The 288,358-nt window shown below is 40.0% G+C and overlaps 1 protein-coding gene across 1 annotated transcript; it reads right to left on the reverse strand.

Moving 5' to 3' along the window:
• Positions 1-33,673: 33,673 nt before the first annotated feature.
• DHCR24 (24-dehydrocholesterol reductase) lies at positions 33,674-202,991 on the reverse strand. Its single transcript, XM_044085501.1, has 9 exons — positions 202,596-202,991; positions 168,016-168,171; positions 157,696-157,801; positions 157,295-157,413; positions 115,426-115,689; positions 106,060-106,203; positions 67,010-67,207; positions 60,473-60,651; positions 33,674-34,148 (listed from the first exon to the last, which is right to left on the reverse strand). The coding sequence occupies exons 1-9, from the start codon at positions 202,824-202,826 to the stop codon at positions 33,995-33,997; spliced, it is 1,551 nt and encodes a 516-aa protein (XP_043941436.1). The 5' UTR covers positions 202,827-202,991; the 3' UTR covers positions 33,674-33,994.
• Between the last annotated feature and the right edge of the window lie 85,367 nt (positions 202,992-288,358).

The raw sequence follows: 288,358 nt of genomic DNA on the forward strand, positions 1-288,358 counted from the left end.
GGAGTTCTTTCAACAGATTCAAGGGGTAGCAATGGGAGCAGCCTGTGCACCAACTTACGCCAATCTAGTTTTGGCCAAATGGGAGGAGAAGCATATCCTAAATACTGCATTCAATCCCTGATGGACACTTTATCGTAGATTTTTGGACGATATAGTAATTTTCTGGATTGCAGGAAAAGAAACATTTGAAGAATTTATGCTTTACTTAAATAAGACTACTAATTTTTTAAAGTTCACATACAAAATATCTGATATAAGTCTGCAGTATTTGGATATAGAAATATATAAAGTGGGGAAGAAATTTGAAAGAAAAATATTTAGAAAATCCACTTTTTGCAAGTCCTTCCTACACTATAAGAGTGCACACCCCCTACACTGCAAGAAAAACATTGTTAAGGGGCAATTCGTGAGAGGGTGTCGTATGACCAGCTCGGACATTGACTTCCAAGTGGAATGTGATTTAATAGAGAAAATGTTTTCAGAAAGGGGTTATCCCACAAATTTAATTAAAAGCACTAGAGAGGAAGTAGAAAAAGGAAGAAGTAACAAATTTAAACCCATATATAAACATGGAGAACATTTCAGTGGGGGCTGTGGAAATAAGGAAAGTAATAAAGAAGATTTCCAGCAGGCTCTGATATTGGAATATAATGCTTTGAATAACAATGTCAAAAGAGTTTTTTTAAAGGAATGGGAGAGATTTGCTTCCCTTACAGATTTGGAAAATATAGACAAAATCCCATCTAAAGTGGTATACAAAAATTCCCAATGTATTAGAAATATCTTAGAAAATAAACACAAGGTTAACATGAATAAGAATAGGGTTGGCACCTATAAATGTGGCCACTGTACTCAATGCACATATATTATGAACACAGATAAATATTATTTAGAAAGTAGGGACAGATGGATTATTAGTAGTAAATACTATAATTGTGAATCAAAAGGAATAATATATTTAGCCATCTGTTCGGTTTGTAAATCCTTCTATGTAGGAAAGACCGAAAGAATGCTAAAAGGAAGGATTTACGAACATACTTATGAGGTTAAAACTTGTAAAGACAGTAATGCCCTGTACAAACATACAAAAGTATGTATGACAGAGAAATTTTTCTTTTTGGTATTGGAACAAGTCAAAAATGATATTGGGGGGGGTGGGGCCTTGGGAAGAAAAAAATAGAATTTAGAGAGTTATGGTGGCAAGTAACCTTGGAAGCGGGCAACCCTCCTGGTTTGAATGACTATGTTTCCATTTTACCATTACTAAAACTAAGGGCAGCTAAACTTTGAGATGTGCACAATATCAATTATAAAAGATATCCACTAGATGGCAATGTAACACTATATTAATGAATGTTCCATACTAAGCAAAGGTATAATTGTAAAATGCTGTTCAAATTAACTGTTTGGTATATAACACATTACTTTTATAAAGGTTTATATTTTATAATAGAATTTTATTATGTATTTTTAGGATTTAACATGATACATTTATTGTTTTTAATGAAGGTAATGAACATGTATTATTTTAAATGGTTTTCTAATTAATTATGCACTGAATGCTCATTGGTAGTTTTTAAAAGGAATTATTTTAATTCATTGGTCCTAATCAAGTGAACTAAGTATAAATAATAGTAAGATAAGCTCACACTGGTAATCTGATGAAGTCCAAATCTATTGAGATGAAAACGCCATTTTGAAAGAGAGAAAGCGTTCATGTTATGTATTTGTCGATAGTTCGTGTATGTGGAGTTATTAAAACTTTTGGAATTTTTGCCTGAATCGCCGTTCTGTTTGTCAGCACAACTACTTGGGATTTATTGGTTGTTTTAGTGTAGTTCCACTATTTATTAGTTACTAAAATTTATTTTACACTGTATGGAAAACAGAGGCAGTGATGGTGTTTTCAAACATGAGCTGAGCATATTTTCATTACTGCTTTTAACATGGCTACAAAGACATCCTAAACAACAACAAAATTGGATCAAATATTACAGTGAACAAAGGCACAAGGAAACAGTGTCCAAAAACAAAACAGAAAACAAGACTTCAGAAACAGCAAAGGTTTAATAGGTATGCAAAACTTTCAGGTTACGATTCTTCCTCCGTGCATTCAAAGATACAATGAGTTCAAACCACAATTTAAAAGAATTAAAAATGTCACATGACACAGCCTTCTGTAACAAAACACTTCTAATTATTTGATTAAAAATTCAAAGACTAAAGCGAAGTAAAAAAAATATAAAAACATATTAAAAAAATCTAAACATAAATAGCTACATTTATATACACAAAAATCATCAGTGTTGCTTCTGCTTCTTTACAAGAAAAGGTTTAACACTAGTAGCACTGTTAGTACCAGGCTCAAGATCTGCTTGCAGTCGTATGGTCCAGTTATATTCTCTGGTCTCTACAACATTATTTACATCCCTACCACTAATGCTTCTTTGAACAATATCCATTACTCTAAACTTGAACTCATGATTAAATCCATTTTCAGTAATGAGCTTGGCTAAGGAATTATTTGGTGTGGTATTACATATTTCAGACTGATGCTCTATAATTTGGTCTTTAAGTTTAAGAGTCCATTTACCAACATAGAAAGTAGGGCATTTTGTACAGGTTGCCAGATATACTACATTTACAGTATTGCAACTTGAAAAGCATTTAAATTATGCATTCTTTTAGCTCTTGGATGTATATAAATACTATCTGTCAGAAAATACCTACAACATACACAATTATAGCAGGGAAAAGTTCCACATTTCTTGCTTATAACAACATTCTAATTATCTAAATCCTTATAACATACACTGCTTTTCAAATTCCTACAATTTCTATGTGCAAAACTGGGTGCATTACCAACAAATTGCTTCAGTTCAGGCATAGCATCTAAAATACCTCAGTTCTTATTTATGATCTTTTTAACATCATCTGTTCTCCTATTGTAGGTGGTGATATACCTTAAATAATTATTTGTTGATACCCTATTAACTATACTATTAGCTATATTATCATGAAAGAATGGTTTTGCCAGTCCATCCCTATTTGAAATAACTTCCTGCATAGTTTCCTGCAGCATATTGTCTTTATAACCTATTTGTTTAAATTCTGTAATTGTCTCATTCATCTATATCACATAGTTGCCACTATCTGTGTTTAGTCTACTGACTCTTAAAAGTTGAATTTTAACAATGCCCTTAAAATTATTTGGGGCATGCATATTTTTTTCTATGTGTGTAATGACTGGCTTGGACTTTCTTCTTAAAAATACTTGTATCAATGTTAAAGTTTTATCTAATTTAATATCTTGAAAACATATCCCATCGTTGGAAGAATTTAATTTAGCTTAAACTTAAAAAAAATTAGTGATATTATCTAAATATTTAACAAAAGTGAACAGCTCTGATCTCCTTCCCAAATTAGAAAGACGTCCTTGAAATGTTTGTAAAATAATATTCTTGAGCTATATCTAGCATTACATCTAAAATAAACTAATTTCCCACTGATTTAAAATGCGGTTGCCATATGTACTGGTTATTACAATACCCATAGAAACTGCCAACTTCTGAAAATACAACTGATTCTCAAAAATAAACACATTATTAGCTAACACTACCTCTAAAATCTGGCATATATTATCAATATCTCCTCCATACATATCTGTGTTAACACAGAGAAAATCTCGTATGGCATCTAAGACATACAGTTGGAAATCAAAGTGAAAAGTGAATTTATATCTAAGGTTATAAATGTGAAGTCAGCAACATCATTAGACTGATACCATTCATGCATTTTAAATAAAAAATCCCTTGTGTCCTGTATATAAATTTTGACCTTATGCATGTATTTTCCTAATAACAATTGTAAATAAATAGAAATAGGCTCTGTTAGCCATCCCCTTCCAAAGATTACTGGTCTCACTGGGGGATGGCTCAAACTTTTATGTATCTTTAGTAATCCATATAGCATTAGTGTAACTGGACAAGAAACAGTAAAATAGTTAAAGAGGTCAACAGTGATATCATTAAATAATTGCATTTCATATAAAGTCATATTACCATTTGAAATAAACTTTTTTGCATCCATCATTTAAATTCTCTCAAAAGTAGTCTAATCTGCCAAAAACTCATTCATGTAAGAAATATAATCTTTCTTATTCATTATGACAACCACACTGCCATTATCGGCCTGTTTGATGATAATGTCATTATTTTTCTGTAATTTGTCAAGAGCTTCATGGTAGTTTTTAGTTAGATTAGTTAGATTATAATATCTACTACTCTCTTTCTGTTTATAAAGCAAACATAACTATTGCTCTCAGATATTTTAAAAAGCGGTTACCACAGGACAGCTATTTGGCACAAAAGTACTTGACTTCTTACAGCTTTGATTATTAACTGATAACGACTCTAAAAATTGGTTTGCTTGACTGCAAGTTTGAGGACCATTGTAGTTTCTTCTTCCTCTGCTTCCTCCTCTTCTTCCTTATGACCGCTCCCTTCACAGATACCTTTGACATATTTCCACCCTCTCTGATAAGTTGACCAGGAGTGGGTGGGAAGGTTCATGAAAATCCTCATATTCAATAGAATGCTCATTGGTTGTCATGAAGTGGGAGGATCCCATATCAGCAAATTGTACAGAGTTATTCATTGGCAATGAAGATGTAGTACATGGTTCTGTAACAGACACTGAGGGACCAAATGTCTGTTCACTAGAAATATTGGGTTGACATGTATTAGGCAAGTGAAAAACATAGCGCATAAATTGATTCCTTTGGTAATTCAATAGTTTTTCTTTCTTGTTGCTCTCTCAGCCAAGAGAATATATTCCCGGATCTGAAATCATTCAGATCCCTAAGGAGTTTATGTTTCTACGTGAGTTCCGACTTATGATCACAGCTAGCGAGCCTTTCAAGCATCTGGTGATGAATGTGCATACAATCCTTAAAAGAAGAAGACATAGTTGCCAATTCACTCTCTTTTTTTATAATTTCATCTTTCAAGTCTACATCTATCTTTGTAAAGAATTGGTTCATCAGTATCATATAATTGATGTTCAGTTTTAAATTCACTTCCTGCCACTTCTTCAGAAGTTCAGGATATGTATTGGCAAATATGGGCATTTTTAATATTCTCAACCCCCATGGTACAGCTCCAAGTTCCAAATAAGCTGGAAAGTTTAGCCGTTGCCTTTGGAGTCTCTTGTAAGCTTGTAGCTTCTTTTCAAGTTGCCAATATTATTAACATAATTATCATTCAACTGAGCAACAGCGCCCAGATTTTGTGTCTCAAAACCAGTTATCTGCTAAAGTAGAGGGCTATTACGAACTGTTAGTAAGTCATGAACTGATCGACCCATCATTTGTGCAGAAATAGTAGAAGACCTCATCTTTATTTCAGGTTGTGTCATAGTAAATCAAAAACACTTAAGACACTCACAGTAGGTCCAAACTTCTAGCAAAGCAAACAACAAAATTGGATCACACAATGCAGTGAGCAAAGCCACAGGGAACAGTGTCCAAAAACAAAACAAAAACCAGAACTTCAGAAACACCAAAAGTTTAATAAGTATGCAAAACTTTTGGGTTACGACTCTTCCTCATTGCATTCAAAGATACAATGAGTTCAAACCATAATTTAAAAGAATTACAAAAAGTTCTAAAGAAGAAAACAGAGATAACTTTGCCATGCTTCTACATTACTCTGTGTTCTCAGAAGTTCAGATACTAAGATCACAAATGGAAAAGTGTCAGGGCAAGAGTGGTTGACATTTGCTCTTCCAAGTATGGCGATTACTTTATGTATGCGTTCCACTAACATACTTGTACACAAGCCTAAAAAATGTGCGTGCACTGATTTGAGATGAAGATCCAGTTGCTGGACACATCTCTAGATTATTTCTGTAAAACAAAACAAGCACTCATGCAGTTGTGCAGAAGGGAGGACATTCAAGCATCCAAAATGGGAAATGCGGCCAACAACTCAAACTTATAAGTGCTAGTGATGTCCTGTACTTTTTTTTATTTATTTTTATTTTGCTTTTTTTTTTACCAACTCTGTTTATTCAAGAAACAATTTTCAGCAGAGCCCTGGGGAGAAAGGTTTCAACATATTGCAGACATTTTTAAACAGGCATTCAGTAATATACATTAATAATTACATATTTGTTTGCTAATTAGATTACGTTCATATAAAATAATGGCAACTACTGCAGCATAAAAGGTACTTGTGCATTAGTAGATTTTGAACATTGAGCATATGAAGAGGTGTATTATTGGATTTGTCAAACAGATCATGTTATTAGTGCTTAGACATTCAAAGAAATGGAGATGAGGGAATGAACTAGGTTGGGCATAAAATGTTAATATTCTAGTTAAGAGCTGGGGTATAAATCAGGTTCATACATAATTATATATACGGTTCTCATAAGGTTATATTAGAAATACAGAGGTGGGCAGAGCAGTGTCACAAAACCATATATATGGCTGGGAGATGCTAGTAAAACTATTTTGTATTGTGAAGACTAGTTGTGGGGCATGGGATTCCAAATGAAGACAAATGGATTAACAATATTGTAAGATGACGATAAAGTGGCATTTATCCTGGAGATATACAAGAACAAATATATTGATATGATAGGTGAAGTTTTGATTGGGTTTTAAATGATTTTCTTTTTAATTATTTTACTGGTACTTGGATATTGTTCCATAGTTTAGCTAAACTATTTTAATATAAGAGAGTCACGTACAATATGAGAATATTTTTATTAAAGTGATTAGAGATTTTTCTATACAGCATAAATTTCTATTGGGGCAAGTACTGTCATATTAAGTTGTGAAAGGCCAGGCAATTTTTTCTGGCTTACAGAGAAGTCTGTGTATTGTAGTCAGCTCTGGCAGTTCTAACCAGTTTAATACTCCAAGGGCTAGGCAGTGGTGTGGTCTATTTTTTTTTTTTTAAATAAGAAACATCTTTATTGAATTACCACTTTCAACACAAGCAATCATACATCTGTATAAATGAAAATGAACCATATTGACATATTTTCAGTTGAAGACATTTTACATCACATTCTATACAGTCACTGTCAGTCAAACATTACACAGCTCATTCAATTTCTGCCTTACTTTAAACTCTCATTCCTTCTACAAAACATTATTCTACATGTATTGTTCCCACAATTCCCATTTTTCTATGTAATTTGCTCCTACCATTTTCTAAAGATCTCACCTCCAGTTCTTTTATCTCTGTAACTATATTCACTACTTCTACTAAGGTTGGTTTAGACTCTGATTTCCATTTTCCAGTAGCTGCTTTTTTAGCAGCCACCAAAATTAAACTCAGCAAGGCCTTACTATGTCTAGGCAATTGGAATTCTGTATCACAGCGCAAGAAATCATTTCTTTAGTTACACCAAATTTGCTCACCCAATGTTTGAGACATAGACTGCAGAGAGCTGGGACTTAACACCAATAAGACATATTATTTCTAAAAATTGGAATATCATTATGAGCAGTCTGTAAGCAACAATCAAATTCACCTGGAAAACACCCATTTTTTCACATTAAAAAAAAAATCTCTCCGTGCTTCTTTTGAGCACTCAGACACTCCCTTCCTTCTTGAACTGAATGTAAACAGTGAAAAAGCCCCAGGCACGTTTAGATGCAGAGATTGTGTGGCATGCAATTAAATATAAACTGGATACTGGATCAGATTTTTTTCTTTGATCAGTGTTGTAAAAAAGTTGCATTTTAAAAATATTTTGATTGCAATAGTAGTTTACACAGGGGGTTGTATGACATGCTCTAACTTTTATGTTGGGAAAACTTCACGGAAGCTGTAAAGCTGCATCAAGAAACAATGTGCAGCCATTTACAATAAAGACTTTAAGAATGCTTTAAGGAAACAAAGCCAACACTGCAAAGTTTTTTTTTTTTTTTTTTATTTAAACTTCTTGTATTAGAAAATACAAGAAATACAGGTTGATCTATTTTTCGGTGAGGTGGACACTCTCCTTGAGCTCCGTGAATTAATGTGGCAATTACAGTTAAATGCGAAGTCTTACCCAGGATTAAATGAGAATTGGAATATCAAGTGTGCTCTAAGGTGGCTCAGGTAACCCCTGAGCTCTTTTCTCATTACCGGTCACTATATTTACAGCAGTTTCAGCTCAACTTGTACTCTAAACTCATTGGTTAACTATGTTTTATTACTTTTATTGTTTCTACCTATAGGTGCATTTAAAAGATTACTTATAAAAATGAAATACAAATGTTTACTATTAGGTACTTTAAATCTCTTATCATTTGCTGTACCTTTATTTACTCATCGCAAGTAATTTTGTTTACATTGCTTTTTCGAAGAAGTTCTTAATACTGAATAGAGAATGAAAGCACTAAACACCAGTTCGGCTCATTTTTGTCTTAGCAAGGTGTACACGTTTTTGTTATATATAGTCTTTAGTGTCTTTTTATTTTTCAGTTCAGTTTTTTTACTTAGATTTTAACTTTTAAAGTCTGCCAACTCATTACATTCCCAAATAATGTGTTCTCAATTACCTCTTTCTTGCACCTCCAACATTTACAATCTACCTGAGGGAAAATTCTTTGGAGTCTAATTAGGGTATAAAAATACCTATACAAAGATCCTAAATCTTCTAGACTTTGTTGCATATTTGGGAGCCATACATATATCATCCCATTGTTTCTTTGTGAATTGCTTATCCAATCTCCCTTCCCAATCCTTTCTAACCTCCTCTGATTGATTCGTATAGTTATCATGCAGTATTTTATATGCCCTACTAACCACCCCATTTTAACAGTGGCTTTTGTTATAGATTCTTCTAAAAACTCAAGCTGCCAAGTTTTGGGGTTCCAATAATGGGGTGCTACAATTCCTGAGTGGCACCCCTTCATTTCCGATTGTTTCACCTATTTTTTAGACTTTTTAATTTTCACACTTTTGGAGCTGACGTCATCACGTGTGCGATGACATTAGCTCCATCAGCCTGTCAAGGGACGTGCTTGCTTGGGAGCATGTCTGTACACTGAATAATGGGACTGCCGTTCTGCGCATCTGTTTGAATACTGGGACTGTCATTTTGGATTTAAGCTCAATGGACTGCCAGTTTAGGTTTACAACTGGAGAGTGGGATTTAAGCATTCTGGGCAGAACGCAGAGTTGCCACACAACTTGCTTGCTTCTCTTCTCTGAATGAATGATGATATCTGGAGCTGCTTTACTTTAAGGTAGGTACCTAAATGAAAACTTTGTGTGTGTGTGTGTGTGTGGGGGGGGGGTATCTTCCTGGATTTTAAAGGGAGCTTTTGAAAAAGTAAACCATAACGATTAGTAAATTAGCTCATACTAGCTTTGCTCCTGAAGTGACTGCATGGTTTAATTATCATTTCTGTAAGAGAATATATTACTTGTCATAATATGCAAGTCATATCAGGACCTGTCGCTTAATGGTGTTCCACAAGGCTGTCTGTTAGGCGCACTACTCTTCTCCTTGTATATAAACAGTGTTCCTTAGAAGCATTACTGTGAATGAAGATGTAGATTTTACTGCTACTCATAAGGCACCTCAGTTAGCCTTTACATTTTAAAATGACTTTTATTTGGAATTGGCCTTCTAGCAACAAACTAAACACTAGGAAATCCACAATCATGATTTTTGAAACTGCTAAAAAACTTGCCAAAATGCTGTCCATACTGCTGATCCATCTGAAACCTTACTCCCTTTTACCAATTAAAATATCTTGGAGTATTGTTGCATTCATGATAACATTATTACTACAACTACTTTCTTGTTTTTGTGTGTGTGTAAATGCTCCCATTGAATGGGGGTGGAAAGGCTCAAACCCTGTATCTTGGGTAGCCACCACCACATGTGAATTCATTCCTCATATTTTTGCTCTCTTCCTCATTAAATCTGTGGTTTTAAGGATTTTTGTTGCAAAGCATTGAATGATTGAATTCACTAAATAAAGATAGGCATTTGAATTTCAGACTTCATATTCTTCAGAAAATAAATGATAACACAAAACCTTTTATTCTAGTAATATTCTAAGTTTATAACATCAGTTTGAAATTTGTCCCTATTTTGGGGCTGTATTCTCCCATTATTGGCTTTGTCCATTGCTTTGTTCTAAGACGTTGAGAGCTATGGTGAGAAATGAGAACTGAATTCTGTATTCCCCCAATTATTGGCTTTGTCTGTTTTTTTGTCCTAAGAGGTTAAGAGCTATGGTGAGAAGTGAGAACTGAATTCACTAAATGATAGCCATTTCAATTTCAGTCTGTCTTTCAAGAAGCTGATGATTTGGCATAGGGGTATGTTGTTCTGACTGTAGTGCACAGGGTCCTGGGTTCAAGACTTGGCAATGAAATGCATGCTGGTAACATGTTTTATTCTTGCAACTTTCCAAAATTATACAAGCAATGATTAAAATTCTCTGTTTTTTCCCACTTGCCCCCCCCCCCCAAAAAATGAAATTTAAAATAAGTGCAAGAAGCTGTGCAAGATGCCTATGGCTTACACTACTGTCATTCTATTTATATATTTATACTTTTATGATGGAAATGTTCTTAATTGGGCAGTTTTTGCATTATTGGTTCATGCATTTTGTTTCATTGCCTACTGGAAAAATGTTCAAACAATACATTTAAAATGCGATTTTCTGTGCTTGTGTGTGTGTGTAAGTAGACTTTTATGATGGAAATGTTCTGTATTGGGCAGTTTTGTCATTGGTTCATGCATTTTGTGTGTGTGTGTGTGTGTGTGTGTGTGTGTGTGTGTGTGTGTGTGTGTGTGTGTGTGTGTGTGTGTGTGTGTGTGTGTGTGTAAGCAGACTTTTATGATGGAAATGTTCTGTATTGGGCAGTTTTGTCATTATTGGTTCATGCATTTTGTTTCATTGCCTACTGGAAAAAATGTTCAAACTATAAATTTAAAATGTGCTCTAACTTAAGTCTAACAAGTTTGCTGTATTATACAAGGAATATAATTTAATAAAGTCAGGAAGGTGTATCAAAGAACACATGTATGTTTCTTGTTTTGTGTGCAAAGGGCCTATGATTTGAAAACAGCCCAAGGTAATCTATATCCACCATTGGCCAGATGCATTTTCTTTGGATGTGGTGTGGGTTTCAATGCTGTTTCAATGAATGTGAGTTTCAAGGGCAGAGAAGTTTTAATGCCAAGTCAGTCTATTTTCATTGTGAGACAGTATTGCTTTGTTTAGCAGATACCTATTCGTGTTTGTGCACTCTGCTATAAAATGTAAAAATAAAATCCAAATAATCATTGCAGAAGTAAAGCAGTATGCACACATTAGTGTTTATGGTAAATGGGGTGAAACAGCCAGGTAATGGGACATTGGAATGGCTGCAGGGGGGCTCTGGTGCCATATTTTGATTGTCTGTTTTTCAGTTTGCATTTGAAAGTTGTTATCCCACAATTCCATTGGAGTGGGCAGGGTTATGTAGTTATATATGCAAATTTTACATTAATTAGCATACAGATTTGTACCTATTTTTCTTGGGCCCTGTCGAGATTTTTGATTATTCCAGGTTGAGAGGTATGATCAGACTCGTAAGGCTACTGGGGCGATAATTCCCAATAATTCCCAATTCCTTTTAGGTTTATTAGTTGTCTGTGTGCTAGTAAAGTGGGAGCTGTTTTATTTTTTGTGCAGACCTTCCTGGTTTGACTCTGTTTCAAGAGTTTCTTAGTTGCTAAGGATAACCCATGGGGCAGGGTTGGTTTTGAATCTTTTTATTCTAAGGGGAGGCAGTGTGTTTAGAACAGCTACAAAGATTTTATTGGAACTAGAGACAGTATCATCTATGGGGAAAGTCTAGTGACTGAGTTAAGTAGATGTAGTTTATTAATATAATCGTATTCTTGAATAGTAAGTTTTCTTACCAGGCTGTAATATGTAGGACTGTTGTTTAGTACCTTATGGTGTAAGTGATCACTTAGGATGTTTGACAGAGTTCCATGGGATGATATTTTATGTAGAAAAGATGTTAGGATCTAACTGAAGGTTGATTGTCTGGGTGTGGCTTAGTTATATCGAGTTGGTGTGGTTTTAGGTTGAGTGTTCAGATTGTATTATTTGCCAATCTATATTAACATTAACCAATATAATGGTTTCATGAAGGATTTTTCAGGAGGCCCAGAAGAGAATATTTTCCAGTGTTTTAGCATTATTACCCACGGGTGTATGTGTATACCCATGACTGTGACTGTCTAGTAAGTGTTTAGTTTTAGCATGGTTAGTAGGATTTCTGAATTAGGAAAAGTTGGCAGGATGTGGGAAAGGAAATATCTAGTATGTTTTTGTAAAAAACAGCAATACCACCAACTTTTTTGTTGGCTCTGTCAAATTGGATAATGTTGCAGCCTAGCAGGGCAATTTCTTAATTTTCTGCTTCCTGGCATATCTGGACCCTGTTGCAGTTAAGATGTCTGGAGAATGTACTACGATCCATGCATGTGGTTTAGGAAGCTTGTAATACATACTTTGTAAGTTGGGATGGTATACATGAAGGCCAGGGTGAGACTGTTTTTGAGATGGTAGTGATAAAGGAGCTGATGGGGATATGGTCTCTGGTGCATGGATACGCTGAGTTAGGCATGGATTTGGGTGGATGCCACTGCTACATTTTATGGTTATGGAGGTATAAAGGTACTGGTAGAACTATTTTCACTTGATCTTATGTTTAATTCCCAATTTGTGGATAAATGTATTTTGCTTTGGATAACTGAACCTGTACAGTAGGATATATGAGTGCTGATAAAGACAGGGTGTGATTGGGAGATGAAGTTCAGAAGTACTTTCCTGGAGGAAACAATATCAGAATCTTGTTGCAATTGTGAGGGCAATAGCTGTTGGAAGGATGATAATTTTGCAAGTAGGAGAAGAGGTACTATTGTCTGGAAATGTAGAAGAAATATTTCTGAAAATGTAAGCAATAGAATGTTTTGAATGATGACGAATGAGGATGTAGTTAAGACAGGAAGAAAGGAGGGATTATTTGGGAAAATTAGCAGTTGAAATGAATTATAGGTTGCATTTAGTCTGTAGACTTCAAAACTCTCAACATCTTAGAGTAAAAAATCTGTAAAAAACAACAAATAATGGGGCGAATAAGATCCAAAGATAGGGACATTTTTTTAAATATTGCTCTTACATACACAGTAGATTAACAGGTTTTGCATTAGCATACATTTTCTGAAGGATGTGAAGCCTGAAACTGAAATGTCTGCCATTATTTTCTGATTTCAGTCCTCAATGATCTGTCATTGATTTTCCAGAAAACTACAATTTTATGAGAAACAGGCCAAATATTTGAAGCAAAAATATGGACAGTTGAGAGGTATGATAGGCTTATCATTATTGTTATGAAAAGGCTGCGACAGGATGTTTGATTTGTAAACGCCAATAAAGCAAATAATTGTGTATACTAGGCATTAGCCTTTGTGTTTAACTTAGACAATGTGTACAACTGCTAAAAAATTTGATAGAAGCATTGGTCAAGAAGGCTCTGTCTGTCAGCCAACTCTGACTGTCCTAGCTCAATGAAACTTTGCCTTGTTGTGATGATAGATATTCCACACTTATCTTCCAATTAGTGATATAAAGCTGCAAAGATGGACTCTTGAGCTTTATATTATCCCCACTTATATCTCTCATAGTTAAGTCTTTTCACACATAACAGCCTACCTTATTTGGGTGTGCCTATCAGTTGTTATAGACACCTTCTGCTCCCAGTGATTTCTTCCTTTAACTATCATATGAACTGTCTGGCATCAACCTCAGATGCAATAAGAGTTTGGTGAGGATTGACTTTTTCAACTCCTTTCCTTCAGCTGCAGTAAATGTGCCCATCATTCCACTGTATGCCATATAGTTTATATTACTATATCACCAATATACCATGGTGCTGCAGTGTAACAATGTATTATCTGCAGCTTTCATCACTTAATGAAGTCATAGAGTCCTGAAGCACTGTCTGTGCCTGGTTCACAGCCATCTCTAATCACCTCTGTGGTTTCTATCATTTGTGTGGAAGCACTACTGGTGTTTACGTGGCTTTTATTTTGATTCCATGTTACTGGATGCTAATATCAAGAGATAAGTTTACATATATACCCATCCTTTGCTTGATATTTCACCATAGAAGTATTTGTGTATGGACTGTACTGCTCGGAGAAGAACAGCAACTTGCAAAAGGCAGTTAAGGCAGATATGTTCAGGATATGTGGTAACTAGTTATGTTTTGCTGTGATATAGTGGAACCATCCACTATTAACTCAACTTGCTCTGATGAACTAAGCAAAAGAGGAAGAGAAATGCATTTTCTCAAAGGTGAATATGCTACCTTCGGCACTGCTCCACTTCTGGAAGACAGTATCTAGGCAGATCCTCCAAAATCTGAAGCTTCACTGGAGGCCTGGTGGGTGAATCCACCAACTTTTTCACTTTACCGGAGATGCAGCCTGCTGACTGAAGAATGCCTCTGTCTCTGGCCAAATGCCATGTGATCATGGCTACTCTGCTTAGAGGGAAGGACCTTGTATCTCTTTTCTTGTATAGGTAAAGCAACAGATTGGGTCTCTAATCAGCTATGAAGATGCCACAGAAGTAGCATTTTCTCAAAGACCACTGGGGCCAACAATTCTAATTAGTTAATACATAGCACACTCTGTGAGGAGCAGGGGCAACTTCACTTTCTATTACTATATTGTTTGGTAACCTAGACTGACTCTTCAGCATGAAAGTGAAATACTCATCATCAAAATTTATGCTTGGGGTTGGTTACAGAAATGGAAGATCTACAAGTCAACAAGAAGAGATTGTTCACCACTCCAAGGACCTAGTGACTTTGGCCTGACACAAACAACATGTTGGTGATTGTGTGGTGGGTCTACAGCCATTGGCACCTCACAGTCCACTGCAACTCCAATAATGAAGATTATACTGATGATCAAATTCAGAAGGTACAGCTGTGTCAGTGTATGAACCCTGTTCTGCACCATTACACAGGATGCCAAGACCATGAGCTCAGGGCACTCACCAAAGGCAGAAACAGCTGACTTTATAAAATGCTGACCTTCAATCCAATGAAGACCTTCCTCTGAGCATGAAATACACAGGACTTCTTCCTGTTTGAAGTCACATGCATCCAAATGAATGCATACAGTAAGACCAGCATCAGGAAGTCCTTGGATACAGCAACCAGAAACCAATTATATGGGTAAGAGAACACCAGAAGACCCTTATGCAAAGCTTCAGGTATGACATCTAACACATTTGTTAAGGTTTTGTGGTCTAATGAAAGCTCAAAAGGCAACTTTTTATACAGAAGGTAGTATCAACCCAGAGCAACCTGAAGCAGACTCCTGGGTTGGGCCCAGATATTGATGAACTAAATGGTATCTAGCACATACAGATGCCTTGTTGGAGTAGACTCATGATCTCCATGGAAGATGAGCATCTGAAACCAAGTGTATTGGATCTGATGAGTTATGCTGCTGATGTCCAGAATGGAACAAATACTATCCATCCCTATCTGGAAGAAAAATAATTCCTGCTCCCCACTGATCCTGGGATGGCTTCTATGGCCCTTTTTAGCAGTATAACCCATGCCTGTCCTAAGACCTCTGCTGAAATAGACTGAGGTAGCTCTCTGTGATGGAGAACTGATGAGCTCCAGAATGCTGCCAAAGGATGCTATATCAAGAATCTAAAGGTACTGTGTGATAGTTCTTTAATCTAAGGCAAACTCAATCACCTCTCACCAAAAGACAGTTTCTAACTGAAAGCAGGACTGTGATGGGCTAACAGGAGATTTTGCTTGATGTCTAGGTTCTGAGGCATGAGTCTTGGTGCAGGTTAACCATAAGGACTCCATTTGATGTGGATCTACTGGCCTACATGGGCCCTTGAAGGCTGATCCAAGGGAAAGGGTCCCCAGTCCCAAACAGTCCCAAATACTATAAATGTGCGACTCCATATGCAACTCTTAAGGATCACATTGTTCTCCCATGGGCTCCCAGCATACATTTAAATGTATGATGGAAGAATTGCGGGTGCATTAAATAAGTTGGGTTAATGCCACACACTTCCAGAACCTAATGTCCTCTACCAAGGTCAAATAATAGTTTGCAATTGAGCCCTTGCTAGTTGACATCAAGCACACCAGCTGCAGGATCCAGGGTATTAGCTGGACACTTAAATTATCTTGAGATGTTCAGGTCTAGATCTTCTTTTAGAGTGCTTATCCCTATGGCAACACTCTGATTTATATTTAGAGTTTTGAAAATGTCCCTTCTGTCTACCTCCACATGAACAGCTCTCAACTGCCACCATACATGTGAAGTGATGCAACTATTTTCTTCTATCACAATGAGTTGAATCTCTTTTCACCTGTCAGTGTTATGCTCTTCCATAAGATGGTACAGGCAATGCCAGTGCAAGTCTGCAAAAAATCAGGCAACCCACGTGGCTCAGATGTAGAGGGCTTCAAGAGGAGGTCTCAACTGAATCATAGAAAAAGAAGTACTTGGCATCTCAACAGGGGGTCTGAACAGTTCCACAGTCCATGGTGAAGTCCTTGATATTGGTGCAGAGCTGAGAAGACCACCATGGATAACTACTGGTGATGCCTTAGACAGGTAGGTCTTAACATGGACAAGTATCTGGCATAATAGGTAAATGTCTGGCATAGTAGGACATACAACCATGGCAATTGATTTCTGCAGAAACATCTGGATTTCAGCCACAGTGACCATCAACATAAGATATGTACCTGTTATTTTCTCATATTATATTAACTAGCAGTATTTTATTCACTGGGCTTTAGCTATTAGTGAAGGGTGTTACTTAGTCTGGGAGATTTCTTTTTCTGTTTTCTCAAATGCTGTGTTAGAAGAGTTTTCCCCTGTGGATATATAGCTGGCTTATGCCAAAGAACTATACAACTCCGATGATGGTGACAGCAGCCAAATCCTGGCATGGACAGGCATCACTGTCATTGTTAGATACAGGCAATTTAATATCCACATCCCGCACCATTCAACTGACACAGCTTCTGTGTCTGTGTAACCTACCCCACAAATGCAGGATGACACAGAAGGACAGGAAGATGCAGACAATCTACCCCGGGGAGGGATGTCTTCACCTGAGGTACACTATCCATTGGCTGCTGCAAGAGCCATACAGCAAGAGAAAGACCATGGTGGAAATTGTGTGGTGGCTGACAACACCATGGGTATATTCCACTACCCATGTTGGAAGGGTCCAAGGCTGCAACCCAACATTTGTGCAGAGCTATAATACAGGGACAGGTAGACACCAACATAAGTATCACTGAGATGGTAGGAATAGTACTCGGACTATGGAATGACCGCAGAAAATGCATGGACTACATATGCAACATCATAGATTTGTGGCATAGGGAGTCTGCATATAGCAGTTATCCATATCAGGCCAGACATCATGGCCAAGGTATGTCCTGTGGTCAGTCCACCTGTTTCTGGCAGGAAGGGCCACCATAAAAGGAGGAGGCCTTGGTGAGGCACAAGTACAGCCACCACCTCCATTTCACTAGCCATTGTTGAGGTAAGTACACTGCATTCTGGACACCCACACAGGCAAGATGATTTAGAAGAGACTACCAATGGCATAGGCCACCTTTCAAGGTCAAAGAGTATCAAATACTCTTAGTGTAGTATGGACCATGCTTGTGACCCTCCTAGGACAGAGTGTTCCCATGAGTGCAGACGTCTGTGCATACATGCCCTGTGGGTGTCCCAGATCTGTTCGCCAGAGCCTGGCACAGTTCTGCAATGTCTGCTAGGTGTATCTCACTGACTCAGACTTCTGCACTCCCCAGCAACACAAACTCAAACAGCAATGGATAAAACACCTCCCTCTCTGGCCTATCTATTCCAGTCTCCAAATCCACCAATACATGTCTGAAACACACACACACACACACACACACACACACACACACACACACACACACACACACACAGCAAAAAATATTACTCAAACACACTACCACACACACACAACCACCTTCTCTGATCACACCTGACACTGTGACCTTGTCTGTGCATGTGATAACTCTGCCATGCCCTTTGTACTCTGTTAAGTGGGTTAGCCTATGTCTGACGCACAGTGTAGCTAGTCTACGCATATTATAGCACAGTCTGGGTGTAGATCTGTATGCATCATTTTTAATGTTCTGTGTAATGTTTTAGTCTGGGCCATAGTTGCGAATCATTCACTGTCTCTTAGTGACACACCACACTGCGGCTGCCTGTACCTGGGATATACATTCCCTGCAGCTGGATCCTCTACAGTCTCCTCATCCAGCATCTCCTCTACAGCTGAGTCTGGCATTTCCTTTTCCTGAATATTTCTGCCATTTGTGTATAATGTTGTGTAACATTGCACAGACTGAAACAATCTTACTGAATGTGCCAGGATCATATTGTAGGGCACCCCCCAGATACATCTAGACAGAGGACACAAGCCTTCAGCAGGCCAAAAACATGTTCAAAAATGAAAAAGGTCTGTGACAGGGCATTGTTACAGCCATTCTCTGCATTGGTCAAGGGATTTCTCATAGGTGTCATTAATCATGGATCCAGCCATGTCTGGCATCACCAATAAGATGTCCCTTAGTAAAAATTCACCCCACACAAACCACTGGTATAAGCCATGTGTGTGCTATATGTAGATGTTGTTCTTCAGTTTATGACCCCCAGTACCTTAGTGGAAATGGGCTATGCTGTAAAACGTCTGCATGGTGTTTGCTCTCTCCTCTGTTGTAAGTGGAAACAACATATGATCCCACATGCTGTAGCTTGGCATTAAATACCTGTACAGTATGCTTAGAGCAGATGTCTGGGATATATCTGCTGTGCCCTCTGCTTATTGCTGAACAGACCCTGAAGCACATATTCTCAAAGCCATGCATGTCCACAGGGTCAGATACTCTACACGTCCATTGGGCCTGAAAAGGAGGGTGACACATCTAGCAGTCCACAAGTACAGTGTTATGAAGGGTACAATATGTTAAGCTCAGATGAGTGATGCAGCACCACTGAGGACAGTGATGTGCAATACTATGATGACCATCAACAAATACAGTCTGTTACATGTACAGGTTTATGAGTGTGGTGGCTGCCCCATATATATTTTCATGGTCTGCTTTTGTAACTTCCCTTTTTAACTATCAACAGTTCTGAAGTTAACAATTCTCTCTGCATGAAATACATATCTTTCTGAATAACTCGTCATATTTTTCACTATCATTTGCAATTGCAGCTGCCCTCATTACTGTTGCTCACCACCATATCATTATACCACCATTTGCATATTATGCAGACCTCAGAGTTTTGTTTTCCTGCACTAGTGCTCAATGTGTCTTTGAATTGCTCCCATTCTGCACATGGTCCCTCATCATACAAAAATCTCCTGCTGTGACTAGAAAACTGCTTCTGAATCCCAGTCCTTGACAGCTACCTTGGCCATTTTTGTTTTTGACAATATACTAAGCAAACACATCAAATGACCAGTGTCTTTCTGAGGATCTTGTGCATTAACACTGAGCAGTATCTACAACACAAATCTGTTAATATAAATATAAATTACAGAACTAAAATATGATTTAAGGGGCAAAAGCACATTATGGCTAAAACTGTGAACACAAAATGTTCAGAATTTTATATATACAACTTTAAATTTCTCATTTTCTATCAAATATCTGCTGAAATATGGCATGACACATTATCTGCTCAATTAAAAATTATCTCAACAATTTATAAACAATTTGATGCATTTACACTTGAAAAATATCAAATCTCTATGTCACCTACACTAATAAGATAATTAAGCCTTACAAAAACTTTTGTCAATGCCAAGCAATTAGTGTTCTACTTAAAACAAAACATGATCCTAAATATGTAAAGGCAAGGAGCGGTTTCAGAGGAAGCGACATAAAGGATATGAATATGAATATCCTTCACTCTGAACTAGTGAAACAGTGCTGAATTTAATAGAAAAAAATATATATGGAATGGTGGTTTACAGGTAGTCTGTCATGGGACAAAAAGGTGATGTGTGCCACAATGTTGAGTGATACGGCAAATTTTGTTTACAATATTTAAATTTGATATAAATAATATGAGAAATAAGCATTAATCATTTTGTTGATGCCATTAAGGCAGGAACTTCCTTGGTGGATGGGGAAGAGTGGCTTACTTAGCTGGGCAGTTATGTGGCAGTTAGGGATCCACCTGAATAAACGGGAGTGTTGCATTTGGATAAGAACAGTCCCTAAGGAAATCATCTGGAGGATGGAACTTAAATCAGGGTATAGGGCAGGGATCTGGAAGAATGTTGTATCTGAAACTTTTGATCATCAAGCACAATGCAATGTTAACGACTGTGGAGTACAGGCTCCTGAGAGAGGTGAGTTATTTTACCTTTGTATATATCACTGGTTATATATCACTGGTTAGACCACACTTGGGGTACCATTTTCAGTTTGAGACACAATATGGAGACTAAGATATAAAGTTAAGGAAGTTTAGTGGTATGATCAAAAGGATGGAATACATGTCTTATGAGGAGAAACCTGGAGAAGTGAGGCCTTCAGAGTTGCAGACTGGAAAGGTAGGTGATATGGTCTCTAAAATAATTTGTTACTCGGGGAGGGGCACAGAGGAAGAAAGGACAGAGTGAGGAAGGTCATTACAAACAGTGTGTGTTCACATTTAAAATGGAAAGTGGTGGTTATTTTTTCCTCATGGAGATAGTGGTGTACGTCTGCAATGGTTTGTCAAAATGGGTGAGGAGTGTAATGCCTACAGAGTGATTCAAGGCATCATCAGCAGGTAGGCAAGAGAGTGGGGAGATGAGGGGGTACTACTCAGCAAAGTTTTACTTAACTATGGGGCATATTTTACTCACATGATGTCTCCTTCATTCAACAAATTCAAGGTAATAAAAGTGCAAATGTATTCAAACAATGTGAAGTAAAAATGAAGTTGGTCTCTTACATAGCACTCCTTCAGCTTACTCTGGTCTCTACTTAGTTTTCACATAGCTGTAAAAGGTCGCTGAACGTGGCTCTGCTTGGCATATTGCTGCTGCACTGGGAGATATGCTCTGACTACTGCTTTTGTTTAGAATATCTCTACTTGTTGCATTCTGTTGGCCTTATTTTCTGCTGTGTTGTGTGACTTTGATCTTGTTTGGGCAGAACTGCTCTATGAGATGCTCTCCAAACAATAATGATAACCCACACTACACAACAGCTTCTGGGCATCTATTCTTCTCTCAGTAATTCAGGAAGCTGAAAATCTAGTTTTCAATAACCTGTACTTAAGGCAGCACTCTGCCACCCAACACAAATCACTGCGGCACCTGTGCCTGTACCTCTCTGACACAGAGTTAATAGCTTTTGTGACACCCATACCTGTATCCTCAGTTGTGAATGCCATACAGCACTTGCTAAGTTTTGTGGCACCCACCCCCATAACTTGTAATGTTTCTTGCCATATAATATGGAGAATATTTTTACTGGTTGCCTGTTTTGACTTTTAATGTCCGATTCTTTCTTATTACACCAAATTACCATTGCTATATCTTGTAACTGTCAGCTAAGCATCTACATCACTATTGCTGTATTGTAGCTAGCACACTACCCAGAATCTGCTGTACTTATCAGCCCATATGAATTTCAGACACCACATGTACACAGTATCTCTGCCAGGTCTATATCAGAACATCGAAGTTTTAAAACTTTGAATGTTCTAATATCGACCTGTTTTAATCGAACGCTAAAAATAGCGAAGCTGCAGAACACCAAATTATTTCCTAGGGAAAGAATTCAGTTGGCCGGTTCTGTGGCTTCGCTATTTTCAGGTCTGTGGTGCAGATTTACGGGTCGGGTTCAGGTAAGTGTGCGATTGTGTGGTTGTTAGGATTAGAGCATGGGTTAGGTGAGTCAGGGTTAGGGCGCGGGTTAGGTGAATTAGGTTTAGGAGCGGATTAAGTGAGTTAGGGCTAGGGCGCGGGTTAGGTGAGTGTGCGATAGTGATGGACCTTAGGGTTAGGGTTAAGGTAAGTGGATAGATAGTAGTGTACGTATAGTTTAGTGTAGGGTTAGTTGTAGGATTATAAGTGTATGTGTGTATATTGATGTTTTTTAGGTGTGCTTGTGTTGTGTGTATGTGTTTCGGAATAGCAAATTTTATCCCTAGGAAAATATTTGCTGTTCTGAATGTTCGATATTATGTGGTTTAAATATTTTAGGTTCGACTAAATAGCGTTCGCTATTTTCATCTTTCGATAATGTGATATAAACGTTCCCTGCCTGTATCCTTTCTTTTGTCCGTCTACTTGCATTAGGTTCTTTTGTGTTATTGTGGCAACTGCCTTGTGCTCACACACAACCTTTTTACTGTTATCAGTCATGGAATCAACTTGTGGAAAGTGTAGATACATATCTGAACTAGAAACAAACCTCATATGCCCTTCAGCTACCCAGGTTGTCAGTGCTTACTATGCACAGACTCACACCCCTAACGCTAAACCTACGCATACTGAGGTACTAAAAAATTTACCTCCCATAGTCTTCTGTTCCTCAGCAGCACAAAATTATTCAATTACCAAAACCTCTGCTGGTTCCACCACAAGCAAAGTTAACCAAAGTGTTATACACAAGCTCCAAAGCAGCCACAACATACTGCCACATGCATCAATAGGCATACAGACAAACCACTCTCTAAGCTAAGCAAAGATGGAGTGATGGTCAGCTGTCTATCTCAGGTGACAGAATTCACAAAGTCTTCAAAACTCCTGGATTCTTTTACCTCAAATATGCATCAACCTGGTTGGTGTATATGTGAGAGTGAAAAATCATTGACATTGCAGCGTGGATGATATGCACAGAGAAATGGATGAGCTCTTTAAGTTTCTGAAGCTGGTAAACACCTAGTCTTAAATCCTGCCATCACTGCAAATTATCTACTTAAGAAAACAAGAAATAATCAACTTCAACAAATGTCTCATTAATTAGTGTCATTCTGGGGGGGGCTAAATTAACTTGGCAGTGCTCAATTGCAGAAGTCTAAACAGCAAAGTTGTCTGCACTTCAGGTCTTCTTAAGCCTTGAAAATACAGACACGTATATAAATAAACATTGGCTACACTGCTATTCGCCTGCTTTTAACGTCTACCACTTGTTTAGATTCTTTACCAAGGGTGGCTGTGCACTGGTGGGGGTACATCCATTTTTGTTTGAAATCCTATTACCTCATATGTAATTTAACAAGATAATGAACAAGACTCATCCATACCCTTGTAATAGAAACCTACCTTTTTTCATTATGGTTAGTTACAGAACCCCACAGGATGTCTGCAGCCCATGAAACCTACCTCAACAATTTAGAATCCTTAAGTTCTGATACTAACACAATAATTCTGGGTGATTTCATCTATACATCCATAAAATGGCTAACATACACTACTTCTACATCATCAATGTAAACTCTCACTCTATCGACCAGTTAGCGCTCTCACCTACCCTACAGCTGGTACTTATGAAAATGGAATCATTATACACAATACCTGCAGCTTTCCCCTCTTTCGTCAGATAGGAGCACTATGCAGTAATATTCTCCCTAAGAGCCCAAACTGAGCTAATGTCAAATTACAGTATCTTCATAACTTCCTAACGCTAGATTTAACCTAAGGAGATTTAGAAGCTCCCCACCCCATGAGAGACCATAGCTGAAACAGCCACTTGTATCAAAGGCTTCTATTGTTATCTAAACTTCTGAAATGAAGCTTCTGTCCTGTTTCATCACAAAAACAATGCTGAGTTTAGTAACAAGCCACTTTGAAGCTCCCAATGTCAAAAACTGTACAAGAAAAACAAAACTTACAGCTGTAAGACAAACTCAAAGCCTCATGCTTCAAAAACAACCTCAAGAGGCCATATGAAGAAATAAGTCATATGATCAAAACTTGTAAGGCAAGGCAAGAATTAGATATGGCTACCACATCCAAAGATAACCATAAAGCTTTCTTTGACTATGCCAGGAATTGCAGAAATAATGCCCAGACCTGCACTAAGCTGATATAAAAATGGGACCACGCCTTCTGACCCAGAGGATATTGCAAACAATTTAGTGGACAAATTTTCTTAAACTTTTTCTTTCTGTTCCCTCTATATTACCTTCCCCTACAATCATCCAGTCAGCACTGTACCCTATTATTTTGATCAAGCACTAAAACCCTCTCCAAGATTATTTCCTTGTTAGTATGAAACACCACTTCACAGACTCTCTAGTGAACCTATTCAACCTCGGCCTCCTCCACTTTATCTACCTGAAGCTTAGAGAAGAGCTCACATGGTCCCTCTCCACAAGGTTATAATAACCCCTAGCTTGGAAACTTCATTTGTAAGAACATGTAATGTATTGCCATATAATTTATAAATATAGATATTAATAGTTCTGGTATTTTTCAGAAACTGGCCCCGCTAAGGTAAATTTGAATGTGAAAAGTTATGTTCTTACCATAATTTTCATCTGTGTTGTTGATCTTCATTCATTCATGACGGATGGGTCTCGGTTCTGTCCTTAGAACTGACTCGGCCAATATAACAAGCTCACGCCAGGCAAAAACTCTCAAGGTAAGGTTACCCATAGTGCCCTACTCCTCATCTCCTCAGATCGAATTTGTCCACAAGGATAAGAAAGCGGAGGCTTTGTCTCAGCAAATGCCCTATCATGTAACCAGGACCAAATCCGAACCTCCAGGAGTTTTTGGAGGGAGTAGGAAGGTGGGATGTCATGAATGAATGATCAACAACACAAATGGAACATTATGGTAGAAACATAACTTCTTTCCCTGATGTTGTTAATCTTCATTCATTCATGATGGATGGGATAGAGTCCCTAGCTACTTTATGTCCTGGGAGGCCCTGTGGAAGATATTTCTGAGCACTACTGAGCCAAAGGATGCTCTTCCCCTGGAGACCATATCCAATTTGTAATGAGTAATAAAGGTATGAGGGGTAGCCCAAGTAGCTGCTGTGCAAATGTCATCCATAGAGGCTCTTGAGTAAACACCACTGAAGTAGACACTGATCTGGTGGAGTGAGCCTTGACTTTAGCTGATCGAGTCATTTTGTTCTGTTGATAAACAAAAGTAATGCAATCTCTCAACCATCTTGATAAAGTGACTTTGGAAACTGTTTTGCCTAATATTGGCCCTGAAAAAGACAGGAACAGTTGATCTGATTTCTGAATGAGTTAGTCCTGTCTTAGTAAAAATGTAACTGTCTGCATGTCTAACAAGTGCAAACAGTATTCTCCTTTGTTAGAAAAATTTGGAAAGAAAACTGGCAAGTCAATGGGCTGGTTAAGATTTAAATCTGAAACAACTTTGGGTAGAAAGGAGGGGTTAGTCTGAAGAAGTACTCTCTCCTTGTGAAAAATAATGTAGGGGTGTTTTACACACAAAGCCTGTAACTCTGATATCCTCCTGGCTGACATGATGGCTACCAGGAATAAGGTTTTCCAAGACAACAACTTTACATCACAGGTGGCTGATGGCTCAAAGGCTTGTTGAATTAAAATATGTAAGACTAGCGCCAAATTCCAAGGTTCAATAGGATCTTTAAGTGGTGGTCTCAGATGCATGACTCCCTTTAAGACGGTTCTGCTGAGATGGTGAGATCTCAAGGAAGAATCATTAAAGCCATTGTGAAAATTGGAGATAGCTGCTAAATGGACTCTGATAGTAGAAGCTGGGGCTCCTGACTGGAGTAAAGTTGACAAGTATTCTAAGACTTTAAGAATCGGGGCTGATAATGAATTGTGTCTTTGTTCTTGAGCCCAGTTCACAAATTTGTTCCATTTACTATGATAAAGCTTCCTGGTGGATAGTTTATGGGAAGCCAGAAGTATCTTTTGCACTAGGGAAGATATATTACTCTGCCTGGAAATTACTGGAAGTGAAGAAACCAAGCGGTCAGCTTGAGACTCTGTAGGTTGGGATGGACCAGCCCCTGTAGATGAGACAGCAGTCCTGGGGTGGGATCCAGAGTCCACGGGCTGTGAACTAGGTGAAGCCACAGAAAGCAGAATCAGATTTGACAGGGCCAATAGGATGCAATGAAGATTACTTTACTTCTCAACCATTGTGCTTTCTTTAAAAACTGTGGTATCAGGAGAAAGGGAGGAAAGGCATAAAGCAGTCCCGAGGGCCAATCGTGTATCAGAGCATCTCTTGGTGACTCCCACAGAGCTGGGATGAGGGTAAAGTAGCTGCTGCTTTTGTGGTTCGAGGGAGAGGCAAATAGATCACAGCAAGGCTGTCCCCAACGACAAAAGATTTCTGTTGCTATTACGGGATTGAGACCACTTGTGAGGCATAAGGAAGTTTCACTTCAGTTTGTCTGCAATCATGTCGGAATTCCTGGTAATGTGCGCTGCTATCAGAAAGCGGTTGGAATCTATCGCCCATTGCCACACTCTCAGGGCTACATGACATAACGGGTAAGATCTGGTTCCTCGTTTGTTGATGTACCAAACCTCCGACATGTTGTCTGATTGGACAGCAGTTGTCCCTGACAGAAGGGCAGATTGGAATGCTTGCAACACTAGAAGCACTGCCCTCAGTTCTAGGACATCGATGTGCAGATTGGCCTCTATGGGGGACCCAGTCCCTTGGACTGTTTTTCCCTGAAAATGCCCCCCCACCACACCCCATCAGGTATGCATTGTGGTCACTATGGCTTTGGGTTATGGGGGTGAAAACGGCGATTCCATGACTCGTGTTCTGGCTTCATCCACCCATTCAGATCTTGTTTGCAATGGTTTGTTACGCGGATTGGGTAAGACATGGATGTGTCAATAGAGACCACTACGATGCTAGGAGCCATTGAAGTAGCCTCATGTGGAACCAGAGTGATTGTCGCTGCCATCAAATCCAGTAGCTGTAACACTAAACGAGCTGGGGCTAAGTCTTGAGAGAGTATTTTTATTTTATTTTATTTATTTTATGTTTGTTAACAGGGTTAGTCTGGCTGAGCTTTTTGCTCATTTTCAGCAGAGACCCGGGGAGAAAAGCTCCTCTGGACTAGAAAACAATGTATTAAATTTTAGTAACATAGTAGTAACAATCAGCTATAGGATCTTACAAGCACAGACCTGGAGAGAAAAAAAGCTCCTCAGGCAATTCAATTATACAGAGTAACAATTGGCAGACAAGTATGTGAGTTGTTACAAACAAGGTTTTAAACAATTAGCAGAAGAAAATGTGACTAGTTACAATATTATTTAAGCTGCTTAGAGCAAAATGAGTTAATAGGCAGGTGCTTATTTAAAGTGGGTAGGATCTATTTGTATAGGAGTTTGGAAACAAGAAAGGAAAGTAGGAATGGCTAGTAGGAAATGTAGGGGAGGTAGAGTATAGGAGACAGACTAGACAGGTAGGTTGTTTTGAGACTGTAAGAATTGACAGTGGTTGGAGATAGAGGAAGGGAAGAGGTAGAAAAGGCAGGGGAATAGTAGAGATACATTAAGAGTGAGGTGGTGAAATAGGTGAAAGGATGGTGGTTTCAGGGTGGTTGGCTACAGTGGCAAGACCACTTTGTTTTTAGGTATTTCCTTGTGGCTAATTTGAAACTTTTGCTATGCTGGAGGGATTTTGTTTCCAAGGGGAGTTGGTTCCAGGATATAGCTGGGTTATAGTTGGGTTATAGTTACAGAGAAGGCAGCCTATTTTGGTTTTGGGTTTGTAATGTTTAATAATTCTTGATTTGAGCTGCATAGTGTCCTATCAGGGGAATATTTGGATATGATAGTGGAGAGGCTGGGGGAGAAGGAGGGTAGATAGAGGATAGAGTGGACGATTTGTAGTTGGTATAGTTGGAGCAGCTGAGGGAATTCTAGCCAGTCTAGTTGCCGTAGTGCTAAGCAGTGGTGTGACTTGTAGGTTTGGTTAGCTGCAAATCTGGTGATCTTATTATAGGTAGTTTCAAGCTTGGAAATAAGTGCAGAATTTATGTTTGTGAATATGTGGCAGCTGTACAGGAGTGTTGGGAGTAAGAAAGCCTGGGAGACAGTTATTTGGGCAGTGTTAGTTACGTATTTCTTGCTACGGAAAAGGTGTCCAAGTTTCTGACAAGTTCTTTTTACCGAGTTAGTAATATGGAGATCAAATTTAAGCTGATCATCGATTGTAACACCTAGCAATTTAGTACTAGATTCAGCTGAGATGATAGTGTTGTTGCAGGATAAGATGGTAAATGTACTTTTGAGTGTGGTGATGTTTTTAGGGTGGAAGAGTAGGAGCTTAGTTCTTTTTGGATTAAGTGTTAATTTATCACTAAGCCAAGTCTCAATGGTGTGGAAGGATGCCTGGGTAGTTGAGTGTAGGTCAGTTGGGTTGTCAGCAATGGTTATAACAGTTGAGTCATCAGCATATTGCACAAGAGATGACTGGGGGCAAGAGGAGTAGAGCAAGTTGGTGAAAAATATTAGAGTACTGGTCCAAGTATAGACCATTGGGGGACTCCCATTTGTACAATGAGAGGGGAGGATAGTGCAGAGAGACATTTAACTGATTGCTGGCAGGCTGAGAGATAGTTGGAGAACCAGGAGATAGCAGGGAGAGAGAAATGTAAGTTAGTGAGTTTATCTAGGAGGAGTGGGTGAGAGACAGTTTCAAAGGCTTTAGAAAGGTCAAGGAATAGGCATGAGACAAGTTTATTGTTATCACGAGCTAGGGAGACTATGCTGATGAATGATATGAGTGCAGTAGTTGTACTATGCTTGGGACGGAAACAATGCTGTGTGGGTGTGAGAAGGTTTTCCTGGTGAAGGTAATGCATTACCTGCTTCTGAATGCATTTCTCTAGGATTTTTGAGAGTGGAGAGAGTATGGCAATCCGTCTGAAGTTGGATATGTCTGAGGAGTTGCCCCCTTTGTGAATGGGTAGAGTAAAAGAATTCTTCCATACAGTGGGGACATAAGATTCAGAAATGGATCGGTTGATTAAGATGGATACAGGATAGGCAAGAGGTTCAGAGGCAATCTGCAGGAAGTAAGAGGGTAGCTTGTCAACAGATGGGGAGCAAGGTTTAAGTTTAGAGAGTAATGACTTTACATAGTTGATACTGCTTTTAGAGAGAAGGAGTTAGGAGGGTTTGGAAGAGGTATAGAGTCTGTGGGGGTAATAGTGTTGTTATTGGGGTGGGAATTTATTATGGAGGTTACTGAGTTTATAAAATGATTGTTAAATTTGTTGGCTGTGTCTTCAGGTGTTACACTGGGGCATGGGTTAGGAGAGGAAAGGTTTCCTGGATGAAGTGTCTATTTAATAGAGCTCCAGAATTTCTTTGCATCTGATTTAAGAGTAGAGGGAGGATTGGCATAGAAGTTTATTTTGTCATAGTGGATGATTTGTTTTAATTTTATTTCTGAGTTCTTTATATTTCTGAAGAAGAGAAAGGGTCCTAGTTTTAGTCCACATTTTCCAAATTCTATCCCGGTCTTTCATGAGGGTTCTGGAAGATTTTGTGAGCCAAGGAGCAGTATTAGATTTGATTCTAATTGTGCAAAGAGGAGCAAGGGAGATAAGAATGTTTAGGAATGGAGTGGTGAAGGAGTGGACAGCTTCATCTAAAGCTTGTATCAGCAGTATTGTTGTACCTGGGATCTTAACCTTTGTAACCTTTGATGAGGTGGCGCAACCAGGCAGGATCTTGTGTCGAAAATTGCTCCAATGAATTCTAAGCTATGAGCTGGTACCAGTTTTGACACTTGTTTATTGAGATGTCTAATACGTCTGCCATTTCTAGAGTGTAGCATAAGGCTTGAAGCAGTAGACGTTTGTGGAGGTGGTGAGGAGCTAATCATCTAAATACGGAAACACCCGGAATCCTTGCAGTCTCAAGTGAGCTGTTACTACTGCCATGCATTTGGTGAACACCCTAGGTGCTGTGGTGAGACAGAAGGGCAGTGCCCAAAATTGATAATGATTGGCTCCCAGCCAGAAGCGGAGATATCTTCTGAATTGTTTCTCCATTTTTATGTGGTAATACGCATCCTGAAGATCTGTTGAGCACATCCAGTCTTTTTCCAGAAATGGAAGGACAGACTGAACCATGACCATCTGGATACTGAGGTCTAAAATTGGCCTCCAAGTCCCCTGTCTATTTGGCACTAAAAGGAATCTTGAGTAAAATCCGGATCCTATTTGGTCTGGTGAGTCTGTTTGGATGACTCTTTTCTTTAGCAGCTTTAAAACTTCATGAGCTGCTGCATCCCTCTGACTGGGTGGAACGTCAGAGATTTGCCTTTGTGGCCTTGGATAAAGATCAAAGTGAATATGGTAACCTCTGGTCATTATCGTCTGTACCCAGGAATCTGATGTTACTGCATGCCAGGCTAAGTGGTGCAGAGAGAATCATCCCCCAACTGCCTCCAGAGGCAAGCAATCAGGCCACTCTTCAGGAGTGCTGACAGGGCTGCCCAGAGAAAAAGTCCCTGGAGCCCTGGTTTCGTGGGCTCCCTCTGCCACGGGAGAAGCATCTTCCTGATGAGTTTCCTCCTCTGCCCTGGGAAGAAACCTCACCACGTGTGTCACAAAAAGGCCCTTGTAATTTCTTGAGCCACATCTTCCCGCTTCTCTGATTCCTGGTATAGGATCATTGAGGAGTGGAAAAACGTACATCGAACAGCAAATAGGGTCTTTCCCCTCTTTCTCACACCTGGCTAAGGTGTCTAACTTTAGGGCCAAATAGAGAAGACTCATCAACAGAAGCGTTGATGAAGGAAGACTTGAAGGGGTCCACAAAGTCGCACAAGCGCATTCAGGCATGACGTCTCATGACAATGCCTGTACCCTCTACTCTGGCCGCCCCTTCAGTTGTATCGGCAATCAACCGCATGGACGAATTAGAAATGGATTCCAGGATGGCAAGCTGGGAGGCAACTTTGTCATGTACCTCATCAGACACTGCTCCTGCTAAGGTTCCTGAAAGTTCTGTAATCAGGTCCCTTTGAATATGGGTAAAATGTGCCAAATAATTCAACGACCATATGGCAAAGGTTGTTAAAGTGTAAACCCACTTCCCTAGTCTTTCCATTGTCCTGGGCTCCTTGTTTGGAGGAAGGACAGCAGGACTCTCTTCTGCGAATTCTTTCTTTGTGGCTGCCACCAACACCATATCATCTACTGCCAAGCCTTTGGACCAATGGGGCTGATCCTCTGGAGGGTAGAGTATTTTGTCTGGTCTCAAAGGGGATTGGCTCAGTGGGTGTCAGGGGCCTCCCAAGCATGTTGCACAATGAGCTTGACCAACTCATCCACAGGTCGGGTCATCCAGGAAGTAGAGGGTTGAGCATGGAAAGCCTGCAAGAATACAGATTTTTCAGAGAAAGGGTTAGTCGGCTTCAAGTCACCTCTTTGGTTCAGGATCTCCAGTATGTATCCAAAGGAGACATCTTCAGGGGGCGACCATGGGAACCCTTCCCCCTCATTGTAATCTGTCTCTTTGGTGAGGGATTCCTCAGGGGAATTAATGTGCTTCCTCTTGCACAATCTCATATGGGGTGGCTCTTCAGGGGAAATGCCTGAAGAGGACTCGGAAGAGAGGGTGCCCTGCGGTAGGGAATCTTGCTGTTCTCGTGCCCGATGTTCTGGCATAGTAGATTGTGTCAGCTGTGAACCGGAGGACATGTATATGTGACATTCTGGCACCAATGGGGACAACTGGGAGCCCACTGAGGTGAATGCCCTCTCCATAATCTCACTACATTGAACTCCGAAAGGCTCCTGGTGGAATGGGTTGACATCCCCAGTGGATATTCAGGCTGATCAAGGAATACTTAGCCATTGTCCAACAAAGGGGTCAATTGATGGAGAATATCTGGTCCTGGCCAATGTCTCTACCTTCAGCACCAAGGTCGGAAGACCATAAGGTTGTGATGATGGGGGGAAGTAAGCAGTTTTAAGGGAGACACTATTGTTGGTGCTGAGAGTGTCTGTGGTACTGTGGAAGGGGTTGGTACTGTGGAAATAGTAGTGGTTGTTGGTTCAATAGTAAGGGACGGCTTCATGAATGGATGTTTAACCTCCAGTGCCAAGGTCGGTGTCAAAGTCAATTTGGCATGTTTTTGTTTCGGTTCCATATGAACCTGAGCCTTAATGTTTTTTTGTTTCCTGGGACTGAGGAGACGATGCCATTGAATGGCTCCTCTTCCTTGTCTCTTTTTTGGGAGGGGTTGAGACCTCTGCCACAGATAAAGCATGTGGCAAATGATATCTGGGGATATGACGAGAGGGGCACTACGAGTAACCTTAGCTCAAGAGTTGTTAGCTGGCACAAGCTTGTTATATCGGCCGAGTCGGTTCCAAGGACGGAACCAAGACCAATCCGTCATGAATGAATGAAGATTAACATCAGATCCTGTGTTATAGCAAGTTGGTTAACAGAGAGAACCCTATTCAATAAGGATTGGTGGCACACTTCCCTCAGAAAGGCTTGTCACCAGTTGTGCCCCCCCTCTCGGCTCCATTCTGGGACCACTACTATTCAGCATGTACTTCACTAACACCTAAGTTGATGTAAAGGGTTTCAGGCTGACTAAAGTTGAAAATATGGCTGAAAACTCAGAGCTGTCGTACACTCCACGATACCCATATCACTCTAAGAAGGTCTTACCCACACATATTCACAGTGTCAAGACCACAAACAAAAGCTTAAAAGAAAATGTACTGTTTGGGAAACAAGAACTCATGCATCTACGACATAACCCCCCCCCCCCCAATCAAAACAAATGCTGTCAGTAGAGACCTGGGCATGTTTGCAGACAATGAACTCTCCTTTGTTCACTACATATCAACCATAATTACTAAATCCTTGTATCTCAGCTAATATGACATATCATGTAAGTATAAAAAGTTACTGTTACGCTGGATTCCTCCCTTATCAGGTCCATATTAGAATATAATGCCACCGTTGGCATGTATCTATATAAGCATATGTTCCAACTAGAAAAAACAAAGTTCCCTCACAAAAAAGTATGAGCATGAATTCCCTAAGGTATACAGAGCATATGAAAGGTTTTATCACTCTACTTGTCTTTACAAACTTCTATATGCTGACCAGAAGCAAGGTCCCACTCCACGTTAGACAATGCAGCCCCCCAAATCTATCTTCGATGGAACAGATGGGTAACTGTAAATTCACTCTGGCACTAGCCCTTCAGTCTCCTCTGGAAGGGGATGTAAGCAAACTGCAGTGGCTCAACTCTTAATGGTCTTTTAGAGTGACTGCTTAGTATACACCTATGAATCTTTTGAATCTTAAAATATCCAAAATTGAAATGTGACAGTGTTGTCAGTACTGTAAGACAACTCACATTCTGGGTTTTCTATTACCATCAGAGTTCAGTGATCTAGAAACATCACCTTCACAACTGTGCACTTCAGGATATTAAATCTCATGTATTGTACCCAATATTCACTTATCAATTCATTACTAGTAAATCTGTTTTTTAGTTACTATACATGTTGTAGTGACAGATCTTTTATGAACAATAACAGAACTGTATTTTTGTACTACTTTCATTTTAATACAATGTTATCTTTCATTTTTAAAAATAAAACACAGAAACAAAACATTCAATAGGAAAGACCCATACATGTCCTGTAAAGTATTGCAGTATGATGTCGCTCTCTCCAATTCTTCATATATAATTAGTGCTAGAATCAACAAGTACATTCACTTCTGCAGGCCACCAGCAGAATAAAGTCAATCAGACTGCACCAGCCTGCAAAAAACAGCAGGTCCTTCTAGTCTTAACTTCTAGAAGACCAAAGGCAGAGTTAATGGTTAATCCAGATAAGCACTACCGCAGTCTTTGTTGGTATTAATGTCTAGCTGCTTTACAGACTTTATCATATACTTCTGGAAAGGCACCTCTGCAATTTAGTTCATCTCTTAACTTGTGGTATAGAGCACCATCGAACATTTCCCAGAACTCTTCTCTGGTCATATAGCAATCTGCATAAAGCATCTGGAAACTAAAAAGAAAAAAAAAAGAGTTACTGTAATCTGTGTTTTATTACACTGCAGAGCTATAAAAAAAGATATGTTTCATATTAAAATTAGTTTTTAAAAACTCACAGTTCAACAGTACCTATGATTCACTCATCACTACATTACAACACTATACACACTTTCTTTCCTGCTCCCAGTTTCAAATACACAAGAAAAAAGCATACGATGAACAACACGGGAAAAAGGGACCAACAGCTGTCATCAGAGTTTCAAGCAGCTTCATGGAAAGGACAGCTTTGTATTGGGCTCCAAAAGCTGATCACAATCACTGATGTAGGACTACTGAGAGAAACAATAGGCAATCAACAAAGGGAAGTGAGTATGCCGGAAGACATTATCCAGGCTCTGGAAGAAGATCATAACAGCACTGAAAACAGAAGTGCAGTAACACAGTAAAAAGCTGACAGAAATAGAAAAAAGCTATTATGGCAAACAGGAAAATTGGATGACTAAGGAAACAAGTTTAGAAGAAACAGCATAATGGTTAACACGGATAACAGAACAAATCCTGGATACAGAAGTGGAAAGAATGCTACTGGAATTGCTGGAAACAAGACTATCACTTCAGCGTGTGGATGTGCTCTGCTGAATAAATGGTTTGCTGTGAAACATTACATTTGGTGGTTACCTTTGTACCAGGCTGACCAGCTGAATTCTCCATTTGTGGTTATCAGTGTTTTGAAATCCTGTGGCCATATTTTTCTTTTGTGAATACAAGACTTCACTTACCTAGATTACAGGAAATTACAATAGATAGAATTCACAGATCTGGCAGAATAGGAGGTGCGAGATGAGTACAGAAGAAATGTGCATCATTCTTACATGTGGGTTCGGAACCAATCCTTGGCTCCAACTCAGCCAATTACAAAGCTCGAAGTCTCTAAGTTGGCGTGTGGCAAGGTAGTTATCCCATAATGCAGTGGTATCAATCCTCAGATCTTGTTTGCTGCTAACTATAATAGAAAATAGTTATACTGTACCCTCAGGTAAAGGGGAAACAATAGTGAAAGGTCTCCAACATAAGGAAGGAGCAAAATTATCCTAACAGGTCCACTAGGACTATATGGATGGGGGTAGGTGGGTGGGTTTGTAAGAATGAAGGGAGAGATGCACTACAAACATAGAACGTTATGGTGAGTACATAACTTCTTTATGTTATTTAGTCCTATCTTGCCTTCATTCCTACATGTGGGACAGCGTCCCTAGCACATTTTTCTCGGGTTGCTCACGAGAATACACTCTTGAGCACCGTGGAAACAAAGGAAGCTCATCCCTGGAGGCCAAGTCAACTTTGCAATGAGGAATAAAAGTATGTGGGCTTTCCCAAGTTGTGGCTGCACAAATACTGTACATTTTAATCCTGGCTTGAAAGGCAGTTGATGTTGCTACTGATGTGGTTGAGTGACGTCTAACTTTGAAGGGAAGTTCCTTGTTATCGGAAGAGTATATAAAAATTATACAGTTAAAAAGCCAGTTAGATAATGTGATTTTAGAGGCTGGCATACCCTTTCCTGCCTCCGAAAAGGATATGAATAACTGGTCTGACTTCCTGAATTCTTTAGTTCTGTGGAGGTAGAACCTCAGTTGCCTATGTACATCAAGTTGGTGAAGTCTGTATTCTGCCTTGTTGGTATGGTTAGGGAAAAATACTGGAAGTTCAATAGTTTTGTTAATATTGGATTGGAAGCAAATTTTAGGATCACAGGAAGGGTTAGTTCAAAGAGAAACCCTGTCTTTATGGAAGATGAAATAAGCAGGCTTGACTGAAATCGCTTGTAGCTCTGAAACTCTTCTAGCTGAGGTTAGGCTACCAGAAGAATCATTTTCCAAGAGAGAAATTTTAAATTGCAATTGGATGAAGGTTCAAAGGGTGGTGAGGTTAAGTGCGAAAGGACAAAATTTAAATCCGAAGGAGGGACAGGTTCTTTAAATGGAGGTCTCAGTAAGGAAGTGCCTTTCAAAAAGGCTTTACACAGTCTATGTGCCATCAAGTTAGGCATATGCTGTCCTAACTGAAAGTTGGAGATAGCTGCTAGCTGAACTTTAATTGTGGCAGCGGCTGAGCTTTGTTGGAAGAGTTCTGAAAGGAAGTCTAAAATTGAGGAAACTGAGGCAGTGAAGGGGTCTATGTTTCTGGCCTGCGCCCAAAAAGAAAATCTTTTCCATTTACTAGCATATAGTTTTCTGGTAGAAAGCTTATGAGAGGATATCAAGATATGTTTTACTGCTGGAATGAAATCCTGAAGCCTGACTAACGTTGGAAGTGGAGCAGCCAAGCTGGGAAGTTGAGTGTGTGTGGAGAGAGGGATGGAACGTTCCTGGCATATGTGTCAGCAGGTCTGAAACTGGGTCCAGAATCCATGGATCCTCCAGTAGATGAGGCCTGATAAAGGGAAACCAAATCTGACGAGGCCAGTATGGAGCAATGAGAATCATCTTGCTGCCCAAGGATTTTGCTTTCTGAATGACTTTTGATATGAAGGGAAACTGGGGAAAAGCATAAAGAAGTCCCGAGGGCCAATTGTGAACAAGTGCGTCTCTCGGTGTCTCCCTTGGAGGGAGGAATCAGGGCAAAGTAGCTGCTGCATTTGGCGTTCATAGGGGTGGCAAAAAGATCACAGCAAGGCTGGCCTCATTTGCGGAAGATCTCTTCCGCTACGTTCTGATTCAGAGACCACACATGAGGCATCAAAATTGCCCTGCTGAGCTTGTCGGCTATCACACTGGACTTTCCCGAGATGTGCATTGTGACTAGAAAGCATTGGGAAGATATTGCCCACTGCCAAACCCTCAGAGCCTCTTGACAAAGTGGATATGGTCTGGTTCCTCCTTATTTGTTTATATACCATACCACTGACATATTGTCTGACTGGATTGCAGTCACCCTAGAGGTAGAGAGTTGTGGAGTGCTTGCAACGCCAGAAGCACTGCTCTCATTTCTAGAACACTGACGTGCAAATGGGCCTCTTGTTCCAGCCATATGCCTTGGACTGTCTTTCCCAGGTAATGCCCCCCACCCTATCTGGGAAACATCCGTGGTCACAGTAACATGTGGGACGAATGGTCCCCCGATGGTTAACTCATTGGACTGAATCCACCAACGAAGATCCTTCTTGCAAGTTTCTGTTACTATGATTGGGTGAGACACAGGATGTTCCTGAAGTGACCACTGGGAGAAGAGTGACTACTGTAGGATTCTCATATGCATCCTGGCTAATGGAACAAGGGTTATGGTTGACGCCATTGTTCCCTGTAGTTTGAGCACTATCTTTGCTTTGACCTTGTATTTGGGAAGAAGAAGCAGTATCTATTGTTTGAGATTTGCAATTCTGTAGGTGGGAAGGTGTGCCATCATTGAAACGGTGTTTATTACTGCACCTATAAAAGTAACATGTTGACAGGGCAACAAGACAGAGTTTTGCAAATTTATTGTAATGCCTAGCTGAGCACAAACTTGTAGAGTCATGTCTCTGGCCTGTTGAAGTAGATGCTTGGTGGTGGCAGTTAGGAGAAAGTCGTCCAGGTATGGAAACACACGGAATCCAAGATGTCTCAAATGAACCATTACGACAGCAATGCATTTGGTAAACACTCTGGGGGCTGTAGTGAGACCAAAGGGCAGAGCACGAAACTGGTAGTGACTGGCTCCCAGCCAGAAGCGTAAGTGACTCCTCGATGCTCTGTCAATTTTTATGTAGTAGTACGCATCTTGGAGGTCTATCGAGCGCATCCAATTGTCTTTCACTAAAAGGGGGAGTAGAGACTGCAGTGTCACCATTCGTTACTTGGACTTCTTTACTGATTAGTTTAGTTTGCTGAGATCCAATATGGGCCTCCAGTCCCCTGTTCTTTTTGGCATTAAAAAGAATCTCAAGTAAGTTCCGAATCCTATCTGGTCTGCAGGGACAGTTTGGATGACTCTTGTTTAGCAACTTTTGAATCTCTGCAGTTGCTTGATCCCTGTGATTGGGTGGAACATCCGGGATTTTCCTGGTTTGAGGAGGGGGGTAGGAGAAGGGTATGGAGTATCCTCTGGATATTATGTTTTGTACTCACTTGTCTTTTGTGATATTGTGCCATGTTTCTAAGTACAAAAATAAATGTCCCCTGACTGGCTCCAGAGTAGCACTGATAGGGACGTCCGCAAAAGGAATCATGGTCACCCTGGTTCCGCGGACCCCACTGCCTCTAGGACGGCATCTTCCATTATTTCCTCCCCCTCTTCCCCTGGGGAAGTAATCACCTTGTGCTTCTGGGAAAAATCTCTGGGATTTCTTGAACCACATCTTCCTGCCTTTCTGCCCTTTAGGATAGGGTCTTGAAGGGATGGAAAAACGTACTCCAACTTCAGAGAGAGTTTTCCCTTCCTGCTCACATCTGGTGAGTGTATCCTTAACTTTTGGTCCAAACAGTGAGGAACCATCAAAAGGGACATTTGTGAAGGTAGGCTTAAATGGTTCCACAAAGTTACACAAGCGCATCCAGGAGTGTCTCCTCAGGGAAACACCTGAACCTGCTGCCCTACTCGCTCCATCTGCTGCGCATGATATCAGCTTCATAGAGGAGTTCACAATGGAGTTTAAGGTGGATAATGGAGTGGTAACCTTTTCTGGTACCCCCTCAGTTGAAGTACATTGTAGAGTATCTCCTAGTTCCTTCAGGTGATCTTTCTGAAGCCTTGTAAAATGGGTAAGATAATTCAGCCATCTAAGGGTAAAAGCTGCTGAAGAAAAAACACACTTCCCATATATGTCCATTGTTCAAGACTCCTTATTCGGCGAATGGACAGATGAGGATGTCTCTGCAAGCTCCTTGCTGGTGGTTGCTGCCATCACCATAGCATCTACCGGCACACCTTTTGTCAAGAAATCCTTTTCCTTGGGGGCTGAGAGAAATTTGTTTGGCCTCCTAGGGACTGGCTCCATGGCGTCAGGGGATTTCCATGCCTTTTGACTGACCAAGTCCATGAGCTCGTCAAAAGGCGGAGACACCCAAGAGGCTGAAGGTTGAGATCCGAAAGCCTTCGGGTACACCGACTCCTCATCAGAAGGGGTGATGGTAGGCCAGCCGCCTCTCTGTTTTAGGATCTCAAGGATTTCTACAAAGGAGATATCATCAGAGGACGACCGGGGGACCATTTTGACTCCTCGAGGTCAGTGTCAGAAGAGACAGACTCATCAGGGCAGTCTACATGCTTCCTCTTGCATGTTTTCTTCCATGGAGGTTCCACAGAAGGGTATTCTGCGGAGGTCTCGGAAAAATGGGGACCACCCAGAGAGTGTCCCTGAGGCTGCGGATCCCTACTGTCCTGTGGAGAGGGTGGTGTCAAGACAGAGGCCGGTGCTTTTGGGGGAAGAACATCAGCATCCTTGCTTAGAGCTGTAGATTTGGCCAGCACATTCCTTATCAGCTCGAAGGCCGACTCCAAGGACACAACTGGTTCTGAAGAAGTAACCTTTTCTGGTACCCCCTCAGTTGAAGTACATTGTAGAGTATCTCCTAGTTCCTTCAGGAGATCTCTCTGAAGCCTTGTAAAATGGGTAAGATAATTCAGCGATCTAAGGGTAAAAGCTGCTGAAGAAAAAACACACTTCCCATATGTGTTCATTGTTCGAGACTCCTTATTTGGCGGATGGACAGATGAGGATGTTTCTGCAAGCTCCTTGTTGGTGGTTGCTGCCATCACCATAGCATCTACCGGCACACCTTTTGTCAAGAAATCCTTTCCCTTGGGGGCTTAGAGAAATTTGTTTGGCCCCCTAGGGACTGGCTCCATGGTGTCAGGGGATTCCCACGCCTTTTGATTGACCAAGTCCATGAGCTCGTCAAAAGGTGGAGACACCCAAGAGGCTGAAGGTTGAGATCCGAAAGCCTTCAGGTACACTGACTCCTCATCAGAAGGGGTGATGGTAGGCCAGCCACCTCTCTGTTTTAGGATCTCAAGGATTTCTACAAAGGAGATATCATCAGAGGATGACCGGGGGGACCATTTTGATTCCTCGAGGTCAGTGTCAGAAGAGACAGACTCATCAGGGCAGTCTACATGCTTCCTCTTGCATGTTTTCTTCCATGGAGGCTCCTCAGCAGGGTATTTTGTGGTGGTCTCAGAAGAATGGGGACCACCCAGAGAGTGTCTCTGAGTTTGCGAATCCCTACTGTCCTGTGGATAGGGTGGTGTCAAGACAGAGGCCGGTGGTTTTGGGGGAAGAACATCAGCATCCTTGCGCAGAGCTGTAGATTTGGCCAGCACACTCCTTATCAGCTCAAAGGCTGACTCCAAGGACACAACTGGTTCTGAAGAAGCAAAGGTAGCCCCCGGTTCCAGGGAGATCGTCTCCGACACCAACGTAGGAGCTGTGCTCAGGCAAGCTGATGCACTGAGAGGTAGACTTGGAACCAAACAGGCTTGGGTCCAAGAATCCCCCTCAGTGGCAACTGGTGAACTTTGGCTCCTAGACGCTATGGACAGCACCGAGAATGTCTGAGCAGATATTGGTTCCAAAAAGCCACTTGGAGTGCCAGAGAGAAGGTTCTACTGCAAGCGGTACTGAATATTCTGGCTCTGATAAATCGGAATGGCTCAGAGGAGGAACAGTAGTGGTTGACAAGGACTTGGGTGACTCCAAGGCCAGTTGGGCAGCAGCCAAGAGCAAATTTGCCAGCACCGGCACCTTCAAGAGTCTGCGCACCACCCTCTCCATGTCTTCATCTGATAGGCTCCTAGAGGACCTGGAAGAAAGGGTTGGAGAGTGAGATCTCTGAAAAATATGTGATCTCAGTGCAGGGGAGACCGATGGGATATCTGTTGACCGGCTTTGAGCTACAGAAACCTTTTTCGCCTCCGAAGTACTTGGGGCCGATACAGGCATATCAATCATAACAACCTTAATCAGTTCTGAAGGCAGTGGAGTCAATGAGGCGAGAGCCTTGTTGGTTTTTGAAGTTTTTTCAGGAGGTCCAGATTTCTCGAAAGACACTGGAGAAGGCCTTTTCACAGTCTTTTCTTTCCTGCTAGAAGGAGATCTTGTAGATTGTGAGGAGGAAGAACTACCCAAATCCTCCTTGGTTTTAGGAGACCTTTCAATATCAACTTGTTTTTCCTTTCTTGAAGGACTCTCGAACTAAAGGAATGACAAAAAGTACAAGTCTCCTGCAAGTGAATGGCCCCCAAAACAGTATGCACATATACTATGCCCATCTGTTATGGACATTTTCTGCATGCATTTTTGGCATTTTTTAAAAATTATTTATTTTTTATGGTCCTTTTCTTTAGATTCTTTAGATATAACTGCTGGAAAAACAATGCTAAGGGACAAAGAAGAGATTAATTAAGTCCTCTAACTAAAACGGAGCTTAGCTATTGGGGGGAAAGAACAAGCAGACCACAGGAAAATCAAAGAGAGGACTAGGTCCTGTAACTTACATGGCCTAGCCCTGCTCAAAGAAGGGAACACAGCACACAATAAAGGCAAGGTGAGATTAACAGAGGACTAGGTCCTCTAACTTAAATGGGCCTAGCCCTGTAGAACGGAAAGGAAATATCAACGGAAGGAGAACGGCAATATTAAGACAGGACTAGGTCCTCTAACTTAAAAGGGCCTAGCCCTTGAACAAAATGCTTCACTAAGATAAGCCTAAGGAAAAGACAACTCACAAGGCAATAGGTTAAATAGCAACACAACTGACTAAATAAAGTCCTGTAATTCAAACACACACTATAAAACTTGTAACGAGCCAACAAGGACTCAATAGCAAATACAAAATATAGATAATCTAACTACCACTACAGGATACCATCAAGAGGCCTGCGGAAAAACATCGGCCAAACCGTTGACAAATCAGCGACAACAATTTAACAATAAACTAGTGTCTAACTAACAGTAATGCTGCCTGTTTTCTAAATAACAGTATTCTATCTATTAACTAACTACTAAGAGAAAACAGTCTGCAAATATGAAAAATGTAGAAAAATATTTAAATTTAGCCACGGCCAAGAAGAGCACTCAAGAACTCGTAAAGCGGCAAACTAGATCTGAGGACTGATACCACTGCATTATGGGATACCTACCTTGCCACGAGCCAACTTAGAGACTTCCAGCTTTGTAATCGGCCATGTTGGAGCCAAGGATCGGCTCTGAACCCACATGTAAGAATGAAGGCGAGATAGGACTACATACCATCGTAAGACATTACAACAGGACAGGCGAGAAGACAGTACACTTATGTTGATACCTGTTAATGGTATGTTTGTAAAAACTGGTAGAGGATTATTCTGACTCACTGCAAAACTAAAAAAAAAACATGGTTGAAATTGGGACCCACTGAAAGGTCAGGGAATTCCTGCATGGATTAACTACCCCACAATCTTGGGAGGGAAACAAACACTGGTTCCACACACTGGGAGAACCACAAGCTTTTGTTACACAGACTGTGTAGACTGGATGCTGGAACAACAGGCACATATAGACACACACACACACACACACACACACACACACACACACACACACACACACACACACACACACACACAATAAATGTAGCTATTCCCACCATAAATGGACTAGTACACACATTTACAAAAGGCCACCGTGGAAGAAGAATTACAAGGGTGAAGGACAACATCTGATGTAGCTGCATCCATAAGAAAAAGGACTAAAAAGGAAGCAAGCAAATCCAGAGTGACACTGACAAACTAAATGGGGAGGACAAGAGACTGGGCAAAGCAGGCTACAGAAATGAAGGAAAGAAGAAGAAGTAGAACTTCTGAAGTTGATGTGCCCATTGGAAAAAGGACTAAATGAAAAGTTATTTAAAATGAATGAATGAATGTCAGTCTTGTTTTACTTACTGATACAATCGACTGCAGCTTCTGTGTTTGTGCCTAATTAAATGCAGATGCTTGTCAGATGTACTAAATGCTTCAGTGCCTTGTAAAAACATTAGTGCACATAAACTTTGCAAACCATCTTAGCAGTATATTATTAACTTTCCTGCGCAAAACTACTGAAGTAACTTGTCTGTATAACAGACAACACATACAACAATGTACAGTTTACAGCTTTAATGTCTTCAAGTTTGCTTCTCATACAGCATGAAAGATGTTCTCCAGTGCTCAGATTAACAAGAAATCAGATCACATCTTACATGTATACATTCTTATGAAAGTAGTCTTTTGGGAACTCTCAAAGTCATTACGTTGGTATTTTCTGATGTCATACAATTTGTTTATTAAATTTTCAGGGAGTCTTTCTTGTTTGAGAATGTTTTTGCATGAAAACAGTCTTTCGATACTCCCTGCATTGATATCATGCAGTCTGTTAATAAGCTCCTTTGTGGTCTGTTTCAAGGTTAATTATGTAACAATTAAGGAAGTCTGTTCTTGCCTCCAACCTGGTTCCTTCCTTGCACCTGCGTCTCAGGAATTCCTTATCTGTAATCCTTGAAGTTTGCATTACACATTGAACATTCAGCTAAATGTATTATCACCATGTTTCTCAAGCTGTACTAGACCCTCATGTTACATTTACAAATGAATGCTGCTAGCAGAGAACAGTTTAACCCATATATATATATATATATATATATATATATATATATATATATATATATAGATATAGATATAGATATACATATATATATATATATATATATATATATATATAGCTATATATATATATATATATATATATATATATATATATACACGCACACACGCACACACACACACACACACACACACGCAAACAGAAATGTATGCATCTAACTGACTATATTATCCTACATATATTCTAGCAACAGAAGTGTATATGCAACTAAGTAGCAAACAGAAGTACATGCATTTATAAATCTGTATATATATATATATATATATATATATATATATATATATATATATATACATATATATTTTATCTCTAAATATATCTCTAACAGTTCCCTGTTTTGTTTTAAAAATACAAATGTATGTACTTTTTAATAAAGTCATATTTTTTTTATTGCTGTTAAAGAAAACACACATTGAAAAACAAAACCTTTAGTTTTCTCTTAATACAGCAAGTTAACACAGGTTTATATTGCCAACACAATGATAACAAGCATTACTATTATTTAACAACTTTTTCCTTTTCAGGACCATCCTGTGAAAATGTTTTACCAGTTATGAGCTGTATCTTGCAGTTGTTGAATATGACTCTATACAGTGATGCTTTATACAGTGATTTACTGACAATGCTTGTTACTGCAAAGGCACTACAGCCTTGTTTTTTGAATAAACACGTGTTATAAATGTTAAGCTTTGATTTGTTACCATGCATACAAATGAACTGAGGAGCAATTTCTGTGACAAGTTTAAAACTTGACGGCAAAACTGTCCATTCACATAGATAGAAAACATGGTTTATACACTGAAGAATGCTGTTTACATATTAAAGCATTTACTGTACAGCATACGCTTACGTCTATAGAATGTTTTTGTATTTGTACATACATGGGCTGTAATGTACACTCAGTCCAGTTTATAAACTTAGTATTAAACTGCTAATTAAACATTACTGAAACATTAAAATATATTTTTGGTATTTTTGTTTTACTACCGTACATGTTGATGGTGCCCTAATCACTTGATGACAATAAAAGACATGGCTGCTTTTTAATAATTACTGCATTATTGAGACCAATATATTTTTTCTTGTATTGCAGTATTGTTTATTTGCTTTATGCTGTGAGAACTGAATGTATGCCTGCCCTTTGGCTGTTACCCAGACTGTGACACTTTGGGCTAACAGATTTATTAACAAACTGTGGACCATTGTCTGATATGATCATTTTTGGCCAATTTTAATGACAGAAATTATTTTTATAAGGCTTTTGCTGTTGCCTTTGCTGTTATAGTTTTACGAGTAGGTATTTGTACCCTCCCTTTGTTGTCGGCAAGGGACCTGCATAATTTATTTGAACTGCATACCATGGCCCATTTACTGGCTGTACTTGGAGTAACTGAGGCTTTTTTTACCTTTAGTATTTACTGGCAAATAGATTACTAATGACAGGCATGTACAATTGTGACGTTTTATTACAATTACCAAATAGGGTTTCTGTAGACTCTCTTGCTTTTTACTTAGTGTTGCAAGTGAACACTTAGCAATTATATTTTGATAACAATAATATTTTCTTGTTTTTGACTTTGTAAATTTCAGTACCAGTAACAGTTTATTTCCCCAACATTTCTTATAAAGACACATTTCAGCCTGGGAAGATTCAAGCTCGCATAATGACTGTCAATCTTGTTTTGCTTACTGATACAGCCGACTGCAGCTTCTACACTGGTGCCTAGTAAATTCAGATGTTTGTCAGATGTACTAAATGCTTCAGTGCCTTGTAAAAACAAAGTCTGGTTAGTGCATATAAACTTTGCAAATTATAACCTTCTTAGCAGTATATTATTAACTTTGTTGCCCAGAACTACTTAAGTAACTTGTCTATATAACAGACAACACATACAACACTACAGTTTACAGCTTTAATGTCTTCAAGTTTGCTTCTCATGCAGCATAAAAGATGTTCGCCAGTGCTCAGATTAACAAGCAATCAGATCACATCTCACATATATACAGTAGCATTGTTGCCTCACAGAAAGAGGTTCTCCCGTTCGATTCTCAGCTAGTGCGCGGGGAGTGCCTTCTGTGTGGAGTCTGCATGTCCTCCCCGCAGTAGAGTGGCATTCTGAAAGACATGCGTGAATGGGAGTGCCTTCGTTGAAGGTTGGGTGTTGAACTAGCAACTCGGCACCGTGAAAATCTACTGCCAATCATTAGTGGACCGGAGTTCTGCTGTGGTGACCCCTAACCGGGAAAAGCCGAAAGACAACAACAACATGAAAGCAATCTTTTGAAAACTCTCAAAACTCATTACATTGGTATTTTCTGATATCATACAGTCTGTTTATTAAACTTTTAGGGAGTCTTTCCTGTTTGAAAATGTTTTTGTATGAAAACAGTCTTGATACTTCCCGCACTTAATGTCATGCAGTCTAATAAGCTCCTTTGTGTTCTGTTTCAAGGTAAATTATGTAACAGTCTAGGAAGTCTGTTCTTGCCTCCAACCCGGTTCCTTACTTGCACCCGCATCTCAGAAATTCCTTATATGCAATCCTTGAAGCTTGCATTACACACTGAACAGTCAGTTAAATGTCTTATCAGCAGTTTTCTCAAGCTGTACTAGACCCTCATATTACATTTACAGATAAATGCCATTAGCTAAAAACAGTTTAACCCTTTAATATATGTACGCTACCAAACAGAAATGTATGCATCTAACTGATTATATTATCCTACATATATTCTAGCAACAGAAGTGAATATGCATCTAACTAGCAAACAAAAGTACATGCATTTATAAATCTCTAAATATATCTCTAACACTAAACAGGAAGCAAACAAACAAAGGCACACAGAGTAATGCCAACGAGACACTAGGCATAGCAGACTATAGAAATGGAGGAAAGAATAAAACAGACAGAGGAAATATGGGGGGACTGTACAAAAAGATACAGCACAAACAAGAATCTGGTCAAAGCTGAAATCCAGCAGAAGAGGATAGTCCAAAAGCAATCACAGCAAAAGCAGTGATAGAAATATCAGAAGAGGAAGAAGAACATACTGTCAAAGAGGACACTGCATCTGAAGCCTCAGGGCATTCAGGTGCCCTGTGTTGGACCTCTGAGGACCTGAGGAGGCTGCACTTGTCAAAGAAGGGAGGAAAGCGATATGGAGCAGTGACAGAAAAATCAGACCACAAGAGTAGGCCAAGAGGAGGTGAACCATCAAGAACTGCACAGCATGGTCAGGCAGGCAGAGATGAGACAAGAAACGATAGATAATGCAAGGAAAAAATGAGTGGATGTACTGAGCAATTCCCATGGTGTGAAGACATTTGGTCATAGCTGCATACCACAATAATAAAGAGACTAAAAGTCACAAAAGTGACCGATCAAACGGGGATAACCGGATTTTTGAGAATGGGGCACTATTGAAGGATTACAAACAAAATCCTTGAGTCTATATACAGATGGAAAAATGAAACTCACACTGCACACTGTGAAAAGGAAATGGGAACACGCCACTGGTTAACTTTTTTACTAAAAAAATTGCTTATTTAGCATTCTGTCTTACACTGAAGATTTCAGACTTAAAAAATACTTACTACTTACACAAATATATACAAAAGCTTGTATCACTTGACAAAATCACATGATCCATAAATATATTATTTTTTTAAAAATGATTATATCATCTTCTTTTGTTGCATTCCTTTATTAAAGTTGGTTTAACATTAATTATCCCTTCAGTCCAGGAAGTTGACTTACATCTAACTTTATCTGCCATATCAATTCTCTGTATTCTAATTCATCCTCCTTTTTTTGTGCCCCCCCACCACAAAAATAAGAAGTTATGCACTTACCATAACGTTTCATGTTTGTTATCCATCTTGCCTACATTCTTGCTGGTTGGGATCGGTGCCATTCACGGCTCCGACTCAGCCAAATACTAAAGCTCGAGAGCTTCCACTGGCTCAAGGCTAACCCCTACCCATGATGTTCTGGGCCACATCCCCAGATCTTGTTTGCAAGCAAAAGATTCAGACTAACCCAAATAACTACACCAGGAAAAAAAAAAAAAAATATATATATATATATATATATATATATATATATATATACACACACACACACACACACACACACACACACACACACACACACATACACAGATGTTTAGCATGAGACAAAAAACAGAAACTCCAAATCATCATAACTATGTACATAAGTATAGAATTGTCCACCAGTTTGTCCAGGAACACAGGATGGGGGTAGGAGGGTGGGACGAAAGAATGTAGGCGAGATGGACAACAAACATGGAACGTTATGGAAAGTACATAACTTCTTAATGTTATGTTGTCCTATCTCGCCATAATTCTTAATGATTGGGACAGCGTCCCTAGCACCTTTATTCCAAGGTGGCTCAGGAAAAAAGACTCTTCAATACAGACCTGTTCCAGGAGGCCACATCTACTTTGTAATGACTGATAAACGTATGAAGTCTCACCAATGTGGCAGCTGCATAAACAGAATCAACAGGAAGTCTGGCCTGAAAGGCCGAGGATGTGGAGACTGCTCTTGTGGAATGTCCTCTTATATTCCCTGGTATTTATTATTCTTACTGTAAGAGAAGGAAATGCAATCAGTAAGCCATTTTGACAAAGTTACTTTGGAAACTGGCAATCCTTTCTTTTCGTCAGAAAAGCACATAAAAGGCTGGTCGGATTTCCTAAGGTCTTTTGTCCTATGCAGGTAAAAACGTAACTGCCTATGTACATCCAACTGATGCAATTTATACTCTGCCTATTTGCTCTAGTTTGGAAAAAACACCAGCAATTCAATGGACTGGTTTATATTATTCTCTGAACATTCTTTTGGAAGGAACGAGGGATTAGTTCTCAAGGATACCCTATCCTTGTGAAAAATGATATAAGGGGAATGAATAGAAAGAGCTTGTAATTCCGATACCCTTCTGGCAGAGGTTATGGCTACTAAAAAAAATAAGAGTTTTCCACGACAAATACTTCAAATCACAAGATGATGCGAGCACAAACGGTGGCAAAATCAGCGAGATTAGAACAAGATTTAGGTCCCAAGGGACTAGGGGTTCTCTGATTGGGGGTCTGAGTAGGAAAGTACCTTTGAGGAAAGCTTTACATAACCTATGAGACATAATAGGAACTCCCATTTCTCCAGTATGGAAATTAGAAATGGCTGCCAACTGAACTCTGATGGTAGCTGCTGCAGCTCCTTCGTCAAAAAGTTTGGAAAGAAATTCTAGGATTGCAGTAATAGGAGCTGTAAAAGGTTCTATGTTCTGTCCCGCAGCACAGCATGAAAATCTTTTCCACTTACTGGAATACAATCTCCTCGTGGACAGTTTATGGGAAGAGCCGAGAATAATGAGTCACTGTAGGGGAAAAGGAGTAACACCTGACTAAGCGTGGAATTGGAGCAGCCATGCTGTCAACTTGAGAGTTTGGATAGACAGATGGAACTCCCCCGAAGAGTGGGTCAAGAGGTCTGGAATTGGATCCAGAATCCAAGGTTCCTCCAGCAGATGGGTCCAAAGAAAGAGGAACCAAACTTGTCAAGGCCAGGAAGGAGCAATGAGGATCATAGTGCTTTTCAACAAGCTGGCTTTCTGCAGTACTTTGGGAATTAGAGGAAAAGGGGGAAAGGCATAGAGTAGTCCCGGGGGGGCTAATTGTGAACCAGTGCATCCCTTGGTGACTTCCCCGGAGGAGGAATGAGGGCAAAGTAGTTGCTGCATTTGGCATTCATGGAAGTGGCGAAAAGGTCACAGCAAGGCTGGCCCCATTTTTGGAAGACCTTTTCCACAATCTCTGTCTTCAGGGACCACTCGTGAGGCAACAGAATAGCTCTGCTAAGTTTGTCCGCTATGACATTGGATTTCCCCAGGATGTGCGTTGCTATCAGAAAATGTTGAGAAGTGATAGCCCATTGCCAAACTCATTGTACCTCCCGACATAGTGGGTAAGGATTTGGTTCCTCCCTGCTTGTTTATGTACCACACTACTGACATGTCTATCTGAACTGCAATTGTCCCTATCGGTAGGGAGTCCTGAAATGCCTGCAACTCATACAGCACCGCTCTCATCTCCAGAACGTTGATGTGCAAGTGGCTTTCATGTTCTTGTCATAGTCCTTGGACTGTCATCCCCAGATAATGCCCCCCTACCTGATCTGGGAAGCGTCCGTGTTCAGGACTGCATTCGGTTGAGGAAGGACAAAGGCCCGGCCCTGATACAAATGGTCAGCCTGCAGCCACCAAAGGAGATCTTTTTTGCAAATTCCGTGATGATAATTTGATGTGATAGAGGTAGATCTTGCACTGACCACTGAGCAAATAGCAACCACTGCAGAACCCTCATGTGTAGTTGTGCTAGGGGAACTAGAAGAATAGCTGCTGCCATGGTATCCAGAACTTGCAGCACATATCTGGCCTGAACCACCTTCTTTGACATCAAAAATCCTGATTTGCTGATGAAGAGACTGTATTCAGTCTGGGGTAAGTTTTGCAGTCATATTTCTTGAATCCAATTCTGCACCCAAGAAGGTAAAATGCTGAGATGGCGACACGGCAGATTTTTTGAAGTTTACTGTAATGCCTAGTCTGGTGCAAAGTGACATTGTTTCGTCTCTCGTTCGTAGTAGTAGATGCTTGGTGGTGGCGGTGAGGAGCCAGTCGTCTAGGTATAGAAACACATGGAATCCCTGAAGCCTCAAGTGAGCCGTGACCACTGCCATGTATTTGGTGAACACTCTGGGGGCTGTAGTGAGACCAAAGGGCAGTGCTTGAAATTGGTAATGACTCGCTCCAAGCCAAAAGCATGTCTCCTGGATCACCTGTCCATCTTTATATGGTAGTACGCATCCTGGAGATCTACTGAGCACATCCAATTGTCTTTCCCGAGAAATAGGAGTATTGACTGCAGAGTTACCATCTGGAACTTTGACTTCTTCATTGCTTTGTTTAGCTTGCTGAGATCTAGAACGGATCTCCAGTCCCCTGTCTTTTATGGAACTAAAAAGAATCTCAAGTAAGTTCCAGATCCTATTTGGTCTGCGGGGACCTTTTGGATGACTTTTTCTAGCAACAAGAGTATCTCTTGTGTTGCATAGTACTTTTGACTGGGTGGAACGTCTGGTAAACTAGTTTACTGGAGAAGGAATGGAAAATGGTATGTAATAGTCTCTGGATATAATTGTTTGTACCCATTTGTCTTGGGAGATTTCTTGCCAGGCATTTGGGTACAATGACAATTGACCCCCCGACTGCCTCCAGAGAAGAGCAGGCGGGCCTCCTTTCAGGAGCGCTGGAAGGGTCTGTCAGAGAACGTATCTTTGTCGTCCTGATTCTGCGGAACCCCTCTGCCGCGAGTTTGGCATCTTCCATTATAACTTCCCCCTCTGCCCCTGGGGGAAGAGACACCACATGCATCAGAGAAACCTTTTTGGGACTTGTGGAACCACATCTTTCCACCCTTTGGAGCTTTGGGATAAGGTCTAGATGGAGCAGAAAGACGGACTCCAATGGCAGATAAGGCCTTCCCTTCCTGCTCACACATGGTCAAAGTATCTTTCACCTTTGGTCCAAAAAGGGATGAAACATCAAAGGGGACGTTGGTGAAGGAAGACTTGAAGGGTTCGGCAAAGTTGCAAAGGCGCATCCAGGAATGTCTCCTCAGGGAAATTCCTGTTGCTGCTACTCTACTCGTTCCATCAGCTGCATATGAAATTAGTCTCATGGAGGAGTTTACGATGGAAATGAGGGTGGAGAGCTGTGAGGATACTTTGTCTGTGGATCCTGATGCTACGGTACCCTGAAGGGTATCTCCAAGTTCTATGAGGAGATCCCTTTGAAGTCTCGTAAAATGGGTAAGGTAATTCAGCGACTGTAGGGTGAAGGCCGCTGAAGAAAAGACATGCTTTCCATATCTGTCCATAGTCCCAGACTCTTTGTTAGGAGGATGAACAGATGAGGAGTTCTCCGATAGCTCCTTCTTGGTGGTCACCGCCACCACCACCATTGCATCTTTCTGGGACACCCTTAGTCAAAGATTCCTTCTCTGAGGGAGCAGTAATAAATTTGTTAGGCCTCCTCGGAACAGGCTCCACTGTATCAGGCTAAGTCCAGCCTTACGAGATATGACGCCTAACAGCTGGTCATATGGAGGAGTCACCCAGGAGGTGGATGGGCAAGACCCAAAAGCCTCCAGGTAGACCAATTCATCCTGTGAAGGGTTGGTGGGCTTCCAGCCACCTCTCTCTTTCAGGATCTCAAGGATGTCCGAAAAGGAGACATCCTCAGAGGGGGACTGTGGGGACCCTTCCGACTCATCCAAATCGGTATCAGAAGTGACAGACTCAGGAGAGTCTATGTGCTTCCTCTTGCACAGTCTCTTCTGAGAGACTTCTTCAGAGGGGCACTCCGGAGAAGTTTCGGAAGAGACAATGCCACTTGCAGGGGCTTCCTGAGGTACTGGGTTTCTATGCTTGGGAGGGGGCGGTGGTGATGAGATAGACACTGGCACCTGGGAGGGACAAGAAATTGGCTCCAAGAGCAGGGCTGTTTGAGGAGACAGTACTCTCTCCATCAGTTCAAAAGCCCCCTGCCCCACTCCGAAGAGACACAAGGTCAACTCTGAGGTGGAGCAGGTGTCTCAGAAACTGAGGTAGGAGCCGAGCTCAACCTAGCCGAGGCACCGAGGGGTAGAGTTGGATCAGACGACTGTCCATGTCGACTCCCCTTCCCGGACCCAACTGGTGAGCCTCAGCTCCTAGACTCCTCGACATCAGAAAGAACCAAGGACATCAGAGCCGAAGTCGGAACTGAAGATGCCAAAGGTGGTCTTGGTGCTGACGGTTCCACTACTACTGGATCCAAGCTCTCTGGTTCCAAAGACTCCAGGGTGATTGGAGGAGGAATTGATGAAGCAAGCATTGAACGGGATGGCTCCAATTCCTTTGGGTCTGGAGACGACAAAATTTTAGCCAGGGCCGGTGCTCGAGGCAATCTCTTCACCACCCACTCCACATCTTCATCAGATAAACTCCTGGAAGAACGGGTGGGAAAAGAAGGAGATCTGCCTCTATCCAGAATGAGACATCTCAGCGTCGGAGTTATCAGCTCCTATAAAGGAGACTGACTACTTGATACTTCTGTCGGCTCCATAGACACACTTGGCACTGAAGAAGAAGATCCAGGTCTATTGGAGTCGAGAGCCCCCCGTTCCGATGACACAATCTTTTTTGGTGGCTCCGAAACTGGAGCTGTCATAGCCAGTCTTTTGGATGATTTAGACTGGGTTGAAGAAGGGGAGGAAGATTTGGAGCTTTGAGACTTGTCTAATGCTTCCTGAAAAGACCCTTTCAATAAACCCCTTGCCATCAGTTTATTCTTATGCTCATGGAGCACTCTGCTACTGAACCCATGACATATGGTGCAGGGGTCCTGTAAATGGATGGCACCGAGGCAATAGACACAACTCATGTGCCCATCCATAAGAGACATCTTTTGTGTGCATTTATCGCACTTTTTGAACCCTGACTGCCTATGCTCCTTGGGTTCCTTTTCTCTATTCTTGTCTTTGGACATTATGCAGCTCTGAAAACAAAAGGCCGTATCGATAACTATACAAGGACAGTTAAACTAACCAGAATAACAGCAAACAACTACAAAGGGGAAAACTACCTTTATATATATATATATATATATATATATAAATTAACAATAAGAAGCAGTGAAGAAGAAAAGAAGAAGAATCCTCTAACTCAAACAAATTCTAACTTCTACACAGACAAGACAAAAAAAAAACAGGGAAAGCTGCCTTCTAAGTTAAACGGAAACTCTCACTGGGTTGGGAAGGGGATTTCTAACTAACTACGGTGACCTAATGCAGACAATATGAAAGCTAACACTCTAGAAAGATAAAGGGAGTATAAATAGAGAAAAAGACTGAAAAAAAGCTATACTTAGCCAACGAGCCAGCAGGAACACTTCTTGATCGCTTGAGCAGCAAACGAGATCTGGCCCAGAGCATCATGGGGTAGGGGTTAGTATTTGGCCAAGTCAGAGCCGTGAACGGCTCTGAACCTAACCAGCAAATTACGACGAGCTAGGACAACATAACATTAAATGTTTTAAATGTGGATTTGTTTTTGATGGAATAATAATGCTCATACATTCTTTCTTTAAATTTACTGCTTCTCTTACCTATATAACAACTTTTGCAAGCTGTACACACCAGATTGAAAATGCACATTGGCAAACTGACACAAATTGCAAAAGGAAACCAAACAGTATAATTTTGTGATAGGTGAGAGAAATAACAAGTAAAAACAAAAATACCTGTAACTTGCAGACAGACACCGTCTGCATGATGGTATACAGTGGTATAGTTAGGAAAAGGGTGTGTAGTAACTTTAAGTTTATGGCTTGGGTTAGAGGCAAAGGTAGGGGTAGGATGAAGGTCAAGATTAGGGTTAACACATTATCAGTAAAGGTGGGACAGGGGACTTTCCCCAACTCTCCATTGGTCCACTACAGCAGCTATACCTCTCTTCAATGGGCAGCATATAGCCCCATTCAACTTTGATCACAGGATATACTTAAAAAAGTTCTTTTGCGCTGTAATTCAGTACATTCTTAATCATTCCCCATCCAAGAAATCAACATTAACAGCTGACTCAAATCACAGATGTTTTCTTTGACCATGCGTCACATTTAGTGCAGTTGAGAGTGACTCTTTCGTTGCAGATGGCACTGTGGTTTATCAGTTGCCTGGTTAGTTGTACTTCTTGGCGTTATTTTTTAACCTTGTGTTGTGGTAACATAGATGGGTTTAAGATTCTGGTGGATCTTTTTTCCTACCCCTAGCACTCCTAATCTTTGTAGCCAACATATGGCTCAGCAGTAATGAAGTTCTAGCCTTTTATTCCAATAGTCTGTGGATCTCACCTCTAGTGCTCACCATCCTTTGAGAACACAGAACTCAAGCCAAAGGTGATCTTGGCCAATTAGTTGCACTGACAAAGCACTTTGCAGTGCCAAAGATTTCCCTGATTATCTTTTGCCCATGTTTGCCATTTCAAGGGACAGCTAGTTTCTTTGTTATTAAATTTCCCTTGTGCTGAACTGTAAGCAAGATCTCATGGGGTTGTCTCTTGTATTGGCCCCAATCAATCAAGCCCTAGAAATCCCTTTGGTATCCCCACCTTAGTGTTGGGCACATATTACATTTGACAGTTTATAACCTAACTTTTTCTTGGTCAACCCAATTGTGATGATGACTGGACTTGCCCCTCCACCCTGGGTTCCCACTGGTCCCTTTCTGATTAGTCCTTTCTCAATAAATGTCTCTCACAATTGATTGCAGAATACTAACTAACCAACAATTAACTAAGGATATGAGGTTATGCAGATTTCTACTGGCTAAAGTCCCTCGGTCCTCCAGTCATCCACTCATTCAGCTTGGTCTGTATTGCCTGGAAAGAAAACTCGTTTCGGAGCATGTGTATTAGGTTTTCTTTTGGTAAGCATGGTCAGCAATTAAACTAATTTTATAGACAAGCTTTTTCTGATACACCGCACTGTCTTTTTGCAAGATTAATGGACTGTTCCTATACTAACACAGCTTGCTGGTGTATGTATGTATATGATCTGATTAAGTTTGATGTTTGCAGGCAACAGCTCTAACAATACTAATTGCTTTCTAGATGCAAGAAGTCACTGTGTACATTGGCAGGAGACTCATTCACTCTAAGCAGGGGACAAGAGTAAATGCAGCAAAGTGTACAGCTAGGGATACCAAAGGAGGAGTTTTAAACAGCTACTCACTGCAGGTGACCTTAAAAGTGAAATCTGATTGATTCCCACGGCTTGACTGGAACAGAGGACAGCTCTAAGCTCCAGGTGCTGACATTCGGATAGTTTTGGAATACACCCACCTTTAACAATAACTGTCTCCAGATGAAGGTTCCACTATCTCAGAGGAACTATAATGAACATGCAAACATGAATGGGATATTAATTTTCAAGTTTACTAAGTTATGGAACACCAAAGGGGGTCTAACAGAAGGTTTGACAGACCATTGTGACTTCATAATCAATAGGAAGAGATGGTCCACTCCAAAATCAGTATGTGAAATATGGCCACAATCCCACAAAATACATGCTGGTGTTAGTCCTAGCACAGCTACCAAAGTAAGTGCTTGGAGCTGGCATCTTTAGAAGATCCACTTCACAAGACTAATTAGCTCTGTTATATTACTGGAAGATAGAAATGTTAATCAGCTGCAAATAGGTTCAAAAAAAATAATTTTGTGGGTGGATTGGAGCATGGTAGAACTTAACATACATGAATGCTAGAAGACTGGTGTTAGACAGCTGCTGCCAACTATGGCTTAAACTGCCTGATAGTGTACCCATGTTGTTTGTCTTTTCAGCTTTTCCCGGTTAGGGGTCGCCACAGTGGAACTCCGGTCCGCTAATGATTGGCAGTAGATTTTTATGATGCCGAGTTGCTAGCCCGACGCCCAACCTTCAGCGAAGGGACGCCCATTCACGCATGTCTTTCAAATGCCACTCGACCATGGGGAGGACATGCAGACTCCACACAGAAGGCACTCCAGCCGAGAATCGAACAGGAGAACCTCTTGCTGTGAGGCAACACCGCTACCGCTGCATGTACCAATGATATAATGACCCAAAAACATACTTGCAATTTTGTGACCTCAAAGGATTCTGACTTTGCAAAAAGATCTCCTCCATGTTTACTGAGCATATCCAACAACAAGGTGGTTGAAGGAAATGTATTTATTTATTTTATTTAACATTTGTTTATCGGGAAAGTCTGACAAGGACAGAGCCCATTTTCAGTGAAGGCCTGGGCAGAAATGCTCCAGATGCATGTCTTTGGAATGCTGGTGGAAATTGGAGCACCTCAAGTAAACCCGTGCGAATGAAGGGAGGACATGCAGACTCCACACAGAAGGCAACCCCAGCCAAGAATCAAAATGGATAATCTCTTGCTGAGAGGTGACAATGCTAATCACTGCACCACCCAAAAAAATACACTGAGGAAATTCCTGTCAAAAACTTAAGTTACTTTCAGTGGCAGCTGAAAGTATTTAGGATAAAATCAACCTAAACTTGTCATTCTTTTGAAGAATAAATACCACAGCAGCCATAACAGCTTTTTCAGGATCAAGAGTGAAGTGTGCCCTGATTACTATATAATCCATTAAAGAAGGGCTAAATGGGTAGTCTCTACCAAATCTATGGCCTGCTTCAAACATATGGAGTCCTGGGGAGAATAGGGCTTCTGTTGTAATCATCCATAATCTTTCCTTATATTAACTGTTCAAGCAGTTAGCATTATTTAAATTCCAGAACATATACCTGTATATCTCTAGGACATTAAAACTGGCAGAATTATGAATTAAAGTATGTTTGCAGACAGCAGTCATGTGTTTCTAACACCTAAATTAATTTAAATACTCTCTGATATGAAATTTTAAAGGATATGGCATCTGCCCAATGCAAAAAGTGCTGCATAAGCAAGAAGCACGATACACTACCTGTGCCGTATTACAAGCAATTAGAGTTTTATTGTCAAAACAATGGTAAGTATTTGTCTTAGTGAATTCTTTACATTTGATCACAAAAGAGGAAAGATCACAATTAAGAGGAAAGATCACAATTCGCATATGGAACAAAACCTCACGACACATTATGTCCAACTCCAAATACACATCCCAGTTTATCCCTTCTGTGTTTGCCCAATAAAAAGGAAAGACTTTTTCTTATATAAGGAAATTGAGAATATTTAGGTAATAGTGTATATATGGTCTTGTCCTGTTATAAAATTTGCCAGTGTGTTTGAGCTATCTCCCTAATGGAATGAATATTAGTGCCAAATGCAGTAACTAACCTAGGGACCACCAAAGATCTAGAGCTAGGCACATGGGCTTGATATTCCAATAAACCACTGGACTTATAATACTGACTTTATTCAAGTTGTTGACAGTACCATCATAAATATACAATTCTTAAAAAAATAAATAAATAAATCAACATACAAAGGGCAAAGGAGGCTTCCATGGCTGTCCCTCTTTATTGCAAATAGCATTTCTGTTTAAAACTTAAAAAAAAAAAAAGTAAAATAAAACACCAAATGAGTTGGAATCAGGTTCAGCCCTATCCTTAAACCACAAGTTTAAGTTTAACAATCTACAAAATTACTTTAAATAAGATATAGACAAATTCTGAAACCCAGCCAGCTGGAACAATTTTTTAATGGATGGACAGGTGCATGTTCAAAATTTACATAATGCTTACCTGCATGAACAATTGAACTATAAGGAAAGACTCTGGATGGTTATGACAGGAGTCCTGTTTCCCCTCAGGTTTTAATGATATTTCAAATACCTGATGTAGTCATACAAATAAAAAAATGTAGTACATGGACTCTGTGATTATGCTCTGATATTCTGAAAAAAAAAATCAGCTAAGCTGTACTATATCATAAGACCATATCTTAACAAATGTTAAGCACTCCCTGCTTAACTTGTTAAGGATGGATCTTGAGGTATGTAGTCAAATCTGTCAGTAGAGACCAGCAAAGACTGCAGCAGAATAAAAAAAAAAGATTTGTTTCTGCCTGCTGTCTGTACTAGTAATTTATCTCTGACTTCCTTCCCCAGAGATTTGACTGAAAATCAAGGATTTTATGAGGAACAGACCAAACATATGCGGCAAAGATCTGGACATTCTGTGAAAATCTGGACTGTTGAGAGGCATAACAAAGTAAGTGTAAACACAAGAGACTGCGGTACACTGTCTTTCAGACTGCACTGGCTAAGTGATTTAGGCTTTGAAAGCCGGCAAAACACTTAACCCTTTTTTCCCTGTAACTAGTACTATGGAGCAGATAAAGCTCCATGAACTACAAAGTATTATGATCAGGGATCATAACCCTTAATTACGTGTTCAAGACATGGATGCCAAGAAATTCACCTTGAATGAACCTTGGCACCCATGTCAACAGCAAAAAATTAAAGGTTATGATTGTTAACCCAATCATAATCGTTTATATTCTGTACACCTTTTTTGTTATGACTGAAAGGAGTGGTGGTGTATTTCTTTGGTTTACTGTATATGATTTGCTTTTGTTTGGAACTATTTCCTTAAGCACCTGATATATCGGTCATGTGGTGGTGGTTTGCTTATTTAAGGAAAGGATGCATTGTTTTGTTAGACTAACTGAAGAAATTGAGGTAATTTGGTGAAGCCACCTTTTTGTTGTTGCCCTTGATGGTATCTAAATCAAAAGTGGATACATTCTTCATTCTATGTGCCCAAGTACTGGTTCATTTTGTTTAGTAATTTTCATATCTTCCATAATGTTTTCATCATCTGTAGCCATCAAAGATTATAATAGTTCTGAAACTTTTTCTGTAGCAAGAGTCTGTTGTGAACTGTAGTGCTAAACTAATTAATGTATATTTTTTTATCTAATCTGAGTAACTGCTTTAAAATGTGTAATACATAAACGACTGAGAGTGGTTCTATTAGGTATATGGCTGTGTTTAAAAATGAATGAAGAGTGGGTCTTAAGGTACACATAATGCCTGCATGTTTTCCATTAGTTTCTACTGACACAGCTGTACTGCTGTTATACATTTTCATGATGAAGTAGAAGTGTTTGTTTTTTGTTTTTTTTCAAGATGAAATGAAGCAATGCCTAACAGACTGGTACAGCAAGATCCAGAAATATGTGCACATCTGGACAAATCTAGACTATACAAAAGACTGAGTATGTGTTAAAAGGTGATGAGTTAAGTTTCATGAGACTTTCATGTGGTGTGGTTTTTGATTTCTCATTTGTTACTTAGAAATTGCGTATTCTTGTTCAAGATGTTAGTGAGGATAGAACTCGAAACCTACCCCTCCACATATATGTGACGTAATAACATTTTCTCTGTAAAGCTTGAAAAAAGATCTGACTTAAGTAAGGTATGGTAAAATTAAATTATTCCCCAACAGTATTCTTCTACTAATTGAAAATTAGTAACTTGAATATATTTGTAACCAGAATTCCAGATTTCCATCAAAAAGTTCTGTTTTTTGCACAATTCTGAATGTGGTATGTTTCTTAATTCATGCCCAAGGACATCTTCCCATTTAGTTTCAGATGTTTATCTCTCTTAACGTTTTTATTAGAGAAACAATGATAAGAGGATGAGGGAACTTGGAATAATTTTACAAGGAAGAACTGGGAAGACAAAGACATAACTGTTTAATAACATAACAGGCAACTATGAAGGGTTGAAACTACAGAAGAAGGACGGAGGAGAAAGGGATAGCAGCAACAAAATACAGGGCACAAACTACAGACTAAAGGTGACTTTTTTTTTTTACTTGTAGGTGTGTCCTACAATAGGCTGCTAGAAATAATAACAGTTAAACGAAAGAAAAAAATTAACCAGAGATGAAACAGATAAAGTAATTAGGGTGGGAAAGGGGGAAGATAGCTGAAGAACGTTAGCTGACTGACTTAAGGCAGACTAAACATACTACTTGCAATTTATCTCCCTCTTCCATCACAACAATGCACTGTAAATTTTTCACAGCTGATGCAGGAAAGAGGAAAGACAACTTACCCATGCACTTCCCGTACAAAGTGTTCCAGCTGTCTTGTGGAAGCCTTAGCTTCAAAATTTTTTACTGTTGGTTCTCCATAGGATCCAACGTCTACATAGAGCTCTTCCTCATTACTCTTGGGATGTACCATGCCTGGGTGACTCGGCAAAGTGAAAGGACACAACCATAGTGGATAGACCTACAGCAACCAAAACAGAAGAAACAATGAAAATGTATTAGTTTAGCAATTCATGTTTGTAGTTATTCATGAGCCCATCTTCCAGCTTTGATGCATAGCTTGCTTTTGGTGAAATGTTATCAAAATTACTGACGTAGTTGTCTTTCAGCTGTTTCACAGTTTATGTTCTTATGCAGATAGGAAGGAAATTTATTTTAATTGACCTTACAGAATGCTTGTTCTGATAACAGATTTCGGTCTCAAAAGTCTGATATTTTAAGCTAAAGAAAAAGTAGACATTTCATGTGCCCTCCTCTGATCCTTTTCAAGTATTTTATCATCCCAATGTAAACAGTTTTTTTATAGAAGTACTACAAAATCATGTCCATTACCGATTTAAGCTAGGCAAGCTACACAGAAACTGGGCAGTATAAAGGACTGGGTAAAAACAAGTCTGTACTTTAAAAGGACATCAAGTGTGCACTGTAGTCTGTATTTTCATTCACTTCCTAAAACAATTATCCACGTTTTTAACTCTGCTCTCCAAATTAATGTTACAGCTATGCTCTCATACAGGTGGCTAGAAGCTAATCGTCTAGGTAAGTGAAGACCTGGAACCTCTGCAGCCTGAGCCAGGCTGCTATGACTTGACTGCCATGCACTTGGTGAACAACCAGGAGGCAGTGGTGAGACCAAAGGGCAGTGCTATGAACTGATAATGACCGTCTCCCACATGGAAGTGAAGAAACCTCCTGGAAAGCCTCCTTATCTTTATATGATGGTAGGCCTCCCTGCCATCAATTGAAAACATCCGGTAGTCCTTGCTCAAGAGACAGAATGGCCTGCACCATGACAATCAGGAACATGGTCTGTTTTATGAAGAGATTCAACTTGCTCAAATCCAAAATTGGCCTGAATTCTTTGTTATTCTTTGTAACCAAAAAAAACCATGAATAAACCCCGGACCTCTTGGATGACTCTATTTAATAACAGCTTCTAAATTTCGATGGCTGTATCCCTGCTCTGAAGGGGTGGCATGGCTGGAAGAAGTTTGGGATTTATCTTAAGTATATCTAAAAATGGCATTGTGTAACCTCTGGATATGACTCAATGCCAATGCATCCAGGATGACAGCCTCCCAAACTTCTGGGTGCAGAGCCAAATGACCCCTGACTGCCTGAAATATTGGATAGTCAGACAACCCATCAAGATCATTGAAAAGGTCTCCTGGAGAAAGCTCTGTGGTAGCCCTGGTTCTGTGGACCACCCCTGCTGCACGCGTGGCATCCATTGTGGTTAACCCTCCCCCTCGCCACAGGAGTAACCTTCCCCAACAGCTCCCTGAAAAGGTTGCTGTGCTTTCCTAAAGAAGAGTTTTTTTTCCTGCCTTAAGGTTCCTAGAGAAGGTCCGTTAAGGGGTTGCAAAACCTGCTCCAACAGCAGACAGCATCTATCTGTTCTGCTCACTCCTGGTCAAAGTGTCGCTAACCTTAGGCTCAATAAGTGAAGAGCAGTCATAGGGGACATTAGACTTCTTGAGGCAATCCACAGAATTAGACAACTTCATCCAAGCATGGCGATGCATGGCAATGCTGGTGCCAGCAACTCAGGATGTGCTATCAGCTGAAATAGAAAGCAGATGCATGGACATGTTAGCAATAGACTTCAAGGTGGACAACTGAGTCTCCAGTTAAGACGCTGGAGTCTGTTGTGCCCTAACGACCCTTGACACTTCTGATACAATGTCCCTCTGAAGTCTCGTCAAGTCAGTAAATAGTTTAATGCTCTCAATGTGACCGGGCCTGAGATGTAGGAGTGCTTCCCTAACTGGTCCATTGCCTCAGCCTTCCTTTTTGGGGGATGGATAAATTACCTCTCTTCCATGATGTCCTAGTTAGGGGCCACCACCCCCACAATAGCATAAACATCAGGACACTTACTCCAGTGTTGACGGTCCTTGGGAGGGTCCAAGATCTTATGCAATTTCTTCAAAACTGGTTTCACCATATTGGACTGCTTCCACTCCCTCTGAGACACCAAGTCAATAAGTGCATCTAGAGGGGAAACCTCCCAGGACATGGATGGGCCCACCCCGAAAGTCTCCAAAAATACTGACTCCTCCAGAGATGGGGCCTCAGCAGTCCAACCCCTGCACTGGTGGAGAAGTTCCAAAAGAGATGTTGTCATGGGGGGATATAGGGGATCCCTCTTCACCACTGAGGTTGACATCCCCAGTGAGGGATTCCTCTGGAGAATCCAGGTGCTACCAGAAACTTCCCATCTTGGAGAATATGGTGGTGGGGGGGGGGGCAGGCAGGGGGCCCTGAATGCAGAGAAGATTGTTGACCACCAGGAGTGGGATATCCTGGAGCCAAATGATGCATGTCCACAAGCACAGATGTTGATGGGGGAGGGCTACTAACTGGCACCAACCACTATGTTCCCCGACAGGAGAACATCCTCGCTATGACATCAAAGGCAAAGGCTGAATCTAGAAGCCCACAGCCCGCACTCCTAAGATCCAAATATCCTAAGGATATACCAGACTCTGGAACCACTTCAGCCTGCCTTGACACCAAGATCAGAGCCAAAATACTGACAGCTGAGGTGCCAAGCTTGAAAAAAGACTCCGAAACCCAAAGCATCAACCCCTGCACAGAAACCCCTGTTTCAGGGCATTGGTCCCCGAGGTCAGCTTGTCTCCGACACTGCCAGAGTTGTAGAAATCATGTCACTGGTAGGAGCCAATATCTACAAAGCTGTCAGATCTGAAAATGGCTCCAGTAACCTTGGAGCTGTAGGGCCCGAGGAAGGAAACAATCTAGTTGGAGCTAAAGCATCAGGTTGAGGACCCAAAGCTGAGGGAAACAGTCATAACTGCATCTGGGCTTGTAGATGCATGAGCTGCTCCAAATCAACAGGTCTTAAACTCCCAACCAATTGGAAGGACAGGGAAGAAGAAACCACCAATGGAGACTCAGCGGCTTGCCTGCTTATTGTCGACTCCAAGGACTGGACCCAAAGCTCCAGAAAGGAGAAGAAATTACTCTGAAGAATACTCTCTCACAAAGTAAAGGGAGAGAAGGGGGAAAAGGAACTGCTCAAGGGAGCTCCTTTTGACAGGACACTGACTGTTGGGGAAGGAGCCATCCCCTTGGTCAGAACCATAGGGAATCAGGTCCAAGTTGCCTGATCTGATGATGGTGCAGAGTTTACTGCAGGAGCCAACTATCTTGGGACCTTCAGATCCAGCAGACATGATGGAGACAGAGACACTAGTTTTCTGTCCTAATTTGAAAGTTTGGAGTCCTTAGATCCCTCCTTCCTACCTCAATCTCCTTTATCAACCCTACCAGTTGGAGTGGAAGAGGAGGAAACCTCACCAGCTGGCAACAGATCCCTAAGGGCCAACTTTGCCCTCTTTTCATTAATGACTTGGGTGCCACAACTCTCACAAATAGCACACTGCATACCAAGGTGAGTGGCCAGAAGACAATAAACACAGAGTTCATGTGCATCTTGAGAAGGCAGCTTGTGGCCACACAGCACACACTTCTTGAAGCCCTTATCCATACCACACTAAACTTAAACACTAGCTATAAAACTACAAATCAAAACACACTATCCTACTAACTATAAAAAGCGTACAGCATTTACAAACCCTAAATCACACAAGGTGGGAAAAGTCTGTGAATGAACACTCTAACAAAACCTAACTTACTAAACCTACATCACCTAACCTTATACTAACAGTAACAACAAAAAACACTACCAACTACTAACAAAAACTAGGGTAGAGGAAAGGGGAAAACAAGATTTATCTAACAAGCACTAGGAAAAGGATACATCCCAATGGAGCTCAAGATCAAGCTGCTGTCCAGAAAGACAGCAAACAAAATCTGAGATAATCCTAGTAGGGCAAGGTATTATGGGTACAGGAGGCAGAGCTCAGTGGCTAAAGTCTTTTAGATAGGCCGGCGTTAGGTCAGAATAACATCCAATTACTCACAAATTGAACCCGGATGGAAAAGACAACATTGAGTTAAATGATACGCTCAATTTATATCAGTTGCTCCAGAAGGGGACATGACTTGATTAGTCCTATAGTTGATTTCATTCTCTCCACCGGTCACCATATGATATTTTTCATGGAAGATGCCTCACTTAGTAATGTGTCCACTCAGTGCCGATGCACTCTGTGATGTCATATACTAACTATATGAGCTTGTCAGATGTAACTGGTTTGCTGCCAACCACTACCTTCTGTACTTCATACAAATCTAATGATAACTACAATACTTACTGTGCTGCAATATATAACTGTATACTTGCTTGACTTGTAGGGAACTTCAACAGATGAAGCTGCAGTGGAGGGACAGTCCACATGCAGATGGATAGCAGAAAGGTATTGTGAATCACAGTGGATACTCTCTTCATTGCTTTCTGTGGCCTTTATGATTTCAAGTTGAATCTGAACACAGCCATTTATGGTGGGAATGCAAAGACATGCAGTACGTGAACTGGACACTATAAATTGGCCACAGGTGTGCATGTGTAACATGGCTAGCCACATAGCAATGTGGACACTGGCTCTAGATGACTGCCACTGTTGCAGTGACACCCAGATCCCATGTGCAAAATGGGAAAAAGGTGCTGTGGATGTATGGATGGGATACCTCACATACATCAGCCTTCTTTCCCTACAACTGTTTAATTAATATAACCAACTCCAATATGATTCATGAAATATAATATGATTTGTTCTTCAGCAGAACCTGTACTGTGTATGAACATTTGTCTGTCAAGAAATAGAGTTTATTAGGTGTTTTCCATCATCATGTTTCAAAGGAAATTAAATACACAATAAATTCAGTTTGAATACTTTACTGAAATCATGGAAAATCTGCTATCCTCAATATAGATAAGTGAATTAAAAAACTGAGAAATAACTATATGCTGTTTAGAAAGGTTAAACTGTAAACTTCTACCACAAAATGTGTACTGCAAATTGCTTTTTGTCTTCTTTGGGACTAAGGAGTTGTGGACAGCAAGCAGACGGCAGAACTGGGAGGGGAGAGCGGCATTTGATTTTAATACTGTTTTGTAGGATTACTGTGTTCTGTTCTGCATTTTCAGTACATTTTATTACCTTTCATTATGAACATTACACTATTATGCAGTTCACTTCTTCCCTATGTTGTAATTTATACTGCCAGAAACTGTAACAGCAGTTATTCATATTTATTTTTTGTTTCCATGATCATACTCAGCATAAAACACAATAAAAAATATATGTTTAAAAAATTCTGGATCTTTTTCATCAAATCAATGTGCTCTGCCATAAGAAACATTCTTAAAAATGCTGTCATGAAGTAGCAATACAAATTCATTGGATCATAGGAAGTTACTAGGTTATTGGCCCTGAGGCCCTTATAAGCCTAGCCAAGAGTTTAGCCCATGTTTAGACAAGTCAACACCCAATGCCCCTGTCCAGTAGGGACACAGGTGGAATCCCAGGGGTATGTTTTCTGTTTCCCATCCAGTTATCCAGGTTGTGCTTGAAAAGGGATAATGAGGTACTCTGCTTGACATGGACGGGGAGTCTATTCCACAGATGGGGGAGTCTCTAGGGCACAAACCTGTCCTGCCAACAAGTCCTATTGATGTCACAGACCACGTTGAGGCCGCATGTGCAGGTTACTTGAATGGAGCTTGACTTGCGAATATGCAGCAGTCCCATCAAGGCGGGATCTGAGACTGCTCTGTATAACACAAAGAGGTCACCTCTGAGGAGTCTGTATGAAACTGAGTAGAGGGACAGGGCTTTTAGCCTATCTGTGTATGGTAGATGTTTGAAGGCCTGGATTCTCCTGGTGAGGAACCGCTGTGGTGTCTCCAGCTGCTCCATGTGCTTTGTGAGGTACATGCCGAAAGGGGCATTGTACTCAATAATGGGCCATATAAGGGAAGAATACATGGATGTTATGACCTCCTTGTTCCCGGATGAGATACCCTAATGTATGAGGAAGGCAATTTAGAAAGCTTTCCATACAATGGAAGCAACATGGTAGTCAAATGTCAGGTTGCTATGAACCTGGGTGCCCAAATTCCTCAGAACTGATTGCATGCCTAGGACATTGTTATTAATGTGATAATTTGTAGGGACGTCACTCTCCCCCAAAGGGGATGATGATGCATTTTTTGGTATTCAGCTTGAGGCAAATTCTGCACAAACTCTACACAAGCTACACAAACATATGTTACTTACAATTTAAGTGGTCACTCACAAAGCACTCTTAAATTTTGTGGTCAAGCTGTGAGTAACAAGCATCATATTCTATTGTCTATTCCAATAAAGTGAAATTAAAAAAAGACTTACGTTTATTGTCTTGTGGAAAATGTCTACCGACTTTTCAAGATATTTCATAGGAACCAACATGTCTTGGATAACATGATGCTGCTCATACAGTTTCCGAACAGTTTCTCCCTGGGTTAGCTTTAACAGTGAGATTTTTGGCGGCATCATCCAGCCAAAAAGGTATCGGAATGCAAGATTATTACCAAAAGGAATGATATCCTGTTAAAAGGAAAATATGCATATAAAGCAATGGCACTGCACCCTACATAACCAAACAGTATACATCTTTACAAACAACGACAGAGCTGTATTACTTTTTCAGTTCACCCAAACTCTTATTCTTCTGTACAAGTCAAATAACACTGTACATCTCCAGCTTGGTTAATAATACCCTTTAATGGAAAGAAGTAAGCCTTCCATTAAACAACCCCTTGAAAGATTACTTATATCACCAACTAACTGGCATCATTTCACTATTTTATTTACAAGTTCAAAATGACTCTCTGCAGATGTTTCAGGTATTTCTCTGCTTGTTGTTCTGTCATTCAGGCATGGATAAGAAATAAAGATGAAGAAATGCAGCTTGTATTCCTTTGACAAAGTCTTCAGCTTTTTTATGTTGTCCCTCAGTTCTACATAATCATTCCCAGTTAAAAGAGAAGGGTTAGGTGTCGTGCTTTTATTTGCTTTACTGAAGAAATGAAGTAAGCCATAGTTGAAGCAGAGCACCCCAGGCAAATATATAAGCAGTGGCACCGGCCATTGACTATTTAGTCATAGAAACCTGGGAAAAAAGAAAAGAATCCGACAGGTCTGGAAGACAGCTGCTTTACTTATTTATAAGTATATTTAGATGAAATTGAATATAAAAACAGTGCAGCAAAGGTTGAGGGAACAACTAGCCACAGGAAAATAATTACATTTTCTTATATCTACTTGAGGCAGAGGTGAAATTTCTAGTGTGTCAGTAGTCACAGATGGTGAGGAATACAATGCTGACTTGTGTTCTCCATGATAAATCTCCGACATTGGAGTGTCTAAGTGTGTGTCAATAGTGATTGCCTTTTTTGGGTAGGAGGCTTGCAAAAATCAGCTGCAGTTAACTTTTTCATCCTTCTGTTAAGACATTAGTTTTTGGCATTTATTATGCACAGGGTTTTGCCAGTCAACATTTCATAGTAGAACCTCAAATTTCTCTTAAGCAGATAATATGGCATCCAATACTAAACATTTTTGTTTTTTATTCAGTGGTGTATTGCAAAAATCCTATTCACATACAATTAATTTTACAACAACAATGGCTTCTCTGATGCTGAAGGCACTGCTGATCCTTTAAACAGCTATGTCTACAAACACCAGTAAACCCTCCCATCACCTACTGCATTTACCTGTGATCCATGTTGTATAGACCCTCTCTTCATATTATTATTAATGACAAAATCTGAAATCCTTCACCTTTTCAGTAAGGAATAACAAAGTTTTCTTTGAGACTGCTGGCTCCCCTTTGTATTTTATGTATCACGCTGTGCACATTATGGTGAAAAGTACAGTTTTGTACCTACCATAAATGTAGATGTTCGAAGATCCACATTGCTGCAGTCCTTACACTTGGGTAGTCCGCTGTCCTCGGTCGGCCCGAATATCAAAGTATAAGGCTGACGTCGGTCAAGGCGCATTTGACTGACATCAGGACGTCAGGGTACAAATGCGCATGACCGACGTCATATCCTCAGTCTTTTCTTGCCCCAGATGTCAGAAGACCCTAAAAATAAAGGTCAAAACCAAAAGACAGCAAACAAACAACCAACCATCCTAGCACTAAAAATATGTACAATATATACAATATACATCATATTGACAACCCAACCCACACAACCGCCTCTAACTACAGAGGGAAGGAGGGAGGGTAAATTGGACTGCAGCAATGTGGATCTTGAACATCTACATTTATGGTAGGTACAAAACTGTACTATGTTCTTCATCTCACATTGCTGCAGTCCTTACACTTGGGTAGAATCCCAAAGCAGAGGTAAGGGAGGATGGCCAAACTATAAGGAAGCAGGAGCTGCCAAAATGCCCTGCAAAACAGCAGTGGCAAAACCAGCTCTGGATTTAGAGTAAAGTGGTAGGTGATAATGCCTAGAGAAAGTATGCACTGAACTCCAAGTAGCTGCCTCCAAAATATCCTTGGTTGCCACCCCCCTGAAAAAAGCTGTCAAAGTGGCAGTAGCCCTAGTGGAATGAGGCCTAATCCCAGCTGGAATCTCCTTTCCATGATGGGAATAACAGAAAGCAATGCAAAACCCAATCCACTTAGAAATAGTTTGTTTTGACACAGGCTTGCCCTGAGAACTCAAAGCAAAAGAAACAAATAACTGCTGAGACTGCCTGAACCCTTTAGTTCTGTCCAAATAATATCGCAACTGCCTGTGTACATCTAAAGTGTGCAAAATCTTTTCCCCTTTATTTTGGGGATTTGCATAAAAAGTAGGCAAATGAATAGTTTGGTTTAAAGCCACACTAGAAACCACTTTAGGCATAAAGGAAGGATTAGTACGTAAAGATACCCTATCCTTATGGAAAATTAAGAAAGGCTCAACCGCCATAAGGGCCTGCAACTCAGAAACCCTTCTTGCAGAGGTAATAGCCAACAAATAAGCAGTCTTCCATGATAAAAACTTTAATTCAGTAGTAGCTGCAGGCTCAAAAGGTTGTAGAGTGAGTTTCTCCAACACAAAATTGAGATCCCAAGCAGGAGTAGGAGCTCTTCGTGGGGGTCTTATATTCTTTGCCCCTCTAAGAAATTGCTTGAACAAAGGATGAGAAAACAATGGTGGGTCACAATCATAGTGAGCCGAAATTGCTGCAGCATGAACCTTAATAGAAGAGAAGGACAAACCTTTGTCCAGTAACTCAGTAAGATATTGAAGAGCCACACTTAAATTAGGCTCAGAAACATCAAAATCCTTTGTTGCACTCCAAAATAAAAATCTCTTCCATTTATCTGCGTACACTTTCCTTGTACTAGGCCTTCTAGCTTCCAAAATAACATTCAAAACCTGCTGTGGAAGTGGAGGCCCACTATGGTTCAAAACAGAATATGCCAGGCTGTTAGGTGCAGAGAGTGAAGCTTGACATTGAGCAAATGACTGTCCTCCTGAGACAACAGGTGTGGAATCGAAGGCAAAGGCCATGGAGGCTTCCATACCAGGCTTCTCAGTAATGGGTACCAATGCTGGCGAGGCCAATCTGGAGCTATCAAAATCATCCTTGGCTTGTCTTGTCTGGCCTTTAGTAGTACCTTTGGGAGGAGAGGCAGAGGCGGAAAGGCATACACATGAAGATTGCTCCAATTGAAAGAAAGAGCATCCACTTTCCAAGCTGTGGGATGAAACCTTTTGTGCAAAACTTTGGCAGCTGGTGGTTTAGTGGAGAAGCGAACAGATCTATGTCTGGAGTTCCCCATGACACTGTCAATTTCTGAAATACATGAGGATCCAATTTCCACTCGTGGGGATCCATAATTTGTCTGCTCAACACATCTGCTAAGGAGTTCTGTGCTCCCGGCAGAAACCTTGCTTGAAGATTTAGCTGTAAACTGAGAGCAGTCTCCCACAAAATCATTGCTTGCCTGCATAGAGGATAAGAATGTGTTCCGCTTGCTTGTTGATGTACCACATGACAGTTGTGTTGTCTGTTAGAATCAACACCTGCCCTGGAAGAAGTAAATCCTTGAAAGCTATTAATGCAAACTGGACTGCTAACATCTCCTTCAAGTTGATATGTAGATGTTGTAGTCTGGCAGGCCACTTGTCTTGTATCCACTTTCCATTCAGATGAGCTCCCCAAGCTTTGTCTGAGGCATCTGTCGTTAGAATCTGACTCGCCTCTGGCCGGGTCACAGAGAGTCCCTTGTTTAGGTGACATTCCTGAGCCCACCACAACAATTCCTTTTGAATGCAAGGTATTATTTGAATGACAGTGTCCAAATCCTGGCAGTGCTGTGTCCATACATTTTGAGATACCATTGTAGCTTCCTCATATGCAGTTTGGCATTGGGAAGCACCAGAATACAAGATGCCATGAACCCCAAGGCTTGAAGGACTGTCCTTGCAGTCAGCCTGGACTGATGAGACAACTGATGAAAGTAAAGGGAAAGATTCTTTTGTTTGTCCGGGGTCAAAAGGCCATCTGGGATGCTGTATTCAGTCTCACACCCAGAAAGCACATGTCCTGAGAGGGTACTAGACTGGACTTTATTTCGTTCACAGAATACCCCAGGCATCTTAGCACTGCTATCACATAATCCAGATGATGAAGAAGCTCGTCCCTTCCTTGAGCCAGAATCAGGCAATCGTCCAAATAAGGATAGATCTGTATTCCTTTTAACCTGAGGAAAGCTATCACTGGAGCCAGAACTTTCGTGAACACTCTGGGCAGTAGATAAGCCAAAGGGCAATGCAGAGAACTGATAATGAGAAGTCCCAGCTCGAAAACGCAGATACTTCCTGCAACTCAGTCTGATAGGAACATGAAGATAAGCCTCCTTGAGATCCAAAGTTACCATCCAATGATCTTTGCCCAGCAGAGGTAAAAGCTGCTGTAACGTCAACATTTTGAACTTGGGAATGTCCAGATAAGTGTTGAGGATAGATAAGTCCAAAATTGGTCTCCACGTGTTCCCTTTCTTTGGTACTAGGAACAGGCGAGAATAAAATCCTAGGCCCACTTCTGGCATAGGGACCGGCTGTATGGCCCCTATTTGGAGTAACAGAGAAATTTGCTTGTGAGCCTCTATTCTTTGTTGAGGAGGAACGTCTGGCATGCCTTTGAAAGGAGGCAAGGTATGGAAATAAAACCTGTAACCATGGTGTATGATATCCAATACCCATCTGTCTTGGGTAATTAAACTCCAATTTTCTTTGAAAAGTGCCAACCTTCCTCCCAAAGGTGCTGCCAGGCGAGAAGGCTCTGGCAGCTGAAAAGGTAGGTCATTGGGTCTGTTTACGAAAGGACTGACCTCTGCCCTCACCCGAAGACTGTGCAGGAGAACTCCCTGTTCTAGGCCTGAAAGAGCCCTGAGCTCTGCCCCTACCACGTCTAGATCTACCCCTAGACTGGGAATCATAAGAAGGATACGTCCACCCCTTAGTAGGCCAATTTCTACTAAACTTTGGAGGCTGAACCTGCAAAAATCTTTAACAGTCTGCATAGACTTAGCCTTGTCTTCCATTTTCTTTAAAACTGCCTCAACAGGAGAACCAAACAACACATCAGATTGTAAAGGAGCATCTAAAATCCTTGTTTTAACATGGTCAGATAAATTCTGATCCCTCAGCCAGGCGTGCCTGCGAAGAACTGACCCAGTGGCAGCCACCCTAGACGAGGCCTGTACAGCATCAAAACCACATTGCAAAGAATGCTTACCCACCTGTTCAGAAACATGTACTAAATCTTGTAACTCTTTACAATCAATACCTTCCGCCAGAGCATCAACCTTAGACTTCAATTGTGAAAGGAGATAGTTTTGGTATTTCAACATGTGAAACTGGCAATTCAAAGCCCTCATAGCTAGAGTGGAAGAAGTATAAACTTTCTTTCCCCATCTATCCAAGGCCCTGGCCTCTTTATCTGTAGGAACCGGATTCTTGACAACAGAAGCCTTAACACCTTTAGGCCCCTGACTAACAGTTTCTGGGTCTGCCCTAGGACTCTTAAAAGATACTTATGAGCTTCAGGCACCCTGTAATACCTATCCGGTTTAACAGGAGCAGGAGGCAAAGAATCAGGATTAAGAGAAGCCTCTGTAAAAACATCTTCCACCACATCCAAAACAGGAGGTATAGCCAAAGGCCTATGCTGGGGTAAAAACAAAAATTCCCTAAGCCTTTTCCTGGAATCCGAGAAGTCCTGACCTTCCCACTTAAAATGCTCCCTCATGGAATGAAGAGTTACTGAAAAAGAAAAATCCTCAGGAGGAGAAGCAGGAGTAGTAGAATCATCCACATCAGAATCAGAATAAGGAGAATACTCCTGCAAGTCTTCAGCCGAAGACTCTGAAACATCCGAAGCCTGCTCAAAACTCCCTAGCTCAGGCTCCACCCTAGGTCTCTTATCAGGAGGGGCAAAGAACCCTAATCAAAGTAATCAAATCTTCTGCCATTTTAAGCATATGCTTCTTGGGCACAGTTCCTGAAGAACTAAGGCTGACACCAACTGAAGCCAAACCTGGCCTGCCTCTGGGAGAAGCCTTGGAAACAGAAGGAGAGGGCCTAACCACCCTAGGAAGGGAGGGGAGTATAGTAACCTGAGAAGCCCCATCAGCCTGACCTGCCTCCTGAGAGGCCACATCCTGCAGTAACAAAGTCTCTCCCTGGGATCCCAAAGAAACCTCCGGTGGAACCACCGGCTCCACCGACACCTCTAAAGAACCGGCGTCCGGTACAGTCGGTTCTTCTAGCCTAGGCTTAACTGCTTTGTCCTTGCGCTTCTTCAAAGAAGCGGGCGTCGGAGCATCCAACGGCATTTTATAATTGCACCGCTTCCCGAAGACTAACCTGGCACAATCTAACCTTCTCTTTATAGTGCGCTTATTGAATCTAGCACAAGAGCAACACCCAACAACGTCGTGCTCAGGCCCTAAACAAGGAATACACAAAGTATGATAGTCTCTATGCGGTATCTGTTTCCCACAAGAAATACAATTATTCACTTTTTCTGACATCCGGTAAACCACTGAGGCAAGAAAAAACTAAAATATTCCCCAACGGGGTACTTAGCCAACTTTGACTCAGTCTGAAACTCCGAAATCGAAAAATTTCAGAACGCCAACCGGCACTTGCAATGCTGCTTCTGCATCGGACCATGCGGCAAAAAAGACTGAGGATATGACGTCGGTCATGCGCATTTGTACCCTGACGTCCTGATGTCAGTCAAATGCGCCTTGACCGACGTCAGCCTTATACTTTGATATTCGGGCCGACAGAGGACAGCGGACTACCCAAGTGTAAGGACTGCAGCAATGTGAGATGAAGAACATCATGGTTTAGTCAGATAGGCTCTTATTGTGGATGCTTGCATTCATGAAATACTCATTAGCAGTTCTCATACAGAACTCAAATTGTAGGGACTTGGTCTGCAAATACCTACTCAGCTTCATACTAAAGCACCTAGTGATAACCTCAGCAAAAGTTATATGTACAAACTTATTAAATATTTAGAAAAACATAACCTACTAACCAAAATTCAACACACATTTACAACAGGCCACTGCACTAATCAAACAATGTAAATACAGTTTTATATAATCTTTATCAGGCACTCAGCCATTGTAATTTATTTTATGTTACCAATCTCAGTCTTCCATCTCCAAAATGTGGAACACTATAGCAATAACTCTTGGATGGGTGTGGGTAATGCTGGATTTACCCATGGATGGCATGGCCTCACCCTCGTGACCAAACAATGACAACCATGGGTAAATCCAGTATTACCCACACCCAGCAATGGATTATTGCTATTATACAATGATATCATTTAAGAAAAAAACTTATTTTTCTTAAATGATGTCCTTGTATAACAGCGCCATGGTGTTCTTCCACTATCAGTTTATATCTTGGGGATTGCTTGATGTCCTGTGCATATGTATGTGACATATGTTCCTGTGCTTGCACAGTACAATCATGGTTTGGAACGAAAGATCATTATTAACCACTGCACAAAATACAGAGATGTACTACACACACACACACACCCAGGCACACAGTGTGCATATACATATTTTATGTGCCGCTCAACAGATGGCTCTCAGCATAGCTGGTGCAAAAATATTCGTATCTCATTTGACATAATATTCGGTATACCAGATAAAAAAAGCTGAATGTTTCAATAAATTAACAGACTTTTCAAAAATGGCTAAAGGTCCATTCACACTTACGAAAGTGATGTTCTCACCTTTCGTTCAGACCTTTGTCTAGTGTCTCACTTCTAGGACAGACTTCTGTCTAGTGTCTTCCTTTGACATGCACGCTTGTAGCTGGTTGAGTTGCTAGCAACATATGTTAGCGCTTTCGTCTGGTATTATAACCAAACTTCTTTAGACACCATAAATTAACAAGAATACAATTTTATATGCTTATGTCACACATTAATTAAAAGCAGCAGCCAATCATACGTATAAAAGCCACAACAACAAAAATTTGAACATTTAAAGATACATACAAACATGAATACGCTTGAAAAAAATAAAAGTTTATTAAAATTGAAAGTGTTCGACAGATGAGGTGCTTGATAAACAAGCAATTATATATTTTTAATATAATAATATACAATATTTTTAAAATTATAATTTTGGGATTTTTGTGTATGTTTTTTCCGCTACAGGGATTATTTCTACACATATTTCCACATATATATGCCTGATATATATGTTTTGTATGTATATACACACACACACACACACACACACACACACACACACACACTCTCGCACACACACTCACTCCTCGAAGGGACTGATCAGCACTCCTAGAGTTATCACTCCTTGTCTGTATATCCCAAAGCAGAATTCTAAATCACTCCTTGCAAACTTCCATATCAAAGACAGAGTGGCAAGTCCTACATACTGCTGATCACATACCCTTAGCAAGCCAAACGCTGCTGCTTAAGATGACTGCATATGTCACTTGCAGGGGCCAATCAACAATTCTTCTACATTGCTGATTGTGCCTCCTAACAGGTTGCTCCTGGGGAAGCAACCTGATGTCTCATCATTTATAACATCTCTGACCAGCAGTTCAAATGTTTTTCTGCCTTTAATACAACAATAAATGTTTTTCCATGAAGTAAAGTTCACAGATGAAAAATTAAACACTTCTTAAGGAAACATTTTTCCTTTCTGAATAGCCAAAAGGCATACATTGTTTCAATTCTTTATCAAGGGAAATAATTCAAAATGTGTAATACAAGGAAGAAATGACAAGGAGTTGAAATGAGGACTGCAAAGCACTAATGTACCATGAGGTGGTATTCAGTCTGTCTGAAGCATTTTATCAGATATGGTACTAAATAAATATGCCAGGGCATGTACTTTTTTCACGGAAATATATGGGCTATGGCCCATGAATGTAAGCAGCATAACAATGCATTATTACAAAAAACTACATCCACAGCAAATCTTATATCTGCAAAATAGTAAACACACTACTGAAAAAGCAAAGTTTTAATTTAAGTCATATTATGTATTCATGTGTTAACTAGACTAATAAACCAACCAAAATAAACCACTTTAAGCAAATGCCCAAGGTAAAAATAAATAAATAAGCTATTTTATAAATGTATAACACATAAAGAAAAATTTTGAAAAGCTGTTTTACAATTTTCATAATATACAACAAATTAAAAAAAATCAATCTTACTATGATTTGAGTCACAAAATCTGGACACTTAAGGTTGTTTAACATTCAGAACAGCACAGAGACACGTTTTCTAAAAAGGTACAGCATCATTGCTAAAAGCACTGCCTGAAAATCTGGCTTGTATATGCAGACAGCAAAGACAGTGAAAGTAAAGATACAACTTTTAGTTTCCAGGAAAATTTCTGCTAGTACTCTTAAAAATGTGCAGATTGCAGGGGTACTTAACAAGAGGTCAATAATCAGCACAAACATACAGATGTACTTTTGAAATATCTAGTTCTGCTGGCAAGCAAAATGAATTTCCTGCTGCAATGAATGCTCATCTTGAGACTGTAAGGAATCCAAACTCCCAGAATTATTACAGTATACAGGAAAAGTAGATTATAGAAAGAAAAAAAAGAGTGCACTCCCATTGTATTAGTTGATCTGTGGAAAGGTGTTCTGCATTGGGTTGACTGTTGGATTTTTTTCTGTAATGCCAATTCTGCAACTAGTTTCTCACCTGTTGTTGTGTATAGAAGAAAGCCCCTCTCCTGTAGGCACATACACTGACATCATATGTTGGGCTAGGATGTTGACAAAATGTCATGGTGTTGCATGCGGGGTTAGAGATGCAGCATATACTATGGTGTTACATGCTTTGTTAGGATGCTAGCACACACCATGGTTTCACTTGCTGGGCTACAATGCTGGCACATATCATGGTTGATACTGGCATACATCATGGCATCACAAGCTGGGCAAGGATGCTGACACTTACCATGGTGTTGCAAACTGGGTTAAGATGCTGGCACACAGCTCAGTGTTATATGCTCAACTAGGATCCAGACTCATACCACAGTGTGACATGCTTGGCTGGGACACTGACATGTACCATGGTATCACATACTGGGTAAGCAGCTGGCACATACCCTAGCATCACATGCTGGGCTAGGATGCTGACACATACCATGATGTTACATGCTGGGTTAGAGACACAGCATTCCAAGATAATTTTCTTGGAAACTAAAACTTGCTTTTTAACTTAACAGTCCTCACAGTCAGTACATACAGGCCATGGTGATACATGCTGGGTTAAGATGCTGACAAATACCACAGTGTCATGTTCTAGGCTGAAATGCTAATACATAACATGGTGTCACATGCTCGGCTACGATGCTGACAAATATCATGCTGCGACATGCTGAGCTAGGACCCTGACACATACAACTGTATAAAATGCTGGTCTAGGATGTTGACGCATACAATGTTGTGACATGCTGGCCTGGGACACTGACACATACCATGGTGTTACATGCACTTCTTTCAGAAGGTCACCAAAGCAATGGATGAGGGCAAAATTGTTCACACTGCCTACCTTGACCTGGCTAAGACATTTGACACAATACCCCACTCAGGCATTGTTGACAAACTCATGAGGTTAGGTGCAAACCCATATGTCACCTGGTGGACAGCCAACTGGCTCACAGACAGGACCCAGGAAGTTAGACTTGGGGAATCCACCCCTACAAAGAGGCCAGTCACAAGTGGAGTCCCTCAGGGATCAGTCCTTGGACTGCTCCTTTTTGGCATTTACTTCTCAGAAGTCAAGGCCAATATTAGTGGTCTCTGGTTGACTAAATTTACAGATGATTGCAAATTAGGAGTTGTCATCAAATCTCACACTGACACAAATGTTCTTCAGGAGGGGCTGACACAGACAAACAACTGGTGTTAGCCATGGACTAAAACTAAATGCCAAGAAATTCATAACAGTATCCCTTGGGAAGTCATCCATCCCTGATAACCATCATATTGACAACACACCCCTTAGAGTTGACCCAGTTGTCAGGGACTTAGGGACACACATAGATAGTAATCTAGCCTTTGACCACTGTGTGTCTACAGCGGTAAAGAAATCATTCTATGTTGCACAACTTATAAACAAAGGTATGGCATCTAAGTCCAAGGAAAGTACAGTTGTGTACACTTACCATAAATGTAGATGATGGAGTGTACTCACTATTGCAGTCATCACCTGTGGGTTATCCCTGCTGTGGTAGCCCTCAGCCGGCCTGAATACCAGATTCAATGTTTTTCTGCATTGGCTGCTGTCGCTTGTGATTAACGTCAGGTCATCAGTGCTGTAAATCAAGGCAGCCAGCGCCATTACATCAGTTTTTCTTGCCCTAAGCAGTCAGAAGCCTCAGAAAAAATGGTAAGGGGGTCCTGGTGGCAAAAAGCCACCATAAGAAGCTTATAATGGGGAAGGAGGGAGGGAAACCAGGACTGCAACAGTGAATACACTTGAACATGTACATTTATGGTAAGTGTACACAACTGTACTATGTTCTTTGTGTTTCACTGTTGCAGTCATCACTTGTGGGAGGATTCCCAAAGCTGAGGAGAGGGGTGGTAGGATTAGAAGCAGACCTAGGCCTGGCTCAGCATGCCCTGCATTACTGCATTGGCAAACCCTGCCCTAGTCTTAGAGAAAAGAGGTAGGTGGTAATCCTTTATAAAGGCATGGACAGAAGTCCAGGTGGCAGATTCCAAGACGTCCCAGGTGGGAACTCCTCTCAGGAATGCTGTGGAAGTGGAGGCTGTCCTAATGGAATGGGTACATACAGACTTAGGGGGTGGTTTCCCATGAAATCTGTAGCAGAAATGGATGCAGTGTGATATCCATTTGGAGATGGTTTGCTTGGAAATGGTCTTCCCCTCTGCCCCTGGGGCAAAGCTGACCAGCAGTTGTTCTGTTTTCCTCAAGGCTTTAGTATGGTCTAGGTAGTATCTGAGCTGTCTGTGCACATCTAGTGAGAGCAGAATTCTTTCCCCCTTGTTCTGAGGGTTAGGGAAGAAGGTGGGTAGATGTATGGCCTGGTTGAGAGTCACATTAGATACCACCTTGGGCATAAAGTAGGGGTTAGTCCTCAGGGAGACCCTGTCTGCATGGAAAATGATGAAGAGCTCAGTGGCCATCAATGCCTGAAGTTCTGAAACCCTTCTGGCTAAGGTGATAGCTAGCAGGAAAGCAGTCTTCCAGGAGAGGTATTTCAGTTCTGCTGAAGCAGCAGGTTCGAAGGGTGGTAGGGTTAGTTTTTCCAAAACATAATTCAGGCCCCAGGCTGGAATGGGAGGCCTTCTGGGGGGGTCTGATATTCGAAGCCCCTCTGAGGAACTGTTTAATCAAAGGATGTGACAACAGGGGTGGATCTGTATTGAAATGAGCTGAAATGGCTGAGGAGTGGATTTTAACAGAAGAGAAGGAGAGACCACTATTTAGTAACTCCGCTAGATAGTCCAGGATAAGATGATGGAAGGTTGTGAGGAACTGCCCCCTCTGGACTGGTTCCAGGAGCACAACTTTTTCCATTTTCCTGTGTAAGATTTTCTGTTGCTGGGCCTTCTGGCCTCTGTGATAATGTCTAGGATCTGTTTGCTTAACAGAGGCCCCTTGTTTGCATTTAGAGTATAAGCCGTTCTGATAGTTTGAGAGTCTGCAAGTCCGGGTGCTGCACCCCCCCTCCCCACCTGAGTCAAGAGGTCTGAAATGAGGGGAAGCTGCCTGGGAGGCTGTGATGTCAGGCTGCGCAGTAAGGGGTACCAATGCTGCTTGGGCAAGTCTGGAGCAATGAGGATGGCCCTTGGCCTCTCCTCCCTTATCTCGATCAGTACCTTGGGAATATGAGGTAGAGGAGGGAATGCGTACACAAAGAGGGAGTTCCAGGGGAAGGGCAAGGCATCCACCTTCCATGCTAGGCGGTGATACTCCCTGGTACAGAATTTTTCCAACTGGTGGTTGAGGTGCGAAGCAAAGAGATCCACCTCCAGAGTTCCCCACTCCTGAGTGACTACCAAAAATATTTTTCTGTAGAGCTGCCATTCGTGGGGGTCCAGTAAGTTTCTGCTTAAGTGGTCTGCCAGAGAGTTGTTGATCCCTGGTAGGTATTGGGCTATTAGGTGTAATCCCATGGAGGATGCTGTCAGCCAGAGGTTCGTGGCTAGCCTGCACAGAGAGTAAAAAGGTGTCCCTCCCTGTATGTTGCTGTACCACATTACAGTGGTGTTGTCTGTTGTGATAAGGAGAACCCCTGGCCTGAGATGGGGTTTGAAGGATATCAGAGCCTTTTGTACTGCCATCATTTCCTTCTGGTTGATGTGTAAGGGAAGGTGCTGGGCATCCCAAAGGCCTTGGGTGCACTTGCCTGCTAGGTGAGCGCCCCAAGCAATGTCTGAGGCGTCGGTGGTGATGGTCTGCCTGGTAGGGTGGAGGATGAAGGGAAGATCTTGTTCTTAGCACAGGCCCCTGCCCACCAGAGAAACCTGGCCCTTATACAGGGGATCAGAGGGAGAGAGGTCTCTAGAGGCTGAGAGTGTTAACACCAAACGTCCTTTAGATACCACTGAAGCTTCCTAATGTAAAGCCTGACCAGAGGAATTAGAAGGATGCAAGATGACATGTACCCCAATGCTTGCAGGAATTTCCTCACTGTGAGGTGACTTCTGGAAGCCAGCTGGGTAAAGTACAGCGGCAGGAAGCTCTGCTTTTCTGGGGACAGGAAGGCCATTTGCGATGCTGTGTCCAGCAGTGCTCCCAGGAAAATTATCCTCCTGGAGGGTGTTTGCTTTGATTTATTTTCGTTGATGGTGAACCTTAAGGAAGTTAGGAGGGTTTTGACAAAGAGGAGGTTCTGGAGCAGCTTTTTTTTGCACTCTGCCTGAATGAGGCAGTTGTCCAGATAAGGGTAAATCTGAATATTTCTCTGTCTGCAAAACGCTATGGCCAGGGCTCAGCATTTGGTGAATACTCTGGGAGCAGTAGATAAGCCAAAAGGTAGTGCAGAGAACTGAAAGTGTTGTGAGCCTGCCTTGAAGTGCAGGAATTTCCTGCAGGATTCCCTTATGGGGATGTGGAGGTGGGCATCGTTTAGGTCTAGGGTCACAAGCCAGGCATTTTTTTGTCAGCATACGCAACAGCTGCTGCAAAGTTAGCATTTTGAATTTGGGGACCACCAGGGAGGTGTTCAGAATGGATAGATCCAGGATATGGTGCCAAGCATACTCTTTTCTGGGAACAAGGAATAGTCTGGAATAAAAGCCTTTGCCTGTTTGGTCTTCTAAAATTGGGGGAGATGGCCCGGGGTCTGTGCTGGCGCAGGTCTAGAAACTCCCTTAATCTTTTCTTAGACTGAGGGAAGTCCTGAGATTCCCACTGGAAATGTTCCCTGAGGGTGTGAAGGGTTTCCCAAAGGAAAGATCTTCTGGTGGGGATGCAGAAGGAATGGATTCCTCTGCATCTGAGTCTTCATAAGCAGTAAGAGGCTGTTGTTCCTCTTCAAAAACTGAATAAACAGATTCCTCAGAATTCTGCTCTGTCATTATTTCAAGAGAAGGGTGTCTTCCTTTTAGAAGATGTGGTCTGACTGCCCTTGATAAGGGAGATAAGATCCTCCAACATCTTAAGCATTTGGGCTTGGGGTGGTAGGGCAGGAGTAAGATGGGGACTAGAGGTAGATTTTCTAGGAGTGGCCTGGCTACTAGGTCTAAAAGTATCTGTTGGTCTGAGAGAAACGGTAGTCGGATGAGAGGATGTCAGTTTTTGTCTAGAATAAGTAGTGCGAGAGGCTGCCTCAGAAGCCGGTGCCTGCATCGTGACTCCGGAACCAACTGAGGCAGAGACAACCAAAGGCTTGGAAGATAAAGACGAAGAAGATTTCTATGGCATGCCGGACTCCAAAAGGGTCTCAGTAGAGGCCTGAATAGATATCATATCGGGCATCAGGGGCTGCGAAAGCGTCTCACTGAATTCCGGAGAACTGACGACCCACTTACCGGTAGCGTTGTCAGACGGCTTAGCCTTGTTTGGTCTGTCTTTAACTTTATCTCTACGTTTTTTTGGAATGTCTATGGATTCTTGGCTGACGGATGCCATTTCGGAATGCGCAGACGGAGGACAAAAATACCTGTCTACAATAAGAGCTCTACAACGAATGGCTCTCGCATTAAAGAGGGCACAGAACCGGCAACGGGGGACGTCATGGTCTGGGTCTAAACAAGTGACACAGTATGAATGGAAGTCTCGGTGTGGGATCTGCTTTCCATAGGCCGGACCATTGTTAACTTTTTCGGACATCGGTTAGTGCAAGAAAAAAGGATCTCCAACTGGGTTCTTAGCTTTAGATGTTTTCAGCTGAAATTCAACAAGTATTAGTTTAATGGTGTGCACACTTATGCAACCAGCTTATTGTACATTTTTTTATTTATTATTTTTTCCTCTAACAGATTTGTTTGTTTTTCAATTGAATTGTACAGGTAAGGTGGGAAAAGTTTTGAAATTATTTATTGTGGTCTCAGTTTTTTATATCACAAAATCCTGGTATTTTAACAGGGGTGTGTAAACTTTTTATATCAACTGTATCATGGTGTGACACACTGGGTAGGACACTGACACATACCATGGTGTGACACGCCAGGCTAGAATGCTGACAAATACCATGGTGTGACATGCCAGGCTAGGATGCTGACACATGCAAACACGTGACTTGCCTGGCTAGGACGCTGACACATATGATGACGTGACTTGCTGAGCTAGGACACTGACACATACCATGGTGTGACATGCCAGGCTAGGATGCTTACACATACATGGTGTGACATGCCAGGCTAGGATGCAGACACAGACATGGTGTGACATGCCAGGCTAAGATGCTGTCACATACATGGTGTGACATGCCAGGCTAAGATGCTGACATACAATGGTGTGACATATGACATACCATGCTAGGATGCTGCCAAATACCAAGGTTTTACATGCTGGGTTAGAAATACAGTATATCTGTTGACACAAACCTTAGTCTCACATGCTTAGGATGCTAGCTCATACTGTGATATCACATACTGGGCTACGATGCTGACACATAGCATGGTGTCACATGCTTGGTAAGAGATACAACAAACACCATGGTGTTAGATACTGGGTTAGGATGCTGGCATATACTACAGTCTCACATGAGAGGTTAGGATGCAGCCATATATGACTGCATCACATTTAGGGCTAAGATGTCGACACAAACCATGGTGTCATATGCTTGGTTAGGATGCTGGCATGTACCATGGTGCTACATTCTGGGCTAGGATGCTGAGGCATACAATGGTTCTTCGTGCTGGGTTAAAGATACAACATATACCATGGTGCTACATGTTGGGTTAGGATGCTGACAAACCATGGGGCCACATGCTAGGTTAGGATTCTGACATACCCTCAGTTAGGATGCTGATATACTATGGTGTCACAAGCTGGGTTGAGATGCTGACACATACCATATATGTTTAGGGTTATAGATAAAGTTGTTAAATACTTGAGAAGGGGTGATATTAATAATAAACTGGAAATTAAAGAACATGAATGGATTTTATGAATGAATGCTGACACATTACTTGGTCTAAATCAGTGTCACTGAAACCAGTTTTGAAATACAAGCAAAAATACCTGCACTAACACTATTTTATTTTAAGGTTTTAATTGACTGTTAATTGTTTAATTAATAGGCTGTGTATGATTAGTATATAAGTGGACTGTTATCTTTTGATGTTATACACTGATGAAGGATTGTTTGAACCTGAAAGCTTTGTTTTTGGACTAAACAGTTTGTTTGAGTAGCGTTGTCAAGTTATTTTATTACATGCTTGCAGATTTCACAAGTGGACTGTGACTTTATTCAATACTTTGATTTTCCTCTTGCTATACCATGGTGTGACATGCCAGGCTAGGAAGCTGACACACACATGGTGTGACATGCCAGGCTAGGATACTGACATATACAATGGCAAGATATATATGGCTAGGATGCTGCCACATACAATGGCGTGACATATAAGTCTTAGATGATGCCATGGTGCTACATGCTGGGTTAGAAATACAGTATATTTGTTGACACATACCTTGATCTCACATGCTTAGGATGCTAGCTTATACTGTGGCGTCACATGCTGGACTAGGATGCTGACAAATACCATGGTGTTACATATTGGGTTAGAGATACAACAAACACCATGGTGTTACATATTGGGTTAAGATGCTGGCACATGCCACAGTGTCACCTGTGAGGTTAGGATGCTGCCATATACCACTGTGTCTCATTCTGGGCTAAGATGGTGACACAAACCATGGTGTCATATACTGGGTTAGGATGCTGGCATATACCATGGTGCTACATTCTGAGCTAGGATACTGATTCATACAATGGTACTTTGTGCTGGGTTAGAGATACAGCATATACTATGGTGCTACATGTTGGGCTAGGATGCTGACACATACCATGGTATCACATGCTGGGCTAGGAAGCTGACAAATCATGGTATCACATGCTTGACTAGCATGCTGACAAACCATGGGGCCACATGCTGGGTTAGGATGCTGACATACCCTCAGTCAGGATGCTGATATAGTATGGTGTCACAAGTTGGGTTAAGATGCTGACACATACCATGGTGTGACATGCTCAGTTTGGATGCTGATATACCATGGTGTCATATGCTGGGTTAGGATGCTGACACATACCATGGTGTCACATACTAGGTTAGCATGTTGCCACCTATCATGGTGTCACATTCTGGGCTAAGATAGTGACATAAACCATGGTGTCACATGCTAGGTTGGGATGCTGCCACATACCATTGTGTTACATTCTGGGCTAGAATGGTGACACATAACATGGCATCTCATACTGGGTTCGAATGCTGACACATACCTTGGTCTCACATGCTGTGCTAGGAGGCTGGCACATACCACTGTGTCATATGCTAGAGAATGATGCTGGCACATACCACTGTGTAATTTGTTTGGCTAGGATGCTGACAAACTACATGGTGTCATATGCTGGGCCAGGAAGCTGACACAATATTGTGTCACAAGTTGGGGCAAGATGCTGACACATTAACATGGTATCACATGCTGGGCCAGAATGCTGTCACTTGCCATGGTGTCACATGTTTGGCCAGGATGCTGACTTTTGCCATGGTGTCACATTCCAGTCTAGGATGCTGACACATATAATGGTGTAACATACTCAGCTAGGACACTGGTACATACTATGGGTGACATGCTAGGCTAGGACGCTGGCACATACCATTGTGTGACAAGCTGGACTAGGGTGCTGACATATACCATGATGTGACATGCCAGGCTAGGACGTTGAAATATGCCATGGCGTGACATGCCAGGCTAGGATGCTGACAAATACCATGGTGTCACATGCTAGGTTAGAGATACAGTGCATCTGCTGACACATAGCTTGGTCTCACATGCTTAGGATGCTAGCACATAATGTGGTGTCATATGCTGAGCTAGGACGCTGATACATACCACGAGGTCACATTCTGGATTAGAGATACAGCAAATACCACAGTGTTACATGTTAGGTTAAGATGCTGGCACATGCCACAGTGTCACATGTGAGGTTAGGATGCTGCCACATACCACTATGTCACATTCTGGGCTAAGATGGTGACACAAACCATGGTGTCATATACTGGGTTGGGATGCTGGCACATGCCACAGTGCTACATTCTTGGCTAGGATGCTGAAGCATACAATGGTATTACATGCTGGGTTAGAGATACAGCATATACCATGGTGCTACATGCTTGGTTAGGATGCTGATATACCATGGAGTCACATGCTGGATTGGGATGCTGACACATATCATGGTGTCACATACTAGGTTAGGATGTTGCCACATACCATGGTGTCACATTCTGGGTTAAGATACTGACATAAACCATGGTGTCATATGCTAGGTTGGGATGCTGCCACATACCAATGTGCTACATTCTGGGCTGCGATGGTGACACATACCATGGCATCACATGCTGGGTTCGGATACTGACACATACCTTGGTCTCACATGGTGTGCTAGGATGCTGGCACATACCACTGTGTCACATGCTAGGCTATGATGCTGGCATATACCACTGTGTCACCTGTTGGGCTAGGAAGCTGACAAACTACATGGTCCCACATACTGAGCCAGCAAGCTGACACATAACATGGCAACACATGCTGGGCCAGGATGCTGGCATATACCACTGTCACATGTTGGCACTGTGTCACATGTTAGGCTAGGATGCTGACAAACTACATGGTGTCGCACGCTGGGCCAGGAAGCCAACACATAACATGGTGTCACACGCAGGGCCAGGATGCTGTCACTTTCCATGGTGTCACATGTTTGGCCAGGATGCTGATTTTTGCATTGGTGTCACATGCCAGACTAGGATGCTGACAAATATAATGGTGTGACATGCTAGAGTAGGACACTGGCACATACCATGGTGTAACATGCCAGGCTAAGATGCTTACACATGCCATGGTGTGACTTACCAGGCTAGGATTCTGACAAGTACCATGGTGTTACATGCTGGGTTAGAGATACATTACACCTGTTGACACATGCCTTGGTCTCACATGCTTAGGATGCTAGCACATACTGTGGTGTCACATGCTGAGCTAGGATGCAGATAAATACCATGGTGTCACATGCTAGGGTAGAGACACGGCAAACACCATGTTGTTACATGTTGGGTTAAGATGCTGGCACATGCCACAGTGTCACATGTGAGGTTAGGATGCTGCCACATACCACTGTGCCACTTCTGGACTAAGATGGTGACACAAACCATGGTGTCATATGCTGGGTTAGGATGCTGGCACATATCATGGTGCTACATTCTGGGCTAGGATGCTGAGTCATACCATGGTGTCACATGCTGGGTTAAGATACTGACGTCAACCATGGTGTCATATGCTAGTTAGGATATTGCCATATACCACGGTGTCACATTCTGGATTAAGATACTTACATAAACCATGGTGTCATATGCTAGATTAGGATGCTGCCACATACCACTGTGCTACATTCTGGGCTAGGATGGTGATACGTCCCATGGCATCACATGCTCAGTTCGGATGCTGACACATACCACTGTGTCACATGTTGGGCTAGGATGCTGGCACACACCACTGTGTTACATGTTAGGCTAGGATGCTGGGACATACCACTATATTATACATTGGGCCAGGATACTGGCACATACCACTGTGTCAAATGTTGGGGTAGGCTACTGACAAATTACATGGTGTCACATGCTAGGCCAGGAAGCCAACAAATAACATGGTGTCACATGCTGGGCCAGTATGCTGACATTTGCCAAGGTGTCCCATCCAAGATGCTGAGACTTGCCATGGTGTCACATGCTGGGCCATGATACTGACACGTGCTATGGTGTCACATGCTGGGCCATGATACTGACACGTGCTATGGTGTCACATGCTTGGCCAGGATGCTGATACTTGCCATGGTGCAACATGCTGGGCCAAGATGCTGACACTTGCCATGGTGACACATGCTGGGCTAGGATGCTGACACATGCCATGGTGTCATATGCTGGGCCAGTATGAGGAAACATAACATGATGTTATATGCTGGGTTATGAAGCAAGCACATATCATGGTGTCATATGGTGGGTTAGAATGCTGGCATATAGCATGGTGTTAGATGGTAAGTTAGGAAGATGGCACATTCCATGGTGTCACATGCTGGTTAAGGATGCTGGCCAATACCATGGTGGTACACACTGGATTACGGATAATGACATATACCGTGGAGTTGAATGCTGGGTTTGGGTGCTAGCACATACTGCATCTCATGTAGGGTTACAAATGCTGGTGTATATTATGGTGTTACATGCTGGGTTACAGCAGAGTGTCTATCTTCTGCACCCAGCATTTCAACCTCATTTATAAAGCGAGTACAATCAATAAAACAGGAAACAGAAATAGTTGGATATATTGCTCAATGAATGGTAGCACACTAACTTCTCCATGGGTAAGAATAAGAATGAGTTGTTTACAGTGGTTAATGTCGTCACAGACATAAGGTACATGGTTAGATTCTGACCTCTGGTTATTTGCTAGGCTTGTAATAGTATGCAGAGTGATAGCTTAGTATTTACCTATGAAACTACTTGCTAAACACATAACACCTTTTTCTAGAGGGCATACCAGCATGTACAGACCTGGTTTGTTACACACCACTAAGTGGACTTCTTATAGACTGGTCATCGAAATGGAGCAGTACAGCCTTTTGTTCCAAATATCTTAATGGAGGTTTCAGAGAAAGGAACCTTGCACATAGCTCCAGCTAGTTTATGTGAAGCACCCTCTTACTAATAGTTCACTTAACCAGAAACAAGCCAAGGAAGACTCCTCATCCCACCATCCACTGTCAGTACCTATGACAGGATGTGCCTCAAAAAGGGAAGAACCAACACTGAGACTAAAAGGGATCATTCACTACTCTCAAAGTTTGTTGATACGTGTTTGACACCAAGGGAAAATCTGTGTGAGTGTGATGACTCTGCAGCCATTGACACTCCACTGTTCCCACTGTTCAGTGCATCACCTAAATCCTCAGGTAAGAGAATGGCAGAACAAATGTCTTGGGCACCGTTAATCTCAGAAGGAGCGCCAAATCCACCACTGAGTCTTTACCAAGGCTAGCAAAGTTATGACATCCTGGCCTCACCGCAAAAAGGCACAGCTGACACTAAAAGTATCCAGCTCTGTCCTAATGAAAGTAATACTCCGGGTCTGTCTAAGAAAGGACTTTTCTGTTCCTGGAAACTTGTAGTGCCTATACTCATGGCAGTTCTAAGTCAAGGATGTTAACATGGAGTCATTTGGTGGGGGCCACTAGGGGTCAGCTGTCCAGATAAGGAAGGCACTTCTGCAAGGTCTCCAGTATAATAGCTACACCTTGGTAAACAGTCTGGATGCAAAGGAGAGAATAAACAGCACCACACTGTTTTGAAAATGGTACCTTCCCAGAGTCAACTGAAGGAACCTCCTTTGCAGAGCCCACAGTCATATGTCAACATGTGGCCATCATGCTGGTGACACCATGCAGGAGCCCTGATTCAGCAAAGCATGATAACTACATGGAGCTTGAGATATACGAAGCACCTGCTGCAATTTTTCATCCTTACTTGCTTAGAAAAAGACGGGAGTAAAATCTTTAGCCCACTTTTTAATGAAGGACAGCCTCTACAGATCCTTTTTCATAATGTCTGGTTATGTCCTAAGAGCTCTGAAAAGACAGCTTGGTCTCTGAGCAGAACTCTCTCTCTGGAGGAAAACTTAGCAGTACAAAGGCATAAAAGTCTGTGATCACACTGAGAGTTCACTGGCCTTGCATGATGGTTCTCCAAGTTGAAATGCATTTGGGAACTTTTCAAGAAGAATGTCAGAAATTAGATCCACAGTGAATATCTGCAGAAAAGAAATGGCAGGTGTGGGGTTAAGCACCCTCTCCTATCCTAGCTCATTAACACTGTGACTAGATGTGTGAGTTGTAAAAAGGACAGAGATGTACAGGGCCTAAGCATCCTCTTCTGGCCTAGCTCATGACACCAAGCAGGCAAGAAATGTTTTCCACAAAGTGGGAGCAAAAGAGAAAATTTAGCTGTGCAGTAGATTTCACCAGAGGATATCAACAGCACTAATTCTAGTGCAAATGTCTCCCAATATCATCTCACAGCTTCAGTTACATTTACAGTAAAGTTTTACTTAAGTGCATTATATTTATGTATGATGTGTTGAAGCATACAAAATGCATTTTGGACAACAGTACTTCGTCTAATATCTCATCTGGGATTCTGAAAAACTGTTAGATGTCTCACTAGTTACCATTAAATAGAAGTTATGTACTCACCATAATGTTCCATATTTGTAGTCCATCTCTCCCTTCATTCTTACATATGGGTTCGGAGACGATCCTCGGCTCCAACTCGGCCTATTACAAAGCTCAGAGTCTTCTAGTTGGCTCGTGGCTAAGTAGATATCCCATGGTGCACCAGTATAATCCCCAGATCTTGTTTGCTGCTAAACTATAGAAAGACAGAACAAAAACTATCCAGAAAGAACAACAATAATAAAAGGTCTCCACCTTTTATGGAAATTTTTTCTGTCTCCAGATCCTTCCAGGAGGGGGGTAGGAGGGTGGGTTCGTAAGAATGAAGGGCGAGGTGGACTACAAACATGGAACGTTATGGTGAGTACATAACTTCTTTATATTCTGTAGTCCTATTTCGCCTTCATTCTTACATATGGGACAGCGTCCCTAGCACCTTATTCTTGGATGGCTCATGGAAAAATACTCTTGAGTACCGTGGAACCAAAGAAGGCTCTACCCCTAGAGTTCAAGTCCAATTTGTAATGAGTAATTAAGGTGTGAGGGGTAGCCCAGGTTGCTGCTGCACAAATATTATCAATTGGAACCTTGGTTTGAAAGGCTGCAGAAGTAGACTGGGATCTTGTAGAATGAGCTTTAATATTGAATGGTAAAGGCTTTCCATCAGAAGAATAAATGTAGGATATACAACTGGAAATCCAATTCGAAAGGGTCACTTTGGAAACTGGGAGACCTAATCTGGAGTCGGAGAAGGATACAGACAATTGGTCTGACTTCCTGAATTCCTTGGTCCGGTGTAGATAAAACCATAATTTTCTGTGAACGTCCAACTGATGAAATCTGTATTCTGTTGCATTGAAATAATTAGGAAAGAACACCGGCAGCTCTATAGTTTGGTTCAAGTTATTATGAGAGCACACCTTAGGGACAAAAGATGGATTTGTACGAACAGATACTCTATCTTTGTGGAAAATCAAATAAGGGGGCTTAATAGACAGTGCTTGTAACTCTGATACTCGTCTAGTAGATGTGATGGGCACCAGAAACAAAGTCTTCCAAGACAGAAACTTCAACAAACACGAATGAGCAGGTTCAAAGGGTGGAGCCGTTAATTTGGACAGGATGAAGTTTAGATCCCATGAAGCTGCCGGTTCCTGAAAGGGAGGTCTCAGCAAAGTAGCACCTTTAAGGAAGGTTTTACACAATCTGTGTGAGATTAGATTAGACTCATGTTGACCCAAATGAAAATTTGATATTGCTTCCAAATGAACCCTAACTGTGGCAGCAGCAGAACCCTGATGAAAAAGTTCAGACAAAAATTCTAAAACCATTGGAATGGATGCGGTGTAAGGGTCAACATTCCTTTCCTCAGCCCAAATAGAAAACCTTCTCCATTTGCTGGTGTATAACTTTCTAGTGGAGGGTTTGTGAGAAAATGTGAGAATGTGGGTCACAGCGGGTGAAAAATCATGAAGCCTGACTAGGGATGGAACTGGAGCAGCCAAGCTGTCAAATTGAGGGTGTGGAGGCTGGGGTGAAGAGCACCTGACATGTATATCAAGAGATCTGGCACTGGGTCCAGAGTCCATGGACCGTCTAGTGGATGAGGCTCGAGAAAGGAGAACCAAACCTGACGAGACCAGTAAGGAGTGATGAGAATCAATTTACTTCCCAACAGTTTCATTTTCTGAATCACTTGGATATGAGAGGAAAGGGGGGGAAGGCAAAAAGGAGACCCAGGGGCCAGTAGTGAACAAGTGCGTCTCTCTGTGACTCCACTGGAGGGGGCATAAGGGAAAAGTAGCTGATGCATTTGGAGTTGATCGGACTGGTGAAAAGATCGCAGGAAGGCTGTCCCCATTTGTGGAAAATCTGTTCCGCTATTTCCTGCTTCAGGGACCACTCATGAGGCATCGAGATTGCCTGGCTGAGTTTGTCGGCTATCACGTTGGTTGTCCCTGGGATGTGCATTGCCACTAGAAAGTGCTGGGAAGATATCGCCCATTTCCAAACACGAATAGCCTCTCGACAAAGGGGGTAAGATCTTGTTCTGCCTTGTTTGTTGAGATACCATACTACTGACATGTCGTCTGACTGTATTGCTATTGTCCCAAGAGGAAGAAAGTCATGGAATGCTTGCAACGCCAGAAGCATCACCCTCATCTCTTGGACACTGATATGCAGGTGAGCCTCGTGATCTTGTCATGTGCCTTGGACAGTCCTGCCTACATAATGTCCCCCCACCCTATCTGTGAGGCATCCGTGGTCACAGTAGCAACGGGTTGGAGAGGAAGGAATGGGGTGTCTATCGTTAGTTGGATCCACCAACAGAGGTCCTTTTTGCAGGACTCTGCTGAAATTATGTGGTGGGATAGAGGCAGTTGTAAGGACCACTGGGACGATAGGAGCCATTGAAGAATCCACATGTGCAATCTGGCAAGAGTGACTAGCAATATGGTGGAGGCCATGGTCCCCAAGAGTTTCAGCACTGTCTTTGCCTAAAGGACTTGTTGTATGAGATTCTGTGCTCTTTCTGCTGGAAGACGAGCTAACATGGTGACTGTGTCTATTTCTGCGCCTATAAAAGTCACAAATTGAGAGGGCGATAAAGCAGACTTTTCCCAATTTATAGTAATCCCCAACTGGGCACAAAGTTGGATAGTGGAGTCTCTGGTTTGAAGAAGTAGATGCCTGGTGGAGGTGGTCAGGAGCCAGTCATCCAGGTACAGAAACATTTGAAATCTTAGACGTCTCAGGTGAGCTGTCACTACTGCCATACACTTGGTGAACACCCTGGGGGCAGTGGTGAGACTAAAGGACAGAGCACAAAACTGGTAGTGACTGTCTCCCAGCTGGAAGCATAGATGGCTCCTCAATGCTCTGTCCATTTCTATGTGGTAGTACACATCTTGGAGGTCTATTGAACACATCCAAGTGTCTTTCCCTAATAGAGGGAGTATACACTGCAGTGTCACCATGTGGAACTTGTCCTTCTTTATGGATTTGTTTAACTTGCTGAGGTCCAAGATGGGCCGCCAGTCCCCTGTACATTTTGGCACTAAAAAGAATCTGGAGTAAGTTCCGAATCCTACCTGGTCTGCGGGGACGGTTTGGATGACTCTGCGAGCAACTTGTCCACTTCTACACCTGCTTGATCCCTGTGATTGGGTGGAACATCCAGGATCCTCTTGGGAACATGAGTTGGAAGAGAAAAGGGTACAGAATAATCTCTGGTGATAATTCTTTGTACCCATTTGTCTCGGGTGATGCTTAGCCAAGCTTCTGGATACAAAGAAATGCGACCCCCGACTGGCTCCAGAGAAGCACAGCCGGGCCCCACATCAGGAGCACTGGCAGGGTCGGCTTCGAAACGAATCGCGGCCTCCCTGGTTTTGCGGTCCGCTTCTGCCTCTAGGACGACATCTACCATTTGCTCCTCATCCTCTGCCTCTGAAGGAGGAGTCACCATGTGCATCTGAGAAAAACTTCTGGGACTTCATGAACCACATCTTACCACCTCTCTGACCCTTAGGGTATGGTCTAGAGGGCGGACAACATTTTCCCTTCTTACTCACACCTGGTGAGTGTGTCTTTTACCTTGGGTCCAAACAAGGAAGAACCGTCAAAGGGGGCATTGGTAAAGGTAGACTTGAATGGCGCCTCAAAATTACACAAGCGCATCCAGGAGTGCCTTCTGAGGGAAACTCCTGAACCCGCTGCCCTACTCGCTCCATCGGCTGCATAAGAAATCAGCCTCATGGAGGAGTTAACAATGGAATTCAACGTGGATAACTGAGCAGACACCTTATCAGGGACTCCTTCAGTAGATGTACCTTGTAGAGTCTCTCCCAACTCCTTAAGGAGATCTCTCTGAAGCCTTTTAAATGTGTGAGGTAGTTCAGAGATCTGTACCTTGTAGAGTCTCTCCCAACTCCTTAAGGAGATCTCTCTGAAGCCTTTTAAATGTGTGAGGTAGTTCAGAGATCTGAGAGTGAATGCCGCTAATGAAAAGATATGCTTCACGTATCTATCCATCTTTTGAGACTCCTTGTTCAGCAGATGGACAAATGAAGTCTCCGCTAGTTTCTTCTTAGTGGCCGCCGCCACCACCATGGGATCTACAGGAATGCCCTTGGACAAAAATTACTTCTCCTTGGGGGCTGACAAAAATTTATTAGGTCTCCTGGGGACTGGCTCCACGGCACCAGGAGTCTCCCACACCTTTTGACTAACAAGGTCTAGAAGTTCGTCGAAAGGTGGAGACACCCAAGAGGCTGAAGGTTGAGACACAAAAGCCTTCAGGTACACCGACTCCTCATCAGAATGGGTAACAGAGGGCCAGCCGCACCTCTGCTTACGGTTCTCTAAGATGTCTACAAAGGAGACATCATCAGAGGATGACTTGGGGGACCCTTCTGACACCTCGAGGTTAGTGTCGGAGGTAAAAGACTCATCCTGGGAGTCTACATGCTTCCTCTTGCATGTCCTCTTCCGAGGGGGCTCCTCAGAAGGATATTCCGGGGAGGTCTTGGAAGAGTGGGTGCCACAAGCCAGGGGCTCCTGAGGCTGCGGGTCTCTGCTGTCAAGAGAGGGAGTAGGTGCTGAGACGGAGGTTGGTGCCAGAGGGGGAAGAGTGTTGGTACCCCTAGGTGGAGCTGATGAGCGGGAGAACACATTCCGCATCATCCCGAAGGCAGTCCTCTCTGGCCCCGAAGACCTCCTCAGCTCCGAGGAGACAAAGGAAGTCATCGGCTCCGAGATAGATGTAGGATCCGAGCTCACCCTAGCTGACGCACCGAGAGGGAGATTTGGAACTGAAGAGGTCCGGGTCCAAGTGTCCCTGTCGGGGCCGACTGGGGAACTTCGGCTCCTAGACATCCCGGATGGCACCGAAGGTGTCAGAGTGGAACTCGGCTCCAAGACAGCCTTGGGGGGAGCTAGAAAGTACAGTTTTGTACCTACCATAAATGTAGATGTTCGAGTGCTCACCCTGCTGCAGTCATCACACTTGGGTTATCCTGCCGTCAGGCGGTGCCGCAGTCGGCCTGAATTCCAAAGTCTTGGTCCGGCGTCGGTTGCTGTCACTTCTTCCCTGACGTCAGTGCGCCAGGGGTATATAAGAGGCATCCAACACCATTTTCTTCAGTTTTTCTTGCCCCAGATGTCAGGTGCCCCCAATAGGTAGGCAATATATATATATATATATATATATATATATATATATATATATATATATATATATATAAAATAAAACAATACCTTCAGGCAAAAGCAAATACACCACAGAGGTTGTATAGGATAGAGTGGCACAGATACGTTCAGCTAGTTCAGAGGGGATGGAGGGAGGGTAACGTGGACTGCAGCAGGGTGAACACTCAAACATCTACATTTATGGTAGGTACAAAACTGTACTATGTTCGTCATGTTACCCTGCTGCAGTCATCACACTTGAGTTGAATCCCAAAGCTAAGGATGGGTGGTGGAGTTAAACTGGGTTAGAAGAAGCTAGTAGGCCCTGCAAAACTGCAGTGGCAAAACCAGCTCTAGTCTTAGAATATAGGGGTAAGTGATAGTGTTTGGTGAAGGTGTGCAATGAACTCCAAGTTGCAGCTTCCAGAATATCCTTGGTTGGCACTCCCCTGAGAAAGGCTGCTGATGTAGCTGTAGCTCTGGTGGAGTGGGACCTAATGTTAGCAGGTACTGGTTTCCCATGATGCGTGTAGCAGAAACGTATGCAATGCCCTATCCATTTAGAAATGGTCTGTTTTGAGATAGCTTTTCCTTGTGATCCTGCAGCTTAGGCTACAAAGAGCTGTTCAGATTTTCTGAAAGCCTTAGTTTTATCCAAGTAGTAACGTAATTGCCTGTGAATGTCCAAAGAGTGCAGGAGTCTTTCTCCCTTGTTCTGGGGATTTGGGAAAAAGGTGGGCAAATGAATAGTTTGGTTTAGGGCCACACTGGATACCACCTTTGGCATAAATGTAGGGTTAGTTCATAGAGAGACTCTGTCTTGATGAAAAATGAGGAAAGGCTCCACTGCCATTAGTGCCTGTAGCTCTGAGACTCTTCTAGCTGAGGTTATTGCTAGTAGCAGGGCAGTTTTCCATGAAAGGAATTTTAAATCAGCTGAAAACGCTGGTTCAAAGGGCGGCAGTGTAAGCTTTTCCAGAACAAAGTTGAGATCCCAAGTAGGTGTTGGTGCTCTCCTGGGCGGTCGTATGTTCTTAGCCCCTCTGAGGTACTGTCTTAGGAGTGGATGTGAGAATAAAGGAGGATCCATGTTGTAATGAGCTGAAATTGCTGAGGCGTGGATCTTAATAGATGAAAAGGAAAGTCCTTTGTGCAACATCTCAGTTAAATATTGTAGAATCTGAGGAATGTTTGGATCAAGGGGATTTTGGCCTTTAGTCTGGTTCCAGGCGCAAAATCTTTTCCATTTGTCTGAATAGGTTTTTCTGGTGCTGGGCCTCCTGGCCTCCAGAATGACATCCATAACAGCTTTGGATAGAGGAGTTGGCTGGTTGTTTAGGTAATTTGCCATGCAGTCAGGTTTAAAGTCTTGAGCTGGCTGTGTAGAATCTGATTGTCTCGCTGGGTGAGCAGATGAGGAATTTGTGGTAAAATCCATGGTGGGCCGTGGGCCATGTTCCTTAGAACTGGAAACCAATGCTGGCGTGGCCAGTCTGGTGCAATGAGTATCATTTGTGGCTTCTCTAATCTGACTTTCAGCAGTACCTTTGCTAGAAGAGGCAGTGGAGGAAAGGCATACACTGTTAATGTTTTCCAACTGAATGAGAGTGTGTCCACTTTCCAAGCTTGTGGATGGAATGTCCTTGCGCAAAATTTTTGAAGTTGGTAGTTTTGGGGGCTGGCAAACAGATCTATGTGTGGCCGTCCCCATTTTTGAGCTATCATTGCAAATACTTGTGGATCTATTTTCCACTCGTGTGGATCCATGATGTTTCTGCTTAGGTTGTCTGCCAACATGTTTTTCTTTCCTGGCAGGAATTGTGCTTGTAATTGAACCTGGTAAGACAGTGCTGTGTTCCACAACGTCATTGCTTGCCTGCATAGAGGGTAGGAATGCGTACCCCCTTGCTTGTTTATCTACCACATTACTGTGGTGTTGTCCATCTTTATTAGTATTTGTCCTGGGTGTAAGAGGTTCTTGAAAGCTGTTAGGGCATTCTGTACTGCTAGCATTTCTTTTTGATTGATATGCAGATGCCTTTGATCTGTAGTCCATTTGCCCTGAATGCACTGTCCTGCCATGTGTGCTCCCCAGGCATAGTCCGAAGCATCTGTTGACATAGATGCCTGGCTGTGGGTAAGGTGAAAGGCTGACCCTTGTTGAGGTGACATGCCTGTGCCCACCACAGAAACTCCTGTTGAAGGCAGGGAATGAGTGGTATCATTGTTCCCAAGCTGTGGCTGTGCTGAGTCCATACGCTTTTCAGGTACCATTGTAATTTCCTCATATGCAGTTTTGCAAATGGTATTAGTAGTATGCAAGATGCCATGAATCCCAAGACCTGCAGAATTTTTCTTGCAGGGAGTTGGGTCTTTGTTGCCATTATTTTGAAATATTGAGTTAGCTGTTGTTGCTTGTCTGGCGTGAGATAAGCCATCTGGGCCGTTGTATTCAAGCTGGCACCCAGGAATATTATGTCTTGTGAGGGCACAAGTTTTGATTTCTTTTCATTTACTGTGTACCCTAGGCAACTTAGAAGGTGTTTGACAAATGCCAGATGCTTTAAAAGAATGTCCTTGCTTTCTGCTTGAATAAGACAGTCGTCCAGTTATGGGTATATTTGAATTCCTCTTTGTCTGCAGTATGCAATCACTGGTGCCAGGCATTTTGTGAAGACCCTGGGCGCAGTAGATAAGCCAAAGGGCAGTGCAGAGAATTGATAGTGTGTTGAACCTGCAATGAAACAAAGGTATCTTTTGCAATTTTGTCTGATAGGGACATGCAGGTATGCCTCCTTGAGGTCCAACATTACTAGCCAAGCATTCTTGCCCAGCATGGGAAGAAGCTGCTGTAGTGTTAGCATCTTGAATTTTGGTACTTGCAGACAGGTGTTCAGAAATGAAAGATCCAGAATGGGTCTCCATGCTTTGTCTTTTCTTGGGACTAGAAATAGTCTTGAGTAAAATCCTTGTCCTTGCTCCTGTGCAGGTACCTGTTGAATGGCTCTCATGTCCATGAGAGCTGTAATTTGTTTTTGTGCCTCTGCCCATTGATTTGGTGGCAGGTTTGGCATTCCTTTTTTCCTTGGCAAGGTATGAAAGTGGAATCTGTATCCTTGTGAGACAATGTTTAGGACCCATTTGTCTCTTGTGATGATGTGCCAGTTGTCTGCAAAAAATGCTAATTTTCCTCCCAAGGGGGCTGCCAGGAGAGATTTGCTTGGTAGTTTGAGGATTGAGTCATTGTGTTTGTCATCTGCTAGCTTGGGGCCTGTCTTCTCCTCCTTTCTGGGTAGCAGTACCCCATTGGCGAGGTTTGTTTTTTAAGGGCCTTGTGACTGACCTCTGCCCCTTGGGCGTCTGTATTTGCCCCTCTGTGATCTGTCAGAAGCTGGAAAGGAACAGGTTTTTGTTGGCCAATTTCTGCTGAAACGAGGGGGTTGTACCTGTAAAATAATCCTTGACCGTCTGCATAGACTTTGCCTTATCCTCCATTTTCTTTAAGACCTCTTCTGCTTTGACACCAAATAATACATCCTGCTGTAAAGGTGCATCCAATAATTTTGCTTTAACATGATCAGGCAGGATTTGTTCTTTTAACCAAGCATGTCTACGTATGACAGACCCTGTAACAGCTGCTTTACAGGAAGCTTCCAATGAATCAAATCCACATTGTAAAGTATGTTTGCCCACCTGTTCAGCTGCATGCAACAGATCCTGCATTTCCTTGAATTCAGACTGTTCTGTATGTGTGCTCATTTTTTGCTTTAATTGAGACATTAAGAATTGCTGATATTTCAGCATGTGAAACTGACAATTTAATGCTCTCATAGCCAGAGTTGCTGAGGTGTATATTTTCTTTCCCCATCTATCTATGGCTCTGGAATCCCTTTCAGAGGGCACAGGAATTTTAGCCATAGAAGCTTTAGCCCCCTTGGGACTCTGGGAAATTTTTTCTGGGTCAGTCACAGGGCTTTTATAAAGGAATTTGTGTGAGTCAGGCACTCTGTAGTATCTGTCTGGTTTGGCTGGAGCAGGAAGTAGAGAGTCTGGATTTAGACTAGACTCCAAGTAAACATCATCCACAATATCTAAAACTGGAGGGATAGCAAGTGGTCTGTGCTGGGGTAGTAAAAGGAACTCTCGGAGCCTTTTCTTAGAATCAGAGTAGTCCTGGCCTTCCCAGTGGAAATGTTCCCGCATGGTATGTAAAGTTTCCCCAAAGGAGTAGTCTTCAGAGGGAGATGCTGAGGGGATAGAATCTTCAGCATCAGAGTCTTCATAAGGGGGAAAAGTGTAATCCTGTTCCTTAGAAGAATCTGAGGAAATAGAAACCTGGTCAGAGGAAGCATAATCCTCCTCTTGTCTTGGTCTTTTATCGGGGGGGGGGGAGTGGGAACCCCTGATTAGGGTAATCAAATCTTCAGCCATCTTAAGCATCTGTTTCTTAGGCATGGGGCCTTTAACTGTAGATTGATGTACAGTCTTTTTTGGTTTTACTGGAGTGTTAAGCTTAGCATAAGATTTAATGGTGAGTGTAGTCGGTCTGAAGACACCTTCTGGAACCGAAGGTGTTTCCACTGCACCGGGATCACCTTCTGCTCCGGTGTCGGAAGGGCCTAATGAAGATGGCTGTATCGGCCTAGTACACTCCGCTTGAGAATCCAAAGCTGTCTGGGGTTCCAATTCTGCGGTCGTCAGGGGCTGCGTAGGTGCCTCACTGAAAACCTGAGAACCGGCAACAGGCCCAGCAGAGGCCTCAGAGTCTGGCTTGTTCCTAGGCTGCCTGTCCTTATCCTTGCGTTTTTTATGCATGCCAGTCGTCGGCTGCTCCGACAGCATGATATAATTAAATTTCCTACCAAAGTAATGTCGTGCGAAATCAAAACGGCGTTTGATAGTTCGTTTATTAAACCTAGCACAAAACCGACAACCTGTGACGTCGTGGTCTGGGCCTAGGCAAGGAATACAAAAAGAATGGAAGTCTTTATGAGGTATTTGCTTCCCAGAAGAAATGCAATTGTTAACTTTTTCTGACATCGGACTGAGGCAAGAAAAGGTTCTCCAATGGGGTACTTAGCTTTACTGAAGACTTCGGACTGAAATACGAATCAGAAATCTCAGTTGTCGGCCGACTGGCACTTGCGAACTGCTTCTGCTTCGGGCACCGCATGGCAAGAAAGACTGAAGAAAATGGCATCGGATGCCTCTTATAGACCCCTGGCGCACTGACGTCAGGGAAGAAGCAACAGCAACCAACGCTGGACCAAGACTTTGGAATTCAGGCCGACTGCGGGACCACCTGACGGCAGGATAACCCAAGTGTGATGACTGCAGCAGGGTAACACGATGAACATCCGAGGGTTCCACAACCAGTGGTACCGAACACTCCACCTCCGAAAGCTCAGGACGGCTTGGAAGAGAAACCACAGCAGGGGAAATGGACTCAAGTGGCTCCGGGACCAAATGAGTCACAGCCAACAGCATTTTTGGCAAGACAGACGACTTCAGGAGTCTCAGCACTACTGTCTCCACATCTTCTTCTGATAGGCTCCTGGAAGATCTGGAAGACAGTGTGGGAAATCTGGACCTCTGTAAGATAGGGGGACCTTAAAGTTGGGGAGACCGGCAATGGATCTCTGGACCAGCTCCGATGTTTGCTATCAGTAGTCGGCTCTGAAATGCATGAGGCTAACACTGGAGTCATAGTATCAATGGCCTTAATCGGTTCCAAGATCAGTTGAGCCGAGGAGGGAGAAGTCCTGTCTGATTTAGAAAGTTTGGGAGCAGTTCCGAAGCATTGGATGGTGCCAGGGAATGTCTCTTGGAAGGTTTAGCCTTTTCTTTTTTAGATGCAGGAGATTTGGAGGAAGAAGACAAACTGGCTAAGTCTTCCTCGAAAGAGGAGACCTTTTAATATTAGTTTATTCTTCCACTCCTGTAAGACCCTGAAACTGAAAGAATGGCAAAACAAACAGGTTTCTTGCAGATGGATGGCTCCGAGGCAATACACACAATTACTGTGGCCATTGGTCATTGACATTTTCTGAGAGCATTTAACCATACCTCTCAACCTGGAAACATCAAAAATCTGGACAAAGGCCCATGAAATATAGGTACAAATCTGTACGCTGATTAACATAAAATTTACATTCATGATTATGTAACCCCGCCCACTCCTGTGCAATCGTGGGATACCAACTTTGAAAAGCAAACTGAAGAACAGACAACCAAAATATCGCCCCAGAGTCCCCCTGCAGCCATTCCAATGTCCCCATTACTTGACTATTAAACCCCATTTACCATAAACACTAATGTGCATATTGCTTTACTTCTACAATGATTTGGATTTTACTTTACATTTTATAGCAGAAACACTAACAGACATCTGCTAAACAAAGCAATACAGTCTCACAATGAAAACAGATTTAGCATTAAAACTAGTCTGCCCTTAAAACTCCCATTCACTGAAACTGCATTGAAATCCACATCCAAAGCAAATGCATCTGGCCAGTGGCGGATAAAGATTACCTTTGGGCTGCCTTCAAATCATAGGCCCCCTTGCACACAAAACATACAGGTGTTCTTTGATACACCTTCCTGACTGCATTAAATTATATTCCTTGTATAATACAGTACACTTGTTAGAGTTTGCTTTAAATTTGTTTTGAACATGTTTCCAGTAAGCAATGAAACAAAATGCATGAACCAAAAATGACAAACCTGCCCAATTCAGAACATTTCCATCATAAAAGTCTACTCAAAGTACTTCTACAATTCACCAGTATCAGTAAATATGAACACAATCTCTGCAGAAGTAAAAGTCATCTAAATAATTGCACAATAAAGATATCTGTAATTAATGAAGATGTTGCTGCTAGCAAACAACTTTAAAATTCATTGCTTCATCTACGAGTAAAGTGCCTGTTGCCCTTGAAGAATAAACTGCCTATATTACATTAAAAATGATGAATTAGAACTATTTATAACAAGGCAATACCCCATAGATTAGGTCAATGATACAAAACTGTTTTCAAACTACTTATTATGCTGTACAGAAAATGTGGCACATTTATCGGTGAGAATAAAACTGTTTACAGGTAAGCACTGAATTCCTAGCATGCTGTTTGTTTATACAGTCTGTACTTTACATAGCAAGGCAGCTTGCAGCACATCATATTACAGTTTGATGATGTAGAACTATTTATAGCAAGGCAATACTCTGTAGATTACAAACTTTGACTGAACCTTTCAGATTTTTTTTTTTATTTCTGCTAGCTGGCTTATCCATTGCACCAAACCTATTTGCATTGGCTGCATTGGGAGAAATGCTCTAAAGCAGAAGTAAAAAAAAAAAGTTATGCCATGCAACAAACAAATGTATAACCAGAGATAATTAGCCTAAAGTTTGGAACACATATTATAGATTGTTGATGTAGAACTATTTATATACAAGTTCATACTCTTAGCACACATCATGAGTCATACAAACAGCTATTAAAACGACTGGAGTAATAAAAATATCAAAAGCTGAAGTCATACAATGAGAGGAAAATGAAAGTATTATGAAGCCATTGCTGCACAGAACAGGCAACAAAAAGTAGGGAGAACAAATTCAGTTGACTATTTCAGAGACAGATTAAATACAAGGATTCAAGGAATTATGTCGACAGTCGAAGCAATATGGAAGAGGTTTCTGTTTTAGTGACCATGGTATTCAGCACCAAATTTGTTACCTTTGTGGTTAAGTTCGGACAGAATTATCTTTTACTGAGGCAGACAAGCATGAGAATACCCATATTGGAGTATTAAAGAGTTTAGAAACTAAAACAACATTAACGGCATGACCTGCTCTGGACAAATCAAGTTAGGAAGCAATTAACTCTATAAAATAAATAAAGCTGTTGTGTGGTCATTATCTTTTAATTCTGTGTCAGGCAGGAGTCCGACCAACAGAAACTCTGGACTCTAGAAACTTAAAATAAAAACGGGATTGTTTTAAAACAATCCGTTTTTATTTTAAGTTCGTTATTAGAGTCCGGAGTTTCTGTTTGTCGGGTGCATTTTTCATACTGGGTTTAGTTGCTTTTTACACCGGATATACATTCAGACAAGACACACACCTTAGTGCTCTTCTGCAGTTAAAAGTACACGCACCTACGGTCCCTACCATAGTGCTCTGCAGATAAGTCCGACGGATATGAAGTAAAGTAATCCATTCATGTGGCACTGGCTGGCTTAGTAAAATAAATCTCTCCTGCAATAGAAATGGCAGTCCTCTGCCCGAATGGCAGAAAGTAAAGTAAATCCTGTGTTCTGTCTGCATGGCAGAAGTAAATTTTAGAGGCGAGCATGGATAAATCTTCCTCCTTTGATAGAAACGGCAGTCCTATTCAAACAGACGCGCGGAATGCTGATGGAGCAGATGTAATCACGCACGTGATGACGTCACCTTCGAAAGCGTGAAAATTAAAAAAAAAAATAGATCCGAAAAATTGGAAATAATGGGGTGCCACTCGGGAATCGTGGCACCATTATTGGGACCCCAAAACTCAGTAAAAACCGAGTTATTCGGGACAGTTGAGAGGTCTGCATTTAACACATTTCTTAAACGCCGAGGGTTTATGATCTTTTGCCTCTTTAGACATGGTACTGGAGAAGCAGCAAAAATGACACAACCCAAACACAACGAGGACTAGGTCCTCTAACTTAAATGGGCCTAGCTCTTACCACTCTAACACTCAAGCACCATGAGGACTAGATCCTCTAACTCAAATGGGCCTAGCCTTGGGCAGAGAAAAAGAGAGAAACTAGGTCCTCTAACTTAAATGGACTTAGAAAAGAAAGACTAAAGGTCAGAAACTACCAAATATACTGCACACACACACACACACACAAAGTATGAAGCAGAAAATGTCCAAGTGTCTCAGAGGAAACTATACTCAAATTCTACGTCGTAGAACAAAAAAAGGGCTGGAAATATCACTAATATCCAAGTAATAACTATTAAACTACCAAACTCTCTACACTAATAAGGGCAGCAAATAACAACAAGGAGCAAAAACGCCCGTTAAATAGGAAAAACTGGCACACAGGATACCAAAGAGAACAATAAGGCCAACGGTCAACCAGTTCTCAACAATAAGTATCTAAAGTGAAGAAACAAAACACTTTAGCAAGACTGAAACTACTCTTAACGACTGAAAAACACTAGCAAAAGCTATATAACTAGAAAAGTTAAACTGCAATATAGTAAAAATAGCAAAAAGTGTTAAACTTAGCCACAGCCAAGAAGAAGCAGATTTGAACTTGTCAACGCGGCAAATGACATCTGGGGATTATGCTGGTGCACCATGGGATACCTACCTAGCCACGAGCCAACTAGAAGACTTTGAGCTTTGTAATACACTGAGTCGGAGCCGAGGATCTGCTCCAAACCCATATGTAAGAATGAAGGCGAGATAGGACTACAGAACATTCCTTTTTTCTGTTGCATTGTTCTGAATAACCAGCCCAGCCTATTTGTTTAATAAAAAATGTGTATTTTTTTTTTATTTATGTATGTATTATTTATTTGCCTTTGTTTACCGGGAAAGTCTAACTGGGTATATAACCACTTCTCAGCAGATGCTTAGGGAGAAAAGCTCCAACGTAAAGAACAATACAAACAAACATGATATAGACTGAATAGTACGGCAGAAAGAAACTTGGTACAGCATCTATCACCATAAAAGCTAATGAACACAATTCAGTAGTACATTAGACTCAGACTTGAAACTGCATCTTTTTTCACACTACATTACAAACAAACATGATGCTATATCAAGCACTTAAGTACAAAAGAATATGCTAATAGGTATTAAACAATATACTTGTACTGACAAACACCAAAGTAGAGTATACATAATCTTGAATATTTAATTCTTCCTCTGTAACATAATTAGTTGTTGATGTTGCTATGCAAACAGGTCTACATGCCTTTGTATGTATACAGCATCTGTGTGCCTAGATAGTATGCACATCAAGGCATCTGGCTAAGTTGGAGAAATGTGTGACAGTGAAACAAATAGTAGATGTTGGGTATTGGCATTATGTTACCTGGATTTAAATGGAGAAAAAGGTGGATGTAGGTTAGGATTTATGGGCGGGGTTAGAGAGGTAGATGTCTGTATAATTAGGATAGCACAAAAGTACAAAGGAGTTGGAATAAAGGTTGCTAACATTGGTTATTGGAGGCGTGGAAGATGTATTAAGATAAGAATAAACGGAGGACTTGCTTATGGTATACTGTCACATCTTGGGAAGGAGATTAGTATAGAAATTCAACTGATTATGTTGTGTGAGGAAACATAAGTGTTGAAATTGAAGTAATTATTTTATGTGAATTTATCCAAGGTCTTGCTGATCTGCTGTTAACTAGAAAATCTTGATTACTGCTTTCATCAATCTAATATCACTGTGATCCTGCCATGCAGTGAATGAGTGATTTACATGCAGGGTCTCTATGGATGTTGGCTCCTGATGTAGTCTGTCAAGACCTTTAAGAACAATGAAACATTAGATAAGCATCTGTTTCCCTTCAGAATGGGGTTCTCTGCAGAACTGCACATGTTGTTATAATGATTTATGAAGTAGCAGACATTACAAGACTTTGTGCATCAGTTATGCTGTAACAATGACAAGTTTCTGTGATCCCGTTCAGTTGAGAATACCACATTAATTGGTGTCTTTTTACCTGGAGCTCCCAAAAGATGCTGCGCGTATGCCGATGGTAGTAATGTCTTAACGGAATATATTCTACCCCTTTGCAGTTTTTCTTTAGGTAACTTTCCACATGTTTAAAGAACCAGGGCTTGTAATAATTGCCAATGGAATTTACCTTAGGAAAAAGAAAACACAGATATAAAATAAGTACCAGCAATGTAAAAATTTGAAGTTAGACACCGTGATTCAAACATTACCGTTAGCATATGGCATGCAAAGCATCAAAGTCTGCACTAATCATGAAGTGAAGAGTCCTGAGCAAAACAAGTGCATTTGTTATTTTACAGGATGGATTCTATTTGCAAAGACAATCACCTTTTCTGCCATGGCTCAAACTGTGTACTTGAAAGGAGGATGGGCAGAAGTGTAACTCAGTGCTGGGTAAAGTTTTGAGACTGGATGGCTCCCAGGAGGTTCAGTGAAATGGAGGAGACGGTCCAGAAGGAATAAAGGAACTGGGGAATTTCCAGTAGAATTAACAGGATCAGAAAGCCATTAGCAAACTTACTGACTTCACCCGGTGTATTCATAATAAGATTTTTTTTCAAAACAACCACCCAGGCATTTACATTTAAAAAGAGCAACAACACAGTTATTTCTTTAAATCGATCATCTGTTCACTTCTGCTGCTGTCCATCTATAGCATAACGATAACTGTGCTGTACAACCTTTATTTTAACAAATAAAAGCAAACAGTGTGGTATACTTTGGCTCAGGCCCCCATAATGCTGCACTTTCATGACTGAAGGATTCTCCGTCCTGTAAACAAAGCACTGGCATTAGCCAAAAGCATATGCAAGGTGAATGGCCTCCTGTGTAAAAATACACATCCAAGTAGGCCATACCATAGCTGCTCGATATTTGGTTTGGGTATCATTGTCTGTTATATGTTGTAGTGATTCGTGGCAGCTTGATTTGTGATATTATTTGGGTAATCCAAGATCAGAGAGAGCATAGCAATACTGTTCATTTTTTTATTGTTAGCTCTTTCTCTAATTTGCAGCAGCTTCACACTGACAATAATAAAGATAGTTGTGAGTATACAGGGTGGCTGCCTACCTGTAAAAGTGCTTATTTAATATTTAAAATGTCATCTTTGTAAATGCTATTAATATTTTAAGGACCATTAAAGAGATAATTTATGGACATCATGTAATAACTTTAAGTTTGAGTATGATCACTTTTATTTTAGGGGTTTGGGGATCAAGATATCATAGAGGAACAATTTTAAAAATGTGCATTCTTTTCACTTTTGACATATCCCTACATTTCCGCATTAAGGCCAGTTTATGACATCTAAGAAAAACATATATCCTCCAAAAACATTTAAGTATCAGAATAGTCTAAACAAATTAAAAAAAAAAAAAAACAGAAACACTCAAGTAAAGCCTTAAGTGTAAGATATGAGTGCTGCCTAAAGGGGATGCTATTAGGGTTTCCACCTTTCACTCTTTTTCACAGGATAGTTTCTTACAGAGGCAAGCTTTATGAGAGAAAAAAAATGAAAATGACAAATATTCTGACAGTTCAATACAATATCTGAAACATCTCAATACTACATGAAACAAGAAAAACAACTAAAATACAGTCACACTAAGTTAGCTTTGACAAAAGAGTAATAAAATGTACAAGATGAACGTGGACACTGTTATAAAAAAAAAAAACTAATTTGTGCAAAAATGTCCCACAATGGTAAAGGCAGCAACCATAGTTGTTCCTGACAGATTTATGAGGTCACAGGAGTCACTAGACACAGACCCCTGTCTGTTACTGATATACTCTGCTACCAGATCTCAAAACACTACAATGTACAATTTATAACGCTCATTTTGAACCTGTCTTCTGCCTTTAATGGTTAATGATTCTACTCAATGTTCTGAAGTCAGCTGAAGCAGCACAGTCATTCAACTAGCTGTAAAATGTACTGTAAATCAGCATTTTGTAGTTCATCCATTACAATGCTCACAGCTATAACATCCTGGCTTGAATACTGAAACATAATCCAAATGTTTTAAGGAGTCCACTAATCTTACTGTTTATTAATACAAGAGGGGTCAGAATGATACAGTAATCCGGTTTATTTCAAGTAATATAACAAATTCATTCTTACTGAATCAGCTGACATATGATAGGGCCATCTTCAGTTGGTCTGTGACTTCCCTCCAATTTGGCTTTCTTGTTCATGACACAGAATGTCATGGCATTAAATGCAGCACAAGAACATGGAGCCTTCCTGAGTTAACCATTGAATGAACACAATTTCTACAAACCAGAAGAAACAATAAAAATCTGGCACTTACACAACATTCACAGACATGCAAATTTATGCTTGCTAGATTTACATGGAAATCCAACATGAGGCCACTGGATGGAGAAGCACAATGGAATGTGGGAGAGCATCTACTACCTTCCCCTGAAGAAGAGTTCACTTATTAAATGTACCATGCTTTAAAGATGGAGCTCTCATGCAGTAATGTTTGAAGGTAAGAATGAATAACCAAGTAACAGTGGCACAAATCTCTACAAAGGAAGCAGTTTTAAAGTAAACACTGAAAGCAGTCATGAGCTTTGTGCAGTGCCATATCACAGCAGCATTTTCCCACATGTGGTTCACTGCTTGACAACAGCATATAATACAATTAACAGTTTAATTGGAAAGGATCTGTTGGGCACTACCAGGGTCTGTCTAGCACTACCAGCCCTTTCCTTCCTAGGGTGAAGAATATATTTGGTTCAGCTAAACTCGGAGCAGGTAGTACATCTCCAGGATAGGAAGAGCTTTTACTTCCCTAATTTCCTCCCTTACAAAGCAAAGAAGGTGAGGAATAGACTGATTTAAGGCCATTTCAGGCACCGCTTTTAAAAGGAAATGTAATTTGATCTTTATGGACACTAAATCCTCTTAAAGTTCAGTTATGGTTCCCTAAACATAAAGAGGCTGAAGCTCTGAGATTCTGTGGGCAGAAGTGTGGGCTCATCAGTGAAAGCACTTAAGATATTCTTAAAACATCACGTTCAAATGGATGCAAACAAGCTTACTAGCCATGAGTTTCAAATTCCAAGGAAGACAGGGGTTCTTCAAAAGTGGGTGCAGGAGGAAAATCCTTTTAAGGAACTGCCTGACAAGCTGATACTGGGCCACACTCCTGTTCTCCAAAATGATACTATGGTCAGAAAGTGCTGGTGTACATGCTTTGCGCATATAATAAGGGAGACCCAAGTTACAGATATGCCTGAGATAGGTTAGGAGCACCTGCTGAATGCTGATGAATCCAGTTGGTTGATGAAAGTGCTTACCATAAAATAAAGCTTAGTTATTCCAGTCTGATCAAGTTTATTTTTTCAGTATTACTATAGAAGAGAAATTAACATATGAAGTTCTGGACTGCTTATTAATGTTGCTTATAATTCTAAGTTTAAAAGTTTTTATTTTTTATTTTGTTTTTTCCCAAATAACAAGGAAGTATAGCTGTCTGCTGGGGTTTAGGTACCTGTTTGCCTTGTGACTCTTGTTGCACACAGGGTTCTTGGATGTGAGGTGGATTTACCACACTTTTAAATCTCCTACTCTTATCTTGACACAAAACTCAATCCTGGCTCATCTGAATATAAAACAAGTATAATATAACAACACATGGCGCAGTGGTGCAGCGGGTAGCGTTGTCGCCTCACAGCAAGAGGTTCCCTGGTTCGGTTCTCAGCTGGAGTGCCTTCTGTGCAGAGTCTGCATGCCCTCCCTGTGTTCATGTGGGTTTCCTCTGGATGCTCTGGTTTCCTCCCACGTTACAAAGACATACAGCTGGAGTGTTTCTCCCCGGGCGTCCACTGAAGATTGGCTTAGTTCCAAGTCAAGACTTTCTCAGTTAACAAATGTTAAATAAATAACACAACACTCTCACAGACATTCTACCAACTTAAAATAAAACATCTGCAAGACAATTTCAGAGCTGAACTTGAAAACTATTAACTTCATATAGTATTATCAAAACCTGTCTTAAATCAATAATAGAAGAAATCCTTTCACCTGGATATAACACAGACTAGTTTCTCTCTCAAAAAGAGCCAGGTGAATAGTAACATTATTCTCCATCTCAAGGCTACCACCTATTAAGCACCTTATCCTAAATTCAACATTTCCCAAGTGCTCATTATGACTATTACAACTCATTTTAAATTTGTCATATAAACTATTATAAACATCCTGCCAAGCTCATTAATAACATCATCACACTAGAAGATACAGTATCTTGGACAACAAAATGCATGACATTATCATTTTAAGATATTAGCAGACATCAACACACACACATACACACATTAGCCCAATCAAAATCCAAATCCAGCCTTTTTGATTTACCCAACTCACCACAGACACAACAGCAGCAGACAAAACAACATAAACACAGATTGATAAACCGGATATGCATGTACCCTAACATAATTACTGAAGCAAGAATTTAATCAGATTGCATAAATGACAACCATCTTACACATATAATATTAACTGTATTCAATCCACAAAACACTTTCAAGATTCTCTGCTTAGCTCTCTACTCAAAAGCTGTCTGTTCGCCTATTAAGCGTCTTCTTGATGAAGTGGTAAATTTCTTCAACCTAGCCCTTCTGAACAATATCATTAGCTCCTCTATGTAAAAAGAATATAAAACAAAGTTGTGCCCTGGTTAATGCCCTAACCAAAAAGGCAATAATACCTGAACAGGTTAGAACTTTGAGAAATCAAATGAAAAACATGCTATAAAAGAAATTATTTTACTACAGCAGAACAGTCATACAAAAATATTACCAAACAATTATAGAACTCCAACCAATAGCCTTCTGAAGTCAGGAAACTATCCCAACCAAATCCACTACCTGAGGAGACCTACTACAATGTAACCTGCAAATCAATTTCCATTGCATGCAAATGCCACTTCACTTACAAACCAACTTGATTTTACAGTCTCTCAAGAGCCAAGCAACTATCCAAACGATGCTTTCAAATTTCAACCAGCATCTGTCAATGAATTCAAAAAAGTTACTTATTAATTTAAGCCAGCCAACCTAGCATCAGTATGTCCACATTGCATTTGTTAACATATCATACCCCACAAAGTTGTATGTTCCTACATTACAGAAACAATCTTGTACATTACTCGACTCCATGAAGGTGGCACCTACTTACACCTCTCAAAGTACAGCACAGTAGCCATTTTATCACTGCTTTGTAAGATTTATTTATTCATATATGCACAACTAGGTTGGTGCACTGGTCTGATGACTCCAAAGGCAAATGACAGCATTTCCAATAACGGTTTACATTATTTTATAATACTTTGAGAAAACCTCTTGTCCAGTTAACAGAAAAAATAATAATTTCACCCAAAGTGGCTTTTGTCCTAACTATTTTTGAATTCAGTAGATTGGACAAGACCAATTAGTCAATTCCCTTTTCCTAGACTTCAAAAAAAAAAAAAAAAAGTTTTGATACCATCTTTCACCAACTCCTTCTAACCTGATTAAACAAAATAGACTTAATTAACTCAGCCATTAACAGGTTCATAACCTATTTTTCTCAGATCTTAATGCGCCTACGGGTGAAACACCTGTTTGTATCAACCCATCATAGTCGGAGTCCCATACAGATAAATACTTGTCATCTCCTTTTTAATAAATCCATAAATGATGCATACAACATGGTTGCATCCAGGACAAAAACAGCCTGGACTGCTGAGGTGAACTTCGTGGCACTTGGAATGGTGGTATGCTTTAAAACTGAAAGGATGCCAGTAAGATAAAGACAATGCTAGCAAATTGTCAGTACACCTGCTGTCAGCAGAGGTCCATACAATACAGAAACACAGGTAACTTGGAATATAATTCTCAGAAAAGTGGTCGCTTTTAAATAATTTTCTTTCAATATATAGTTCATCAAGCAACTGACAAATTATTTATCTGAAAAAAAAAATCTACAGCTATTGTCTGGCTCTGCTTACTGCACCCCCCATATGGGTTACTGTTCTCTCACATTACCAACCAATTATTCTTCACCTAAAGCATACTATCAGAACTGCAGGTGGCATACAAATCCTCATTCTTTCTCAAAGTACAATATTTCTTCTGAAGGTTATACAAGGTTATACCTGCAGTATACAACTCAGTCTCTTGTCAATTTTTTTGTCTTATGTCTGAGCCCAAACTAACAGATCATTATTGTTTATAACATCATCCAAGCCTTCAATAACCTATGCAATAGTTCTTTTAAATACATCTGGTGCTGACAAAATGCCATAAGACAGTCTAAGGATCTGTACATTCCCAATGACATAAAAATGCACACAATTTGGAGCTTATTTCATCTAGCTTTACCTGCCACAAACCCTGACTTGCATATAGTATTAAATAAAGTAGCATATGAAAAATCTTGCTGATCAATACAAATGTGCACTTGGCCTTTTCTTCACATCAATGACCTTACTATTCACCAGTTCTCCTTGCTCTTTTTCTTAATTCCTTTTACACTTTCAATTGAGTTTACTCTCTCTTCATCTCTTCTCCTGATAGCTACTGTTATTTCCTTGGATTATGTATTATGAGGTAGCTTCAGGTTTTATTTGTCCAAAACATTCTCCTAACAGATCTCCTAAGCTTGAAAATAAATCAGCAGAACACGCGGAATCTCAGTATTACTGCCTGTGATGCCCCCACTCTGGCCAGTAATCAAGGAGCCTGAATCCTCACCACTGACACTGGGAAGGGACATTCACTTGGAACAAAAATGGATACACCCAGTATTTCCAAAAGCAGCTCTATGCATCAAGCTTAACTTCCCTTAAGAGCACACAGGGAACATGCTCAGTCTGGGGTCCGGATTTCTCTAGCAGTCTCCCTCCAGGTCCCCAATAAGACTCCCCACTGGTACAGCTACAGGGTTGAGACCTCAGCCAACTGTCCAAGCCAAGTCCTTCAGCACCCTCTCTGCGAAACCAGTGCTTTGTGTCCCTGCTCCAAGTAGGTGACACACACACACACACACACACACACACACACACACACACACACACACACACACACACACACACACTGAGATTTGATTTTCACACACACACACTGTGAGATTTGATTTTCACACACACACACTGTGAGATTTGATTTTCACACACACACCTGGGAAAGGCTGGCACAGATTTACTAGCTATGCCTCCTTCTGCCCAGACTATAATGTAGTTATACTGCCACCAGTCACCCCAAAGCCAGCTACTTCTAAGGCTCTTGCAAGGGTACCCAATTATACTGAGTGAAATTAATATTAATAGAAATGGTAGTCTGACCAACAGAAAGGCTTTCAGAAGCGGCCAGAGCTGCCACAAAATATATACAAGTACTCTCAGAAATTAAACTATTGTCTAAATGACCAGCCACAATGAAACGCTTAAATATATTTAATAAAAAATAATAAAAGAACATAAAAATACTAAATACCTTACCATAAACACCAGAATTTCAGTCACAGGAAATATTAAAAATAACACAGTTGGACAGGTTCCCACATTTACAGAAAAACAATCCTTAACTAATCTCGCTATATTTTCCTAACTGATCTAAAGAATTATTATTCCCTGGTTACTTACTAGAGAAAGGCAAGATGAAGTGGGTGAGAGATCCTTCTTTGTCAGATTATACAAACAAAGTGCTCAGAGACTTCAGTCTCACCTAGTGTTGAACACTATTTTTAATGATGGATTACAGAATGACATCACATACATCTGGTCATCTAACTTCTGGTTGCCATGCAACCCTCCCCTTGCTAGAAAATGCCAGGATTTAGCACCTGTGTGTCAATAACACACACACACACACACACACACACACACACACACACACACACACACACACACACACACACACACACACACACACACACACAGAGCCTTGCTAAGATCTGCTTTAGCTCCTGGAAGCCATAAAACAATGTCAAACCTCCACTCTTCCACAGTAGCAAGCTGCGATCGTGCAGCGGTAGCGTTGTCGCCTCACAGCAAGAGGTTATCCCGTTCGATTCTTGGCTGGAGCGTCTTCTGTGTGGTGTCTGCATGTCCTCCCCGCGGTCGAGTGGCATTCGAAAGACATGCATGAATGGGTGTGCCATCGTTGAAGGTTGGGCATCGGGCTGGCACCTCGGCACCATAAAAATCGACTGCCAATCATTAGCGGACCGAAGTTCCGCTGTGGCGACCCCTAACCGGGAAAAGCCGAAAGAACAACAACAACAACAACAACAACTACTCTTCCAGAGTAGCAATTAGTTCACCCCAGAGACAATGCAGGAAGCTTCCAGTATAGACTTTTATCTCCGGCTGCAATGAGAATTGTAAGATAACATATTTATGGCCTAGGACCAGTAATTTAATTTCTTATTATTTTTCAAAGTCAGGTGGATTGAGATTAACCTCTTCTTTTCCAGAGTCCTCTGTTAAAACATATACATTTAAAATGTTACAATAATACATGTATATATTTTTTTCTGTCCAGCAGGGCATACTATTGTTACAGTTTTAACACAAGTAGCTTTACAAATACATTTTTCAACACAAGCATCTTTACAAATCAGGTGATATACAAATGACATATAATTCTTTACAAAATTCCAGCTAGCTGTGCTGGAATATGTTACACATCCACTGCCCTACTTCTCCTGGCAGAGCTGGCAATACGCACATCATCACATTGCCCAGCAGAACTCTGTGGCTGCTTCGGGCTGTTTAATGGTACATGTGCACTTGTTTTCTTTATGCTGCAAATTTATTTTAGCACTCCTAGAGTCTCACAAGCCAAATAACCTAAACCTTGATCAGACCTACACTCCTTCAATTAGTCAACTGGTACAACTCTTTGAATTCCTTTTCTGAAATCTGCTGAAACAGTTACACGTAGTTAATAATGATCAGGAATTAAAATGCCTAATTCTAAACATTACTATGACTGAAGAAGAAAGGAAATGAAGATCATTATTCTTTGGTAATTAAAACTCATTCCTCTTCTACACACATCCTTCAAAAACATTTGGAAGATGTACGAAATCATACCAAGGCAGACATCCATCCATCTATGTTCCATAGATTTTTAACTTAAATTACCTCACTGTAACCAAAAACATGCAGAACAGCACAATAAAATGCATTAGTAAAATTATTTTTCATTTTGCAGTGTGCAATAAATCAACTCGGGGAGCAAACTTTCTAAATAGTTTTAATATTCTTTTGTCTTTATTTCAGTACAATAAACCATAATCAGATACAGCGTATAACATTAATAATATAAAAAACACTCTCAAACTTACCAAGCCTGGTTCTGCTTCATCACATAGGACACCAGTCATTATAACAGCCTCATCTTTTGAATATATTAAGCCTTCCACAAAGTGGTTATCCTTGTTTGATGAAGCCTGAGAGAATTTTTCACAAATTTTTTCCAAACCATGCACAGGTTCATAATGCAACTGTACATATTTCTTTGCAGGAATGATCTTTATCTCTGCAGCAACTAAGAATCCCAGGGTACCACAGGACCATGGAACTGCATAGAATAACTCTGAATTTTCTGTCTGAAATAAGATTATAAGAAAGTTTTAGGATTATACAATTAAAATATTTGCCACACACAAAAATATACAATTATTAAATTCTTAGCTAATGGAGATTTCAAAATGTGCAATGCCAAACAAACACTGCTATGATTCTATGACATTAATTTTTTCTATTATGATCAAAATCTGCCAATACTAGAATGCCATCATAGGAGTTGCAGTGCTCCTATTATTTTTATTAATAAGGGTAAGAAGTGGAATTCAACAAAACAAGATGACGAAGAGATGTCAGAGACTCTAGTTCTGCCTTCACTAGACCAATACCTACATTTACTTATACAAGTATATTATAAAAGTTCTCAAGTCCCTTCACCCAACACTCAAATTATCAACAAAAATTCACTGATTCCACGTTCAGTTGAATGTTTAGTAAAATACACAAAAAGCTTTTTCTGCAGCCCCTTTTCAACCCTTGATGTAGAGGGCTATGCGCCACGCACACTCCCTGCTACGTATATAAGCTGACTCAGGGAATGCATTACAGTGGGGAAAAAGAAAAAATTCTTTAACCCCCCCCCCCTCCACTGTGAGGTGCTTCTGAACATTTGACAGACAATGGATCGGCAATACACTCACCTGATTTACACTTCACGAAAAGCATCTGATCGCTGAAACTGGTCCAACCCTGCAACGTGCATACATATATGCATGGGTTCCCTAAAATTCTTCAAGAAGTCAGCTTCTCAAAGTGAAAAAAAGCTGGTACAGCTGACTGAAAAATCAGCCGACTGCACATACTGGCTTTTTTTTTTTTCAGTGACACTGTGGTACAGTAGGGATCAGGGAATTTACCCTTTCCCTGTTGTACTGCTATCTCACAGTTGGTACATATAGTTAAGCAGGGAGTGTGGGTGGCTAATTGAGGGGGGTAAAAAGTAGATTTTATTTTCAAATTTGTGTGAGTCTAAGTATTGCATATTCAAATCTTTTATTGAAGCACAAAATAATAAAACATTAATGCTTAACATTTTCACCACATTTTCGTCCAAACACTAGCAGACTTCATCTGATGGCAACATACAAACAAGTTATCATATTTATACACTCAGCGACACAAACTTAGCCAATTATATTCCCCAATCAATTAATTCAAAAGCTAAAAACAACTATTTAAAAATTAAACATTAAACATTCAATGATAAATTAACCTACACAATGTACACATAAACGTAAAATCCTTAAAATCATTAAAATGTCTGTATGCTTCTACAAACATTAAACTTGTTCAAATAAAATAAAATAATAGCTTAAACATGAATGGTAAAGGAATCAACATATATATTAAGCTAATAGCTCCATCTAGTGGGCATGAAAATATATTAAAACAATGCAGGAGAAAGCCTTGGGCAAATAAATACCATATCCCAATGACCTATGTTTAAAAATAAAAAATAGAAGAATGTTAAAAATAGAAAGGGACCTAAAGAAATTCTTCATCTCCATTCAATCTTTAAAATTATTATAGTTACCACTAAAATATTTCCCAACCACCCTGATAAAAAACAGAAACCTGATTTTGTTTTGAGTCTTGCCTTTGGCACGCTGTCTCCGTTTTTATTTTGGTTTATATTCAAATCTTTACATTGTGATTCAGACTGTTTTCACTAAGTACCAGGAATTCAAAGTTTTGATACTTCAAACATTTCTCATGCACATATATATGCACACGCACACTTCTGCGTGTGTGTGTGTGTGTGTGTTTCTATACATATATATATATATATATATATATATATATATATATATATATATATATATATATATATATATATATATATATATATATATATATACACACACACACATATATATATATATATATATATATATATATATATATATACATATACATATATATATATACATATATATATATATACACACACACACACACACACACACACACACACATATATATATATATATATATATATATACAGAGAGAGAGAAAGATATTAATACGCGCACACACACACACACACACACACACACACACAAACACACACACAAACACACACACACACACATATATATGTATGTGCAAATATATGTAACATACACACATATATAGGTTCATACTACGCCAACGGCTCAAGAGTCCTTACAGGCCTAGCCGTATTTAACCTGTTTCCTAATGTTCACAGAGGTATGAGCCTACCTATGCTATTGTATCTAATACTGACTGTCTCTGTCCATGAGGGACAAGGGAGCCACCCCAGGAGTAAATTTACGATTATCCAGCCATTGATCTAGGTTGTGCTTGAAGAGGATAAGGGAAGGGCTTTGCTTCATGTGAATGGGAAGTGTGTTCCAGAGAAGGGGTAGTCTCTGAGAGACGTTACTATCTCTCCAACATGATTTGTTTATGTCAGAGGCTAGGTTAAGATCCCTGGAACGAGTGACCCTCATGCGATTTGATTTATGAATGTGTAACATTTCCATCAGGGCCGGATTGGAGACTGCTCTGTAGGTCAGACATAAATTACCCCTTAGTAGTCTGTAGGAGACAAAATACAGTGATAGAGTTTTCAGTCTTTCCACGTAAGACTTATTTTTTATCCCTTGTATCATCCTAGTGAAAACTCTCTGGGGTCGCTCTAGCTGTTGCAGATATCTGGTGATGTACATACAAAAGGGTCCACTGTACTCAATTACTGGTCTGATGAGGGAGGAGTACAATAAAATCATAATGTCCTTTGATCTGGATGCCATGCCCTTAATAAGGAGTTGTGCCACATAAAATGACTTCTCACCACTGTGGACACATGGTGGTTGAAGTCTAGATTACTATCAACTTGAGTACTCAGATCATGCACCATTGGGTCTACTCTTAGGGGGGGGATGCTGTCTATATGGTAATTAGCTGGGGTATCTGCCTTCCCAAAGGGAATAATTATGGATTTTTTTTTTTTTTGCATTTAGTTTCAATCCATGGCTCTGGCACTAATCATTTGTCTGTATTAACCCTTTCTGCAGTATATCAGTATTGTTCGCGATCAATGATTGCCCCAAGTTTGCAGTCATCTGTGAACTTGGTCAGCCAAAGGCCATCTACGTCTGCCTTGACTACTGAGAAATAAATACTGAACAAGAGAGGACCTAGTACAGAACCCTGCAGTGCACTGCTGGTGACTGGCCTGTTGTCCTGTCAGAGAGCCATTTGGCTACCCACCTGGTGATGTGTATATAGATATAAAACACTTAGCCTAATACTCAAGACACCAAACTTCAAAACAAAGCAAAATTGCTCGAAACACATAAAGAAAAAAGAAAAAAAGAAAAAAATATATACAATAAACAGTATTTTTTTTGCAGCAGTTAAGCCCCCCTTCAGTCCCCTCACTAATTATATAGACCAACTTCAAAATCACACTACAGTGGGGAAAGGACAAATTCCCTACTGCTCACCATTCCGCGATATCGTACAGAAAAAAGTCAGTAATATGACAGCAGTTCAATTCACCTTTGATCAATCTACTTCTAGATCACCACCACCTAAATGACAAAAAGAAACACATACAGATATGTCTGTGTGCAGATTTTATATATATATATATATATATATATATATATATATATGTATATATGGGTCTACTTCAGAATGTCGAAACCAGACATCATCGAAGATCACATCATCGAGACAAAATAAAAGAAAACCCATTTCATCGACAGACCAGATCAACAACAACCTTCCCAAGGTAAGTAATCACTCAGTCAACAACACAAAAAACCTAAACCGCATCATTCTAAACCCACCCAAGTAGGGGGCTGTGCTCCAACACCACGTAACTAAATATACCAACTCCAAGATTGCACTACAGTTGGGAAAAGGGCAAAGTTCACATTCATGGCCAACACGTTACTTATCCTGGGAAGATCTTCTTTGGTCTGGATTGTCGAAGTGGGTTTTCGTTTATTTCATCTTGATGATATGGTCTTTAATGATCTTGGGTTTTGATATTCTCAGGTAGACCCATATCTACAAATATATATGTTTGTGTTTGTATATATATTCACAAATATATGTATATACATATACACACACACATCTTTGGTTTAAGTTGGCTTACTATCAGAATACCATGCCAAACTTCACTAAAATGCAAGATCTCGAGCAGCAAATGTCGAACCTGCACAATGTTAAATGCAGTGATGTTAAATTTGCAATACTGATGACAGTTATGGATTCCACTTTTCAGATTCAATGTAGTGAGTTCAATATACAGTGAATTTAAGTGTGCACACCCCTGTTAAAATGTCAGGTCTTTGTGATATAAAAAAATGAGACCACAATACATCATTTCAAAACTTTTCCCACCTTTAATGGGACCTATAACTTGTACAATTCAATTGAAAAACAAACAAATCTGTTAGGGGAAAAATATAAAAAATAAAAAATGTACAATAAGCTGGTTGCATAAGTGTGCACACCCTTAAACTAATACTTTGCTGAAGCACCTTTTGATTTAATTACAACATTCAGTCTTCTTGGGTAGGAGTCTATCAGCATGGCACATCTTGACTTGGCAATATTTGCCCACACTTCCTTGCAAAAGCACTCCAAATCTGACAGATTACAAGGACATCTCTTGTGCACAGCCCTCTTCATGTCACCCGACAGATTTTCTATTGGATTAAGGTTTGGGCTCTGGATGGGCCATTCCAAAACTTAAATTTTCTTCTGGTGAAACCATTCTTTTGTTGATTTGGATGTATGCTTGGGTCAATGTCATGTTGAAAGGTGAAATTCCTCTTCATCTTCAGCTTTCTAGCAGACGCCTGAAGGTTTTGGGCCAAAAGTGTCTCGCATTTGCAACTGTTCATAATTTCCTCTACCTTGACTAAAGCCCCAGTTCCAGCTGAAGAAAAGCAACCCCAAAGCATAATACTGCCACCACCATGCTTCACTGTGGGGATGGTGTACTTTTGGTGAATCAAAGTGTTGTCTTTGCACGAAATGTACCTTTCGGAGTTGTGGCCAAAACGTTTAACCTTGGTCTCATCAGACAATAACACATTTTCCCACATGGTTTTGTGAGACTTGATGTATTGTTTTGCAAATTTTAGCCATGCCTGGATGTTTTTCTGTGTAAGAAAAGGTTTCTGTCTTGCAATCCTACCCCATAGGCCAGACAAATGGAGAATACAGGAGATTATTGTCACATGTAGTACACAACCAGTACTTGCCAGATATTCCTGCAGCTCCTTCAGTGTTGCTGTAGGTCTCTTGGCAGCCTCCCTGATCAGTTTTAGTCTCGTCTTTTCATCAGTTTTGGAGGGACATCCAGTTCTTTGTAATATCACTGTTGTCCCATATTTTTTCCACTTTTTGATGACTGTCTTCACTGTATTCCATGGTATATCCAAGGCTGTGGAAATGTTTTTGTACCAGTCTCCTCACTGATACTCTTCAACAATAAGATCCCTTTGATGCTTTGTAAGCTCTCTGCGAACCATGACTTTTGCTGTAGCAGGCAACTGAGTAAATGTCAGGAAAATCCTACTAGGACAGCTGAACTTTATTTGGGGTTAAATCAGAGTCTCTTTAATTGGTAGCAGGTGTGAATCAAAGAAGACTAAATGCTGTAATTAAAGCAAAAGGTGCTTCAACAAAGTATTAGTTTAAGGGTGTGCACACTTATGCAACCAGATTATTGTATGTTTTTTATTTTTCATATTTTTTTCTGCTAACAGATTTGTTTTTCAATTGAATTGTACAGGTTGTAGGTCACATTAAACGTGGGAAAAGTTTTGAAATGATTTATTGTAGTCTCATTTTTTTAGATCACAAAAACCTTGACATTTTAACAGGGATGTGTACACTTTTTATATCCATTGTATGTTGGTATAAGTCTAGTGAAGAGTAACCCCAAACAAGGCACATACAATGTAGACCCTTAAAGTAACCCATGTCAAATAACAGATGGCAGAGCTGGAAGAGGTATGCCATTTACCTTTACTTAGCATGCCCTGTCACTGTATATCAGGTGTAATATGTCAAACAAAAGTATTACTCCCAAAAATCCAGGATGTTGCACTATACAAAACAGATGAAAAACACGTCTGCATACCATTGCTCAGAAAAACACACAAAGCATAGCTGCAAGACTACCACTTAAAATGTTATGCCCATGTGAGCGAGTCAAATGTGTGTGTGTGTCTGAGAGCAGAACATCCTTAAAGGCACATGACATATCACATTATGCATTGGTTCACATGGAAACATAGTAAAGTACAGCATTGCAGTGCATGGAGAGTACTGATTACGTTCCGATATTCAAAAAAGACAGACCAGTTAAGTGCCAGAATGGAGTACATCCCAACCTTAACAAATGTTAAGCACTCTTGCTTACGTTGTTAAGGTCAGGTCCCACACTAGGCAGTAAAATCTGCTTGTACTGACTAGCAAATGACAGTGGCAGAACAAAACATTTATTTCTCCCTATCAATACCCTTATTATGTCCCTAACTCCCCTGTAAAAACCCTGAGAGAGTTGCTAGAATAACAAGATTTGTGTTCACCTGCATGATCTGAAGAATGTGAACACTGAAACTCAAATGTATGCCATCATTTAGTGACTTTGAGCCTCAGTGGTTCATCCAAAACCACATATTTTATGAGAAACAAACCAAAAATATGAAGCAATAAGCTGGATGTCCTATGAAAAAGGCCGTTTAGAGATATGCAAGAAAGTGTGAATGCAATGGACTACGTTAAGTGTTTTATGGCTTTGAAAGCCGGGAAAGCACTTAGCATTTTTCCCCATTAACTAGTAGTACATGGAGCAGATAAGACTCCATACACTGCAAAGAATTCTGATTGTCTCACAGATCATAATCCTTTATTATGTGTTCTAGACATGGATGTCAAGATTCAGCTCTCAAGCTTCACTCTCGGGGTGAATGTTTTGGCATCCATGTCTCAAAAACATAATAACTGGGTTATGACTGGCAACCTGATCATAATCATAGGCTCATAGGAAGTTACTAGGCTATTGGCCCTGAGGCTCTTACAAGTCTAGCCAATAATTTATCCCCTGTTCCAACAAGTCAGTACCCAATGCCATTGTCCAGCAGGGACACAGGTGGAATCCCAAGGGTGTATTTTCTGTTCCCCATCCAGTTATCCAGGCTGCGCTTAAAAGGGGTTAATGACGCACTCTGCTTGATGTGGAGAGAGAGTCTATTCCACAAAAGGGGGAGTGGCTGCAACACAAATCTGTCCTGCCAACAAGTCCTACTGATGTCACAGACCAGGTTGAGGTTGTGAGTGCGGGTTGCACGAGTGGAACTTGACTTGCGGATATGCAGAAATCCCATCAAGGTGGGGTCCGAGATTGCTTTATATGCCAGACAGAGGTCACCTCTGAGGAGTCTGTAGGAGACTGAGTAGAGGGACAGGGCCTTTAGCCTAGCTGTGTAGGGTAGATGTTTGAGGCCCTGGATTCTCCTGGTGAGGAACCTCTGTGGTTTCTCCAGTTGCTGCATGTGCTTTGTGAGGTACATGCCAAAAGGTGCATTGTACTCAATAATGGGTCTTATAAGGGAAGAATACAAGGATTTTATGACCACCTTGTCCCTGGATGAGATACCCTTACTACTGAGGTGGGCCAAGTAGAAAGCTGTTCATACAATGGAGGTAATATGGTGCTCAAAAGTCAGTTTGCTATCAACCTGGGTGCCCAAGCCCCTCACGACTAATTGCATCGTTAGGACCTTATTATCCAATGTGATAATTTGTGGGGACGTGACTCTCCCCAAAGGAGATGATGATGCATTTTTTAGCATGCAGTTTGTGGCCATGTTTCTGGCACCAGTCATTTGTTGAGACCCTCTTGCAGGATGTCCATATCACTAGGGGAAATGATGATGGCACCGAGCTTGTAGTCATCTGCAAACTTGGTCAGCCATATCCCACTGGTTTTGGCCTGCACCTCAGAAAAGCATATCCCAAACAGCAGAGGCCCCAAGACTGATCCCTGGGGTACACTGCTTGTTACGGGTCTACTGCTTGAGGTGGCTTCCCCTGTTTTGACAAGTTGGGTCCTAACAGTGAGCCAGTTTGTTACCCATCTGGTAGCAAATGGATTGATACTTAGTTGAGAGAGTTTATCTATTATACCCGAGTAGGGAATAGTATCAAAGGCTTTGGCCAGATCAAGGTAGGCAGTGTGTACCATCTTCCCCTCATCCATGGCCTTGGTTATGGTCTCAAAGAAATCGACCAGATTCAACAGGTATGACCTCCATGTGATGAAACCAAACTGTGTGGGATCAAGTGTCTGGAGGTTGCCAATGTCCTTGTTAATGAGATCCATGATAATCCACTCCATGACCTTGCAGATCAGGCTAATTAGGCTGATGGGTCTATAATTTCCTTGATCGGTGGACGCTCCACCTCTGTGCAAAGGGATGACAGTGGCTGTCCACAACTCAGTTGGGATGAAGCCGGTACTCAAGCTTTGGTTGAATAGGGTGCCTAACGGTGCTGCAAGTACCTGCTTGAGTTCATGTAGGATGCAGCCTGGGATGTTATTGGGTCCCATGGAGGCTGCATTTTTTGCTTTTGAGAAGGCAGTGATGACTTGCTCCCTACAGATAAGTGAAGGGGGGCATGTACTGGGGATGTCCTGTTTTACTGATGGGGGGACAGAGGAATGAAGTTTTCACTGAACCTGTCAGTCAGAAGGTTGGCTATATCTACAGCATCTGTGTATGTGGTGTCCTTGACCACCAGTTCTGAGCAGCTCTGGGTGCTTTCCTTGAGGTAGCGGACACATGTGAAGAAGGCCTTATGATTGTCTTTAGTAGATGTGGCCAGTTTGGACTCAAAGTTTGCTTTGGAAGATTTCACTAGTGCTCTTATTTGCTTGTTCAGGCTAAGGAGAGATTGTTTCCAATTAGGCACCTGCTCCTTCTTGGTCCTGGACAGCATTTTTTTCTTTTATTATAGAGTTTATTTATTGCAGATGTCCACCAGACAGGTGTACTCTTTTTAAGGAGGATGATTTTGTCCTGTCGAGTATTCCTGATTCCATGCAGCTATATAAACACTCATATAGTACTTTGGTGTAGGTGTGGACATATGTGCCAGTTCCTGTGGAAGGGGATGGGGCTGTGAAGCTGTTTATACCTTCCCTCAGGAGATGGTGGCTTTGAAAGTGACTGCTTTGTGGCCGGATCTTACCAGGGATGATGACACTGTAGGGATGCTGCAGTATTTTCCTATGTTGTTTAATACCAAGTCCAAGATATTTTCACCTCTTGTGGGGGTGTCGACCAACTGGTCCAAGGCATTTGCACTGACAAAATTGTTTTGGAATGAGTATTTCTTCCAATCTATGGTTGGATAGTTAAAGTCACCCAGGATCAGGGTAAAGGGTTGAATGTTGATAGATTCGAAGAGGTCCAGATAGGTGGAGTGGGCATCTTGAGTCAAAGTTGGAGGCCAATAACTAGCTATGATTTGAATAGGCATATTGTCAATTGTTAACTGCACCTGGAGTGTTTCCTGTGCATCACACTGTTTGACCAGCCTGTAGGTGTATATGTTTTTTTGAACGTATGATAGGATGAGTAACCTGGTATGACTGGGGTGCTCTCCGCAGCTTTGATCCAGGTTTCTGTGACTGCACAAATGTCAGCATCTTCCAGGGTTAAGAATGCTTGCAATGAGTGCAGTTTCATGTTTAAACTCCTAGCATTTATAGGTTCATAGGTAGGTACTAGGCTATCGGCCCTGGGGCCTGTACAAGCCCAGCAAAAAGGTACCCTGGCTTTTGCCACCCAAGAAAATTATTTTCCTGTGCCACTGTCGAGCAGAGCCACAGAGGTGATCCCCGGGGTGAATTTCCTATTTCCCATCCAATCATCAAGGTTTTTCTTGAAGAGTGCTAATGAGGAGCTTTGTTTGATATAGATAGGTAGTTTATTCCAGAGTATGGGAAGTCTCTGGGACAGGAATCTATCCCTCCGGCATGTTCTGTTTATTGTGGTGACAAGGTTTAGGTCCTTAGAGCGTGTAGTTCAGAGGGATTGGGATTTCTTTAAGTGGAGCATGTCCAACAGCTCTGGGTTTGACATACCTTTGTATGTAAGGCACCCCTGAGTAGGCGATATGCGACAGAGTAAAGCTGGAGTTTTTTGAGACAGTCTGCGTAGGGCATCTGTTTGAGGCCGGTAATCCTCTTTGTGGGGTATTTCTGTGGCCTTTCCAGTTGCTGTAGATGTTTTGTGAGGAACATACCAAAAGGGGCATTGTACTCTATAATGGGTCTAATGAGTGATGAGTAAAGGGAAACAATGACCTCTTTTTTTGCGGATGAGAAACCTTTTGTGATGAGGTGTGCCACATAGAAGGAATTCCTGACTACTGTGGCGATGTGATTATCAAAGGAGAGACTACGGTCCACCTGTGTCCCAAGGTCTCTTATCACACTTTCGGTGTTAAGTATACTACCGCCTATGTTGTAGTTCATGGGTACAGAGTTTTTACCAAAGGGGATAAAAATGCACTTTTTGGCACTGAGCTTGAGGCCATGGCTTTGACACCAGGCATCTGTCTCAATGAGGCCCTTTTGTAGGATGTCCACATCGTTAGGAGTTTCGATTATGGCTCCTAGTTTGCAGTCATCTGCGAACTTCGTTAGCCAAAGACCTTCTGTGTTAGCCTGTACTTCAGAGAAGTAGATACCAAACAGGAGAGGACCCAGGACTGAACCCTGTGGTACTCCACTTGTCACTGGTCTGAAGTTGGATTTGGAATCCGCTACTTTCACAGTGTGGGTTCTGTCAGTGAGCTAATTGGCAACCCATCTTGTGACATAGGGATTTATACCTAGTTTAGTGAGTTTATCTATAATTCCAGAGTAGAGTTCTGGTAGTGGAGTAGAGGAATTCGCAATAGAATTGAGGGTAGACACCTGAGCGTTGACCTTCTGGGCCACCGCCTCAGAAACGTTACCCATGAGAGTATCTCCAAGCTCCTTTAGGAGATCTCTCTGGAGCCATGTAAAGTGTGATAAGTAATTCAGTAACCGTAAGGTAAAGGTCGCTGAAGAAAACGTACACTTCCTGTACCGGTCCATAGTCCTAGACTCCTTGCTAGGGGGATGGATGGTGGAAGAAGTCTCAGCTAATTCCTTCTGGGTGGCAGCTGCCACCACCATGGCATCCACAGGGACTCCCTTGGATAGAAATTCCTTATCAGGAGAGGCAGACAAAAATTTATTGGGTCTCCTGGGGGCTGGTTCCACAGAGTTAGGGGTTTCCCACACCCTTCAACAAACCAAATTCAGAAGCTCATCGATTTAGCAGCATGACCTCTAATTTACATTTTGATGCAATGTTCATGTTCGTAGTTTTGACGTCATGGCATTGCCTAAAAAAAGGCACTATAGGGGAGGCAAGAGCCTGAAGCCCAAGGGAGACAGATGCAGGCTATCTCTGGCAAAGCATCATGGTTTGTCAATCATGTCATCCCAGGCTGTCAGGTACTGGATCCCCTTGGAATGATACCAGATACTAAACCAATTGTTAAAGTCAATCATTATCTGTTTGTATTGAGGCATCATTCTGGGTGACGGTAGAATGCTGCTCAGGGCTAGGGACATACCTGCCTGGCACACATATTCAGCAAGCTCAATCACGTCTCTCTTCATACAGTTCAGGGAGGAGGGTCTCAAATCCATTATGTTATACCATTTAGTGAAGCAGTGTAGGAATACTATTGTGTAAACAGTGGAAAATGAAACCGCATGTTCCAGGAAATACGTGCAGCATGTACAGGAAGGTACCATCCCAGAAAGGTAAAAATAATATTAACAGTATATGGGCATCTTTACTTCCTAGAGAAAAAAGATGAAGTCCGTAATTACTGGTATTGGACAGGGAAGTTTACACTGAAAAATAAGGGGCAGTGCATCACCACTATATGAGAGGGAGGTGAAAAACTGCTTAAAAGTATAGCTCATCATTGTACACCCAAGTCCACATCAGAGGACACTGTGTTACACTTAGCAAATACTAAAGCATTAAAGCAATATGTGCAAAGGAGTAGGAACAAGTTATCTAAATTAAAAGTATTTGATTGAGTTGACATGTCTAACAAGTGATAGGATACCATTAAAAATTGGGTGTTTAGTTAAAGAAACTTTAACAAAAGCGAAAAAATGATAAAGCTCCAAGTTAAGATGGTCTAAGCAAGAGATTATAAAGTTTGCTACTGTTAAATATTTTATAATTACTGAGTGACATTTTCCGGATAACTCAGAGTGACAAAATAATTCCTCCCTCATGGTAATTTTTTTGAAATCTCACCTACAATTAAGGCAAGAATAATAAGATAGTTTCCTCATATAGACCTATTTCATTATTAAACATAGACTATAACATACTTACTTCCACCTTTGCTACAAGACTAAGAGATATAGTACATAAATTAATTGATAAAGATCAAACAGGATTTATAGTCAATACATCAACATATGATAATATTAAAAGGGTAGTAACTATCTTAGATTTAGTAAAAGGCATGACCAAGAAATTCGCCTAATTAGCTTAGACACAGAGAGATTTTGATTCTGTAAATTGGAACTATAAAACTTTAGAAGTATTTGCAATTCCAGAGCAATTTATTGAAATATTAAAAAAACGTACAGAGACTCCAAAGCACATGTTAAAATTGGATCTTACATTTCTCAAGGATTTAAAGGCACAGAGCAAGGGTGTCCTTTGTCCCCTCTACTATTTGCATTAGTGATTGAAACCTTAGCTAATAGTATAATAAGCAATGAAAAAATTGATGGACTCTCAATTAATAAGGATTGTAAATCTAAGCTACAGCTTTTTGTAGATGTTATTTTACTAATTATAGGAGAGTTAAATTATTGAATTGAAGAAATAGATGAGGAAATTCAAAAGTTTCAAGAAGTATTGCTGCTTAAATTTAATAATAATAAAATTGAAACTTTAGTGTTAAATCAGTTACTAGATAGTAAGTTTAAAGATAAATATAATATACTTAGGAAGAAAAATAACTAAAATATTTAGGAATAAAAATCTATCATGATGTGAGTAAGATTATTAATAATTTTGAAAAATAATTGAGGAAGTGTTACTACTTATTAAAGAATGGAATTATTTTTTTTTACTTTTCAGGGTAGGTTAGTACTTATTAAAATGATATTACCCAAGTTACATATATATATATATATATATATATATATATATATAGATACATATACATATATATATATATATATAAATATATATATATATATATATATATATATATATATATATATATATATATATATATATATATTACATTCAAGAACTTTAATACCTGACTAAAAACTTTTAAAGAAAGTGGTAAAATGTTAACTTCATTCTTATGATATGCTAAAAAGCTAAAATTGCTTATAGAAATCATGGACATTTAGAATTGCCATTTAGCTGAAACACCTGATATCCTTAAAGGGTGATTTGCATATATCCCATGAGGCCTCTGATGCAAGAGGTTTAAGGTATCACACAGTCAGAAGTCTAGCTTTGCTAGATTTTCCTTTTTTTTTTTTTTTTTTTAAACCATTTGGTTATCTGTGTGTCCTTTTTACTCTGTTTTAGTTTAAAATCCGGACAACAAAATATCTTTTGGTGTTTACTGGCTAGAAAAGTAATCATAAAAAATGGAAATCAAACTCATTACCTAAATTCAAAGAAATTTTTAAATTTAACATCAATATTATGTAAAACTAAAATGAAGTGATCAGAATAAGATCTATAAATCATACAAAGACCTTCAGCGGCTGGGACAGCCTTGAAATGTTGCTACTGAAATATCAAGACTCATAATTTGATAACTGTATAAGACTGCCTTGATGATTCAATATATTCCTAACATTGTAGAACAATGTTTGATGTTGAATGTCTTCCTTTCTTTCTGTGTATATATTGTAAATATGTTAAATTAATAAAAAATTTCTTAAAAAATGGATGCTTTGAAGTAAATTTAGTAAGGAATTATTTTCCCAATGGTCATTACTACTACCACAGTACGCATTTCTCTGAATATATATTAGTGGATGGCACATTTCCAATATCAAGTAATGAGAACAGACAACTGTACACTATTTATGGACAACTAGGGTCCACTGATGATAATAGAGTAGTTCTGATGACATGTGGACTTCACCAATCAGTGTCTGAGCATAGCTACAATCTGTTGTGGTCATGCGTATTGAACATGAATGCAACTTTTCACTTCACATGGTCCTAACCAACTTTGAGAATTAATTATGCGAGTTCCAAATTTTATACCTAGTAACATTATCTCCTCTGTATTACATTCAATTCCTACTATTTTACAATTTCATCCTAATCCTTTACCCTTTTCCCTGTTCAAACTGAAGCCTACAGCCTTCAAACTTCCATTCAAATAAACAAATACTGATTCCATAATTTTTATACCCTTAGTATATAATATAGCATAGTATTATACCTATTAAGTTAGCTTATGCTGATATCTATACCATCCTTTATAGTATGCCTTGCTGTCTTCATGTTATAATAAACATCACTTATTATTAAATTAATAATGAACATGAATAAAATACTGCTCAGGGGACACCACTGTCTAATCCCTCTTTTTATATGTATTTCTTTACGTAACCACCCATTCACCAAATCCTTTTATTATAATTATATGCATATTTATATTATTAGTAATAAAATAAAGTTTATATTACTCAAATATTTGGCATAAAATATTATGGTGAATAATGCTAAATGCTTTATTTAAAGCTCCTATCATTATTTTAATCTCTTCTTTATTCTGCATAATGCCATCCACCAATTCTCTAACCAAAATGAACAATTCTTGATGTCTATCTTTTACACTATATAAATACATGCATACACATATACAAGCATACATACAGTGGATATAAAAAGTGTACACACCCCTGTTAAAATACCAGGTTTTTGTGATATAAAAAAATCAGACCACAACAAACCATTTCAAAACTTTTCCCATCTTTAATGTGTTCTATAACCTGCACAATTCAATTGAAAAACAAACAAATCCGTTAGGGAAAAAAATATAAAAAACATACAATAAGCTGGCTGCATAAGTGTACACACCCATAACTAATACTTTGTTGAAACACCTTTTGCTTTAATTACAGCATTCAGTCTTCTTGGATACACACCTGCCATCAGGTATATTATTTAGAACAAATTAAAATTATGCTAGAATATGAAATGTTTTATGAAAAAGTCTCTTGGGCAGATGTGATAACTGCGTTCAATATAGTGGATGCATGTACTGAAGAATGGAGGATCTTTGAGGGTTTGATAATTATGGATATGATGGAGTACTTGTATGGAGGCTTAAGCTTGTGAGTTTTTTTGGCTTGCCAAAGATACACAAGTGTCTGGATAAACCTAGTTTAGACCAACAGTGGCAAGTCAAGGTAATAAAACTGAACCCCTAGCTATATTTTCTGATAAGTATCTACAGAAATTAGTAAGTTGTAGTGAATCATTTATAAGAGATTCATTTCATTTCAAAGATTTTGTTACCAAAGTAACAATGAACGGAGCTACAGTTTTGGTAACAGCTGATGTAGTATTGTTATACACAACAATCCCCAATACAGAGGGTCTTGAATTTGTTAATAAAGAAATGTGTGCCTCTGGGATTTTCACAGGCTTCTGACAGAAATGTTGGATGTGATTTTAACTTATATATTTTTTGTTTTAGATAATGAGATTTATAAACAAAAAATGGTGTACCGATGGTAGCAGTAATGGCTCCCAGCTATGCAAATATTTTTATGACAAGCTGGTAAAAAGAGTACATGGACAAATCAGAATTTTTTGAAGATATTTTTTATAAGCGTTTTATTGATGCTTTATTTTTTTAATGGAAAGGAAGCATGGAAAGGCTATCAGAATTTTGTGTATATTTAAACAAAGTATCTAATTATTTAAAGTTTGTTTTTCATAAGTTACAATGAAATTAATTTTTTGGATCTTGTAGTCTACAAATCTGCCAACAATATAAAGGTGAGAATCATTAAAAAGGAATTGAAAAGCAACAGCTATTTACATTATGACAGTATGCATAAAGCAAGCCTTAAAAGAAATGTAGTAAAAGGACAGTTTTGAAGATTGAGTGAGCTCACAGAAGAAAGTAATTTTTTTAAGCAAGAATGTTATATGATGGAAAATAGGTTTTATGCAAGGGGTTATCCGATGGATTTAGTAAAAAAAATGAAAGGTGAAGTTTTGGCCTCACATATTGACGGGGTTACAATAAGGATAACAATACACAAAAAGGAAGTCAAGAGAAATTTAATTTGGCCTGTGTATTATCCAGTACAGTGGATGAAAAATATATAAAGCAGATTATTAATAATTGGAGGTTTCTCACTAATTTTGAAGAATTAAGGGAATTTATAAGGGAGAAACCTCTGTATGGATCAAAAAGGGGGAAAAGTTTGAAGGAATACTTCTATAAAAGTTGTGAAGTTTTAGGTGTTAATAAAGGGATGACCAAATGTGGGAGCTGCAAGTTTTGTTCTCTAGTATTGGAAAGTCAGGAAGTATATATAGAGGCTAAGAACTATACAATCTGTTTGAATTTTAGATTTAATTGTAGATTCAAATTTGTAGTTTACGTTTATATTTATGTCCAGGGTTTTATATAGGAAGAACTACCAGAGAGTTCTGTAAAAGAATGTATGGGCATAGAATAGCGGTAGGAATACAGGATATGAGTAATGGTTTAGCCAAACATGTTGCACAAAAACATAAGGGTAGTAGTGATGTGAGTTTTCACTTTGCAGTTATAGATCAGATCTTAAATTACAGTGAAAGGTTAGATGCGGAAGATGTTTTGGATTGGAAAGAATATTGTTGGCAGATTAGACTCAATGCATGCAATATTCCTGGTATGAATGACAGAGAGAATTTCAAATTTGTTTTAAAAAAGAAAGGGTAAAAACTTTAGGTATTGTTAAATCATGTGGCTGGAAAGAAGTCATGTGACTGTTTTAAAATATATATAATGTGTTGTGGTCTGGTGTAATTTGGTCTGATGAAGTTCCACGGTTTTGGGAATGAAAGCGCTTACCAGTTTTTTACCAGTTTATTATCAAAGTTTAATTTATTTTTGGACTGTTTCATTTATTAGTAGCCGTGGGTACAGTCAGGTTTTAAAGCCTTTTATTCAAAAATACTTTTAAATACGCATAAAATTCCCCCATCCTTTCCCTTTCTTCTTTTCTTTTATATTAATCCCGACACATTTTCTTTTTCTTTCTCTAACCCTTTTACCAATGGAGTTCTTTTTGTTTTCTTTTACTATATTCCAACTAATAGCTTCCTCATCACTTATTTCAGACTTATTTATACCGTTGGATTAATCTAAACTTGTTCTTTATTACTTATATCGATCTATTACCTGTAACTCATTACAATCCATCCATAAGTGACCAACCTTATCACATTTACATTTCATTTCACATTTCTTTGCATCATGACTTTGCTTGCCAAATATACATTTGTTTTTGCTACAATTACTAATTAAATGGTCTGTTTTCCACATAAGAAATATGTCTTAGGTTGATCAATATTTAACAATCTCCATCAGCATTAATCACCCTAGGAATATGCAATACATTTTCATGTTCCATTTTCAATTACATTACAATCCCAACACCTAGTCCATAGTCATCTACCACTGGATACTTTTGATATGTTCATTACCTCTGTACAAATTTTATTTAAACATTTTAAAGTCTCTTTTTCCACTTCAGTTCTAAACTGAATGTGCACCTTTTTTGTCACTCTGTAGAATGGTGTAAATACACATCAGTTCCAAGATGTGCATTTTTTTCATATCCCCCAATAATTTCTCCACCATATAACCAGTTTCAAAAATAATATCACAAAAAGTTTATTCATATGAATAACAGCTCTTACCTCAGATGGTTTTGTTCTTAGGGGTAATACTATTGTGTCCCATACCTTATATCTCTCCATCTCCTTTTTTCCTTACTACCGATTCTAACTGTGGATCTCTTTTTATGAGTAACTGGAACTCCTTCATTGTCTTCCTTTCCTCTGTCTTCTTTTCTAACCATGTCCCCATACGACTTCCTTTTAAGCAAAACATTTTTCTGAATGTCTTTCTCTTCTTCCTGATGTATTTTGTCCATGATGTCCTCCATGATACAGCAGTCCCATTCTCTAGATTGAGTGCCTCTATTAAGTTCACCAGTAAGTTCCTGCAACCTTCCCGAATGGAGGGTTGTAGCAACACATTCGTTGGCTGTATCCTGCGTTCCAGCAATAAGATTCATCTGAAACAATTCCTCTGAAATCATACATGAATCAGCATTTTTCTCCCTCATAGTTTTACTTTTCCTCATGGTTAACAAGCTGCTTTAAGGCTTGACTGCCTTCATATCAATATTCCACGTCTCTATTTCATCATCATATGTAATGGAAGGTACAAATCCTCTCACAACAGAAGGCTCAACAGCCTTCTCTCACATTAAATCATTTCTGACTTCACATCCAACTGCTCAGAAGGCTCAAATGACTTCATTACACAAACACCACTCACACTGCTCATGATCTCCTCCTCCTCCATTATTCTCCTCCTGCTTCTCCAGGCTGCCAATGCACATGGAATGGAAGCAGGAAGTGCCTCAAATAAACAGATCTCCTGCTTGACAGAATGAGGAAGTGTCCTTTATTAAAATTCACAAAATACAATATGTACATTCTGTATACAAATTCCACAACTCATTTACAATTGTTTACAATTATATAGAAGTAATTCACATACTTTCAAAAATTATTAGACTTTTAATTTCCCCCACTCTTTTTTCCACAGCCAAAATCTTATTTTCTTCAAAATTTCTGAAATACCCATTTCTCATTATATTTCATCTGATTCGGTCTCTTTCCAGAGAATTCACATTATGCAAAATAATAATTAATCTAAAATAGTAATAGCATATTGTTTCATATTTTCATAGTATCCATATTCTATCATGTCCTTATTTATACATTTAACATTTTTCATTCCTTTTAAATGTTCTTTGTCATGTTTTTCTTTCCACAACTGATTTATTATTTTACATTTCAGAAAAAAATGTTTAGCAGTCTCTAATTCCCCACAATATATACAGATTCTATCTTTTGTTTTATATGGCATATTTGCCTTTACTGGAAGCCTATTTATAGACAACCTCCACAAAAAATCTGTACATTCTACACATTTTTCATATCTTTACATTCTTGCTTTTACAGTTTTCACCTTTTTATCTCCTAAATGCTTCCAAGGGTAAATATACTAAAATTGTCCCATTATATTTTCATACCATGTTTTCCTCTTTTCTATGTTTCTTAAATCAATCTTCCATAGTAATATTTTTGGCTTTTCCCATATTGATTTATATTTTTCCTCTATAATCCCTATTAACAATTTTCCCTTTTCCTGTATTCCTGTCAATATTTTATATAAATTTAATGAACTTAGCTAGGCTTGTATGGGTCCCCATGGCCATTAGCCTAGTAACTTCCTATGATCCTATATATACAATTGGGTTTACTAAACCCAAACCTCCTTTGTTTTTGGTAACAAAAAATTATTTTATTAGGGTTCAATCTAGATCCCCATATAAATGTAATGAACACATTCAATAGTTCTTTTCACATTTTGGTGGTATCATAAATACACCTGCTTGATGCACCATCTTAACTAATAGTACTGAATTAATAAAACATGCTTTTTTCCTATATGTAAGTTTAAATGTTCTCCAGAAAATATACAGGTACTCCTTATTTTAAGTGTCACATCCTTCCATTGGTTCACTCTCTGTTGTTCAATACCAAGCCTTATTCCCAGAATTTCTATTTCTTCTTTATTAAACTGGATACCTCTTATTTTTCCAGAGAACCCCAGTCACTTATTCTTTTCCTCATTAATACTTAAACCTAATACCTTTAGTTCTCTGTCAAGTGCCTTAACAGCTATACTCATCCATTCTTTGTTTTTAACAACTAATATTAGATTGTCTGCATAAGAGAACATCACTTGAATCTGAATTCCCTCTTGTGAACAATATTTAGCTTCCTCCAGTGCCAAATTTATCTTGGTATCTATTGCATTCATAATTAATGCAAGCAGAGTACTACTTACTGGTCACCCTTGCTTAATACCACTTTCTATTTCTATTGTCTCACTTAACCAACCATTAACTACTAATCTCACTTTATTTTTGCTCTATACAGATTTCAAAACATGTATTATTTTCTTAATTATTTTATTACTTATACTTATATATATATATATTCTTTCAAGATTCCCCTTAATGCTTCATGCTGGATCTTGTCAAATGTTTTACTTACATCTCCTACTAGTACTTTCAATTATAGTTCCCTATTTATTATGTCATCTACCATTTCCCTTATTAACATTAAACATTCTTGACTTTCTTTTTTTTTTATTCTAAAAATTGTTTCGGTCAGTAACTTATTAGCTATTTTCACAAAAAAATCTTATAATCAGCATTGTTTACTACTGGTCATCTCCAGTTTTTTATGTCTGTTCTTTCTCCGTTTTCCATATAAATTTCATTATTTACACCTTTTTTTCAGACCATTCATTCAACACCTCTAAAAATATTGTTTTTGCTATTCTTGCATGTCCTTACACATTAGATATTCAAGTCCATCTAAACCTGTAGCTAATTCTGCATTTACTGTTTTCAACATTAAAATCTATCATTGTAATCTTTCCTTCCATTCTCTTATTGTCTTCTTCAGTTTTTTTTTAAAGTTCCATCTATTTTTCTTATAGTGTCGCATACGGAAAAAGTTTTCAAAATATGTTTAACTGTCTGCATATGTTCTTTCTGTGTATTCACTATACAACTCTCCGCATTCCTTAACCCTCTTATTCTCATTTTTTCTTTACTTTGATATGGTGCTACTTCTTATTTCCCCTATAAAAATATCTTTGTTTGAGTAACTTTTTTTTTTAATTCTCTCTTAGTTCATTTCGTATAACATTCTTTCATTCTCTAGAAACTGTTTGTTATTGTCTATTAAGTTTTAAAGACTTGGTTACTGATTTTCTTATATTTGCAACTATCTTGTATTCTTTTTGCCCTTGGCCATTCCAGTACTACTTTTCTATATTTTTCTTTTAATCTAATTCACCAACTCGTCCAATCTTTATAAAAGCCTCTCATGTTTATATGATCCAGCCATAGATGATATATTATTCCTTTACATGCACATTTAGCGCTGATACATTCATTCTTTTTATCTCTCTACCTATTCTTTCTTGAATCTCTATCCAGATTGCTACATGGTCTGGAAACGGTGTAATTTTAACTCCTTGATGTAATATACCTCTGATAGTATGAAGTTATCAATATCAGTTTTCAGATTATTCCTTTTGTATGTCCAGTGTTTGTTTTTCCATACATTCTACTGCTTTGATCATATTTGAAATAACTTTTACATCTACCCCTTCTTTTCGGCTATGTCTTAAATCACAACTGAAGTCTCTCACTACTATCACTTGCATAGTTACACTTACATAATCAAGTATTTTCCTAAACATAATCTCTCTGATTTTGTAAACTGCATGCATAGAGTGTAATTACCCTATGTATTTGGCTCTTCCATCTTATATCTAATATTACTATTCTTCCTAGTAGTACTAGTGTATAATCCAGAATTTCTATACATTCTTTACATAAAATTGCTATGCCTGAGCATTTTTCATCTCCCAAGTTCCATATAACCTTGCCCTTCCCATAACCCATTAATTTGTATTATTTCTTCTTCTATTGTTATTCTTCTGTTTATTAATACCACAATGTCCATATCTACAATTCTATACCATTCCAACACACCTAGCCTTCATTGAACATTCTTTATACTATTCAAATTAATGGTTATGATTTGCACCTTGTGGAAAAGTTTTTGTTGATTTTATCCTTTTTCTTTTTTGTTTCCTCTTACACCTATATTTTTGAATTTGCGTTTTCTATCTTTCACTCTTTTCCCAAGAGAACTTCTTTTACTTTTAACTCTTATCCAGTTATCATCCCCTTCACCACTTGAATTACTTACTTTATCCTCTATCTCTCTTTTTCCTTTTGTTTCCCCTCATACATTAATTTACTTCCGTTCTTATATTTTTCTCATTCATTTTTTCTTTTTGTGTTTCTTCTGTATTATCTACTAAAACACTCTCCCTACCTTGGTCTGACTTTGTTTCCTGTAATATTACAGTCCATTCATGAATGTCCTATTTTTTTTTTACCCTTTATACATTTTTCCTCACATTTGTTTTGCTTTGTGACAAACATTACCACAAACAAAACATGTCCTTTTGTCACAATTGTTAATTAAATGATCATCTTTACCCCGGTAGCTAACCAATCCCTTATTACCATCCCTGTTAATTATACTTGGCAAATGCATTTTGTCATTTTGCATTTTCAGTATAATATCACATTCTCAGTCCCAGTCCATAAACCTCTATTGTCATAGATCCCCGTAATGTCCATTACATCTCGACACACATTTTTTAAATAGTCTTTTAAACTGTCTCTTTGAACTTCACTTTGAAATTGTATAAATACTCTTTTTTAGCTTCTCTATTAAAAGCCTGCACAACATACAAGTTCCAAGGGTTTTCATTCCTTCTCTTTTCATACTGTTTTAAACATTTCTCCATATACTGTGCCTCCTTGAAAAATAAATGTCACAAAATGTACCCCTCTGGGTTCAATACCCAGTGATGAAATGATACTGTCCCATATTTCATACCTGTCCAGCTCCATTTTGCTACTTGCTCTCACCCGATGCTTTTTTTCTTATATCTTTTTTCTTCTCTTCTTTTGTCTTCTCTCACCATTTGCACATACAATTTACTACTTCAATATTCTGTCCATTACTTCTCCCCATGACACTGTCTTCTTGCTCTCTTGGTTCACTCTGATCAATCAATTTTTTCAAGTAAACATTCCGCAACCCTCTTCCCCGACTGGAGGGTTGTAACAACACACTCAGGTGTTGCAGACTCTGCTGTAAACAAATTTCACTGAATTAACTCCTCTGAATCTACCATATCTACTTTGACTCCCTCTTTTTGCCTTTTGCTCTGCTCTCCTCCGCTTTCTTTTCTCCCTTCTCCTCACTCAGGATAACTTCCGATTCAGTCTATGCCACATTAAGCTTTTCAGCTGTTCGATTAACAGCTTCTCTCTCATCCTAAACACAAAAATCACCTTCTTCCTCCTCCATGTTTGATTTTAGACTTCCTGGTTCTCCAAGCCGCCTCTGCGCCCTGACTGGAAGACAGAAAGTGTAACAGCAAATTGAGTTAATGTACAGAAAGAGTACAGGAAGTTCTCTAAAGACCTGGCCAAATTTCCCCTTTTAGTATAAATAGCACTTTGGGTGTTGTTATTATTATTCGGGTGTTAAACTGTGGTGGTGGTGCTGCGGTAGCGTTGTCGTCTCACAGTAAGATGCTGTTCGGTTCGATTCTCAGCTAGAGCGTCTTCTGTGTGGAGACATGCATGAATGGGTGTACCTTCATTGAAGGTTGTGCGTAAGAGCTGGCAACTTGGTACGTAAAAATCTACTGCCAATCATTAGCGGACTGGAGATCCGCTGTGGCGACCCCTAACTGGGAAAAGCCGAAAGACACAAGACAAGCACTTCGGGTCTCCCCTGAAAAGAGGCTATTAGCCTAGCAGGACTAACCCAGTCAACAAAGGATAATAATAATAATAATAATAAAAATAAATAAATACAGAGTACTGCAAACTATCACAACTCCACCTGGGCCTCCCCAACCACAACCCTTCATCAGACATCTCAGAGTAAGGCTTGTTGGCGTACTGTAGCACTACTACATGGAAATACCTTGTTGTTATTGCATTAAAAAAATGTAGTGTTAATGCTTTACTGATTGACACCCATGGAACTTTATCAGTGACTACGACTGTGCAACAATAAACCATAGAACACTGCTCTCTATAGGCATTTTTAAATGCATCTTATATCATGTTACTGGCTCACTCTAATAGGGCTCTCTCTCAGTGCCTGTCTCTCTCTCTCTCTCTCTCTCTCTCTCTCTATATATATATATATATATATATATATAAAATATATATATATTTATATATGTATATATGTGTGTGTGTGTGAGAGAGAGTGTGTGTATACACTCATATATGCATTTACATACACACACACACATATATGTTTGTGTAACGTGTGTGTGTGTGTGTGTGTGTGTGTGTGTGTGTATACACATATATATATATATACACACACACACACACATATATATATATATATATATATATATACATACATACACACACACACATATATATTACACATATATACACACACACACATATACACATGCACACACACACACACACACACACACACACACACACACACACACACACACACACACACACACACACACACACACACACACACACATGTATCATACATATATACATGCATTCATTTACATACACATAGCCACACATAACTGTATGCAAGATTATGCTTAAATCTGTTGATATGGAGAAAGACTGACACCACTTTCTTTGATCACGGCACATCAATAAAGACACTTACCTGAAAAACAACCTGCAGAATTCAGACCAATTAAAAATGAAGAGTAAATGTTCACTTTTCCAGAAAGGTGAATTGATAAAAAAAAAAAAAAAAAAAAAAGAAAAAAATACTAAGGATAACACTAGACATACTTTGCCCAAATAGTGGTACTGTTAAGGAAAGTTTTTTGTCTAAGGTAATGTGTAGGATATGGGTTAGGTGTATGGATAGGTTTACACAGATGAGCATTTTTTTTTCCAGAGGGGCTTTGGACCCATTCTTTCAGTGGAAAACTGGGTGGGAATGGTGGGCAACTTGTCTCTGAATTTGACTGTTCTTGCTCAGCTGTCAATGACTACAGATTTCCACTGGTACAAACAGAAGAATAAGTGCCCTTCAATGTCTGCAGATGAAAGGATCTGGCAAGGCCGGAAAGCTGCTACTAACCACCATTGGATTAAACATGGTTATCAAAATGGTCTTAAAGTAAATGAAAAAAGTGCAGAACAGTAGTATTTGGCACAAAAGTTGTTTCCATCTCATTTGTTATAAATGGTTCACCTCTTCATACAGATACAGTCTTGAGACACCAAGGAAGTGGATACATTTTTTTTTTATTTGACCATCGCCACAGTCAGGAAATCCTGCTAAATGTCTCAGGTGATTTCCAAGGGAATATCTAGAAGATACAAAGGGGTTATCCCGCCAGTGTACTCTTCCCTTATCAGACCCATCAATGAATACAATGCCCTGTTTGATATGTACAAATCCAAGCATACTGCTCAACTGGAAAGGCCCCAAAGATTTCTAACCAAGAAAATAAAAGATTTTAAATCTTTCAATTACCCTGAAAGATTAGCACAACTCTCCTTATAAACAGTAGCCGACAGGTTGCTGCAAGTTGACCTGTGTCTTGCTTTTTGAGCCATGAAAGACCCAGTACTATTTGACCTCCTATTTCTTTGTAAAGCCAGTGTCTCTTCAAATACCGGACCTAAATCTACATAAACAAAAAGAAACAAGACTCGCTGGAGAGACAGGTTCCTAACTAAACATATTCCTATCCTACTGAACAAGTTACTGCTGCAGGTCACACAAAATACTACTTTGGCTTCCATTAAGGCTAGTCTTGATGACCAAATAAGTAGACACAAACTTACACCAGGGTTATCATGTACACTCCTGCTGGATTTGGGAGGTGAGCACCATTTTTATTGTTGACCACATCTGAAACACATTTGGCAAAGGTTCCCCTGAATTTTAGAAAATGTTCTCTGAGGAGATAGAAATTTCATTCAAACAGCCATAAAAGCTTTATCTTTTTTCTTCCATCTTCTTCTTATGCAGCTTTACTTCTGCCTCAAACAACATTGCTCCTTGGAATGGGGCATCCGTAAAGGTTATTTTAGTGTCACTGACAAAGTTAATTGGAACCTCATATGCTGTTAAAATAAGTTTAATCCCACTGCTCTGCCAGAATCTTTGGCATCATTATTAGATAAGTCATGAGGTTAGTCATGGTGGTTACCACTGCCAACTGGGATATCAACTTGCCTTTAATAGGTCCACCAGGCACTCAACTATTGATATTTTGGTGCATTTTATTGGGTACATATTTTTGAAAATGACACCATGTGGGCCAAGTAATTAAGTTTCCTCAAACAGAATGCAAAGGAGGCATACACACACTTTCTGAAACAGACCATCACTTTGGATTCTTATCTGATGGGTGGGCAACTGGGTTTTTATTTGCAAGAGCTTTATTTAGAGCAACTGCTGACATCTAAGAATCCAGCTTAGAAGTCTTCAGCCAGAAACTCCATTTTCTGTGAGGGCACAGCATTCAGTGTACTTTTTTAGGAACCTGGGCTACCATGTAATGTCTGTCAATTGGAGAACCACCAAAGACAATTAGTGGGTAGACATGAAAGCCTTCTGCAGCACCTACTGCAGGTAGGGCACAGAGTTGGATGACCAGATCCCCTCCCCCTAACACATCATCTCCAGGAGCCTCACAAATCTGGCATCATTAGGAAGGGACATTGGAGAGTTAGTATGATCCTCACCACTCAGATCAACTGTAGGGGATTCTGTAGGTGAATCATAGTTTTCCTCCTGCAGTCTTCCTGTATACCTTTAGAAGAAGAGAATCTGAAGATGAAGAGTTTCTTTTAGGGGCTGAAATAACCTCAGGGAGCTGCAGAAGATTTTCAGCCTGCTTATCTTGAATGATCGGTCTACAGAGCCCAAGACTCACTAAAAGAAAAATCTGGAGTAGTAACAATAGTTGACACTACCAGACTGGGAAGAAGCCACAGTAAAGATGATTTCACCTCAGAATGCAGACAAAGCAATTCAGGTCAAATTCCCAAAACAATGAATCCAAATGCTCCAATATCAGTTTTGGAAATAGGAAACAAATATCTCAGATCACTATTCCAAGACACAGGCAGTGGACCAGAAGGAGAAACAGGTTCATTTGCTACAATTTTTTTGGTGCCAGGCCTCTGGGCTGAAGTGAGGCTGTAGGCCACTCTCTCTGGGTATAAAGGGTCCCTGGCCATCACTGGAACTAGAAAGACTAAGTGGTTAAGTCAGACACTGAAAATCTAGGACAGATTTATCAGATGGACAAGACAGGAGGCTCTAGGATGGCTTCACAGGGAGAGGTTTGTCTTAAGAGATGAGGTCAAAACAGGGGAACCATACTTGTCAAGGTCAAAAGGGGGTCACTAGAATGACTTTGGCTATGCAAATCTTGGCCTTATCCAAGAATTTCAAGAAAAAAGGAAATGGGGGAATATGTAAATCAATCTTAGGTCTATTCCTATAAAAATGCATCTCTGGGGCATCCTACCAAGAGAAAATAAAGCGAAAGAAGTTGCTGAATTTGGAGGTGGATAGAGATGCAGAAACATCCATTAAGGCTTCCTCTTACAATGGAACATAGGCCATGCTACCAGCTAGCCAAGTAGGGCATTAGCAGGCAAAGACTAAGCCAGTCTGCAAAGGAAATAGCTTGACCTAGGATGCAAAAGGAAATGGAAAGACAACCAATAGCGAAGGCCTGTTCACATACACTCATGGCCCCCTCAAAAAGAGCAGAAGTGAAACTGCCCCCCTCCCCCATTTTTATGTATGAAAACCACTGTCATATTGTTAGAGTGAATAGCAATCAGACTGTTGGACAGGTAGTCCTGGAGCACATGCAAAGAGAAAAGGATAGTGCTCATTTTTGGAATTCTGATGTGCACAATAACCTCATAGGTTGTCCACATGCTCTGGATCATCTGCTCCAAATACTTCCCCCATGCAAGAGCAAAAGCTTCTGTTGTCCCAGTCACTCTGGTATTCAGGGTCTGAAAGCATCAGCAAAAATACAAGTTGGGCTTGGGCCTCATGGCACAGGCACTGGAGGGGCTGGAGAGGGATGATGAGACTCAGCCATCAATGTCAGCTCTCCCATCGGGGTAGCAGGGAAAGGCAGCCTAGATTCAAGAATGTGGCCAATTTTTGTGCAGCATGACCGGTGAGCCACTCAGTTGGGAGGTTGCAAATGTGTGGAAGTGGGTATGTACCTCCTGAAGACAGCAATCATGGGACTTTCAAGGCTGCCTTGAGGGAGTGGAGAGTTAGGGCACATTCCCCAGCAAGCAGTATGATACTATAACAGTGCCCTTGATCTCTTCACTGGCCCTAGACAGGGATCAGGTTGAGCCTGGAGGAGGTTAAGCCTGGTCCAGTAGACCTTGTGAGCATGGAGACGAGTTTATGGCAGCTGAAGCTCAGCTGTAGGAGAAAAAAGACAAGTTGGACTCTCAAGAGTCCATCAAGAAGTATGTTCTTTGCAATTCTTTGATACTTTCACTGGGGCATCTAGGCAATCTATCAGCTGGTCCCATTGCACTTTTTGAGTCCAGTGAAGTAGCCACCTGAAGAACTAAGTGGAAATAACCATAACAATTGTCATCAGTTAGCTCCAGCATTTAAATGAATTGTAAAATGTGCACTGCAAAATTCAGCAACACCACAAGAACCAGGAAACAAGAAATCAACAGAATATTATTTGTCTGTCTAAGGAAAGACTTCATCAGAATAACACTTCATGCTTGCATTCCACCTGTGCATAAAGATTATGTTTCTTACAAATGCATTCTTAAACTAAGGGAAACTGCTATTTTATTTACATTATGTAAATGTCATACTTATTCTACATGTATTCATTTTTAAGATTGCATATACACTTATTTTGACTGACTAAAATTCAACATTTCATTGGATTGTTTGAGTGTCTTTACTTGTTTGATAATAATACCTAGTCATTTTTTTATATTATAAATAGTGATAGTTTGCAACAGTGTTTACTCTGATAAAATCTTTCCTAGAAGGATGAAAGTGCTATATAAAATTCTGTTGATTACTTGTTGCCTGGTCTGCATGGTGTTGCCGAATTTCACAGTGCACTTTTTGGCTTTGTTTTTGTTCATGCAAGGTCATAAATTTAAAGGAAGTGTACCACGGCCATTATGCCACTGACTATTATCTGCTGAATTGAGACTTTGATGTACTGATTCTTAAGAAAGGTTCGAGAGGCCAGAATGTCCAGAGTGCAGCCAATTAATGTAACTAACTGAGTAGGACTTAATAGCGACTTCAAGAAATTCACTATTATTCCCAAAGACTAGAAAAATGTGAGAAGCAAGTCCCAAGAAACACTTAAGACCGTCTAGAGTTGGGGCTTCCAGAAGCTAGTTATCCAGATAGGGAAAGACACCAGAATCTTGTAGCGGGACAGCTGCTGTGATGGTGGACTTGCACTGAATAAACACCTTGGAGGCTATATTGAAACAAAATAGCAGCATCTGGAGATGGAAATGTCTGAGCCATATTCAGAAGTAAAGGACTCTCCTGGACTTCTTGGCAATTTTAATTTGCAGATATACACTCTGAAGGTCCCAAAAGCACATCCAGAGCTTTTCAGATATGGACAGAAGGATGGACTGAACAGTAACCATCTGAAAGGGCTCCTTTACCATGTGCTGATTTAGACTGTTCAAGTCACAGGTGGGATTGAAGCGCTACACTTTTTTTTTGGTTTGAGTAAAAGTCTAACCCTTGGCTGGGTGGGTCCTCCTGGATGTCTTTCTAGTTTGGCCACAGCTTTCTGATGGGATGGGAAGCTGGAAAAGAAAGCATCTACAATTTGGGTGTGGACAAGAAAGGTATGGAAAAGCCTTTGGATACTATTTTCTTGATCTACTTGCTATATGTGATGACCTCCCATGCTGAAATGTAGAGGCAGACAACCCCTGACTGTTTCTGAAGCAGAGCAGTCATGTAAGGCCTAGGACATTCAACTCTGTCCTTCCAGATGAATGACTGTGAGATTCTTGGTTATTCTGTTGAACACCTCTTCTTGGACACAGGACAGTCTGGAAGTCAACATGCCTCTGTGGCATTTTCTAGAAGCTCTAAAGTTTGTTCTGCTGTAAAGCCATGGAAAGAATGATCATGGCGATGATTAATATTGACACTGGAAACCTCCAGACATGGGATCCAACTAATTTCGGTTTTAATGGGGAAGATCATGCCTACTCAAGTAGTTAGTTATAGGGTCATACTAAGTCTGCCGACTACTACACGCCTAACCAAAATCCAGGGGGTCAAATCCTGCACCTAGCATCTGTGAGGTAAAGACCTTAACCATTATACCACCCTCCATTAAAACACTGGGCTTGTCCAGGATTTGAATCCGGGACCTCTTGCACCCAAAGTGAGAATCATACCCATAGACCAACAAGCTCAATCTGGGAAACTTCTTTGAGAAGGTCAACAAGGTAATGGACCAGGGCAAAAGAATGCATACTGCCTACCTTGACCTGGGCAAGGCATATGATGCATATGATGCAATATCCCACTCAAGCATTGTAAACAAACTCACAAAATTAGGCATAAACCCCTATGTTACATGGTGGATTGCTAGCTGGCTCTCAGAAAGGACCCGGGAAGTAAGGATAGGGGAGTTCACCTCCACAAAGAGGCCATTCACTAGTGGAGTCCTGAAGGACTCAGTGTTGGGTTCTCTCCTTTTTGGCATCTACTTCTCAAAAGACAGGGCCAATGTCAAGGGGCTCTGACCGATCAAGTGTGCAGATGATTGCAACTTGGGAGTAGCCACAGAATCCTCCAATACACTAATATCCTCCAGGAAGGGCTAATGCAAACAAACAATTGGTGCCATAGTCAGTTTAAAACTCAGTGCCAAGAAAGTATAGTTGTGTACACTTACCATAAATGTAGATGCTCGAGTGTATTCACTGTTGCAGTCATCACATTTGGGTTATCTGCTTGCACTAGCCCTCAGTCGGCCTGATTATCAAAGTCTTGGGTCCTACATCGGTTGCTGTCTCATCTTCCATGACGTCAGGTAGTCAGGGCTATAAAGCATGCTGCCAACGCTATTTTATCAGTTTTTCTTGCCCCAGATGTCAGATGCCCCCATAATGGGAAGCAATTGTATACAAGGTTACACCTCCAACAAAAAGCAAATACACTAGAAAGCTTTAAGCATAGTAAACAAGAATAGAGGTATAGACAATAGAAGTCAGGGGGCTGGAGGGAGGGTAACCAGGACTGCAACAGTAAATACACTTGAACATCTACATTTATGGTAAGTGTACACAACTGTACTATGTTCTTCATGTTTCACTGTTGCAGTCATCACATTTGGGTAGATTCCCAAAGCTAAGGATGGGAGAAGGCAATTAGATAGCATTAGGGCCAGCTATAAGGCCCTGCAAGACTGCAGTGGCAAAGCCAGCTCTGGATTTAGAAAAAACTGGCAAGTGGTAATATTTGGTGAAGGCATGTACAGAACTCCAGGTAGCAGCTTCTAGGATGTCTCTGGTAGGGACACCTCTGAGAAAGGCTGTAGAGGTAGATGCAGCCCTGGTTGAATGTGGTCTTATCCCCTGTGGGGTAGGTTTTCCATGGTGCTTATAGCAGAACTGAATGCAATGGCCAATCCACTTAGAAATGGTTTGCTTTGAAATAGCTTTCCCCTTTGCCCCTGCAGCAAGTGCAACCAGCAGCTGTTCAGATTTCCTGAGAGGTTTAGTCCTGTCCAAGTAAAATCTAAGTTGTCTGTGCACGTCCAAGGAGTGCAGTATTCATTCCCCTTTGTTCTGTGGATTAGAAAAGAAGGTTGGCAAATGAATGGACTGATTAAGGGCCACACTGGATACCACCTTGGGCATGAAGGAGAGACTGGTCCTGAGGGAAACCCTGTCCGCATGAAAGATGATGAAAGGCTCCACAGCCATGAGGGCCTGTAATTCAGACACCCTTCTTGCTGAAGTAATGGCTAGAAGGAAGGCTGTTTTCCAAGAAAGGAATTTCAACTCTGCACTTGCAGCTTGCTCAAAGGGAGGTAGAGTGAGCTTTTCCAATACAAAGTTAAGGTCCCAGGCTGGAGTAGGGGCTCTCCTGGGTGGTCTTAAGTTTTTGGCTCCTCTGAGGAATTGCTTCAGCAGTGGATGAGAGAAGAGGGGTGGTTCTGTATTGTAATGAGCCTAAATGGCTGAGGCATGAATTTTGATGGAGGAAAAGGAAAGACCCTTTTGAAGCATCTCAGTTAAGTATTGAAGAATCTGAGGTAAATTGGGCGCTGCTGTGCCCATCTCAAGAGTTTGGCTCCAGGAACAGAATCTTTTCCATTTTTTAGCATAGGACTTTCTAGTACTAGGCCTCCTTGCCTCCAGAATGACATCCATCACTTGCTTACTGAGGGATGGGAATGGCGATATCAGGTAATTAGTCAGGCTGCCAAGTTCAGGGTTTAAGCTGTGGGTGCAGAATCTGGCTCTCCTGCTGAGACAGCAGAGCAGGGGTCTGAGGCAGGTGCCATGGTGCCAGCAGTATCACACTGCACAAGAGGGGGTACCAATGTTGGCGTGGCCAGTCTGTTGCAATCAGTATTGTCCTTGGTTTTATTTTGATCTTTAGTAGTACCTTGGAGAGGAGAGGCAGAGGGGGAAAGGCATAAACTGATAGGTTTTTCCAGGTGAAGGACAGGGCATCCACTTTCCAAGCTTGTTTGTGGGGAGCCCTTGTGCAGAATTTGTCCAATTGGTAGTTCTGGGGGGAGGCAAACAGGTCTATATCTGGGCTCCCCCATTTGTTTCTCAACATGTTGAATACCTTTGGTTCCAGTTTCCACTCATGTGGGTCCATGAGATTTCTGCTTAGGTCTTCTGCCAGTGTATTTAGCTTTCATGGCATGAATTGAGCCTGTAGGTGCACTTTCCACTTGTGTGGGTCCATGAGTTATCTGCTTAGGTCGTCTGCCAGTGTATTTAGCTTTTCTGGCAGGAATTGAACCTGTAGGTGCACTTGGTAGCTCAAGGCTGTGTTCCACAGAGCCATAGCTAGCCTGCAGAGAGGGTATGAGTGGGTTCCCCCCTGCTTGTTTATGTACCACATAACAGTGGTGTTGTCCGTCTTTACCAATAATTGTCCTGGAAGAATGTGGTCCTTGAAGGCTGTCCGAGCATACTGTACAGCTAACATTTCTTTTTGATTGATATGCAGGTGCATTTGACTTGGGTTCCATTTGCCCTGAATGCACTGCCCTGCCAAGTGAGCCCCCCATGCATAGTCTGATGCGTCTGTTGTTAGGGTTTGGGCAGCAGGGGATAGAGTAAATGGCAGTCCCTTGTTGTGGAGGCAGACCTCTACCCACCAAAGTAACTCTATCTGTAGATAAGGTATGATAGGAATAATTGATTCTAGATCCTGAGAATGTTGACACCATAGGTTTTTTAGATACCACTGTAGTTTCCTCATATGCAGTCTTGCATATGGAATTAGTAGAATGCAGGAGGCCATGAACCCCAGGGCTTGCAGAATTTTCCTTGCAGATAGCTGGGTCTTTGTGGCCAGTAGTTTGAAGTAGGCTGTCAAATGAACTTTTTTCTCTGGCGTGAGATAGGCCATCTGGGAAGTTATATTCAAGCTTGCTCCCAGGAATACAATTTGTTGACAGGGTACAAGATGTGATTTCTTTTCGTTTATGGTGTACCCAGAGAAGTTAGCAATTTCTTTACAAATGCCAGATGATTTAGTAGTATGTCCTGGCTTTCTGCCTGAATTAGACAATCGTCCAGGTATGGGTATATTTGAATACTTCTTTGCCTGCAAAATGCAATGACTGGAGCTAGGCACTTTGTGAATACCCTGGGTGCAGTAGATAAGCCAAAGGGCAGTGCAGAGAACTGATAATGCATGTAGCCTGCTCTGAAGCGTAGGTATCTTCTGCAAGATTCCCTTATTGGGATGTGTAGGTAGGCTTCCTTCAAATCCAGTGTTGCCAACCAGGCATCTTTGCTTAGCATGGGAAGCAGCTGATGAAGAGTTAGCATCTTGAATTTCGTGATTACCAAAAATGTGTTTAGAATAAACAGATCCAGGATAGGATGCCATGGAACAGGCTGAATAGCCCTGATGCTTAAAAGAGAGAGAACTTGCTTTTGAGCCTCTGCCTACTGAATTGGGGGTAGGTCTGGCCAGACATTTGGGATTGGTAAGCAATGGAAGTGGAATCTGTATCCTTGGGAAACTATACTTAAAACCCATTTGTCCTGGGTAATGAGTTCCCAATTTTTTGCATGTAGGGCAATCTTTCCCCCTAAAGGAACAGTCAGTTGAGCAGGGCTTGGAAGGTTTAAAGTTAAGTCATTGAGACAGTTTACCATGGGGGGGGGGGGTCTTACTACTTCCTGCTTTGGAAGTGGGAGCCCCCCACTGTTTAGGCCTGTGAGTACCTTGGGACTGAAGCTTGGGTGTTCTTCTGGTTCTGGCTTTGGACTGAGAAGGCCTGGAAGAGGCAGGAAAGGACCAATTCTTAAGAGGGCCAGTGCTACTAAATCTGGGAGGTTGTGCAAGCAGGAAATCTTTAACAGTTTGTATAGATTTAGCTTTTTCCTCCGTCTTTTTAAGTAGTACTTCTGCTTTGTTGCCAAACAGGCAGTCTTGGTTTAAGGGAGCATCCAGCAATTAAGCTTTAACATGATCCGGCAAAGATTGCTCCTTAAACCAAGCATGCCTTCTAAGTACAGACCCAGTGACAGCAGCCCTGCAAGATGCCTCTAATGAATCAAAACCACATTGCAAAGTATGTTTTCCAACTTGTTCAGCAGAATGCATTAAATCCTGTAATTCTTTATTTTCAGCACAGTCAGGAATCAACATCATTTTCTGTTTAAGCAATCCAATAATATGCTGCTGATACTTTAACATATGAAACTGGCAGTTTAAAGCCCGAATGGCTAAAGTAGCAGAAGTGTATACCTTCTTTCCCCATCTATCAAGTGACCTGGAATCTCTATCAGAGGGGGGTAGGATTTTTGGCAGTAGTAGCCTTAATGCCCTTGGCTCTCTGTGAAATGGTCTCAGGATCCGCAGTAGGATTTTTAAAGAGGAACTTGTGAGAGTCAGATACCCTGTAATAACCATCAGGTTTTCTGGGAGCAGGAGGTAAAGAGTCAGGGGCCAGTCTAGATTCCGAGAAGGCATCATCTACAATGTCCAGTACAGGAGGGATAGCTAAAGGCCTGTGTTGAGGCAGGAATAAGAGTTCCCTAAGCCTCTTTTTAGAGTCAAAGTAATCCTGGCTTTCCCAGCGGAAATGCTCCCTAAGAGTATGTAAGGTTTCACCAAAAGAGAAATCCTCTGGAGGGGAAGCAGAGGAAATGGAGTCCTCTGCATCAGATTCCTCATAGGTAGATAAGGGCAAATCCTGGTCATCAGAGAAAACAGAAATTTTAGAATCCTGATCAGAAGAATCAGAAGGAAAATCAGTCCTAGGTCTCTTAGAGGGGGAAGGGTGGCTTCCCCTGATTAGAGTAATAAGGTCCTCAGCCATTCTTATAATTTGTTTTTTAAGCATAGGGGCATGACCATGCGGTCTGGACGTCAGTTTTTTAGGCACAGATCGTGTTTTAGGCCTAGAAGAAGAAGATGGCGTTGGTTTAATATGCAAGTCAGTAGGCCTGAATACACCCTCAGAAGCTGGTGCCTGCACAGCGGCTCCGGACCCATCCAAGGTATAGAGACATCCGCAGGTTCCACAGTCGAAGCAGCATCTCACGGCATACCGGACTTCGAATGGGTCTCAGTAGAGGCCTGCGAAAATAATGTAGTGGGTATCAGGGGCTGTGAAAGCACCTCACTGAGTACCGGCGAACTGGCAACTAGCTTAGCAGAAGTGTCATCGGCAGCTTTGGACCTAAGCGGTCTGTCTCTGTCTTTATCTTTGCGTTTTTTCAGAATGTCGGTAGTCGGGTGGCTTACCAAAGCCATTTCTGTATAATTGAACCGAGTACCAAAATATTTAGAAGCGTAAATGAACAGATGGCGAATAGTTCGTTGTTTAAATAGGGCACAAAACCGGCAGCGAGGTACGTCGTGGTCTGGGCCTAGGCAAGGGATGCAGTACGAATGGAAATCTTTATGAAGTATTTGCTTTCCACAAGGAATACAATTATTAACTTTTACTGACATTGGTTTAGAGCAAGTAAAAGTTTCCCCAACGGGTTGAATACTTCGGTTCTGAAACTCGAAAATCAAATTTTCAGGAGTCGGCCAACCGGCACTTGCAAACTGCTTCTGCTTCGGGCACCGCATGGCAAGAAAGACCAATAAAATGGCATCGGCTGCATGCTTTATACCCCTGACTACCTGACGTCATAGAAGATGAGACAGCAACTGACGCAGGACCCAAGACTTTGATAATCAGGCAGAATGAGGGCTACTGCAAGCAGATAACCCAAATGTGATGACTGCAACAGTGAAACACTAAGAACATCAGGATAATAATAATACCATTTGGAAAGTCTGCTACCCCAGAAAACTACCCCATTGATAACACACTGCTAAGAGTAGGCCAGTAGTCAAGAATTTTGGGACATATGTAGACAGTAACCTTGCTTTTGACCAACATATGGCTAAGGTAGTAAGGAAATAATTTCCATCTTCCTTAACTTATAAGCAATGATATAAATACATCTAGGTCAAAGGAATCCATCATTCCAATATACTCAACCATTAAAAAACCCATCATGGAGTACAATGTCTCTTTCAGTATGTACCTGATCAAGCACATGCAACAAGTGGAATGTCCACAGAGGTTCCTCACAAAAAGAATACAGAGCATTAACATGTCCTATGCAGATCGCCTCATGCCCTACCCATACTCTGTCTCCTACAGGCTGTTGAGGGGTGATCTATGTCTGATATACAAGCCATACTAAGATTCAGCTCTGATGGTCATTTTGCATATCCACAAACAAATAGCATCAGAGTTACTTGATGCAGGGACTTAAATCTTGCTTTCAACATAAACAGGACATGTTGGAGGGTATGTGTCTCAAAATACCCCTTCTCAAAAATAGGCTTCTCATCCATTTGAAGTGGAGTTCTTACAGGAGCCTATTCAAGCATAATCTGGACCAGTGGATGAGATATCAGAAATTCAACACTGGTCTGTCACCTATGTCTCTAATGAATAGATGCATGCTGTAAATATTTGACCACACATGCCTTATCCTGGATGTAACCCTAAAAATAATATCTAGGGCACCAAACTTGTTGGATACATTTGAGATACATGGCTAGGCTTAAAAAGGCCCTTGTGGTCATTGGTACAGTATATACCTATGAACCTATGACACCTAAGCATAGCTGATAAGCCTCTGTTCCATTCAAGAGAGTGGGTACTGTGCAGCCTGAAATTTTGTCCCCGCCTTGGTAAGTGTACTTCCCTCACTCTCGTATTTCTCAAGTTGAGCATTTAAAGACAGGCTGGACAGTAAGGTTCCATCAGATGGGACAATTGTAAATTTATCCTTATAGTTTTCAATAAGTTCCATTAGGAGAAGCCAAGCATAGTAACAAGCAGTAACATACATACCTGCCTCTCTAGATGAATTGCAGTTCAGCCAATCAAATTGTTCAGTTAAATACAGAACTTGAAGTTGCCATCAGGGAAGTACAACTTAAGTCTTCTAAACTATGTTTGGATTCATCTATCAAAATGCCCACAAAGTAAAATTCTGAGAGAAAAACATGCTTTTCCAGTCTATCCAGTGTTCACTATTCTTTGGAGGATAGACAAACTGAGGCTTAAAGGCCTTTTTTGAAAGTAGATGAAACAATGATGGACTCCCCCACTGGGTTCTGCAATCAGCTTAGCCAATCCTTGGAATGACAAAGGATTTTGTTGAGCTTCTTTGGGATGGAAACCACCACATCTCGGTTCTGCCATGCATTTTGAGTCACCAGTTTGATCATCTCATCAGCTGACGGAACCTTGAAGATGATGTCCGGGGGACTGGAAGACCTCAGCAAGGATGTAGTCCAACCCATATGGGGTGTCCAGAGGTCCTTTAGCTTTAGCACTGACAAGTTCTAGAAATTCCCCAAACTTGAGATCACCTAGCAGCAACAGACAGAATTAGCTGCATGGTCACCCCTCTATATCCAGACTCGAAGACTTATCAAGAGAAAGCACTTTAGATAAAGGGAAGAGATCCAAGCAGGAAGAAGAAGACTGGGGACTAGATTTACTCCAAGCATCCTACTAATAGGCAGACAGAATGGGTGTGTCCATCTTGGGGGAAGGGACAGGTGTTTTCACCCATCATACACCTCAGCTCCAATGACATGCCCCTTGATGGAGATATGAAACACATCATGCATTTGGTGGGGTGGAGAGCTCAGTCAGGAAGACCTGGGCATGGCCACCTAAGCTGGTGATGGCAATTTCTGTCATCACATGAGGGAGGGGCACTTATGCACAGACAGACGGAGCAGAGGTGGACCTTGCTGTGCTGACAGTACTCGTGTCATCCCAGGGGACAGGAGTTAGGTTACTGTATGAAAAATACTCAAATTCCTGGAATGCTGGTAACAGCACAATGAACCCAAATAGCTACATGGATGAATGCCTTAGAGGCTTGATGGCTGGCAGGCACTGTATCAATAATGATAAAATAAAAAAGCATAAATAAAATAAAAAAGCATAAATAAAATAAAAAATAAATAAATACGCATAAAAGCATCCTGCCAAGATCCTCTGTTCATTCTGTCCTGGGCTGAAGGGGAGACAGTGGTAGCAGCAAGAAGTGGTTCCAGGGGAACCATAACCTGATTTGTCAAAGAGAAGTCTAGTGCTGGGAAACCTGCAATGTGGACATTAGGACCTCCAAGGTCCCATGCCTGATAATGGGATCTACTAATTCCAACGGTCCAGTAATAGCCAATAAGCATGCTTATCGTGCTGTCCCCATGCAGCTTTGGGCTTTTCTGACCACTGTCTGATTCATTTGGTTCCTATCTATAAGAGCAAGTTAAAATCTGTTAAACCTGTGATCAATACAGTGAGAAGATGGACTATAAGAACAGTTTTTATCCACAAGCCATCAAGTTCATAAACGGTTAATTCGGCTTATTAGGCTAGAGAATTCTTTGTTCCAAGCCTCTGAAGATTCTGCAGTATTGATTACATATTGCTAATACTTGTTTCTTTCAGAGTTTATTTCAGTACTTCTTGCACTGGGTTGGACTTTGCACCTTGTAGGTATATGTATATTTACTTTTCTGTCTTGTTCTTAACAGTTGCATGTATGTCGTTTATGTAATTCATACTTTGAGAGTCACTGAAACCGGAGTAACATTCCTTGCATGTGTGCATACTTGGCCAATAAATGTGATTCTGATAATGACCGACAATCCAGGGTCAAAAGGCTCAACCCCCCTGCAATGGGCCTGACAATACACCGTCAACCACTGGAGCCAGAATGGCCACCAGCAACTTGGTCAAGACTGGCATCCTCTACATCAAACACAGAACATGTGACTCTGGGGATGTGAGGAAGCCAAAGCTGACTCAAGAGAGCAATGCCAGATGCTGATGGCAGAGCAAGTCATGAAGGATTCAAGGTTAGAACTACTGATGAAGGTGGCAGCTTCTACACTGGAGCCTTTGAGATGAAGGGCATTGACTCTAATACAGCCACTGATGTTGATGCCAATTTTGATGGGCTGACTGATGATCTCAGTGAAACAGAAGTTTGAACCAAACAGCCAGTGAGGCAGGGCTGGGGACAAGGTCAGAATAAAGGCAACAAAGGTGCGATCAAACTCCCATGTCAGCAGTGACAGACAACTGACACCGCATTTGGTGAACTCAAAAAACACACACATATAGATATATATATATACATATATATATACATATATATATATATATATATATATATATATATATATATATATATATATATATATATATATATATATATATATATATATATATATATATATATATATATATATATATATATATATATATATATATACACACACACACACACACACACACACACACACACACACACACACACACACACACACTTGCCAAATCCTCCGTAGTCCAAATGGACTAACACTGTCTTGCAGGGCACAACAAACACTGACCAAGAGAGATGTGGAAATTATAAGTTATAAATTTTCTGACAGGAAAGAAATAACAGTCTCTATGAGGTGAATGGGGTCCTTTTGGGAAGCTACACATAAGATACAGCAACAAAAACATCCATAGTTTTAGACTTTTAAATATAGGTACACTTTATCTGCGGGTTCTTTTCTTTTTGGAGGATCAGTAGAGAACTTAGAAAAAGAAAGAAAAGCTGTAAGTAGAGACTCCTCTTTTCTTTTAGTCTGGAGGGCTTAAGGCTACATAGATACTGCTGTCTTCCCAGAGAATAGCCTTGTCAATACATTTAGCACATTTTAAATGTTTATCTTGCCAGGGAAGTTTTATTTCAGATTTACAATTCTCCAGAAATTGGTAGTTTCTTTTCTTTTCCATAGCCCAAGCTAAAGGCCAGGGGAGTAAAAAACTGTCAACTGGAAGGAGTGAAGACACTGACTGACTAGAAAAGTTGTCAAATGACAGAAAAGCAAGCAAAGACTTATAAACAGATCTGATAAATTCTTCTAGTGAAAAAATGGAGCAAGCATGAAGTGAAAAGACACCATAAAACACAATATAACTTTAATTCAGCAGCAGTCTGGTCTGTTTTGCTAGGACAGTCCTCCTCAATGTGAGGCTGAAGAACCATGGACAGCAGTCCTTAGGCATTGAGGATTATTGGTAGTGGGGAGGGATTAAAGTATCCTAGGAAAGTTTTTAAGTGTTGGGCTAACTTCTGATTGTCTTAATCCTACAGGTGATGAAGATGAAAACTTCCAATAAGAGATAATCCTGTTCACCTTATTTGTAGGAAGTATAATTTTACTCATCTGAAAAGCAGATCTGGATGTCTAACAGATAGTTATCTAGTCTGGCATTTTCCAATGAGTTACATGCAGATCTACATATGGTATAGATATCAGTACAGTAGAGAGTCAATTATCCGAATGTCAATTATCCAATCATAGCCTTCCAAACTTTTTGGGTAGGAAAAATCATAAAGTCTGAATATGTAAATATTATACGTATTCACTTGTGCATGTTTTTTGAGACTGTCCTTCAATAACATACTGTACCGTTTTGTACTCATAGTAAATGTGTTCTATTTTTCTTGTTTAATGTTCATCAAAAACATTTTTAAAAGTTTTTTATCTGGTATAATTATACGTTTGATTATCCGAACAGTTTGATTATCCAAGCTACCCTAGGTCCCAATTAGTTTGGATAATCGACTCTCTACTGTATTTGTCACCTTAATATTCTAACATAATAAAAATTTGTTTTAAGCTGACCATTCAACATACAGCTTTATTAGGAAGAGAAGATATTTCAAACTGAATGACTTACAGGTGTACATCTTACAAGACTACCATCAGCGAGCACAAGTTCATATGCCATGCAAATATGCTGAAAAAGTCCATATATGTGAGAAGAAGACTCGATACCTGTACCCATTATCAGACCACCTTCAAAAATGAAAGAATAAGTCATGTTAAATGATAAACAACAGGTAAAAGAAGCAAAATACTTTTCTTTAAACGACATGCATTATGACTTCCAAACTACTGAATGTGCACAACAAAATTATATACATAAACCAATGCAAGTACAATAAAAGTAAAATTGTCAACATGGTTTCCAGCATTTCATATTTTATTATTTTTATCTGGACATTATCATAACAAATATGCTGTGTGGTACTGCCACTTAAATAAAACTGTTAGTGTGTTCTTATCATGGGCACCCACCTACAGTAAGATCATCAAGCTCTGGCACAACTGGAAGTGTCCAGCCAATGGAGTTGAGCAGTGCAGTCACCTGACCCATATTGACCAGTGGTTCCACACGAACAACCTGTGATATAAAATTAACAGATGATGTTTTAACAATATATTAAATCAAACAACGTTTCCTCTGAAAATCAGTTCTTCGACAACCAATTGCCATTCTTTCTAATAGAGCACTGCACAAAGTCAGTACTTGGTCCAATCACTGTAAATTACAGGGGCAAAAAGAACTTGCATACTAATTTTCTTTCAACACCTTCATGATAAATTTTTAATACAGTGCATCTCAGCAAGCCAATGAACTTCAACAAAAAAGAATCGTTTGGCCGTCTGTTTGTATTTACTTGGACATAATGGGAATTGCACACCTAGGTTCATAGAATCCTAGGTTAGTACTAGGTAGCCTCAAACAGAGCAATACAAGACAGATTGGTGGAGAATTTGAGGCTGCTCAGCTAATTATAAAGGCTTATCTTGAAGGTGGCAAGCATGCTACTCTGTTAGACATGTAGTGGAAATTTATTTGAGAGTTGGGGAAGCATTCTGTTACACCAATGTATTTTACTTACCTGTTGATAAATGTTCATTTCATTTAACCAGGTATTTCTAAAGCTATTTGTTCTATGAAGAAATACGAAGTCAAAGAGGGTCAGAACTTTAATAGCTTGAAAGGCTACACAAAGATCTCCATTGCAGGCACCAATAAGACAGAGCTGCCAGTCTATCCTGTAACTATGAGTCTAATGTTTTTTAGTTATGAATCTCGGAGGTCTCTCAAGCTAAGCGATACATTTAGGCATGCACTGACATATTCTGTCACTTCCCATTTTTCTTGAGGAAACAATGTAATATAAGAATATTGAGAATTACTTGCATAAAGCCTGGCCCACTGGCATAGGGGCAGCACACCTATCAATGTTGCAGACTGTCAGCCTGTAACAACTAACTGCTTGAGCACAGGAAGGTCAAATGGGGAAGGAGCATTAAGCTGCGAGACTCATTCCATACTCTGGAGAAGGAGAAGGGATGGAATTTTAAGAGGTGCAGGTCTACTTCCAAGTCACTGTTAAGGAAATAGAGCATCATATTTGCCAGTTCTGCTACTGTGTGCCTTTTGGAGCTGATGTGAGAGAGAAGAATAATGAATTCTCCTCAGAAGAGGTGGCGGGGTGTATGTGCCTGAACACACTCTCCACAGGAGACCACTGATGTAGACTCTGGTCACATGGAAATGCTGTTTGTAAGGAGTAAGGGCTGGGGACAATACAAAGGGAGCCCATGGCATGCTTCCCTCTGGCACTTATGGGTACATGTGGAGAAAGCAAAGTACACACCAAAATCTAGATCTACACTCCGATGGCAGTTCCCATTCCCAGTCCAGCTGGTTCTCGGGCTAGAGACTGAACCTTTTCAGCTCCTGCTCCAAAAGTAGTGACTCATTAGGGAGGGACCAAGAGGAATGAGCTAGATGATCTAGCAAAGGGGCTGGGGCAAAAAATATAATTATAGCTGCCACAGGTTGCACCAAGGCCATAAATCTCAGTTGTACAGATTTTCACAGAATGTCTAGATTTTTTGCCTCATATTTTGGTTTGTTCCTCATACAATTTGTGGTTTTCTAGTAAATCATAGAGGACTGAAGTCACAAAAAAATGACAGACATTTGAGTTTCAGAGTCTATATCCTTCAGAAAAAGCACAATAAACACAAACCCCTGCTGGTCTAACAACTTTCAAAATTTGCAAGAGCAATTTTTAAAATTTGCCCTTATTTTTGGGACTTAGTCCCAATTTCTTGTGCTAAGAGGTTGAGCAGTATGAATAAGGCAAGCAGAGGATGGGGTATCAAACAGCATGTGCATATGTTAATAGGCAATTACTGGGATAGCTGCCCTTGTGGGCCATTTTAAGCCTAGCCAACTTCCCTCAATGGTGGGAATCAAAGTCTGTACCTTGTGTCTGTGAGTTAAACACCCTAACCATTATGCCAAACCCCACCCCCATGCGTGTATCTTTAACATGCTCAATGCAGGACTGTAACTTCAAGGGGGAAAGGTGTAAGTGGAAATCAAATTATACACCCAACACTTGATGGAAGCCATCTCAAAAACCTCTCTCTCCCTGTCACTGTATCACCAGCCTTTTGAACAAAGAAGATTTACAAGCAAAAATTAGATGGAACACTGTTGCCCATGTAACTGTATTACTGTCTATGGCCCTGGACTGACTAGCTACTTGGGCACTGGGTGGTCAGCCAAAAAAGGCAGAGCTGCAGTACTGAAGTCTCAGTCCAGTGTCAGTGCACAGTCCACCACAGGCACAGTGGGCTCACTGTTGCGAAATGCTAGGCAAAGGGCAGTTAGGGAGAATTATACATTACCATAATATACGGTACACACTGAACAAAAACAAAGTGTCTGCAGAAACTGTAGACCCCCACAGCCAAGAGCCCAACACGCAGGTCCAAATCTCAAGGTAAACCACACCCAGGAGGGGGTGCAGCCAACTAAGAAATTGAAAGAATTCTAAGCGAGCTACTCTGCAAGCAACCAGTCATTCATAGTGACAGGAAGAACATGGAAAAAGATGACTTACTCAGGGTTCTGTGGGAATCACTCAGTAGACTCTTTAACCATAGCCTGAGAACTGGTTTTGTCCTGACAGAGTGGAGAACAGCAACAGCAATCCTCCTACACAAAGGGGGTCCATCAGCTGATGCTGGGACTACTGATCCATAAGCCTAACAAGCCTTATCTGAAAGGCCATAGAAATAATCATCATGGACCTTATCCACAAGGACAGAGGCAACCTTCAAACCCTTGACCCAACCCTGTTTGGTTTCATCAAGGGTAGATCTTGCTTATTAAACCTAGTAGACTTCTTTGAGAATGTCACCAAAGCCCTGGATGAGGGCAAAACAGTACATACCTTCTAGCTTGTTTATTTAGCCAAAGCTTTTGACAAAATTCCCCATTCAGTTATCATAGATAAACTCTCTCAGCTGGGGATTAACCCATACATTACTAGACGGGTAGCAAACTGGTTCACTGACAGATTGCACATTGTCATAGTTGGGAATTCCACCTCCATCAGTAGACCAGTTACCAATGGAGTACCACAAGGATCTGTACTGGGCCCTCTACTATTTGGAATCTATTTCTCTGAAGTCCCAGGTGAAGGAAGATAGCCTGTGGCTTAACAAGTTTGCAGATGACTGCAAACTGGGCGCAATCATACAGTCCCCCAACAATGTTAACATATTACAGAAAGGGCTGACACAGACAAAAGACTGGTGCCAAAGTTGGGGAATACATCTCCACTAGTAGACCAGTTACCAGTGGAGTACCAAAATGATCTGCGCTGGGCCCTCTACTGTTTGGAATCTATTTCTCTGACATCCCAGGCGAAGGAAGATGGCCTGGGGCTTAACAAGTTTGCAGATGACTGTAAAGTAGGCGCAATCATACAGTCCCCCAATGATGTTAACATATTACAGAAAGGGCTGACACAGACAAATGACTGGTGCCAAACTCACGGACTAAAACTTAACTAAAAAAATCCCTCATTATCCCCTTTAGCAAAGGAGTAGCCCCTGATAATTATGATATTGGTAGCACCCCTCTAAGCTCAAACTCAGTGGTGCAAGACTTGGGAACACAGGTTGATAGCAATCTAAACTTTGATCAACATATGTCTATAATGGTAAGGAAAGTCTTCTACATTGCACATTTCATAATTAAGGGCATTGTATCCAAGATCAGGGAGGTTATAGCTCAGCTGTACTAGACCCTTATCAGACCACTAATGGAGTGCAATGCTCCATTTTGTATATACCTCACCAGACACCTGCAGCAATTGGAGACCACAGAGGTTTCTAACCAAGAGAATCCAGGGTCTGCAAAACATGGCATACATGGAAAGACTGAAAGCCCTGTCACTGTACTCTGTATCATACAGGCTGCTGAGAGGCAAACTGTGCCTGGCCTACAGAGCAGTCTTGGACCCTGCCCTAATGGAAATGCTGCACATCTACAAATCAAATGGGACAGGAATAACTCACTCCAGGGATCTCAACCTAGCCTGTGACATTAACAGAAAGTACTGGAGAGACAGATACATTTTCCAGCAATTGACGCTCCTCTGGGATAAGCTCCCATTTCACGTGAAGCAGAGCTTCTCAATGACCCTATTCAAGCATGACCCTGACAACTGGATAGGTGACCATAAATTCACCCTGGAGTGGCACCTATGCCCATCATGGAAATGGGCAGTTGGTGCTAATCAAATAATCACTTTGCTAACAATGATCATCTAGCTATGATCAATAAGGGTACTCGGGTTTTACATGGCTAGGCTTGAAAAGGCCCTAGGGCCAATAGCCTTCTAACCTCCTATGAACCTAAGAATGCCCACTTTTCCAGAATCATGAAACTTGGGATCAACAAAGGCAGAGATCCAAAACTCATAGACAGGACACCACAAGCTTCTCCCCTAAATTATAGGAAAACTCAGATCTGCAGGTAAACCATGACATAAATAATATACCCAAAGTAATGTCATTCAAAATTGAGCCTATACTGTATTTGCAACCAAGCTGCCTGTGTAGACTCCTGCATCCTCCCAAACGATGAGTTACCAACAAGATGAGAATGCTCTCCATGCCTAAAAGAGCAACAACAAAGCAGAAGCCTAAAAAGGTACCTGTGGAATAATAAGGCAGCTCACTGGACTACAAACAAGAATGAAAGGGATTCCACAGTGATAAATCCTCTTCCAAGAAAAACTAGGTAGGAGTACCCACTGCCTGACACCTATCTCAATGGTTGGCCACGTGGATTCCATTCCTTTCAGTCCGGCCACATAATCAGAAGCTGGAAAGGCTCTTGAGACTAAGGAAGCTCAAGACAATCTCCAAATGGAGTAGATGTCCCAACACAGCAAACTGGCATTAGGCATACCGCAGAGAAGATCCTTAAATGGGAGTCTAAAACTATCCTAAGTAACAACCAGTCTCCTCGCCTATTACCTTCCTGAAGGAACAAGAAGGAACACGGGCTAAAGGAATCCCTTCAACTTGTAACACATGCTTCTAATCAGATAATGAGGTGTCACATTGCTAACTGCTGGCAGGCTGGATAGCAACTGCCTGCAGCTTAAAGCTAACTAAAACTTCAATTCTAAACATTTTTTCACATTTAACAAGTAAAGAAACGTATTACTCATTCATTTAAAATCATCTTCTCCAACATAAACTGATTAATAGCACTGAATATCACAAATGTAATACCATGATTAAGTTACAATGAAATAGAAGCAATGTGCGTTGTCTGCCTTTCAAGAGGTGTGGACTCAAATGAGACAAAGTAACCTACACAACTGGTGCTGCATGTATGACACAGTTAACAGCACAATGAATATCATACATTTGAATAACAGTTAAGGAAAGGGGTGTTACAGCAATGAAATAGACAACAAGTCGTATCTCATTCTGGCAAGAATGGGGGCTTTCTTCCTCTGGAGGACTGAGCATTCTGTACCACTGAAGGTTGGTTGAGCCCAAGCCTGCCACAAAAGATATGATGTGCCAGAATATTTGGCCAAACAGAAATGCCAACACCAGGACTGTTTTCCTGGGGCAATACACCAAGGCAATATCCCTCAAAAGTTAGTCTACAAAAGAGTCTGAACTGCAGCAAGGAGAGTAACAGATGGGTTCTGGCCAGCACAGGGGAAGCAGCTAAGAAAGAATCCCTGGCATTGCATTGAGAGAGATGATAGGAAATTTTCTTCTCTTGGATGAACTGTCAAGACCTGCTACATCTTAAGCAGGCCACTAAACTGACCAAAAAGTGCTCCCTCCTCTAAGGAAGCATTCAGAATAGACCACGTGATCCAACTGTCAAAGAAGGATGACCTCAGCCTTGCCATTCGAATCAAGCACACACCAGAGCCTGTAGCTCTATCCATAGCATTGACACAACTCATCAACAATAGAGTACTTGGAAGTCTATCTGAGCAGCCAAAGGCAGGGACTGAAGAAGTCCTCCATGTGCCCAGACTCTGCAAAGTCCTCAAATTTTCCCAATACTAATTCCACTGAAACTTTGAGAGATAACATGCAAAGCTAAGTGCTCTAACCCTCAAAATGGCAGAGGAATACACATTTTTTCCACTTCAGTCCCTAGCTCTATACGTCCTGAACAAGTGGCAAGAGAGAAACAGACTGTGGTAACCAATATGGCCAATTACCCTGGAAGGCTACAAAAGGATTCAGCATTCAAATGCTCAGGCAATGAATCTCTACTGTTGACCAAAGGCCTATACTAGGCATTGGCCTTTTGGGGCATCAAAGTTACAAAGTAAAAGTTGGCTCCAGACTTCCAAGGTAACATCTTTACAGGCTGGATTCAAATGGGTTAACAATGAAACCCTATAACTCTTTAACCAGGAAGTTGCCTAGAGGAAGAAAGTGGAATGAAGACCAAAACTTGCAAGGTCTTATGAGCTACATGGAATCTCCAGCTGAAAGACCATGGAAAGTGGGGATACAACCAGATGGCTCAAAATCAACCATCTCAATATTGACAACCATACCTGACAGATACCCTTTGATAGTCCAAGGGGAAAGCAGTCTTATGTATTCCAGCAATCCTGATTAAGAAAACACTGCTAGTCTTGATGACTGCATTCTGGGTGTCAGACCTGGTTCTGCCCAGTACCATTAGAATGCCAGTACTGGTATGCAGAAGGGAGACTTGCTCTGATTTTGGCACAGGTATCATACCAAAATTCACAGCAGTCTCTCCTAGCCAACATTATTTACACTGACGTCAAGGAGGCCTGCAACACTGCTGATTACTTCTCTTCTCTTGTCATAACTAGTACAAACAGGAATTCAGAATCTGCTTTAAAGTGTACTAAAGACTATATGGCCAACATATTGCTAATATTAAAAATCTACAATAGTGCATTCTCCAAACATATTGCAACATAAAGCTGACCACACTGGTCAGTTCTAGGACACTCCTCACAACGGTCTTCTATAGCCTTGCTACCACCCTACCAAACATGAAAATTACCCTCTACAAAGATGATTTAGTCCTCTTTAAACGTGGGTTTTCTTCAAGCATCTGAAAAATCCAACTCCAAAGTAATCTCAGTAAACTAGAACACTGATGCAAATCCCAAATCCGAAGCACTAACCATAAAAAACAGGACTATGCTTTCGCACACCACAAAATCACCACCTTATATACAAATGAAACAGCCTTCTCAAAACCATTTAGAAGAAATTTTTAGTTTGCTCAGACCTAGTGTGGTGCAAATAATCTCCTTCATAGCACATACAGTTAAAGTAGCTGCAAAACATAATTATTTTACAGTACTAATAGGCTATCAACATGGTAAGCCTGTCATGGCATAAGAAAAACACAACACTAGTCCACAAGCAGGGTTTTGTCTCCCTGTACTTCAAGTATCCTTAAAAACCTCAAAATGATTCCAACTACTACCTACCAAATCTGCCACTTCATCACCCTGGGAAGTCCCAGAGAATTCTACTGCACTTCACCCAATGCAAAACGGTTACCAGCAGTACTCAAACAACTGCCATGCTGCCTGGTACATACATACATCTATCCCAATCACTGCCTCCTTTCAAACTCTCAAAGTCACATTACCCATTTGAATCTCAATATAACTCTAGGTCACGTTCCTACATAAACCAATAAGCAAGCTGAAAAATGATAAATGTGTTCTTTCTAACCATGCACTCACAATCTGGGAACAGTCTCCCAACAACTGGAAAAACATTCTCGAATACTCAGCTTTCAAAAACTATTTCCAGACTTGCACTACTGAAAAGAGAATGTAACTGTTTTAACCATTATCTGCTAACTTAAACAATAAACTTGCTGTTTTTGTTCGCCTTTATTGAACAGCGACCTCCTTTTCATGGCGCTCCATTCTGATTAATAAAATAATTAATATTTTGATTTATTTAATACTTAATAACAGCATATTGGGCCAGTCAGTAAGAATTTTTGCATGATAGCTCTAGGGATTGAGATTCAATCTTGACCTCTGGTTTCTGTCTGTATGGAGTCTTCGTAGCCTCACCATATCTAGGATTATTTTATGTACTGTGGTTTCATCTCACCTCCTAAAAACATGCTGTCAGATTACTCTGAACTGCCCATATATACCGCAGGAAGGGTCAGATTACACTTACCAGGTTAAAAAAATGAATATATTTGTCAATCCAACATCGCTACCATAGTGTGCATGGGAATCTGCACACATCTTCATTGTACATGTAATAGTAACTGTTTGCTTTGTGTAATTCTCACAAATATGTTGAATTTTTGCCATCCTAAGGCCTGAGCCACGGATGAATAGATCTTCAAATCAGCTCACAAAAACAGTCAACAAATAAATGAGTGAGTAATCCAATGACTCAAGGGAATCAATAATAAGTGTATGGTTTATAGTTTACCATAATATGCAGCATTTCATAGTTACTTATAATCAAATTCATTGTAAAATACAGGTAAATATCTCATGGAGAAAAGGAAAACAAAATTTTAATTTACAGCTAAAAATGAACAGAGTGATCTTGCACAAAAAAAAATATGCAGATTTTCAGTTCGGGTTAAAACTGCATAATGTTCTTGAGACACTAAACAAAAACAAGTTGGCATGTAGCTTAGTTCAAAAGCTCTGGTTGTTAAAAATCTGAAACTTAGAATACTAAACCAATTCCCAACAAACATGCCTTCTGACACAACTGTAACTTTCCAATATGCAATAGACTGTCTAAATCACACAGGTTAATTCCACAGACCAGCATTTATTACTGCAATACACTCAATTGGTTTATTATCAAAATTTGGAAAATCAAAACAATTTTCCACTTTTTGATCAGATTCGTTATCCAAATTTGGTAATACAGAATTACCAAAATGTCAGAAATGGTAACCATGGAATCAACATTCAAATACCATAAGTTCCAATGTTGAAATTCCATGTTACCGACAATATTTTTGAAGGGGGGCAAGCCCCCCCGGAACCCCCACACCTCCGGCATATTACATATTCCAACTCCAAGAACGCACTACAGTTAGGGTAAATTTCCCTTTCCCTACTGTAGTGCAAACTGTTATCAGAATGTCGATCCCATATTAGTGAATGCACAAAACCATTCGCTAATGAGGATTCGAACATTTTCGGATCGGCATTACGGAAACTGGAAAACATGCATTCAACCATCCCAATTACACATAAATGTTGTTCCACATTTTGATAGTAAACACACTCAATCTAGAATACCCCAAATTTTTATTGGCTAACTTTATATGTGGGGAGGGTAGTTCTCTAGGAATTTGTGATGCTTAGAGTACCTCTTCTTCCTTTTACACTCCCTCTCCACCAAAGTGGTTATTTAATCAAAACTTGGGCAACAATTCAGCATGTAAAGCTGGAAATACATACCATAGTATAACCTCCTGTTTCTACTAAAAGTCACCATGGCACCGGACGCATTCACAATAGAAAAACATAAGCCTCATTTGGCCCTACTAACTTCCCAGGTCAGTTCCCACATCTGAGTTTTTTTAGCCATCTTATCAATGCACCAGTAGGTTGACTCATAGTTACACTGATGATAAAAGGAGTTCAAGAGATTTAAATTGGAAATCTGTGGCACATCATGTTGTGTAAACATGATACAGCATCTTAAATGACACAAATATGTAGCTGTTAATGTTTTTTATATATATATATATATATCTATATATATATATATATATATATATATATACACACACACACACACACACACACACACACACACATATATATATATATATATATATATATATATACACACACACACACACACACACACACACACACACACACACACACACACATATATATTAAAAAATAGATATAACATGTATATGCTTATAGAGTGAACTCAGTAGCATTACTCAGCACAAGCCAATGACTCAGTTTTCTGGCTAGCTTTTTCACCACTGCTGCTACTCAAAATTGCACCTACTCCTGGAAGAGGTCAAGTCCACTAATATTTGGACTCATCCACGCATGTATGTACTGACTCACAGGCTTATTTAATGCAAGTATGCAGCACCCCTCCAGTGCAAATTAACAGGATTATTTTAAGCAAACAACTTACCATTCTTGCGACTAGCTCATCAGATATTTACCTAAATGAGCATTACTGTTTGTTCCATAATATGCTGCGATTTAGATGAGGACTCACCTGGCGTTTGGTGTCAACTTCCAAAATGTCCATCAGATTGATCATAATGTTTTTGTGTGTCTTCTTGTACTTGCCAACACGTAGAGACACGGTGAGCCAGCCAGGCCTCCCAGTACACATGTATGTTTTTCCATCTTGGTTCTTCCATTCACATACCTGCAGGAATACATTCATTATTTTTAGAGTTGCTAGCACCACATTTGTTCAGTTAAGGTCTAAAATACAGATCAGATGTGCCAAATTATGTAATTTTTTAACAAGTCTAACATTACTGATTCAAGACTGTTCACTACAAAAATCCTGATCAGTCAAGGAAAAAAAGCTGCCACAGGTGCATCATTTAACTAACCATTTACCAGTATTCATCTAATTTTTTTTTTCTCCAGAAACCCTTAGTTTAACTCTCGGTAGGAGGGGTATTTTGACATCACCAAACATCTCACACATCAGCTATTCAGGGAGGGTAGTAGAAACCAGCATGGGCTATATTTTGGTTCTACAGCAACTAACAGTCAGAAAGGCACAAAACTTTTTTTTAATAAATGAGCCCACTATACAAACCAACTACTGTTGTTCCAGTGGAAGATGGAACATATTGTTTTCCTGGCAACCAATTCCTCTAGGCTGTTCACAGCTAATGTACAGTATGGACTGTTAGAACAGCCCCTAGATACAGTCAGCCACAGACACAGCTTGTAAAGCCTGCAATAATCAAGGAGCATCTTAATTTGGGGTTGGGCTTGTATAAACATTCCATACCCAAACCATGACAGGAAACCCTGCATAGTTCATGGATTCCGTCACGTATTATGTGTGCATTGTGACACATGGTTAAGTGCCACCTTGTATTTTCTATCCTGCCTCTCCTACATATTTTGGCCATTTTTTAATAAAAGGTTTCATATGTTGTATATTAAGAATGGTCCAAAGAAATCTATGGAAGCACTGGTAACAAAGGGTAGGTATAGTGTGGAATGTTTCCATCCTCATCAGCCACCTTGGGAATTATGGAGCTAGGGTATCCAAAACAAAATCCCTTGATGGCTGCCTGAATGACATCCTTCTGTGTCTATCTCTTGCCATACAGGACATAAACAGGCCATTTTGTCATGGAGAAATACATGGCTACAAGTAGCAGGGATGGCCAAAAATAATTTAAAAAGATGCTTGTCTACTGTGGGGTTACAGAATCGTAATGCCAAGAAAAGATCATTCTGTAATACTGAAAGTGTTCCATCAAGCTCATCCTCAAATGTCCAAAATGGAGGGTTTAAATAAATCATTTGTATGACTTCCCTCCTGTCTTTCAAAACCACTCTGAAAGACTTCCTAGCTAAAATCTGGTTCTGTTTATGCTCAAAACCAGGATAAATATTATCCCTAAATATGAACAAGTACCTTTTCATTTCTTATACTTCCTTACTCTCCCTTCTTCACTTATTTCCTTACTTCTATCAAATTCTCTTCTCTGACTTTCTCTCTAAATGTACCATAAACCTGTTTGTTCCCTAACTTCATATTGCAATTCCTGTTTGTATTACACTAGCTTACCTTTAATTTCTCTACAAACTGTCTAAAATTTCTATAAATATTAAATTATTGTCATATAACGTGGATAAATTGCTAACCAATGTTTTATATTACGTCTAATTTGTTATAATTATTTAAATTGCAGACTTTTTTTTAATTTTTGAAGATTGTGAAATTATTGTTCTTAAAATATTTTGTAATAATTTGGAGCTTTCTTCCCTGGGCCTCCACTGAAAATGGTCTTCTACCCAGTCGGACTTTCCCAGTAATCAAATGTCAATAAATAATAAATAAATTGATAGTCTACCAAGTATGAGACACTGGAAAATGTTAAAATGTTTGAAGAATGTGCAACAAATAGTAAACGTTTACACCCACTGGAAAAGCCCAAGAAGACTGGGCTAGATTGCAAGTGAAGGGTTCTAAGCTTTGACTGATGCTCATCAAAAATGAAGAGATGTCTATACATACATTCTGCTCTGTCACACGTAACTACTGAAAAACTCAAATGTTTTAGCGCTCACAACATTTCAGAAATATTAGTGTAGGATAATGGATTTTGACTCACCAGTACAGAACATTAAACTTTATAAAATGAATTGGAATCTGTTGTCCAGTACTATCTTGATGATACATGAAGCAGTACCGTATCTACCAGTCTGGTGGAAAGACATGTACAGACTTGTAAGGAAGGGGTGAAGAAAAATGAACAGAGAAACTATGAAAAACAGGATTGTCATGATTATTCATTCTGCTACAAAATTACTCAGAAGACAACTGGTCTGTTTGCGGCAAAAATTCTTGAGTAAGAAAAAATGAGCTCCATTATCTGACTTGCATTTGTAAGATCTGAAAGCAAAAATCCAGGAAAAACTGTGGACAAAAAAAAAAAAAACTTCTATAAAATGTGCAAAGATTATATCAATAAGAGGGATTCATGTTCTGTTTATGAACATTCCCATGCAAATGAGGATGGGTCTTACATGTTATCAGATATTTTCATTGAGACCAGGGAAAAGGCCCCCATGCAAATGAGGATTGGTCTAACATCCTATCAGAAGTTTTCACACTGAGCAAGTGAAAGGCCAGTCGAGTGGATCTGGTTGCTTCACAGTGTACTACTCCCCCCACACTCCCGTAACAGCATTTATAGTAACAACATGATCATAGGAAGTTTAACGGTAAAAACTGGATCTGAAGAAGTCCACAAGGACAAAAGCAATTATCCCAATAATACCTATAAAAGGAATTATCGATAGTTAAGTCTCTCTTTTGAAGGATGCTTTAGAACTGGATTAATTTTGTTTTTATAAATAAAATAATGTAGTTGAAGGGACTGCTCTAAATACTTGGACTCTAGACAGTCCTGTGTTGGAATTTCAGTTTGTCCTGACACACACTCCCTGTATACGACTAGCCTGGATTGGAAATACTAGAGTCCCCACTTGCTGGTGACCTCTACTGTGTACTCAACTGGGGAGAAAGATACCAGGGGAAAGTACACAAAGAAGCTATATTTGTAAGGACCATGTCAAGAATATTATGCTGTCTAGTGGAGTTGTTACCAATTTGTGCCAAGGAGCTTTGGTTTATGAAATTTAAGAACTTTTGGGGATTTCCTACATTTGAGGTACAGATGCTCCAGTTTATTAATGGATAGTTAAAGTCTTCTGAAATAATGGAGTTTTTGTTTAAAGGAAGTTCACGGATAACACCTAGGAACTTTACATGATTATCTTGGGACATGGAAAGTGTCTTTTAACAGGCTATAAGATGATAGTCTGTTTTGTTTGGCATGATTCAGAGCTCAATGAGCTCAGTTTTTCTGGTTTCTGTGGAACTGTCTGCAGGTGATATGGTCCATAATAAATATTGAGATGCCACCACAGTTGCCATTGTGCCTAAAAGCATAACAGGCTCAAAACCGGTGTATGGAGGGAGTGCTTTTTGAACATTTAAATCAAGTTTCAGTAACTACATGGATGCACTCCAAATGCAGGAAATCCTCAAGGTCAGGCATTTTGTTGTTGAGACTTCTGCCATTAGGCAGAGCACCTTAATATGATATTGCCTTGGATTAGATAATGTAAGTTACATTAGGATGTAAATCAGCTGACTCTGCCTAAAAAAGACACAATGGAGACAGTAAAGGTTTTAGCCGGCCTTGAAACAGCAGGTGCAGGCCACCCTTGACAAAGCAACTAGGATTGTCAAGCATCTAATCAGATGCTGACACATACTGGAATCCCCCTGGGATGACATCAACTAACCAAGTGCTGAAGCCAATTTTCTTTCTTTGTACCTAGGCATCAATCTTGGAGAAGGAAGGATTCCACTCAGGACCAGAGCACTGGAGGCCGAGACGATAAAATGAGGTCCAAAGGAACTGGAAAAAAAAAAAAAAAAAAAGCTATTACAGTAACCTCAGTACAAACATAAAACGTGCTTATCCCGGGTTTTGCAAGGCTTTAGTCAAATCCCACTGGAAAGGTATCACATTCAGTAGCCTTGCAGCTAACCAGGTATTCGCTCATAGCAAACAAATGAGCTCAAGGCTGTGCAAATGGCATCAGTTTTTAACTTAGAAATGAGGGGAAAAATTCAAATGAGCATACTGACCAATAGCAGAATGACACACTTTAGGGTATTACAGCAATCAGAGGCTTACAAACTGTAGGATCTTCTCTCTCAGAAGCCCAGCCACTTCTTTGATGGACAGCTCTTCCCTTGTTTCACTTTGCAATTAAGTCATGGCAAAGGGCAAATTATTATCCCAGGGATAAGAACTGAAACATGGACACTCCAGGGTGATTCTTTGTCACCACTTTTATTTTGTCAACGCATTAAATTGTTTACTTAACAGATTAGGTCTTGGTTATAATTTGTCTCCCACAAAACAAGCAACACTTAAAGCAGGAAAGTTGCAGTACCAAGAAAATATCAGTCTAGGAAAAGAATGTGACATAGAAGAACTTCAGCATGAAGGATTGCATAAATAATTAGAAATTAATGAAGGATTGGCAGTAAAACAACATGAACAAATGTGAATAAAACTTAGTAAGGAATACTTCAGAAGACTAAAACCTATATTGTAAACAGCCCTGACATATAGGAATAATGTCCAAGTTATAAACCAATTTGCTCTTCCTATTTTAACTTACAGTTTTGGTGTGATTACCTGGCGCCAAAAGGTATTGGATCAGTTGGACAGGAAAACAAGAAAAATGCTTCACGCCTATAAAATGATATATAAAAATTAGTGTATACCAATATTATATATCCCTCAATCTGGTACTGTGGGACTGCATACATATGTGTTGACATTGTCAGATTCAAACATAGTGAAAGTTTTAAAACATGAGGAGAAGAAATCCAAGGTGACCTCTCTGCTTAGCTTAGCAGAAGCATTCAAATGTCAAGCAGGAATGGAAATCAAACCAGAAGTAGACAAAAATAAGACAGTAACTGAATTAGCCAAAAAACAAAAGAAAGGATATAAGGAAAAGGGAAGAAATGTGGAAAAGCCATACATATAGGCCAAGTACAGAAAACTCCTGGAGCAACCACACCTTGATCAAGATTTGATGCAAGAATGGTCAGGAGAGGTGAATTTAAACCAAAAGATGAATGGTTAATATTGGTGGCTCAGGATATTGGACTACGTACACATTCATTAACAAAGTCCATTGAACATGTGGGAGAAACAGGTCTATATTAGATCAGCAAACGCTAATTCATCGAACTTAGGTAAGCGAAAGTGGAAAATATCGAAGCAGCAGAAACTCAATTTTTTTCCTAGGGAAAGAATTCGGTTGTCCGTTTCTGTTGCTTCGGTATTTTCAGTTTTCTGGTGGAAAGTTACAGATTGGGCAGGTAAGTGTGCGACTGTGTGGATGTTAGTGTTAGGGCGGGTTAGGTGAGTTAGGGTTAGGACGCGGGTTAGGTATGTGTGCGATTGTGTGGACATGAGGGTTAGGGTGGGTTAGGTGAGTTAGGGTTAGGGAGCAGGTGAGGTGAATGTGCGATAGTGACGGGCTTTAGGGTTAGGGTTAAGGTAAGTGGATAGTTAGTGGCGTGTGTATAGTTTAGTGTAGGGTTAGGTGTGAGATTTTAGGTGTATGTGTGTGGATTGCTGTTTGTTTGGTGTGCTTGTGTTGTGTGCATGTGTTTTGGAACAGTGATTTTTTTTCCCTAGGAAAAAATCGTTGTTCTGACAGTTTGAAATTGTAAGCTTTCGCTTACCTAAGTTCGATGGATCAGCGTTCGCTTTTTAAGTGTTCACTGATCTAATATAGACCCGGAGAAACAGACACGTGCAGGTCCTGTAAACATAATTGGAAACAGTCACACATCTTGTTGTTGGGTGTGATACACTAATGGCAGAAGGACTGTATACTGAAAGGCATAATAATGTAGCAAAATTGTTGCATTGGAGATTATGCACACACTACAATACTGAAGTAGCTGAGAAGATTTGGAAACATCAGCCACAAAGCATTATATGAAATGAAGAAGTTTATATCACATGATATCACCCATTACCAACAGTTCAGAAAACAGATGTGAGAAAACCAGGTATAGTAATCCATGAAAATAAGACAAAAGTATCATTGATCAGTGACATTGATACACCCAATGATTACAGTCTCTTACGTATGGAGAAAGTCATAAAATATCAGGATTTGCAGGCAGAAATGAGAGCAATGTGGGAGAAAGAAACCCAGACAGCTTCAATAGTAGGAGGAGCAATGGGTCTCACATAAAAAAGAATCTACAGTCATATTTAGATATGCTAACAATGCACATAACTTCGTATAAGTTGGAGGAGTAAATTCTGAGAACATTGTGAGTACTGAAAACAGCACTTTTTGGCTAACATCAAAGACTGAAACAATATTAATTTCATGAACTTTAATCATACCCTGACTTAGGAATGGGGTCCATTCCTGTCATGGTATTAGACACCCACAGGACTTGGAGAAATTAAACCAAAAGGCTACAAGTAAGCTGCAAAAAGCAAAAGGTGGCAAGGATAAGTGGTGAACATTTAAGCTCACCTAGAAAACCTAAAAGGTAATAATAATCCTGCATGAATCTGTACTTGAACCTCTGACCCTGCCTGTAACAGTTAATATGAAATATATAAATTCTTGGGAGAAACCCGTGGTCCATAGCGAACACTGCCTAAGATAAATAATAGCACTCAACTAGCATGAAATGCTTTTACAGCATCCAAACCAACCACTATTAAGTCCTCTCATACATCCCTGACCAACTGCATTATTGTTTCCATCTTCAAAATAGTATCAAAAGTCTGCCTCCCAACAACAAATCCATTTTGATCTCAATTAATCAAAAGGACTGCTCAAATAGGCATATATATCTTGATTTTACACAGAAACTGGTCTATACAGCATAAAGTTACATTATATCCTTTCCCTTCCATCATGCTTTGAGCTATATTTAAGACAACATACAACTGTGATATCAGCAGCATGTTTTAATTTGTTGCACTTATTTTCCATACCAGTTATGAGCACACGCGCCCACGCATACACACACACACACACACACACACACACACACACACACACACACAGCAACAAAGATGGTGTTGTCAGAATCATTGTCAGCACACAATTATTCAACACTGCCTATGCATTAAGTGAAAACTGCTTTAGGTTTACCCAGACACAGACTGCACTAATCATCAACCTGAACTTGTATCACAAAACATCTTGTCCTTTCCCAAGAGAAATAAATGCTCATTTGAGGTAGAACATTATGCATCATATTTCCATGCACATACTTTTCATTTTGAGAAGTCACTATTAAAAGCACTTGGCAATACTTTATAATTTCCATTTTCACTAACATAAAAAAATATTTAAGCAATAGCCCACGGCTGGGTGTGGGTAATGCTGGATTTACTCACAGTTGGTGTGGTTTGGTCATGACAGCGAAGCCCGCGTGACCAAACAAAGCCAACCGTGGGTAAATCCAGCATTGCTCACACCCAGCCGTGGGTTACTGCTATTATACAATGACATTATTTAAGAAAAAAATACTTACTTTTCTTAAATAATGTCATTGTATAATGCCTCAGTGCTGCCCTTCCGCAGTTTTACGGTATCCTGGGGCATTTCTGATGTACTGCGCATGCGTAAGGGACTTGTATTCCCACGCTTACACAGTACATCAGTGCTGTGCAGACACAGCAACGGAGAAAGGAAGATATCCGTTGCTTTTATTTTAATTGAAAAAAAAGAAAATCGTGAGACTTAAAATGAACAAGGGAAACGGCGCAGACAGAAAAAAGGATAATCAGGTACATTTCTTTAATTTTTCAGAACGTACCTGATTATCCTTTTTTTTTGTCTGTGCCATTCCCCTCGTTTGTTTTAGGTCTTCTGTTTTTTTTTGGGGGGGGGGGGGCAAAAAAAAAAAAGTAAAAAAATCAGGAGCTATACTAATGGGAAAAAGTCTGGGCGACCACACCTTTTTCTGTTAGTATATTCTCGGATTTTCAACGGACACACTGGTTGGGCTGGCCAATTCGTGTGCTCGTTTTGGAATGCTAATGGACAGTCATTGTATAATTATATTTTTATACTCTCTTTGCATATTTTCCTGTTAGCAGTCAGTATATTATTCACCTGTTTCTGAAACTACCTTAAGTCTCAGCACCATAATGCCCTCCTGAAGTAACTCTCTCAGGCTGTGGACATGGGGAGATTGTCTTCTGTGACAAGTTAGTACTAGTTAACATGTCTCTACCAGGTAATATGTATCTTTTAGGCAATGCGTGACTACTCTGGTCTGAAGATACTTGTCTCTCACTTCTTCAGGTTCACATGGTCATGGCAACTGCTCATCTATTTGGGACAACTTTTTAATTATTTGAATATTTCAGGAATGGCCTGTACGTGTCTTCGATTTTGGTTTCTCCTTACTATACCTCTATCTCTGGTTCAAATTACATACAGTCTCAGTTCTGCAGACTTGGTAACAGTCACACTTGTCTGTCATCTCTTTTTGCCATCCAGCTTGAGACAGACAATCTGATGTGAGCATGAAAGGTAAAAACTGAGTATCTTTTTTTTTTCACATAAATGTTTGTATACATATTTGGCAGTCTGGTTATTTTGTTCAACAGTGTCATATGGAATAGTTCTGGTTAACAATTTTGTCTCAACACTGGAACAACAGTTTGCATTGGTCTCCCAAATTAGTTTTTCCATGCGTGCTCTATGGCATTGCTCTAAAGCACATTAAAACCAGATGCAAATCGGACAGATTAAAAATGTTCCTGTTTGTACTGCTCTTTCAGCAGCATCATTTGCTTGTAGATAATGCAGACTTGATATTGTACGGCCAATCCCATACTCATCTGTCAGCAACTTTATTTAGTGTGCCCCTTAACACCACACAGAGAAGCTCCCAGTGACAACTGTTCCCTCAGAAAGCTACAGGCTTTATCTGGCCATTGATTTTGTGCATCACAGCTGCACTAGTACCAAAGCTGCTGGCCTCTGAACTGACCGCTGTCAGTTCACTGACATCATAGTAAGCAAATACTGGTGTGGACACTTACACAGACTTGACCGTTTTGAAAGTTGGGATTGGGATTGGGAGTCACCCCCCCCCCCCCCATTCCATACTATTTCTTTCTTCAGCAGTCCTGTTAGAGGATGAAGCAGGATTGACAGTCCAGGCATGAATTTGCCCAGATGGTTTACTATAAACCCAACCAATGGTGATGCACAAGCCAGTGCATTTCTTCGTGCCGGTCCTAAGACCAGATAAATGGAGATGGTTACGTCAGGAAGGGCATCTGCTGTAAAACCTTTGCCAAATGACATATACGGACAACAATACAGATTTCCATACGGGATCGGTCATGGCCCAGGTTAACAACAACTGCCACCAGTACTGCTAGCCAACAGGATGGGGCTACCGTTGGCCAAAGGAGAAGAAGAGGGGGAAGGTAGGTCTAAAGGCAGGAAGAGAGGAGGAAGGTTAGGAGTGTGGTAGTGAGGGTAGGAACTTTGAATGTTGGCAGTATGACTGATATAGGGAGAAAGCTAGCTGATATGATGAAGAGAATGAAGGTTGATATATTGTGCATGCAAGAGACCAGACGGAAGGGTGTAAGGCCAGGTGTATTGGAGGTGGCTTCAAATTGTTCTATCATGGTGTGGATGGGAGGAGAAATGGGGTAGGGGTTATCCTGAAGGAACAGTACGCCAAGAGTGCTTTGGTGGTGAAAAGAGTGCCAGACAGAGTGATGTTTACGAAGGTGGAAATTGATGGTGTGATGATGAATGTTGTTAGTGCATCTGCTCTGCAAGTTGGGTGTGCGATGGATGAGAAAGAAAATTTTTGGAGTGAGTTGGATGAAGTGGTGGTGGCAAGTGTACCCAAAGGTGAGAGAGTGGTGAATGGAGTGGATTTCAATGGGCATGTTGGTGAAGGGAACATAGGGGATGAAGAAATGATGGATAGGTAAGATGTTAAGGAGAGGAATGCAGAAGGTGAGATGGTAGTGGATTTTGTGAAAAGGATGGACATGGCTGTGGTGAATACATATTTTACGAGGAGGGAGGAGCATAGGGTGACATACAAGAGTGTAGGAAGATGCACACAGGTGGATTACATCCTATGCAGGAGGGCCAGTTTGAAGGAGCTTGGAGACTGTAAAGTGATGACAGGGGAAAGCACAGTTAGGCAGCATAGGATGATAGTCTGTAGGATGACACTGGTGAACAAGTAGAGGAAGAAGAGTGTGAGGGCAGCAACCAGAATCAAATGGTGGAAGTTGAAAAAGGCTTATTCTGAGATGGAGTTCAGGGAACAGTTAAGACAGGCACTGGGTGGCAGTGAAGAGTTACCAAATAGCTGGGTAACTACAGCACAGCTGGTAAGGAAGACAGTTAAAAAGGTGCTTGGTGTGACATCTGGACAGAGGAAGGAGGACAGGGAGACCTGGTGGTGGAACGAGGAAGTACAGGAGAGTATAGAGAGAAAGTAGTTGGCGAAGAAGTGGGATCATCAGACAGATGAAGAAAGTAGACAGGAGTATAAGGAGATGAGGAGTATGGCAAAGAGACAGGTGGCGAAGGCTAAGGGTAAGGCGTATGGAGAGTTATATGAAAGGTTGGACACAAAGGAGGGAGAAAAGGACTTGTACTGATTGGCTAGACAGAGGGACCGAGCAGGGAAAGATGTGCAGTAGGTAAGGGTGATATAAAGGATAATGAGGGAAACTACTCACAAGCAAGGAGAATGTGTTGAGCAGATGGAAACAGTACTTTGAGGGGCTGATCAATGAAGAGAATAAGAGAGAAAGAAGGTTGGATGATGTGGGGATAGTGAATTAGGAAGTGCAGCGGATTAGCAAAGAGGAAGTAAGGATAGATATGAAGAGCATGAAAAATGGAAAGCGTGCTGGTCCAGATGACATACCTGTGGAAGCGTGAAGGTGTTTAGGAGAGATGACAGTGGAGTTTTTAACCAGATTGTTTAAAGAAATCTAGAGTGGAGAAGAAGTGCTTTGGAACCAATTTTTAAGAATAAGGGTGATGTGCAGAGCTGTAGTAACTACGGAGGGATACAACTGATCAGTCACAGCATAAAGTTATGGGAAAGAGTAGTGGAAGCTAGGTTAAGAAGGGAGGTGATGATTAGTGAGCAGCAGTATGAGTTTATGCTGGGAAAGAGCACTACAGATGCGAGGTTTGCTCTGAGGGTATTGATGGATAAGTATAGAGAAGGTCAAAAGGAGTTTCATTATGTCTTTGTGGACTTAGAGAAAGCATATGTCAGGGTGTCTAGAGGAGTTGTGGTATTGTAAGAGGAAGTCGGGAGTGGTAGAAACATATGTGAGAGTGGTACAGGATATGTATGACAGTGGTAAGGTCTGAAGTACGACTGACAGATCCATTTAAGATGGAGGTGGGATTACGCCACGGATCAGCTCTGAGCCCTTTCTTATTTGCAATGGTGATGGACAGGTTGACATACGAGATCAGACAGGAGTCCCCATGGATTATGATGTTTGCCAATGTAGTGAGAATAGAAACTGGAGAGGTGGAGATACGATCTAGAAAAGAAAGGAATGAAGGTCAGTAGGACTAAGACAGAATATATGTGCGTGTGAATGAGAGGGAGGCTAGATGAATGGTGAAGATGCAGGAAGTAGAGTTCGCAAAAGTCGACGACTTTAAATATTTGCGACCAACAGTTCAGAGTAAAGGTGAGTGTGAAAGAGAGGTGAAGAAGAGAGTACAAGCAGGGTGGAGAAGGGAGAGTCAGGAGTGATTTGTGACAGACGGGTACCAGTAAGAGTGAAAGGGAAGGCCTACAAGAGGCTAGGGAGACCAGCTATGTTATATGGGTTAGAGACGGTAGCATTGACAAAAAGGCAAGAGTCAGAGCTGGAGGTGACAATGTTAAAGATGTTAAGATTTGCTTTGGGTGTGACAAGGATAGACAGGATTAGGAACCAGTATATTAGAGGGTTAGCTCCGGTTGGACGGTTTGGAGACAAAGCCAGACAGGTGAGATTGCAACAGTTTGGACATGTGCTAAGGAGGGATGCTGGGTATATTGGGAAAAGGACGCTAAGGATGGAGCTGCCACGTAAGAGGAAAAGAGGAAGACCTAAGATAAGGTTTATGGATGTAGTGAGAGAGGACATGCAGGCAGCTGGTGTGACAGAGCAAGATGCAGAGAACAGGAAGAAATGGAAACAGATGATCCGCTGTGGTGTCCCCTAACGAGAACAGCTGAAAGAAGAAGAAGAAGGTGAAGGTTTACCACGCTAAGCATTTATCAAGTGTTTCAAGACTGCAAGGATTTTGCTTAATTTTACTCACATTCCTTGCCACTGTCATACCTCCCCTTTGCTTTCTAATTTGTTCAGATTGATGAGCAATTCTAACATAAAGCTTGACTCCAGACATAACTTTTGTAACACTTTACAGTCTGCAATGCCCAATACAATTCTACCTCTTAAATACACATCTTTAGTACTACCAAACTCACTGCATTCTGCCAGTTCATGGTTCAATGTCTTGCAGATGCATCTAAAGACTCCTACTTTCTGAACACATTTACAGAAGCATGCTCTTTAATGTTTTACTTTTTCAGGCACAAAATGTTTATCTGTCTGCATTCTCACAGCATTAAATGTAAAGGACTGCCTCACAGCAAACATGAAACCACTAAAAATAGGTTCAACATCTATATCCACTGCATAAAGTAGGGCGTTTACCAATCCTCCTTGGACAAATGTTCTTTAACTTGCAAACCTTTCTTTCCTTATCAACCATGTTGATGGTTCTACAAAATCAAATGATTCTGATTAACTGAATTTAGTCAATTTTATCTTTTTTTTTCTTTACCCTTTTTTTAGCTAGTCATCAACTTATTTGAGTCAACATCACACATAAATGTCAGTAAACTCATGGGGGACTTTTTATGCAGTTTGGAATTGGTCGTGTTTTGTCTACAGTCATAGCTGAAAGTATCCCATTCTGGCATCATGCCATGTTCTGTGATATATTTAAAACACCAGACACTTGGGAGACCAAAAGTTGTGTGTATAAACTCAACAAATTAATCTTCAATACCATTTGCACAAACACACACATACACAGAAACGCAGCAACAGACATGCCTTGATAGGATCACTGTCGGCTCACAATTACTCAGTAGTGCCTCTTTTGGTTTAAACAGACATAGTCAGATGAACAATGGATGCACTATCACAATGATCTGGTTTCATAGCACTTTCCCTAGCAAAGCAAATGCAACTGACTGCTTCAAGAAGATGGAACATCCCTACCCTGAAATTTTAATTATTCATTCATTTAGTTATTTATTTATTTGTTAAAAAGGTAGGTGGGCTAGTTCAATGACCTTTGGTCAGCTGGCCCTTTTCAGCGATGAGCAGTACGCATACAATACAAAATATTAAACTAAGCATAGAAAGAAATGTATAATTAGGAAAAAGCAAACCAGAGCATACAAAGTCGGAGTACTACTTCATGGGCAATAAACAAGAGTTATCAAGCACGAATACAATGCCAGAAAAAACAACAGTTAAAAGCAAATGTTATACATAAACAGGAATACATCAGACAATATTTAGTGGCATGTAAGGATTTGGGTACAAAGACATTAATATGTCAAGTACAGTTGCTTGAATTGTCACCTGGTATTAATCATTATCACGGTAGCATGCACAACTGACTGGCTAAAAAAAAATAGTCTATGATATTATGTTTATAAAGGCCTGAAGTGCAACTATTTTTTTTCTTTATGTAGAGAGATGACTCCAAATGGCAGGACCTAGTACAGAGAATGCTGATTCCCAGTAGCAGTTTTAAAACATGGATGAGTGAGGGAACAGTTATTATTTGGGGAGCTTTTCTGTATATTGTTAAGAGGCACACGATAAATTCTTCCTTCCTTATACCCTTTTTGAAAATATACTCTGAAGAATGATGGATACAAAATATGAAAATTCAACTGCCTTACACAACACAGCACTTATTGACAGTCCAGCTTGTGGCCTCCTTCTTCCAGACTGCAAACTACACTCATTATTTTCTTTCGGCTGTTCCCATTAGGGGTCACCACAGCAGATCACCTGTTTCCATTTCTTCCTGTCCTCTGCATCTTGCTCTGTCACACCAACCACCTGCAGGTCCTCTCTCACCACATCCATAAACCTTATCTTAGGCCTTCCTCTTTTCCTGTTACCTGGTAGCTTCATCCTTAGCATCTTTTTCCCAATATACTCAGCATCTCTCCTCAGCACATGTCCAAACCAACGTAATCGTGCCTCTCTGGCTTTGTCTCCAAACCTTCCAACCTGGGCTGACCCTCTAATATACTTATTCCTAATCCTGTCCACCCTCGTCACACCCAGTGCAAATCTTAACATCTTTAATTCTGCCACATCCAGCTCAAACTCCTGCCTTTTTGTCAATGCCACTGTCTCCAACCCATATAACATAGTTGGTCTCACTACCCTCTTGTAGACCTTCCCTTTCTCTCTTACAGGTACTCATCTGTCACAAATCACTCCTGACACTCTTCTTCACCCACTCCATCCTGTCTGTACTCTCTTCTTCACCTCTCTTCCACACTCACCGTTACTCTGAACTACTGACCCCAAGTATTTAAACTCATCCACCTTCGCCACCTCTACTCCTTGCATCCTCACCATTCCTCTATCCTCCCTCTCATTCACACACATATATTCTGTCTTAGTCCTGCTGACCTTCAGTCCTCTTCTCTCTAGAGCATATCTCCATCTCTCCAGGGTCTCCTCCACCTGTTCCCTACTCTCACTGCAGATCACAATGTCATCTGCAAACATCATAGTCCACGGGGACTCCTGTCTGATCTTGTCTGTCAACCTGTCCATCACCATTGCAAATAAGAAAGGGCTCAGAGTTGATCCTTGATGTAACCCCACCTCCACCTTAAATGCATCCGTCACTCCCACCGCATACCTCACCGCAGTCACACTACCCTCATACATATCCTGTACCACTCTTACATACTTTTCTGACACTCCTGACTTCCTCATACAATACCACAACTCCTCTCTAGGCACCCTGTCATATGCTTTCTCTAAGTCTACAAAAACACAATGCAACTCCTTCCGACATTCTCTGTACTTCTCCATCAACACTCTCAGAATAAAGATCACATCTGTAGTGCTCTTTCCTGGCATGAAACCATACTGCTGATCACTAATCATCACGTCCCTTCTTAACCTTGCTTCCACTACTCTTTCCCATAACTTCATGCTGTGACTGATCAATTTAATCCCTCTGTAGTTACTACAGCTCTGCACATCACCCTTATTCTTAAAAATCGGTACCAAAATACTTTTTCTCCATTCTTCAGGCATCCTTTCACTTTCCAAGATTTCATTAAACAATCTAGTTAAAAACTCCACTGCCATTTCACCTAAACACCTCCATGCTTCCACAGGTATGTCATCTGGACCAACAGCCTTTCTGTTCTTCATCCTCTTCATAGCTATCCTTACTTCCTCCTTGCTAATCCACTGCACTTCATGATTCACTATCCGCACATCATCCAACCTTCTCTCCCTCTCACTCTCTTCATTCATCAACCCCTCAAAGTACTCTTTCCATCTCCTCAACACACTCTCTTCTCTTGTGAGTATGTTTCCCTCATTATCCTTTATCACCTTTACCTGCTGCACATCTTTCCTAGCTCGGTCCCTCTGTCTAGCCAATTGGTACAGGTCCTTTTCTGTTCCCAGTTTGATGTACCTTCTTAGCATACCACAGTGGTATCAGCTTCGCCTTAAATGATTCAAATCTCAGCAAAATATGCCTGGGTCAACTTTCTGCCTCCACCCTTTTAGACATATACACCCTATACAAATCCTTTGAATTTTAATCTCAGTTGTATGCAAACTAGCCCCCACAGTCAGTTTAGTTTGTATACAAGTCATATAATCACCTCTTCAACCTTCTAAGGATCTGTGATACAATACTTTGGATTTTTTCTTCAGGCTGTGTCTTCCTGATTAACCATTCTTTCTTTCTTTCAACTCCATTTTCAACTATAAACTTGTGTTTCACAGAAATCCTCACAACAGGACTGCAACTATTCGATGGCTGCAGCATGTGAGTTCATACCTTCTAACACTTCTGCGTCATGCTTAGTTGTCAGTGTTATAAAACTGTCTAGTCTCTCCTTAATCACATTAAATCTCACCAATAAGTCCTTCTAGACTACAGATTCTCCACCAGCTGATCCATTCATAGTTACATTTGCAGGAACATCAGCCCTCTCTTCGGCCTCCTCGTCTGGAACCATTGAGTTTGCTACCATAGGAGAAGCTATTTGCAGATTATCTCTTAGACTGTCTGACCAGTTTTAGCATGGAGTCTATTTCTTATATACTCACACTTCACTTAACCAAGCAACTTCTGTTATGAATGGCAGAGATTTAGTTTTTTACCAAATATAATTGGAAGTAATCAGACAAGCACATGTTCATGCTCACACTGTCACCAGCAGTTATGCATCAGTGTTTCTGAATGCACAGTAATTATCATGGCCACATATATTATGCCACATTAACTCAGTGTGATTGTGCATATGAACTCTTTTCATTCATCTGTTTTAAAATTTTTAGCCCTTAACAAAAGCAACTCAAAAGTAATTGTGCTGGCACCAATAAGTGTGTCTACGAAGCTTGTGCAGTGATTTAGTCTAAGGTCCTTGTAGCTTATAACAGGTATGTCTGAAGACCTAGTAAGCTGCTCAGAGAACAGAAATGACTGAGCTTCCCGGCAGTATATGTGCAGTTGCAGCAGCTATTAAAGTCACATCATCATGTTTTATGACACCATTTATGGAAGAACAGTCATACACACCAGTACACCCGTCCTTTATGCCAAGGTTTCGTCCTTTGTTGCATTTTGCTTCCTTCAATACATTTTGAGCTATTTGCACTGTTTTTTTCCAGTACCACCCAGCTTCACTGATTCTCTGACAAGCATCTAAATGGAGAGAAACTTGTACTAGTCAACATAAATAACAGGAAAAATGCCTAAATACTTAGTAGTTTTGCACACACATGATTTTGCAGTACCTAACAGTGGATAAAAGAAACCATTTTCCATACAGGAACACCAAATTATTCAGAAAAATGTTCTCGAGTAATCTAGTCTTGCTTCTATGGTTTTATGCATGACATATTCACACTGCTCCCTTAAAATGGGAATGAAAGGACGCCGCCTGTCTACATACGGGCAGGCCTTTTCTCTAACAGTACGTTCATCTGTTAAAGAAAGATAATGAAACTAAATAATGTCTTGGTAATCTTCATTATCACGAATACTAACTTATGTAGTTCTCAAAAAACAAAATTACATTTTCAAACGACGATGGGCACAAATTACAGCTGTGATTCTTATGTGTAACTTCTGGTTATTACCGTCACTATATTACAGAGGATTATGATTGTATCTCCAATCATAAGCAATGTATTATGTGACTGAAACATGGATGCTAAGAAAGTCACCTCGACAGTGATGCTCAAGAGGTGAATTTTGGTAGTCATGTCAAGAGCACAACTGGTTGTGATTGGGGAGACAATCGTTATTCTTTACAGTGCCTGCAGCTTTATCTGCTCCACGTACTACTAATTGCACCCTGATATTGGATGATTTCAATTACCCAAACATTAACTGGGAGAACTACTCAAGTACTAAATCCCTTGCCCAACATTTCCTAGAATTTATAAACTCAAACCCCCTGGATCAACTGGTCAACACCCCCACCAGAGGTGACAACATACTGGACCTGGTCATCACCAACATGGACGACCGGTGTTCCACACCGGAGGTCAACCCCTCGCTGGTTAGATTGGACCATAAGCTAATCACTCTGGATATCCACATTCCGCCCCCACCCCCGGTCAAAGAAATCACCATGAAAAACTTTTCAAAAGCAAACTTAAGACCGAGGTGGAAAGTTTTAAAGCCCCCATGCTAAAGGATAACACTGTCCAAGCTGCAAAATCCTTTACTAATGCACTCTACGGGCACCTACAAGAATGCATGGATCGGGCTACCCCAAGCAAAACCAAGACTCACTCCGCCAAGAAAAGGAAACCAGTCTGGTGGACCCCTACCATAAACAAGCTATACAATAGAAGGAGAAAACTAGTACAGAAAAGAGTAAAATCCCAAGAAGTTAGGACATCCCTGATCAGTATTAGCAAGAAACTACGATCCCTCATAAAATCATCCAAGGCTAGCTTCGAAAGAAAAATTGCCAGGGACACGAAAGATAACCACAAAGCTTTTTTTAGCTATGTCAAGAATCTAAGTGGCAATTCTCGGATCTGCTCGGAGTTAGTGCAGAATGGCACAAAATACACTGAACCGACCGTTATCGCCAACATCCTGGCAGATAGGTTCAGTGCAAACTTCACCCCCCAAAGGGCCCATAACCATACCAGAAGAATTTAGTGCCCCTAAAATCACAGACACTCAGGTTAAAACAGCCCTCTCCAATACAGCATCAATGGGACCGGACAGTGTCACAGGCTGCTCCTACACAAGCTCAAAGATGAACTAACCCCTCACCTTAACACATTGTTCAAACTCAGCCTCTCCACAGGCTACGTGCCCATAGACTGGCACACAGCAATGGTTATTCCGCTCCACAAAGGAAAAGCCACGACAGACCCTGGGAACTATTGCCCTTTAAGTCTGACTAGCTTGGCGCAAGGCTATGGAGCACATCATCATGGATCTCATTAACAGAGACATTAGGAACCTCCAAACACTGGATCCTACCCAGTTCGGCTTTGTTAAGGGCAGATCATGCCTCCTAAACCTGGTGGACTTCTTTGGGACAGTTACCAAGGCTATAAACGAGGGAAAGGTGGTCCACACAGCCTACCTAGACCTTGTAAAGGCCTTCGACACCATTCCCCATTCTGGTATTATAGACAAGCTCACCAGCCTGACCATAAACCCCTATGTCACGAGATGGGTTGCCAACTGGCTCACGGACAGAACCCACATGGTAAGAGTTGCGGGAGCTAGGTCTGACTCTAAACCGGTTACAAGTGGCGTTCCCCTGGGCTGAGTCCTAGGACCCCTCCTGTTCGGCATATACTTCTCAGAGGTACAGACAAGTACAGGAGGTCTATGGCTGACCAAGTTCGCAGATGACTGCAAACTAGGAGCTATAATTGACTCTCCGGCTGACACAGACATCCTCCAAAAGGGTCTCACTGAGACAGATACCTGGTGTCAAAACCATGGCCTCAAGCTAAATGCCAAAAAGTGCTTAGTCATCCACTTTGGAAAAAAAACAAGGTACCCACAAACTACCACATAGGTGGTAGCCCCCTAAATACGGAAGACGTAATAAGGGTTCTGTGGACCCAAGTAGATAGTAATCTCTTCTTTGATAATCACATTGCCAAATCAGTTAGAAAATCCTTCTCTGTGTCCCACCTAATCACAAAAGGGTTTGCATCCAGATCAAAAGAGGTCATTGTGCCCCTCTACACATCACTCATCAGACCCATCATAGAGTACAATGCCCCATTTGGGATGTACCTTACAAGACACCTGCAACAGCTGGAAAGACCACAGAAGTACCTCACCAAGAGGATCACTGGCCTCAAACAGATGCCCTATGCAGCTCGACTGAAGAAACTCCAGCTGTACTTGGTTGCATACCGCCTACTCAGAGGTGATCTATGCCTGACATACAAGGCCATGTCCAGCCCAGAATTGATGGACATGCTCCACCTAAAGAAAACCATATCCCCTCGAGACACACGCTCTAGGGATCTAAACCTCACCACAACAATAAATAGGACGTGCTGGAGGGATAGATTCCTGTCCCAGTGACTTCCCATGCTCTGGAACAAGATTCCAATCTACATTAGGCAGAGCTCTTCGCTGACACTTTAAGAGAAACCTTGACGAGTGGATGGAAAATAGGATCACTTCAATGGCTCTGCTGGACAGAGGCACAGGGAACTAATCTAAGGGGGCGGCGAAAGCCAAACAATTCCAGTTAGGCTTATAAATGCCTACGGGCAGATGACCTAGTACCTACCTATGAATCTACAGAACAAAAAGTATAAGGATTGTAAAGTGTTTTAGCCGGTGAACGCCACTGGTGCTGGTAAGGACAGAGCACACAGAAACGATGTGCTCCTCTAAATCATGAAGAGCTTTAAAAGGTGTTAGCCACTTTGTTCTGCCACACTTATAAGTGTAGCATACTGAATCTAACAGTTTTAAAATCTGTTTTTACCTTCTAACACTTCTTTGTCAGACGGCAATGTCCCTACACAAGAGGTGTTCTGTTACAATTGGGCATCATGCTAAGGAAGTGCCTAACAAGTTCATCTTTTTCATGATACTGGAGCATCATCTTGGCACTCCATGCACTACATGTTTTTTTACATCCTTATATATGTAGAATTCGCAAAAGGTGTTATGCATACAGCTGTCAGTGAAGCAAATTAGCATTTTAAGTATCGAATGTAATTCCATGAAAATACCATGTTTCTCTGATTCAGACACTCCAAATTCAGAATTTTATTAGTTTTTTTTTTTCAGAAAAATTGAATAATCAGTTCATTATTGCTGTTACATCCATCTATCTATATTATGTATGTACATATATACATATATATGCACATATATATATTTGCAGTGAAAATCAATGATATTTTCCTCTTTTGATTGAATACAGACTTTATAGGTACCTGAACAAGACCAGGAATTTGAATACAATTAAAATTCATTTACTACTGATGCCTTATGACCTAAATAGATGATAATGGAGAAATGAGTCAGAGTGAAGTCTACTTCTATTTATTTTCTTTTTTCTACATTATCATTACTATTTGCCTACATGAGCCACTAGACAATATTCAACCTACAGACAGTATATGTTCCTTAGCTGAATATAACTGGAATTTACTTCATATATTTCAATTTCTATGGACTTCCGTTATCTCTGACATTATTAAGAATTCCCCGTATTAACTCCTTTCTATTAAGTCACCACACTCAGTGTTATGTGCTCTGATACACTTGCCCACTCTGCCAGACATGCTTGTGTTTTCTTCTATAGATTACCAAACCTTCTATTATTTGTAATGATTTTCTTTACAGGAACGCTTTCAACATTTTATTTATTTTTTTATTATTTTACATTTGTTGACCAGGAAAGTCCGATTGGATGTATGTCCTTTTTCAGCGTAGGCCTGCAGAGAAAAGCTCCACAGTTAAATTTTAAGCAAAAACATAAGGTGTACACAGAAGCATTCAAATTTACATAGGTAGTACCAAACTTAACACTGACTAGTAATACAGCATTGAAGCTTAAGATTTAACATATTTACATACTTTTACTCAATCCCAAAAAAACAAAACTAATTCTCTTCAGCCCAGGTAGATCCCCTGCACTCAATGACTTCATCATTAACTCCAAGGACAATACCTTAAGTAAGATCCAGCAACAAAAATCACTTGCAGATCACTAAAGCCAATAACTCTGCTGGTGAAGCACTATTCTCTTGCGCCATAGCCAAATTATGGAACTCCCTCCCACCCACAATTACCTCCATACCATCATGCACCCACTTCAAAACTTTACTAAAAGCACACCTAAAAACATGCTGGCTATGCCCTTGCAACTCCCACCCACCCCATCCAACCACTACCTTTCTTTCCACTCCACTAACTACCTTGATTATAGCAAGCTCAGATGCTCATATGCCTAGTACTTATTATACAGCAGGAACTTCTTATTGTAACATTTGTTAGTCTGTTATGTACTTCACAGATAAAGAGTCTAGTTGTCTACTGATGTACTATGTTCTTCATCTGTAAATATGTTGTAAGTAATTGCTATGTAAATTGTTAAATCGCTATGTAATCCAATGCAACTACTGTATGTTTATTTTAACTGTGGAGCTTTTCTCCCTGGGCCTCCGCTGAAAATGGACCTACGTCCAGTCGGACACTCCCAGTCAACAAATATAAATAAATACCTCAATCACCCCAACAGCACACACTAAACTCCTAGGAGTAGTAATCAATAACCTCAAATTTGATATACACATAGCCCATAAAATCAAAATAGTTCACAAAAAGCTAGGTCTCTTGTATAGGAATAAGCAATTCTTGACCAATTATACCAAAGCCATCATTGCCAGAACCCACCTATTATCCACCCTACTGTATGCCTCACCAATCCTGACTAATCTTTGCCACAGCGAACAAAGCAAAATGGCATCTTGCTACAACAAGATTGCCAAATTTGCCACAGGTGCCACTAATAGAGCCCACCACTGTCTTTCCCTCAAACAGCTCAACTGGCTTGAGCTGCCTCAATTACTATTTACCACTCAACTCTCCAAAGCCCACAAACTATATTACCTCCCAAATAAAATACCCATTTTACAAGACCCAATACAACCCTACACCACCACCTGAGCCTTAAGGTCAACAGACCAAAATCACATAAATGTCATCAAACATAGGAATGAGGCTGGCAAATCTCTTTTTGCCTGCTCTACAGCAAAAGTCTGGAACTCACTTCCAAAACACATAACTTCTACAGGTTCTGCTCCACAATTTAAAAAAACTACTTAGAACCTACTACGTTTACAACTGGCTATGCCCATGTTCATAGGTTCATAGGTTCATACTAGGCTATCTGCCCTAGGGCATTTACAAGCCTAGCCAGAGTGTGTTTGGCATTCGCCACCCATTTTAAATGAATTTTGCTATGCCCTTTTTTGAGGTTAGTATACTGTGCCTCTGTCTAACAGTGACACAAAAGTGATACCCGGGGTATATCTACGATCTCCCATCCACTCATCAAGATTCCTCTTGAAGAGAGTCAATGAGGGACTCTGCCTAACCTGGACTGGGATTTTATTCCAGAGTGAAGGGAGCCTCTGGGTTATGAATCTGTCCCTCCAGCATGTCCTATTTATTTCAGTGCTGAGGTTCAAGTCTCTCAAGCGCGTAGCTCTATGGGATTTGGATTTTCTGAGGTGCAGCATGTCCATTAATTCCGGGTTGGACATGGCTTTATACGTCAGGCACAGATCGCCTCCTAGCAGGCGGTATGCCACTGAGTAGAGCTGGAGTTTCTTTAACCGGGCAGCATATGGCATCTGTTTGAGCCCTTTGATCCTCTTGGTGAGGTACTTTTGGGGTCTTTCCAGTTGCTGCAGGTGTCTGGTAAGGTACATCCCAAAAGGGGCATTGTACTCAATTATGGGCCTGATGAGGGATGAGTAAAGAGGCATGATGACCTCCCCTGATCTAGATGTGAATCCCTTCATGATTAGGTGGGCTATATAAAATGTTTTTCTAACCACTTTGGCCATGTGGTTGTCGAATGAGAGATTGCTATCAACTTGGGTCCCCAGGTCCCTAATTACTTCTTCCGTACTTAATGGATTACCACCTGTGTGGTAATTTGTGGGCACTTTGTTTTTGCCAAAGGGGATGACTATACACTTTTTGGCGTTTAGCTTGAGGCCATGGCTCTGGCACCAATTGTCTGTTTCTATGAGGCCCTTTTGTAGGATGCTTGTGTTGGCTGGAGAGTCGATTATGGAGCCCAGTTTGCAGTCATCTGCGAACTTGGTCAGCCACAGTCCTTCCATGTTGGCCTGTACCTCCGAGAAATATATACCAAACAAGAGAGGTCCCAGGACTGAGCCTTGTGGGACGCCACTTGTAACTGGTTTGGAGTCTGACATGGCTCCAGCAATTCTAACCATGTGGGTTCTGTCCTTGAGCCAGTTTGCAACCCATCTAGTGACATAGGGGTTTATATTTAAGCTGGTGAGCTTATCTATAATGCCCGAGTGGGGTATTGTACTGAAGGCTTTTTCAAGGTCCAGGTAGGCTGTGTGGACCACCTTCCCCTCGCCAATGGCCTTGGTGACTGTTTCAAAGAAATCGACCAGGTTTAAGAGGCAGGATCTGCCCTTAACAAAGCCGAACTGGGTAGGATCCAGTGTCTGTAGGTCCCCGATATCTTTATTTATGAGGTCCATGATGATCCTTTCCATAGCTTTGCAGACCAAGCTAGTCAGGCTTATAGGGCGATAGTTTCCAGGATCCGTTGAGGCACCACCTTTGTGGAGAGGGACCACTGTTGCTGTATGCCACTCTTTGGGTACATATCCTGTAGTAAGGCTGAGATTGAACAGTAGTTTTATGTTTGGGTGACTCCCAAGGCTAATCCACTACATTTGCAGTGATACAATGATTCTACCAAGAATCACCTAATACTGCCTAACCTCTGTATATTAATTCTTAACTAACGATGTTCTATTCTGTTTGTATCTACTTATTCATCTCTGAAGACAGTTAAACATTTACCTACATACAAATGGTATGCTTCTGGAATACAATAATTGTATCTTTACATATATCTGTGAAGAAATGCAAAATATGTTCTTGTATAATATTGTTTGCATTTAGGAGAAAGTGTTGTAATTCATAAAATTGTTATTTGTTAGATTGTTTTTTAAGTGGAGCTTTTCTCCCCGGGCCTCTGCTGAAAATGGACGTGTGTCCAGTCAGACTTTCCTGGTCAACAAATGTAAAATAAAATAAAATAAATAAATAAATAAATACTGTAGACTGAACACATCTTTTACAGTTTTAGATTGAGACATTACATAATGGTGAACATTGTTAGTAGGGGTTGCATTTTTTGCTTTATACAGTTGAGTTGTGAGCAAGTTAGCCATAGTAGGGAGTATAGCAACAAAGAGAGCAAAGATTAGACATTGTAGGGAGTATAGTAGCAGGAGAAGTGACAGAGATGGGAAACTGGATAACGGGTTAAGTAAGAAAACCAGTAGGCTTAAGTATAAAGTAAGACAAGTAAAGTTTAGTGGATAGATAACAGAGTGCCCTAGTAGTGACATATGGGTATTGATTAAGGGGACAGAATTAGAAGTAGAACTGGAAGGAAGCTAGAGAAGTTGCATTCTTTTGGTAATGAAGCTGAAGTCAGAGGGCAAGAGTAAGGGGAGAGGGTGGGAGGGGAGGGAGGTCAGCCAGGTGGAGAACATGTGCATGTCCATGTGCGGTTTAGGTGTTCTTTCAGGACTATTTTAAATATAACCTTTGAGCCTGCTGAGGTAATAGCAGTAGGTAAGGCGTTCCAAATTTTGCCTATGTAGTTAGGGAAGAAGGAGTCCTCTGCACTGTTATTGGTCTTGGTGATTAATTTTTTGTTGCTAGAGCGAAATTGTCTAGTTTTAGCTGGTAGTTCTAGTAGATTGGCCAATGCTGGAGTTTTGTCTGGGAGTAGTAGGAGATTGTGGGCAAAGGAAAGTTGATGATAGTTTAAGAGATCAGGAAATTCAAGCCAGACAAGTTGTTTTAGGAATGGCAGTGGTGGGCTCGGAAGGGGGTACAGGTAGCAAATTTTGCAATTTGACTGTAACAGGTGTAGAGTTTGGCAATTTCGGTTTTCGGTAAGTTGATGAGAATGGGTGAGGCATAAAATAGTGTGGAAAGGAGGTAAGTCTGAGCAATTGTTATCCTAGCAGGTTGCATTAGAAATTGTTTATTTTTATATAGACTCCCCATTTTTTTGTGGATGGTTTTATTTATATGCTGATCAAATTAGAGATTATTATCAATGGTCACTCCTAGCAATTTAGTGTGAGTGTCAGGGGAGATGAAAGTCCCATCCCTGGACACAATATTAAATGGACTGGGCATTGTGGTAGATTTGTGAGGTGTAAATAGCAACAGTTTGTTTCTTGGGGATTTAGTATTAAGTTTTTGTTAAGAAACCAGTTTTCGGTGGTATGGAAGGATTTTTGGGTTATAGAAAGGTGTTTTTGAGGATCATTGGCTGAACAGACAAGTGTTCGGTCATCAGCGTAATGTATAACTGTTGCATCTTGACAGATGCTGTGGAGGTTATTGGTGAAAATGGAGAATAGGAGGGGACCTAAAATGGAACCTTGTGTGGCTCCTGTGGTGACAGATAACAGTGTGGATAGGGTGTTGTCCCACCAAACCCCTTCTGGTCTTCTTTGTAGATAGTTCTGAAACCAAGCTAATGCTTGGTTATCAAGGCCAAGGTCAGTAAGGGCTTGTACTAGTTTAAGAGGGTTGACCATATCAAAGGCCTTTGACAGGTCCAAGAATATGGCAGAAGTTTGATTGTCTGTGTGCTTGTTTTGGTTGATGAGATTTGTGAAAGAGAGTAGGGTGGTGGTTGTGCTATTAGCAGGCCTTTATCCATGTTGGGTAGGAGAGAGAAGTTGGTTGTTAAGCAGGTATGGCATAAGTTGGTGGTGTATACATTTCTCAAGTATTTTAGCTAGTGGAGGCAGGATGGCTATGGGGTGATAGTTGGTGAGGTCGGTGGTGGTTCCGCCTTTATGGAGGGGGTAATATAGGAGGTCTTCCAGATGGGTGGTATTGAGGTTTCTGAGATAGATCTGTTTAGAAGGATGGATATAGGGAAGGCAAGTTCATTGGCAGTCAATTGAAGGTATTCAGCAGGTATCCCATCAGTTGCTAGTGTAGTAGGTTTAAGTTCGGATAGCAACCTTTTGACATGGTTGGTATGGATGAGTTGAAATTGGAAGGTTGTTTGGGGTCCATCTACAGGTTCTGGGTAATTAGTGGTGGTGGATGCGGGCTGTTTTTGAACAAGATTAGAAACAGTTTCTATGAAGTATTTGTTAAACGTGCCTGGTATATCTGTGATTTCACTAGTGGAAGCTGGAGGATCTGCCAGGATGGAGTAGTTTATTTATTCCTGCCCAGAATTTCTTGGGGTTGTTTTGATGCTTGTTTTGTGGCTGTAGGAAATAATTCTTTTTATCTAGGAGAACTGCTTTTTTGTCTCATTTCTAAGTTTTTGGAGTTGTTCCTTAGCTGCTGGGATTTTTGTGGCAGTCCAGTGATACTAGGCTTTGCTCCTTTCTGATATTCTATTTTTAGTCTCTTTGGTAAGCCAAGGGCTGTTTTCATTTTGAGTTTAGTTGTCCGGACTGGAGTGTGGACATTTAGGATTTCTAGGAAAGTGTTACTGAAATGGGTTCTGGTTTCTTCTAGCGACAGTACTTTTAGTATGTTCCAGTTATGGTGCTTTAGCTCGAGTTTGAATTTGTTGGGGTCAAAGTTTTTTGTGTTATGGGTTGTTTGTAATATGGGGGTAGGGTTGGCTGGTTAGTAGGAAGGTGGGTTGCTGGTTGCTAAGGGAGTCTGGGAGGACACCTGTTTGGTAAGAGGTGTTGGTGTTATTTATTAAGATCCAGTCTAGGAGGCTTTCTTTGATTTTTGAATTTCCTAGTCTAGTGCTTGATTGGATGACTCGTGAAAAACTGTAGAGGTTGATATGGTTTGTGCGGTTAATAGCTGAACATGTGTTCCAATCTATACTAAAGTCACCGAAGACGACAGTTTCCTGGGCCAGGTCTTGACTTGTCCATTGTAGGAAGGTTTCTAGGGTAGGATGTTGATACCTGGTGGTATATAGCATGTGATAATATTGATTGACTTTTTGTCGCTAAGTTTGAGTTTAGCTAGGAGTTCAAAGTTATTGAAGGAAGGGATTTGTGGATTAATAGTGGTGATATTTAGGGTGTTCTTATAGAGTAGTGTTACCCCCCCCCCCTTTTTAGACAGTCTATCGTGGCATAGTATTTTGTACCCAGTAGGAAGGAACTCATTGTCTGAAACAGAATCCCCAATTAATATCTGCAAAGTAATAACAATATAATCATTGGTGATCATATGTGATTCAGTACAATGGGTTTCAGTCAAATGGGCTCTCAGTCAGATTATGCCAAACATTTAAGTCTCAGTCAACTGCAACTCTATCAAGTGATAGTCAACCATGTGAGCAAATGGTACCAAGGCAAGGAATGTGTGTATATGCATCATCAGGCTTATAAGCAGATACAACAAACAGGCAAACAGTAAACAGAAATGACGTGACTTATAATTAAAAAATGGGCTTGTAGAATCAGTAAACCACACTGGATAACCAGTGCACCCAACATGTGAACTAATGTAATGGGAGAACTCAGCAATAAACAAGTATTCCTATTCATGGCATAAAAATCATGTAACGGGACTGAAATCTTTTACAGTAACCACCATTTTCTTTCCATTCTCTATCCACAGTGACTTAGCCAGTAGAAAGAAAAAAATAATAAAAAAAAGAACTATTTCAAGTAACTGCAGCAGCAAGGTATGTGTGGAGGAGAATTGCATATGTGGAGCAGAGAAGTTATAATTTGCACTATGTGTCTCTCTGACAGCAGTGAGCTATAGGTTAATAGGTAAGTACTTGGCTGTCATTGAGGACCATTTTAAGCCTAGCCAGTTTCCCATTTTGTGCTCAAAATAACCTATTCCATTTAGACATAGATTGGCCTTACCCATCCCATGGTCAATAATTATATATTACCCATAAGAAGAATAACCGGGATTGTATTATAGATAATTTGAGGGACTTAACCATGGGATAAAGCATTTAGGAACTGCCTCTGTCCATAGTACAAGGGGCAATCCAAGGATAAATTTTCTATTTCCCATCCTTATATCTAAGTTGCGCTCAAAAATGAACAGGGATGAACTTCGTTGTATGTGGGTGGTCAGTCTGTTCCACAGCAGCAGTATCCTCTGCAAAATATACTTGTCACTCCAAACTGTTCTGTTGATGTTGCAGAACAGGGTTGCTCAACGTTTCCTGGACTTCATTAATTCCAGTGCCCTGGACCAGCTCGATCTTACCCCCACTAAAGGTAGCAACATCCTTGACCTTGTCATTACTAAAATGGGCGACAGTTGCTCTACACCAATAGTCAACTCCTCCCTGGTTAGATCTGACCACAAACTAATCACTTTGGAAATCCATATCCCTCCAACCCCCCACCCCCCGCAAAGGTAACCACTGTGAAAAATTTCTCCAAAGCTAAATTTGGGCTCCTAAAAACAGAGGTGGCTAACTTCATGGCACCCATCCATGCAAATGCAGAATATTTGCGTGACCACCAAATCATACACCAATGCACTGTAGAAACACGTACACAGATGCATCATGGATCTCACCATACCCAATAGACCCAAGGCTCTCTCCTCCAAAAAAAGGAAGCCAATCTGGTGGCCCCCTGCTATAAACAAACTCTATAACAGGAGGAGGAAACTGATGCGGAATAAGGTGAAGTCCCAAGACTGGAAAAACTCCCTTATCAGCCTCAACAAAAAGTTGAGATCCCTTATCAAATCCTCAAACTACGTATGAAAACAGAATTGCAGCAGATAGTAAAGACAACCACAAGGGCTTCTATAGTTATGTAAAGAATCTCCACGGCAATACCCAGATTTGCTCTGAGCAACTGCACAATGGTATTTCATCAAACACCATTGATTTTCTTGATGTTAGGATAGTTAGAGATTACAATGGGACATGGTCGACTAGATTATATAGAAAAAGTGGTTACAAAAATACATTTATACATTGGGAAAGTATGCACCCTAACCACATTTTTAAAAATGTGGTGAAGGGGCAGGCACTCTCCAGACTCACGGCAGGGAATGAAACATTTCAAAATGAAATAGGTGACTTATATACAAAGTTTAGGAAGAGAGGCTACAAGGAACAGGATCTTAAAAATACTGTAGAAGATCCAAGAACTGAGATACACAAAAAAAAACTTATTTTTCAGATAGAGGAGATGTGCAGGTAACTACACATAAGCCAACTAGGGACAAATTGAGGATATCCACTGTTTATGTTAGTAATATTAATATCATGAGAGATGTATTAAAGAAATATTGGCCAGTATTGACATCAGAACCACAAATTAGAGAGATAGTAGGGGATGGACCCAGTTTTGCATATCGAAACAAGAACAATTTGAAAAGAATGTTGTGTTATGGGTCTAAAATAGGAGAACAACAGGGGGAGCATTATGGTACCTTACCCTGTGGAAAGTGCAACCAATGTGGATACATAGAGACTACCAATAAGTTTATACATCCTGCCACAGGAAAGGAATATAAGTTTAAAGTTAAGGCTAGCTGCCATACAAAGAATATTGTAAACTTAGCAGTTTTCCATCCATTGCTCGAGTCATTATGTAGGTAAGACTAATAGAGAATTTAGAAATCGTATAAGAGAGCCTCTTTTGAGTATTAGAAATAAAAAAAAAAATACTAATGCTTTAGCAAAACACACTATGGAACAAGGAGAAGTCCATTCCTTTAAATTTATGGTAATAGAAATAGTTAAGGAAAATGAAAGAGGGGGTGATACCAATAATAAAATTGAGACATCTGAAGTAAGATGGATTATTCGGTTGCAGGCTGATAGAGGTATTGGACTTAACACTAGGGTTCCACTAAAGCTGATTTTGAAAAATAAGGGAATTCATAAATAAATGATATAAATGTTAGGTAAGAACCCCCCCCTAATATGGAAGGAATTTATTTTTGCTGTTTCTGTTGTTTTTGAAGGTTGGATATGTATTGTGGTTGTATTAATGAGATATTTTATACATACATTTTACAAAGTTATGTTACATAAAACTGTTTTATGCAGTTATGTCAATTATTAGAAAGGCATATATATATATATATATATATATATATATATATATATATATATATATATATATATATAATTATTTTAAATAGTTATATATATTTTTAAACTTTGTCACTTTAAAATATGGGAGGGGAGTTTAAATAATTTAAATGATTCAATTAAGAAAAATATGTGTTGTACAAAGGGACCATTTGTGCTTTGTTTTATTGAATGGTCTGAAGAAGTGGGAGTTATTTCTATGAAAGCGCTTAGCTACTTCGAATGAATAAACAGATTTCTTATTACTACATCGTGATTTTATTATTGCATTGTGATATCCTTCAGCATTGTGTATGACCCTTGGAGAGTTGTGTGATACTGCACAATGGTACCTCCTATACTGAGCCAACAGATATTGCCAATATACTGGCCAACAGATTCAGTGCCAACTTTACCCCTCTCTCCTCCCCAAAGGCCCAACCACAATATCAGTAGATTGCCAGGCACTCAATATTACTGCTGCACAGGTTAAAAGAGCACTGTCCAAGGCCAAGAATACAGCTTCTATGGGACCTGACAATATCCCTGGCTGTGTTCTACATGAATTACAGAGTGAACTGGCACCTCACCTGTATGCCCTGTTCAATCACAGCCTCACCTCATGCTTTATCCCTACCGAATGGCACACTGCTACAGTCATCCCTCTCCACAAAGGAGGAGCGACTACAGATCCTGGGAACTATTGCCCCATTAGCCTGACGAGTCTGATATGCAAAGCTATGGAATGCATCATCATGGACCTAATAAACAAGAATACTGGGAATCTCCAAACTCTGGATCCCACACAGTTTGGTTTTGTGAAGGGTAAATCATGCCTGCTCAACTTGGTCGACTTCTTTGAGTCAGTCACCAGAGCTGTGGATGAAGGCAAGGTGGTGAATACAGCCTACCTTGATCTGGCCAATACCTTATGTACCATTCCCCACTCAGGAATCATAGAAAAACTCACTAAGCTACACATCAACCTCTATATCACTAGGTGAGTTGCAAACTGGCTCACAGACAGAACCCACAGTGTGAAAGTAGCTGACTTCAAGTCAGACTGCCAACCAGTCACGAGTGGAGTCCCACAGGGTTTGGTCTTGGGATCTCTCCTGTTTTCTACTTTTCTGAAGTCCAGGCCAACAAAGTTCACAGACGATTGCAAGTTGGGAGCTATTATGTTGACATCCTACAGAAAGGCCTCACTGAGACCAACGACTGGTGTCAGAACCATGACGTTAAGCTCAATGCTAAAAAATGTGTTGTTATCCCCTTTGGGAAAAACCCGGTTCCCATGAATTACCACATCGATGGTAGTCCACTGAACACAGAAGGCTTTATAAGAGATCTGGGAACACAGGTTGACAGCAACCTCTCTTTTGACCACCACAATGCCACTGTGGTCAGAAAGTCCTTCTATGCGGCACATCTCATTACTAGGGGTTTTACATCCAGGAAGAAAGAGGTCATTGTCTCCCTCTACTCTTCCTTCATTAGGCCAGTCATTGAGTACAATGCCCCATTTGGCATGTACCTCACTAGACACCTGCAACGACTGGAGAGGCCGCAAAAGTACCTTACAAAGAGGAACTTAGGTCTTAAACACTTGTCCCATATGGACAGACTCAAAAAACTACAACTATTCTCGATCTCTGCTTGACTTACAAAGCCATGTTTGACCCAGCTTTGTTAGAAATGCTACATCTAAAGAAATCCCAATCCTTCCACACCACACGCTCCAGAGACCTCAACCTCATTACCACAATCAACAGAACATACTGGAGGGACAGGTTCATAACCCAGAGACTGCCCACGCTATGGAATAGACTTCCCATACATGTCAAGCAGAGCACCTCACTGGCCCTCTTCAAGAAAAATCTTGATGAGTGGATGGGAAACAGAAAATTCACCCCGGGGATCACTTCAGTGACTCTACTAGACAGAGGCACTGGAAACTAAGGTCAGGTGGCACGATGCCAAGGTAATCCTATGGGCTAGGCTTGTAAAGGATCCAGGGCCATTAGCCTAGTACACACCTATGAAGAGGTTTAGAACCCTAGACCAGGCATTTCTGATGCCATCTGACTTGCTGATGTGCAATAAATCCATCAATAATGGGTCAGAGGAAGCCTTGTATGCCAAACATAGGTCACCTCTTAGCAGTCTGTAGGATACCAAGTATAGCGACAGAGCTTTGAGTCAGTCCATATAGGACATGTTATTTAAGCCTTCTATCATTTTAGTAAGTGGGCAGATACATGCCAAAGGGGGCATGACTGGCCTAATAAGAGCTGAGTAAAGGGGGGCGATGACATTCCTAAATCTAGACAATACCTTTGTTTATAAACTGTGCAATACAGAAGGACTTTCTTACAACAGACACGTGTTGGTCAAAAATTAGGTCACTGTCCACATAACTTCCCAAATCCCAAACAAATGGGTCAACTCTTAGAGGAGTATTATCAATGTGGTAGTTCCCTGGGGTACATGACTTCCCAAGGGATGCAATAATGCATTTTTGTCATTTAGTTTCAGTCCATGATTTTGTCACCAGTTGTTTATTTGAGACAAATCTTTCTGCAGGATGGCAAAGTCATTTGGGGATTTTCAATGACTGCTCCTAGCTTACAGTCATCTGCAAACTTAGTCAGCCAGAGCCTTTGGGTATTGTCTTTTATTTCAGAAAAGCAGATATCAAGCCGGGGAGGTCCCAGAGGACAGTTATAATACATTACTATGGCTACTATGTATGTATTCATTAATTTGATCTGAATCAGACATCTAGGATTGACAGAGTCAATATAGTGGCTGTAATCTGTGAGCACACATGGGTTTGTATGAGTGTGTTCATGATCATCTGTATACATGTGACAGATCATGTCTGTGTCTCTGCATCTGTGTTTGTACATATGTACATTAAATGTACCCGTCTGCTTCAGCAAGTGTGCACACATTATTTGCCTGTAACATCCACTCTTTGAGGCACCAATGCTTTCATAAAGTAGAACTAAATTTGCAGTAAAGTTAGTAAACAAACAATAAGCACTCTGCATGAAATCTTACATAAATACAACAAGGCACCAATGCAAAATAAGAAAAAGGAACCATTTATTACAGTGCCTTATTTTTTTAGAGCAACAAACTACTGGAATCAGACCAGTGAGTCTTAGACTGGGCTACTCAACTAAACAAAAAAAAAAAAGTGTCAGATGACACTAATATTGACAACAGGCATGCTTGTTCAAAAGTGTATTTAGTGTTCCACCACATACTTCTAGTTGGGGGTTCTTTGCAGCAATGTTGTGCATCCTTCTCAACTTCATCCTAATTGTGGCTCACAGTTCTGCTGACTCCCTCCTAAAAACGGGGTGGATTACAGTCGAGCAGTAGTGATAATCATTGGAGTTAGACGCTTGTATTAATTTATTTGTATATATTTATTAATATTTGTTTACCAGCAAAGTCCGACTGGGCACTAGTGCCCTTATTCAGTAGAGGCTAGGGGAGAAAAGCTCCAAGATATATTCAGTGCAATCAATAATAACTTTTATAATGCAGTTTTAGTGGAGACACAGGATAATACTCAGTATAAAAATGTGCACTGATATTCACAAACGTTAAATTTACAGGAAATGCATGTTATATTTCCCTCTGTCAAATGTCTTATGTCAATAGTGCCATTGTTTAAAAAGTGACACTGATCTCTGGGGCCTCTTATTATTTACACCCGTTCATAACTCTGGAGATAAAAAGCTAACAAATATATTGCTGGAAGTGGGGGAACAGGTGCTTGCACTGCCAACTAAGAGAACTCCTTTAAGTGTATAGTTTATACTATGCATGCAGTCGGTACTCACTTGTCGCTGGATGTCTTTTACTCTTTCATCGTGAAGCTTAGGGGCGCTACACATCTTGAACACGATCCACGCTCGAACATAATAATATATATCAAAAATAACCGAGAGAGGCAGAAGAAACAAGCAGACAAAAATCCACCTCTGGTGAACGATAACATACTCCAAACCTTTCACCTTCACCCAAACCAACAAAAAAAGAATCAGTCCTCCCAGGTATAAAACTGTATCCATTTCTGAAACAGGCTTTTAAAATATATTAATATTTAAATGTACGGGCAGGCTCCTGAAATATATTGCTATTTAAAGGTAGGGGCTACCTACAAGCACCTTTAAAGCCGTGCTCCATTTATATATAATGTATTCCCACTGTGACAGACACAGTACTGTTATTTCACATTTATCTGTTTTATTACAGTACTCCTCCAGCATACCCCGCCTCTTTTCACACCTCCATATTGACGTCGCCAGGGACCACCTTCAGAGATTCCCATTGCACTGTAGTTGCCATTGGTAGCGTAACCGTGTCAAATAGGACCAATCATCTTCTGCTAATAGTTGCGCTCGTGAGGATCAGACCACGGTACGCTGAAGCTGATAGGAAGAAATATAGTTTTATGGGCGGGAAGAACTGATTTTTTTACGTTTAAGGGTATGGGTTCAGAATTCGGACTATGATCAGTTATTTGATGAATTTTTTCACTTATAGGTCAAAGGTATATTTTGTGTTGCAGATGAACAAAATTACTGTTTATTTATTTGAGTAGAATACAGGGAATTGTTTCAGACAAGACGGCTCCCCCCCTCCTAATTAGGTTTTAGTGAAACGTCTATGGGTTTCCCCAAAGTAACACTCAAATAGTAAAGGTGGATATTTAGGCCCCCACCCAAACCGATCTGTACCTTTCAATATCTGAGCATTAAAATGATTGCACTTGCATGTAAAAAAAGCATAGCACAGAGTCAGGAATATGAGCACCTTATAATAGAAACTGTTTATAACGTTTAACAATTGCATTCAGTGGTAGGAAGTAGTATGAGCTTATTGTTTTAATAAAATGTGTACCCAAAACAGATCTGGGTTTACGAGGAACATCCGTAAATCTAGGCTAAATGTGAGGGCCAAAAATCATAGCACTATACCTAAATCACAGCAGATACACACACAGGGCTATAGGTATGTGTTATTAATAGCTCTCAGCTGAACAGGGACAAATGTACAAATAATTAGGGACACTTAAATATTAATAGTATTATCTTGACACATTGACTGAATAAGATAATGTGAATTTATATATATATATATATATATATATATATATATATATATATATATATGTATATACATTTCTGAACTAAATGAAGTCTGTAACTATAATTATTGTCATTATTTATTAAGTACAATTCACTTACCTTTTCTCCAGAAGTCGACAGTTTTAGGAGTGGCAGAGCTAAAATTTGAGTCAAAGTCAGGACCATCTCTGAAAATCAGGGACAGTTGAGAGGCATATTATATATAGATATGTATATACTGCAAGAAAGACCTAGCCAAGCTGAAGTCTTCACTGTGTAAAACATTAAACCTCCTGTAGTAGAGGCCAATGGGATATAAGAAAATAATCTCTGAAGACCATATCAGTGTTTCAGATAGAAGGCTTCAGTTTTCACTTTTTAAGCCTTTATTGGTGCATTCAGGCCAAAAAAGCAAACAACATGCCATGTTTCGCTCTGTTTCTGAGTGTCAGTACAGCACTTTGTGGACTGTTTAGCTGTACCATGGAAACACCAAGTTTAAGATGACCATACTCATTAATGTGTGTGCAAAATATCCCAAATTACATCTAATCCAAAGGACAAAAATGTCATACAAAGAAACCATTCAGTAAAAACCCCAAGAAAGGCCCAGCATGAAGAAGAGGGGAATACTCCAAGATGCAACAAAACAGCAGTTTTAGGGTTAGTATGTATCTCCCTGTAATAGCACTTTCTGTTCCAGTCCAATGATCACAGTTACTGTCCTCAAACATACAACTGTGACCCCAGGAACTACAGCTGTAGTATAATTTGGTGCTGCTGCAACTGCACTGATGTGCAACACAGATATGTTGTATTGTTAAAAAAAGGTGCTACGGTTTACTTCATTTGTGTGTATGTATGTCTACGATGAATATGAGTTAAGCTGTTTTGCATGTTCTGCAAGTAATGCAATTTGTTAAACAAAGGGAAAGACTCTGCCTTCTGTACCTTTCACAGAAGAAGCAAAATATTTTATAAAGGCATCTGAGTATCTGACATAGTACTTCAATTGTCAAAAGTCCACTGAGTCAGAAACCCATTTTCAGTGGAGGCTCGGGGAGAAAAGCCCCAGAATGAGTAAACTAACATCAGAATACAGTAAATAGGTAGTTATACAATTTTAGAAAGAAAGATTTTAAACTGTATAAAAATATAGATAATTATTACATCATAGCAAACTTTTTTACAAATACTGTAGCATCTTCTGTTTAACATAGAGGTGAATGTAAAGACATTTCACATGATCGTAGTAGGTTACTAGGCTCAGGAGCGGCCTTAGGTCAACTGGTGCCCTAGGCAAAGGGGCTCCACGGCGCCCTCCACCACACATCCCGGTGCCCCCATTCTAGTCTACGTACACCAAATAAACAGTGAAAAAGCGTCCCTGCTAGAGTGGCACCCTAGGTGGCCACCTAGTTGGCCTATGCCTAAGGACGGCTATGACTAGGCTAATAGCCCTGGGGTCCTTACAAGACTAACCAAGAGTTTATCCCACATTTTGTAGAAAAGAGAAATCATATTTAATTCAATTTAAGTACTTTGCATTAAAAACTGAGATATATACTAGTACCCACTCTCTGTATATATGTGTATATATATATATATATATATATATATATATATATATATATATCTATATATATGGGTCTACTTTGTTTCATTGAATTTGAATTCACCCGGACCAAATCTCTAAAAGCTCAAATTACTGAAAACTCATTTCACCAAATTTCATTTCACTGAAGTGAAGTACTGGCACTGTGTAGAGTACTGTAAGGCAAGTAAAAGGTATATGCCCTTTTCCCCACTGTAGTGCGATCCTGGAGTTAGTATATATAGTTGTGGAGATGTGGGGGTGTAGCCCACCTCCTAGTTTGATTTTATATTATATTTCACCGAAAGCTTCAAAACAATACATTTTAAACCATAGACATGCATACTTACAACACCAATGACTAACTCTTTGCAGAAGACAATATAAACCCAAACTAAGGTGTAAGCATGCATGTCTATGGTTTAAAATGTATTGTTTTGAAGCTTTCAGTGAAATATAATATAAAATCAAACTAGCGCAATGTGGGGGGCTGTGCCCCCCACACTCCCCTAACTATATATACTAACACCAGGATCGCACCACAGTGGGGAAAAGGGCATATACCTTTTACTTGTCTTACAGTACTCTACACAGTGCCAATACTTCACTTCAGTGAAATGAGATTCAGTGAAATGAGTTTTCAGTAATTTGAGCTTTCAGCGATTTGGTCAGGATTCAAATTCAGTGACATGAGCTTTCAATGAAACAAAGTAGACCCATATAACTATATATATATATATATATATATATATATATATATATATATATATACATAGATATATATATATATATATATATATATATATATATATATATATATATATATATATATATATATATATATATATATATATATATATATATATATATATTTATTTGACATTTGTTTACCGGGGTGGTCTGACTGGGTCTACAGAACCCATTTTCAGTAGAGGCCCGGGAAGAAAAGCTCCACATACAGTACAATACAAATACAGTATAATCCAATACAATAAAAATTACATTAGAAATGCTACACAATAAATAAGTTGAAAGAATAAACTGCTACAAGATGTTGAAATATATTACAACACATCTAGACAATTCTATACAGTTAAAACACTACAGACAATAATAGTCGCTCTCACCATACATGATGTAGACATTGTCCAAAAAAGTAGTACGTAGGTAGTGCATTGTGTGACATTGACTGTAATAGTACAAGCAAAATAGAATATTAGTTTCAGTTAGGAAAATAGCAGCCAGAAAGTTAGTGATGCAGATAGATAGTGAGAGAGAGTTAAGAAGAATAGAAGCAATAAAGCCTGAGCAGTAGCTTAAGGATATGATACAGAAGCAGAGAAGGAGTTAGAAGAGCCTTAGGATCTTGTAGTCTGTGAGGGATTGAAATGTGACAGAAAGTGGAAGACCTGAGCATTAGGCAGGCTTTATGCAGGAGCAGAGCTATGTATTTTTGAAATGATTTTTTAAAGAGGCTTTGAAATGGGTCAATGCAGGCATAGACCTGGTAGCTAGAGGTAGTAAATTCCAAAGTATAGAGACAGAGTATGAATACAGAGAGTGACTTGGTTTTCTTTTGGGTTTTGACATAGCTAAGAGATTTTTGTCTTCTGATCATAGGGATTGATTTGGTGTGTAAGGTGTGACTAGACTGGTTAGTGCAGTGCAGGCAGCAGGCTTGAAAATAAGGTTGTGTAAGGTGGATAGCTGAATAAAGGCAAGTTAGTTGGGGACTTCAAGCCAATTTAATTCTAGGAGTGGTTTACAGTGGTGTGTGTGATATTTAGAGTTTGTGGCAAACTTTGCAACTTTGTTGTAGCACTGTTCCAACTTGCTTAGGGTAGAATTTTGTAAGTTAGTTAAGATAGGGGCACCATAAAGAAGGGGTGGAAGTAAAAATGTTTTTGAAAGGGTAGTTTTGGTTGCTGCAGCAAAGAAATGTTTGTTTCTGTATAAGTCCTAATTTTTGATGAGTTTTCTTTATATTTTGCTGTATATGGGGGTGAAATCAAAGTTTATTGTCAATGATAACACCTAGAAGTTTGGCTTCCTGCACTATTTCAATGACAGTGTTGTCAGATGCAAGGATGTTGAAATGATCAGTGACAGGGGAGGTATTTTTGGGATGAAAGAGTGCTAGTTTTGTCTTCTTTGGATTAAGAAAGAGTTGGGCATTTCTTAGCCAGGATTCGACTGCAGTAAAGGACTGCTGAGTTTTTGAAAGTAGTTCTGGTAGTGATTAAGCAGTGCAGATTATGGTGGAATCATCAGCGTACTGAATGAGGGTCCCAAGGTGAGAGGCAGTGTGAAGGGTGTTTGTGAAAATGTTGAAGAGTAGGAGTCCTAGGATGAAGCCTTGGGGAACTCCAGTAGGGTTGTGGAAAAAGGGTGAGAGTTCATTGGACCATTTCACTGCTTGTTTACGATCCTTTGAGGTAGCTTTGAAACCATTTTACTGTGTTATGTGAGAAGCCTAGGTTAGACAGTGTGTTCAAAAGTAAGGGGTGAGACACTGTGTCAAAGGCCTTGGAGAGATCAAGGAATACTGAGGCTGTATAGCATCCTGCATCTCTGGCTTTGTTCACGGTGTCTGTAAAAGATAATAGGGCTGTAGCTGTGCTGTGTCTAGGTTGGAAGCCATGTTGGACTTTGGTTAAAGGGTTGTTTTGCAATGGATATTGCATTACCTGCTGATGGATACCTCTCTCAAGAATTTTGGATATGGGCGACAACATGGATATAGGACAGAAATTGGATGGATCAAAAGAGTTGCCACCTTTGTGGATGGGAGTGATGTGAGATTGTTTCCATATGATAGGTACTTCTGATATGGATAAAGACCTATTTATAAGGATACTGATTGGGTAGACGACTGAGTTAGCAGCCAGTTTGAGGTAGTATGGGGGGAGATTGTCAGCTGAGGTAGAGCAGGGTTTTAGTTTTTGTAGCAGTTTCTTAATGGTGTCAGTGGGTATGGGCTGAAATGGGAATGGGGTCTGTATGACAATTTGTTGAGTAGGATGGTTAGTTATGACAGGGTTAGAAGTAGTTGATGGCCTGGGGTCGGTGTCTGAAAAGGTTGAAGGGTGGGGGGTCCAGCATTAGGGATGTTTGTTAATAAGTCCAAAATTGATTTTATGAAGTGCTTGTTAAAGTTTTTGGCTATTTGTGATGGAGGGGTATCTGGTGATAGAGTATGCTCTCCATTTCTTCCAGGGTTAAGTAGAGAAGATATGGAGTGTCAACATTTACTGGGGTTGATTTTATGCTGGAGTTGAAGCTGGGAATAATATGACTTCTTATCTCTGTTGATTAGTGTTGTCACTTTGTTACGTGTTATTTTGAAATTAACATGATTTTGTTCATTTTTGTTTGGTTTCCAGGTTGACCAGGCTAGGTCCCTTTGCTTCATCAGGTGTTTACATTCCTTACAGGGCCATGGTGCTGAGTTCTTTTTGGCTCTTTTCATATGAATGGGAGCTAGGGTATTAAGTATGTGAAGGAAGGTGTTATTAAAGTATAGTACAGCAGCATTAAGGGGTAGTTGTTTAAGGGTTGTCCAGTCTATTTCCTGTAGGAGATTGTTGAATTTATGCTGACAAAAATTAGTTGAGTTCTTAACTGATTTTATGGTGTGTACTCTTAGTTGTTGGGAGTTTGTTCTAAGGGAATAAGCTGGTAGATGATCATTCAGGGAGTTAGACAGTGTACCAGAAGAGGGGTAATTGGCAGGGTGGGGTACTAGAATCCAGTTTAAGGTGAATTGGCAGGTAAGATTTTTTTTGTAGCTTGTTGGAGCATTAATAAGCTGAGAAAAAAACATACAAATTTATATTTGTGCGGGAGTCGGAAGCTATGGTTTGCCCATCTATATTTACGTCTCCTAAGATTATTGTTTCAAGGTTTATTGTTTGGGATCTCCAGGATAAAATATTTTCCAACACTAGTATATTGTTACCTGGTGGGATATATATAACTATTATGCAAATTCTTTTTGATATATTGAGATTCAAAAAGGAGGTTAATACCTCAGCATTGGAAAAGGTGGGTATATTACTGGTGTAGGGTGTGATGTTGAGTATAGAGGGATATAGAAGTGCAACCCCTCCCCCCTTTTTTTAGATCTATCTCTTCTGGTTATTGCAAAGTTTGGAGGTATTAATTCCGAGTCTTTTACACCAGGGAGTAGCCATGTTTCTGTAAGGGCTAGTATGTCAGGTTTATTTTGATCAATCCAGGCATGCAGTGGGGCTATTTTATTACATATACTTCTAAGATTCCGTGTAAGTATGTTTAAATTCTTGGGGTTACTCTTTTAGTTAGGATTAGAAGCTGGGCCAGGGTTAGGATGTATGTCTCCACATTTGAGTAGGTAGGTAACGAGGAAGGAGTACCATGGGAAGTGTTTTTTATCCCTAGGTGATGATACTGGTGTTAAGTGTGGTTTTGTAGGAGGTGAGGAGGCCAATTTGTGCCTTGAATAATATGGGAGGGTATAGGGGAAAAACTGAGAGGAGATATGTGAGAAGCTGTGTTGTTTATTGGTGTGATGGTTGGAGGAGGTTGTTGATATGTATTGATGTGTGGAGATAAGCCAGGATATAGCTGTAGTGAGGTTGAGAATTAAGAGTAAAGAAGCTAGGCAGGTTAGGAGGAGCATGTCAACTGTGATAGTGGGTTTAACAATAGTAAAAGTGGTATTTATGTGTTAAAATGTAATATCAGGTGTAGACAGAGATTTTGTTATCTAGTGATACGTGTGCAGCTGAAGGTAAGATTGGAAATGTTTTGGCTTCAGGGTGGGTTTACACAATGTGGTTAGGTGTTTTGCCCTGTGGTTTGTGATAAGGAGGGGTGGGGGAGATGTGACTGGTCAGTAGTACAATTATGGCGCAATATTAGTTTATGTGTATATTAGAAGAGAAGGTGGTAAGCCTGGAGTTAATGTACGACAATCTGAGGCAGTGATAGTATTGTGATGGTAAAATAGAGTAAGATGCAAATAATTATAGTAGGGATGGATGAGAATTCAAGCTGATGGATGTAAGGGGAAGTAGATACGTTTGGTTAAATAAAAAGTAGGCAAGGTGTAAATTAAATGTGGGTGTGGACAAGATAGAGTTGTATATAATTGGATCAGAGGAATGAGAGGAGTGATTTGCTTGAGATATGAGTAGAGGTGCTGGGGAGGGTGGGATATGGGGGAAGGGCAGGCGAGCAGAGTGAGCGGAGTGAACGGAGTGGGAAGAAACCTGCAGATGGTTTACCACCATAAACAATCAGTGAGGTGTAATGTTCCTGAATACAAAGGCATCTAATTATATAGTTATGGGCTTTTCAATGTCTTTTCCAGGGATCTGTTACACTAAGAGTAAAATATGCTGAAGTGTTAATGTAACTTCACCTTCAGCAGCAAAAGACCTGTGAGTAAGTGGGGGTGGGGTGAGGATATCCTTCCAGCAGATTCAATGCTACAAACAGAACACACTAGTGCATGACTTAACAAATTAAATTATTAGTCTGAGTCTATGAATTTGTCTTACATACATTCAACTCAGTGTATTTTTTCCTTGTGAAATTTTGCATCTGCAAGTAAACTTCAGCTGTGCATGTTCTTTAGACAGTAGGTTGTTTCAAGTTAACAGTGTATTTTTTCTTGTGAAATTTCGCAACTGCAAGTGAACTTCAGCTGTGCAAGTTCTTTAGGTAGTGGGTTGTTTCAAGTTAACTCAGTGTATTTTTTTCTTGTGAAATTTTGAAACTGCAAGTGAGCTTCAGCTGTGCAAGTTCTTTAGGTAGTGGGTTGTTTCAAGTTAACTCAGTGTCTTTGTTTCCTTGTGAAATTTTGCAACTGCAAGTGAACTTCAGCTGTGCAAGTTCTTTAGATAGTGTGTTGTTTCAATTTAACTCAGTGTATCTTTTCCCTGTGAAATTTTCCAACTGCAAATGAACTTCAGCTGTACAAATTCTTTAGGTAGTGGGTTGTTTCAATTTAACTCGGTGTATTTTTTCTGTGTGAAAATTTGCAACTGCAAGTAAACTTCAGCTGTGCAAGTTCTTTAGGTAGTGGGTTGTTTTGCTTCTTGTAGAGTGAAGCAGCTGGATGGATATATATATATATATATATATATATATATATATATATATATATATATATATATATATATATATATATATTCCCACCAGGGAATGAGTTAGGGAGAAATAGTAGGTGAATTGGTTGTTAGTGATTGGTTATAGCTTTGGATAGAGGAGAAGATTATGGGGGTCTGAAATTAAGGCAGCAAGGACATGTGGGGTTAAGATAGTAGCTTTTTAGTGAGGATTTAAAAGCATTAAGGGAATCTAACAAAGTAATAGATGTTAGTAGAGCACTCCATAATTTAGTTATGGAGTAGAAGAATAGGCTTTGTCCTGCTCTTTTGTTTGGTTTTGATATGATCAGAAGTTGTTTATTTGTGGACCGTAGATTTCTAGAGGGGGGTATATGGTTGAAAAGTTGACAGTAGAGCAGGATATTTCTCTGGGTTATATACTAGCTTGTGAGCCAGAGTTAGTTGGGTGTAACTGAGGTAGTGGGAGAATTCATACCAATTAATCATTTTGATACATTGGCAATGATGGGTAGAGTGTTGCAAGCTGGAGGCAAATTTTGCAGGTTTGTAGTAGCAGCATTGTAGTATATTGAAAAGGGAGGAGTGAAGGTTTGAGAAGATGGGAGTACCGAAAAGATTGAGGGAAGTAGTAATGACTTGGCCAGCTTGATTTTTCTGGGTCCATCCATGTATTTTTGATGCCTGCAGAGTTTACCTAGTTTAAAGTGAGTTCTTCTTATAGTGTTAAGAATGTGTTGCACATAGGAGAGTTTATCGTCTATTGTTATACCAAGTAGTTTTGCAGAATGAACAACATGAATGTACATTTTATCTTGGAGTAAATTTTAAAGTCTTGTGGGGTTGGTTTGGCAGAGAAAATAAGTAATTTTGGGTTTTTTGGTATTTAGAAGTAATTGAGAGTCACTAAGTCAGATTTCTATGGATTCAAATGCTTTTTGGGTTGTTTTTAGGAAGTCTTGAAAGTTGTTGGAGGAGGATATGCTTGTGGAGTCGTCCACATATTAGACGAGTGTGGTTTGAGGGGACACTAGATGTAAATTGTTTATGAAAATATTAAAGAGCAGGGGTTTTTGATGATAAGAAACATCTCCATACTAAAAAAGCCCCCATATGCAGTGCATACTGTAAATTACAACTGAACTGGCATTTTATAACTTAACTAAATAACTCCTAAAATTGTTACTAAGATACCTGTGTAGAAGTGCACAGTACTTACAGATCCTCCATACCCCCAACTGCTATTCCATCTAGATTCTATGTTACTGAGGAATATACCCTTGACCAGGAGATTTATTTAAAAAAAAAAAAATAAAAACATAACCATCTTGCTAAGACATAGCTTCTAGTACAAGCCATAGTAACTGCTCTAAACTTATAGTAGCAGTAATTTAATCCAGATAGTGATATTTCACTAAACGCTGGTTGTACTTCTGTTCAAAATTCAAAAGTGAATATCTTCCCCTAATCTGATTAAAGTCTAACTACTAGATATTAACAAAATAAACTTTTACAAATAAAACAACAGTCTACATTACTCTTCCCTTATCAGAGATTGTATCTCACAAGTATTTTTAAGCAAAAACTCTGGTAGGTAAGTTCAGCCAAATTAAGCAACTAGGAATGCTAATAGATTCAATTACCACATACAAAATGCCGTTAAAAAAACATTAAAAATGTTGCCTACTCTATGGAGCTAGAAACTTCCTTACCTCCACTTCTAGAATCACACTAGCCAAAACTTACCTCCATCCTCTTCTTATCTATTGTCCCCCAATGAAGGACCAAGTTAAAGAAAGAAGCCTTCCATGCAATGTCAGCTATGGGTTCCCAAATGTGACCAATAAGTACTGACAGACCAGGAAGGCCCAGCTATGGGAGGAGTTTAGTGAGGTCATGGAAAATGACTTTTAGATTACCTCAGGGGTTTAGGCAAACTATTCACTAACTCAGGAGGGATAGGTAGGACATTGCTTTAGTTGATTTCAGCAATAATGAAGAAAAAGTGACTTCAATTGATGACATTGTTGGGATGTCGGAGGACCACTTTGAAGAAATGCTGAATCTGATCAAGATACCCTCCTCAGAGGAGGCAGTGCCAGAAACAGCTGTGAGTAGTGTTCTATCTAGAATATTCTCTGGAAGGTGCTGCACTAGTATTGGGTTCTGGTGCTGCTACTGCACATCATTTGATTCTTGTATTTGTGGAACAAGAGTTGTGTCTATATGCTGAGTGTTACATTTATTTTATTTATATTTGTTTTCTGGGATAGAGCACTGACCTCCACAGAACTTTTTAAGACCCAGCCTGGGAGGGGTGTCTGGTTAATTGACGTGCTCAGAGTCACACAATTAGGCAATGGAGATTGAGGGAATCAAGCTTTGCATCACTGGGCTACAGAGAACAGCTAATTAATAGCTCATGAGCCCTCTAAGCCAACTGCCAGACAACACCCCAATAAAAAATACATTCATAGGTCTCTACCAGGGATGTGTTGTGTCTGCCTTCTGCTTATGATTTTAATGGACAAGATATCAAAGTGCAGCCAAGATTTGGAGACTATCCAGTTTGGGGACATGGTGGTTGCATGACTGTTGTTTGCAGATGATGTTCTCTTGGCTTTGAGTGACTGCAAATTCTGGTAAGTACTGGAACAGTTCTCTACTGAGTATGAAGGGGCTGAGATAAGAATCAGTCCTTCTAAATAACAGGCCTTGTTTTTTTTTCCTCTAGAAAAAGAGTGAATTGCTATTTGCTAGTGATGGGGAGCAGCTGCCTGGAGTGGCGGAATTTAAGTGTAGTGGGGTGTTATTGACAAGTGGGGGTAGAAGGGACCTGGAGTGGTGCTCAGGTGGGAGCAGATTGTTAGGACAAAGCTGTCACTTTACTAGTCGGTGTATGCTCCCGCCCACACCTATGGTCATGACGTTTGGGTAGTAACTGGAAGTATTAGATCACAACTATAAGCTGCAGAAATGAAATTCCTTCATAGGACTTCTTCAAAAATCACTTGCACTGTAGAGGTAGGAGGTTAAAAAGTCTTCAGAATAACCCAGGAATAAAAGACGTAACAAAGTTAAATAAGAGCTTTAATACAAAGAAAAGCCACACACAAAGAAAATACCATAAACGCTTAACAGTATCATTGTGTTTTTGTCCTACACTTAGGATTTCTTCAGATACTGAATTAACCATATACATGCATTTTTATACCAAAGGCAATCATCAAATTACATCAATTAATTTATTAAACACCTACACACATTACCGATCCTTTAAAACATCTAAAACTTTGGTCAAATTAATTTTAAACCATAAAAATATATAAATAAAAAATGTTTACACAGTAAAATAATTAGTACTTGTGACTTTTTTATTATAAATGCTACCTCATAGTAGACTGAGGGGTAAACACACTGTTTAAACATATAAAATCAATTGATATCCAAAATATATTTCTCTGTTTTCATAATATCCTAATTAAAACAATAAATATTGAATATCTAGCTACTACTTGCAATCATAAAATAAAGTTTGTTACAATAGACATAGTAAATATATTCCCCATCATAACACATAGTATGGGATTAGAGTTGTTTGAAGAGAGCATGGCTAAAAAAGGTGGATTTAGTTTTAGAGTTTAGGGTATTGTTATGGAGATAGTGCTGAGGAAAATTTTATTTATTTTGAGGGAGACTGTTTTTAAGCAGAAAATGGGGTTGCAATGGGAGATTGTTGTGCTCCAATTTATGCCATATGTAGTATTACATATTTGGGAACAGAAGTATATTTATAATTCTCAATATGCTAAATGTTGGAACTTTTATAAGCACTACCTTGATGATATCCAGATTTTCTGGATTGATATGGAATAAAAATTAAAGCAATTTATAGAATACATAGGATCTATTACAGATTTCCTTAAATTTGCATATATTGTCACAAAGGAAACAGTGGATTATTTAGATGTTACAATTCATAAAACTTGATGACAGGCAAATATTTAAATCAACAGTTTACCAAAAAGACACCTTCTCAAATTCTTATTTATATTATACTAGTGCACAGCCCTATAAACAGAAAAGGAGTATAATTAAGGGCCAATTTATCAGACGTTCAGGAATGACATCTGATGAACAGGATTTTTATGGAGAATGTGTTAAATTAAAAAAAATATGTTTTTAGAGAGAAAATATCCGATACAACTTATAAATGAGGTTATAAGTGAAGTAAAGGTAGGAAGGAGAGAAAGATATACCTGATTATAGGTAAAACAAATGTTATCTTAAATCAAATAAAGCAACAGAGTGATGAGAACAATACTTTGATGTTGTTGTTCTTCTTCCGGCTTTTCCCGGTTAGGGGTCGCCACAGCGGAAGTCCGGTCCGCTAATGATTGGCAGTAGATTTTTACTGTGCCGAGGTGCCAGCCCAATGCCCAACCTTCAACGAAGGCATGCCCATTCACTCATGTCTTTCGAACGCCACTTGACCACGGGGAGGACATGCAGACTCCACACAGAAGGCGCTTCAGATGAGACTCGAACAGGAGAACCTCTTGCTGTGAGGCGACAATGCTAATGCTGCACGACCGTGGCTTCCAGGAACAATACTTTGATACAATTGACTAATGAAGGAAAGAATTCAGCATTTAAAGGGGCATTTGCAATGAACTACAATAAAGATGCTAATTTAATTAAAAATGTTATTATGAAGAATTGGGAGATTGTTTCCAGTTTTTCTAACTTGGATAAGATATTTAAACATCCCATTAAATTATGTTTAGGGCCAATTACAGTTTTAAAGACATACTGTAAGTAGATAAGCATGACAATAGAGGACCTAGCAGTAAAAGATGGGGCACATTTAAATGTGGGGCATGCGCTCAATGTTCCCACATAAGCAATAGTGAACATGTGTATATTTTAGGCAGGGATAGCTATATACAGACTAGGAGTTTTATTAATTGAAAAGTAAATGGGTAATTTATCTGGCCATGTGTAAAAACGTGATGCCTTTTATGTGGGAAAAACTGAGCAGAAGCTTAAAAAGAGGATCTATGAGTACCTCTATGACATTAGGAAAAAGAATATGACAAATGCCCTATATAAGCATACATAGGAGTGTAAGAAGGTAACATATACTTTTTTGTATTAGAAGAGGTTTTACAGGGCCCAAGATTAGGTCCATGGGTGACTAAAATTGAACACAGAGAGTTTTACTGACAGCCAGTTTTGGAAGTTAATAGAACTCTGTGTTTAAATGAGAATGTCTCTCTGGCCCCTGTCTTAAAACTTAGGTCTGCTAAGCTTTAGCTTTTATCGTACTGTGATGTGTTTTTTATGTTCATTTTCTTCTTTCTTCATGGTTAATTGATTTTGTATATTGTTTTTTTGCTTTTTTACTTCACAGTTTAGTTGATTAACATACAATGGATTCGATAGAGATTAGACACAAATGCACTCTAACTGAAAAATTTATTGTTGTGAGTGAACAGACTTATTTTAGTATTTTAAGGAAAATGCTCAATTCATTTTTATGGCTACTAGAGGGTAGTACAGTTCTGCTTTTTAAAAGATAGGCTATATATGCTATATGTTATATTGTACATAACGTTTTTTGGTTGAAATTTTATGATTGCAAGTAGTAGTTAGATAATCAATATTTGTTGTTTTCATTATGTTATTATGAAAACAGAGAAATATATTTTGTATATCTATTGATTTTATAAGTTTAAACAGTGCTTTTTACCCCTCAGTCTACAATGATGTAGCATATACAAACATTAAAAGTACTAGTCATTTTACTATGTAAACATTTTCTATTTATCAATTTATATATTTGTATGGTTTGAAATTCATTTTGAATAAGGTTTTAGATGTTTTTAAAGGATTGGTAATTTATGTAGGTGTTAAATAAATGAATTGATGTAATTTGATGATTGCCTTTGGTATATAAATGCATGTGTATGGTTAATTCAGTATCTGAAGAAGTCCTAAGTGTAGGATAAACCTGCGGTGATATTGTTAAGCGTTTATGGTATTTTCTTTGTGTGCAGCTGTTTTTCGTATTAAAGTTCTTATTCAAGTTTGTTACATCTTTTATTCCTAGGTTATTCAAAAGACATTTTAACCTGCTACCTCTACAGTACCAAGTGACTTTTGAAGTTGTTAAGAGCATCCATGGGAGTTTGTAATTTGGTGGGCACTGTAGTTGCCTGTACTTGGTGTTGTTCATAGGGTTTCTTCACTCACTCTTGGGGTCAGAATGAGAATACTGGTAATCTGCAAGAATCTTGGAGTTGAGCCATTGCCTCTTAGGATTAAGGGGAAGCAATTGAAGTGATTGTGGAAACCTAGTGAAGATGCTACCTGGGTGCCTTTCACAAGCGGTGACCAGGCACATCCCACAAAGGGGAGGCCTTGGGGAATACCCAGGACAAGTTGGAGTGATTATGTCTCATAGTTAGCTTTGGAATGCCTAGTCGTCCCTGAAGATGAGGGAAAGCAGTTGTTGAGGATAGATAACTAGGATCTACTCTGTTTAGCTTGCTATTATCAAGAACCGCACCAGGATAAAGGGTTTAGAAAATGTATAGATGTATAGATAGATTGATCAATGAATGGAAGAACTCAGGATTACTGATAACTTTGAGAATCTTTGGACAAAGTGTTTGAAACATTTTTCAGGACATGCTATCTGGTTTGGCTGCTTTGACATGTTTTAAATACACTACAATAAGCTTTTTCTAAGGGCTACTACAAAATTGGTGTTTTTGAAGCACATAATTACTGAGTATCTCAAATCAGTCTGCTCCTTTCAGTGTCATAATATTTCTTCATTCAAATTAACTGTGAGTTCAAACAGACTCAGTAGCTTTATGGTCCTGTTAGGTGAAAATAACAAGAGCTCCAAATAACTTGCTGTGTGCCCTTTTCCTCAACCAAAAGTCTTAAAATGTGATGGGTAAGATTATGTAAGGGCTAGGGTGACAAATTCCTATGGACTATGAGCCAGATTCATGAACACCTGGACTAAGTGTACACTATGTGCACTGTTGTGAGTGAACAGACAACACAAGCATAAATTTCACCTTCTTCCTCCTAATTTTAGTTTTCCTTCTGATTTTCTTGCAGCCTTAAATATCGAGGGGGATTCATAAAGGTTACCACAAAGGTGCAGACTTTGTGTACATTTAGTGTAATCTTCCTGAGTGAATAGAAGCACAAAAATGTGGTAGGGATGTTCCTGAATACTGAACATGCACACATAGTGTAGTCATTCATGAATCCGGCCCATCATAAGATTTCACTCATACCCAGCACATTGTGCACCTAGAACATTAAACAGGTTAGGAATGAAATCCAATGGGAAGAAACTACTAATTCATACTTTTTAAATATGAAAATGTAAGGATAATTTTAGAGGAAGAAAAGACACTTAAGGGAATGGGGGAGGGGGAGTTGCATGTAAGGTATACCTTTTCCTTTAATTGTGTACTAGTCATTTTGAGTTCCTGCTGAAATTCTGAAGACCATAGCTGTGATCAGGAACAATGATTTGCAGTTCTCAAAACTGGAAACAGAATCTTGGAACTATACTTGTGATTTTTAACAGTAATTTCTGGAATTTACTATAAGCTTATTATAACATTCCATACATTACTATATATGCAAAATTAAATCAAAATACCCAATTATGTAAGCTGAAGTTATAGCATTCCATACATTACTATATATTCAAAATTAAATCAGAATACCCAATTATGTAAGCTGACGTTATTATAAGGCTCCCGAGAGCACCCCAGCACTACCACGTTATACCTCATACCATGCTTTTCGGCCCCAAAACTTGGACCGAACCACAAAAGGAGGGGGAGTATCAATATTCGTCAAAGATACCCACACCTCCAGGTTGGTGGCATAGCACGAAACATCAGAGACTATCCATGTGCAACTAACAGTGGGTAAAACTGCCTTCCAGTTTATAGCCTGCTACAGACCACCCTCCCAAACCCAGGAACCCCACTCGGCCTTCCTGAGAACACTGGAAAATATGAAAGTCTCTCCAAACATCATTATATTGGGCGACTTCAACTACCCAAACATAGACTGGGAGCATTACTCTAGCTCCATTACCCTAGCCCAAAGGTTCCTAGAATTTATAAACTCAAATGCTATGGAACAACTTGTTACCACTCCCACAAGAGGGGAAAACATACTGGACCTGATCATCACCAACATGGGGACTCTATGCTCCAGACCAGAAGTGTATCCCTCACTAGTAAGATCAGACCATAAACTAATCTCACTGGATATTCACATCCCGACCCCACCCCCTGCCCAGAAAACCACAGTGAAAAACTTCTCTAAAGCAAATTTCACACTCCTCAAAACCGAGGTGGAATCCTTCAAAGCCCCCGGGGCTGTGGAAAATACGGCCCAGACTGCAGAATCCTTTATAAACACATTCTATGAACACCTTCAGGAATGCATGGATCATGCAATCCCAAATAAAACCAAGACCCAATCCTCCAAAGGCAGACATCCTGTCTGGTGGACCCCAGCCATAAACAAACTATACAATAGAAGGAGGAAGCTACTACATGATAGAGCAAAATCCCAAAAAGGGAAGGCATCTCTGATCAGTATGAACAAAAAACTACGGGCACTCATAAAATCGTCTAAGGCCAGCTTCGAGAGAAAAATTGCACAGGACACTAAGGATAATCACAAGGCTTTCTTTAGTTATGTTATGAACCTGGGTGGGAATTCCCAGATATGCTCAGAATAAGTCCAAAATGACAAAAAATACACCAAACCCACAGACATTGCCAACATCCTAGCTGACAGGTTCAGCGCAAACCCCCCCCCCCACCAAAAGGGCAAATATCAATCCCAGCAGAGTGCTGCCCCCCTGACATCTCAGATGCTCAGGTAAGAGCCGCCCTCTCCAAAGCAAAAAACACAACATCAATGGGACCAGACGGTGTCCCGGGCTGCGTCCTACATGTACTCCAAGAAGAGCTAAACCCAAACATAAAACTACTGTTCAATCTCAGCCTTACTGCAGGATATGTACCCAAAGAGTGGCGTACAGCAACAGTGGTCCCTATCCACAAAGGTGGTGCCTCAACGGATCCTAGAAACTATCGCCCCATAAGCCTGATTAGCGTGGTCTGCAAAGCTATGGAAAGAATCATCATGGACCTCATAAATAAAGATATTGGGAACCTACAGACACTGGATCCTACCCAGTTCGGCTTTGTTAAGGGCAGATCCTGCCTCTTAAACCTGGTTGATTTCTTTGAAACAGTCACCAAGGCAATTGACGAGGGGAAGGTGGTCCACACAGCCTACCTGGACCTCACAAAAGCCTTCGATACAATACCCCACTCGGGCATTATAGATAAGCTCACCAGCTTAAATATAAACCCCTATGTCACTAGATAGGTTGCAAACTGGCTCAAGGACAGAACCCACATGGTTAGAATTACTGGAGCCATGTCAGACTCCAAACCAGTTACAAGTGGCATCCCACAAGGCTCAGTCCTGGGACCTCTCTTGTTCGGTATATATTTCTCGGAGGTACAGGCCAACACGGAAAGACTGTGGCTGACCAAGTTCACAGATGACTGCAAACTGGGCACCATAATCGACTCTCCAGCCAACACAAGCATCCTCCAAAAGGGCCTCATAGAAACAGACAACTGGTGCCAGAGCCATGGCCTTAAGCTAAACACCAAAAAGTGTATAGTCATCCCCTTTGGCAAAAACAAAGTGCCCACAAATTACCACATAGATGGTAATCCATTAAGTACAGAAGAAGTAATTAGGGACCTGGGGAACCAAGTTGATAGCAATCTCTCATTTGACAACCATGTGGCCACAGTGGTTAGAAAAACATTTTATATAGCCCACCTAATCATGAAGGGATTCACATCTAGATCAGGGGAGGTCATTGTGCCTCTTCACTCATCCCTCATCAGGCCCATAATTGAGTACAATGTCCCTTTTAGGATGTACCTTATCAGACACCTGCAGCAACTGGAAAGACCCCAAAAGTACCTCACCAAGAGGATCAAAGGGCTCAAACAGATGCCATATGCTGCCCGGTTAAAGAAACTCCAGCTCTACTCAGTGGCATACCGCCTGCTTAGAGGCGATCTGTGCCTGACGTATAAAGCCATGTCCAACTCGGAATTAATGGACATGCTGCACCTCAGAAAATCCAAATCCCATCGAGCTACATGCTCGAGAGACTTGAACCTCAGCACTGAAATAAATAGGACATGCTGGAGGGACAGATTCATAACCCAGAGGCTCCCTTCACTCTGGAATAAAATCCCAATCCAGGTTAGGCAAAATCGGGTCCCTGACTGTGATGTTTTGAATAGCAAAATTGAAATTACAGATATTGGAAATATATACTAAGTCCATATTTACAGGCTGTTTGGAGAATTACCTTTACCGCAAGGTTCACTCATCTCATGTGGAAGACATTCCTCCAAATCCTTCAGTATCACCATAGTGGATAAAAGTAGGCCTTAAATGTTTGCTAAAATCACCCATTTGGACAGATAGGCCCCCCCCCAATAGATGAAAAGGTAATTAGAACTTCAGCTCAGTAGCAAGTTAATCCACCAGTCCAGAAAAAAGGTCAGTGTTGCTACTGTTGTTCAAAAGACCTTCACAAACCATCAACTAGCTGAGCAGTATACTATATAACTGGCTCATATTCTGCCTCTCTCTCTGTCTCTATCTCTCTGTCTCTCACACTCATTAAGACAGTCTGCTAAGTCAAAGTTATGGGCTGCAAGACTTTTAAAGTCAGATTTTACTATCCTAGAGTACCCAGTTTGCACCCCCAGAGCAGACAGGTCATAGCTCACACATCTGAGCAGCATCCTTCCATCCACTCTTATGTAAGCTCAGTTGTGCTTTAACTATTATTTCAAATAAATAACACCAGTCAATTAGTAAAACAACAACAAGAGAGCAAATGACAAAACACATCCTGCAAAAATCAGGCCTACATTCAAATTAAACAATCCTGGCAGCATGAGCTTCAGTTGGTTCCTCAGCTCATGTGTATACACCTGCACAGGTGCATCTATTGTACTGCAACAGTATGTGCACCTCCGCTGGGTAACACATTCATAACTTAATGTAAGCAGAAATTAGTTTAACATATGCAGTCTTATACTCCGCTCACTTGGCCAAAGCTGAGAGAGTTAATTCTACTGTAGTATACACTTTAGTATCAACCTGCAGTATTTGCTGCAATCTCACCTTGAGCAGTATGCCATAATGGTCTAGGTAATTCAAAAACTTGACTGTCAGAGAACATGGAGGAACTGTTAATGCAAATTTCTTTTTGACCAATTTATGCAACAGCTTGATAATGTATGAGTGGGCCTGCTGTGTCAGTCTTACAATGTTAGTAAAGATCCTTTACATGAACAAGATGGGTGCCTGACCTTTCTCATCTTCCAGGAGGCTGACATAAGCAAACATTTTCACCTCCAATAGCCCTAAATGTCTTCTGATTTCCCAGTCTCTTTACCACAGTCAGTAGACCTTTCACATCTTCATAGCAATCCATTCTTTTTTTTTGAGATGGCTCTGGCCATTATATGGTGCTTTTCCCATTTTAGGTCAGAGACTTACTTTTTGGGTTTGGTCACATTTGCACATTCTGATATCATAAACATTATAAAGGTTACCACCTCTGACAAAAAGGTGTCTCAAGACAGCAAGAGTGTTTTACTGAGATTTGGGTTTTTGCTGCTCAAACATAAGAAATCAAGAGATCACATTTATGTTGAGGAAAATGTATTTTGGCATACCAACTTTTTGAGATGACTTCTCTGTACAGTGTATGTGGATGTGCCACAGCAAATCAGACATCTTAAAAAATTAAGACTCTGCAGCCTCCATAATATTATATCCTTCTGATGTGACTGGGTATGCAGTTCCATGTCAGTGTCTTCTATCCTCTCTTTATAATCACTTCATCAAGGATTAGAGCTGGAAACATCATATTTGTAAGCTATAATGAGTGATCATTAGAGTGTATTGTCTTTATCTCATTGCTACTTTTAAGAGATTTTCTTCTTTAAGACTTGTCTGGAAAATATGAAGTATTTTTCCTTTAACTTATTTCAAACTTCATACTTCATTATATTAACATACAATAATGTTATAGTTGTAAGTATACATTGCAAATGTTTTTAGCCTGCATGTATTTGCACATAACTAAAAAGTTTAATAAAACAGAATTCAGGCAAAAATATTACATATGGAATACCATCTGGGTCTTCACCACACAAATTGTTTAACATATTAGGGAGATGGTACAGCAACTTGGATATTTTTGCTGCAAGGCTTTTCTCAGAATTCCAAAAATAGGATGTAACTCTACTCAGATTTAAGATTATGTTTATACTAAAGACTTCACTTAGATGAGAAAGGGAACAAAATAACATCTATTTTAAAGGATGGAAGCCCTGCACATTAAAAATGTGAAAAATGTATTTCTGTGAACATGCAGTTTGATTTATTTTTATATTTGAAGCTACTGATGAGTTATAGCTTTTATGATACTGAAAAAGCAATTTGTTTCAATAGATCTTGTATTTCCTTTTTATATGGATAGATTAAAGTTTAGATCAACCTAACCTTGGAATATTTTTTTTCATTGATTACCTATTCACATATTATGGCTGGTGCACAGGGTCATTGGTAGTAATCTACTTCGAACTATTTTATATACAGATTGTTGTTTTTATTTTTTCTCACTTCCATGGCTATAAATACAGAAACCCATTTAAAAATACACCAGTTAGTTAAATAACTATTTATTTTATTTATTTATTTATTTATTTTGACATTTGCTAACTGGGTATGTCCAACAGGGCAAGGAGCCAATTTTCAGTGGAGGCCCAGAGGGAAAGCCCCATACATATACATAAGAGATAACACCAATTCTCGTCACATAAACAACCAGCATATTTACATAGCTTAGTCAGGCTGTATAAAATTATTACAGAAACGGAGGAAGCCTGGGGGGAGAAGCCCCCTACCTATACACAGCAAGTTACACTTATAAACATGCAAATAACAATTTTAGCATAGCATAATCAAGTTGTATAATAATCTTTACAGAACATGATTTTTACTTAGCTTAGTAGTGTCAGTGTAATAGAAGAGTATATTGGGGGTAGCACTTGTTACTGTATTTTGTGCATTGACTTAAACAGTGAGCAGCTCTGGCTAGGAAGTTAGCTGGCAGAGAGTGCAGATACTAGAAGGAATAGATGGCAGTTGCTAGTCCAGAGAGGGGTTGAGAGAGAATGTGAGAAGCAATAAATGGCTGTTCCTTAGTTTAGAGAGAGAGAGATTGAGAGAGGAGCAGTAGAGTACTTTTGATGGTAGGTTAGGAATGGAATAGTTATCAGAGGGGTAAGGAGTTTATATGGGGGTAGAGTATAATTATTCACAGGAACACTGAAAAGTTACACCTGTAACATACGTTTTATTATGAATCATAGGAAATACAAGACAACAGTTTTGCAACTATTTATGCCTTGCCAGTACCCACTGTTAGACAGTATCTCCTGTTTCAAGGAGGGCTAGACCAGTCAAGCCAGAGGTGAATTTGTGCATACCCATCAATCATCTCTTTCCTATTTGAAGGAGAATGTATATCATACTGCTTGATATACAATGGGACTCTGTTCCAGAGAAGGGGAAAATGCTGCATAATAAACCTACCTCTCCACTATGTTTTATTTATTAGTGATGACAATTTACATCTCTGGTTCTAGTATATGGTGGACTATTTCTTTTGTGGAGGTATGAGAGATCCAGAATCACTGAGTCCCTATTAGCACAGAAGGTAATCCATAGATCGCCCTTCAGAAGTCTGTAAGATACTGAATAAAGGGACAGTACTTCCACTCTTTTTTTGGTACCTTAGGGTTTTTAAACTAATGATCTTAAATAGGAACCTCTGAGGTCTTTCAAGTTGTTTGATATGTCAAGTGAGATACATACTATATGGGGCAGCATTTTTATTAACTGGCTGAAGTATTTTGGATAAGTAATCAGACTGGTATTTGTTTTAAATCTCAGCTTTAGGTGCCCCAGGTTGCCAGTAATAATAAGAACTAATCTGAATATGTAAGTTTCTGTTTTACTACTTTCCACACATTTTTTGAGAAGTTACCTACAAACATTTCTTATCTTCATCATTAAGATGAAAGCCCCATACATACAAGTTCTTGATGATTTTAATATGTGGGTCAACAGAGAGTTGGTGGCTCCCAGTAAAGAATTCATCTTTATGAAAGGAATCAGGTTTGTTCATATTATTAACTCTGCAATGCACAGAATTTAGGGCATACCTAACTTGATATTCCCATTAGATGTGAAGACTACTGAGCTGATGATGGAGCTATCCACAGGGCCTGACCACTTAATGGTTTACTTTGCTCTTGAGCTTCCCCAGTCTATTCCCACTGAAGTTGAACTGATGGAGTACCATGACGTCAATAAAACTGCACCTTGTTTGTAGTAATCATTGAGCTTCAACTATACCCAGTACAGCCACTCGTTATGATCTGGTATATGAGAATAACAAGGCATTACCTACTGCACTTGACTGTGTTACCCTAAATCATGTGCATCTTTTCCTGCTTAGGGCATGTTGGCTATAGTCGAACTTGGAACTGTACTTGTTAAGATGAGAGAGACATAGGCTGTAACATCTCAGGAGGTTTGAGGGCATATGGCGTGACAAACATGATGAGAATGAGAATTATGATCATTACCACTCAAAAAATACATTTTAATATCATAGAAACCACTAACCCAGCAGGAAAAAAATATTCTCTAGCTCCTTGTCAACATGCCTTAAAAATGAAATAACTCATTAATTACAATACAATTATTTAACTACAATATAAAATCACACAAATAACATTAATCAAGCCATTACAACTTACAGATATGAGAAATGAAGATAATATAGATACTATTTAGTTAAAGAAAGAAACTAAATTAATACTAAAATTATTCCAGGGGATTAAATAATGAATTAGATTGGAAGGCATTATGTTTTTAATATGTTGTTTCAAAGAATTGTTTCATTGTCCATTAACATATTTATATTTTTAAGCACTGTTTCTTTAAATATTGTTTTTGTAGGTTTTAATTTATTTGACATTTGTTTACCGGGAAAGTCTGATTGGGTATGTACCCATTTTCAGTGGAGGCCCAGGTAAGAAAGCTTCAGAAGTACAGTAGCAAGATTGCAAATTTACAGAGATTACAAATCTTGTCAAATCAGCAAAAAAAAAAAAAAAAGAATAAGCAAAAATGTTAGAACGTTCTAATGTTTGAACACATATATACAGACATTAATAAGCAATATTGTTAGGACACAATATATACAGACTATAGCTCAATAATTTTTACAGTAGATAGAACAGAGTTTTCTAAAAGAGAAAGGGCAGAGTAAATATGTTATTGTAAAGGTATACTGAAGGAAAGGCCAGAAAGGAGGGTAAGTCATGAGGAGAAGGAGGACAGGGCTAGAAAAAGTTCAGTAAGTCCAGATATAATAAAATGCCCTTGAGTACTAAGATGTTGTGGTGCACCGTGGTTTAATTAATGTTATTCATGTGATTTTATTTTGTATTTAAATAGTTGTATTCTAACTAATGAGTCAGTTAGTCTTTAAAGGTATTTTCCCATGGTACTAGACAAAAAAAAAATCCTTCTTGCTGAGTGGTTTTGATTTCATGATCATTACAAGACTGAGATCTCTAGTAAGAAGGCATTTTACTTGTCTTGAGAGATGTTATTAGTGGCTAACGTATTAGTTATGCTCTTCTGAGTGGTGGATATAGCCAGTTCAGCTTGTCTCACTGCTCATGTGGCCCTTTATTTACACTATTGTAAGATGACAGTTCACTTTCTTACTGACAAGTTTGCTATGATAAGATCATCATTCCCTCATTCACACTTCATGTTCATTTTTTTGTTTGAAGCTGAGAATAATTCTTCATGCTCTTGCTCTGCATTTTGTACTCCTGATAATGATGACTTTTTGATGGTGTTTGTGACGTCCCCATGCCCCCATGCTGAGCCAGTAATCAAGGAGCGTGAATCCTCACCACTGACACTGGAGAGGGACATGCACTTGGAAAACAAATGGATACATTCAGTATTGTCAGATGCAGACATCAAACACAATTTCCCTTAAGAGCACACAGGGCACATACTCAGCCCAGGGTCAGGGTGTCTATATCTCTCTCCTCAGGTCCCCAATAAGGCTCCCCACTGGCACCGTGAAACCAGTGCTTCATGGCCCTGCTCCAAGTAGCTGATATACACACTCTTTGAGATTTAATTTACACACACACACACACACACACACACACACACACACACACACACACACACACGGCTGGCACAGATTACCCGCTCTACCAACTTTCTCAGACTATAAGGTACACTCACTGCCACCAGTCAGTTACTATAAGGCTCTTAAAAGGGTATCCGATTATGCTGAATGAAGTTAATATTAATACAAATGGTAATGTTGACCAAACAGCCAGGTTTTTAGGAGTACCAAAGGTATCACCAAATAAATATATGGAAATAATCTCAAAACTTAAATATTTATAAAAAGGACGCACCACAATGAATAGTTTAAATATATTTAATAATAAATAATAAAATAACAAGAAAATACTATATATATATATATATATATATATATATATATATATATATATATATATTTACAGTAAACCACAGAGTTCAAATCACAGGAAATATTAAAAATAACATTTGATGGACAGACTCAAACAAATAAAGAAAAACAATCTCTAAACTAAGCTTCAATATATTCCTGACTGAATCTAGGAGAATTTCTATTCCCTAGTAACGTACTTGACAGAGCAAGGCACAATGAAATATGTGAGCAGTCTTTCTAGTTAGGTTCCCAAAACAGAATACTCAGAGATTTCTCCCTATAAAATATAATAACCAAGATAGCTTGCAGAATGACCTCATCTGGTCACCTGACTCTATGTTCTCACAGTATCCCCCTCTGAAGCTGAGACAGGAATTTAGCATAGACAGCTACAATACACATCTAAATGTTTATGGCAGTGCCTGGGGCTTCCTGTCCTTTTACTGAGCTAATGAATAAAGGATTCTTCCAGACCTACCATGTCAGGTGCTATTCAGCACTGTGCGGTACTGTTTTAATAGTTTAACAGGTCATTTACATTTCCCTTATTTTTCTTAAAGCAGGCTAGATGGTAAACCTCTGCTGTCCCAGTATCTTCTCTTGAAAGATACACATTTAATTAAGTTATATACATTTCTTTTCATTCCAGCAGGGTGCACTGTTGACACATTTTAACACAAGAAAACCTCACAAATACATTTTCAGCACAAGCATCTGTACCAATTAGTTTGATATACAAATGACATATAATTATTTATAAAATTCCAGCTAGCTGTGCTGGCACAAGTTATACATCCACTGCCCTCCTTCTCCTGGCATAGCTGGCAGTACTTCCTATTGTCACAGTTTCTTCAAGTGAACACCTTACTACTCACAGACTGAATACCTGCACTCAGGAAAGGGTACATGTTATTTATCAGATATTGGAGGTGTCCTTGATGCCCAAGTTTTTTATTCTTAACTGAAGGAGAGCCTAGTAATCCTAGTTCTAAAGAAGTTCTTGATGGATCCTAGTGCTATTGATAATTCCCACTTCATGTCAAACCTTTCATTTTTTTGCAATATTATCAAACAGGTTGTCTAAATGCAACCTGATTTTCATCTTACAATCAAGGGGCTGTTGGAAGATACAAGTATGTTTTTCACTCTGACCATAGTACTGGCACTGTCTTACTTAGCATAGTGAATAATCATAATATGGGTTTTGAATAACGTTTCTGTTTTGTCCTGGTCCTGCTTGATCTTTCTCTATAAAGTATTTGACATTGCTAATCATGGCATCCTGCTGGCATGTTTTTGTTCTTACTGTGATCTTTGCTATATGACACTAAATTGGTCTGCCTCTTTTTTATGGCCATACCCAGAGAACTGTATCTGGTCTATGTGCCTCATGGGCCTATTATTTGGAATGTACAGTGCTGCAGAGATTGCACTGGGTTTCTATTTAATTTCTATATAATATTTAAAAATTTGTTGTAGTGACTTGGGTCTCTCTTACTTGAAAGATGTTATTGTTTCATACTTCCTTCCTTGGGTGGTGTACTCTGCACTCAGTAGCTGCTGGAAGATCCTAGTGTAGTCTCTCTTTGTTTACTAAGTATCACAAAAACCTTTGTAACCTGTGACCTCAGTGGATTCAGGAGTGTTTTGGAACCTGTGATCTTAGTTGGGTCAGTAGTATTTGGAACCTGCAGTCTCAGTGGATTCAGAAATATTTAGAACCTGTGATCTCAGTGGCTTTAGGACTCTTTCAAACCTATGTCTCAGAGGATTCGGGAGTGGTTTCCATTTAGCTGTTTTGAAGAGCTATCTAAAAAAACAACCTATTTTATCTTTGCTTTCGATGAAAACCCTGCAAGACAATTATTAATTCTACTATAACGAAATTATTTTATTTCCTGCATTGTAATTATTTTCTATGTAGTAATTACTGTATCAATCAAGTGTTTAACTGCTTATGTAATTAATTACTTTAATAAACTAAAATTCAAGTCAACAGAAAATCAATTTATTGAATTAAAATTAGGCAAAAGAATTCCACCTAAATGAGATATAACCTAAATGAAACACCCAAAAGGAATATTTCTGAAAGGCATTTCCTTTAACTCTTCAGATTACAGCAAATATATATATATATATATATATATATATATATATATATATATATATATATAGGGATACAACCCCCCTATCCCCTTACTACCATTTTGATGAGGATATGACCCTTTTATACTTTTCTAAAAATAATCAGCTATGAGGTTCTGAGGTTGCAACACCTCAGGACAAAGGAACATTTTACAAGCACACCAGCCCCATTTTATTTTTTTTATTACTTGCATAAAAGTTAAGTATTCCAGAAAAGAGACAGAAGCAGAATATAAAACGGAAAAAGGCCATACAAAACAGAAGTGTACAATACTTCAAACAGAAAAATCATATTACTTAAAACTAGATAAATCTAAAAGTGGATGTGATGCCAGTACTCAGGTTTAGATTGACTTTCTTAAATGGATGTCCTGAAAGAGTGCTCAGAACCGTTATAGTAAAGAGGCTGTGCCCCTTTTACCCTTGTGTTAAAATAGTCAACTATAAGGTTCTGAGGTTGCAAACCCTCAGGAAAATGGGAGATTTTACAACCACAGCAGCTTCATTTTACTTATTTATGTATGTATGTATGTATGTATGTATGTATGTATGTATTTATTTATTTAATATTATATTTATTTAATATTATTCTATAATAATTGGCCTAAAAGCCAATTTATTATAGAAAAGACACAGAATTAGAATATTACAAAGGATTAAGCCTATACAAAACAGAACTGTACAATACCTAAAATATAAAAATCATATTATTTAACATTGGAGAAATCTAAAAATGGATGCGATACTAGGACTCAGATTTTGATAGACTGTCCTAAATTGAGGGTACATTAGGGATGTTCTGAAAGAATGATCAAAACCTGAACCAGAGAGAATAGCTCATTCAACAAGACCAGGGCAAGGTATACAAAGTACAACCTGTCAGGGGTCTCAGAACCTGCTTATGGCAATTATATAGCAGCTTCTCATTTCAGCACCATTAGTGTCTAGCTGTGGTTCAGGGTTTCAGTAACTCTGTTAGGTAGGCAGAACCCAGACTGAAGGGCACAGTAAATAATAATCAAGATTTTAAATAAACATCTAGCTGCAATTAACTGCCTATGCAGATAAAAAAAGACTCGTATAATATGACCAGCACTGATGACAATCAGTAGTGGGGTGATCAAGCCAGGTCATCATCCATAAGCCAAAGTTAGAGAGCTTTGCATTAGTCTAATAGCAACAATAGTGACACATTCAGGGTATGAATTACCATTTCTAGATTTGAAGAGGGGCTAAGATACTTGATCCTGGGTATGTTTCTAAAAATGAAAATGGATGTCTTTTATTGGCTTTTTAATTTATAAAATAATCACAACAATATTTACGGTCAGAGATCTGTTAACATAATAAATGAAAAAAAATCAATTAAATTTCACACACAAAATAAAAAAAACTATTTACAAGAGTGTCCATTAACCATCAAGTCATTCATATTATTATAAGTTACATTAAATCTATCATGCAGTTTTTTTTGCTTGTCAAGCAGATCTCTAAGTTTTGTCCATGCATTGTAGCAAGAGGTAATCTTGGTTATTCTTGACTTAATTGCAATGATCTCCAGGTGACAAACTTCAGTTGCAATATTTATAAATTCTTTGAAGCAGGGTGTAGATTCATTCTTCCAATTCTGAGTTATACCCTTTCTCGCTATAGATAGTATAGACCACAAAATGTGGTCTTTGAGTTTTTAGCACATATAGGAATAGGGGTGTTTAAAAGGATTAGTGATTTAGATAAAACAAATTTATCTCCAATAAAGGCTGTAAAAGGAAATGAATGCTATTCTAATAAGTTAAGACAGTACAGTCAAAAAATGTGTTGCCAATCCACTTTAAGTTTTTGTTTACATGTCCAACAGACTTGTTTCTGCTTTAACATTAATTCAATTTTATGTAGTGTGAAGGAAGATCTATGTAAAAGTTTCCATATAAAGAGATTCCATCTAACAGATGAAGTTGTATGTTCAGAAAATATTTGAATTAGTTTTTACATCTTTTTCACTCAGAGGTTTATTATTAATTTGGGTAAAATAGTTCCAATAACTGTCATTGCAATTTTTGGTTTCTCTCCTCACAACTCTATATAATTTAGTTAAGAGGCCCTGTTCCAGTGTGTCTTGTTGCATTGAGAATATTAGGTATTCAATTAATTTTGGGATATGATCTCTTATCCTTGGTTGCATTAACTTGGTTTCCCCTTCTACATGTTATCTGCTGGATTGCACATCTAGCCACATGTCATTATCTAAATTATATTTCTTCTCAATATAATCAGCAGAATGTAGCTTTTCATCATTCATTAATTGAAACCAATATAGTAGATTTTTCTCTTTAAATATGATAATTGTTTCAAAATTTGAGGTGGAGATGTTATTTTGGGTATATGCCATAAGAAATATAAGGAAGATCCATGATTTATATGTCAAGTTTCTATATATAAAATTTTTAAAAGTGTTTAATATAGTAGAAATGAAATAGGAGGCAGTTGTTTGGTGACTTATTCCTATAAGGTAATCCTTTAATAACCAATGTAGACTGTTATTTAGTATGAGATAATTACTAGAGGATCTTTTCTGTTTAGAGTTTATAAAAAAAGATTTCCTAAAAACTCTTTCCACCTAGCTGTGTAAGTGTTGTTAATCCAAAGATATATTGTTTTTATAATTGATGATAATGAATATAATTTTAGATCTGATAGCCCTATCCCTCCTGCTGCCCATTTATCATATGATGGTTTAAAGCAATTTTTGGATTATTGGGATACCAGAGAAATTTCAAAATTAAAGTGTTAAATTCTTTAATAAAACTTTTTGTGGGGGTAATGATAGTGATTGTATAATATGTATGATTTTTGTTAGGATAATAATTTTGATTATAGATAACTTCTCTTCCACTGTGAAGAAAATTTTATTCCATTTGTCTGTTAGATTCTTTATATTGTTTATAGTGTTAGTATAATTATGATTTATTATATATTTAATGTTATCTGTTATAATTATTCCTAAATAATTTTTCTTCTCTTTGACAATATAGTTAATGAATTTATTTTGATTGTATTTTTATTTGTATTTATAGGTAGGATTTTTATTTTGTCATTGTTAAACGTTAAACCAGATTTTCTTTGAAATGCATCCATTGTTAAGAAAACGGCAGACAGTGAATTACCATTATCATTTAATGTCAGTGGGATGTCATCAGCAAACAATCACATTTTAGAGTTTAAATTCTCATTTATGTTAATACCTTTTATATCTATATTTTATCTGAGAAAATTAGCAAATGGTTCCATAGTTAGGGTAAAAAGCAGAGGTGAAAGATGGCATTCTTGTATGGTTCCTTTCAAAATGTGCATAGAATCAGAAGTAAAAGTACCTATTTTAACATAAGCAAAACAATCATTATAAAGAAGATTAATAAGATGTGCAAAGTTACTTGAGAAATTATATTTTTCTAAAACCAGCAAGAGATATTTCCAGTTTACTGAGCCAAAAGCATTATTAATATCAAGACTCATTAATGTTAAGTTCTCTTTTGTTTTATTTTCATAGTCAATTATTGTGAGTATTCTTTTAATATTATCATAAGCATTTCTGTTTAAGATGAAGCCAGTCTGATCTTTGTCAATCATGGAGGGTAATATATAGTTTAATCTATTAGCATGAATTGCCATGAACAATTTATAACCTACATTTAAAAGGGAAATCAGCCTGTATGAACAGCATTCAGTAGGATCTTTGTCAGTTTTTAAAATTGGAAAGATAAGGGTGTATTTCCAAGGAGTAGGAACTTTAGCTAGGTCCTTGACTATAGAAAAGCCTTGTGTAGTATGTCTGGGGCTTCTTTGGGTAACAGTTTATAAAGTTCAGATGTAATCCCATCATTGCATGGTGCTTATTAGGTTTCAGTTTAGAAATTTGAGTTTGAAGTTCAGACACAGAGATCAGTTTCTCAATTAATTTTATTTGGTCATCAAATAATTTAGTTTTTATATTTTTTGATAAAATTGTAATTATTTTTTCTGGATCTATTAGACTGTGTTAGTGGTGCTGCGGTAGCATTGTCGCCTTACAGTAAGACATTGTCCTGTTCGATTCTCAACTAGAGCATCTTCTGTGTGGAGACACGCATGAATGTGCGTAACTTCGTTGAAGGTTGTGTGCCAGAGCCAGCAACTCGGTACGTAAAAATCTACTGCCAATCATTAGCGGACTGGAGTTCCACTGTGGCGACCCCTAACCGGGAAAAGCCGAAAGACACAACAACATTTTTTTCTGGATCTATTAATACATTATTTTGATTGATTTTATTATAATAATGTCTGAATTCCTTTAGAATATCTTCTATTTTTGTTATGTTTCTTTTCTTCCTATGTGAGTAGACTTCTTTTATGTGATTGGACTTATTGAGTAATTTTGTTTTTGTGGCTAAAGTGCACATAGATTTTGGGTTAATAGAGAAGTTAATCATCTTAAACTTCTCAAGGTTGATTTTAGTTTTATGGTTTAAGATTTCCAATTATTTCTTGTTTAGCTTATTAATCTGTTCTGTATTATTTTTATTTGTCTGATTTTCCAATTTTAACTTATCAAGCTTTTCTTGTATTTCATGTAATTCTTTGTTCTATTTTTTTTTTGCTTGACAACCAATTAGCAACTCTACCAAAAAGATATGCTTTTAGTGCATCCCATGAATAAATTTCTGAAGTATCTTCTATATTATTAATTTCTATAAAGGAAAGGATTTCTTTAATAAAAAGTCCTTAAATTCTTTTAAACAAGTTATGAATACTGGTAATCTTCTGATTTAAATATTATTATTAGATTTCAAAAACAGCTCAAAGTCAATTGAATTGTGATGTGAAAGTGGACAAGTTACTGTTTTAACTTTGCCTAGTGTATCAGTCAGGACATTAGAGACATAAACTCTGTTAATTCTGGATTGCATTCCGTGTCTATGGGAACAATGGGTAAACAATAATGAATTTGGTACTGAAAATGTATTTGTGTCTCTAAGATGAAACAATTCAGTAAATTTTAACAATGCCTTTGCAGATGCCTGTATTCTCCTTTTACCTATTGTGTTAGTATCAATTGGTGACAATATGCAATTAAAGTCTCCTGCTAGAATGATATTGTCTTTCAAGTTTTGAATTACTTGTTCTAGATGTTGGTCAACTGTTTTAATCATATTCCAGGAATCCAATACAGGTTAATAAGTGTTAATATTCTCTTATTATACTTTATAGTTACAATACAAATCATACCTATATCATCTTGATATGTTTCTGTGGGTCCCTATTAGTTCAGTGAAAATTCAGTTCAGCGAACAGCATTTTTGGTGCACTTACATCGAACATGGCATTCATCGAACTGTTCATACTGAGATCACGGTACACTGAAGATCAGGAAATTTGCCCTTTCCTCAATGTAGTGTAATCTTGGAGTTGGTGTATATAATTAGCAGGGGGTGTGGGGGACACAGCCCCACGAAATGAGCGGAATTCAATGAATGGCATTTCTGATGAAATGCTGTTTGTTGAAGTGACTTTTTGCTGAATGAATATAGACCCATTTCTATAACCATAGACATAGGCAGTGAATTTCTCCATAATAGAGCAACTCCCCCCCCTTTTTGATTATACTGTGAACTGGATAATGTAGTGTAGTTTTTAGTATTTAGCCTGTCTATGTCTTCTATTAATAAGTGTATTTCCTATAAAAAAATAACTTGAGAATTAAATAACTTCAAATATCTGTTTAAGCTACCCCTCTTGCATCCATTATTTAATTCACTGACATTTATGGAAATAAAGTTAACAAATGCCATTTGTGCCACTGATCAAAAGTATATAATCTTCTCATAGATGATGACACTCTGTTAGTAAAGAAATGCTTAGTAATCATCATTTCAACATTAACATTTGAAGGTTTGATTAGACATAAAATAATAGTTATTATTGTGGACACTCAAAAAAAAAAATATATATATAATTATTATTAAACATTTGCTTTTAAAATCCCTCTTCCGCTATGGAATCTAACACTCATTGCTTGACTAGTCTAACCATCCAAGCAAACACATTCATCCGATACTCTGAGAAAAAAAACAGTCAACTCTACTACAATCAAATATGTCATTAACAGTAAAATAAAGATGAATCTGTATCCTTTAAAGCATTGTTAACATATAATAGTAGAACAATTATTTCACATCTTAACTTGTTATTTAATAGGTTCATAGGTAGGTACTAGGCTAGCTACCCGAAGGCATTTATAAGCCTAGCTGGAATGTGTTGGCTTTCACCGCCCCCTTAGATTAGTTCCCTGTGCCTCTGTCCAGCAGAGCCATTGAAGTGATCCCTGGGGTAAACATTCTGTTTCCCATCCACTCGTCAAAGTTTCTCCTGAAGATGGTTAGTGAGGAGCTCTGCCTAATGTAGATTGGAATCTTATTCCAGAGTATGGGAAGTCTCTGGGAAAGGAATCTATCCCTCCAGCACATCCTATTTATTGTTGTGGTGAGATTTAGATCCCTGGAGCATGTGGCTCGAGGGGATATGGTTTTCTTTAGGTGGAGCATGTCCATCAATTCTGGGTTGGACATGGCCTTGTATGTCAGGCAGAGATCACCTCTGAGTAGGCGGTATGCAACCGAGTACAGCTGGAGTTTCTTCATTCGAGCTGCATAGGGCATCTGCTTGAGGCCAGTGATCCTCTTGGTGAGGTACTTCTGTGGTCTTTCCAGTTGTTGCAGGTGTCTTGTAAGGTGCATCCCAAATGGGGCATTGTACTCTATGATGGGACTGATGATTGATGCGTAGAGGGGCCCAATGACCTTTTTCGATCTGGATGCAAACCCTTTTGTGATTAGGTGGGCCACATAGAAGGATTTTCTAATCACTTTGGCAATGTGATTATCAAAGGAGAGGTTACTATCTACTTGGGTCCCCAAATCCCTTATTACGTCTTCTGTATTTAGGGGGCTACCACCTATGTGATAGTTTGTGGGTACTTTGTTTTTTCCAAAGGGGATGACTATGCACTTTTTGACATTTAGCTTGAGGCCATGGTTTTGACACAAGGTATCTGTCTCAGTGAGACCCTTTTGGAGGATGTCTGTGTCAGCCGGAGAGTCAATTATAGCCCCTAGTTTGCAATCGTCTGCAAACTTTGTCAGCCAAAGTCCTCCTGTGCTTGCCTGTACCTCTGAGAAGTATATGCTGAACAGGAGGGGTCCTAGGACTGAGCCCTGGGGATCGCCACTTGTAACTGGTTTAGAGTCAGACCTAGCTCCTGCAACTCTTACCATGTGGATTCTGTCCATGAGCCATTTGGCAACCCATCTCATGATGTAGGGGTTTATGTTCAGGCTGGTGAGCTTGTCTATAATACCTGAGTGGGAAATGGTGTCAAAGGCCTTTGCGAGGTCTAGGTAGGCTGTGTGGACCACCTTTCCCTCATCTATGGCCTTGGTAACTGTCTCAAAGAAGTCCACCAGGTTTAGGAGGCATGATCTGCCCTTAACAAAGCCAAACTGGGTAGGGTCCAGTGTTTGGAGGTTCCCAATGTCTCTGTTAATGAGATCCATGATGATGCGCTCCATAGCTTTGCAGACCAAGCTAATCAGACTTATAGGGCGACAGTTTCCGGGGTCCGTTGTGGCTCCACCTTTGTGGAGCGGAATAACCGTTGCTGTGCACCATTCTGTGGGCACATAGCCTGTGGAGAGGCTGAGTTTTAGGTGAGGGGTTAGTTCATCTTTGAGCTCGTGTAGGACACAGCCTCGGACACCATACATTCTCTGGTTTTATGTGTTCATTAAGGTGTTAAACTAAGATATGCTTACATCTCTTATTGATTCTTATCTATGCATAGTTTTGAAATTCATCAACTAATAGTATAAAATATGAAAGACTGCTGCACAATAATTTAAAATGTTTTGTGGTGTGTCCCACTGTAAGACCAATGTACTTTCAGGCCCTTCTATTCCCTCTTTTTAAGATTATATTAAAGTAAATCAAAAATAAATGAATAGTTGTTCTACAATGTTTAAACAATATTTCATTATTTGCTTATATTCAATGGTTTATTACTGTAAATTAAAGTCTCCTATGTTATTTCTGTCAATTATACAGTGTGATGATATGGGCAAGTCCCAGCATGGGCAGCTGGAGTTTTGTAAAGAATGATATGTCCTTTGAATATCAAACTGATTTATACAAGATGCTAGTGTTACAAATGTATTAGAACTGTATGTCATTTGTATATCAAACTGATTTGTACTGATGCTTGTGCTGAAAATATATTTGTGAGGTTTGCTTCTGTTAAAATGTATCAACAGTGCACCCTGATGGAATGAAAAGAAATGTATATCTATTATTGTAACTGAATTAAATGTCTATGTTTTAATAGAGGATACTGACACAGCAGAGTTTGACCTGCTAACTTACTTTATGAAAAATAAGGGAATTTAAATGAGCTGTTAAACCATTAAAAGGCACCCCACAGTACTGAATGGGACCAGAGATGCTGGGTCTGGGAAAGAGCCTTTGTTCATTAGCTTAGTAAAATGAGGGGAGGCCCCAGGCAGGTGACCAGATGAGGTCATTCTGCCAGCCCTCTTGGAAATTATATTTTAGATATTACAAAGAGAAAACTCAGAGTACAGAGTATACTGTTTGGAAAGCCTGAATAGAAAGACCCTCAACAACAGTATCTTGCTTTGCGTTAGTAAGTAACTTAATTAGGGAACAGTAATTATCTTAGATTCAGTCAGAATATAGTGAAGCTTAGTTCTGAGAGTGTTTTTCTTTACTTGTATGAGTCTGTCCATCAATGTTAATTTCAATATTTTCTGTGATTTGAACTCTGTGGTTTACTGTAAGTATTCAGTATTTTCATGGTCTTTTATTATTTATCATTAAATATATTTAAACTTTTATTGTGACTGGTCCTTGTAGAAAGTATATAACATTTGAGAGTACTTATATTTATTTGGTGACACTGTGTAGGCCACTCCAGAAGGGCTAGCTGTCTTGGTGAATTACTACCACTTGTATCAGTATTAGTATTACACAGTATAATTTGACACCCTTTGTTAAGGACTTTAGATTAGCAGATTGTGGAGTGTCTGGTGGCAGTAATAAATACCTTATAGTCTGGGCATAAGGGGGTATATCTAGTAAACCTGTGACAGCCCTTTTCAAGTGTGTGTGTGTGAGTGTGTGTGTGTGTGCGCCAGGTACTTTGTGCAAGGACACGAAGCACTGGGTTCACAGAGAGGGTGCTGGAGGACTTAGCTTGGACACTTGGCTGAGGACCTAACCCTACAGCTGTACCAGTAGGGACTCTTACTGGTGACCTCGAGGGAGACAGATATCAAGACATCCTGACCCCAGGCTGAGTGTGTTCTCTGTGTGGAAGACATATATACTCTGTAATCACCAAACCACAAAGAAACACCAAAAATGGCTTCAACATAGGAACCATAAATACCAAAGGATGTATTTCAGCATTCAGTTTATTGTGGTACGCTCATCTTTTCGCCTTCTGGGAATGATTCATTCAGCTACATCCAACCCAATTTATATACCTAGTGCTTTCTAATTAACCAATTACATACAATCAATTAAACATTTAAACAATTCTATCAAGGACTACTATAAACTTTATGTAAACACATTTTCTTGAAAAAACTTTTTTATAATTCTACAGATTTTATATATATATATATATATATATATATATATATATATATATATAATATATATATATAAATTATTTTATAAAGTTACATTACTATCCAAATTAATCCTCCTAGGAAATAATGTTCTACAATTTATAAACATCCTACATTCTAACCTATCAAGTTCCCTTTTAAAATTCATAAAAGCTTAACTAATCCTCCAGGTACACCCATAATATTGGGAATAGGGTCTTAGAAAATGTGGGATTATTTTTGGATATTATTTGAAAGTTCCATCCCTCATAAAAATACAGGTGAACTATGTAAAAGTTTGAATAAAATGGAGTGGAAGGACGACTTTTTTGGGCAACAGTTGATATGAGTGTGTTATACACTAACATCGAGACCAGTTGGGGATTAGAAGCTATGGCAAGTGAAAACATTATATGACGTCTTCCTGTTTGTTTCTTGCTGTTACTTGCATTTACATGCATGCATATCACAGTTCATTTAACTATTTATTGTAATCAACTAGTCTTATTACTGCATGGTACTGAGTACAATAAATACATGAAGATAACTGTTTCAGTTAATATGCTTTACTATCACATTTTTCTTCTCAGATCTACAAGCATGCAACACAGATGCTGTCACCTGTCTATGAAAAATACCCAAAGCTTGTTTATGCACAGTCACATTTATACCAAATGGTCTGATATTTTTTTCAAAGTATGATGTGTAACAGTTCTTTCTTTGTATAACAGTTTTTCTTTGTTCTTCTAATTTATGATTTGTCCTTGATTTAAGTTCGGTGGTCTAAGGAAACTCAGTTATCTGAAACATGGTGTTCTAGCACTATCTGATGTTCCAACTTTATCTTGCTTGATGTTAAATCTCTTTATTTAGTTGATGTCCTTCCAGCTGCCACCTGTGCAGTTATTTTAAAGACTTTGTTTCTCAATAACATACTCCTTTACATGGATGCCAAAAAATCTAACTAAGCTATATATGCTTTCCAGCACACTTACTACTTTTTTTGCATTTTATACTACTTCTAAATTAACCCTTTATATTTCATATCATTCTTGCAGCTTTTTATTCAAGCTAATAATCATGCTAGTGAAAAGACAGTGAACTATTATTCTTTCAGGTCCCCCTTATTTTATTTTATTTTTTTTGGAGGAACGGACTAAACTTCAGTTCAAGAAAAGACTGAATTTGTTTCATTAGCATCACTATTTACAGTATTTACCACTTTGCTCATATTTACAATTATAACTTGTTGAGTTATTGAAACTCTTTGTAACCTGCAGCATGGAAAACTATTTTAAGCTGTCATTATTATTATTATGACCCCAAAACTACTAACACAGGATGTATTAACCAATTTAGCAATTTGGTCCCAGATGATGATTATTTTGTGAGTAAGTCTCACCAATTATGGACAGTATCAGCTTCTGTTTTTATCTTTTACTAATAACACTGGGTTATTTGAAACCACACATACAACGGTGGTGCCACTTTAACAAACATTTTGAAATTTGAAGGTAATATTGCCCATTTATACTAAATTGTAATCTATCTATTAAAGATACTTGTAATGACTTACTAAACAGTAGGATTCCCTTGTGCTTGTAAATGTACAATCTGTGAGATATCTTGTTTTACTAGTTTTTATACCAAACTCTTTTAAATCTGCATTTGGTATCTTTAAAACTTGGAAATGTAATATTGAAGTGCAATATTATTTTTTGGTATTGCTGTCCTATCATGGTACAAGTGGGTGGTATTTTTCCACTTGATCTGTATGAAGTACTGCTTTATTACCCAGTATGGTAAGTATTCCAACCCATGGTCCTTTTCCTTGTATTACTGTGTTGTTTATACAAATAAACAGAGTATTGGTAGAAATCATACCCTTTTTCCCCTGTTGAGTTTATTCTTATTTTTGTGTTATTGTCTACACACTGTGATATTTTTTGTATGATGTCTTTCCTTGTCAGAACTGTTACATTTTTGAGGTAATGTACAGCATCTAAAAGAGATAGAGCTGTTTACTGAAATGTTTATGTCAGTCTTTGATTTTATTTCTACTTTTGTGTATGCCTGACCTTGTTCAGCTAACTATGCTGCTATATTTGTGTTAAATGTTATCTTCCCAAACGTACATGGTGTATGCTTTTTACAACTGAAATTGCCTTGCGTTCAATTTTGTGTAGCATTTTCTTAATTAAGTTTTATTTATGAAATATCGTAATTCCCTCTGTTTTGATGTTTAGAATGATGCAAATGAAATGCAGATGTCTGTGTTGAATGCTGCATGCCTTTTATCTATTGTCCTTGAAGCATGTTCCAGACACTGAGCATTCAGCTTGTCTCAAGCTGTACCAGAATATATGTATTCTAACAAACAGAAATACATGTATAACTATATTTCTACATATATTATAGCAACAGATGTGTATATGCATCTAAGTAGCAAACAGATGTGCACATGCATTTATACATTTTTAAACATATTTATCACTGTATACATTCCCTCTGTTTTATTTTAAATAAAACTGTCTACAGTAGTATGTACTTTTTAGTCAAGTTATATTGCTATTAACTAGAAACACATTGGTTAACAAAACCTTTAGTTTTCTTTTGATACAGCAAGTTAACACCGTTTTATATTGTCAACACAATGATGACAACCATTACTATTAGAACTGGATGAATCTGAATATGACTCTATACAGTGATGTGCTATACAGTAATTTATTGACAATACTTGAGGATTTTATTGCAAAGGCATTGCAGTCTTGTTTTTTGAAAAAAAAAAAACACGTCACAAATGTCAAGCTTTGACTTGTTACTCTATTTACATAGATAAACCATTTACTATATACTGTACAGGACATACTTGCTTGTACAGATTGGTTTGGCATTTGTATATACATGGCTGCAATGTACACTCAGTCCAGTTTTCAAACTTAGCATTAAACTGAAGCCTGCTAATTACATTACTTGAAACATTAAAATGTATTTTTGGTATTACCACTTTGCACTTTTATATGAGTCCGTTTTGCAGTACCGTTTACACAGTTAGTGTAAAATTGAAAGTATGCCCTTCCCCTGTAGTATACATCATTTTATTGCAATATTGCTTATTTGCTTTATGCTGTAAGAATTAAATGTATGTTTGCCTTTTGGCTATTACCTAGACTGTGACATTTTGGTCTTACACATTTGCTCATTTTTTTGGCCATTTTGAAAAACAGAAAATATTTTTATAAAGCTTTTGCTGTTGCATATACTGTCAAAGTTGTAGTAGGAATTACTTTTAGCCATATTTAAAAGACGTTTACTGTTACTACTTGCTATTTGTATCCTCCCTTTTTGTAAAGGAACCTGCATAATTTATTTTACCATAGCCCATGTACTGACTGTACTCGGTGTAGTAATTACTTGCAAACTGTTGTTCTTTTTGTTTAATGCTGTATGTGAATACTTAGAAAAACGTAAGCCATTTGGCTAGATGACCACTCTTATTTTGTTGACCTTATAAATTTCAGTACCAGTAACATTTTATCTTATACAACATTCCTTGTAACTACCCATTCCAGCCTGGAAAGATTTGAGCTCACATTGCTTACTTTTTTTCATTTTGCGCATTCTAGACACTTAACCCTTAACTCCTTTAGCACTTACTCGTACCTTCAGTCATTCATTAATATACTTGCAACTTGATATTAGAATGCAGTTGTAATAAACATTAACTTGTGTAACTATGCATAATATTGTTTTTGAATACTGTCTTTGCTGGAGCCTTTGCTATTTTTTATGCTATCATACAATTACAAAATATTGTAAGAAACAAAAGAGATATTGACTTAACTAACACATGCTTAAAACAGATATATTTACACGATTTACATTTGCTGTTGTCTGCCGTTTGCTGCACTTTAGGTGAAAAGAAAATACATGCATGTCAGTCTTGTGACATCATGTCTTTACTGTGTTTAACTACTCTCATTTGATTTCTATGCCTTAGAACTGTTTTATTTGAAATGGTTTGAAAATCACTATTTAAGTGCCTTGCTTTAACTGAACGAAAGTTTGTGCTGTGTACGCTTAACCATTTTCTAAAAGTAGAATAGTACGTCATAAATTATTTCTTATCAGTGCAGTTAACTGCTGTTGCTTTAACTCTTTACTAACTAGATTATATTTGTCAGTATTCTGTTCTGCTGACTTTAAAGCTCTTATGCACTTTTGAAAAAGTGTTTGCATATGTTGTCCGAACTTTTTAAATTCACTGTGTCTTAGAAGTTTATTAAATCTTTTTGTCAGTTCACCATGAACCTCGTCTCTGTTTTTATATGTTTTTAACAGTGGTTTTATGCCACTTTTGTCTAGCAAGATGTACAGAAGATTTTGTAAATAACTGACTTGACTGATATTGTAACTCTGAAATTAGCATTTTATATGTGGTGACAGGACATAATGCATATGGTTGTTTGCCATTACTTTTATGACATTGCACACAGAAAGCAGTTTCATATGACTTGGACAATAAATGTTTACTGTGATACTAGTGATGTTGCTGTTTAAAATACCAGTCAAACATACATAAAGCATTGACATGAACTTTACCAAGTAAAGTACTACATGTGCTACAGTTATGTTTATACTAATCTTTAAATTCTGACCATGCATGTGCTGGACTATTATTACTGTCTACCTGGAAGGTAGTTTTACATTTAATACTTTTCTGTCTAATGGCATCCATGCTGTAGAATGAGAAACAAAAACAGAATTACCAGTTTCTGTTGTGGAAGGTGGCCAAAACTTTTGTCGAGAAAGTGTGGAAAGTCTCTCGTTGATTCTCTGAAAAGGAGGTCAAACACCATTGGCAGAGTCAACTGTGTAAATGTGCGGGACCTGTGGAATTTGCAGAGATGCACTGTTCTGCTACTGGATACTGTACAGAAGAAGGAGGCAAATGTTTGCACTGGAACGGACTGCACTAACTGAATAAAATAAAAAGAAGCTGTAGTTGTCACAATAAGAAACCATTTGGTCCATCAACTGTGGCTCGCCATTGAAAAAATTATATGACTTCTTCCTGTTTGTTTCTTGCTGTTACTTGCATTTACATGCATGCATACCACAGTTCATTTAACTATTTATTGTAATCAACTAGTCTTATTACTGTATTGTAGTGAGTACAATAAATACATGAAGATAACTGTTTCTGTTAATATGCTTTACTATAACATTTTTCTTTTCAGATCTACAAGCATGAAACACAGATGCTGTCAGCTCTCTATGGCAAATACCCAAAGTTTGTTTATGCACAGTCACATTTATAACAAAAGGTTTGATATTTTTTTCAAATTCTGATGTATAACAGTTCTTTCTTTGTATAACAGTTTTTCTTTGCTCTTCTAATTTATGATTTGTCCTTGATTTAATTTTGGTGGTCCAAGGAAACTCAGTTATCTGAAACGTGGTGTTCTAGCACTATCTGATGTTCAAACTTTATCTTACTTGATGTTACATCTCTTTACTTCATTGATGTCCTTCCAGCTGCCATCTGCGCAGTTATTTTTGCAGACTTTGTTTCTCAATAACATACCCTTTACATGTATGCCAAAAAATCTAACTAAGCTATATATGCTTGCCAGCACACTTACTATTTTTTGCATTTTATACTACTTCTAAATTAACCCTTTATAGTTCATATCATTCTTGCAACTTTCTATTCAAGCTAATAATCATGCTAGTGAAAAGACAGTGAACTATTATTCTTTCAGCAAGAGTAATGGGTGAGGGGCCTCAGACCTCTTACTTGTCCATTTTGGAGTTCTGTCTTAATCACAACTATTTCAAACTGAACCACTTTTTCTTACAGAAGAGAGGGACAGTGATGGGAGCTTCTTATGGGCTCACATATGCTATTATCTATATGGGTGACTTTGAGAGACAGTTTATGTATTTTAATTAATATTTTATTAGGAATGTGATATACTTCAAAAGATTCATTTATGATTTAATTTTTGTGTGTAAAGGTGAACAGGAAGGGTTTTTAAGATTTATGGAACAGCTAAATGACAATTGTCATGGTTTAAAATTTACGTGTGACTTGAATCCACTTAATATGGTGTTTTTGGATGTGGAATTTTATGTGGATAGTAATGGTAGGGTGCAATACGGACCTTACAGAAAGCCCACTTCAGTTAATAACTTTCTTCATGCTGACAGTATGATTTCCCCTCACTTAATAAAATCCTTACCGTATGGAGAATTTAGAAGAATTCATCAAAATATCATTAGATAATATGTTAAGGGATGTTTATTTGAATGAAGTTCATGATAGATTGGTTCTGTGTGGGTATTCAGAACATATTTTATTGAAGGATAAAAATAAATTCTTGGGGCAAAACAGGACAGCAGGAAGAAAATCTGTTTTGAGATATACCAAAAGAACAGGTTCTGAAGATAAGGAGAAGTTATTTTATGTCACTAAATTTTCTCCTTTTTCTAACATTTTGGAAAACATAGTTAGATGGTTTTGGTATGTGGTATGTGATTATGTGTCAATTGGAAACTTATTTCCTAAACATATTACTTTTTCATATGGTAGATATAGCAATTTGAAAGAACTGTTGAGTGGGGATGGTACTAGAATTGGATCAAGTGACATAGTGAGCACACAGCCTTGTGGTAACTGCTCGGTATGTAGTAGGGTTAGGAATTTAGATGGTAATAAAATTAATGGTAGAAATTACAGGGCCACCGAATTTTTTAACTCTAATTCTTTTGGAGTAGTTTATATTGTTGGTTGTAGTTGCAAAAAAACAAGTTGGTATATTGGACAAACAAAAAGAAAGGTTAAAATATGCATAATGCAACATTTGGGAGACATAAGGAGACAAAACAAAATGTGGATAGTCCAATAGCCAGTCATTTTATTTTTGCGCATGGGGGAGTAGCAAATAGTTTACTCTTTAGTGTTTTAGCACGCCAAAATTTGAGTAATGGAGGTAGTTTTAGAAGGGAACTCAATAGGTTAGAATGTAGGATGATTATAAATTAGAGAACATTATTTCCTAGGGTGATGAAGAACTGTATGTATATGTATATATATATATATATATATATATATATATATATATATATATATATGTATATGTATATATATATATATATATATATATATATATGTAGAATTATAAAAATGTTTTTTCACGAAAATGTGTTTAAGTAAAGTTCATACTAGTCCTTCATGGAATTGTTTAAATATTTAATTGATTGTATGTAATTGGTTAATTAGAAAGCACTAGGTGTATAAATTGGATTGAAAGTAGCTGAATGAATCATTTCCAGAAGGCATAAAGCTGAGGTACCAGAATAAACTGAATGCTGAAATACATCCTTTGGTATTTGTGGTTCCTATGTTGAAGCAATTTTTGATGTTTTTTTGTGTGTTCCCTGTGTGCTCTTAAGGGAAATTGTAGTTGATGCAGAGAGGTCTGCATCTGGAAATACTGAGTGTATCCATTTGTATTCCAATTGCACATCCTTCTCTAGTGTCAGTGATGAGGATTCAGGCTCCTTGATTACTGGCCAAGCATGGGGAGGACACATACTGGTGGCCACCACATATTGGTTGGCAGTGGCAAGACCATCACATGCTTACATATTGGTGAGCAGTGATGTGGATACTGAAACTCTGTAGCCTGTAAGCTGTTGTCACTAAAGAAAGGCATACTCTCAGCAGCCACACAGAAGACATTCTGAATTTCATATCACAATAGTTTTATTTATTTACTTTTTGTTACCTTAGTTAGTCAGGGAGAGCAGGCAAGGATGTCAGCAGAGGATTATGGGAAGCTGACAAGGAACCAGTTCCCTGAGATGTGCCAAGCCAAAGGACTCATGAATGCCAACCTGACTAAAGGGGAAATGATTATAGCCTTAATCACAGCTGCATCACAGACCAGCAACCAGGAAGGCAAGCAGACTGTCATCGGGGATGACAGCTCTCAGAAATGGGACATTTCAACTTTTCCTCAGAGGACTTAAAAATCCATCTGGAGTTAAAGAGATTTGAACTGGAGTCCAAACATTTGGAATTCGAGTCAGCAGAGAGACTATGGCATTTGGAGGTTGAAGTAGAATCAGCAGAAAGACTGCAGTGTTTGGAAGCTGAAGAAAATAAGAAGCAGAGACAATATTAAAAGGAAAAGCTGACTCTTTGCCAGGGTCATGGAGGTAATGGGGAGGGGAGTAACCATACCCCAGAAGCAATAAAGGTCAGGAAACTTCTTCCTCAGTACCAAGAAGGTGATAATTTTTATAGTTTTATTCATGTCTTTGAAAGCGTATCCAAACAGCATAATGTTGACCAAGGGTACTGGGCACAGTTTCTCACCCCCTTACTCCATGGTAAAGCTGTAACTGTTGTTTCTAAATTGTCTGATGCTGATTGTTTAGATTATGATCAAGTTAAGCACTGCTTATTACAATGTTTTAAGTTAACACCTGAAGCTTACAGAAAAAAGTTTTGTGAGCATAGATGCAAGGCAGATGAAAGAGTATTTGATTATATTTCTGAGCTAAGCACTTATTTTCATAGGTGGGTGAGTGGGTGTCAGGTCACCACTTTTCAAGGGATGACAGACCTTTTGGTGTGGGAACAATCCCTTAGCACTTTGCCTGGTAATGCAACTCTGCAGATGAGTTGGGGAAAAAAAGGAGACCTATACCCAGCAAGCAGGCATCACAGCACAGGAAAGGGATACTCAGTACTGCACGTGGAGGGCAGCCTAAACCACCCCAACAGAGTCCACCAGCAAAAGGGAAACACACTAGTTCAGGTACATGGCCAGGATCAGGAGTTAAATGTTTTAAATGTAACCAGTTGAGCCATGTAGCATAGAGATGTCCACGGAGGCAAGGTGGGGAACAAATGGTGGGGGAGCCAGCAAGTGAAAAATAACAGAATGCCATTGGTAAGTTGTCTGGAGACAACGGAGATACCAAACTACCAGCATAGTTTATATCCAAACTTGGTGGATGGAAAACAGGCCACTGCCAAGAGAGACACAACCTCTGATATAACCATTGTGAAGCCTGCAGTGGTTAAAGAGGAGCAGTACTTGCTTGGGCAGTCCACTGCAGTCAGAGCTTTAGGAAGGATCTCATTCCAAACAACTTTCGCTAGGGGTCACCTTGATTGGGAGGGTGGAAAAGGAAGCAAGCAAATAGGTGTGCTTGAGGATATCACTGCAGATGTCTTAATAAGGAATGATTTTGATAATGCAGTACCTTGTGTGCATGTAGTGACATGCAGTCAGGCTTAGAGACAGGCATGTGGGTCTGATAGCCTGGGGGAGACCCAGACAGACCACACACCTGAAACCAGCACTGGTGATGTGGCTATTTCAGGAAGGGAGCTACCCTGTAGCAGTGAGACTGAAGGAGAGCCACAGCTGCTCATGGATACTGATGTTACTTTGGACAGAGTGACTTCTAGGACAGAGGTGAGTGGTAGTACCAGGCTGACAGTGAGGCACTGCTGTCAGGATACCAGAATTCCTGTGGAAGGGGAGCTGGGAAGAGTTACAAAGAGAGAGTTGAGACAGGCTAAGCTCTCAGACCCTATATTACAAGGCTTGAGGGAGGTAGCTAGGGAGCACCTGATTCTCAAGGAAAAGGGGATTCTATATACTGGAAGAAAGGGTTACTGTACAGAGAGGAGACCCATGAGGGAGGGCTAGAAGGTGAGGTAATACAGCAGTTGGTAGTACCCAGAGCCTACCATCTGGAACTTCTAGCCATAGCCCATGACATTCCCTTTCAGGTCATATGGGTATAAAACATACCAAGAGACATATTATGCAGAACATTTATTGGTCTGGGATCTGTTGTGGCATATGTCCTAAACCTCAGGACAAGGTCTCGGGAGCTCATGGGCTTGGCCCAGTAGAACCTGGCAGGAGCCCAACAGCAGAAAAAGGTCTGCTCTGACAGGAATACTGGAGCCAGAGAGTATTCTGTGTGTCAGCAGGTGATGGTCTCATTCCTGTCAGACACAATAAACTGTAGGCAACTTGGGAAGGACCCTTCAAAATGGTAGGGAAGTTCAGTGATGTTAACTATATGATAGAACTGCTACGCAGGAGGCAGGAGCACAAATTGTACTATGTTAACATGATGAAACCTTACCATGACAGGGAGACTCTTATGCTGAGTATTTGCAGTGGATGGCAGGATGAGTCTGAGGGGGATCTGGTGACTGATCTCAGGGAGGCTCAGACTCAGTGGAAGGGGTAGCAGTGTCCCAGCGGCTATCCTCTACCCAGGTTCGAGAAATCCGAGTAGTGGTACAGAAGTTTGGAGATATGTTCACTGGGAAACCAGAGTGCACCCACCTTGTGCAGCAAAAACCTATAAAGCAGACCCCTTACAGGGTGCCTGAGTGAGTCAGACAGACTTTGAGGGAGGAAATACAGGAGATGTTGGAACTGGGAGTAATCCAGGAGTCCAGCAGTCCCTGAGCATCCCCAGTGGTGCTGGTACCAAAAATAGATGGCAGCACCAAGTTCTATGTGGACTACAGGAAACTAAATAGTCACACAGAGTCAGATAATTACCCCATGCCTAGGACAGATGATGCCTTAGAGCAGATAGGTGGGGGTAGGTATCTGACTACTATTGATCTTAAAGATAAATTAAACACTAGACAAACCCATAGAAACACACAAAAGCAGTTTCAGGAAAAAAGACCACTACAGCTTTATGTGTTAATCACTTTTCATTTACTCAATAGTAAACTTCATCAGACAAATTACACTTCAACTTTCATCATTTAAATAGTAAAAAAAAGCGCCAAAAAATTGATGATGTCGCAAATCTTTCAAATTATACTTATAAAACTCTGTTAAAAATATATATTTTTATATAAATAACATGCATTTAAATATATACTCATATATATATATATATATATATATACATACATTATTAACCCTTTTTATATATAAAATATAAAATATATGAAATACATTTTAACCTGAACAAGCTTATAAAATATGATTTTATATTGAAAATCAAAAGCATTATACTTGGCGCCTTTTTTACTATTTAAATGATGAAAGTTGAAGTGTAATTTGTCTGATGAAGTTTACTATTGAGTAAATGAAAAGAGCTTAACACATAAAGCTGTAGTGGTCTTTTTTCCTGGAGCTGCATTTGTGTGTTTCTACACTATTGATCTTAGCAAGGGCTACTGGCAGGTGTCCTTGACTCCCAAAGCTATAAAGAGGTTAGCCTTTGTGACTCCTTTCGGCTTGTATGAGTTCATGAAGATACCCTTTGGGATGAAAAATTCCCCAGCGACTTTCCAAAGGCTGGTAGATTGTATCCTAGCAGGAGATTCTGCCCTTAAGTACCTGGATGATATTGCCATCTACAGCTATTCCTAGAAGGATCACCTTCAGCATATCAGAGAGGTGCTTGGCAAACTGCAGAGGGCAGGGTTGACCATTAAGCCCAGTAAGTGTCAGGTGGGTATGACAGAGGTCTCTTCCTTGGGACATAGAGTGGGGAGTGGTAAGATCAGGCCAATACCTGCCAAAGTGGAAGCCATTTAGGCATGGCCTGCCCCATTACCAAAAAGGAGATTAGGTCATTTTTAGGGACAGCTGGGTACTACAGAAAGTTTGTTCTCAATTTATAGTACCATACCTGCTCCCCTCACAGATCTGACAAGGAAAAACAGGCCAGATAATGTAGTGTGGACCCAAGCATATTCATAGGTTCATAGGTGTTTACTAGATCCCCAAAAATCATGCCCTTGTCAAAATAGTATAGGTAAAAATGTTATTAATAAACATATACATATGTACATATAAAATGTAAAATTATATAAATACATGTAAAAAATATATATCAATTCATTTATCTATTCAATGCTTTTAACTTCAAGAAACAGGCTAAGGACAGACCATCACTGATACCCGGCCAGTTTATTGCATTAGTTTTAATCTGCCATTTTTGGGGATTGGTGTGTTATTTGCTGTACGTTTTAGTGTGTTTTTTTTTATCATGACATAGGTTCTGTGGTTGAATTGTACTGTGATTGTTGAATATTTATGAACTTTATGAATATTCATTATATGGTTTTATTTTATTGGTTCAATGTTAATTGGGGGTGGATCTGTTTCTTTAAATTGAGCTCAGTAACAGTTTTCTAATTTCCTTGTAAAAGTGTGATTCATCAGAGACAAAAGCGCTTGGAGTACTGTTTATATCTTTTGGATTTTTATGTGACTACACCTTTTGTGTGTTTTATTGAATAAATTCTTGGATAAACTGTGAGTCGGCTTTTGTACCTGAACCCACTGCTGCTATTTTTGTCATAAAAAATTGCTTACTCAGGAACTACTGCATACTTTATATTTGAAGTAGAAAATAGCTGCAGTTTAACACACAGCTGAATGTAAAGTTGTTTAATTCATATAAACTACAGCTACCTACTAAAGGGAAACACACTATAAGTGACATGTCATACTTTCTAGTTATAAAAAGGAAAATACATTAACAGTGTTAAATTAAAACTGATACTTAAATGGTATACTAAAATAAATTACAGATAAACATCTTCACCTAAGTGGGAAAACAACTCAGTTGTAATCATTAACTACAGATGCATTACAAAAGCTGTTTAACTAAAACTAATAGTAAAACCTAAAAGCTGCCTGTCTTCCTAGTGCATAAATTTAGGGGTCTATATTAGTCTGCTGAAGTCACTCTTCAGCAAACACACATTCATTGACCTTGTGACGATTGGGGAGAGATGGGCGAAGGCTGCCAGCCTAGTCAAATAGAATTTGATATATAATTCTGGCATTTGTAAATAAATATAAAATACAGGCATGTTTCTTGAGTGTAAAAGAATATGGTGAAATATGGAACTGCAAAATATGTGACAATATTGCACTCTACTGGCCCAGTGAAGCATGTTGTGACCCTTTCATGTTAGAATTCAGCTCCAGTGCATCTGGATGAAGGTTTCATGCCCATTGTTTTAAGACTAGAGTTTATTTCCAGAATTTAGATGTGGAATGTGCTCTATTGCTCTGGTTTCTGTTAGAATATACATGTGAAATGTCTTCTATTGTTATAAGTTTCTGAGCAGGTGCTAGATTGCTAAATAGTGCAGTTTGTGGCCAGAGAACTCAGACCAGGTGTTAAGATGATGCAATATGAATACTGGGAAAACCTAAGTGTCAAAAATGGTGTAATTGGGGAGGGCCTTAGAGACATGTCTGTTAGTAATGTTTAAATACTATTTCTCACAAGAGACTGGAAGCATTTTGATCTTAGATATCTAACTCGGCTCACATGTAAGTTTTTAGCACTGTGATTTCTTGTAGGAATAGTTAAAGCTAGTAAAGATTAATTAGGTATTTTTCTTTGAAATCAAACCTGTCCTTCTGTATTATTTTAAGTTTCTGTGTGATCTCTGAACTCTTAGATATCTCTGTGGTGTAGTAGTTTTGTCAGGGCATGGTCTTCACAAGTGTTTGGCAGTAGTGGGATCTACTTCATGTACTAATTAGCTTGTAGTGGTATGGGTAGAGCAAATTCCTGTAGCTTATGTACAGTGATCTCTAAAAGTGTTTTGTACTCTAAAACAGCCACACATTGTGTACTCAGAGTTCAGATCACAATTGTTTTATTTCTTCTGTTAGCTTAGTGTTAGTCAGGGTGAGCAGGCAGCATGTCAGCAGAAGAGTATGGAAAGCTGACAAGGAACCAGCTGGTGAAGATGTGCCAGGCTAGGGGACTGGTGCATGGAAACCTGACTAAAGCAGACCTGATTGCAGCCTTGGTTACATCTGCATCAGAGAACAGCAGCCTGGAGGACAATCAGACTGACAGTGGGGATACAATATCCTCAGAGAATGGACAGCTCAACCTTTCTGCAGTGGACTTAAAAATCCAGCTGGAGCTAAAGAGACATGAGTTGGAGGCCAGGCGTATGGAACTAGAAGCAGCTGAGAAAATGAGGAGTCTACAAGCTGAGGAAAATGAACAGCAGAGGAGGCATGAGGGAAATGTTGACTCTTCACCACAGTCATCGAGGTAATGGGGAAGGGAGTAACTGGACTCCACAAGCACAAAAGGTCAGTAAATTTTTTCCACAGTTTAAAAAGGGGGATAATTTTGGTAGTTACATTCATATGTTTGAGTGGGTATGTAAACAATATGAAGTTGACCAAGGGCTCTGGGTACAGTTCCTGGCCCCATTACTCCATGGTAAAGCTGTAACTTCTTTAGCAAGAACACATGACACTGACTGTTTTGATTATACTGATGTAAAAAGACATTTATTAGAATGTTTTGAGCTAACACCAGAAATGTATAGGAAAACGTTTTGTTAGCATGGACGCAAGGCAGATGAAAATGTATGTGAATATTTTGCTGAACTGAGCACTTATTTTCATAGCTGGGTGAGTGGATGTCAGGTCACCACTTTTGAAAGGCTAGCAGACCTTTTGGTAAGGGAACAAGCCCTTAGCACTTTGCCTGAGGACATGAGGATCTGGTTAGCTAATAGACAGTGCGCTACTTCACAGGAGTTGGGGAAGAAGGGAGACCTATACCTAGCAAGCAGGGCAGCCCTGCACAGGAAAGGGACCCCAGTACTGCTCATGGGACTTAAGGAACCCATGGTGGGCAGCACAAACTGCCCCAACAGAATCCACCAGTAGCAGCAGAAGCCACTAGTCCAGGTATACGTCCAGGACCTAGGGTGAAATGTTTTGAATGCAACCAGTGGGGCCATGTGGCATACAGGTGTCCACGGAGGCAAGGTGGGGAACAAAAGGTGAAAGATCCAGTAAGTGGGAAAGACAAAATGCCAATAGTGGATTGTCTTGAGACAACAGGGGTATGGAACTACCATCCTGCAGATGTCCTGAGAGGGAAGGATTTGGATGAGGCAGTACTATGTACTTATGCAGTTACATGCAGTGAGGCTAGGAGACAAGCATGTGGGTCTGGCAGCCTGTGGGAGACCCAGACAGACTGCATACTTGCAGCCAGGACTGCTGAGGTGGTTACTTCAGGGAGTGAGCTACACTGTAGCAGTGAGACTGAATTTGAGCCCAGCTGCTTGTAGGTACTGATGTTACCTTGGACAGGGTAACTGCAAAGGAAGTGGTCTGTAGTAGTACCCAGGCTGACAGTGAGGCACCGCTGTCAGAGGATGCCAGACTTCCTGTGGAAGGGGAGTTAGGAAGGGTTACAAGGAGAGACTTGAGACAGGCTCAGTTCTCAGACCCTACATTGCAAGGCCTGAGGCAGGTAGCTAGGGAGGCACCTGATTCTCAAGGAAAGGGGGAATCTGTATACTGGGACAAAGGGTTAGTGTACAGAGAGAGGGAGGGCTAGAAGGTGAGAGAGTACAGCAGTTGGTAGTGCCTAGAGCTTCCCTTTGCAGGTCATATGGGCATAAAACATACAAAGAGGCATATTATGCAGAACCTCTATTGGCCTGAAATTTTCAGAGATGTAACAGGGTACTATAGGACCTGTGAGCAGTGCTAAAAGGTAAGCAAGGCAGGAGACAAGGTGAGAGCTCCTTTGATGCCTTTGTCTGTGATTGAGGGGGCTATTTCAGAGGGTAGCTATGGATATTGTGGGTCCTCTGAGTACCTCAAGGTCCACAGGGAAAAAGTATATCCTTGTGGTAGTGGATTATGTTACACAATATCCTGAGGCAGTGGCTTTGTCCTCCATTGAGTCAGAGAAGGTGGCAAATGCTTTGCTAGAGATTTTCAGCAGGGTAGGTTTCCCAAAGGAAATACTGTCTGACAGAGGTGCCAATTTTATGTCAGACCTGCTGGCTTGTCTGTGGAAGTCCTGTGGGGTGAAGCACATGAAGACCACCCCTTACCATCCCCAGACTAATGGTCTTGTTGAGAGGTTAAACTCTACAATCAAGTACATGCTATGGGCATTTGCAGATCAGTTTAAGAGGAAGACAGACAAATATTTGCCCCATCTGTTGTTTACTTACAGAGAGGTTCCCCAGGAATCCACAGATTGTTTCCCCTTTGAGTTGCTGTATGGGCATAGGGTGAGGGGACCTCTAGATTCAATTTGAGATGAATGGGAAGGTGAGTATGAGTCTCACATGGAGTCTGTTGTGGCATATGTCCTGAATCTCAAGACAAGGCTCAGGAAACTCATGGGGTTGGCCCAGGAGAACCTGGCAGAAGCCCAACAACAGAAAAACGTGTGGTATGACAGGAATGCTCAAGCTAGAGAGTATGCTGTAGGGCAGCAGGTGATGGTTCTCATTCCTGTCAGACACAACAAGCTGCAAGCTGCTTGGGAGAAACCCTACAAGGTGGTAAGAAAGGTAAGTGATGTTAACTACATGGTGGAAGTGCTAAACAGATGGCAGGGGCACAAATTGTACCATGTTAACATGATGAAACCTTACCATGATAGGGAGGCCCTTGTGCTGAGCATTTGCAGTGGATTGCAGGAGGAGTCTGAGAGAGATCTTGTGACTGATCTCCTCAGTTTGGCTTGGGCTGACACCTCGGTGGAAGGGGTAGCAATATCACAGCATCTATCTCCTACCCAGGTTCATGAAATCCAAGCAGTGTTGCAGGAGGTTGGGAGCATGTTCACCGGGAAACCAGGGAGCACCCACCTGGTGCAGCACCAGGTGGATACAGGACCTCAAAGGCCTATCAGGCATGCCCCTTAAAGGGTACCTGAGAGAGTCAAACAGACTCTGAGGGAAGAGGTACAGGAGATTTTGGAACTTGGGGTGATTCAGGAGTCCAACAGTCCCTGGGCCTTGCCAGTGGTACTGGTGCCAAAGAAGGATGGCAGCACCAGGTTCTGTGTGGATTACAGAAAATTAAATAGTCACACAGAGGCAGATGCTTACCCCGAGCCTAGGACAGATGAAGCCCTAGAGCAGCTGGGTGGGGCTAAGTATCTTACAACCATTGATCTTACCAAGGGTTACTGACAGGTGCCCTATTTCCCAGTGCTAGAGAGAAGTCAGCCTTTGTAACACCTTTTGGCTTGTATGAATTCACAAAGATGCCCTTTGGGATGAAGAATGCCCCAGCGACTTTCCAGAGGCTGGTAGATCATATCTTAGCAGGAGCAGGAGGGTTTGCCCTTGCTTACATGTATGATATTGCTATCTACAGCCATTCCTGGCAAGAGCACCTTCGGCATGTCAGGGAGGTGCTGGGCAGACTACAGAGGCAGGGTTGACCATTAAGCCGAGCAAATGTTAGGTGGGAATGGCAGAGGTCTCCTACCTAGAACACAGACATACTACAGAAGATTTGTTCCCAATTATAATACCATAGCTGCTCCCCTCACAGATCTGACAAGGAAGAATAGGCCAGATAAGGTAATGTGGACCCCAGCATGTGAGCAGGCATTTCAGAAACTTAAGGAAGCTTTGGGAGGACCCTCTGTGTTAGCCAGTCCAGACTACAGCAAAGACTTTGTTGTGCAGGTGGATGCTTCAAACTATGGGGTGGGGGCTGTACTTAGCCAGATTTCTTCAGAGGGAGAGGAGCACCCAGTGGTTTATATCAATCATAGGCTCCAACCCAGGGAGGAATGCTATGCAGCTGTAGAAAGTTAATGCCTAGCCATAGTGTGGGCATTACAAAAACTTCAGCCTTATCTGTATGGAAGAAAATTCACTATGATGACAGATCACAACCCTCTAGTATGGTTAAACAGAGCCAGTCAGCAAAATGCCAAGTTGCTAAAATGGAGTCTGGAGTTGCAAGCATATATGTCAGTGCAGCATCACAGTGGGAGTAGCAATGCCAATGCAGATGGGCTTTCAAGACAGGGAATAGGGTGAGGTACACCCAGATAGACCTGACACTCTCAAGCGATGTTTCTCAAGGGGAACTTGAAAAACTTGCTTGAGTTCCCCGGGGGGGGGGGGTGACGATTGAGGAGAGATGGGCAAAGGCTGCCAGCCTAGTCAAACAGAATTTGATATGTAATTCTGGCATTTGTAAATAAATGTAAAATACAGGCATGTTTCTTGAGTGTAAAAGAATACGGTGAAATGTGGAACTGCAAAATATGTGACAACATTGCACTCTACTGGCCCAGTGAAGCATGTTGTGACCCTTTCATGTTAGAATTCGACTCCAGTGTGTCTGGATGAAGGTTTCATGCCCATTGTTTTAAGGCTAAAGTTTATTACCAGAATTTAGATGTGGAATGTGCTTTATTGCTCTGGTTTCTGTTAGAATATACATGTGAAATGTCTTCTATTGTTATAAGTTTCTAAGCAGGTATTAGATTGCTAAATAATGCAGTTTGTGGCCTGAGAACTCAGACCAGGTGTTAAGATGATGCAATATGAATACTGGGAAAACCTAAGTGTCAAAAATGATGTAATTTGGGAGGGCCTTAGGGACATGTTTGTTAGTAATGTTTAAATACTATTTCTCACAAGAGACTGGAAGCATTTTGATCTTGGATATTTAAATCAGCACTTTGCCAAAGCTCACATGTAAGTTTTTAGCACTGTGATTTCTTGTAGGAATAGTTAAAACTAGTAAAGATTAGTTAGGTATTTTTCTTTGAAATCAGACCTGTCCTATTGTATTATTTTAGGTTTCTGTGTGATCTCTGAACTCTTAGATATCTCTGTGGTGTAGTAGTTTTGTCTTGTGTTTTAATTATTTATTATTAAATATTTTTAAAGACTTCTACCTGTGGCTGGTTTATGTAGAGATAAAGTATGCTTTAGAGTACATTACATATTTATAGAGTTTACTGTCTAAGCTCTTCCAATAAGCCTAGACTGAATAGTCACATTACCATTGGATACTAATATTGCACAGTAATAATTGGAAACCCTTTTAAGGGCCTTTTAGTAGCTGATATTATTAGTTGGGTGGTGGCAAGGATTACTACCGTATGGTCTGGGTAAAGGGGCACAGCTGGAGAATCTGTGTCAGCCTTTCCCAGGAGTGTCTGTGAAGTTGTATAAATATTTATCTCAAAGTGTGTGCGTGTGTGTGTGTGTGTGTGTGTGTGTGTGTGTGTGTGTGTGTGTGTGTGGTGTGTCAGCTACTTGGCAGGGACACAAAACACTGGTTGGACAGAGAGGGTACTGAAGGTTTTAGCTTGCCCAGCTAGGCTGAGACCTGGACCCTATAGCTGTGCCAGTGGGGAGTCTTATTGGGGACCTGGTGAGCAAGGGAGCAACCAGCCCCAGACTGACTATGATCTATGTGTGCACTTAAGGGAAATTATACTTTATTGTGTGTATTAGTTATCCTTTCCTCTCTTCTAGGAGACAACCTCCCTGGTGTTATTGGTGAGGATTGAGGCTCCTTGATTGCTGGGCCAGGGCATGGTTGTCATAGACCTGTATTCAGCAAAAATCATTTCTGCTATTTGCTGAATACTCACAGGACAAATAAATGCTTGCCTCACAGCACAACTTTAGCCTTTTCTTCTTACTCCTGGGAGTATTCTGCGAATCACAGAAGTGAGTTTCGCTGAATATGGGTCGATGAATGTGTGTTCGCTGAAGCGTGACTTCAGCGAAGTAATATAGACCCAGATTTAGATAACATGTTGCTGTTCCATTTAATAGAATGATTTATGACGTGCTGGCTTGGGGGAGGGAGAGTGATTGCAGTTGCTATGGATGTGTGTTTTGATGTTTAGCAGTGGAGAGATTGTTAGGTTTCTAATGGCTTTGAAATAGTCTCAATACATAGAAGATTGTTGTGACTAATGGGTTGTTCCTATGTGAGGTGCTTTTGTGGTAGTCAGATATGAAGTCTCTCTCTCTCCATAGCTTGAGCTTTTTATTACTTTATTTAGAACACATGAAACTTTCTCTGGTTAACAGCTAGAGTTCAGTTGGAATTCCCATCTTAACAAGAGCTTTTCATGTTCAGAGACTTTGACTGACATTCAGCTTTACAATGTTAATTTTAATTAAAAGTGGAACCTTTTAAATATGCATTAGCATTAGCTCAAATTTCACTGCAACTATAGTTAGATATATGTACTGGCATTGAAGAAGGAAAACAATTATAATGTTACAGATATTGTGAAATACCTTTGAAAACATTTATAAGTAAATATATTTGAAAGCAATAATTTGAAATTTGATAGTAGTTGTCGAGTGGTAAAATAAATAAAAACACACACACACACACACACACACACACACACACACACACACACACACACACACACACACACATACACACACACACACATATATATATATATATATATCTACACACATATATATATATATATATATATATATATATATATATATATATATATAAATGTTTAGAGCTTCATTATTAGAGGCTTGACATACATGATATGAATATGTTGTTAATACACTTGAAAGTCTCATACATTTATTTATTTTATTTTATTTATTTAACATTTGTTTACCAGGAATGTCCGACTTGGGACAAAGCCAATTTTCAGCAGAGGCCTGGGGAGAAATGCTCCAGACGCATGTCTTTGAAATGTGGGAGGAAACTGGAGTACCTAGAGGAAACCCACACGAATGCAGGGAGGACATGTAGACTCCGCACAGAAGAGACTCTGTGAGGCAACAACGCTACCGCTGCACCACTGCACCATCCAGTCCAGTACATAATGAAAAAGAAGCAATAAACTGTATGTGACATCCACCACTGCTACCAATATGTGATGGCCACCAATATGTGTCATCCCCATACTGGGCCAGTAATCAAGGAGCCTGAATCCTCACCACTGACACTGCAGAGGGACGTGCACTTGGAATATAAATGGATACACTCAGTATTTCTAGATGAAGACCTCTCTGCATCACGTACAATTTCCCTTAGCACACAGGGAACACATTCACCCTAGTCTCTGGATGTCTCTATATCTGTCTCCCTCCAGGTCCCGAATAAGACCCCCTACTGGTATAGCTTTACTGTTAAGTCCTCAGCCGAGTGTCCAAGCCAAGTCCTCTAGCACCCTCTCTGTGAACGCAGTGCTTCATGTCCCTGCCCCAAGTAACTGACACACACACACACCGAGAGATTGATTTACACACACACACACACACACACACACACACACACACACACACACACACACACACACACACACACACACACACACTTATATACACCTGGGAAAATCTAGCACAGGTTTACTAGCTATTCCTCCTTCTGCCTAGTAGTTCACCAAGATGGCTAGGCCTTCTGGAGTGGCCCACACAGTGTCACCAAATAAATATAAGTAGTCACAAAGGTTATATACTTTCTACAAGGACCAGCTAGTTACTGTCAGCAAATGATTCAAATTCATCTCCCCATAAGGAGTTACATCAGAGAAATCATGTGCACTGTGAATAATAACATAACTACAATGGAGCCTTGAAATACCCCCTACATTCCATAGCGACAGAGTCAGAGGAGTTACCCCAGACACCACCACCTAGGAACAACCCAAAAGGTAAGAAAGAAAAACACTTAAGCAAACTGACTGTGAAACCATGATAATATTTCAGGTATTCCAAGAGGACCCCCATTATCCATGGTGTCAAAACCACTAAGAGATCATGGAAAACCAAGATAAAATACAGACTTTCATCCTTCACCATCACCAGGTCATTGACTACTGAAATAAAGCAGTGTCTCTGCGTTGTCTAGGTGTAGAATTGGAAATGAAAATGGTCTAAATGGCCATGAGGCATAAGATAAGAATATTTCTGGGCATAAACTACCATTCTGATAACTTACTCAATAAATCGGAAGTTAAAAACAGGATAATAACTTTCCAAATGGTTAGGAGCAAGCATTTGCTTTTTTAGAAATGGGGTGAGTGTGACCTCTTTTAACAAAAAAGGAAACACACTTTAGTTCCTCCACACTGATCTAACAATCTGGAAAATGGTTGGTAGTAGTGACATGAGGCAAGAAATTGTCAGTCTTCGAAGCCCATGTTCCAAACCCCAATAACTAGGTTATGTAGATGAAACAATCATCTTGACCTCATCATAAACTGTATAAATAAACTCAGATAAATACAATTCTGGTGAAACAATGAAATAGCCATCATAAAGCTGAATGGGTGAATCAGCAAAGATGAAAGGCCTTATATTGGCAACTTATCCAAAAAGAAGTTTGCAACTTCCTTGCACATATCTGAAGGAAAAACTTTCCCAGTGGCAAAGCAGACTCTTCTGCAAAACCTACTCACCACTTAAAGGTGTGCAGCTGGAGAATTTGATACCACAGTTACTAAACACAAATGATGCCATTACCCCCCCCCCACACACACACACACACACACACACACGCTTAACCAAGAATGATGCCTAGGAACAAAGAAAAGGAAATTGCGTTCAAAAATTAGCTGAATAGTTTGGTATATTTTTTGGGGGGGATCAACTATGTGTTAGTATAGGAGGAGATGCTTAAGAGTCCTACTTGCTTTGCAGAGGATGGACTGCACCTTTCATTCCAAGGCTTCTGCATAATGGTTTAAGGCTTTGCTGAGCCCACATTGACTGTTTTAGGCAGAATCCACCTAACTGACATTTCAGTGTAGCTAAGATACCAAATCCAAAAAGGATATCATTAAAGGTGCTCTGTTCAATGCCAGAAATCTCAATAACAAACTGCCAGACATCGTATGCATTTGGAACATATCCATATATGTGCAATTACTGAAACCTGGTTTAAATGTATAGGCAGCATTATACCTGCATTTTGAACCTACCATGCAATCAAACCTGGTGGCAATTATGGTGGTCCCTTCATATTTGGTAGGGACCATATCACCTATGGACAGATCCACAGTGACCCACAAATGGAACTCATTGAACTCCACACTAAACAAAACCAACTATAAGCTTATAGTATATTACAAGACACCCTTTATGTCCATTGAAAAATCATGTAAAGTTCCTAAATGCACTTGATGAATTCCTTTTAAAAATTCTAGGATACTTTCACTAACCTTCAATAAATTTAAGTAAACATACATTCAATGTAGGATATGCCCAACAGTTCTTAGATTTAATAAACAAAAACCTGCCTGGATCAAAATGTTGACAAACCAAGAAGAGGATGCAATATTCTTGACCTAGTCTTTATAAATATAGCTTCTTCATGCACTGTTCCACTGGTACCACTTTCCCTGGTTACATTGGATCATGAATTAGGGACCTTAACCATCAGACTCTTTGAATCCACTAAAACAAATATCTCAGAATGCAAGGATTTCATAAGTACTAAGGCCATCAAATTCCTTGAATAAATTTCACTTATAGCAGCATCACCCCAGACAATGACACAGCAGGCAGCTTCACAAAGCACTTCTACACCCACTTACATAAAGGTATAGATCTGGCAGTGGGATGGCCCACCACTGGACTAGTAATCAACGCACCTCAATCCTTAGCACTGGCACCTGTGGGGGGAACATTCACTGAGAGGATGATAAGTACACACACAGGATTTCCAGATGCAGCTCTCTTCATCAAGTACAATTTCCCTTAAGAGCACACAAAGACCACAGTCAGTACAGTTTCTCTACATTTCTTCAGATCCCTCATAAGACTCCTCACTGGCATAACCCTAGAGTTAAGATCTCAACTGTGTGACCTAGCCAAGACCCTTAGCACCCTCTCTGTCCAACCAGTGCTTCGTGTCCCTGCCCAAGTAGCTCACACACACACACACACACACACACACACACACACACACACACACACACACACACACACACACACACACACACACACACACACACACACACACGCACACACACACACACACACACACACACACACACACACACACTGTTTGAGGTTTGATTTATGCACACACACACACCTGGGAAAGGTTGGCACAGGTTTACTAGCTATGCTCCCTTCTGCCTAGACTATAAGGTAGTTTCCACTGCCACCAGTCACTCCTCAACAGCTACTTTAAGGCCCTTAACAAAGGGTGACTAGTTTTACTGTGTAATATTAATGTTAATATAAAGGGTAGTTTGACCAAGAGCAAGACTCTTAGGAGTTGCCCACACAGCACCACCAAATAAATATGCAAGTACTTTCAAAACTTAAATATCTCTACACAGATCAGCCACAGTGAAAGGTTTAAATATATTTAATAATAAATAATAAAAAAACAAGAAAATACCCAGTATATATTCACAGTGACATCAGAGTTCAAAATCACATGAAATATTTAGAACAACATTGCAGGACAGGCTCAGACAAATAAAGAAAAATATCTAAAGTAAGCTTCACTACTGCAGTGGTGGTGCTGCGGTAGCATTGTCGCCTCACAGTAAGACGTCCTGTTTGATTCTCAGCTAGAGCGTCTTCTGTGTAGAGACATGCGTGAATGGGCATGCCTTCGTTGAAGGTTGTGCGTCAGGGCCGGCAACTCGGCATGTAAAAATCTACTGCCAATCATTAGCGGACCAGAGTTCAGCTGTGGCGACCCCTAACCGGGAAAAGCCGAAAGACACAGCAACAACATCTAAAATAAGCTTCACTATATTCCTGACTGTATCTAAGAGGGTTATACTGTTCCCTACATACCGCTCAAGTGTACCTCATTATGAGGAACGTACCTCATTTGGGGTCTTAAAAAGTTCATGTTCCTCCAAGTTCCTCAAATGTTCCACATTGAAAGACTCTGTCACACATTCAGTGTTTGGAATTTTTTTAGTGAAATCCATTGTAAATAGAAATTAATCCTATTAATTAATTAACATATCTTCTTTATAAGTAAAACCAGCATAGTTTAACCATCCTATGACATTCCTAGTTGAAGTTGTTAGTAAGCCATTAGTATGTGTTCCACATTTTGCCCATTTGTTCCACTTTATGAGGGCTAGTGTTCCTCATTTTAGAGACTGAAGGCTGAGAGCTATGGTTCCCTAGAAACTTACTTCAGTAGAGCAAGGCAGATGTGGTGAATGGATCTTCTAGCTGTTGTCAGGTCCAAGACAGAATATAGAGTGTTCTGTCAACATGAGAGACCTCTCAAAATAATATCTAAAATATTACTGCTGGGCTAGCTTGCAGAATTACATAATTTCTGGTCATCTGACTTCTATTTCTCATGCAAAAACCTCACTGCTGGAAGATGGCAGTATTTAGCATCTACCTGTAAAAATACAGAGACAAGGGCTTTTGCTCATATCTTTGACAGATGCTGTAAGTCATAAAACAATTGCATTCCTTCATGCTTCAAAATTAGTTTACTCAAAGAACAATACAGAAAGCTTCCTAGTACAGACTTTGTGTGTCTCTGTCTGCATTGAAACCTGTCCTTATGGCCTAGCCTATAAAGTAATTTAATTTCAGATATTTTTCTAAAGTTTTCTAGACTGAGGTTAACCCTCTAGTTTCTCCTGTTAAAATACATTTAAAACAGTTACAATAGTGCATGTACATTTCTGTTCTCTTCCAGTAGGACACACTATGGATCCACTTTAAACACAGCACTTTACAAATACCTTTTCAGCATAGAACAGTTTGATATGCACATGACATACAGTTCTAATACATTTTTAAAACAAGCATGTATATAAATTAGTTTGATATTCACAAATGACGTATAATTATTTAGAAAATTCCAGCTAGCTGTGCTGGCAGTATCTCCTTTCATCACAGGCAGTACCAACCAGATCTATATATAACAGGAAATTTAAAAACAAACTACACTGCTGGTCCACCAATATAAATAAACTGCAATAAAAGAAAAAAAAACTCCTTAAAGTGTACACCAGATCAGAAGATCCTCATATAACGGATAAGATCAGAAAAGTAAAGAAAGATTTGAAAAATACTATTAAGTCAAGCAGCCCATGAACTTAGGTTAACATATAAAGCTAAAGAAAATTACAAATCCTTCTTTAGCTATATTAGGAAACTAAGCAATAAGACCTAGCATCCCTCTGAATTTATTCATAATGGCATCATCTACTGTGATCCGATAAGACATTGCCAGCATACTAGCAAACAAATTCAGTTGCAATTTTACCCCAGAAATGACTATCCAAAGCCAACTTATCTCTGAATCTCCAACATCATCACATATGGTGAAGGTGGTCTCCAAGTTTGAAAGTACCTCCTATGTGTGACCTGATAATATACATGGTTAGTTAATAATCAGTGCTAAACAAGCCCTGGCAGAGTCACTTCCTTAAGCTATTTATCCTGAGTTTAACCACTGGCTTCATACTTGAGGTTGGGAGTACTGTAGTAGTGATGCCACTCAACAAAGGTGACTCCGCCACTGGCCATAGGAATTATAGGTTTATCAACCTGGAGAGTCTTATTAGCAAAGTCATGGAAAATATTATAACTGACCTGAGAAACTACTGTATTAAAAATATCATTAGGGTAGACTTGCATCAGTTTGGCTTTGTCAAGGGCACCTCCTGACTAATTAATCTAGTTAACTGCTTTGAAAGGGTAAACCAGGCTGTTGACAGTGGTCATGCGGTTTTCACACAGTTTATCTTGACTTGGCCTCAGCTTTTGACATCATCAGCATTGTTATCATACTTGGCAGGTTTAATAAATCCTTACATGGTAATATGGACAGCAAATCACTCAGAAGAGAAAACCATATGGTGTGGGCAGCAGGTAACTCATCAAAGAGTATGAAGGTGTCCAGTGGTGTGCCACAGGGTGCTCAGTGTTGGGACATATTTTGTTCAGCATTTCCTTTTCAGATCTCCAGATCAGGAATCAAGATCTCTGACTAACCACATTTGCAGACAGCTGTAAATTGGGAATCATTTTCAATTCCCCCTCTGATACCTAAGCAAGAACTTACTCTCATAAATACCTGGTGTATTTAAAAGGGTACAGTTTAACTGCTAAGAAGTGCAATATTGTCACATTTAGTAGACAGCCCCCTCCCCCCAGCATACAACATTGACAACACAACACTACAAAATTAAATGAGAGTGTTGTTAAAGACCTTGAAACATGGGTTGATAATTCTGTCTCTGCCTTGATCATCATGTAATGACAGTAGTCAGAAAGTCCTTCAACTTAGCACAGTTAATTGCCAAAGGAATATCATCCAGGTCAAAAGATGTTATTCTCCCTTTATATTCAACATTCAAGTGATCATTTATTGAATATAGTGCCACCTTTGGGATATATTTCAGTATATATATCAGTCAACTAGAAACTCCCCTTAAGTTCCTGACTAACAAGATCACTATCGTAAAAAACATAAGCCACAAGAAAGGACTGGAAGTACTGTCCCTTTATTCAGTATCTTATAGACTTCTGAGGGGACATCTATACCTTGCCTTCTGTGCCTTAGGCATTCAGTGGTCTGGAATCTCTTGTATCTCCACAAATCACATAGTCCCACAAATACCAGAACCAGGGATCTAAATCGTCATCAACAAGTAATAAAATATGGTGGAGAAATAATTTCATAACACAGCACCTTCCTCACCTCTGGAATAGATTCCCACTGCAAATTAAGTAGTGTGATACATTATCTTCCTTCAAACAGGAACTGAACAACTGCATCAATATTCATAAATTCATCCCTGACATGACTGGTCTAGCCCTCCTTGAAAAAGGAGGTATGGTCTTAGTATTGTCAAGTGTAATGGTTACAAGACTCTGTTGCCTTGTATTTCCCATAAACCTATGCTCTTATGTAAGATTCTCCTCTAGTATACAGCATAGGCATCTGTCATCTAAGATCCAAGCTTCATCCCTGTTTTCATAATAACTTTAACTAGTGGCTCTGCCTGGGATACCACTGAGCCACAGGCCAGGGATGTATGCAGACTAGGGCAAGAGAACTCAAAGCAACAGATGTAGGCAACTACCAGTGAATCTGGGTCATCTACATTGACCTTCTGTAAAAATTGTCCAGTATAGGGCTGATAATCTCTTGATTAAAAGTCTATAGGTCATAACAGTGGACCAGTTCAATGTTTGGAGATTCCCAGCTTTAAGTGCCCTAGGTAAAGGTAAGTCCAGTAGATTGGTTCTATCACCTACTACCTAGAATCGAGGCAAAGCTGTAAAACCAAGTTCAGTGAGCAATCAGATTTATAGACAGCAATGGTAACTAGCCGAGTGAAACTAAAGCTCCCTAGAAAAGTGAGGAGCTCTTTGGCAAGTTCATTACGGTCATCATTGACACATACATTTAAGTCATCCAAGATCATCCTTGTAGAAAACTGATATAATTAGGGAGAAAATCAGAGCATTCTCCAAGAAATATCCCTAGCTAACCTTGTGGATAATAAACCATGAGGAATCTGTAATTCAGTCCTGCTCCAAGGATGTAGTCAAAGGACTTAGACCTCTCAGCTTCAAACTGGGTAAACTATAAAGTGGTGGAAAAACAAACTGTACCTCCCAATATCACCCCATCTTTGCTTACAAATTACCATGAAAACTAGGAGAATGGATGCCTCAAGATGTAGACTGGAATTTTCATCCATCCAGGTGCTCAGTACAGCATCCTAAGTGATAAGAAGCAGACAACAACCCATGTTCTGCACCTGTCCACTGACTCTTGACAGTTCTCAGTCTTCTACTACTGAGGGAGGCCATGTGATCTAAAGGAGTGAGATGGCAAGCAGGAGGTTCCAGTGATAGGAGATTCCCATCCTTCCACAACAGAGTGCTCAGAGTTATACAAACACAAGATGAAAATCAAATTGTATTAATAAATAGCAGTTAATTAAGATGCCACTCAAATAATTTCAAAAAGTGAGAACTGCAAAATTAATAAAAATAGCTATTATATCATGTAGCCTCAGAGACAGTGGCTGAAGACACACTCATTTAAAGTCACATCATTAAGACCCCCACCCCCCCATCTTGTTAGTTGACAGCCAGTTCACATTAAAGCCAAAACTGTTACAATTAATATAGACTATATCACAAGAAGCTAAGAAGGAAGTTGGATCTCAGCTAGCACAGCCTAACAATATGAAAAAAAATTACAGATGAAACCATTAGCCACAAAGTTTTCAATAGGGGACCAGTGCTCATAACCTTGTGATAAATAAAAACTCATTTAAATGGTAGGAAATGTTTAAGCAGCAACAGAAGTTCTGTATCAGCATGTGGTATAAGTGTTCACCCAAAACTGTAATAATGAAGGTGTAAACATATGACTCTGAGATGAGGATGGAAAACTATTCAAAATACAGCTACGTATTATAATAACCCAAAAGAACATAAATTATCTGGTAGTCAAAATGATGCTATTACAATGTAAAGAAGTGCCAGTAAGGTATTATAAGTGAAAGTAAATTAGATGAAAGTCTGCTCCAGTAAAAAAGAAAACACTCCTTCTGCTAAATAAGGAAAGTCAAAATATCCAATAATATTGAATTCCATTAAAGAAAAAAACAAACTATAGACTAGTATCCTGGAAAAGTTAGTACTGGATACCACTAAAGATAAACCTAAACCAGAAACTAGTATGCTGGAAATGTTTAGAACCACAAAAAAAAAAAAAAAAAAAAAGATTACAAGCCTGGGAAGATTTTGCATCTTCTTTATTAGTGCATCACTTGCTGACTGGTGATAGAAACACAAAAACATTGACATCCTCATTGGAATCACAGATATTCAAAAGAAGCTTCCAGCTGTCAACTAAAATAGACAACAATCATTAACTAAAACAAAGACAAGCAAGGAATACAACAATGTGCAAACAAAAACCCAAAAGAAGACAAAGCAAAAACTACATTTCTAAAGATTTGTGCTAAACTAGGTTCATCTCACCACCACCAAACACAAATCTGAGTTTAGAATGAAAGGGGTCAAAGAAGGGAATGTTGCCAACAGTACTTCCTTTCTCCAAGACAATAAGCAGTAAACAGACAAACAGTCCTGAGTAAAAAGACAGATTAAACATCTAAATGTTCCAGTAAACATTCAAATTAGGAGAAAAAGACAATGTCAACCACTGGCCAGGAAGAACTTTCCAACTGCAGAGGCTAATATGTCCAAGTTCCAAGCTTCATTGTTTGCAATGTATACTGTATGTGTAACACTAATACTAGGGAGCAGGAAACCCCAGTAACAGAAATGAATGCTGCAGGATGGTAGTTATAATCAATAACAGCAATCAGTGCTGCAGCAGTCATTCCACTCAGTACAGGTATCCAGTGAACAAGTACCAGCAACAACAGCAGTTAGTGCTGCAACCGTCAGTCCACTCAAAGTAGGTATCCAGTGAACAAGTACTGTCAACAACAGCAGTGAGTGCTGCAACTATTAGTCCACTCAATGCAGGTATCCAGTGAACAAGTACTGTCAACAACAGCAGTGAGTGCTGCAACTATTAGTCCACTCAATGCAGGTATCCAGTGAACAAGTACTGTCAACAACAGCAGTCAGTGCTGCAACTGTCAGTCCACTCAATGCAGGTATCCAGTGAACAAGTACTGTCAACAACAGCAGTCAGTGCTGCAACTGTCAGTCCACTCAATGCAGGTATCCAGTGAACAAGTACCAGCAACAACAGCAGTTAGTGCTGCAACCATCAGTCCACTCAATGCAGGTATCCAGTGAACAAGTACCATCAACAACAGCAGTTAGTGCTGCAGCCGTCAGTCCACTCAATGCAGGTATCCAGTGAACAAGTACTGTCAACAACAGCACTCAGTGCTGCAACTGTCAGTCCACTCAATGCAGGTATCCAGTGAACAAGTACCAGCAACAACATCAGTTAGTGCTGCAACCGTCAGTCCACTCAATGCAGGTATCCAGTGAACAAGTACTGTCAACAACAGCAGTCAGTGCTGCAACCATCAGTCCACTCAATGCAGGTATCCAGTGAACAAGTACTGTCAACAACAGCAGTCAGTGCTGCAACCATCAGTCCACTCAATGCAGGTATCCAGTGAACAAGTACCATCAAAAACAGCAGTCAGTGCTGCAACCATCAGTCCACTCAATGCAGGTATCCAGTGAACAAGTACTGTCAACAACAGCAGTCAGTGCTGCAACTGTCAGTCCACTCAATGCAGGTATCCAGTGAACAAGTACTGTCAACAACAGCAGTCAGTGCTGCAACCGTCAGTCCACTCAATGCAGGTATCCAGTGAACAAGTACTGTCAACAACAGCAGTCAGTGCTGCAACTGTCAGTCCACTCAATGCAGGTATCCAGTGAACAAGTACTGTCAACAACAGCACTCAGTGCTGCAACTGTCAGTCCACTCAATGCAGGTATCCAGTGAACAAGTACTACAAAAACTTAAAGGCTACAGCATTTTTGTGGCTCCTTTTAAACAAAGGCATAATATTCAGTCTGGAGAACAAAAATGCAAAAATACAGATGATAAAATTATTACAAATATAACTCCTGCAGTTAAAAAAAATAATATGTATATATATATATATATATATATATATATATATATATATATATATATATATATATATATAAAGATGGATGCAATTACAGTATCCCTGCCATCTTTTTAGAAGTTTAAATCTTCATCACTAAACATTAATAGAACACCATGTTCTTATGGTCGGGATGCACAAACATACACACACACACACACACACACACACACACACACACACACGTGTATGAACCCATACATAAAAACTTCAGTGGGAAGATCAGTAAATAAATAAATTAATTAAATGTCTAAATCAAAAGCAGTATCTTTCAATAAAATAATTTTTATTGCTTTCATTTTCACTTCCCAACCATTTTACTGGTGTAAAACATACTTCTGTATTTATGAAGTCAGTTATAGCGTGCAGGATTAGTCTAAGAGCTATTTTCGGCAATATGGCCGATGTGCGATCCAGGAACAAGCTCCCGGGATGTGCACATGAGCTCTTAGACTAATCTTGCACGGACTGAGCTCCTGTATGCAAATTACCCTCATTTGCAGGTGAAAACCATGCAAATGAGGGTAATATGTGATCCAGGAAGCTGGCAGCTGTCCGTGCAGGATGCAGAAATGTACTCGGTTAGTAACCGAGTACATTTCTGCAAACTACAAAACGGAGCTATGACAGCTCCAAATAAAGGCTGCATATCATTGAGGAAGCACGCCAATGGCCAAGTAGAAGGCCATTGGCATTGCAAACTTTTAGAAAAAACAAATAAACAACCTTTAATTTTTATTCGCAGATCTCGCCTGTTTAAGCATAGGGCAGCAACGTGCAAACGGGATCAGGGGGTAAATAATAAAATAAACCTAAAATAAGCATTCTAACTAAAATCAGCATTCTGCCATGTAAGTCAATGGCAGGCAGAAGACAACCTGGCCAGTGAGTAATGGTTGCTAAGGGGGGAGGCTCAGTGTGGGACATGTTACTATGCATTAGCAGGCAATTCTATGCAAATGAGGGAAAGGTTAGTGAATCCAAGATTTTCCCAGGGTGTGAGGCAGGTTCCAAGAGTGTAAGAGTATTAATAGCTGGGTGCAAGACTAGGATAAAGGTGACATCATGGGGTGTGTGTCAGGCATACTATAAGTGGAGTGGAGACCTCTGGCTCAGGATTGCTCCTAGCTTAACACAGCTAAGCTAGGGGTGTGTCTAAACCTGCCTAGCACTCTTTACAAAGTGTAAGCGGGTGTGCGTGCCGCACACCAGGTTTTATAGGAAGAAAAAGGAAGTTAAACCAGGAAAAAGAAGCTCTGTGCACATTTGAGCACTCTGTTTGTGTGGAGCGCACACGGGCCTAAACAGGGAGGCAATGTGAAGGGAAAACAGCCATAGGAAGGTAATCAAGGAGAACTAGCTTAGCTGACAGGTGAAATGTATCAGAAGCAGCCAATTATACAGGCAGCAGACCAGCCCAGCACAGTACACCACTATAAACTATGCAAACACCTTCCCCCTTGTTATTCCCAAAAGCCTGCACCTCCGGTGTATACAGACGGGGACATTTTACAAAATAAGAGCAAGAGAAAAAATGTTAGGTGCTGCTTTTGCTATCATAAACAAGCATGTGCAAGAGGCTGAGGGTGGTAAGGATGTGAATGCTGCTGAGCAACCCACAGTGAGGAGACAGGAAAGAGTGTACAGACCCAGGGTAACCTACCAAGGGCTACATGAGCTGGAGATAGTGGAGCACTATAGGGTGGACAGGGACCTCCTACTGCTAATTGTTGAGCTGTGCCGGCCATGCCTGACACACAGAACTAACAGAGGGGAACCCATCCCAGTGGATACCAAGGTATGTGTAGGCCTAAGAATACTAGCTACAGGTATCTTCCAAAGGCCAACTGGGGATATGATGGGGATTTCACAGGCATCAGCATCCAGGGTACTCCACCAGTTCCTGGATGCCATGTCAGCAAATGTCGGTGAGCATGTATATTTCCCCATCATCCGTGAGGCATTAGCCAGCAATATGCATCTCTTCCAACAAATAGCAGAATACCCTGAGGTAGTGGCTGCAATAGACTGCATGCACATATGCATTAAAGCACCACCAGGTGAGCGGGGTAGGGTCTACATCAACCGCAAGGGCTTCCCCTCCATCAACTGCCAGGTCATGTGTGATGCCCAGGGCATAATAATGAATGTGTGTGCTGGCTGTCCTGGAAGCTACCATGATTCTCACATCTGGCATCTGACGCAGCTGTACCAGACATTTGCCAATGGGGACATCCCACACAGTCACCTAGTAGGGGATGCTGGATACACACTGGAGCCATAGCTGATGACACCCATCAGAAATGCACACACACCCGAACAAGAACTCCATAATGAGGCACACGCACAAACACAAATCATAATAGAGCATGTGTTTGGGATGCTCAAGTCACGGTTCCGGTGCCTGGACACATCCAGTGGTGCCTTGCAGTACTCACCAACTACATGTACCCAGATTGTCCTTGTATGTGCCATGCTACACAATATGATCCTGCGGAAACAGCTGCAGCAGGAACAGCATGGTGCAGGGCTACACAGCCCCCCCACCAGTGCCAAGACCTGCACAGGTGCAGAGTGACTCAGAGGAGGAAAAACCTGAGCCTGCCCCAGTAGACAGAAGGAGGCATGCCCAGTATGCCCTGGCCTTGGCAAAGAGGCAATGCATAGCACATGTACTGGCACAGTAGGGACCCAGGGAATGACACCACTCTCCGACTCGCACATACAGTATAAGGGATGCTGAATATGGCACTACCTGTCCTCAACCATGTATGGGGAGTGTACTATGTGCATCCAACATAGGCAGCCCTACAGCACCACCCTCAATACTGGGACACCCACAGGGTAAGTGACTCACACATGCCAGTTGGGGGGGGCACATACCCAACAACAGTCACAGCCAGCAGGATAGGTGTAGACAAACACAAACAAATGCTGTACTATGGCCTCTGAATAAGCCTCATGGGTAACCCCTACCCCAGTCTTACACAGACAGACTACAGCAGGCCAGCCAGATGGATGTAAGTTGTGAAGGCTAGGAAGTCAGAAACTAATATGTAAGTAGTGAAAGCTAAGATCTGTAGTACACTGGTATGCCTTTAGCCAGCATGATAGGTAAGACTACAGACTGAAATGGTGTACCCGACTTTCCAGTGCAGTCCTAGCAAATGTGTAAATGTGCAAGGTGTGCTTCACCATCCTATGTACACTTATAGTAACAGTCAGGTGTGCCCCCCCACCCCTGTGTAGAAATGTAGAAACAGTCAGGTGTCCCCCCCTGTCATGCAGAAATGTAGCAACAGTCAATGCCAAATGACTGATAGATACCCCTCAGATACAGCACGCTACCTGTCGGTGTACAACACAAAGGTCAGCACTGCAGTACAAACTACCTGGACTTGATCCACACATGCAATATAGATCGCCATACTGGGCATGCTCACACACTTAGAGGAATGAAGGCAATGTCAGTCAACAACATACTGAAAGGCCATACTGAGCATGCTCACACACTTAAACACATGAAGGCCATGCCAGCAAACACCAGTGTACCAGACATATCTGGCAGTTGCAGTTCTTAGTGCAGCCACATGTCAGCATGAACCACTCCTGCCTTGCACACACACAGTGGATAGGAATACAGACATATATGTACAGACAACACACTATAATAAGCCACAGGTAGACGGACATAGATGTCATACATATGCTATCAGGAATAACAAGACAGAAAATGCACTTGCAAAGCATGTTGCATCAAACCCTGGGCATAATTTTGTTTTCATGGGTATAGATTGCAAGCAAAAATCAGTGAGGGGAGGACCTATTTCTCTTTTATTAGAGATTTTGGAACTGCAATGGCAATTAAAACTGGATGCCTTCAATCTGCCAGGGTTAAATGAGAGCTGCAATATAGCCCCTGTGCTAAAATATAGGTCTTTTTTACGCTGATAATTTATCCATGTGGTGTTTTTCACTGTTGGCATTAAACCAGTTGTTTTTCTCTAATGTAGTTTTAGAATGCACATTAAAACACAAAAATATAATAACATAAAAATATATATATATATGTATAAAATGCACAATTTAAAAACAGCATTTATTCTTTTTATATATTTATTTATGTACAGTTTTGTATTTTGAGTTAGTAAATTAACAAGATTTAGAGTTAGTAGGTATTTTGTACATTTTGTATTTACTGTACGTACTTGTATACACAAGTACATTTACTATTACTATTTTAATTTTTTAATTTCGAATTTATTTCGTATAGTTTTAAACATACCATGTTTGGTCCTACAAGGAAGTGATGTATTTCATGCATTACAGCTGAATTGAATGAGGCCACAGTATAAATTGTGGTTGGCTTTTACTGTGTTTTATAGCCTCTGAAGAAGCTACATTGATTTTAGTAGCGAAAACGCTATTTAATTTGGTTTATAATAAATTTGCGTTAAGGCTTTGTTGACTGGAACTACTGCTGAGCATTCCTTTTGTTTTTCTCAAGTGTGTCTTTTTGGTTTTGCTAGTCACTTAGAGGAATGAAGGCAATGTCAGTCAACAACATACTGAAAGGCCATACTGAGCATGCTCACACACTTAAACACATGAAGGCCATGCCAGCAAACACCAGTGTACCAGACATATCTGGCAGTTGCAGTTCTTAGTGCAGCCACATGTCAGCATGAACCACTCCTGCCTTGCACACACACAGTGGATAGGAATACAGACATATATGTACAGACAACACACTATAATAAGCCACAGGTAGACGGACATAGATGTGTTGAAGAGGGTGACCATGACAAGGAGCCATCTGGGCCTGTCCCACCCAGCACACAGCCAAAGGGCCCCAAACACATGAGGTGCAGGTGTCACTCACTGCAGATACTAGCCACCAGTTTCTGTCAGCATGACGATGTGTTGCACGTGCCAGCTGTGCAACATGACTGTACAAGGAAGTAGTCACCTAGTAGCTGTATACAGGTACCTGTGGCATATGACCCCCGTGTGTGCCCGCATGCGGCATGACAACCCCTACGTGAATGTGTTACAGCCCATGCACACACTGCCCTCTTCATAGCAGTATCATGACAAGCCTGCTGAGGTCATCCACTGTGAAATACACCTGTGGGAGAGCTGTAGCTCAGTAATCCCCATGGTGAAATGCCCTATGGTAATCTTGCTGATGTCAGTCACTGTGAAATACATCTTTGGGGAAAAAGTACTCCAGTAATATCCATGGTAAGTACTATAATTGCGTAGTGCTGTAGTGTAATAAACTAGTTAGATAGGGGTTCAACTCCCAGACATGACAGGTGTGTGTGTGTGTGTGTGTGTGTGTGTGTGTGTGTGTGTGTGTGTGTGCTTGTGTGTAACTAGTATCTTGTGTAGAGGTGAGTGTGTGACACCAGTGGCCAATGTAGAGGGGGTTTTGCTCATTACTTTTATGGTGGCCCTACTATATTTCACAATGTCAACCATACAGGGATAACAGATGTAAATTAGCTGGGAGGCTGGGGTGCAAAGCCATACCCATACATGTGACATCAAGGCCAGCCAATCCAAATTAGCAACCCCACTATTACCCAGAGCACACACTCAACCCATGTGTCATATGCACACACATGCCTAGGCAACAGCCAATATGTGTTTAGTACACTGCATATTGGCCACTGATAGTAACTATGCAGTGATAGCAGTGGGCTACAGAGGGCATGTCACCATGCCCATCTGTCCAATATGCATGTACATGCAAACAGTGCACCTCCATCATGTTCCCCAATGGACACCTGCACCACCTGTGGTGCCTTCACATGTGATTCACAACGGACATACCATGCCTGACAACATACCCTGTATGGACAGATGACACTGACATCAGGGAATGCTGTTGGCACACTACCAATGTAGGTGAAGGGTAAACCTGCTGCACATTACCAGTTTCTGCCACAGGCGGGCAAGACTGGCACATCTGATGATAATCTGTGCCTACAACATGGGTCAAACACCCCAGGTACAGTCCCACGTGTCACTGTACATGCATGTGGGATGTATGCACATCCCAGACACCATCCATGTCATGGACTAAGGAACACATACATGGCATGTGGTGTACAGCATTGGCCACACACAATAGTCACCCAGCTGACTGGATGGGGGATGCAATACTCACCTGTGTGGGCAAATGCAGTAACTACAGGCCTGAGCCACAATGCAGACCATTGTCATGTGGCCTGATGCCATGGTATACCCATTGCGTACCCTTGTACAGCCTGCTGGCACAGTTGACCACCACAACCCCTTGTAGACATGCACACATGCATGTCAGAACTGGCATTCTGTGTGTTTGTGTGTGTGTGTTGTATGGTGCGTATGTCCACATCCACACTCACTACAACCCCTCAGGGCATACTGAAGCATGCTGTTTGATATCTGACATCTCCTCATACTCTTTGCCCATACGGTCTCCATATGACCCATGTGGTGCATGTGATACCTGCACATTGATGTGCCATGGCAATCCCACTACTTATGAGTTGCACTCCTGGCCCTGCCAAGTGTGTCAATGTGTGTGTGTCCCTGTGTGAGCGTGCCTGTGTTGACACTGGCACCTGTTCATCCAGACAGGCAGATGTACGACACCTACCATATATCTACCATATCCCTGTTGCAGATGTCACTCATCCTCACATATATGTTCTGAGTGCTCCACATCAGGTAACCCATGTGGTGCATCCAATAACTGCATCAAACTGTGATAGCACTACATAGTTGTCTGGGATTTGATACCCTGTGCTGGTAGGTGTGTGACACAAACATGCTTCAGATGTACCCTCACATCCCTCCCTGACATGTATCTGCCTCTGTCTTCCTCCCCCACTTCCTCTCTGGTGGATGTGGAGACCCACACCTGCCTTGCTTAGGCAGCATGTGTATTTTACGTGATGCTCACGATCAGCTGATGGCCTCTGCACAGATTACAGCCCTCCCCTAGCTGATTGCATGTGGAACAGCTGTGGTAACATTCCCATAGCCAATTGTATGGAAACACACTCCAATCCCTAGGAACATCATGGCGGTGTTGGGCCTTTGCACTCACTGTGAGCAGGAACTAGATTTGATGTTTGGCAAACAACATCCCAGATGGATTTGTGATTTACCTCTAACAACATACACTGTGGAAAGAGGGCAACCAACAGGAGGGGGATGTGCCTGACCTAACTACAGACTGTAAGTACTGCTACATTTGGAGTAATGTTGGTTTAACAGTGTTTGTCTGGATATGCCTGTCGTACATGTCGCAGTACCTCCCATGTCAGTTTCATGTATATGAGGAATCCCTATCTGCAGGGTCATCTGCAGAATGGGCAGTGTTGTGCCTATGCTTTCATGTGTTAGCCACTGTTAGCCACAGTGCATCAATCTGTGAAATGCAGAACGTAGTGTGAGGATTGCAGTCTGTAGATGGTGAGGGTTGTGACAGTTACTTACTTCATATCCCTCATAGGACATGTTGCAACAAAACCTGTTACAATGGAAAATATATGAGGTCATCACAGCAACATGTGTATACTGGCCCTGTGTATATGCTGTCACACCTCTGTCAACCTTTGTATATATGGCGTGCATGAAATGATGCATATGTGCTGTACACCATAAATACTGTCATCATATCTGAAAACAAGCCAGTGATATATCAGACTGCTACATGTCATGTACAGTAGTGGTTATATTTCATGACATAAGCTGGACATTCTGTGGATGATTGTACAGTACTGAGGTCTGTGTAGTGATGGTGAATGTCGGCAGTGTGTGTATTGTTAATATGTACTTCAGCCTGTGTACAGACTGTGGTAGATGTCATTGTTCTAGCTCCCCTTCTCTCAGATGTTATATGATGCCCCACTGTATGGTACCATTTTGCTGTATATACACACACATGTCCCATACCACAGACAGCCATCATAACAAACTGTGTAGCAGTCCAGTATATGTAGGGTCATTCTGTGAGTGGCACATATGAGGATGGTGTAGAACAGATAGTCCATATACTGTAATATTATGCTAGCTTGCCATATGTGGCTATGGCTGTGTTCACATTGGTTGTGGTTATGCACTGTCACACAGGTGTATCTAACCCTGTGCTGTGACATGGCTGTCAAGCCTGCTATATATGCAGGTACATGTGCATTACCCCATACGAGATGTAGGCCAGTGTTGAGGCAGTCTGCCTGTAGCCTGCACAGTGCATTGTTACATACCTAGCAGCTTAGTGTACTTAACCAGTGGGATGTTATGTGCAGATATTTACTAGATGTACTGCTGCTGGGCCTCCCTTAAATGTCATGTATGTCAGACAGAGCAGTGGGATGCCGTAGAGATGTATGTCAATATCTAGTGGGTGGTATGTGTCCATGGCACTCCTGCATCAGCAGTCATTATGTGTCAGGCCAGACAGGGGTGTGTAAATCCATCACCTATGGTGCCAAATGTATACCAGTCGTTATGTGTTATACCCATCTACATGGATGTTTACATCCATATTGTCAGGCCTGGTAGACATGTGGTGCACTAAGGGATCATGTGTATACCTCTGGACTGTACAGGGTGTGTCCAACGTTCCACGTATAGTGGCCAATATCTCTGCTGTACTCCACAGGGGCATTACATGCTAGCAGTGGTACGTTACAAGGATTTCCTTAGGATGTCTGTCAGTAGCCAGTGGCACACATGTTATAAGCAGATGTCAGCATCCACACACACCATGTCTGTGAAGACAATCCCAATGACAGTAGCAACAGTCTAGTAATATACCTGCTATACATACCTGTCATCCCCTTGCACTATGACTTTGGGACTGTAGAGGCTGGTGTACGGTTACACTCCATGTCCAGGACATATGGTGGAAATATATGTACATATACTTATACAGATAGCCATATATATATAATTACACGTGTACTACATTGAATTACCACTGTCATGGCAACCACCCACTATAAATCCCTACAGCATGTGGGCGTGATCCCTGTGGGCATCAGAATACAGGCAGCAGGTAGCAATACCTCTTACAGGAGAACCTGCACACTCAGAGCAGAGACATATTTGTAGGAGGATCAGGAACTACAGACAGACTGTGGGTAGAGTTGTGTAATGCTTTGCATAGTACTGGTATTACAGGGTGTGTGTGTGTGTGTGTGTGTGTATACATACTAGTGTACCTTGGAATGCAGTCTGTCTGCATAGCTCACTACTGTGGGCCTAACCTCTTGCTGGACAGAGGTATGCCTATCATGTATTGTTCATCCACCACACAGGTCCTGTGTCAGATATTACACTGGCAGTGTGTGTGTTGCGTGCTATCAGTACATGGCTGCATCCATGTCTATATCTAACCTCAATTCCCTGACTAAGGGTATGTCGCAGACTATTTTGTAACACCAGCACCTTGCTTAGTGTATGGCAACAGTGTTCCACATATGTGCCTGTGTTCCAGCCTCTGCCCCCCATCTACATACCAAGCTTTGCACATATGTCATGCTTTTGGGGGCTATTCTATAGTGGGCTGTGAGTATATCATAATGCCATTGCTGCCATTAGTCCACTGCTGTTGTATCCCCCACACATACAGTGGGGCTGGGGCCACATATGTGTGGGTGTCACCTACACAACACATGTGCACCCTTATGCACTGCAGAGGCCAGTGTATGTAGCAATAGTATATGGGCTTGTATTATTGAGTCTCGGTGGGGAGCACCATAAATGACCTAGGCTGTTACAAAATGTGGGGGTATCAGGGGTGAGCTGCCACAAGGTATGTGGATGTACAGCACCGTATAGTCCACCTATATTGACATTACTTACATGACTTGGGGTACTGCAAGCCTACTGCCTCCTGCCATACAGACTGTTCTGTGTGTTATGTCTTGTTATGTACCGGGTACAACCCATTTGATCACAAAACATCTTTACCTCCTATGGAGTTTGTACGGGGTGTAGATAGCAGCTGCTGAACTATACACCTGCAGTACATACTGCTGATTGTGTGGTACCCCGTGGTCCAGTGTGTCTGTACTATGTACTATTGTACATTCTGAAGGGCTTGGCCTGGACAGCAACAGCTCTGAACCTTTCCGGACTACTGTATTAGTGTAACTGTTTCACAGTTGCAGTACTCCGTTTATATGGTTGTCAGTATTTGAACAGCTATATGATATGGCATATAGAACTGTTATAGTACACAATTAAAGATTCCCATGTCTGCAAACCTGTGTGTGGTGTCTTTCCTATGACCTTTCTATGGCAATGATTGACATTAGTATGTGTCCCCCATACAGTGTCCAGTTGTTCTGGTGTTAACTGTAGGCATAGTGGCTATTCCATATTGTGTGCACCTCCTACATATGTATCGTACTGTACATATATCTGCGTGTGTATGTGTAGTCACATGTATATATTTATATATATACATATACATATATATATATATGTATATCTGTATCTGCATATATGTGTCTGTGTATCTGTATCCTGGGGACGTTGATGGCTTCCACATATTACATGTCCTATGGGAGGCAGACTGTACTTGGTAGTGTATTGCAGGGCACGTGTTTGGCTATGGGGGGATGCCTATTCATACAAGACATATAGTGTTTGTGGCCTCTCAACCCCATTAACGGTGCATGTGGACATAGGAGGTGTATTTGTTAATCTGCAATTGCTATCTACAGATGTATGGCCATATATACCGATATAGATATATTTATCTGCTAACAGATATATAAGTATATGTGCATAGATAGTGATATATATGTATATAGAGTTAGTAAAACAACATATATATTTATATATATGTATATCTATACATATATGGGTATGTTGTATCTGTTAAGGTTGCAGTATAGTTACACACGCAGACATCTAGATGTTGGTATACATTCTCTGTACTGTTGCAAGACAGGACTGGCTGATATGTTTCTGAAACATCGAACATCTGTGTACCTGTCATGGCTTAGTGGTACATCACTATTCTAGGGTGTGCAAGGTCCTTGGTTTGAGCCTTGCAAGAGCTGTTTATTTTGTTGCTGAGCAGAACACGGCCCGTTGGATAGAGAGTGATTAAGGCACCTTAAAGCAGTTGTAAGCAGGTTTCTGTGTTCTGCCCAGCAGCATAATAAACAGCTCCTGCAAGGCTCAAAACCAGGACCCTGCACACCATACACAAAAGGATTTACCACTAAGCCATGGCAGATGTGCATAATTGTGATGTTTTCACATATATATCATCCAGCCCAGGTATACAACAGTATGGGAATGTATTCCGCCATGTAGATGTATTTGTGTGTGTGTGTGTATATATATATATATATATATATATATATATATATATATATATATATATATATATATATTTATCTTTAAATGGATATAATATATCTATATATGTAGATATATATATATATATATATATATATATATATATATATATATATATATATAAGCCAATAAATACATATATACATAGATAGTGTTTCTGTAAAGAGTGCCATTGAGTAGCATTGCCTGACATGTATGTCCATTCCAGAGTGTGGGGATTCCTCAGGACAGGGCCCTATCCCTCCAGTATGTTCTGTGTAATGTGTTGATGAGGTTTAGGACCCTGGACAGTGTGTTAGCAGAGGGAGTGGGATGTCTTTATATGTGGCATGTTCAACTGCTCTGTGTATGACATAGCTGTGTATGTTGGGCAGATGTCAGCTGTGCTTGGGCAATGTGCACTGGAGTGTAGCCACAGTTGTCTGAGATGGAGCGTGTATTGCATGTGTTTGAGGCTGGTAATCCCATTAGTGAGGTGTGTGCTGTGTCAGTGCACATGTACAGCATGCATTATGGGTCGGTGTGTTAGATGTTTACATGGCCTACACCTTAGCTATGACATGCACAGTGAATTGCCAAGCATAACCTTAAACTATACTCACTGACATCTGGCTGCTGCCTTGCTGGTATCCTAGAGGTACATACATTGAGATGGGATAGAGTTGATGTCAGTGGCCACAGCTGTGGCATTGCTACAGGGTGGCTGCAATATTACAGTACAACAACAGCTGAAGTCCACAGTACTACAGATTATGCATTACTGCTTATCGGTACTACACAGCAACATACCCCACATCTCACATATGCATGGTCTACCTGTACAGATACAAATGCTACAATAGTCTAGTGATATGCCCAGGAACCATACCTGCATGCTCCATGTCTGCTGTGTGTGTAGCACCCACCTCCATGACTGTATAAGTCTGTAGCTCTTGCGGGCAGACAGGTGCTACCAGGCTCATAAGCAGCTCCTCCACTCTGGTGAGGGGTGATGGATGTTATGGCCCCCCCGTGTTGCAAGGAGGTCACCACACATTGCAGCGGCAAGTTAACGTACTTGGCAGAGCAGGTCCCTACAATGGTCGCTTTGGCCTGCTCATAAGTATGGCTGTGCATCCCCACCTCATTCACCCTGAGGACCACGTCAGTCCACATGGCTGTTCTCTCCTGCTGGTCCTGGCTTGTCCGCGAGAACAACAGCTGATAGTTGTGGATGATGCTGGTGATTATAATCTCCTCCTCAGCGACACTGTAGCCGGGATACCTTGGGTGTGCTATACTCCCTGAAAGACATAAAGATGGAAATATGTCTGAGCAACTCATATTTCAAGTTTACCATAATACAATACACATATCAGTCTCGTGCCACCATATCAGCTCCAACATAATTTTCACACTACGCTAGTGGCATGTGTCTGGTATGTGTACCATTGGGTCATATATTGTATTGTACAACACTTTCTGCTATGTGTTTATAGACATGCTCCCTGTGGGGACACTAGAGTTGCTGGGCTGTTACAGGGTATTTCAACTGCATGCCATTGGCACTGCCACTATGTTTCCACATATGCATGTGGTAGGCCTGCTTTGTGATTGCTACGCATCTGCCATTCTGTGATATTGGGGATATCTATGCATGCTGTTGGACATGTTCTGGGATTGTGTGGACTATTACAGCCCACATATGTTCAATGACAGTTACACACCAGTATGTGTATGGGGTTATTTGCCAGCAGGAACACCAGTCCAACCTAATGTGCACATGTTACCAGTCCACATCACATCTGTGACCCACCATGGAACCTCATTATCTACTGTTCCATCACTACCTTCATGTGGAACCACCTCAGGAAATGGTGCCCCCCCCCCCCCCCCATGGAGCACACACAGACTTGTGTCTGTCACCCAGTTAGGTTGTGGGTATTGTGCATAGGGAGCTCCACAGAGACATGAGGTATGCACTACAACCACTGGAGGCATGCAGCACACATACACAAGGTTCGACATGCATGTCTCTCCTGCCCAGCGCACAGCCCAGCCACTTTTATGTCCATGTAGATACTGTTGTGACTGTCCAAGGGTGGGCAGCATATTCCCTTGGTTCCCATGTGGGGGCTCAATGGCTTCCACATTCCAAATGTAACTACCCGTACACAGTGTTTAACCACCACATGTGTCATATACCAGCCCTGTATGCTGTCTTGATTGAACCAACCAGACTTACATACCAATATGTGCCTAATACCCATCACCAACATATATATCCCACCGTCTCATACAATTGCAATGTGTTCCCAACATGGGTTACACACCACACTCCACACTCCATCTTGCAGGCATATACTGGTGTGTAGGTATGTTGTGTATTGATGTGTGATGTTCTCTCACACATGTCATGGCAGGGGACATGTACTGATATATATATATATATATATATATATATATATATATATATATATATATATATATATATATATATATATATATATATATATATATATATATATATATATATATATCAAAAAGACCCAAAGGCGAAGAAGCAAATAGACTGATCCAAATGAGTCCAAATAAAAAATGTTGCTGTAGGCCACTTGAATAAAACAATGTCTAAAACACAACTAGTTCATACAGCAAATCGGTTCATACAGCAAATCGGAAGCCAAGAGGTAAAGCACAAACCCTTCAGTTGACTCCCATCAACTTGCGTCAAGCAAAAGTCAGAAAATATAACATAAACCCTTCGTTGACTCACAACAGCTTCGGCATGCACAAATAAACTCCAAATCGAAAAAGCAAAGCTGTATGCAGTACACAAACCCTTCGGTTCAAAATCCAACTTTCATCGATGCAAAGACGCTTGTAATAACTCCAGGACCAATATAAAAGAATAGAAGAACCTTTAATGATAAGCGCTTTCGCGGTTAACAATACCGCTTCATCAGATAAATTAAAAACAAGATCTGAGCATTTAAGTACTCACCAACTGAATCTTAACAACAAGCCATTGGCTCAATAAATTTAAAACCATCCTATAGTTCACTAGTAACTATGAAATCAAGTCCCAGTATGTGGAAGTGACAAAGTCTTTAGGAAATATACCTGGACTCTAAACTCCCTCTAGTGAGCTTAAGGCTAAACTGCATGGCCCCAAAATTTTGTATGAACTAGTTGTGTGTCTGTATACATATATATATATATATATATATATATATATATATATATATATACTTATGTGCATATATGTGTAGATATTTTGTGTTGTTTATATACCTATATGAATGTATAACTGTCCGAGGTTCTGTATCACACATATATGTATCTGTATGTGGGGTGCATACGAACATCTGGACCACACTCATGTACCCTCTTTAATGCACAGCTGAACTGTTCTGCCTTGCTGCAACACAGACAGGTATCACATGTGATCACAGACTAACATTAGGGGGGTATATATGGTGACAAACCTTAGATAAGCATATTTTACTGCTATGGTAGTTGGGCATGCTATGCTACACTTTAACATGACTGTCCTGCAGGTGGTGTGGTCTCTCACCCATGTGTCTATCATGGCAGTATTAATACCCCCACCAGCCGGTGGCTACAGTAAGTTACAGAACACAGATATCATGGATCACATCTTTGCCATTCACTGCTGGTCTGCACATTTGACAGGTATGTCCCCCTGCCCACAGGGACTGACAGTACTGTCCAGTGCAGTTGTTGAGCACAACATCATTACAGGAACAAGTACTGATGGCACATATACATCCCTTCACAGTATACATCCTATTATTCTATTTCATATACTACATGCCAGTAAATGAGTATCTGCTTCACATACCTGTTATGTTGTTTCCGCTGTAACACAACCCTGAGCTTTGTGATCTTTCTTGAAGGTTTTTTTTTCTCTCTCTCTCTCTCTCTCTCTCTCTCTCTCAGTCTCTCCAGCAGAGTGATTGAGCTGGTTTGAATGGATTGCAGTATGCTTTTGTTGGTATTGCACATGATCAGGTAGTGGCCTCTGCACCAGTCACTGTCCACCAGTTGCTAACTGCATGCAGCCTGCTGTGTAGTACTTCAGATAACCACTGTCATGGCAACCCTGTACTATAAATTGCTGCCTTCTGTGGGTGTTGTCCCTTCACCTTTACAATATGGATGACATCCTCCCTGTGTGTTGACATCAGTGTTACAGACAGCAGGTAGCAATACCTCTTACAGCAGAACCTACAGACACAGGCCAAATCCACATTTGGGTAAAGTTCCAGACGTACAGACAGCGTGAGTAGTGTTGTTGTGTGCAGTGTATATTGCTGTTCTTACAGGGTTTCTGTGTACATGGTACTTTTTCATGGAATGTTGTCTGTCTGCATAGCTCTCAGCTGTGGACCTATCCGTATGATAACAGGGGGATTGGCTGTTAGGTTTTGTCTGTGCACCACACAGGTATTGTCCCAGATATATCTGTGGCATTCTGTCTGTTGAGTGCTATCAGTACATGGCTACATCCATTTGTATTTCAATGTTGTATCCCTGCATAAGGGTATGCTGCAATGAATCCTGTAACACCAGCAATTTCCAGGGTGTGTAACAGCAATAATGCAAATATGGTCCTATGCTCCTGGCTCTGTCCTCCACATATATGCCAGTCTTTGTTCTGCTGTGATACAGAAAGGGTTGTTAAGTAATGGCCTATCATTATTTACCACTAGCATTACTGCTATCATCCCAGTCATGTCATGGACTCCCACACCGACTGTTGGGCCAAGTCCATATATGTGGGGGCAACAGCTGGAGAACACATATGTACCCTTGTACATTCCAGAGGTAAGTGTGTGGTACACAGTGTTCCTTGCCCTTGTACAGCCCTTTATGGGGGGAGGGGGTTCTATGCCATTAACCTAGGCCATGGCACCTTTTCAGGGATATAACTGTTAAGACAAGGGTCATTCAGTGTGATAGTGAGATGTTAGGTTAAGCAATGTTATGCACAAGATACTGTGACATTAACACAAGTGCTACTTTTCCCCCTAGGGCTTGACTACAGGGTGTAAATGGAGGCTGCTGAACTACATCTGTAATTGTTGATTGTTACGTATCCTGAAGGCAGATCCTGTTTCTACTGTTGTACTAATTGAAGGCCTTGGCCTGGACAGCATAGTATGGTATATATGCACATTGCTTGCATCTACTGTTTTGTGTGGACCTTGAATTCATGACTTATTACATATTTCAAACCTTATGTGGTGTCAGTACTGGCATACATTATTGTATAGTACAGGACTAAAGGTTATCTGTGTATGCATACCTGT

This window comes from Protopterus annectens, chromosome 10.part0 (genome assembly GCF_019279795.1).
Source record: "Protopterus annectens isolate FY-2018-M chromosome 10.part0, PAN1.0, whole genome shotgun sequence".
Classification (NCBI taxonomy): domain Eukaryota; kingdom Metazoa; phylum Chordata; order Ceratodontiformes; family Protopteridae; genus Protopterus; species Protopterus annectens.

Bases quoted from the DNA above. Each gene is read 5' to 3' on its own strand.
- DHCR24 (XM_044085501.1), bottom strand. From the start codon at position 202,826: ATGGATACAGTTTTATACCTGGGAGGACTGATTCTTTTTTTGTTGGTT. The intron at 168,172-202,595 runs GTGAGTACCGAC...GTATTCCTGCAG, and splicing joins TAAAAGACATCCAGCGACAA to GTATGTGAATGGAAGAACCA. The intron at 34,149-60,472 runs GTAAGTTGTCTT...TTTTCTTTTTAG, and splicing joins TTTGTACGGGAAGTGCATGG to TTTCCAGATGCTTTATGCAG.